This window comes from Suncus etruscus, chromosome 11 (genome assembly GCF_024139225.1).
Source record: "Suncus etruscus isolate mSunEtr1 chromosome 11, mSunEtr1.pri.cur, whole genome shotgun sequence".
Classification (NCBI taxonomy): domain Eukaryota; kingdom Metazoa; phylum Chordata; class Mammalia; order Eulipotyphla; family Soricidae; genus Suncus; species Suncus etruscus.
Genome location: NC_064858.1, coordinates 65,319,428 through 65,607,785, shown reverse-complemented (window position 1 = coordinate 65,607,785; position 288,358 = coordinate 65,319,428). Strand labels below are relative to the sequence as shown.

The 288,358-nt window shown below is 36.7% G+C and overlaps 1 protein-coding gene across 1 annotated transcript; it reads left to right on the top strand.

Moving 5' to 3' along the window:
• Window positions 1-85,675: 85,675 nt before the first annotated feature.
• Window positions 85,676-87,399, top strand: LOC126022098 (splicing factor 1-like). Its single transcript, XM_049782953.1, is given in 4 exon segments — window positions 85,676-86,677; window positions 86,679-86,713; window positions 86,715-86,955; window positions 87,172-87,399. Coding segments are annotated over 4 exon segments (1,422 nt in total). The 5' UTR covers window positions 85,676-85,681; the 3' UTR covers window positions 87,322-87,399.
• The last annotated feature ends 200,959 nt before the right edge of the window (window positions 87,400-288,358 follow it).

Here is a 288,358-nt window from a genome sequence, read left to right as displayed (position 1 = left end):
TAGAGTTATTTTGTTCTATGTGATTTATTATAAATCTAAAACAAAAAAAAATTTTTTTTTTTGGTTTTTGGGCCACACCCGACGGTGCTCAGGGGTTACTCCTGGCTGTCTGCTCAGAAATAGCTCCTGGCAGGCATGGGGGACCATATGGGACACCGGGATTTGAACCAACCACCTTTGGTCCTGGATCGGCTGCTTGCAAGGCAAACACTGCTGTGCTATCTCTCCGGGCCCAACAACAAAAAAAAATTTTTAAATGATTAAAGTTATCTTTAATAACAGTGTTTTATTTTGTATTTTAAAGCCAGTTCATGCTACCAGGAAGTCTGATAGTGCAGCCACTGCATGAATTAAGTTGAGAAGTGTCCTGAACTCCTAGTTGTGGGCTTAAAATGCCCAAACCTTATTGGCAAGATGTCCCAGAGGACTACCTGAAAATTTAACCCTATATAATAAAAACTAGCTAAGAATGTTTTGTAGTTAACTAAATAATAAAATAAAATTAGATTAAAATATTTGTATTTCATTGACTTTTTAGAAAAGATTATCCAAAAGAGAACATATGTATGCTCAAAACATGTTAATCTTCAGAAATTATGGGAAGTTTAAAGAAACAGCAAGAAAGAATCTATCCTGTTGATCACTATATTTATATTTATGCAACTGTATATTTATTAGTCTCTAAGAGTTGAGTTTATAATTTTCTGGTAAATTTTAGTGTTTTATTATGACTAAATTCCAAAAGATGTTCAAAAATGTCAGCAGTAAATATAGCCAGGCTTCTTTTATTGTTAAATATATGACTAATCTTGACTAGTTTATCCAGATTTCAATTTCATCACTTCTATGGCCAGTTATCATTGTTAACTATCGGGGCTGGTGAGGTGGCGCTAGAGGTAAGGTGTCTGCCTTGCAAGCGCTAGCCAAGGAAGGATCGCAGTTTGATACCCCAGTGTCCCATATGGTTCCCCAAGCCAGGGGCAATTTCTGAGCTCTTATCCAGGAGTAACCCCTGAGCTTCAAATAGTGTGGCCCCAAAAAACAAACAAAAAAATCAATGTTAACTATGAATTCTATCATAGTTTATGTACAATTCAACAGATGATTTCTAATTAATTAAAACTTAATCATTTATAAAGTAAGTAAAAATTTGATGTACACTCTATCCATTTCTAAAAAGACTTTCCTAATACACAAGCTACTTTCATCAACTCCTACATGAGCTTTCTATCACCTATCATCTATCTCTATTATATATCTATCATAGATAGATAGATAGATAGTGCTTGACTCTAATCTATGAGTGTCTTTTCTTATTTCAATTATCCATTTCCTCACATATGCAGAAATACATAGATATAAAATTACTATTTGAAGTTTCTTTTATTCCTCCCAAGGCCACAATTCATAAACATATAATTCCATTTATCTCCAATTATATTGGAATCTAATATGTGTGTCCAGTGTTCTCTTATTTTTCTAGTAATTTTCAGTAATATCTACATTAATTTACCATATTATTTGAATTTTTAAAAAGTCTCTCTATGGAAATCCTAAATCAAAGTTTAATCCTTATGGAGACAGTAAGTATTTGACTATATATCAGAATAAAATTTATCTTCACATTATTTAAAGGTTTAATTCTATTTTTTTAAGAAGACACAATCTGAATGTTTGATAGTTTTAAGTAGAAATAGAAATAAAACAGATCAGATCACTTTTAATATCACTGGCATTCATTAATAAATATACTCAATAGCTTTTTATACAAGCTCTTCTCTTACCTTCTTCAGATGATACCCATTAAAGATATAACATTTTAAATTACAAAATATATGAGAATTTGAAGTTTATCTTAGAATATTGATAATGTACATCACGTGCTTCCAAGCAATGTTCTTTAGAATTTTACACTTAATTTAAAACATTATAAATGTTAATAAAATGTTTGATTAATTTTAAGTTTAATAAAGTTCATATAATTTTACTATGAAAAATAAATATATAAATCTGCATTATATTATTCACATTAGTTTTATTGCTTTATCAGTAATTAAAGCTGTAAAGTTTATAATGCCACCTAGTGTCTTTCTAGAAAAAAATCCTTTGAGTAGTGCAGTTGGGAAAAAAATCCTTTGAGTATAACAGATGCATAATTATAAAATTATTCAACAATACTACTAATATAATCTTCCTGTATATTAATAATTGTTTATTTCTAATGTACATCTCCATCTCTATTTATATCTAGCTATATATTTCATATAGGAATAGATATTGCTACTAAATCAGTATATTCATAATTATTTTACTTCTAGTAAAAATGTATTAATATGTTTTATTGAAACAAAATCATTGCCTATTTAAATTGAATACCATATAAAGTTTTAAAGATGAAGAACATGACCCTATTACATGTATAAATTTTTCTATGCCCTAGGGTTTAACATATTGTCTCTTCTCTTTGAAAATCATTCCATATCATATGATTCATTTTCATATTCATTGTCATATATTTGTCATATCTCAGGTTCATGGATATTTTGTGAATATATATCTTGACTCATATATTTTTAAGATAAAATTTTGTTTTGAATATCACCATAGATTGACTCCAATTTCAGAGTCCAAAAGTAACACCATCCTATACCTTCTTTAATCTCCAAAATTCAAAAAAATGTTTTTCTTTCATACTTCAGGTAATATAAAAGGCAAATACCAAAGTGTCAAATATGATTCTTTCATTTGCTAACCTCTTAAAATTTAGTCCTTATTCAACTATATTTTTTATATCTAAAACTACTCCCTTTTTATTTCTCTCTTGCTACAATGTTGCTACTTTGGTCTTTACTAATTTCTTTTTCAAATTTTGAAATCGTTATTAAACTCTGCAATTAAAAACTTAAAATCTAACATTCCAATGTGCTATTAACACACAAAAACTCAAATGATATTTAAAATTAAGATTTTATACCTTAACTGTGGTATTTCTCAGAACTCTTCAATTATTGAACTTTCCTAGAGATACTTGTTAAAATATAGGTTATAGGATTTACTCTTTTGGGGAAATTTTTTAAATTTTTATTGTGAACAAAGTGAATTATGAGTTTTTGACAGTAATATTTAAGCTACATAGTGACAATAAATCAGGGGCATTCTCACCACCAGTGTTTTCCTCCCTTCACCACTCTTCCCTGTATGCATCTTATAGCTCCCTCCTTTGTCCCCCAGACTGCTAGTGTAACTGCTCCCCTCTGTGTCTAACTAGTTGTAGATTGGGTATAGATTCTATTGTTGTTGACTTTCTGTTTGGTGTTTAAGGCTGATGATTTTTTAATTTCTACTCAATGATCATACAACTGTTTGGTCCTGACACCATGCATTATTCCCTCTCAATTTAAAAGGCAGAACAAGATGATTCAATTTATGTGGTTCTGTTTGAAAAAAAAAGAAAAGAAAAAAAGAAAAAGCTGGGAGGAGTCCATTTAGAGGTTATGATTATCAATTCAAAACAAAAAAGAGTAAAAAGAGGAAAATCATAATAAAAATAAAAACAAAAACAAAAACGCAAATTCAGTAATTACAAAAAAGCACAATATAACCAAATAATAACTACAAGAATAAAAAAGGAAAAGGAAAAAGACTGGCGTTGGAAGTGTTTGTGTGTGGGTGTAGGTGTTTTTCTTTTATTTCTTTACTTTTTATTTATTTACTTATTTTGAATAGGAAGAGTAAATATTGGGGAAATTTGAAAGGGAATTCCCTTGGCCTAAGAGTTTCTTCAACCTTGAAGCTTACTGTCATGGGAACAAGAACAGGCTCCATACATGCTCATTTTCACACCCAAGGACTTTTTATGGTGCCAGGAAACTTTTCGCTCAGTTGTGAATAATAAAATCAGACCTCTGTGACTAGAGTTCTTGATTTTTGCACACTTTGTAGGACAAAGCCTACAATAGATTCTTTCTTTATGGTCCTAGAAGTTCTGTTCCATCACTGTTGTAATCAGTCTTCTATAATTAGTGGTCTTAGTTTTTGCCTAGGATAGAGTCTTTCATTAAGATTTCAGATTTCTGCTCAGTAGCATTTGTTAAAGTCAGATATCTAGAATTAGTGATCTTGGTTATTGTATAAATCCTAGGCTAAAGCCTAGTCTAGGGTCTTTCTTACTGGTCCCATGATAAGTTCTGCCCCGTTAAATATTTTGAGATATTCTTATGGGGTGTGAAATTCAGGGCATATTTTCATCACACACCATGGTCTTGTTGAGTTTGAGAAATGATTTGCAGCAGCAAGAGATCAGGCTGTGTTCTTGAGCTGGGGGTCCTTCTGGAGCTGAATCAATAGCATGCAACAGACCTCTTTGGGGGTGATGTGAGAAGAGGGGCCATAACTCATAGGTCAGCAGGAATTTAGGTTGTAGTTTCTTGCTGGGGCTAGATGTGGGCCTGAAAGGGTGTTCTTTCACTTTGGGAGCTGGGTGATAGTTTATTGTGGCAGGAGGTCAGTCTCGGTACCTAATGAGTTAGAACTGAGGGTAAGGGTTAAATAAGAAGGGATATCATATCAGGATTGGAGGATGAAGGTAAAGAAGAATTTCTTTCTTTTCTTTTCTTTGAGGGAGATAGGAAGAGAGGGTGAGAGGGGAGTGAAAGAGGAAGAGGGGGAGAGGGAGGAAGGAAGAAAGAGGAGGGAAGGTAGAAGGGAAGAGGGAGAGAGGGAGTAGGCAATAGGAAAGAGGAAGAAAGGAGAGAGGGAAAATGGACCAGAGGGGAGGAAGAGGAAGGATGGATGGGGGATGAAGGGGAGAAGGAAAGGAGAGGAAAGAGAGAGGAAGGGGGAAAGAGAGAGGGAGGGTGGGAGATAAAATAGGAGAGAGGGAAAGGGAGAGAGGAAGAGAGTGAGAGAAAGGGAAATGGAGAGGAAGAGAAGGGGAGAGGAGAGGAGAAGTGAGGAGAGGAGAGGAGAGGAGAAGAGAGGAGAGGAGAGGAGAGGAGAGGAGAGGAGAGGAGAGGAGAGGAGAGGAGAGAGAGCCTCAGAGACCATATGAGCCAAGGTAAGCTATTTAACTCAAAGTATAGAATGATTTCTAAAGGAGGAGGAATATTATATAAGAGAAGCTAAATACACTATAGGCATGACTTGTTTACAATGTAGGTTTGGTAGTCAGAGAGGATTCCACTGTCTACAAACTTATGACCACATAATGACAGACATTAGTGATCTATTCTTAGGTTGTTGTTGGAGACTTGACCCTCATAGATGAGACTAAGCTCTTAGAAAATTATTGAATTAAGAAGAGATAAATACTTAATTAAGATATATATTAGGAGAAAAAGAAAGGGAAAACAAAAGATAAGAGAGAAAACAACAAGTAAATACAGTAAAAATTAAGTTAAACACATTGGGCCAGTGCATTGGAGTTGGAAGGTTTTCCATTTTTTAGGCATTCATCACTGATGGGTTGGATTTTGCTAATGAAGTTTTCAGTTTAGATATAGTGGCTGGAGCATTTTAGGATAAGCATTTTTTTTTCATCTAGAGTACTAAACAATGTGGTAGTGAGGACTATCAGAGATTTCTACCCTACATAGTATCGATTGTCAAATCTTATGTATCAGAGTTCCTTTTCTAAAGGGAAACTGACAGTGTGGGCTTTATTTAACATAGATTGAATTGATGAAGAAGATAAAGAAAAAGAGAAGAAGAGAAAGTATGAAAAAATAAGAGAAGAAAAGAAAGAGAATAAAAAAAGGAAATAGTAATTAGTAAAAATATATTCAATGATTGGGACCTGTAACATAAATCTATGGTGTGCCATTGACTGTTTCAGTTGTCTGAATGATCATATGCTTTTGCTCATACTAGAAGACATAAACCAAAGGTAATGGGTAAATTGGAGTATTTTATCAAGACATAGTCATAATAAGCATGTATGTGGTAGCTACTATGATTGAATGGGTAAATTGGAGTATTTTATCAAGACATAGTCATAATAAGCACTGTATGTGGTAGCTACTATGATTGAACACCAAGACAGAAAATTAGTATTTCCACACTTTGTTTACAAGAAACACTGTGGACAAAGAAGCTGAAGGTTATACCTGGTAAAATTAAGGCATTAAAACCTATTGTTAGTAATCACTGCAGTGTGGGTCCTGGCTTCCAATTCTACACCGGGTTCTGTGGGTAAATACATTAGAATATTATTATAGACCTTTGTAGGTAGAGGTTGATTGCATACCTGTTCACTCTAAACCGCTGTTTTTGTTGTTGCTGGTTTCTTTATTATATAATAGATAGTCGAGGCTTTGTGTTGCCCCTCTTCCACTTGATTTGAATACATATAACCTCGTAATACACTGGCACCTATGATACTTGGAGTTTCTACTCTAGTTTAGACCATTGTATTAGTTCATGGAGTACTATATGTCTATATCTAAATACCTCAGGTAAGTTGTATCATTCTGTATTTATCATTCTTCTGGCTTACTTCATTTAACATAATATTTTCTAGATCCATCCATGTTGCTGCAAAATCCATTATAGTATCATTTTTTTATTATAATAATATAATTTTTATTTTGGTCATATTGGCTTACATATTGTTGACAATAATATTTTAGGTATATATTTACATAAAATCAGGGGGGATTCCCATCCCTAAATTGTCCTCCCTACTCCTCCGTTTTTGTCCTACCTCTGATTTCCTCTTCCCTCACCCCCAGGGCGTCTAGAATATGTGGTCCCCTCTGTATCTAACCTACTACTTAGTAGTCTTGCATCAGATTGGTCTTGATGCCTCCCTTATTTCCCCCTCTAAGTGGGGGCAGGGCTAGCTAGTTCAAGTTGCGTGGTTTTGCCTGAAAAAGAGAAAATAAATAAACTGGGGGTAAGAGTCTAATACCCCGAAAATGGACAGAATCCTTCTAGAGGTTCTCATCATCGATTTGGGAAATGAATGAGAAAAAGAAGGTGAAACACTCCACCAGTACCAAAAGAAGTGTCAAATATCCAGTGAGGACTCCAGCTATATCGATAAGCACCACAAAAAAAAAAAAAAACAGATAAAAAAAAAAACAAAACAAAACAAACAAAAACAAAAACAAACAAAAAAACAAACAAAAAAACATTGAAATAAGAAACATGGTGTAGCATATATCGAAGGAAAAGAAAGGAAGAGAAAAAAAATAAGGATAATTGGGGACAACAATTTCAATAATCACATCCAAACAGAGAAATAGACCAAAATAGCTAGGTAAATAAAAATAATAATAACAATAATAAATGAAGGTAATATATATATATATATAAATGTCCAAGGTTTTGTGCTTTTTGTATTTTTGTTTTTTTCCCTCCTGCCCTGGCACAGTAAATATTGGGGTCATTCGAAAAGGAATTCACTTGCCCTATGCGATATGGGGTTTCTCCGTCCTTGGAGTATACTGTCATGGGATCAGCTCTAGTCTTTGCTCAGGATCATTACTCTTCCGGTGGTGGGTTTTTTTTTTTTTTTTTTTTTTTTTTGGTGTGTGGAAGACTTCTGCTCTGTCCAGGGTGATACAATCAGAGCTCTGTGTTTAGAGGTCTCGGTATCTGTACAGATCCTGGGGTGGGACTTATGGTGAAGTCAGTCTTTGTGAATCTAGAGGTTCTGTTACCTCAGTGCCATTTTAATCCATCTTCTGTGGTTGGTGATCTTGGTCTTTGCCCTGAACCTAGGATGGCATCTAGGATAGTGTCTTTCTTTGTGCTTCCAGAAGCCCCTTTCCGTTACAATTGTCTCTGCCGGACCTTTGGAACTGGGGATCATGCTTATTGTGCAGGTCTTAGTTCAAACCCTAGACTAGGGCTTTTTTATTGGTCCCAAGATGTATACAGTCTGGTCATGGTTCTAGTATCCAGTCATCTGTAAATCACGATCTTTGCTTTTGGACCTACCAAAGGGTGCCACTTCTTCTGGTTTTGTCTTGTCGTTAGCTGGTGAGGTAGGCTAAACTGCTCTAAGGTCAAGTTGTTCACATTTTCCTCATTGTCGGGATATCATGTTAGAGCTGGCCCTTGTTGTTGACCCTGCAGTAATAAGGCTGTCCCAGATGGAGTTTGTTTCTTGCAGCTGTTGTGAAGAGCTGTGCCATTTCTATGTCTGGGATCTAGGGTTCAAGGCTGGTTGAATGGTATCTAATCACCTGAGGTCTAAGTTGATTCCATATGACATATTTTCAAGGTAGGAGATAACCCTGTATTGTAAACAACTATGAGTTCCTATCTCTAGTAGATAAGAGCTCTTTTTTTTATATGTAAGATTTCCCCTTTATTTAGTGTGCCTTTGCAGAGGGAAGTGGTGCTCCATTATATTGTCGGTGTATTTGGGTTGGACAGAGTGGGTAACAGAAATAGGTCTCATACCCAAAAACGATTAAAAAAAAAAAAAGGAAATAAAAGTGTATGTGCCCACAAATGTATATGTAGGGCAAACATTTAAAAAGAAAAAAAGAAATAAAATGAGTTAGCAAAGTTTTTAAAGGACCAAAGTGGTGCAATAGACTACTTTACATTTGGGGGAGAACAGGTAAAGAGGTGGTGTATTACAGGTCTTATGCCTATGTTGAAAGTACGGTTTTTCCCGTTGTCTTTTGGATTTTTCTTGTGGTGTGTGGGTTCCCAGGCATCTTCCAATCACACCCCCTGACCCTCTTCAGATTGGTAAAAATTTGCGGCAGGGAAGTCTTGGAAGAGTTCTTGCATTGGGGATACTATTGGACCTAAGTCCGGTTTCAGAAAACAGTCCACGTTAGGGGGAGATGGTAGGGAGGGTCTCGTAGCATGAGTCCACAGGGAAGTTGGCTGTCTTTTCTTGCAGAAAACGAGGTGTGGGTTTGGCTGGGTGTCCCCTCGCCTGGGTGCTGGGTACTGATTCGTTGGGTAGGAGGTCGATCTTGATGCCTAAAAGATTAAGGACTGAGGGTGGAGAGTTTTAATATGGTGGGAGATCTGGATGGGATTGAGGGGTGATGGGATAGTTGGATTTTCGGGGGGGAGAAAGGAGAAGGTATATGGGAGGGGTATGAAGGAAGAGAAAAGAGAAAATACTGTAGAAAGAAAGGGAGAAGAGAAAGGGGAAAAAGTAAAGAGAAGAATAGAAGAGAAAAAAAGAAAAAAGTAGTGAGAAGAAAGGAGAGAATAGCAAGGGAATGCTGGTTTGGTTGAATGTGTTCGATGACTAGAGCCTGTAGTTTAGGTCTGTACGTCGCAGGTACTGCTTTGGTGGTCTGACTGGTCACGTGCTTCAATTCCTAAAAGAAGGTTTAACCTAGAGATAAAGTGTATGTTAAAGAGTTTTCTCGTGGCCATCTCATAGTGCAATCAAGGTATGGTATCTCGTGTGGTATCCCGAGTTGCCATCTTAGTTAGTCCGCCCTTTGTGTCTAAGGGTGCCTGTGGACAGAAAAGCTGAGAGGTTATTTAAAATATAGCAAGGTAAAGGGATTAAAATGTAGTGTTATGGTATGTTGCCATTGCAGCCCGTGATTTCCTGTGGTGTTCTATACTTGTGTTCCTGTTTACAATCTCTAAGGGATTATTGTGGGCTTTTGTTGTGGGAGTCTGATTACATACCTGTTCTCTCTATGTTGCTGTTTCTGTTGTTGCTGTTTTCTTTGTGGTATAATGTGCAGTCAAGAGTTTGCGTTGTTCCCTTTTCATGTATTTTGGACACTGCTCCCACGTATATGTTATTACAGTGTTCGGAGTTTCTACCCTGTTAAACCCTGTTGTATGATTGTTAGGTATTAGTTGTGTGTAAAATATATGTTCTAGGTGTTTCAGAATAGTGCTACCATTCTGTGTTTATCTTTTGTCTTCTGACTTACTTCGTTTAACATAACATGATCTAGGTCGATCCACGTTGCTGCAAAGTCTGTGATTGTATCATTTCTAACTGCCATGTAATATTCCATTGTGCATATGTACCACATCTTGATGATCCATTCATCCGTTGTTGGACATCTAGGTTGGTTCCAAGATTTGGCTATTATACTGAGTACTGCGATAAATAGTGGGGTGCATACATATTTTGGAATGAATGTCCTTCCATCTTGTGGGTATATGCCTAGGAGAGCAATTGCTGGGTCAAATGGCAGCTCAATTCTGAGTTCTTTGAGCACTCTCCAGACTTTCCTCCATAGGTGTTGGACTAGGGGGCATTCCCACCAGCAGTGGATGAGAGTTCCTTTCAAACCGCATCCCCAGCAACAAAGGTTGTTTCCATTATTTTTGATGTGAGCCATCCTCACTGGTGTAAGGTGGTATCTCATTGTTGTCTTGATTTGGATCTCCCTGATGATGAGTGAAGGTGAGCATGTTTTTATGTGTTTGTTGGCCATCCTACTGTCTTCCTCAGAGAAGTGTCTATTCATTTCATCTTCCCATTTTTTATAGCTTTGTTTGGTTTTGGGGGGCTCAACTTTCTGAGTGCTTTGTATGTTCTAGATATCAGCCCTTTATCTGATATGTCGAGTGAAAAGATATTTTCCCATTCTGTTAGCTGTCTTCTTGCGTTAAGTAGGGTTTCTTTTGCCATGCAGAAGCTTTTTAGTTTGATGTAGTCCCATTTGTTTATATTTGATGCTAACGTTCTTGCCATTGGTGCTCCATTCTCAAAGACCTTTTTGATATATAGGTCTTCGAGTGTTCTGCCTATTTTACTCTCGATAAACTTTATGGATTCGGGTCTGATTTCAAGGTCTTTGATACATGTTGAGTTGATTTTTGTATAAGGAGTAAGGTATGGGTTGATTTTCACTTTCGTACATGTGGTTTTCCAGTTGTACCAACACCATTTGTTGAATAGGCTCTCCTTTCCACTTCAGATTCTTGCCTCTTTTATCAAATATTAGTTGGCTATATACCTGGGGGTTTATGTCTGGAAATTCTGTTCTGACCCACTGGTCTGAGGTCCTGTCTCTGTTCCAGTACCATGCTGTTTTGATTACTATGGCTTTGTAGTATAGTTTCAGGTTAGGTAAGGAGATGCCTCCCAGCTTCTTGTTTTTCAGTATTTATTTGGCTATCCTGGGTCTTTTGTGGTTCCAGATAAATTTTGTGAATGATTGTTCTAATTCTTTAAAGAATTGTGTCTGGATTTGGATAGGGATTGCATTAAATCTATATAGGAGTTTGGGTAGGATAGTCATTTTGATTATGTTAATTCTACCTATCCATGAGCATGGGATGTTCTTCTATTTCTTTAGATCGTCTTCAATTTCTTTCTGAAGTGTTTTGAAGTTTCCCTGGTATAGGTCTTTCACTTCTCTTGTAAGGTTGATTCCTAGATACTTGATATTTTTTGAAACTATCTTAAATGGTATTGTATTTTTAATCTCTCTCTCCTCAACTTCATTGTTTGTATATAGAAATGCTACTGTCTTTTGTGTATTGACTTTGTAACCAGCCACTTTGCTGTATTGGTTAATTGTTTCTAGGAGTTTTACTGTGGACTCTTTAGGGTTTTCGATGTATATCATCATATCGTCGGCAAATAGAGATAGCTTGTGTTCCTCTTTCCCAATTTGAATTCCTTTGATTTCCTTCTCTTGTCGGATTGCTATTGCTAGGACTTCTTAGGTTATATTGAATAAAAGTGTAGAGAGTGGAAAGCCTTGCCTAGTTCCTGATCTTAGTGGGAATGCTTCTAGTTTCTCACCATTGAGTATAATGTTGGCTGTAGGCTTTTCATATATGGCTGTAACTATCTTGAGGAAGGTTCCTTCTAACCCTATTTTGCTGAGCGTCTTTAACATGAAAGGATGTTGGATTTTGTCAAACGCCATCTCTGCATCGATTGATATGATCATGTGGTTTTTATCCTTCATGTTGTTGATGTGGTGTACAATGTTGATTGACTTGTGTATGTTGAACCAACCTTGCATTCCTGGGATGAATCCCACTTGATCGTGATGTATGAACTTTTTGATGAAGTGCTGGATTCGGTTTGCTAATATTTTATTGAGTATCTTTGCATCTATGTTCATTAGTGAGATTGGTCTGTAGTTTTCTTTTTTGGTGGTGTCTTTGCCTTCTTTGGACTGAGTGTGATATTAGCCTCATAAAAGGAGTTGGGGAGGATTACTGTTTTTTCTATGGTTTGGAAGAGCCTATAGAAAAGTGGTAGTAACTCTTATTGAAATGTTTGATAGAATTCACCTGTAAATCCATCTGGGCCTGGGCTTTTGTTCTTAGGGAGTTTTTTAATTACATCTTCAATTTCCTCTGAGGTGATTGGTCTGTTTAGGATTTCTAGATCTTCCTTTTCCAGTCTTGGAAGAGGGTGTTTTTCCAAGAATCTATCGATTTCTACTGGGTTCTCTAGCCTAGTTGAGTATAGTTGTTCATAATATGATTTCATGATATGTTGTATTTCTTGGGGTTCTGTTGTAATATCTCCCCTTTCATTTATGATCCTACTGATTTGGGTGTTTTCCCTCTTTTTTTTGGTGAGTTTTGCCAGTGGTTTGTCTATCTTGTTTATTTTTTTCGAAAAACCAACTCTTGGTCTCATTGATTTTTTGTATTGTTTTCTTAGTTTCTATGTTGTTTATTTCTGCTCTGGTTTTTATTATTTCTTGCCTTCTGGATGTGGTTGGATTTGTATGTTACTGTTGTTCCAATTCTTTGAGGTGATCTTTTGAACTGTTGGTTTTGTTATTTTCCTGTTTCTTGACATAGGCCTGTATTGCTCTGAGTTTCCCCCTAATTACTGCTTTTGCTGTGTCCCATAAATTTTGACATGTTGTCTCTTCATTTTCATTCGTCTCAAGGAATCTTTTTATTTCTTCCTTGAGTTGTTCTTTGATCCAGGTGTCGTTGAGCAGCATGTTATTTAATCTCCAGGTATTAGTTTTTCTCCATTGCTTCTTCTTGATATCAATTTTAACCTCTGTTGCATAGTGATCTGAAAGGGTACTTCTAATGATCCTTAACTTTGTGGTCTTATATAGGTTGGCTTTGTATCCTAAGACATGGTCTATTCTGGAGAAGGTTCCATGTGGGCTTGAGAAGAATGTGTATCCTGCTTTCTGGGGGTGGAGGGCTCTATATAAGTCTATTAGCCCTAAATCTTCTAATTTTTTATTCAGAGATCTTATTTCTTTGCTAATTTTCTGTTTGGTGGATCTGTCCAGTGGTGATAGTGGAGTATTGAGGTCCCCTACTATTATCACATTTCCGTTCATGTGTTTCTCCAGGTTTGCCAGTAGTTGCCTCATATATTTTGCTGACTCTACATTAGGTGCATAGATATTGACCAGGGTTAGTGTTTCTTGATCTAATGTTCCCCTGATCAGTAAGTAGTGACCCTCTTTGTCTCTGATCACTTTCTTGAGGTTGAATGCAATTTGGTCTGATATAAGAATGGCTGTCCCTTCTCTTTTTTGTTTTCCATTGGCCTGAATAATTACTTTCCAACCTTTTATTCTAAGCCTGTGCCTATCCTGCATCTGTAGGTGTGTTTCTTGCAGACAGCAGATGTCCGGTTTATTTTTCCTAATCTAGTTCTCTACTATGTGTCTTTTAATTGGAGAGTTTAGTCCGTTAACATTTAGGGAGATTTTTGAGAGAGAGGATTGTTGTGTAGTTGTGTTGTGTAGGGTGGTTTTTGTTACAATCGGGGGTTTGGATTGTGTAATTCGTCTTTGAGTAAGTCGTTTAGGATCGGTTTTGTTTGCACAAATAGTTCAAATTCGTTCTTGTTTGAGAATGTTTTTAGTCTATCCTCCCATATGAATGTAAGTTTTGCTGGGTATTGGACCCCAGGTTGGAAATTTCTTTCGTTCAGTCGTTTAAATATGTCATTCCACTGTCTTCTTGCTTGAATTATTTCGAATGGGAGATCTGGTTTGATTCTTATGTCCCTACCTTGGTAATTGAGGTTTCTTTTCTTCCTTATTGCTTTAAGGAGTTCCTCTTTCTCTTTGTTTTTTGCCAATTGGATTACCATGTGTCTTGGTGTTTGTTTATTAGGGTCTATCTTATTGGGAACTCTTTTTACTTCCTGTATTGGCATTGCAGTTTCCTTCCAGAGGGTGGGGAAGTTCTCCGCTATTATCTCTCTGACTACTTGTTCTTCCCCTTTCCCTATTTCCACTCCTTCTGGTATACCCACAATTCTTAGATTGTTTCTTTTGTCCTTGTTCATTAGATACTGGACTTTTCCTTCCAGTGCTTTGCCTTTTATTTCTTTGTTGGTTTCTTGATCATTTTTTGTTTGCAGTTTTCCTTCGAGTTCTTCAATGTGTTTCTCCAATTCTGTGTTTCTGCTTGTAAGGCTTGTTACTTTGTCTTTTAATTCCTTCACTTCTTTTTGTATGGAATCTCTCATGTTCTTTAACATTTCTTCTTTAATTTGGCTGATTCGTTCATCCATAGATTTCTTATACTCGATAGCTAGGGTTTCTCTCAATTCTTTTATTAATTCTTGCATTTCCTTCTTCATGGCTGCTTTTAGGTCTTCATTGCCTGGATCTGTGCGTTTTGGTAGACTTGGAAGCTTGCAAGGGTTTGTCACCATATCTCCAGATATTAGTGATCTCCTTGATTTACACATATTTCTTTGTATTTAATGGTGTGTTTTAGAGTGCTGTGCTTCTAATTTTCACCTGTTTTGATCCCCCGTGGTGTGGGAGTAGGTTCCCTCCCCGAGGGTGGTTCTAGAGGGACTTTTGGGTGAACTCGCTGAGGTTTGGATCCTCCTGTATTCTTTATGTTGCCTGGTTAGTTGTTTTCCCCTTTTGTTGGCAGCTAGTACTGGCCCTTTCCTGACCACAGTGGTGGGGGGCACTGTTTCTCCTCTCCTCTTTCTCCTCTCCTCTACTACTTGGAAGTCAGTCTTCCTCTTTATTCCTGTCAGCAGGTGTAGTTCCGCTTCTGGCCACACTGGTTGTGGGCGCTGTTGAGCCTGACTCTCTGTTCCCTCCCTTATCTGGGGGTCAATGAAGCTCTGCTCCTCCGAGTTTCCGCGGAGGAAATTCCCCCAGTCAAGCCCTCCCGGTAGCTGCTCTCAGCCCTTGGGGGGTCTCAGCTCCACTCTAGGGCTCAGGGCTAGGTTGCTCTAGGTTACCTAAAGGTCTAGGGGGCAGGCCCAAGCTCACCCAGTCTATTTGTCCCACCTGTTCCAGTGGGGGCAGGTGACTCCCGCCCACTAGGTACTAGGGAATGCCCTCCTCTGTCTACGCTCTGGTCGGGTGAGGTGAACTCTGGGGCCTGGAAATTGAGGCAATGGGTGGTGTGGTCTCTGTGCCAACAATCTGGCCTGTGCGGTGTTCTCCGAGAGCCCTGGTCGCCGGCGGGGACAGGAGCGGGGGTCCCTACACCCCGGTTGGAGCAGCTCCGGCCTCTGCAGTCTATGGGGGGGGCTCGCATGCAAGGTGGCGACGCGGATGTCTCCGGTCCTCCACGTGTGGGCGCCCCAGGAGAATGCACTCACCCTGGGCACAGCGGGGTCAGGAGCAGGGTTCCCTACACCCCAGTTTGGAGCGGCTCCGGCCTCTGCCATCTATGGGGGGGGGGTCGCGCGCAAGGTGGCGGACGCGGATGTCTCCAGTCCTCCAGGTGTGGGCGCCCCAGGAGAATGCACTCACCCTGGGCAACGCGGGGTCAGGAGCGGGGTTCCCTACACCCCAGTTGGAGCAGCTTCGGCCTCTGCAGTCTATGGGGGGGGTCGCATGCAGGTGGCAACGCAGATGTCTCCAGTCCTCCACGTGTGGGCGCTCCAGGAGAATGCACTCACCCTGGGTGCCACGGGGTCAGGAGCGGGGTTCCCTACACCCCAGTTTGGAGCGGCTCCGGCCTCTGATGTCTATGGGGGGGGTCGCGCGCAAGGTGGCGGACGCGGATGTCTCTGGTCTTCCACGTGTGGGCGCCCCAGGAGAATGCAATCACCCTGGGTGCCGCGGGGTCAGGAGCGGGGTTTGCTACACCCCGGTTTGGAGTGGCTCTGGCCTCTGCAGTCTATGGGGGGGGGTCGCGTGCAAGGTGGCGGACGCTGATGTCTCTGGTCCTCCACGTGTGGGCGCCCCAGGAGAATGCACTCACCCTGGGTGCCGCGGGGTCAGGAGCGGGGTTCCCTACACCCCGGTTCGGAGCGGCTCCGGCCTCTGCCGTCTATGGGGGGGGGGGTCGCGCGCAAGGTGGCGGACGCGGATGTCTTCGGTCCTCCACGTGTGGGCGCCCCAGGAGAATGCACTCACCCTGGGCGCTGCGGGGTCAGGAGCGGGGTTCCCTACACCCCAGTTGGAGCAGCTCCGGCCTCTGCAGTCTATGGGGGGGGTCGCATGCAAGGTGGCGACGCAGATGTCTCCGGTCCTCCCCGTGTGGGCGCCCCAGGAGAATGCACTCACCCTGGGTGCCGCGGGGTCAGGAGCTGGGTTCCCTACACCCCGGTTTGGAGCGGCTCTGGCCTCTGCAGTCTATGGGGGGGGGGTCGCGCGCAAGGTGGCGGACGCTGATGTCTCCGGTCCTCCACGTGTGGGCGCCCCAGGAGAATGCACTCACCCTGGGCGCCGCGGGGTCAGGAGCAGGGTTCCCTACACCCTGGTTTGGAGCGGCTCCAGCCTCTGCAGTCTATGGTGGGGGGGGGTCGGAGAATGCACTCACCCTGGGCGCCGCGGGGTCAGGAGCGGGGTTCCCTACACCCCGGTTTGGAGCGGCTCCGGCCTCTGCAGTATATGGGGGGGTGGTCGCGCGCAAGGTGGCGGACGCAGATGTCTCCGGTCCTCCACGTGTGGGCGCCCCAGGAGAATGCACTCACCCTGGATAGTATCATTTTTCACTGCTATATAGTATTTCATTGTGTATAAGTACCACATCTTCATGATGCACTCATCTGTTGTTGGGCATCAAGGTTGGTTCCAAATCTTGGCTATTGTGCTGAATGCTGAGATAAATAGTGGAGTACAGATATACTTTGGGATGAATGTCCTTTAGTCTTGGGGTTAGATACCCAGGAGTGCAAATGTTGGGTCATATGGCAGCTCAATCCTGAGTTTACTGAGCAATCCTCCATTCTGTTTTCATAGGTGTTGGACCAGGCAGCAATCCCACGAGCAGTGGATGAGAGATCCATTCTTACCACATCCCCACCAACAGAGAATAGTTATTTTTGGTGTGTGCCATCCTAACTGGTGTAAGATCGTACCTCATTGTTGTCTTGATTTGGTATTCCCTAATGATGTGTGATGATGAATATGTTTTCATGTGTCTATTGGCTACTTGCTGATCTTCCTCAAAGAAGTGTCTATTCATTTCTTCTCCCCATTTTATGGCTTTATTAGATTTTTGGAGCTTACCTTTCTGAGTGCTTTGTATATCCTAGATATCAAATGTTTATTTGATGTTTTGAGTGCAAACATTTTTCCCATTCCATTATTTGTCTTTTAATTGTTTAAAATTATTTTTAAAATTAATTTTAATTGTTTTTTTCACCATGCAGAAACTTTTCATTTGAATTAGTCCCATTTATTTATGTTTGATGCTAAAGTTCTTGCCATTGGCATTCTATCATCAAAGACATTTTTTGATATAAAAGTCTTGAAGTGTCCTGCCTATGTTTTCCTCGATTAATTTTATAGTTTCAGGTCTGATTTCAATGTCTTTAGTCCATTTTGAGTTGACTTTTTTTTATTGTGTGAGTATGGATAAATATTTTATTTCTTACAGGTGGTTACCCAATTGTTCCAATACCTATTTGTTGAAGAGACTGTCTTTGTTCCATTTTAAGTTCTTGGCTCCTCTATCAAATATTAGTTGACCATATATTTGGGGGTATATCTCTGAATATTCTATTCTAACCCACTGGTTTGATGCAGTTTTGATTACTATGTCTTTGTATTAAAGTTTCAGGTTAGGTAAAGAGATGCCACCCAGCTTCTTGATTTTCAGTATGTATTTTTTTCTTTTTTTTATTGTAAGAATTTATTCAAGAGAGAAAATTGATTAAAATAATGAGGTAAACTAACATAACATAATATAGTAACATAACATAACATATAATATAATTGATATAATAATACATGTAAGTCAAAGAAAGTTTCTGATTAAAAACACAAAATTTTTTCCATAATGGCTTACATATCTTTCACAGTAGTATTTTAGGTACATATTAACATTGAATCAGGGAAATACCCATCACCAAATATGTCCTCCCCACATTCCAGTTCCCTTTCTACAACCCACATACCCCACCATTACCCCCTGGGCTGCTAGAGTAGGTGGACCCCTCTTTGTCTGGCTTACTACTAGTGATCACATATCTGTTTGGTCCTGGAACCCTCCCTTGTTTTCCCCTCTAATTAAGAGGTAGAGCTACATAAATTGAGGTATGTGGTTTTGCTTGAAGGAAAGAAAAGCAATAGATTGGGGTACAAAATAAGAGGAAAAAATAAAAAAGAAGTCAAAAGTCAAATATGCTGAAAATGGGCAGCATCCTTCTAGAGGCTTCCAACCTCAGTTTGAGAGAGGATGTGAAAAGGTAATTGAAACACCACAAAAATACAGAAAGAAATATCGAATTAAATAACCAGTGAGCACTACAGGAATAAAGACAGGCACCACACAGTAGTCTCGGTTCTGAAATCAAATCATACTCGAGTGCAAAAAGAAAGAGAAAGACAAGACAAAATAAAATAAAATAATATTGGAGACATCAACCTTAATCTCCACACCAAAATAAAGACGTCAAAAATTGATCAATTGATAAATAAACATGTGGAAAATGATTGTTTGTGTTTTTTATTCCTGTTCTTTTCCCCCCTGCATAGGCACAGTAACTATTGGGGATATTGTAGAGGGAATTCCGTTGACCTAGGAGATACAGGGTTTCTCCACCCCTGAAGTATACTGTCATGCGATTAACTCTAGACTCCTTGTATGCTCATTTACTCTCCCTTGTTGCTTTCATGGTGTGTGGAAGACTTCTGCTTTGTCTTGGATGGTAAAATCAGACTTCTGTATCTAGAGATCTTGGTGGCTGTGCAGCTCAGGGAATGGAGCTTATGAAGTCTTTCTTTGTGGTTTTAGCAGTTATGCTTCTTCAGTGTCGTTTAATCCATCTTCTGTAGTTGGTGTTCTTGGTTGTTATGTTGCTCCTAGAATGGAGCCTGGGATAAAGTCTTTCATTATGTTTCTGGAAGACCCGTTCAGTTGCGGTTGTCTCAGTCAGACTTCTGGAATTGGAGCTCTTGTTTGTTGAACAGATCGTAGACCAAAAGCTAGGCTATAACTTTTTGTTGCTGCTATTGTTGTTGTTGGTCCCTGGATAAGTACTGTCCAGTCTTGGTTGCAACAACCAGTCGTCTGTATATAGCAATCTTGGCTTTTGCACAGATCAAAGGGTGACATATCTTCTGATTTTGTCTTATTGATAGCTGATGAGAAAGGACAATTTGCTCTTAGATCAAGTTGTTCCCATTTTCTCATTGTCAGGTTAGAACTGGCACATGTTGTTGTCAGAGCAGCATTGTAAATGCCCTGGAGGGGATTTGGTTCCTGGAGCTGTTGTGGAGATGTCTGTCGTTTCTAAGTCTGGGATCCAGGAGTTAAGGCAGAATGGTCAATGTTTAGTTCCCTGGAGCCTAGGTTCTTTCCACATGACATACATTCAGGGTGGGAGATGTCCCTGTGTTGTAAACAAGTATGAGTTCTTATCTCTATTAGATAAGAGCTTGCTTTTATATGTACAATTTCCCCTTTGTTTAATATGTCTTTGCAGAAGGAAGTGGTGCTACATTATATTGTTGGTGAATTTGGGGGGGGGTGGAGAAAAAATAAAACAGACTCCCGACAAAAACTAAGAATATATATTTTCACACATATCTAAAGGGAAAAAAGTTTCTATAAAAAAAAAAAAAGATTAGGCAAAAGCCAGCTCCCTGTGTGTGACACCAGGCAGGGAAAATCCGCAAAAGTACACCGGCCCAGTGGGGCCCAACTGTGAAAAACTATGAGTGTGACCTGTCTATGTCTGTCTACTGTCCTCTTGCATGAAACTCTTGCGAGTGGGGCAAAAAGAGGCTCCAGCAGAGCACGGCCGCTCCGTTTCACTACGCGACCATGCACTCTTTCTAAGGAAAGAACTCCATTGCAACAAGAAGGAAAAATCACACTAAGAACAGTGCTATATCACAGAAGCAAACATTTCTCTCCGGACTGTCTTCTCTGTTGCATGCTCGGGCCTAAGATTTGACCCAGTGTGAGGCTTCATCCACGGAGGACTCCCCTCCCTTAGAGGCAAGTCAGCCCATCCAGAAAGGGAGGAGCCAGAGGAGTGTGCTGCCTGCATCATATAAACAATGAATACAACCACAACACGTAGAAAAACCCACAATACAAGTGTGACAATGGGGAAACAACGCAGGCCAGCATCAGACATAGAGAATGAAGATGACATTTCTGAGGACCAGATAATGACCAACCAACTAATCAACCTCTCAGATAAGGACTTTAGACTAGCAATATGGAAGATGCTCAATGGACTCCAAGAAACCATGGATCGAGTTGAACAGAACACTAATAAGAACCAAGAAAATATGAAGACAGAAATCACAAAACTCCAAACTGAAATAACATGTCAACTAACAGGACTAAAAAAGTCAGTAAACGAAGTGAATGACAAAATGGATAAGCTCTGGGACAGGGTATCAGAAGCTGAGAATAGACTTGGTGCTGTGGAAGATGAGATACATAACAATTCCATACAGCAGGAGAGATTGGACAAAAAACTTAAAGCAAATGAGCAGACAATGGAAAAATTAGCCAAAGAATGAGAACAGATGAAAATAGAAGTCTATGATAAGATCAACAGAAACAACTTAAGAATCATTGGCGTCCCAGAGACCCAGGAAGAAAATTTCCAGGAAGAATCAACGGTCAAGAACATCATTAAAGAGAAACTTCCAGAGCTAAAGAATATATGTGATCAAATCCTGCATGCCCGAAGAGTACCAACCAAAAGAGACCCCAGAAAAACCACCCCAAGACAAATCCCACAGATAGAGACAGAATTCTGAAAAAAGCAAGATCAAAAGGGGAAATCACGTTCAAGCAAGCTTCCCTGAGATTTACAGCAGACCTGTCACCAGAAACACTCAATGCCTGAAAGCAGTGGTGGGATATTGTGACAAGACAGAATGAAATGAATGCTTCACCCAGAATAATATACCCAGCAAAACTCACTTTCCAGTTTGATGGAAGAATACATGGCTTCACAGACAAAAAACAGCTCAGAAACTTCACAGACACAAAACCAGTCTTTTTTTTTTTTTGTTTTTGTTTTTGGGCCACACCCGGTAACGCTCAGGGGTTACTCCTGGCTATGTGCTCAGAAGTTGCTCCTGGCTTGGGGGACCATATGGGACACCGGGGGATCGAACCACGGTCCGTCCAAGGCTAGCACAGGCAAGGCAGGCACCTTACCTTTAGCGCCAACGCCCGGCCCCACAAAACCAGTCTTAAGAGAAAAACTGAAAAACCTAATCTAAGACAAGACTACCCAAAAGACACACCAAATTTTGAAATAAAGATGGCGTTAAATCCCAGGACAATTCTTTCTCTCAACGTCAATGGACTAAATGCACCAGTTAAGAGACACAGAGTGGCTAAATGGATCAAAAAACTCAATCCAACCTTCTGCTGCCTACAAGAAACGCACCTGAATAGTCAGAACAAACATAGACTCAAAATAAAAGGCTGGAGAAAAATTATCTTTTTTTTTTAGAGTTTTTTTTTATTTTTAATTATGAGAACAAAGATACAAAGAAAGAGGACAAGGTAAAGTTACAGTGGAAGGACACTCACCCATAACATAATTCTCAGAAGTCCCCTTGCTGATATCTTAACTTTGAAATTTCAGCCAAAGAACATTAAGATAAATAAGACAGAATCCATGTACAATTACTTTGTCCCTCAAGTCCCCAGATTGTAACATATTATAATATTTCTTAACAGTACACAAAGCAATCTAAAACCATAAAACTTACGTAACTCCTTAAACATTACAGGCATAGTATTTTCTTACATTTCCATATACATGCATATTAGCTTACGTTAACCTCAAATTTTAAGTGAGTTCTTTTTAAAGATTAGAGTCAAAGGAGCACAGTAAAAATGGCGCTAGAGTGGCAATTGTTGTTTGCATAGGCCCACCAAAATATGAGGGACATGGAAAGAAATAACCCTGGCCTAAGTACAAAGAGACCCGACCCCTAAAGTTTCCTGGCATAAGACCAAGTCTAGGCTTCAGGCAAGCTAGATCGTCCAATCCAATACATTGTCTGTAGTGCCAACACACTTTTATTTTTCACACAGTCTCAGTTGTTGGTATCATGTTTCTGTATTAAAGATCCTGGAATCTGCATATCTCACATTGAAGTCAGGATGTGGAGCATCCTCTCCTTTCACCTCACAATCAAAGGGCAATGCTGGGAGCCCTGTCCTGTAAGCAGGTCGTTGTCGTTGTTAAGTCTTCTCAGTGTCAAGGGAAGTCTCTTTTGAGCAGGTCAAAGTCTGAGCAGTGTAGGTCTTCCGTGGTAGAGGATTGCTTCCAGGTGATGTTATAAACCAGCCTGGATGTTTCGTGGATGGCTTCCCTGGTTCAGGGGAGAATGGATTATGCCCTTTCTTCTGAGGTCTGTTCCAGGTCATTATGTCAATGTTCAGGGTGTAAGGTCCCTCTGCACTAAAAGATTTGTGTGTTCCAATCTCTATTAAATAGGATCTTATTTGTATGTATAGTATTTTCCCATTTTAATGTGCCTATGCAAATAAGAAGCAATGCCACGTGGTGTTATTGGCACATATGGGGGCCATAAGAACAATTACAATGATTCCCATGACATAGTTCAATCATAAGCATTAAACTGGGGTACTCTTCTACCAAAATTCCTTGTTAAACAGCTCAAAAAGAGAAGATAAAAAAAAGAGAAGAGAAAAATTATTCAAGCAAACAACACCCATAAAAAAGCTGGAGTGGCCATATTAATATCAGATAATGCAAACTTTATACTCAGGAAGGTTGTAAGGGACAAAAATGGACATTTTATATTAATAAAGGGGTACGTAGTGCAGGAAGAATTCACTCTCCTAAACATATATGCACCGAATGAGGGGCCAGCAAAATATTTAATACAAATGTTGACAAATCTGAAAAATAATATCAACAACAACAATTGTGGGGGACCTTAAAACGGCTTTGTCAACACTAAATAGGTCAACCAGACTGAAACCCAACAAGAATATACTAGACCTGAGGAGAGAAATGGAAGAAAGAGGCCTAGTGGATATATATAGGACACTCCATCCCCAGAAACCTGGATACACATTCTTCTCCAATGTACATGGGACATTCTCCAGGATAGACTACATGCTGGCACATAAAAAATACCTCCATAAGATCAAGAGGATAGAAATTTTGCAGACTACATTCGCTGACCACAAGGCTCTGAAATTATTTGTGAACTCCAAAGGGACTCAGAAGAAACACTTTAACACCTGGAAGTTAAACAGCCTCATGCTCAATAACCAGTGGGTCCGAGATGAAATCAAGGAGGAAATAAAAAGGTTGCTGGAAACAAATGACAATAAAGACACAAACTATCAGAACTTATGGGACACAGCAAAAGCAGTACTGAGAGGAAAATTTATAGATTTGCAAGCACACATCAGGAAGAAGAAGGAGCTTACCTGAGTAGCTTAATGACACAGCTAATAGAACTAGAAAATGCTCAACAAAAGGAACCAAGAATAGGAAGACAGAAGGAAATAACAAACCTGAGAGCAGAAATCAACGAAGTGGAAACTCAAAAAACAATCCGAAAGATCAACAAAAGCAGAAGTTGGTTCTTTGAAAAAATAAACAAGATTGATAGACCACTGGCAAACCTAAAAAAGAAAGAGAGAGAGAGAAACTTGATAACTCGTATCAGGAATGAAAAAGGAGAGATCACTACTGATATGACAGAGATTCAAAGGGTAATCAGAAACTACTTTGAAAAACTCTACGCCACTAAAAATTAGAACCTGGAAGAAATGGATAAATTCTTGGACTCTTATAATCTTCCACGGTTGAAGGAAGAGGATGTAGCATATCTAAACACCCACATCACCATTGATGAAATTAAAACAGTTATCAAATATCTGCGGAAAAACAAAAGCCCAGGTCCAGATGGATTCACTAATGAATTCTATCAAACTTTCCAAGAGGAACTACTGCCAATCTTGGCAAGACTCTTTCATGAAATTGAACAAACAGAAACACTTCCAAATAGCTTTTATGAAGCCAACATCACCTTGATACCTAAAACAGACAGAGACGCTACCAAAAAAGAAAATTACAGACCAATATCACTGATGAATGCAGATGCAAAAATTCTCAACAAAATCCTGGCAAATAGTATTCAATTCCTCGTTAAAAAGATCATTCACTACGATCAAGTAGGTTTCATCCCAGGAATGCAAGGCTGCTTTAACATCCGTAAATCTATCAACATAATACACAAAATCAATAACAAGAAAAATAAAAACCACATGATCATATCAATAGATGCAGAGAAAGCATTTGATAAGGTCCAACACCCATTCTTGATCAAAACTCTCAGCAAGATGGGAATGGAGGGAACCTTTCTCAATATAGTGAAGGCCATCTACCACAAGCCAGTGGCAAATATTATCCTCAGTGGAGAAAAACTGAAAGCCTTCCCTCTAAATTCTGGCACAAGACAAGGCTGTCCTCTCTCACCACTCCTATTCAACATAGCACTGGAATACTTGCTATAGCGATTAGGCAAGAAAAGGATATCAAGGGAATCCAGATAGGAAAGGAAAAAGTCAAGCTCTCACTGTTTGCAGATGACATGATACTCTACTTAGAAAATCCTAAAGACTCTATCAAAAAGCTTCTAGAAACAATAGACTCATATAGCAAGGTGGCAGGCTACAAAATTAACACACAAAAATCAATGGCCTTTCTATACACCAATAGTAATAAGGATGAAATGGACATTAAGAAAACAACTCCAGTCACAATAGTGCCACACAAACTCAAATATCTTGGAATCAACTTGATTAAATATGTGAAGGACCTATACAAAGAAAACTATAAAACTCTGCTCCAAGAAATAAGAGAGGACACACGGAAATGGAAATGCATACCCTGCTCATGGATTGGCAGGATTAACGTCATCAAAATGGTAATACTCCCCAAGACATTATACAGATTTAATGCCATCCCTCTAAAGATACCCATGACATTCTTCAAAGAAGTGGATCATACACTTTTGAAATTTATTTGGAACAATAAACACCCTCGAATAGCTAAAGCAATCATTGGGAAAAAGAATATGGGAGGAATTACTTTCCCCAACCTTAAACTGTACTACAAAGCAACAGTTATCAAAACAGCATGGTATTGGAATAAGGATAGGTCCTCATATCAGTGGAATAGGCTTGAATACTCAGAAAATGTTCCCCAGACATAGAACCACCTAATTTTTGATAAAGGAGCAGGAAATCCTAAATGGAGCAGGGAAAGCCTCTTCAACAAGTGGTGTTGGCACAATTGGATAGCCACTTGCAAAAAATTGAACTTAGACCCTCAGCTAACATCATTTACGAAGGTAAAATACAAATGGATTAAAGACCTCAATATCTGCCCCAAAACCATAAGATATATAGAACAGCACGTAGGCAAAACACTCCAGGACATTACAGGCATCTTCAAGGAGGAAACTGCACTCTCCAAGCAAGTGAAAGCAGAGATTAACAGATGGGAATATATTAATCTGAGAAGCTTCTGCACCTCAAAGGAAATAGTGCCCAGGATACAAGAGCCCCCCACTGAGTGGGAGAAACTATTCACCCAATACCCATCAGATAAGGGGCTAATCTCCAAAATATACAAGACACTGACAGAACTTTACAAGAAAGAAACATCTAACCCCATCAAAAAATGGGGAGAAGAAATGAACACTTTGACAAAGAAGAAATACACATGGCCAAAAGACACATGAAAAAATGTTCCACATCACTAATCATCAGGGAGATGCAAATCAAAACAACGATGAGATACACACCTCACACCCCAGAGAATGGCACACATCACAAAGAATGAGAATAAACAGTGTTGGCGGGGATGTGGAGAGAAAGGAACTCTTATCCACTGCTGGTGGGAATGCCATCTAGTCCAACCTTTATGGAAAGCGATATGGAGATTCCTCCAAAAACTGGAAATCGAGCTCCCATACGATCCAGCTATACCACTCCTAGGAATATACCCTAGGAACAGAAAAATACAATACAAAAACCCCTTCCTTACACCTATATTCATTGCAGCACTATTTACCATAGCAAGACTCTGGAAACAACCAAGATGCCCTTCAACAGACGAATGGCTAAAGAAACTGTGGTACATATACACAATGGAATATTATGCAGCTGTCAGGAGAGATGAAGTCATGAAATTTTCCTATACATGGATGTACACAGAATCTATTATGCTGAGTGAAATAAGTCAGAGAGAGAGAGAAAAACGCAGAATGGTCTCACTCATCTATGGGTTTTAAGAAAAATGAAAGACACCCTTGTAATAATAATTTTCAGACACAAAAGAGAAAAGAGCTGGAAGTTCCAGCTCACCTCAGGAAGCTCACCACAAAGAGTGATGAGTTTAGTTAGGGAAATAACTACATTTTGAACTGTTCTAATAATGAGAATGTATGAGGAAAATGGAGAGCCTGTCTAGAGTACAGGCGGGGGTCGGGTGGGGCGAAGGGAGACTTGGGACATTGGTGATGGGAATGTTGCACTGGTGATGGGTGGTGTTCTTTACATGACTGAAACCCAAACACAATCATGTATGTAATTAAGCTGTTTAAATAAATTAAAAAAAAGAAGTCTTGTTCTATTAAAAAAGAAGATTAAATAAAAGACATAATTAAAGGGATAAAGTGGGGCCAGGAGAGATAGCGTGGAGACCTTCCTGTAGAAGGGCAGTGGCTCAAAACCCAGCATCCCATATAGTCCCCCATGCCTACCTGCGATGTTTTCCAAGCATAGAGCAAGGAGCACCCTCTGCGCACTGCCAGGAGTGACCCAAAAGAAGCAAAAACAAATCAAATCAAATAAAAAAACTAAAACAAGACAAAACAAACAAAAGAAACTAACAAGAATAGAAAAGAAAAGAAAAAAAAAGAAAAAGGGGAGAAAGTGATACAGGAGATCACTTTACATTTGGGGAGAAACAGGATAAGAAGTAGTGTTATATAGGTCTATACTTATGATGATGTCTTTTGAGATTTCCTTGTAAGGTATGGGGTCCTGGCAGGGAAGTCTTGGTTAAAGTTCTTGCAGTGGGGGTTTTTTGGAGCTAGTTCCAGTATCAAGCCACAGTCCACATTAAGGAGAGGTAATTAGGAAGGCCACATGCTTTTTACTATGTATTTAGCTAGTCTGGTTCTTTTGTGGTTTCATATGAATTTTATAATTGATTATTTTAAATCCTTAAAAATGATGTCTGAATTTGGATAGGGACTGCATTGAATCTATATACAAGTTAAGGTAAGATACTCTATTTTCCGGTATATAAGACAACTTTTGAAACAAAAAAAAAGTCAACCAAAAATCGAGGGTCGTCTTGTATGCTGAGTATATCCCGAAAAATGTTTCAATATGCCGCTAAACAAAAATTGTCTGAATATTGCCACAAAACGAATTTCTAACTCGATCCTTCACCAATCACTGCAAGGCTGCTCAAACCACCTCTCTAACTCAGCCAATCCAAGCAGGCTTTTTATGCCTGCAAATTAAACAATGTTCTGGACCTGAATCTACACTGTAAAAAGCCTGCTCAGATTGGCCATAGTCAGAGAGGAAGTCTATTACAGTATAACCTTTGAACCTTTGCTTGTTGTGATTGGCTCACTGTGGTACATACAGTTGCAGCACAGGAACATTCTGTCTGATACAGCAAATATAGGCCTAAACCTATGTTTCAACTGCAAAATTAGGGGGTCACAGTAGTCATTTTGATGATGTTGATTCTACCTAACCATGGGTATGGAATTTTTTTCTTTTTCCTTAGGTCCTCTTCAATTTCTTTCTGAAGTGTTTTAAAGTTTTTATGGTACAGGTCCTTTACTACTCTTATAACGTTGATTCCTAGATACTTGATATATTTGGATACTATTTTAAATGTTATGACCTCCTTAATCTCTTTCTCCTCTGCTTTGTTATTTGTATAGAGGATTGCTACTATCTTTTGTGCATTGACTTGTAGCTGCCACTTTATGTATTGGTTGTTTCTAGGAGTTTTACTATGGACTCTTTAGGGTTTTCTATGTATATCATCTGCAAAAAGCAATAATTTGACTTCCTCTTCCCTATTTGGATTAAAAATTCTTTAAATATTCAAAAATCAAAATCAAAATTAGTCATATATTATAGGAAATATAAAAATAATTAAAATTCTGCAAACCAAATTGGTTATTTATTTCATCTATGTTTAGTAAAAGTGCTGATATTTTTATGTGTGGGAAAAGTGAAAATAATGTATTTTCTTTTTAGGAAACTTAAATTTTGTTCATATTGTCAGGTTTTATTTTAGATAGATTTGATTATCTGAAAAATATTGTTTCCCTATTATTTTTAGCTACACAAACATAATTTATGTTTATGGTACCATAAGTAGATAAAGGGTGTTTTTAAAAATTTTGGGGGCTATACTTAACAGTACTAAAGACTTATTTCCAGTTCTACACTTAGAGATTACTCCTGGCAGGACTCAGGTGACTATAGATGTTCTGGTTCCCAGTATTGGCCTAATTTGGGCCTGAGCCAGGCAAGCACCTTATTAATTGTACTATTAATAGTTCAAGATACAAAATGTATAACATTTTTCTTAAGTTAAAGGATTCTTAATCAATATTTAAATATTTTAATATTAAAAATATATATTAGTTTTTATAGAGGGTATGCAAGTTTATAAAACATAGATTTATTGGGGCCGGGCGGTGGCGCTGGAGGTAAGGTGCCTGCCTTACCTGCGCTAGCCTAGGAGACGGACTGCAGTTCGATCCCCCGGCGTCCCATATGGTCCCCCAAGCCAGGAGCGACTTCTGAGCGCATAGCCAGGAGTAACCCCTGAGCGTTACCGGGTGTGGCCCAAAAAAAAAAAAAACATAGATTTATTTATAAATTTTGAACTAATATATATTAGTAAACAAAGTATTTGGGCAATAAGGGGGGCAAATAAAGTAAACTCAAATGTTTTATGTAATTTAATTCACTCAAGTACTTTATTTTTCCCATATACCTGGCTAACATTATGAAAATATTTAAAATATATCAAAATCAGGGCCAGAGTGGTGGATCTAGAAGTAAGGCATCTGCCTTGCAAATGCAAGTCTAGGACGGACCATTGTTCAATCCGCTGGCCTCCCATATGGTACCCTCCAAGCCAGGAGCGATTTCTGAGCACATAGCCAGGAGTAACCTCTGAGAGTCAATGAATGTGCCCCCAAAACAAAACAAATAAATAAAATATATCAAAATCATACTTAAATAAGAATTTGCTTTCAATTTTGCTGAATTATAAACCCCTACTATATATATTTCAAAACAAAACAAATAAATAAAATATATCAAAATCATACTTAAATAAGAATTTGCTTTCAATTTTGCTGAATTATAAACCCATACTATATATATTTCAAATATATATATCTGAAATATATATAGCCTGTCGGGAATAAATATAAACAAGCTGTTTTAAACAAAGAGCAACATGGTTGATAGGGTATATTCAGTTTATCTTGAACAAATATTAAGGATTGTTTAAACCATTTCTATTGTAGATTAAGTCCTATATTAAGTGGCTAAGAATATTTTTGTATGTGCATTCTGAGTGTGACAAGAGAACCGGAACACATCATTCTCATCTCTTCAGACAACTCTATGAAAGCTTTATTTAGATTGATAGAGATTAAAAATTGTTCTCAACATTTTAGAGTGGTTATTCTCTAGATTATTATTCACGATTTTCTTTTTCTTATTATCTTACCTTCCTACCAGGGCTGTTCTATAACACATTCTTTATTTTTGAAGATTTATTAAATACTGGTGATTGAGGATTAGTGTTGTCTACCTACTTAATAAATAAATTTCAAGTATCTAGGGAAAGGGGAATAACAAGTAGAGAGGGAAATGATAGCAATAAATTTTCCCACTCTCTGGAAAGAGGCACTGGTACAAATCCAAGAAGCGAAAGGAGTCCCTAATAAAATAGACCCTAATAAACTAACACCAAGACTTACAGTAATCCAAATGGCAAAAAAAAAAAAATCAAAGATAAAGATTAATTCCTTAAAGCAAAATGAAGGGGAAAAAAACCTTAAGTACAAAGGAAGAAATATAAGAATCAAATCAAGGGCCGGGAAGGTGGCAATAGAGGTAAGGTGTCTGCCTTGCAAGCGCTAGCGTAGGACGGACCATAGTTCAATCCCTAGGTGTTCCATATGGTCCCCCCCACGCCAGGAGCGATTTCTGAGCTCATTGCCAAGAGTAACCCCTGAGCGTCAAACGGGTATGGCCCAAAAACCAAAAAAAGAATTAAATTAGATCTCCCATTTGAGACGATTCAAGCAAGGAGACAGTGGTATGACATATTTAAACTACTGAAAGAAAGAAACTTCAACATATAGTCCACTACCCAGCAAAACTTCATTCATATGGGAGGGAGGAATAAAAGCATTCTCAGAACTAGCACTACTTGTGCTAACCAAACTGTCTCTAAATGAAGTGCTCAGGGAAGAATAACACAATTGGAATACCCAATTGTAACAACAGCCACTCTACATATACAGTTGCACAACAGTCCTCTCTATCATTAATCTTAAATGTCAATGGACTAAACTCCCCCATTAAAAGACACATAGTTGAGGGTTAGATTAGAAAACAAAATCTGGATTTCTGTTGCCTGCACGAAACTCATATAAAGTACAAGATAGACACAGACTTAGAATAAAAGAATAAAAATCAATTATTCAAGTCATTGAAAAGCAAACAAAAAATAGCAGGACAGGCATTCTTTTTTTTAATATAATTTTTATTTTGATCATAGTGGCTTACATATTGTTAACAATAATATTTTAGGTACATATTTACATAAAATCAGGGGGGATTCCCATCACCGATTTGTCCTCCTTACACCTCCGTTTTTGCCCTACCTCCCATATCCTCTTCCCTCACCCCCAGGGCTGCTAGAATATGTGGTCCCCTCTGTACCTAGCCTACTACTTAGTAGTCTTGCACCTGTTTGGTCTTGGTGCCTCCCTAACTGGGAGGCAGGACTAGCTAGTCCAAGTTACGTGGTTTTGTTTGAAGTAGAGAAAAGTAATAAACTGGGGTAAAAGTCTAATATGCCGAAAATGGGCGGAATCCTTCTAGAGGCTCTCATTATCAATTTGAGAGATGAAGGAGAAAAAGAAGGTGAAACATTCCACCAGTACAAAAAGAACTGTCAAATATCCAGTGAGAACTCCAACATTAACGATAAGCACCACAAAAACAAAACAAAACAAACAAACAAACAAAAAACCCGCCATGGTCTTAAGATAAGAAACATGGCACAGCACATAAAGAAAGAAAAGAAAAGAAGAGAGAAAAAAATAAGTTTAACTGGGGACAACAACTTCAATAACCACACCCAAACAAAGAAATCAACCAAAAATAGATAGGTAAATAATAATAATAATAATAATAATAATAATAAATGAAGATAAAAATAATATATAAAAATAAACAATGTTTTGTGCTTTTTGCTTTTTTTCCCCTCCACCCTGGCAAGTGGAGTCATTCAAAAAGGAATTCACTTGGCCTAAGAGATATGGGGTTTCTTCGTCCTTCAACCTCAAGAAATTGCTCAGAGACTAAGAAGGTCAATACTTACTGATCAAGGGAACACTAAATCAAGAACTAAGTCTGGTCAACATTTATGCACCAAATGCAGAGTCAGCAAAGTATGTAAGACAGTTGCTTGCAAACCTGGAGAAACATATGGAAAGAAATGTGATAGAGATAGGAGATTTCAACACAACATTATAACCTCAGACAGATCCACTAGTCATAACACTAGCAAAAACTAGCCCTAAATCTCATACACTTTAGGAATTTTCTATTTTCTCAACCTATTTATTAATAGATAAGCCAAAACAAACTGAATATAGCTAAAAATAAATTATTAATAAGAGAATAAGAAAAAGTAAGAATTATTGGATGATAGGCCATAAACAATTTACTCTTGGCATGACAAAAATAGTATGAACTAGGACCATGGATCAACTCTCCATTTCTTTCTTTTTGTTCTTTTCTTATGAAATATGTAATCCCACTTTTTTCTCCAAATATCGTCTTCAATTACTTCTATATATCACATGTCAAGGGTTCTACCACGAGCGAAAGGCTCACCTGTTCTTGGTTATATATTGGAGAACTCTAGTATAAGTTTTTAATGACTTAATTTGATTCAGGTGCATAACTGTGATTCCCTCTAATATAGTTAGCAAGGTGTGACTGACATGCTTGGCTCAGCTTGGTCAACTCAAGCTGGGCACATAAGAAATGCTGATAGTGCAATAGATGCCTTTGGTGATCCAGTAACATTCACCAGTACCACGTTAAAAATTAATTTGAATTAGATAATTTCTCAAGTTTTTCATCATAAAATTTTTTTTCTCTAGGGCTAAAAATTATCACATTCTTTTCTTAGAAAAAATGGAACAATATATGTATACTTAAAAAGAAAATACATGCTCTAATATTTGACAACTTTTATGTAGGAAAATATCACAAGATTTCTACAGTGTCTCATTAACTGAATGTACTAAGCAATTATTTTTAATTACTGTATAATCACAGTTTATATTACAAACATTTCAACAGTTTTGAGGAAGAAGTTTCTAAGTTTAAAAGTTAAGATAATTAGATTAAATGTAAAAGGAAGACTATTAGCAATGGAAAAATAACTGAATAAAGTAAATAATAAATGTGGGACTTTCATTCTAACCATTCTTCAAAAATATAACTCATATTTTCTTCCAAGTATGATTCATATAATAAAGTCCTCAATAATATTGCATGACTGACCTACATACTTTACATTTCTTTATATGTTTATGTAATTATTAAGAAATATAAAAATATACATTTAATAAAATGATTGTTGCATTAAAAATAACCTGTGGTCTATTAATTTTATACAGAAGTAATTTGTGGACTGCAAATAATTATTTTTGAGTGGGACTAAGTCTAATGATGATACATTTATTCCACAGCATCATTCACTTTTTCCATGAAGCATATTCAAAATTACATAATTAATTTATTCTAAGAATAAAAATAAGAAGATGTTTTCCTGGCTTTTCTGATCTCTACTGTTGCTATTCTGGTAGAAAGTGTCTGCTTATTAGCTAATGACTTGTATTCCCATGACACCAACACAAAAATATCTTAAGTGTTTGGATGGATTAGCTCCAGATAACAATATTGTTGCTCCAAAGAGTCAACATTATTTTAAAAAATAATAATTTATAATTAATAAACTCACTTTATCATATTTAAGCAAAGATATAGAAATATATGTTGATTGGAAGTATAGAATGTAAAGTTATGCCCCCTTCTAATTTATTGTTTGAGAAATTACTGGACTTAGTTATTATTGGTTTACTTGGAAATTACATTTTAAAGTATATATTTTTAAACTTTATTGTAGTTCATGCTCCAACAGCTTAACTGAATTTGTTATGCTTTAATTCCAGAATTTATGTAATAAAATATATATACTTAGTTTGCTTACTATTAATTCATGTTTTACTTTTAAGGAGTATGAGTTTTCAAATCCTAATACTCTATTCCCATAAAATTTTATTTGTTCTCAGATAGAGTCCAACCATCCATGAAGAAAATAATTTAGGCTAAAATAATCTAAGTAAATTAATATCTATTTACTAGATTATTTCTTAGTTTTATGTTATTTTCTATAGTTTCATCCTGATCATTGATTTTGTAAATTAAAATATGATATGTCTTCAAATTTTTCCATGAAAAACAACTGAATTGTGCTTAAAAAAATTTAGAAAAAATATTGGTATAGAGGTTGCTTAATATAACATTGCAATATTCTAAATAATAACAAAATAATAATAATAACAAAATAGATTATTCAATTTATGTAATATAGATATGTTAACAATTATTTTTCAAGTGAAGTCACAATTAGTAAAATTAATCATGCAATATATGTTTCTAAGTCAAATAATGATTGAATTATTAAAAAATTTATAGAAAATATTCTCTATCCTCAAAAATGCAATAGAGGGTGTATTGACAGCAATAGAAACACCCAAATAAAACCCATTAAAAACACTCAGAAAAGTAGATGAAATAGCCATAGAACACTATGAGATGATGTATCTATCTTGACAGATAGATGTATCTATCTTAACAGATAGATAATATTCAACAAAATAAGGAGGGCATAAGAACTTTAAATAAAATTCTTTTTTTCTTTCTTTTTTTCTTTTTTTGGGGGACTACACTTGTTTGATGCTCAGGAGTTACTCCTGGCTAAGTGCTCAGAAATTGCCCCTGGCTTGGGGGGACCATATGGGATGCCAGGGGATCAAACCAGGGTCCTTCCTTGGCTAGTGCTTGCAAGACAGATACCTTACCTCTAGCACCACCTCACTGGCCCCTATTTTTTTTCTTATTCATCTTATTTATTTATGGATTTGAAAATTTGGAGGTTTTACAGTTTCATAGAAATATTATTAGTGACCATTCTAGGTTCAAAATTTTGATGAAGATAGCATTGACATTAAATGATAATTTAAGTAGTAGTATTTATTTTGGCAATGTTGATCCTTCTTATCCATGAACATAGAATAGTCTCCCATTCCTTTAATTCTTGTTTTTAGAGCTAACATATTTTTTTTATTGTAACCAAAGTGCATTACAAATCTTCCACTGCATCATTTATGGTACATAGTGACAATGAATGAGGGGCATTCCCACCACCAGTGCTGTCCTCCCTCCACCCCTGTTCCCAGCATGTATTCCATATCTCCCTCCTTTATCCCCCAGAATGCTAGGGCAACTGGTCTCCACTTTACAACTTGTTGTAGATTGAGCATCCATTCCACAGTCATTGGAGATAAAAAGGATAAGAAAAAAGGGAGAAAAAACTTAGTAGCAACTATCTAAAAAAGAAAGAGGAGAGAAAAAAAGAAAGAAAAATGGAAGAAAAAGGAAAAAATGCACTTGGCAAATAAAATTAAAATTAAAAATAAATCACCAAATAATAACCACAGGATTGGGGCCAGTGAGGTGGCACTAGAGGTAAGGTGTCTGCCTTACAAGTGCTAGCCAAGGATCAGGACCGCGGTTTGATCCCCAGCGTCCCATATGGTCCCCCTAAGCCAGGGGCAATTTCTGTGCACTTAGCCAGGAGTAACCCCTGAGCATCAAATGGGTGTGGCCCAAAAAACAAAACAAAAAATAATAATAATAACCACAAAAGTGAAAAAGAAAGAGAAAAGTGGAAGAAAAAAGAGAAGGAAAATAAAGTCAAAAACTAACAAATCAAACCAAAACAAGAAAAAGTAGGGTGCTGAAGTGGCAGGGTTTGGCGTTCCCCCCACTTTTTTTTTTTTTTTTTGCATAGGCACAGTAAGCATTGGGGAAGAAAGGGAATTCCTGTGGCCTAAGAGATTCAGGGTTTCTCCATCCTTGAAGCATACCATCATGGGATCAACCCCTGGCTCCATATACACTCATTACCCCATCCCAAAGGCTTTTTTATGGTGCCAGGAAACTTTCTTCTCAGTTGTGTGTGAGAAAATCAAGCCACTGTAGCTAGCAATCTTGGTATTTGCGCAGGTCATAGGTCAGGGTCTAGGATAGAGTTTTTATGGTTCTAGAGGTTCCTATCCATCATTGTTGTTGTGTTCAGTTTTCTGTAACGATTGCTCCTTGTTTTCGTTCAGTCCCTAAGCTGGAGCCTAGGATATTATGGATCCAAAGGTTCTGCTTAGTCTCTGTTGTCCAAGTTGAGCCTCTGCAATAAGACATCTTGTTGTTGTTGTTGTAATTATATTTTTTATGAGTCCTGGGCTACAGCCTATGGTAGGGTTTTCCTTATTGTTCCCAAGGTAGGTTCTGTTCAGTCATGGTTGTCAATGTCTGTTTTCTGTTGTTGGTGCTCTTATTTTTTACAGTTCAAAGGATGATACCTCTTCTGTTTCCATTTAGTGTTAGGTGATGTGATAGGACAACCTGGTCTTAGGTCAAGTTGTCATTTCCTCGTTGTCATATCAAAACTAGCACAAGTTGGTGCCAGAGCAGTGTTATAAATCTTCCAAGGGAGCTTAGTTCCTGATGGTGTTGCCCGGAGCTGTATCAGTTCTATGTCTGGGATCTGGGGTTTGGGATTGAACAAACACTGTCCAACCTTTCTTGGAGACTGCGTTGTATCCACATGACACATGTTCAGAATGGGATGCACCCTTCTGCTATAAAAAGTTTGAGTTCTTATCCCTAGGAGATAAGATCTCATTTCTGTGTCTATTGTTTCCCCCTTTGTTCCTGTGCCCATACAAAAGTGTATGGTGTCATACTGTGTTGCTAGTGCTATTCTGGGTAACAATGACAGGCTGCACTCAGTCTCTGTGGTCTGGTTTTGATATGAGCTTTTACCCAGTCAAGGCTTTTTGTACCAAGTAGCACCAAAAATAGTAAAGATAGAGAAAAAATGTATATATTAAAGTAGAACAAATAAATAAAAATGAGTAAAAAGAAAAGGTATTTGAATAAAAAAGTGGTGGAGGAGGCTACCTGTATATTTAGGAATACACATTTTAAGATGTAGTATTATACATGAATTGAGCTTCCATAGGCAATATAAGATTCCCAATTAGGTCTTTTGATATATTCTTATAATAAAATTTTGATTACAATGTTTCAAAGTTTGATAAAAATTGTGACAGATTCAAAATTTCAATGAACCACACCTGGTAACTCTCAGGGGTTACTTCTGGCTATGAGCTCAGAAATCACTCCTAGCTTGGGGGACCATATGGGACCCCATGGGATCAAACCGTGGTCCATCCTAGGTCAACACATGCAAGGCAAACACCTTACTGCTTCACCACTTCTCCAGCCCCATTGTCCTAAATATATTTATACTTATACTTTCATTTCCTCATTTATTATTTTTTAATTTTCTTATTTTACTCAACAAATATTCATAAAGATATTATTTAGGTTAAATACTTAAAATTTCTTGTGTTCTCTGTTTTGTGGTTTACTACAAATTACTAGTTTAGTTCATTTTTATCTGAGCAAGTGTCAGTGTTAACTGTCATGTTATTATTTATACTTATTTTGTGTCCCAGCATGCCATAAACCAGTTCAGAGTTTCAACCCTTCACATCAACTTGTTTGAATTGGGCAGATGAGAGCCCAGAAGTTGCTGATCCAGAGATTGAGTGACTTTAGAACATTTTAGTTGTTTGAGCTCACGTTAAATAACTGAAGAAGCATCTTCTCCCTCAAAATTCTATTGCTCCATTTCTCTAGAACTCAATACCTCTCCCATCAGTTACAAACTAGTTCTCATCTCAACAATTTTTATAAGTCAACATATACAACTAATGTATATATTAGTTTCATACAAGATCATGGAAACTGATTTGTTGTGAGCTCAGACATTAGGATGATGCCAGTGGTTAGAGATATTTTATAAAGTGGATACTTATTTGCTTATTGTGACCAGATAGATTGGGGAGAAATAAGGATAGAGGTTAGTTCTGAATGTCAGTCCAACCAAAAGTATAATATGCATTGGGTCTATGCCAGGGGTGTCAAACTCATGACCCACGGGCCATTTGTGGCCCTTCACACAACATTTTGGGGTCCGCGGCTGACCTTCAAATAGCACAGTATTCGTGATTATTCACTTACCAAATAATTGCAATAAAAATCGCATTAGTAAGAAAAAAATTGCATTAAACATTCACATACCCCAAGCAGTTCCGTTCGGGGTATGCAAATGTTTGATGCTATTTTTGCGATATTTTTTTACTAATAAAATTTTTATTGTGAATATTAGGTAAGCAAATAATTGTGAATACTTTGCACCTAGCGCAAATGTTGTTTCTGCTGCTCCTGCCCTTTGTCCCTTGCATTATCGGAGGCCTAAGGGAGAGAAGGGAGAGAAGTTTATTACAGAATTAGATTTTGTCGTACCTTCATCATGACTTCATCAAAGCCTGCAGTGAAGAGAAAGATTGATGACGAGCACAGACAATTTCTGGAAAAGTGGGAGATGCAGTATTTCTTTGTTGAGCACAGGGGCATCCCACATGTCTTATTTGCTCAGAGAAAGTTGCAGTGCACAAGAAATACAACTTGAAATGCCATTATTCAACTAAACATGCTGAGGAATGTGCAAAATATCAAGAAAATGAGAGAGCCAAACAGGTTGCCAGTCTTAAGCATGTCTAATGAGGCAACAAGATTTCTTTAATACTTAATGATGATCATCTTCAAGTCATACTGAGGGTCTCAACTGCTTCCTCTCTAAAGCCAAATGTGGTTCAGATTTGTGAGAATAAGCGCTGTCAAGTCTCTGGCAGCAAGGAATGGGCAAAAGATGCCATGTTCAGAAGAACTGTTCATGATCTTCACTCAATGTTCTATTCATGTTCAGAAGAAATAATTAAAACAGTTAATAATGACGTTTGAGGACTTTTTTTTTTGTAAAATTTTTTATGTGGCCCTGACTCACCCTGACTTTGTCTCCTGCAGCCCGCAGGTAAATTTAGTTTGAGACCCTGTTCTATACCAAAGCCTCTATCTCCTCCTAATAAGTGTTACAGAGATTCCATCAGAATATATTGGATCTATTGTTTATGTGGGTAATGTGTCAGGTGTTCCACAAAAGAATAAAGGGTAATTTATGGATCTATGGAAGTTGAATCAAAATGTACCTCAGTATTATGGAGACTGTTAAATCTCAGCAATTTTCTTACCCTCAGAAATATGATGTCCTTGCTCTGAGTGAAAGCATTTATGAAAAAAGAAGAGTTTGGGAATAGTGAAAGGTGGACATTTGAGGTAATTCAGATTTTTCTAAATCCAGAAAGTTATTTCTGGAGTAAATCACAAGCTGCATCTCAAAAAGGAAGTGCCCAGAATCCAAGAAATTTGTAGGCAGAACTGCACTATGTGCTTTGCTGGTTTCAGGGAGCTTTTTCTGGAACACTGATATCACTATCCACCCTGTTATAGCTTGTGAGGCAGGGCTTCCTCCCTCAGCAGGGCATAAGAGTGGAGGAGGGTTGGGAAAATACTGAGTTGATAAATGTTAGTTAGGTGAATCCTTTGTAAGGAGCTAAGATCACATAGAATTCCTAGCAAGTTCCAGCTTCTCTTTGGAACTCCAGAAATGACTCTGAGTTGGTGTGGCCCAGATGATGTAACAATGGCTAGAAGCACTATATGCTACAAATAACACTGGGTCATAATTTGCCTCTACCAAGGATATTTGTCCACTAGAAATCCAGTTTCCTATGTATACTGGACGTGTGTGTCTGTGTGTGTGTGTGTGTGTGTGTGTGTGTGTGTGTGTGTGTGTGTGTGAAGGGAAGAGGGTTACAGTCATGTACAAGATCGTGCCCATATGCCATCTTGTTGCTCTCCAACTTAAATTTATTTTTCTTTCATTTAAAAATTTAAATTAAAGTTAGTATTAATTTATTATTTGTGAGTGCATTAGATATATAATGACACCTAATACTTTTTAATTTTTGCCTTTTTATAAATGATTCCTTCATCATATTAAAATTACTAATTTCCACAAATAAATTTTTATCATCACAAATTTAATCTTGTGAAGAATGTTTTCTATCTTCCCACTAACTTCAATATTTCAACTAAATCCTCATATCAAGACAAATAACTTTTATTAACACAATTTGGGTCAGAACTCATGTTCAGAAATACTTTTTGTGCTCATTTAGTGAACAGAACCTGTAAAAATTTCCCCAATGCTAACTCCCATTGGCAGTTAAATGATGATTTGTTTATTTCAGAATTTGCAATAAAATTTAGAAATTTCACAATGTAGGGGCGAGTTATGACGCAGCTGCAAAGCACCTGTTTTGTGCACGCTAGACTAAGATGGACTGCAGTTCGATCCCCCAGCGTCCTATATGGTCCCCCAAGCCAGGAGTAATTTCTGAGAGCATTGCCAGGAATAACCCCTGAGCATCACCAGGTGTGGCTGAACCCCCCCCAAAAAAATTCACAATGTAAAATGATGTTAGGTATTTATGAGTAAGTTGCCAGTCAGGAACAATGGACAGAAATAAAAGCAAAGGATTCCCATTAATAAACATTTAGACATCTTACTAGAATAAAATAAATACTGAAGTGTTGAAAATGATAAATTACAAAATAGATAAAGGGAGAAAAGAGGCTGAAATAATGCAGAATTGAACATTATAGAATTTCTGACTGGAAAAATTGAGCAAAATAATAGATCTTGTATAAGAAAACATAACCCTTTTGTATGTAAAATCAGCAAATAACTGTAATTATATTTTTAAAATTCTTTCACTCATTGCTCACTGATCTTAGAAAACTATTTATACACAATGCTTAATTAAAAACTCTTATTGACTGCTAGTGGGAATGCCTTTCTTGAGAACAATTTGAATAATCCTCAAAAAACTGGACATTGAGCTCCCTTATAATCCAGTATATCCTAGGGATATGCCCTAAGACCACAAAAACACAATACATAATTCTCTTTGTATTCCTATGTTCATAGAAATACTATTTACAATAGCAGAATCTGGAAACAACACAGGTGCCTGACAAAAGATGAGTATTTAAAGAAACAATGGTACATCTAAACAATGGAATACCTCAGCCATTGGGAAAAATGAAGTCATGTAGTTTGCTTATACATTGATGGAGATCATGCTGTGTGAAATGATTCATAGGAAGAGAGATAGACATAGAATAAAAGCACTCATTTGTAGTATATACATATTTTCCGGCATATAAGAAATGAAAAAAAGTCAACCGAAAATCAGGGGTCATCTTATACTACGCCGAGTATATCCCGAAAAACATTTGGATATCCCACTAAATGAAAATCATCTGGATATTGCCATGAAACTAATTTTTCAACTCTATCCTGCACCAATCACTGCAAGGCTGCATGGACCACCTCTCTAACTCAGCCAATCCGAGCAGGCTTTTTATGCATGTAAATTATACAATGTCCTGTACCCGAATCTATACTGTAAAAAGCCTGCTCAGATTGGCCAGACTCAGAGAGGAAGTCTATTACAGTATAACCTTTGAACCTTGCTTGTTGTGATTGGCTCACTGTGGTACATACATTTGCAGCACAGGAACGTTCTGTCTTATACAGCAAATATAGGCCTAAACCTATGTTTTAACTGTAAAATTAGGGGGTCGTCTTATAAACCTGGTTATCTTATACTCCGGAAAATACGGTAAGATAAAAAAGGCAGTATTGTAATAATATCCAGATACAATAGTGATGAGGGACAAAAAGATTAGTTCATGGTAGGAAGCTTGCTATAAATATCAGTGAGTATAATTGGAGTAGGTAAAGGTCCACTATGACAATGTTAGCTGAAACTTATCACTCTTAAAAAACTGGGTGCTAAAAGGGAATAAGGTGAAAGGCATGGTAATCTTTAATTAACAATAGTGCAAACCACAGTGCTAAAAGAAAAGAGAAAGAGACCAGGACAGCAAGTGAGTGAGAGAGTAAGTGAGAAAAGAAAAATTACCTGTCCTAGAGACAGGTGGGGAAGTGGATGGGAGGTTATTCAGGGACATTGTTGTTGGGAAAATTGTACTGTTGAAGGGTGGTGTACATTCTGTGACTAAAACTCAAGTATGAACAATTTTGTAACCATGATGTTTAAGTAAATAATTTATTTTAAAAAGAAACCTAATCATAGTTGTGAAAATTAAAAATGTTGAAATATTTTGCTTCCTAGAAAACACTAAGTGCTAAGCTTATTGGTATTCAAAAACCTCTCTCTAATAACAGTAATAAGTTCATACTAGTAAAAACCTTTCTGATTTGAATTTTTATTGCAAATTATTTTTCTGTTTACCATGAAATATTAAATAAGTTAATCTAAATGTCCACTTTTGCACTGGATGTTCATTGTGAAACCCAAGTATCCATCTAAGCTACTATTGATAACTAACTCCTGGCTTTCATGGGTGTTCATCATTAGTCACAGGGTTTGAATGTCGAGGTTGGGACAAGTTCAATCTAAAACACATTTCAGCAACATTTAGTGCAAGTAAATGTGAAGACAGCAGAGCACACAGTATAATATGGAACATTTCACAAAGGGATTTCTTTCTCCATTTCTGTCTTTTTGTTTTGTTTTCGTTTTTTGGGCCACACCCGGTGACCCCCACACCAGGGGTTACTCCTGGCTATGCGCTCAAAAATTGCCTGTGGCATCTGCCTTGCCTGTGCTAGCATAGGACAAACCATATTGATCCTTGGAGTCCCATATGGTCCCTCAAGCCAGGATCAATTTCTGAGAGCATAGCCAGGAGTAACCCCTGAGCATCACCAGGTGTAGCCCAAAAACCATTAAAAAGTTGCCCCTGGTTTTGGGGTACCATATGGGATGCTGGAGGTCAAATCTAGGTTTGTCCTAGGTTCCAAGGTCAGCTGCCTGCAAGGCAAACTCCCTACTGCTGTGCTACTATCGTTCTGGCTTCCATTTCTGGTTTTTTAAATGAACATATATAAAATTCAATAAAGAACCAATCTATGCTGAAGGAAAGAGCTAATAACTAGTACTACATCCATATGTGCAAAGGCTTACTAGCACTCACACTTTTGAAATCATGAGGAAAGGGAAGATTTTTAAATCTTTTTGGAAAAATCTCTCATGAAACAATTCATTTACAGTGTGTCTATCAATATATTAACTGCATTGCTTTATTTCCTAGTTGAATAATTTAAAAAATCATGAGTCCAATTAATCCTTGTGAAACACATATAAATGACAAAAAAATCATTCCACAGAATTCAACATAAACTAAAATAAAACATACAAATAAATAAAGATACAACTAAATAAAAGCAACTGCTATGATTATTTTTAAGTTAAGATACAATTTTCACGTTAATTAGGTTTAACCATTCTTAAATGACTAGTACCTAATACTGGAATTAATAACATAATTTTTTCTTGTTACAAAGCAATGTTGATATTATCCCATGAGACTTTTTAAAAAATTCCAAAAATGTTCATCCTGGCTTCTCTAATATTGTAGTTTCATAAGTAGGAGTATTTCTTTGAATGAAAGAATATTCATGTTTTATAAAATACATTATTATTTATTTTAATGAATTAACATTGAAAATGAGTCATGAAGAATATTAATAAAAAAGTAATTGTAAATTTATATAAAAACAATAAAAGGCTGTAATGTTTGAAATTTTCCTTATATTATGAAGCAAATACAATACTTTGCAATACAAAATTTCTGAAAGAAACAATTACCTTGAGGCCCGATATGTGGTAATTTGGTAGAGCACAAACTTCACATATATGATAGACTAGTTTTAATTCAAAGACAATTCATTACAAATATTACAACTATATTTATCATTTCATCACCATCTGAGGAATTTTTAAATGATATGCTACAATATACACCAAGTGAACTCAGCTAAATTATTCCTATAGCTATTAAAACTTGGTAGCAACAGACTTAGACCATATAATATAAATATTTAAGGCATAAAGTAACGTAAATAATATCAGACACTTTAAAATCAAATCAGAATAGTTTCTTTTACTAAAACTTTAAAAGTCCATTCCTCTAAATAAGATAACCAATAATTCTAGCAAAATAAAGGATTCCAGGAAACTGACATGGGCTCCAATCTCATAAACATGAAAGCAATATAGATATGAGTTTCCAATACAGATATATTTTTCATTCAAATATGCATTTATAATTATAACTAAACATTGTTGTTTTAATTTTTGTTAGCATTTTGGGGCCACACCTAGAAATACTCAGAGGTTGCTCCTCGATCCATACTCAGGAATAATACCTGTGCTTCTGAGTCCATATGAAATGTTGGGGATCAAACTGGGTCTGTCACATGTAAAATAAGGGCCTCATCACTGTACTGTCTCTTCAACCCATTTTAATTTTATAAAATAATTCGAGAAAGCCATAGGAATATAAAAAGAAGATATATATGGAGAGATATAGAGGTGCTATGATTTTGCATAGAGCCAAGTTCAAATCAATCCCCAGCACTACATATGTAACCAGCATATGTGATCAATGAGCATAGCCAGGAGTAAATACAGCAAATTAAAAATATTGTCCCAATATACCTCCTAAGAAAATTGAATATTACATACATTTTTAAAAGTGTGATTTTCAGGCCATACCCAGAAACTCTCAGGGAATTCTCCTGGCTCTGCACTCAGGGATCACTCTTGATGGTTCTCATGGAACATATGCGGTACAAGAGATGGAACCTGGGTCAGCTACTTGCAAAACAAGTGTCCTACCCATTGCCGCTGAAAATCTCTCTGCCCCAGAACTCAGTTTTTTCTATAATATTATGTGATTTAAATGATTTGTTGGGGGCTATCATCCTTAGATCGGTTGTATGCATGACAAGTGCCCTACTCACTCTAGTCTTTCTTTATTCCTGGACTTTTTAGTACTTTACACAAATATTATTTTTTTCTATTATCTGATAATATAACTTGCATCTTGATGATAGTAGAAGGCTGACTGTTTTTATTTGTTTGGTGTTTGGTGACACACCCTACTAGTTTCAGAGCTCACTTCTGGCTTTGCTCTCAAGGATCACTCCTGGCAGGCTCTATAAACCTATGGGGTGCTGCAATAAAAACTACATATTTAGGGGTAGGGTATTTGCCTTGTACGCAGTCAACCCAGGATGGATGGTGGTTTGAATCCAGGCATCCCATATGGTCCCCCAAATCCACCAGGAGTGATTTCTGAGCGCAGAGCAGGAGTAACCCCTGACTGCAGCCAGGTGTGACCCCCCCAAAAAAACAAAACAAACAAATAAAAAAATAAAAAAACCTACACTGCCCACCAAAAAAATTTATCTAAATTTAGTCTAGATAATCTTTACTCTGCCTCAGAGGAAGACTGTTCACAGATATTTTTGTGTCCTAAACTACCATTTTAAATCTTTATGAAAAATTCTTCCAACTGCCAGTCTCACCATGTTCTTAAAATTATAATTACACACAACCGTTAGTAGCTGTTCATTTTTAATGTTCTAACATTTGTGTTCTAATTCAAATCACCATCTGTTATTATTCTTGTTTTACCACTGAAGAAGTCAAGTTGATTAAATAATGAAAGATTCATTTTAGATGATGTTTAAATCAGATGTTGCCATTCATATGCAGTATTATACTTCCGTATCCAAAATACTCAGTTAAAATACTTCTTTTCATTTATACTTAATATTAATTCTCCTACAATTATAGTTATCATTTTGTTACAAAATATCTGTTCTTTTGCTGTGAGGGGAGGAACTAGGGATTGAAGAAGAGGACTGGAAATATTGATTTCTTTGGTAGTGATCCAGTTCAGTGGCTTTGTGCAGGATACTATAATTGCTCACAATATTATAGCCCTTCTACCTAAATTATAGTCAGACATTTTTAATTGCAAAGAATCTTTCTGGTTCTCTATTTCATGCGACACCAAATGCACTTATAATTAAAGCAATAAAGAGGGGTTTATAAGATATTTTTATGAATTTTGCTATTTTAATTTATTTGTGTTAAATCTAATAGCTAAGTTTACTTCAGGTTTTACTTTTAAAATAATTTTGGGAAGTACATTATCTAATAGCAATATTAATTAATTTAAGGCATAATACATAACATTGATATGTCTTTATCATATTCATAGTTTAGCATATTATTATTCTTCATGAAACATTCTCTGAAAAAATAATCATAAAAATTTTAATCAATTAATTATAAGCCAGAGAATAAAATGCAGATCTAAATTCTTACTAGTTTAAAAATAAAACATTAAAAACAGAAAAGGGATGTTTTATTCTTCAAATTAATTCAAAATAATTAATACTGAAAATTACGAAACAGCTATATCATTGGCAATAATGATATATATATAATTGGCAATACAACAATCTATATAATCCAGATCTATGATAGAAGCTAAAAGTAGTAGATGAAGCTAAGAAGGTGTAAATGTTTTTAAAAAGTATAAAGTTAGGGGCTGTAGAGGTGGCGTTAGAGGTAAGGTGTCTGCCTTGCAAGCACTAGCCAAGAAAGGACTGCAGTTTCATCCCCTAGCGGTGTCGCATATGGTCCCCCCAAGCCAGGGGCAATTTCTGATCCCTTAGCCAGGAGTAACCCCTGAGCATCAAATGGGTGTGGTCCCCGCAAAACAAAAGTATAAAGCTAAAATATAACAGTTAGCATATTGCTTATTTCTGAAGGTGATACAGGCAAGCAAGACTTCATAAAATTTTTTTCCTATAGGTATAGACTTCTTCATGGTTTAGATCATGTTCCCATGAACAGTTATTTGATATTCTTTATGGTTTAATATATGATTTACATAAAAATAAAACTGCAGAAATTTGATTTAAGAAACAATACAAATTAAAATTCTATAATTCCTCACAAATTTTTAACTAATGAAATTAAAAATATTTTTGAGTTAAGTTAATGTTAAAAAGTACTTACTAGATTTATAGATAAGGAAATGAATTCTCCACAAATCTGAAGCAAATTTTTCTCTTATGCTTTGTAATGTTTAATGTTAAATTTATGTGAAACTAGAAATAGTAGTTTGGCTTATTATCTACCCTATATATTAAAAATTACTACCAAGTAGAGAGACTTGGTATAGCATATTCAGACTAAGCAGGTACTCTAGAAAAGGGAACATAAATTATAGGAACACAATAAAGTCATAAGAAAGATAACACAAGAAATACAATAATATAGTTTCACTTTTGTTTCACTCCAATAGTTTTTTATCCAGGCTAACCACAATCTTAGGAAGTTTATACTCTCTTCTGGTTTGTTTTCAAAGTCTAAGTTAAATATTTCAATCTTTAGTGGAGGAGGTAATATAGATGAAAGGAAGGTAAATAACTAAATACATCTCTAAATCTCTTAACCTACTTAATTTGTCTATTGTGGAACTTTTGTTTTGCTTCTTTTTGTGTTTTTTGTTTGTTTGTTTTGGTCTAGTATCTGCTTCCATTAACATTATACTAATTAGATTAAAGGGATTAAATACAACAGAACAGGAGAAGTAAACTTAAATTGTTCTCTGGTATTTTAGAAAAATTTTCCCACTGTTGTTTTAACTAGCATTTTTATTTGACAGATTTATTTATCCTACTGACATATTCTGTCATTTCGAATCTTTCTTCATAAATCTTATACTTGCAATGCTATGCTACATAAATGGGTGTAAGCTTTTCCCAGTATACGCATCTTGTACTTGATCATTTTTTCACTCCTTTGTAATATCTAAAACAAAAAAGATATTAAAACATTTGTTTTGTTTTGTGTCACACCCAGCAGCACTCAGGGGTTAATCCTGGCTCTAAGCTCAGAAATCGCTCCTAGCAGGCTCAGGCGACCATATGGTATACCGGGATTCGAACCACCGTCCTTTGCATGCAAGGCAAATTCCTTACCTCCATGCTATTCCTCCGGCCCCATATTAAAACTTTTTAATATAAAACAGGAAAACTTTTTTTAATATCACCTTCTCAATATTTCATCATTATCCCTTTGCATTTTATAAAATAATTACATCACATTAGAAAGTTACTTCTCTTGGTTTGTTGTTTTATTGGCTTTTTTGTAATTTATTGTTTTGGTTATTATTGAAAAGTCCAGTTTCATCATAGGTGAGGCATTAAAATATATCCAAGAAATAAATAAATAAACAATCAAAAAATAATGTCTCTCTTCCAATAGTTGAGGAATTACTGTTTTTTAATCTCTCAGTTTGAGATCCTGGAGCACCTTCAAATACCTTCACATTCTAGAGTACTGATAAATTCCATAATACAGCAGGATCATGGCAAAATTGGTGAGAAAGTATCCCATATGGTCCCCTGAGCCAAGAGTGATTTCTGAGTGCATAGACAGGAGTAACCACTGAATGTCACTGACTGTGGCCCAAAAACCAAAAATCAATTTTTTGTGTGTCTACTAAGGCTTAGAGGAGGTTTTGAAACTGGGAAAATGGTGGAGGAAAGATCATAATTCCTATCATGTTTTTAATATTTTTATTTAAATACCTTGATTACAAACATGATTGTGATTAGGTTTCATTCATGTAAAGACCATCCCCCTTCACCAGTGCAACATTCCTACCACCAATGTTCCAAATCTCCCTCCACCCACCCACCCACACCTGTACTGTAGACAGGCTTTCCAGTTCCATCATTCATTCAAATGGTTATGATAGTTCTCAGTGTAGTTATTTCTCTAAGTGCACTCACCACTCTTTTTGGTGAGCTTAGTAAAGTAAGCTAAAAATTCCAATAAATATAGGTGTGAGGAAAAGATTTTTGTATTTTATTTTTGTGTTCCTAGGTTATATGCCTAAGAATGGTATAGCTAGATCTAATGGGAGCTCAATATGGAGGAATCTCCATATCGATTTCCATAAAGGTTGGACTAGAACGCATTCCCACCAGCAGTGGATAAGAGTTTCTTTCTCTCCACATCTCTCCACATCCCCACCAACATAGATTATTCTCATTCGTTGTGATGTGTGCCAATCTCTGTGGTGTGAGATGGTATCTCATAGTTGTTTTGATTTGCATCTCCCTGATGATTAGTGATGAGGAGAATTTTTTCATGTGCCATTTGGCCACTTGTATTTCTTTTTTATTAAAGTGTCTGTTTATTTCTTCTCCCCATTTTGATGGGATTAGATGTTTTTTTTCATGATCATATCAATAGACACAGATAAAGCATTTGATAAGATCCAACAACCATTCTTGATTAAACTCTCAGCAAAACTGAAATGAAAGGAACCTTTCTCAATACAGTTAAGGCCATCTACTCCAAGCTAATGGCAAATATTATCATCAGTGGAAAAAAACTAAAAGTCTTTCCTCTAAATTCTGGTACAAGACAAGGCTGTACGCTCTCACCACTCCTCTTCAACATAGTACTGGAAGTACTTGCTATAGTAATTAGGCAAGAAAAAGATATCAAGGGAATCCAGATAGGAAAGAAAAAAGTCAAGCTCTAATTGTTTGCAGATGACATGATACTCTAATTAGAAAATCCCAAAGACTCTACCAAAAAGTTTATAGAAACAATAGATTCATATAGTAAAGGGGCAGACTACAAAATTAACACACAGAAATCAATGGCCTTTTTATACACTAATACTGATGGGGAAGAGATGGCAATCCTATTCACATTAGTGCCACACAAACTCAAATATCTTGGAGTCAACATGACCAAATATGTGAAGTACCTATACAAAGAGAACTATAAATACCTGTTCCGAAATAAGAGAGGATACATGAAAATGGAAACATACACCCTGCTCATGGTTTGGCAGGATTAGCATCAATAAAATGGCAACAATCTCCAAAGCATTATACAGATTTAATGCGATCCTCTAAAGATACCCATGACATTCTTCAAAGAAGTGGATCAAACACTTTTGAAATTTATTTGGAACAATAAACACTCACGAATAGCTAAAGCACTCCTAGGGAAAAGAAATATGGGAGGCATTACTTTCCCCAACTTTAAACTATATTACAAAGCAATAGTTATCAAAACAACATGGTATTGGAATAAAGACAGACTCTCAGATCAGTGGAATAGGTACTCAGAGATTGTTCCCCAGATACAAACACCAATTTTTTTTTACAAAGGAGTAAGAAATTCTAAGTGGATTAGGGAAAGCCTATTCAACAAGTAGTGTTGGCACAACTGGTTTGCCACTTGCAAAAAAAAGCGAACTTAGACCCCCAGTTAACATCATGTACGAAGGTAAAATAAAATGAATTAAAGACCTTGATATTAGACCTGATACCATAAGGTATATAGAACAACACGTAGGTAACACACTCCGTGACATTGAGACTAAAGACATCTTCAAGAAGGAAACTGCACTTTCCAAACAAGTGGAAGCAGAGATCAACAGATGGGAGTACATTAAGCTGAGAAGCTTCTGCACCTCAAAGGAAATAGTGCCCAGGATACAAAAGCCGCCCACTGAGTGGGAGAAACTATTCACCCAATACCCATCAGATAAGGGGCTAATATCCAAAATATACAGGGCACTGAAAGAACTTTACACGAAAAATACTTTCTATTATTTTGTGGTAGATTTGGCTTTGCAACACTGAGTTCAAAAAACAATTGTATTGGGGCCAGAGAGATAGCACAGTGGTAGGGTTTTGCCTTCCACCCGGCCAACTTGGGACTGACCTGGGACAAACTAGAGTTCCATTCCCAATATCCCATATGGTCCCCTGAACCTGGTAGGAGTGATTTCTGAGCACAGAGCCAGGAATAATCCCTCAGTGTCACCGGGTGTGACTCAGAAACCAAACACCAAAACTGTTTTTTGAACAACTTCAAAAGGAACGAGGATCAAATAAAGGAAAATAAGTAAAATAAAATTAGAACTTAAAAGATTAATTTGATGTAGTTTTATTTGATACTTCTTTTGTTTATCTTGCTTAAATCAAGTCTCTGAAACACTTCTGATGTTAGGTTGTTGGAGAATATTTTTCATATCTGTTCTGTGATTTTCTGGTAGTGTACATGTCTTGGCTCAAGACACATGCAATGTGAATTTATAGCTCTTTTATATTTGAAATCAGCAAATGTGATATATGCACATTTCTTCTTTTCTTTTCTCTAAAATATTGGCTTAGATTTTGGGAGGTATTTTATAGTGGCATACAAATTTTAGAATTGCTGGGTTCTATTTCCTTAGAAAGACCATATGCTTTCTGATGGGAAGCATTCAGTTTCTACATTGCTTTAATTTAGGTGACTATTTTTGCAATACTTTTCTTCTAATACATAATCCATTATGGATTAGAAATATAAATTCTCATGATTTGGGGGGATTTATTCTATTTCTTATAGGTAATATAATTTTATTTTTATCAGTTTTAACCTCAATTTTTAGTTTTATTTACATTTTTATTTTTATAATGTTGCAAATTGAATATTGTTCACTATTATTCTGCCTTCTGAGTCATGATTTTAATATGTAAATATAATAGATGTTACATATTCTCTGGTCACATAATTGAACTAATTATTTGATAAATTTAATAAATTCATTTTAATATAGTAATTACCTAAGTGATAATAAAATAATGAATAACTAGAAGTAATAACAATAAATATATTAGTAAATATAAAATAATAAATAATCTAATGGATTATAAAATAATAATTATTATTTAATTAAAATGTTGGTGAAATCTTAGTTAAGTTTTCCATCTTTCAATCTGTAAAAGAATTATAGTAGTACCTCTTTTTCAGTTGGAATATACAAAGATGTTTTTTGGGGGGAAGTTTTTGTCCACACTCAGAGATGCTCAGAGGTTACTCCTAGTTCTGTGCTCAGAAATTGTTCTTTACAGGCTTAGGGGATGTGGGATATGAAATACGGGCAATACTAGGGATTGAACCTAAGTCTGTCCTGTGTCAGCTATGTGCCAAGCATATGCTCTACAACTGAGCTACCTTTCAGGTCTCCCTAAACTTATTTTCTTTCTTAAACTTCAAATAATATATCAACAGTTTTGACAACTAAATTCAGTTTAGTTTCAGAATTTAAAAGAGAGCTTTAAATTCCATCACTTTTTTGAAGATACTTGCATATATTTAAATGTTGAGAATAAAGATTATATTCCCTTTCTATATGTATTTAATTATAGATTGATATATCATCTTGTCATGAAATTTGGGAACCTATTATTATGATTATATCATCTCTATTATTTAATTGTTGAGGTGGTACATCCTCCTAATGATTGTGGTGAGTTTAATTATAATTTCATCCTTAGGATATCTCCCACTTTGTCATGTTAAATGAGACCCCTAAATCTCCTAATTTTCCAAGTCTTGTTGATAAATTTTACATGCACAGTCATAGAATATTATTATTTAATATACTTTTTAGATGTAATATTCTATAATTGGAGGGTCTGGAAGTGTTTCCCTAGCTTCAATATTTTAGTAATAATTTTTGTAGAAACCTGGCTTTAGAAAATATGAGTTATTGGAAAGTAGTATAGCATTAACTTGTTAAACATTATCAGTATAAGTTCTAGATTTTAAGGGAGTCAATTTTATTATTCTTTATATTATATGTCCATAATTTTGGTTGGTTTATTCAAGCTACTTATTTCTCATTATATTATATACTAAGAATTTGCAATCCATTCTATTCTTTTACATTTGTATATATACATAGATATAAGTTTCATAACACATTGCATATTGTTTTAATTCACAGCCCTAATCATCATTACTTTTATGAAATGTTTCATAATAGTGAGATTAACACAATGTTATAAATTTGCCCATTATTGTAAAGAATAAGTTTCTATTATTTTATAGTTCTTAAAAGTTCATTTATTTAAGTCTTTACTTGTGAGCCTGTATGATTATGAATTTCTTTCTTTTTTCTTTTTTTAAGATTTATTTCATATATATTTGCTATAATTTTTAAAGATAATAATATGATAAAAAACACACTCAATAAATTTTATTTAACTGACATCACAAAGAAATTGCAATACATAAATATTTTATATATTTACATAATATTTACTTTGAGCATTCTCAAAGTCTAAAATCATTTGGATGCAGAATTCTTTTATCTCCACCTCTAAACTGGAATTTGAATCTTTCCTGTTGTTAATAATAGTAATAATTGGTAGAAGATATTTGAGTGTATCAAGATTTCAATTGCCATATTAAGTGCTCTGAATTGGAATAAAATTAGTATTATAAACCCTTTTTCTATGAAGATTTTTATATCTGCAGACATGCCTCTGGCCAATTGACCATGCTCAAGTCACACTACAACCCATGATACTTGCCATAGAAGGATTCTTTTTTTTATTTGGGGGGCCCAAAAGTTATTTTGGTTACTCTTTTATTTTGGGTGTCCAAAAATTATTTTGGTTACTCTTGGCTCTGTATTCAGGATTTACTCCTAGAGGACTCAGGGAACCAAATGAGATCCAGGGAATTAAAGCTGAGTTGGCTACATACAAGGCAAAAAACACCTTACCTGCGCTACTATGGCTATAGCCCTTTGAAGGGATTTTTCCTCAAGTTATTTTTAAAATTGTTTCAATCATTGACACTTTAAACTCAACTGAAATTTATTAACATTCTACATTTTTATTTCTTATCAACAAGCAAAATTAAAAATAATGAGCCAAAAGAGAACCCAAACAAAACTGAGAGAAAAGCATATAAAAAATAATGATTCAAACTTTAGCATCTAGATACAGAACATAATTTTTTCAGAACATAATTTTTCAACTATTTTTAATGTTTTAATTTTTTAACTGAAACCCAACAACAAACATGTTATAATCACGGTGTTTAAACAATGATACTTTTAAGAAAAGGATTTAAAAAATAAATCTTCAATCCATTTTCTTCTTCTATTTTTTCTCTTCTTTTTCTTTCTCTTTCTGAGATCAGAAGAGACCAGGCACATTCAGGGTGGTACGGCTATAGACTCTTCTTTCTCTTTCTCCTCTTTTTTCTCTTATTCTTCTTCCTCCTCTTCTTTCTTTTCTTCCTCTTCTCTTTCTTCCTCATCTTTTTCTTTCTCCTCTTCATTTTCTTTTCCCTCCTTTTTCCCTTCTTCCTCTTTTCTTCTTTTTTCTTTTCTTCTTTTTCTTCTTCACCTTTCTCCTCTCTTCCTCTTCTTTTTCTTCTTCCTCCTACTCTTTTTCCTCCTTTTATTCTTCTTTCTCATTTTCCTCCTCTTCTTTTTTCTTTTTTCTTACTATTATTTGCCATCTTCTTACTCTCCTTCCTCCTCTTCTTCTTTTTTTTTGGGGGGGGGCCACACTCGGCAGCGCTCAGGGGTTACTCCTGGCTATCTGCTCAGAAATAGCTCCTGGCAGGCACAGGGGACCATATGGGACACAGGAATTTGAACCAACCACCTTAGGTCCTGGATCGGCTGCTTGCAAGGCAAACACCACTGTGCTATCTCTCCGGGCCCTCCTCCTCTTCTTTTTCAGAAGATAAGGATGAATCCTTTTCATCTCCCCCTCTTCTTCTCACTATTTTTCACAATAATTTTCTTACTCCTCTTTGCCTTATTTTTACTCTTATTTGTCTTATTTTGCTTACTCTTCTTCTTCCCCTTATTCTTCTTAAAATTCTTCGTCCTCCTATTCCTGTTCTCACTCTTCCTCCAATTCCTCTTATTATTTTTGTTCTGGGTTTCTGGAACTTCATTGCTTCATATGTTGTTTCTGTTGAGTTTCTCAGACTTCTATTTTTATCGGTTCACATTCTTTGAGTAGTTCAGTCATTGATAATTTGCTTTAAAGTTCTCTTCCAATATCTTCTGTTCTATGGAGTTGTTTTGCATTTCATCCTCTGGCTCACTGACCCCATTTGAAGCAGCAGTACTCCACTGGACCGTCTTTTCATTGAGGTTTTCAATTCATAAGCTGAGTTCTTTGGACCTGTTATTTCAGTGTGAAAATTTCTTCAATCGTCAAATCCTCTTGATGCTTATTTGTGCTCCTTTCAAGTCTATTGATGATTTTTTTGAGCTCCCTGAACATCTTCCATAATTCTACTCTAAACATCTTATTTGAGAGGATACCAAACTGTTTTGTACTTTTCAGATTATCAAAGAAGCCATCTTGATTCTTTAAACATGGGGTTGTACTACAGAATTTCCCCATTGTTAAGATTATAGATTGCTTTTTTTACAATGTGGAGAAGTGGGATTTAGGGGTTAAAAGATAAGCGCATCCACAGAGAAAAGTAGAGCAGCTGAGCTCCTCTGGTGTGGGTCCTGGAGGGATTATGATTCTTGGTATCTCTGGGCTGCCTCCTGCAGAAAAAAGGCAGAGAGCAGGGCAGCAGTCCTTTATAATGACTCTGGGTGCCCAATCACAAAGCAAAAATCGGCCCCATTTTAGTTGAGGGAAAGGACATCTTACCGGTGTGAGTCCTGGAGAGATTATGATCCTTGGTGTCTCTGGGATGTCTCCTGCAGAAAAAAGAATGATTATAAATTTTTATCAAAAGTATTTTTGGTACATTCCATGGGGTCTGACATCACATACTATTTCCCCAGGTTCTATTTTATTATTCTTTTGACTTCTTTATTGACACATAGTTATTCATAAGCATCCCTTTTATATTCCACATATTTGTGATTGATTGTTCCTGGTTTTCTTTGTTATTGATTTACTCATATACCATTGTGGTTTAAAAAAATGATACGATTTAGATCTTAACATAGTAATTAATATGCCTTTTGTGTCACAACATATGATAGATATATCATTGAGAAAGTTCCAATGTGCTCTTTAAAATATGTGCTTATTTCTTTGGAGATTGTCTACACTCTCAGTGAAATAACAGAAAAAATTCTGGTGAATTCCCTTGGTAAACTAGAGCCCAGTATCAGGTCTTATTAAAAAAAATGCCTCCTCCTGCTCAAAACCTTCTCTCTTCTGTGTTATAGAATGAAGTTTGTGAAAAGAAAATAATGATCAGAAATATCTGTCAGTCATTAGTATGAACAGAGTGACTGAAGGATAAAGGATAGCCATGAAATGGAGGAGACATAAAATAGGCTGTTAGTAAGGATAGTGCTAGGGATTTCCCCCTAATTTTTGTTTATGAATACAAGTTATTAAATAAGAGAGATCTAATGTTCGCTTTTAAAAGTTTACATTTCTAGGAAGGGAGACTGTAGGAGGTTGCAATCATGCCACCACAACCTTGACCAGAAGCCTCCAACCCTAGAGGCTTGGGCAGTGCACCAGCCACCATTAAAGGAGCAGGGAGGGACACTGGAGCAGGGCTTACCCCCCATTGCCACAACTCTGCTCTGAAGCCTCAGGGCAATGGAGATCTTCTGCCACCACAGACCACTTTAAAATTTTTTTTGAATGTGCAACAACCCAACCCACCCTATGCAAAGAACAATGGGGATAATAGGAAGACATCAATAGCTGAGATATGGAGGAAACTCACACAGATTTCCAAGCCCACTAAAACACATGAACTCAATAGATGAACTAAAATTAGCATTTAATGTCTTAGAAATGGAATTCAAAGAAAGAATTATTAACCAAAGAAATGGAGAAATCCATAGATAAATAATTCACCCAACTAAAAGAAGAATTTTTTCAGAAGATGAGAAATTCCATACACATCGAACTAAGTGAACAAAAAAACATGTTAGCAAGCTACAATATCAGAATTACACAATTTGGATTACAGAATTACACATTTGGATGAACTCGAAGACAAAATACAAGACAGAAACAACAAGAAGTTAACAAAGAAACAAGAGACAAAGCATTGGGAGAAAAAGTAAGGTACATAATTAACAAAGACAAAAGAAAAACCAGAAGGGGAGGGAAAAAGGAAAGGGGAAGAACAAGTAGTGAGGAAAATAATAGCAGAAGTATTTTTTCACCATCTGGAAAGAGGCACCTGTGCAAATACAAGAGGTAAAAAGAGTTCTAAATAAAATAGATGCCAAAAGATCAACACCAAGGCATATAATAATTCAAATGGCAAAAAATGAAATCTTTAAAGCAATTAGAGAGAAAAAACCTCAAGTAAGAAAAATAAGAATCAAATCAGATCTCCCATTTGAAACAATTCAAGCAAGAAGACAGTGGATCTACATATTAAAATTATTGAATGGGGGTTCCCAACTGCAAGATACTGTGAGTGTTGCCTGTGCATGATTTTCTACTGTCCTCTGCTCTAAAACTCTCATGAGTGGGCCAAAAAGGGCCCAGCAAAATTGCTCTCCTAGAGCTATTCAGGCTGGGCCAGAACAACAAGAAAGACTGCATCCAAGAGTGAAAATTGGCTATCAGCAGTAAATAGCAGAAAGGCAGGTCCCCAGTCTATGACGTCAGCCTGGGAAAATCTGCTCCTGCCCAGTGGTTCCCAAATGCGAGATAATGTGAGTATTGCCTGTGCGTGAATGAATGCCACTGCAACACGCAAAAAAAATCACACTAGGAAGTGTGCTGGATCTCTGAAGCCCAGCATATCTCTCTGGACTATCTTCTTTGCTGTGTGCTGAGGTCTAAGATTTGATCCTTCATCCACAGAGAGCTCCCTTTCCTTGGAGGTGAGTTGGCACGCCCTGAAAGGGTGGAGCCAGAGGAACATGGCCATGCATATCATTAGCCAATGCATACAACCACAACATGTAGAAAAAAAACCACAATACAAGTGTGACAATGGGGAAACAACTGAGGCCAGCACCAGGCATAGAGAAGGAAGATGACAACTCTGATGACCAGAAAACGGCCAAACAACTAGTCAGTCTCTCAGATATGGTGTTTAGAGAAGAAATATGGAGGATGCTCACAGAACTCAAAGAAAGCATAGATCGAGTTGAACACAACACTAGTAAAAACCAAGAAAATATAAAGACAGAAATTAGAAAACTCCAAACTGAAATAACAGATTAAATAACAGGTCTGAAAAACTAAGTAATTGACAGACAGAGTGGATAAGCTCCCAAACAGGGTAAGAGCAGCTGACGATAGAATTAGTGGGCTGGAAGATGAGATGCATAACAACTCCATACAGCAGAAGAGATTATAAAAAAACCTTATAGCAAATGATCAGATAATGGAAAATTAGTCAAAGAATTTTTAACAAATGAAAATATAAGTCTATGATAAGCTCAACAGAAATAACTTAAGAATCAATAGAGTCCCAGAGAACCAGGAAGAAAATCTCCAGGAAGAATCAATGGTCAAGAACATCATTAAAGAAACACTACTGGAGCTAAAGAATACATGCGACCAAATTCTGCATGCCCAAAGAGAAACAACTAAAAGAGACACCAGAAAAAACACCCCAAGACACATCCTAGTCACAATGATGAATCCCACAGATAGAGACAGAATTCTGAAAGCAGCAAGATCAAAAAGGAAAATTACATTCAAGAGAGCATCCTTGAGATTTACAGTAGACCTCTCAGAAGAAACACTCAAGGCCAGAAGACAGCGGTGGAACATAGTGACAAAAATCAATGAAATAAATGCTTGACTTACAATACTGCAACCAGCAAAACTCACCTTCAGGTTTGAAGGAAGAATACATGGCTTCACAAATAAACATCAGTTCAGAAACCAGCCTTACAGACTCAAAATTAACCTTAAAAGAAAAACGGAGGGGCTGAAGAGATAGCATGAGGTAAGGCATTTGCCTTTCAAGTGGAAAAATGGTACTTTGAATTCCGTCATCCCATATTGTCCTGTGCCTGCCATGGGTGATTTCTGAGCATAGAACCAGGAGTACCCTGGAGCACTGCTGGGTGTGACCCAAAAAGAAAGAAAGAAAGAAAGAAAGAAAGAAAGAAAGAAAGAAAGAAAGAAAGAAAGAAAGAAAGAAAGAAAGAAAGAAAGAAAGAAAGAAAGGAAGGAAGGAAGGAAGGAAGGAAGGAAGGAAGGAAGGAAGGAAGGAAGGAAGGAAGGAAGGAAGGAAGGAAGGAAGGATGGAAGGAAGGAAGGAAGGAAGGAGAAAGAAAGAAACAAAGCAACAAAGAAAGAAAGAAAAACAAAGAAACAAAGAAGAAGGAATACAGGAAGGAGGAAAGAAGGAAGGAAGGAAGAGAGAGAAAGAAAGAAAGAAAGAAAGAAAAAGAAAGAAAGAAAGGAAGGAAGGAAGGAAGGAAGGAAGGAAGGGAGGAAGGAGAAAGAAAGAAACAAAGAAAGAAAGAAACAAAGAAACAAAGCAACAAAGAAAGAAAGAAAAAACAAAGAAACAAAGAAGGAATAAAGGAAGGAGGAAAGAAGGAAGGAAGAGAGAAAGAAAGAAAGAAAGAAAGAAAGAAAGAAAGAAAGAAAGAAAGAAAGAAAGAAAGAAAGAAAGAAAGAAAGAAAGAAAGAAAGAAAGAAAGAAAGAAAGAAAGAAAGAAAGAAAGAAAGAAAGAAAGACAGAAAGAAAGAAGGAAGGAAGGAAGGAAGGAAGGAAGGAAGGAAGGAAGGAAGGAAGGAAGGAAGGAAGGAAGGAAGGAAGGAAGGAAGGGAGGAAGGAGAAAGAAAGAAACAAAGAAAGAAAGAAACAAAGAAACAAAGCAACAAAGAAAGAAAGAAAAAACAAAGAAACAAAGAAGGAATAAAGGAAGGAGGAAAGAAGGAAGGAAGAGAGAAAGAAAGAAAGAAAGAACGAAAGAAAGAAAGAAAGAAAGAAAGAAAGAAAGAAAGACAGAAAGAAAGAAAGAAAGACAGAAAGAAAGAAAGAAAGAAAGAAAGAAAGACAGAAAGAAAGAAGGAAGGAAGGAAGGAAGGAAGGAAGGAAGGAAGAAGGAAAGAAAGAAGAAAGAAGAAGGAAAAGAAAAACAGAAAGACCTACTTTAAGACTAGACTGACCAACAGACACACTAAACTTTAAAACAAAGATGGCACATAAATCCTATAACAATTCTTTCTCTCAATATCAATGGACTAAATAGACCAGTTAAGAGAAATAGAGTGGCTAAATGAATAAAAAAATCTCAATCCAACCTTCTGCTGCCTACAAAAAAAATGCACCTCAATAGTCAGAACAAACATAGACTCAAAATAAAAGGCTGGAGGAAAACCATCCAAGCAAACAACACCCATAAAAAACCTGGAGTGGCCATACTAATATCAGGTGTTGGAAACTTTATACTCAGAAAAGTTGTAAGGGACAAAGATGGACATTTTATATTAATCAAGGGATATATACAGCAGGAAGAAATCACTCTCCTAAACATATATGCACCAAATGAGGGGCCAGTAAAGAGAAATGGAAGAAAGAGGCCTAGTGTGTGTGTGTGTATATACATACATATATATACACATATATATGTATATATACATGTATATATAGGACACTCCACCCACAGATACCTGGATACACATTCTTCTCCAATGTACATGGGACATTCTCCAGGATAGACTACATGCTGGCACATAAAACATAACTTTATAACATCAAAGGACAGAAATTTTGCAGGCTACCTTCGCTGACCACAGGCTTTGAAATTATATGTGAACTACAAAGGGACACAGAAGAAAAACTTTAACATCTGGAAGTTAAACAGCCTCATACTGAATAACCTGTGGGTCTAAGATGAAAGGAAAGAGGAAATCTAAACTTTTCTGTAAACAAATAATAAAGACACAAACTATCAGAACATATGGAACACAGCAAAAGCAGTACTGAGATGAATATTTATAGCTTTGCAAGCACACATCAGGAAGGAAGTAGGGGTTTATATGAATAGCTTAATGACACAGCTCATAGAATAAGAAAGTGTTCAACAAAGGAATCAAAAATAAGAAGACAGAAGGAAATAACAATGCTGTGAGCAGAAATCTACAAAGTAGAAACCCAAAAAACAATCTGAACAATCGACAAAAGCAGAGTTGGATCTTAGAAAAAATAAACAAGGTTGTTAGACCATTAGCAAATTTAACAAAAAAAGATATAAACTTGATAGCTTGTATCAGAGATGAAAAAGAGGAGATCACTACCTATATTGCAGACATTCAAAGGGTAATAAGAAACTACTTTGAGAAACTCTATGCCACTAAAAATGAAAACTTGGAAGAAATGGATAAAGTTTTGGACTCTTACAACCTTCTATGTTTGAATAAATAAGATGTAGCATATCTAAACACCCCCATCACTATCGATGAAATTAAGACTGTAATCAAAAGTCGGCCCCAAAACAAAAGCCCATGCCCAGATGGATTCACTAATTAATTCTTCCAAACCTTTCAAGAGGAACTACTACCAATCCTGGCCAGGCTCTTTTAAGAAATCGAAAAAATGGGAGTACTTCCAAATAGCTTTTATGAAGCCAAAATCACCTTGATACCTTAACCAGAAATAGATGCTATCAAAAAAGAAAATTACAGACCAATATCCCTGATGAACACAGATGCAAAAATTCTCAACAAAATTCTGGCGAATAGGATTCAATGCCTCATCAATATAATTCATTATGATCAAGTATGTTTTATCCCAGGAATACAAGGATAGTTTAACATCCATAAATCTATCAACATAATACACAACATCAACAACAAAAAATAAAAATCACATGATCATATCAATAGACGCAGAGAGAGGATTTGATAAGGTTCAACAACTATTCTTGATAAAAACTCTCAGAAAGATGGAATGGAAAGAATCTTCTCAATATAGATAAGGCATCTATCACAAGCCAGTAGCAAATATTATCCTTAATGGAGAAAAACTAAAAGCCTTCCCACTTAATTCTGGCACAAGAATTCAGCACAAAGCTGTCCTCTCTCACCACTCAAATTCAACATAGCACTGGAATTACTTGCTATAGCGATTAGGCATGAAAAAGATATCAAAGAAATCCAGATAGGAAAGGAAGAAGTCAAGGTCTCACTGTTTGCAGATGACATGATACTCTACTTCAAAAACCCTAAAGACGCTACCAAAAATTTTCTAGAAACAATAGACTTAAATAATAAGGTGGCAGGCTACAAAATTCACACACAAATTAAATGGCTTTTCTAGACACCAATAATAATAGGGAAGAAATGGACATTAAAAAAACAACCTGAGGCTTTTTTGAGGAAACTGAGGACATGAAGGAAGCCCTGTCCTGTGCTTCTCTATCTTTTCTGAATTCGTGAAGCTCTCCTCAGACACCTGGGAAGTGAACCCCCAAAAAGTTGCATTCTGAAGCTACCCAGTGAGTGAGTGAGTAAGAAATGGCTGGCTGTGGGGGTTGCCATGTGGAGTGCTGATTGCTCTACCTATGGAGTCTCTGACCTGCTGTGCTACTTCTGAGGAAACTAGGGACCTGAAGGGAGCCCTGTCCTGTGCTTCTCTGTCTTTCCTGAATTCTTGAAGTTCTCCTCAGAGCCCTGAGAAGCTAACCCCCAAAAACTGTCACCTAGAGGCCCCACTCTTTTTAACCAATAAACCCCACCACAACATGCAGGAAAAACCACACAACTAGCGTGACAATGGGGAAAACTCGCAGGCAAATACCATGCACAGAGAATGAAGATGATAGCTTGGATGACCTAAAAATTTCCAACCATCTGATTAACCTCTCATATAAGGAACTTAAATAGAAATATGGAAGATGTTTGTAGAACTCAAAGAAAGCATAGATCAATCTGAACAGAACATAAAGACAGAAATCAGAAAACTCCAAACTGAAATAGCAGATTTAAAAAACATGTTAGCTCGAATGAAAACATCAGTGGATGGCCTCAACAGGAGGGTAACAGCAGCTGAAGAGAGAATTGTAATACTGGAAGATGAGATGCAGAAAAACTCAACACAGGAGAAGAAACTGGAAAAAGAACCATAGGACAAACGATCAGGCAATGGAAAATGTACTTAAGAAATGCGAACAGATGAAAATAGAAGACTTTGATAAACTCAAAAGAAACACCATAAGAATCATCGGAGTCCCAGAGGCCCAGGTAGGAGATCTCCAAGAATCAACTATCAAAGACATCATCAAAGAGATACTCCCAGAGTTAAAGACTACATGCAATCAAATCCTGCATGCCTGAAGAGTACCAGCTAAAAGAGACCACAGAAGAAACACCCCAAGAAACATCCTCGTTACAATGACAAATCTCACAGATAGAGATAGAATACTGAAAGCAGCTAGATCAAAAAGGGAAATTACATTCAAAGGAGCATCCCTAAGACTTACAGCAGACATGTCACAAGAAACTCTCAAGGACAGAAGACAGTGGTGGGATATTGTGACAAGACTGAATGAAATGAATGCCTCACTGAGAATACTGCACCAACCCAACTCACATTCAGGTTTGAAGGAAGGATACATAGCTTCATGAATAAACAACAGCTAGAAATTTTACAGAGGAAAAACCAGCCTTAAAGGAAAAACTGACAGGTCTACTTTAAGACAAGAGAGACCAACAAACACAGCAAACTAATCTACAAAGATGACAGAAAATCCTATGAGAATCATATCCCTCAATGTCAATGGACTAAATTCACCAATTAAAAGACACAGAGTGGCAAAATGGGTCAAAAAATGAATCCAACCTTCTGCTGCCTACAAGAAACACACCTGAATAGTCAGAACAAACAGACTCAAAATCAAAAGCTGGAGGAAAATCATCCAATCAAATAACACACTTAAAAATCTGGGGTGGCCATATTAATATCTGACGACACCAACTTTATACTCAGAAAAGTAGTAAGGGACAAAGACGGACACTATGTACTAATAAAGGGATATGTGCAACAGGAAGAAAACTGACATTAAACATATATGCACCCAATGGGAGCCCAGCAAATTATCTAATACAATTACTGACAAATTTGAAAGAAGACATCTATAATAACACAATAATTGTGGGAGACCTCAACACGGCCACATCAACACTTGATAGGTCAACCAGACTTAAACCAAAAAAAACATACTAACCCCGAAAAGAGTAATGGAAGAAGGAGGACTAGTAGATATATATAGGATACTCCATCCCAAAAAACCTAGATACACATTCTTCTCCAATGTATATATGTCATTCTCCAGGATAAACCATATGCTGACACATAAAACATACCTCCATAAAACTAAGAGGATAGAAAATTTGCAGGCTACCTTTGCTGACCACAAGGCTCTAAAATTAGACGTGAACTACAAAGCCAAAAAGAAGAAAAATTTTAACAATTGGAAATTAAACACCCTGCTACTGAACAACCAGTGGTTCTGAGATGAAATCAAAGAGGAAATCAAAACTTTCCTGGAAACAAATGATAATGAAGACACAAACTGCCAGAATCTATGGGACACAGCAAAAGTATTACTGAGAGAAAAATTTATTTGCAAGCACACATCAAGAAGGAAGAAGGGGCATACCTGAATAACTTAATGACGCAGCTCATAAAATTAGAAAATGACCAACAAAAGGAACCAAAAATAGGAAGACAGAAGGAAATAACAAAACTGAAAGCAGAAATCAATGAAGTGGAAAACCAAAAAACAATCCGAAAGATCAAAGAAAGCAGAAGTTGGTTTTTTGAATAATAAACAAGATTGATAGACCATTGGCAAAACTCATAAAGAAAGAGAGAGAGAGAGAAACCTGATAACCTGTAATAGAAATGAGAAGGGGGAGATCACAACAAATACTGCAGAGATCCAAAGGGTAATCAGAGACTACTATGAGAAACTTTATGTTACTAAACATGAGAACCTAGAAGAAATGTATAAATTCTTGGACACTTATAACCTTCCACAATTAAGTAAGGAGGATGCAGCATATCTAAACACCCCCATCAGTACTCTGATCATTTGAACTGTAATCAAACATATGCCTAAAAAGAAAGGCCAAGGCCCAGATGGATATACTAATGAATTCTTTCAAACCTTTCAAGAGGAGCTACTACCAATACTAGCCAGGCTCTTTCATGAAATTGAAAAAACGGGAACACTCCCAAACAGCTTTTATGAAGCCAACATCACCTTGATACAAAAACCAGATAGAGATGCTGCCAATAAAGAAAATTACAGAGAAAGATCTTCAACAAACTCCTGGCAAATAGGATCCAATGCATCGTCAAGAAGATCATACACTACGACCAAGTAGGTTTCATCCCAGAAATGCAAGGATGGTTTAACATCAATAAATCTATCATTATCATACACAACATAAACAACAAGAAAAATAAAAATCACATGACCATATCAATAGATGCAGAGAAAGCATTTCATAAGGTCCAACACCTATTCTTGATCAAAACTCTCAGCAAGATGGGAATGGAAGGAACCTTTCTCAATCTAGTCGAAGCCATCTACCACAAGCCATGGCAAATATAATCCTCAATGGAGAAAAACTAAAAGCCTTTCCTCTAAATTCTGGTACAAGACAAGGCTATCCACTCTCGCCATTCCTCTTCAACACAGTACTGGAAGTGCTTACTTAGAAAACCCTAAAGACTGCACGAAAAAGCTTCTAGAAACAAAAGACTTATGTAGCCAGGTGGCAGGCTACAAAATTAACACACAGAAATCAATGGCCTTTTTATACACCAATAATGATAGGGAAGAGATGGACATCAAGAAGGCAATCCTATTCACATTAGTGCCATACAAATTCACATATCTTGGAGTCAACTTGACCAAAGACGTGAAGGACCTATACAAAGAAAACTATAAAGCTCTGCTCCAAGAAATAAGAGAGGACACACGGAAATGAAAACACATACCATGCTCATGGATTGGCAGGATTAACATCATTAAAATGGCAATACTCCCCAAAGTATTGTACAGATTTAATGCGATCCCTCTAAAGATACCTATGACATACTTCAATGAAGCAGATCAAACAATTATGAAGTTCATCTGGAACATTAAACACTCTCGAATAGCTAAACACTTCTATGGAAAAGGAGTATGGGAGACATTACTTTTCCCAACTTTGAACTGTACTACAAAACAATAGTTATGAAAACAGCATGGTATCGGAATAAAGACAGACCCTTAGATCAGTGGAATAGGCTTGCGTTCTCAGACAATGTTCCTCAGACATACAATCACCTAATTTTTGACAAAGGAGCAAGAAATCCTAAGTGGAGCAGGGAAAACCTCTTCAACAAGTTATGCTCATGAAACTGGTTAGCCACTTGCAAAAAAGTGAACATAGACCCCCAGTTAACATCATGTACAAAGATAAAATCCAAATAGATTACAAACCTTGATATCAGACCTGATACCATAAGGCATATAGAACAACACATCAGTAAAACACTCCATGACTCCAAGGCATCTTCAAGGGGGAAACATTACTTTCCAAACAAGTAGAAGCAGAGACAAACAGATGGGAATACATTAAGCTGAGAAGCTTCTGTACCTAAAAGAAATGGTGCCCAAAATACAAGAGCCACCCACCATGTGGGAGAAACTATTAACCCAATACCCATCAGATAAAGGGCTAATATCCAAAATATACAGGGCACTGACAGAACTTTACAAGAAAAAAATAATCTAATCCCATCAAAAATGGTTAGAAGGAATGAACAGACACTTTGATAAAAAAAGAAATACAAATGGCCAAAATGCACATGAAAAAAATGCTCCTCATCACTGATCATCAGTGAGATGCAAATCAAAACAACAATGAGATACCATCTCACATCACATAGACTGGCACACATCAAGAACAATGAGAACAATTGATGCTGGTGGGGATGTGGAGAGAAAGAAACTCTTATTCATTGCTGGTGGGAATGCCGTCTAGTCCAATCTCTATGGAAAGCAATATGGAGATTCCTCCAAAAACTAGAAATTGAGCTCCCATACGATCCAGCTATACCACTCCTAGGAATATACCCTAGGAACATAAGAATACAATGCAAAAAACCCTTCCTCACACCTATGTTTATTGCAGCACATTTCACAATAACCAGGCTCTGGAAACAACCATGATGCCCTTCACCAGACGAATTGCTAAAGAAACTGTGGTATATATACAAAATGGAATATTATGCAGCTGTCAGGAGAGATGGTCATAAAATTTTCCTATGCATGGATGTACATGGAGTCTATTATGTTGAGTGAAATGCATCAGAGAGAGAGACACACACAGAATAGTCTTACTCATCTATGGATTTTAAGAAAAATAAAAGGGGGGTGTTCTTTACATGACTGAAACCAAATCACAATTATATTTGTTATCAAGATGTTTAAATAAACAAAAAATACTAAAAAATAAAAATAAAAATAAAAAATAAAAAATAACAACAATAACAAAAAAGAAAACAACCTGAAGAGACCCGAGAGATAGCATGGAGGTAATGTGTTTGCCTTTCATGCAGAAAGACAGTGGTTCGAATCCCAGCATCACATATGGTCCCCCGTGCCTGGCAGGGGCGATTACTGAGCATAGAGGCAGGAGTAACCCCTTAGTGCTGCCTAGTGTGACCAAAAACAAACAAACAAAAAAAAACAACCCTATTCACATTAGTTCCACACAAACTCAAATATCTTGGAATCTACTTGGCTAAAGATGTGAAGGACCTATACAAAGAAAACTATAAAACTCTGTTCCAAGAAATAAGAGAGGACACACTGAAATGGAAACACATACCCTGCTCATGGATTGGAAGGATTTACATCTTTAAAATGGCAATATTTTCCAAAGCATTGTACAGATTTAATGGAATGCCTCTAAATATACCCATGACATTCTTTAAAGAAGTGATCAAGCACGTCTGAAATTCATTTTGAAACACAAACACCCTCGAATAACAAAAGAAATCTTTGGGAAAAGTAATATGAAATTCATTACTTTCCCCACTATAAACTGTATTAAGAGCAATTGTTATCAAACAACATGGTTTTGGAATAAAGGCAGACTCTCTGATCAGTGGAATAGGTTTGAATATTCAGAAAATGTTCCCCAGACATACAATCACCTAATCATTTATAAAGGAGCAAGTAATCCTAAATGGAGCAAAGAAAGCCTCTTCAACAAGTGGTATTGGCACAACTGGTTAGCCACTTGCAAAAAAGCGAACGTAGACCCCCCCAGTTAACATCATGTATGAAAGTAAAATCTACATGAATTAAAGATCTCGATATCAGACCTGATACCATGAGTTATTTAGATCAACATGTAGGTAAAACACTCCATGACATTAAGACTAAAGACAAATTCAGGGAGGAAACTGCACTCTCCAAACAAGTGGAATATATTAAGCTAAGAAGCTTCTGCACCTCAAAGGAAATAGTGCCCAGTTTACAAGAGCCACCCACTGAATGGGAGAAACTATTCACCTAATACCCTTCAAAATATTCATGGCACTGACAGAACTTTACAATGGGAGAAGAAATGGACATTTTGTGAAAGAAGAAATACAAATGTCCAAAAGGCACATGGAAAGATGCTCCACAACCCTAATCAACAGGGAGATGCAAATCAAAATAACTATGAGGTACCACCTCACACCACAGATTTTGGCACACATCACAAGGATGAGAACAAGCAGTGTTGACAGGGATGTGGAGAGAAAGGAACTCTTATCCACTGTTGGTGGTAATGGCATCTAGTTCAACCTTTCTAAAAAGCGATCTAGAGATTCCTTTAAAAACTGGAAATTGAGCTCCCATACAATCCAGCTATACTTCTCCTAGGAATATACCCTAGGAACACAAAAAGCACAATACAATAATCCCTTCATTACACCTATATTTATTGCAGCACCATTTATCATAGTGGAAACAACCAAGATGCCCTTAAACAGATGATTGGCTAAAGAAATTGTGGTACATATACACAACGGAATGTTATGCAGCCATCAGGAGAGATGAAATCATGAAATTTTCCTATACATGAATGTACATGTACTATGCTGAGTGAAATAAGTCAGAGAGAGATAGTAAGACGAAGAATGGTCTTACTCATCTATGGGTTTTAAAAAAATGAAAAATATTCTTGCAACAATTTTTAGAGACAAAAGAGAGGAGGGCTGGACATTACATCCCACTTCATAAACCTCACCACAAAGAGTGATGAGTTTAGTTAGAGAAATAATTACATTGAAATCTATCCTAACAATGAGAATATCTGAGGGAAATAGAAAGCCTGTCTAGAGTACAGGTGGGGGTGAGGAGGGGAGAAGGGATATTTGGGACATTGGTGGTGGGAATGTTGCACTGGTGATGGGGGGTGTCCTCTTATATGACTGAAACCCAACCACAATCATATTTGTAACCAAGGTGTTTAAATAAAAAATATTATTTAAAAAAGTAATTATTTTATGGAAGAACTTCCAACCATGATTCCACTATGCAGAAAAACACTCAATCACATGGGAGGGAGGACTAAAAACATTCTCAGACAAAGCAGAAATTGGACTATTCATGCTAAACAAATCGACTCTAAATTGAACTACTCAAAGTTGTACTACACAAAGCAAACTCCCAGTTGTAACAATAACAATCCTAAACAATATAATAGCACAACAACCCCCTCTGTCAATAATCTCACTAAAAGTCAATGGACTAAACTCACCCATTAAAAGTCACAGAGTAGTGTTGGATCAGAAAAACATAACCAGATATTACTTGTCTGCAAAAAATACACCTAAAAGAACCGGATGGAAATCAATTATTCAAGCCAATGAAAATAAAAAAAAATGCTGGAACAGCCATTCTTATAGCAAACCTAATTTCATTCAACCTCAAGAAAGTACTAAGAGACAAAGAGGGACACTATCTATTGATCAGAGTAACATTAGACCAAGAAGTTCTGATGCTGATCAACATTTATAATCCAAATGCATAACCAGTAAAATACATAAGGAGCTTGCTTATAAACCTAGAGGAACATACAGAAGAAACATGATAGTAGTTGGAGACTTTAACACACAATTATCACCACTAGACAGATTCACTGAGCAAAAATCTAGCAAAGACATAAAAACCCTAACTAAGAAACTAAAAGAACTAGAACTAATGGATATATACAGGACTCAGCAAAAGCAGTATTAGAGGGAAACTAATAGCAATTCAGTCCTACATTAGGAAAAATAACAAAATGTACAGCTTAAAGGAACATCTTAAGGAGCTGGAAAAACAGCAACAAAGAAACCCAAACACAGGTAGAAGACAAGAAATAATAAAAATCAAAGCAGAAATAAGCAGCAGAGAAACAAAGAAAACAATAGAAAAATATCAATGAGACAAGGAGTTGGTTTTGCAAGAGAATAAGCAAGATAGATAAACCACTGGCAAGACACACAAAGGAAGAAAAAAACAACAGGAAAACACCCAAATAAATTGGATCACAAATGAAAGGGGAGAGATTATGACAGAACCACAAGAAATCCAAGACATCATGACGGCTTACTATGAACAATTGTATTCAGTTAAGTTAGAGAAACCAGAAGAAATTGACAGATTTCTGAAAAAATAATATTTTCCAAGATGTAATGAGGGTGTAAAAAGCTTAGACAGGCCAATCACTTCTAAGGAAATTGAAACTTTAATTAAGAACCTCCCCAAAAACAAAAGTACAGGACCAGAGGATTTTACAGGTGAATTCTTCAAACATTCAGAGAAGAATTACTATCTTTTGATCTTCAGATATTTCCAAAATACAGAAAAAACAGGAATTCTCCCTATTTCCTTTTATGAGGCTAATATCACACTCATTCCAAAAGCTGACAAAGACACCACCAAGAAAGAAAACTACAGACCAATCTCAATAATAAACATGGATGCAAAAACCCACAACAAAAAATTAGCAAATCAAATCCAACAATATAACAAAAATATTATACACCATGATCATGTGGGTTTTATCCCAGGGATGTAAGGATGGTTTAAAATATACAAATCAAACAATATCATACACCATACATCAACAATAAGAAAGACAAAAACTTCATCACATGATCATATCAATTGATGCTGAGAAAACATTTTACAAAATTCAACACCCATTCATGATGAAAACACTCAGCAAAATTTGGTTGGAAGGAACCTTCCTCAAGATTGTCACAATGGTCTTAAAAGCCCACAGCCAACATTATCCTTAATGGTGAAAAACTGAAAGCATTTACACTGAAGTAAGATAATAGGTAAGACTGTCCACTGTCTCTTCTCTTATCCAACTTAGTTTTAGAAATTTTAGCCGTAGCAATCAGACAAGAGAAGTAAATAAAAAAAATCCACATAGGGAAAGAGGAACTTAAAATATCTCTTTTGCAGATGATATGATGATACACATATAAATCCTAAAGGGTCCACAGCAAATCTCCTAGAAACAATAAAGCAAAGTGACATGTAATAGAAATCAATATACAAAACACAGTAGCATTTCTCTATACAAATAATAAAACAGAGGAGAAAGAGATTAAGGAATTGATCCCTCTTAAAATAATATATAAAAATATAAGTACCTAGGTATCAACCTAACAAAAGATGTGAAAGACCTATACAATGAAAATTTCAAAACAATTCAGAAAGAAATTAAAAAGGCTCTAAGGAAGTGGAAGAATATCCCATGCTCATGGGTAGGAAGAATCAACAACTTCAAAATATCTATCTTATCTAAATTACTATACAGATTCAAAGCAATCCCTATCCAAATTCAGACATCATGTTATAAGGACTTAGAACAATCAATTGTAAGATTTGTATGGGACCATAAGAAACACAGTTTAGCCAAGTACATACTGAAAAAACAAAAACTGGGTGGCATTTCTTTAACTAACCTGAAGCTTTCCTATAAGGTCATAGTGATCAAAAAAGGCATGGTATTGGAAAAAAGACAGAATTTAAGACCAATGTGTCAGAATAGATTATGCATTGACACACCCCAAATATATAGTCAATATATAGTCAACTATATTTGACAAAGGAGCCAAAAATATAAAATGGATCAAAGACAGTTCCTTTAACAAATGGTGTTTAACAACCTGTAAGAAACTAAAGATTGATTCATACCTCACATCTTACACAAGTCAACTAAAAATAGATTAAAGACCTTGAAATCAGACCAGATCTATAAAGTTCATTGAGTAAAGAAAAGGCAGGACACTTCAAGACTTATAAATCAAAAAGTTTTTGATGATAGAATGCCAATGGCAAGCATCAAATCTAAATAAATGAGACTACATCAAACTAAAAAGTTTCTGCATGGTGAAAGAAACACTGGTTAAAACTAAAAAACAGCTAACATAATGGGGAAAAATCACACATAACACATCAGATAAAGGGTAGATATCTAGGATATACAAAGCATTCAGAAAGTTTAGCTCCACAAAAGCTATTAAAGTCATAGAAAAATGGAAAGAAGAAATTAATAGACACTTCTCTGAGAAAGATCAACAAATGGACAATAGACACATGAAAACATGTTCACCATCACTCACCTTTAGGGAAATTCAAAACAATAAGGTATACCTTAAATCAGTGAGGATGGCACACATAAAAATATAATGTGACCAATTTCTGTTGGAGATGTAATAAGAAAGGAACTCTCATTGTGGGAATGATGTCTGCTCCAATCCCTATGGAAAACAATATGGAGGATGCTTAGTAAACTTAGAATTGAGCTGACATATGACCCTATAATTACAGTCCTGCTTATCTATCCCCAAGACAGAAGACATTTATCCCAAATAATGTATGCAATACACTATTTTTAGCAGCACTCAGCACAATAGCAAAATTTTGGAATCAATCTTGATGCCCAATAACAGATGAGTAGATCCTGAAGATGTGGTACTTATACACAATGTAATACTACATAGCATTTAGAAACAATACAATCATGGATTTTACAGCAACATGGATGGATCTAGAAAATAATATGTTAAGTGAAGTAATCCAGAAGAAGGATAAATACAGAATGATAGCTCTAATCTGATCTATTAAAAATATTAGTTTTAATCTGATCTATTAAAATATTATGTTAAATGAAGTAATCCAGAAGAAGGATAAAGAATGATAGCTCTAATCTAATGTATAAAATATATAACATATGTACACACACTACTTCATGTAGAAACACAACAATTTAAGTGGTAGAAATGCTGAATACCATAGAGGTCAGATTATAGTAAGAGAAAGTGATCAAATCAAGTGCTCGGAGCTTTGTAACAAGCAGCGAACTTTGCTAGAAGCAGGGAGCCCTGAGTAATGAGTTTATATGTACTCATTTAAGGCTTGAACAGAGACTATGAGAACATAGAAATATTACCCTGGGAAACTGAGTCTAACTTATGTGAAGTTTCCGTTATCTGTACATTCTGGCCTGCCCTAGATGAATCCCTTTATTTGTACATTCCAGCATACTCGTGATGGGCCCCGTTATTAAGGCATTTCTATCTGTTTAATGTAGCTACACCATGCTAACATGCATACGTGCAGAATTCTGCCCACAGAAAATAAGCTCGTTCCTCAAAAATGTATTTAAACTGAACCTCTTCCTTCATTAAATGAACTCTGATCACAGATTCTTTCTGTCTTTGTATCTGTTGTTTGTTCTTTGTCTTTTCTCACAAGTTCCCCCCAAGGAATAACCACGTGAAAGTGTCCCACTGGTTGGAATATTATTGGCACCCAAATTTGGTTTTCTTTTTTTTGTTTTGTTTTGTTTTTTGGATCACAACCGGCAGTGCTCAGGGGTCACTCCTGACTCCACGCTCAGAAATCGTTCCTGGCAGGCTCCCGGGATGATATGGGATACTGGGATTCGAACCACCATCCTTCTGCATGCAAGGCAAAAGCCTTACCTCATTGCTACCTCTCTGGCCCCCCAAAGCTGGTTTTCGGTGTAGGTGACAGCTGCAACAAACCCCCACAGATGGTGAATGTGGCTACACTCAACAGAAGAGTCTGCACTCAAGAAAACTCCGGTATAGATAAACCCTGAATTAATCTCAGAGTTCTATCAGGCCTCCCTGCTTATCAGGCAGGCCCATCAGGTTGGTAAAAACAAAAAAACAAAACAAAACAAAAAGTCCATCAGACTGGTTATAGTTTAAGCCTATTTGGCAAAATTGCAGCTCATCAGGCTGGAGGCATTTTTTTTAATTAGATAAAGTCCCACTTTCTTGTCTTTTCTGTCATCTCAGTTTCATTTTCAATTTCTCGCTCTAAATCTCCCTTTGGTTTCTTCTCCTTTTCATTCATCTCTTTGAACTTTTTTATTCCTTCTAAGTCCAATCTTTTATTAACCCCTTGGACCAGAATCCTCACTTAAACTCCAAAGGGTGAGGTCCGGTAAAACAACTCTCTGGGTCAGGATAAGGGTGTCGGCCAAGTCTCCCAGATAAACGCTTGTACCCCACGAAAGGAAAACCCAAGCACCTCTAGTTACATAATAGTTTAAGCAAAACACCCAACCCGTGCTGTTATGGTAAGACATTTCTTTCCATGACTTGTAAACTGTGTCCTCCACACTGTATTTCCCCTTCTAATCACTTATCTATTTGCTGTGCTTTTTTTTTTATTATTAGAAACTCATCCTGTTATTTTTGCTTTCTGATTCTTCTTTCTATCTTTTAACATTGACCTTCTTGCTGCACTAAGTTTGCATGAGGAATTTATAATAGGTATACAAATGTCATTAAAAATTAAGGGAATTAAGGTTAAAAGGAAAAATCTTAGTAAGTAAACATATGTGTGTTATATGCCTAAAAAATAAATCTAATATATTGTTTTGTTACATTAAATGTTCAAGAGTGTTAATTGTCTGGTTGTGCTTTGTTACTTGAGTGTCTTGGTTTCTTTTCCTTGTAATATGGGCAATGTGTGTCTGTCTTCGGTTCTGTGTTCTGTGTCTTTTTTGTCTTGTCTGGTCAGAATATAGAGAGAAATTCTAGGGAAAATGTCACCTCTCCCTTAAGGCAGATTCCGGAAGGTTGGAGGCCATAAATTCTCAATGACCATCAGGATCTAAATTTGTCCTGGAGGAAGTCTGAATTTTGAGGCCAATCATCTCAGCCAAAGGGCACAATCTAAAAAGAACTTGGAAGCTATTGTCTTGCAGCTTTTGGCTGAGAAGTGGCTGAAGGAGGGCTGGCAACAAAAGCAATCAGTTGGAATCTGAGTATCTATAAGAGCTGAAAATGGGGAGATGGACTCTTTCCAGCTATGGGGTCAATTAGATCAACTTGCTGAACAGAAAGTGGGTTTGAATTGGGTGGTGTAAAGTAAATTTAAGGCATTGGGAATTGGGGAACTTTCTAAGTTCAGGTCTATAAGAATTAAAAGACTCTCCAGAGGGAGAGCTGAGCAACAGTGAGATAAGAGCACTGAAATCCCTGTGTCCAAGCCTATCAGGAATTTTAGAGCAAGTTCATAATTCTGTTCAGTGTCACTTGTAATAACAGACTATCAGCAAAGAAAAACTTTTGTCAGTTTAAATTAAAACAGGCTACAACTGTATTAAATTTTTGGGTCTTTTATATTTCTTTTAAAAATTTAGTTTGCTCTTAAAGGTATCAAAAATAAAAAAAATTGAGTGGAAAATATTGTGGTTAATTTTTAAAATAGTATTATTAATTGTGTGAGTGCTTAACATTGTATGTGATCTTAAGATCTACAATGTAGAAATGCTTTAAATGTTCTTAAATATATATGTAATCAAAGACAATTTGGTCCAGTCAAGAGTAAGCAGTTTGTTTTTAAAAATTGGAAGTAAGAAAATATAATTATAAGTATTAAAGTAAAATGCAAACCCTCCAAAATTAAAGTGCAATTAGTCTTACTCTATCTTTGTGAGGCTTTACAACTTAAGTTACTATAGTATTTGAATTTGAAAAAGCACTAGTTATCCTCACACATCGCCTATTTTTCATTTGCTAAAATTGCTTAATTAGTCTTGTAAAACCTAGGTAACTTGGTAATTGGTATTTACAAATACAATATATTAGGGTCCCTGTGATAAAATTTGGCATTTAAATTTTTTATGATCAGCAACACTATCTTTGATTTGAATTACTGTTTATAAGTAATTGCAGATAAGAGCCTCTTATTTATATTGTCAGGGCAAGAAGCTACCTCTTTGTTTTACATCAGTATAACATGTTAAACTTGTACATTTGTTAAATGTAGCTATTTCAAAGTCAAAATGCTGAAGGAGCAATAAATTAAAGGTGTGTGTAAAATGTATATTTTAAAATATTGCAAAATGAGGTCAGAGAAAGGAAACTATTTTGGAGAATGTGCCAAATAATTGAGCAGGGAGCAGAGTAAATAATAATGTGTGTGAGGAGATCATATAAAATTGTAGTTCCTCTGAATTACAAATCTTAAGAATATTTTAAGGGAATTTATATTTTGCAATAATATAATAATTATTTTTGCTAATCTGACACATGAAAATTTAACATGTGATGCTTATAAGTATAGTAAGAAACCATAGCTTCTGGATTTATTTATTTTTGATTCAATTAACTATTTTTATTTTTAAATATAACTTAAGTGAATTAAAGGGAATCTTCATTGGTTTTGGCATTTAAATATAGGCTAAATTTACATTATAAGTGACAAATGTGGTCCCGGAGAGACAGCACAGCGGCCTTTGCCTTGCAAGCAGCTGATCCACCAAAGGTGGTTGGTTCGAATCCTGGTGTCCCATATGGTCCCCTGTGCCTGCCAGGAGCTATTTCTGAGCAGACAGTCAGGAGTAACCCCTGAGTGCTGCCAGGTGTGGCCCAAAAACAAAAAAAGGAAAAAAGTGACAAATGTAATTCTGGTAATTTAAAAATTATTAACTTGAGATCTTCAAAGTAGGAACATTTGTTTGTTTCTTGATTCAGTTTTTTCATGACTTTAACAGTCATAGTTTGTATTTTTGTGTGTAATAATTAGAAAATTGACGATTTATTACAGCTGTCTTTACTGTTCTACTGTGAAAATATTTTTAAATGTGCATTGTGAAGAGAGAAGAAAGGTTCAAAGGAAACCTGATTATTAGAGACAGATGATACCATACTTTGAGGTGAAGACTCTTCCACAGTGCTCATTAACTATTTTAATATTTTAAACTGCTCACTAAGCATTTTACTTAATATTTTAAATTTCAAAATTAAACTTTTTTGAAAAAATTTTAATATTGAAAATAAACACATTTAATATCTTAAAGGTCAACCGCAGCTGCTTTGTCCCTGACAGGGGAAGGAGGGGGTGACAAATGTGCTCCCACTAAAGAGAGCCTTATTCTCCAGAGAAGGGTCTGGAGGTGGGTCACCATCAATTACTTGGGTTTGGGGCTGGGGCTGTGCTACTTGAAAGTGTGGTGCTGGGGGCCCAAAACAGGGCAAGACACCTGGGGAGAAGAGGGTGTCCTTCCATACCCACCCAGCTTTAGGCCAGGGCCTTCCAGAAGGTGCTCCAGTCATGGAAACATTGGGTGAAGGCATGCTGCTCTTTGCTCTTGCAGACCAAGTGCAAGAGGCGGGGCTTTTCATGTTCTTTGGAAGTCATGTGCTGGATGTAGAAAATGTTTTGTGATAAATCTATACTTTGAAGATTCTATTTTCAGCAAACTTCCACTCCATCTACATCAACTACTTTTAGAAGCTTGAAAAGTTTTTCTACAAATAAAAGTTTTCCATGGTGCCTGAGTGATGGCACAAGTGGTAAGGCAGATGCCTTGCACGAGGTAGCCTAGGACAGACCACAGTTTGATTCCCAATGTCCCATATGGTCCCCCAAGCCAGGAGCAATTTCTGAGCGCATAGCCAGGAAAAACACCTGAGCATCATCAAGTATGGCCTGAAAAACAAAAACAAACAAAAGCTTTTCTTACAAACATACTAGCTCTCTATATAAAAGAGCTTGTCCCATTTTACCTGTGTCAATTTTTCTGATGTAAACTTTGCATTGATCCTTTTGTCTGTTCATGTACATGTTGAGTTGAATGTGGTGCCACCTGTGTGAGAAATTTTACTCAGTGCTGTTTGGTTTAGTTTGAAATGTCTGTTTCTTTGGTATCTCTACTTTTCATGATAAAATACAATTTTCAGAGCTTTACTCATTTTGGAGGATTTCAGTTTCATAATAACCAGGTCTTAACACAAAAGGACTCAGCTAAAAATTTCTCATTTAAAAACCTTGCATAATTTTCAGCAATTATTATGAAATATAAATTGGCTTCAACCTTACCTTTATTTAACCACTGGAGAACTAAAGCCTTTATTTGATATTTTAAACGGGGTCTCAGATCATAAATCCCCCAGAGAGAGAACACTTGAAGCTCAACAAGCACTAATTAAGGTTCAGGAAGCTATTTCTTCCCAATTTGTCGGTGCACTTTATTATTCTGCAATATATAGTTTTATAATTTTTGCTACTATGCACACACCCACAGTGTTGATTTGGCAAAATAATCCCATTTTTTGAATAAATTTATTGGTTTCCACTAGGAAGATGTTGGTTCCTTATTATGTGCTTGTGGCTGACCTTATTGAAACAGGTGGTGGATTTTGTAAAAAATATTTTGGAAAATAATCGGATTATCTTATGTGACCTTGTAATAAACAGCATCTAAACTGGCTAATACAGAATATAAATGATGGGCCTTTGGAATGTGCCTCTTTTAAATGAGACATTGGTAATCATTATCTAGCAAATAAGTTCATACAATTTTTTTAGATGAATATTTCTATTTTTCCAATTTGAACACGATCCTCTCCTATTAGTAATGTCAGTAAGCACTATTTTCACTGACAGGTCGTCCAATGGGAAAGCTGCCTATCTGCTTAATGATGTAGCCACCACAATCTCCACTGATTATACTTTAGCACAGTTGGTGGAGTTGTGTGCAGTTTTAGAAATGTTTAAAAATATTTTAATGTGTTCTTCTGCACTTACAATCTCAGATGCCCTGTAGCCCTGTAGAGTTATGAGGAAGAAAAGTCCAAGTGGAACAATCAGGCTGGTTCAGTATCACCCTGCCAAAAGCAAAATTCACTCATGAAAAAGTTATAATTAACCAGAAGATATTGAGTGGTGTCCTGAAATAATGGGAATTGTAATAAAATAGGACCATTGAACACAGGGGACAGACCTTCATTTCCCTTTGTGGAACATGCTAAATTTTTATAAAGATGAGCTAAAATTATGTAGTTAATCTTAATTTTTTATGTTTTTATCATTTCTTATTTTTTATTTTATCTTATATATATATGTTAATTTCACTTCTTTTGGTTCTGCTTGGTATGAAATTCTAGAAGAAAAATTTCTGGGGCTGGAGCAGTAGCACTAGAGGTAAGGCATCTGCCTTGCAAGTGCTAGCCTAGGACAAACCACGGTTTGATCCCCCAGTGTCCCATAAGGTTCCCCAAACCAGGAGCGATTTCTGAGTGCATAGCCAGAAGTAACCCCTGAGCATCAACAGGTGTGATCCTAATAATAATAATAATAATAATAATAATAATAATAATAATAATAAAAAGTCCTGCTTGGAATAAAGCCCAGGTCACAAACAGGGCAAAGAATGTGAAGCTAGTCATACTTTTTCTCAAAAGCACCAACAATGGAATATGGCACTGTTCCCTTTGCATAGGCATAAGAAAAAAAAGAGTCTTTCCAGCCAGACTTGTGGATAAGACAAACTCTGCTGGGCCTCTTAAGCTAGGCAGACATTTTGGGGCTTCCCCGGGCTTGTCACAACCTGGGAACTTTGATCTTCTCTGGCATTCATCTCCTGACGGCTTGCCTTGGCTGAGATGAGGGTTTTCAGGCTGGAGTTACGGTTAAAGCTGACTGCTGGGCCGCTTAGGCTCGGCAGACATTTTGGGGCCTCCCCCAGCTTGCTTCAACCTGGGAACTTTTATCTTCTCAGGCATTAATCCCTGAGGGCGTGAAAATGGGGAAATTACGCAGACCAACTTCAGCCATAGAGAATGAAGATGGAAACTTTGATGACCCAACAATGGCCAACCACCTAAGCAGTCTTTTAGAAATGGAGTTTAGAGAAGAAATATGAAGGTTGCTCACAGAACTCAAAGAAAGCATAAATCAAATCACTAATAAAAATCAAGAGAATATGAAGATAGAAATCAGAAAACTCCAAACTGAAATATCAGGTCAAATAACAGGTCTGAAAAACTCAGTAGATGAACTGAAGAACATAATGGATGAACTTTCCAACAGGTTAAGAGCAGCTGAGGATAGAATTAGTGTGCTGGAAGATGAGATGCATAACAACTTTACACAGCAGAAGAGATTGGAAAAAAGCCTTAAATCAAAGGATCAGACTATAGAAAAGTTACTCAAAGAATATGAGCAGATGAAAATATAAGTCTTTGATAAGCTCAACAGAAACAACTTTAGAATCATTGGAGTCCCAGAGACCCAAGAAGAAAATCTCCAGGAAGAATCAATAGTCAAGAACATCATCACAGAGAAACTACCAGAACTAAAGGAAACATGTGACCAAATTCTGCATGCCTGAAGAGTACCAGCTAAAAAAGACCCCAGGAGAAACACCCCAAGACACATCCTAGATTAAATGATGAATCCCACAGATAGAGATAGAATAATGCAAGTAGCAAGATCGAAAAGGTAAATTACATTCCAGGGAGCATCCTTAAAATTGAAAGTAGACCTGTCACCAGAAACACTCAAGGCCAGAAGGCACTGGTGGGATATAGTGACAAAAATCAATGAAATAAATGCTTCGCCAAGAATAATGCACCCAGCAAAACTCACTTTCAGGTTTGAAGGAAGTATACATGGCTTCACAGATAAACAACAGCTCAAAAACTTTGCAGACTCAAAGCCAGCCTTAAAAGAGAAACTAAAAAATCTACTCTAAAAACAAGATAGAACAAAAAACACACCAAACTTCTACACAAAGATGGCAATAAATCCCATGACAATTATTTATCTCAATGTCAATGGACTAAGTGCACCCATTAAGAGACACAGAGTGGCTAAATGGATCAAAAAACTGAAGCCAACCTTCTGCTGTCTACAAGAAACACACCTGAATAGTCAGAATAAACATAGACTCAAAATCAAAGGCTGGAGGAAAATCATTCAAGCAAACAACACCCTTAAAAAAGAGGGGGTGGCCATACTAATATCAGATGACACAAACGTTATACTCAGAAAAGTTGTAAGGGACAAAAATGGATATCATATACAAATCAAGGGATTTGTACAGCAGGAAGAAATCACTCTCCTAAACAAATATGCACCCAATGAGGGTCCAGCAAAGTATTTAATACAATTGTTGACAAATCTGAAGAAGTATATCAATAATAACACAATAATTGTGGGAGACCACAACACAGGCTTGTCAACACTTGATAGGTCAACCAAATGAAAACCCAACAAAAATATACTAGACCTGAAAAGAGAAATGGAGAAAGAGGCCTAGTGGATATATATAGGACACTCCATCCTCAGAAACCTGGATACACATTATTTTCCAATGTACATGGGTCATTCTCCAGGATAGACCACATGCTGGCACATAAAACATACCTCCATAAAATAAAAAAGATAGAAATTTTGCAGGATAACTTTGCTGAACACAAGGCTCTGAATTTAGATGTGAACTACAAAGGGACACAGAAGAAAAAATTAACACCTGGAAATTAAACAGCCTTATACTGAATAACCAGTGGGTCTGAAATAAAATCAAGGAGGAAATCAAAAGGTTCCTGGAAACAAATGACAATAAAGACGCAATCAGAACTGATGGGACACAGAAAAAAGCAGTACTGAGAGGAAAATTTATAGCTTTGCAAGCACACATCAGGAAGGAAGAAGGAGCTTACCTGAGTAGTTTAATGACACAGCTAATAGAACTAGAAAGTGCTCAACAAAAGGACCCAAAAATAGGGAGGCAGAAGGAAATAATAAAGCTGAGAGCAGAAATCAACGAAGTGGAAACCCAAAAAACAATCCGAAAGATCAACGAAAGCAGAAGTTGGTTCTTTGAAAAAATAAACAAGATTGATAGACCATTGGCAAAACTCACAAAGCAAGAGAGAGAGAAACTTGATAATGCATATTAGAAATGAAAAGGGGGAGATCACTACAGATACTGCAGAGATTCAAAGAGTATTCAGAGAATACTTTGAGAAACTCTATGCCACTAAATATGAGAACCTGGAAGAAATGGATAATTTTTTGAACTCATATAACGTTCCACGATTGAATAAAGAAGATGTAGCATATCTAAACACCCCAATAACTATTGAGGAAATTAAAAATGTAATAAAAACGTGCCCAAAAGCAAAAGCCCAGGCCCTGATGGATTCACGAATAAATTCTTTCAAACCTTTCAAGAGGAACTAATACCAATCCTGGCCAGGCTCTTTTATGAAATTGAAAAAACAGGAACACTTCCAAATAGCTTTTTTGAAGCCAACATCACCTTAATACCAAAACCAGATAGAGATGCTGCCAAAAAAGAAAATTACATACCAATATCCCTGATGATCACAGATGCAAAGATTCTCAACAAAATCCTGGTGAACAGGGTCCAGTGCCTCATCAAGAAGATCATTCACTTTAATCAAGTAGATTTCATCCCAGGAATGCAAGGCTGGTTTAACATCCATAAATCTATCAACATAATACACAACATAAACAACAAGAAAATAAAAATCATATCGTCATATCAATAGACACAGAAAAAGCATTTGATAAGGTTCAACACCCATTCTTGATCAAAACTCTCAGCAAGATAGGAATAAAAGGAACCTTCTCAATATAGTTAAAGTTATCTACCAGAAGCCAGTGGCAAATAGTATCCTCAATGGAGATAAACTAAAATCCTTCCCTCTAAATTCTGGCACAAGACAAGGCTGTCCTCTCTCACCACTCCTATTTAACATAGCACTGGAAGTACTCTCTATAGCGATTAAGCAAGAAAAAGATATCAAGGGAATCCAGATAGGAAAGGAAGAAGTCAATCTCTTACTGTTTGCAGATGACATGATACTCTACTTAGAAAACCGTAAAGACGCTACCAAAAAGCTTCTAGAAATAATAAATTCATATAGCAATGTGGCAGGCTACAAAATTAACACACAAAAATCAATGGCCTTTTTATACACTAATAATGACAGGGATGAAATAGACATTAAGAGAACAATCCCATTCACATTAGTACCACACAAACTCAAATGTCTTAAAGTCAACCTGACTAAAGATGTGAAGGACCTATACAAAGAAAACTATAAAACACTGCTCCAAGAAATAAGAGAGGACATGAGGAAATGGAAACACATACCTTGCTCATGGATTGGCAGGATCAACATCATTAAAATGGCAATACTTCCAAAAGCATTGTACAGATTTAACACGATTCCTCTAAAGATACCCATGACATTCTTCAAAGAAGTGGATCAAACACTTTTGAAATTCATTTGGAACAATAAACAACCTCGAATAGCTAAAGCACTCCTTGGGAAAAAATATAGGAGGCATTACTTTTCCCAATTTTAAGCTGTATTACAAAGCAATAGTTATAAAAACAGCATGGTATTGGAAGAAAGACAGAACCTTAGATCAGAGGAATAGGCTTGAGTACTCAGAGAAGGTTCCTCAGACATATAACCACCTAGTTCTTGATAAGGGAGCAAGAAATCCTAAATGGAGCAAGGTAAGCCTATTGAACAAGTGGTATTGGTACAACTGGTTAGCCACTTGCAAAAAAGTGAACTTAGACCCCCAGCTAACACCATGTACAAAGATAAAATTCAAATGGATTAAAGACCTTGATATCAGATCTGAAACTATAAGGTATATAGAACAACATGTAGGTGAAACACTCCAGGACATTGAGACTAAAGGCATCTTTAAGGAGGAGACAGCACTTTCCAAACAAGTGGAAGCAGAGATAAACAGATGGGACTATATTAAGCTGAGAAGCTTCTGCATCTCAAAGAAAATAGTGCCCAGAATACAAAGGCCACCCACTGAGTGGGAGAAATTATTCACCCAATACTCATCAGATAAAGGACTAATATCCAAAATTTACAAGGTACTGGCAGAACTATACAAGAAAAACACAAGTAACCCCATCAAAAAATGGGGAGAAGAAATGAACAGACACTTTGAAAAAGAAGAAAGGCAAATGGCCAAAGGGCACATAATAAGATGCTCAACATCACTAATCGTCAGGGAGGTGCAAATCAAAACTACTTATGAGGTACCACCTCATGCCACTGAGATTGACACACATCACAAAAAAAAAAAAAAGAAAGAAAAAGAAAAAGAAAACAAGCAGTGCTGGCGGGGATGTGGAGAGAAAGGAACTCTTTTTCACTGCTGGTAGGAATGCCGTCTAGTACAACCTTTATGGAAAGCGATATGGAGATTCCTTCACAAACTGGAAATTGAGCTTCCATACGATCCAGCTATACCACTCCTGGGAATATACCCAAGGAACACAAAAATACAATACAAAAATCCCTTCCTTACACCTATATTCATTGCTGCGCTATTTACAATAGCCAGACTCTGGAAACAACCAAGATGCCCTTCAACAGATGAGTGGTTAAAGAAACTGTGGTACATATACACAATGGAATACTATGCAGCCATCAGGAGAAATGAAATCATGCATGGATGTACATGGAATCTATTATACTGAGTGAAGTAAGTCAGATGGAGAAAGAAAGAACCAGAATGGTTTCACTCATCTATGAGCTTTAAGAAAAATGAAAGACATTTTTAATACTATCTTAGAGACAAGAGATATGAGAGTGGTAGAGGCAGCTCATGACATGATGCTCATCGCATAGAGTGATGAGTACAGTTGGAGAGATGACTACACTGAAAACTATCATAAAAATGTGAATGAATGAGGGAAGTAGAAAGACTGTCTCGAGTACAGGTGTGGGGGGGGTGGTGAGGAGGGAGATCTGGGAAATTGGTGGTGGGAGTGTTGCACTGGTGAAGGGGGATGTTCTTTACATGACTGTAATCATACAACTATAATCATATTTATAATCATGGTGTTTCAATAAAGATAATTATTTAAAAAAAAAAGAAAAAGAAAAAAAGAGATGGAATGTTACATCCCATTTAAGGAAAGCATGCACCAGACGTGGTTTGTTCCTTCCCTGGTGCAGTGGCTTCCTCTAAAAAAAATATTTGCAAAGGGCCCTTTGCGTGGATTATTGGTGGTAATTCCAACCTGACTGTAACATTACATTTTTCTTTCTATTTGGCCACTATAGAAATCCAGCCTGAGCTCTTCTGCAGACAAAGAAATGTCAGTGCCAAAAGCCCGCCAAAAGTCCCCTGCTGGGTAGTTTGCATAACATCGTGCCAACAGCTTGTTTTTCTAAGTCTAGCTCTATGATGGTAAACAATTATTTTCGTCCCCCCTAAAATCTATTTTGCGGCTACTACATAGACATCCAAAAAAATCTCTGCCTCTCTCCTCCTGGTTTCTTGAAAAACCTGCTTTTTGCTAAACCAAAAACATTTCTGGCTCTGGTTTCGATGCCCTCCAGCAGAGCTCTTTCTCTCTTGAAGAATGGTCTTCTAATAAGTTAATTAAGGCTTGTTTCGCTCTCCTGCTCTTTGAGAACACCCTGCATTCCAGAATCTCTCTTTATAAAATATCATCGGCTGAAAAATAAATTTGTCTCTTGCCCTTGGGCGAAGGTCCCCATACAATGTATTTTGTGTGGTTTCATTTATTTCATATTTCATATTCGTCCACTCGTGCTCATGCTTCTCTCTCCGTGAAAGGTTCCTGGACCCCATGAAGGTTCTGATTCCAGGAATGCCCACAGTTATTCCTCCTGGACTCACTCCGGAACAAGAGAGAGCTTATATAGTGCAACTGCAGATAGAAGACCTGACTCGTAAACTGCGCACAGGAGACCTGGGCATGCCCCCTAACCCTGAGGACAGGTCCCCTTCCCCTGAGCCCATCTACAATAGTGAGGGGAAGCGGCTCAACACCCGAGAGTTTCGTACCAGCAAAAAACTCGAGGAGGAGCGGCACAACCTCATCACGGAAATGGTTGCACTCAACCCTGACTTCAAGCCGCCTGCAGATTACAAACCACCAGCAACACGTGTGAGTGATAAAGTAATGATTCCACAAGATGAATATCCAGAAATCAACTTTGTGGGCTTGCTCATTGGGCCCAGAGGGAACACCTTGAAGAACATAGAGAAAGAATGCAACGCCAAGATCATGATCCGGGGGAAAGGGTCTGTGAAAGAAGGGAAAGTGGGGCGCAAAGATGGCCAGATGTTGCCTGGGGAAAATGAGCCACTTCATGCTCTGGTTACTGCCAACACCATGGAGAATGTGAAGAAAGCGGTAGAACAGATCAGAAACATTCTAAAGCAGGGGATTGAGACCCCTGAGGACCAGAATGACCTCCGGAAGATGCACCTTCGGGAGTTAGCTCGCTTGAATGGGACCCTTTGGGAAGACGATAACAGGATCTTAAGACCCTGGCAAAGCTCAGAGACTCGCAGCATTACCAATACTACGGTGTGCACCAAGTGCGGAGGGGCCGGCCACATTGCTTCCGACTGTAAATTCCAAAGGCCTGGAGACCCCCAATCAGCTCAGGATAAAGCACGGATGGATAAAGAATATTTGTCCCTCATGGCTGAACTGGGGGAAGCACCTGTCCCAGCATCTGTGGGCTCTACTTCTGGCCCAGCGACCACACCTCTGGCCAGTGCACCTCGACCTGCTGCTCCCGCCAACAACCCTCCTCCACCGTCTCTCATGTCTACCACTCAGAGCCGCCCTGCTGTGGATGAATTCCAGTCCTTCCAACAGTCGACCGTATGGGCATGCATGGAGGTGGCCCGGGGGGTCCTGGAGGTGGCCCGCACAGTTTTCCACACCCGTTACTTAGCCTGACAGGTGGGCACGGTGGACACCCCATGCAGCACAACCCGAATGGACCACTACCTCCATGGATGCAGCCACCTCCGCCACCGATGAACCAGGACCCCCACCCGCCTGGGCACCATGGCCCTCCTCCAATAGATCAGTACCTGGTTGGGGTCTATCGCATCAAGGAAAAGGTATGATGCCCCCGTGGCCTATGGGCATGATGCCGCCACCGCCACCTCCTCCCATTGGGCAGCCCCCGCCCCCTCCCTCTGGCTCGCTTCCCCCATGGCAGCAGCAGCAGCAGCAGCAGCAGCAGCAGCAGCAGCAGCAGCAGCAGCAGCAGCAGCAGCAGCAGCAGTAGCAGCAGCAGCAGCAGCAGCAGCAGCCTCCTCCGACCAGCCGCCCAGCAGCAGTATGGCTTCCACTACCCCCTTGCCATGGCAGCAAAGATCCCTCCCTGCGGCAGCGATGGCTTTCCGCGCCCATTGGTGACCCTTCCAGGCAGACAGCCTCAGCAGCGCCCCTGGTGGACAGGATGGTTCGGCAAAGCAGCCTGAGTTATTTTTGTGGACGGAATCGGAACACGCTGGCTCCATATCGTGACATTTTTATTAATTGTTTTCTTTTTTCCTTTGTTATTTCTTCTGATCCGTAGTCAGACGCGTTATCCATTGCGCCACTGGCCCCGCACTCCTTTGTTATTTCTTATCTCTTCCTTTCTTCAGACTCCGTCCAAGGAGATGCTCTCCCGGTCTTCTGCTGCAATTAGATACCTTTTCCTTTCTCCATTCCTCGTTCTTCTTTCCAAGGAGAGGGGAACAAATGGTTTTCCACACAGGCTTCGGCCACTCCAGTCAGGCTAGTTAGGGGTGTGCCTTGGGCTATTAAGACTTTCCGGGGCCACAGCCACCTCGAGGTGTGTGTGCTTAAATGTGGGATTTTTGTCTCTGCCACTTCGTAGAATAGTGGGTTCATCTCCAGACCTGGGTTCCACGTCCATCCTGGTGCCCCGAGACCTTGGACTTGTCTACCAACCCAAGAGTCCTGCACACTTCTGGGCACCCGAGTTGCCTCAGATTCTATTTGTTCCTCTCCTTCCTGGAAGGCTGCCTTTCTCATTTGATTTAATGCCAGACGTTTGACTGTTTTGCAGTGTCTTAAGGGTTTGAGCCCCTTGTTTTTGTTCTGCTTTCTCCCCCCCTTCATGGAGTGATTATGTTGACAAAAATGTATAATGCGTGTTCTCTTCACTGGTTATCTGCAGAGATTTCTCTGGGCTTTCCCCCTTTGATGTATGATTCAGCACTGCGTTAAAGGGGTTCCATTGAATAAAAGAGCAGTGTGTTAAAAAAAAAAAAGAACACAACCCCATTCACAATAGTGCCACAAAAACTCAAATATCTTGGAATCAACTTGACCAAAAATGTGAAGGACCTATACAAAGAAAACTATAACTCTGCTCCAAGAAATAAGAGAGGACACGCGGAAATGGAAACACATACCCTGCTCATGGATTGGCAGGATTAACATCATCAAAATGGCAATAATCCCCAAGGCATTATACAGATTTAATAATATCCCTCTAAAGATACCCATGACATTCTTCAAAGAAGTGGATCAGGCACTTTTGAAATTTGTTTGGAACAATAGACACCCTCTAAATGATTGCTAAAGCAATCATTGTGAAAAAGAATATGGGAGGAATTACTTTTCCCAACTTTAAACTGTACTACAAAGCAATAGTTATCAAAACAGCATGGTATTGGCATAAGGACAGGCCCTGAGATCAGTGGAATAGGCTTGAATACTCAGAGAATGTTCCCCAGACATACAATCACTTAATGTTTGATAAAGGAGCAAGAAATCCTACATGGAGCAAAGAAAGCCTCTTCAGCAAGTGGTGTTGGCACAACTGGCTAGCCACCTGCAAATAATTAAACTTAGACCACTAGCTAACATCATGTACGAAGGTAAAATCCAAATGGATTAAAGACCTCAATATCAAACCCAAAACCATATGATATGTAGAACAACACATAGGCAAAACAGTCCAGGACATTGAGACTACAGGCATCTTCAAGGAGGAAACTGCACTCTTCAAGCATGTGAAAGCAGAGATTAACAGATGGGTATATATTAAGCTGAGAAGCTTCTGCACCTCAAAGAAAATAGCACCCAGGATACAAAAGCCATCCACTGAGTGGGAGAAACTATGGTATATATACACAATGGAATATTATGCAGCTGTCAGGAGAGATGAAGTCATGAAATTTTCCTATACATGGATGTACACAGAATCTATTATGCTGACTAAAATAAGTCAGAGAGAGAGAGAGAGAAATGCAGAATGGTCTCATTCATCTATGGATTTAAAAAAAATGAAAGACATTCTTGCAATAATAATTTTCAGACACAAGAGAGAAGAGCTGGAAGTTGCAGCTCACCTCATGATGCTCACCACAAAGAGTGATGAGTTTCATTAGAGAAATAACTACATTTTGAACTGCCCTAATAATGAGAATGTATGAGGGAAATGAAAAGCCTGTTTAGAGTACAGTTGGGGGTCGGTTGGGGAGGAGGGAGATTTGGGACATTGGTGATGGGAACGTTCACTGGTGATGGGTGGTGTTGTTTACATGACTGAAACCTAAACACAATCATGTATATAATCAAGGTGTTTAAATAAAATATATATAAAAAAGAAGATGAATGTTAATAACTGAAAATCAAACAGCCTACTACTGAACAGCCAGTGGGTCCGAGATGATCTGAGATGAAATCAAAGAGGAAATCAAAACTTTCCTGGAAACAAATGACAAAAAATATCAGAATCTATGGGATGTAGCAAAAGCGGTATGAGAAGCATGCAATAGGAATGAAGACAGGGCATACCTCAATAACTTAATGACACTGCTTACAAAATTAGAAAGTGATCCACAAAAGGAACCAAAATAGGGATACAGAAGGAAATAATAAAACTTAGAGCAGAAATAAATGAAGTGGATATGCAAATAATCAATCAAAATATCAATAAAAGCAGTTGTTTCTTTAAAAAATAAACAAGATTGATAGACCATGGGTAAAACTCACAAAGGAAGAGAGAGAAAAACTTGATAACCCATAATAGAAATGAAAAGGGGGAGATCATTACAGATATTGCAGAAATTGAAAGGGTAAACAGAGACTGCTTTAAGAAACTCTATACCACTAAACATGAGAAAATGTAAGAAAAGGATAATTATTGGACTCATAACATTGCACGGTTGAATAAAGAGGATATAACATATCTAAACAGCCCCATCACTATTGAGAAAGTTAAAACGGCAAGAAAATGTCTGCCCAAAAACAAAAGCTCAGGCCCAATAAATTCACTTATAAATTCTTTCAAACCTTTCAAGAGGAAGTAATACCAATCCTGGCCAGGCTCTTTCAAGAAATTGAAAAAAATGGGAACACTTCCAAATAGCTTTTTGAAGCCAACATCACCTTGGAACCAAAAAACAGAAAGAGATGCTGCCCCCAAAATATTACAGACCAATATTCCTGATGAACACAGATGGAAAGATCTTCAGCTAAATCATTGCAATAGGATCCAAAGCCTCATCAAGAATATCATTCACTATCATAAGTAAGTTTTATCCCAGAAATGCAAGGATGGTTTAATATCCATATATCTATCAACATAATACACAACATCAACAAAGAGAAAAATAACACTCACATGATCATATCAATAGACACAGAGAAATCATTTGATAAGTTCCAACACCCATTCTTAATAAAAACTCTCAGCAAGATGGAAATGAGAGAAATTTATCTCAGTATAGTTAAGGCCATCTACCACAAGCCAATGGCAAATATTGTCCGCAAAGGAGAAAAACGAAAAGCCTTTTCTCTAAATTCTGGTACAAGACAAGGCTGTGTTCTCTCACCACTCCTATTCAGCATAGGTTGGAAGTACTTACTAAAGTGATTAATCAATGAAAAGATAACAAGGGAATCCAGATAGGAAAGAAAGAAGTAAAGCTCTCACTGTTTAGAGATGACATGATACTATACTTAAAAACTCCTAAAGACTATCAAAAAACTTCTAGAAACAATAGATTCATATAGCATTGTGGCAGGCTACAAATTAACACACAAAATCAATGGTCTTTTATACACCAATAATGATAAGATAGAGATGGACATTAAGAAAACAACCCCATTCACATTAGTGTCATACAGACTCAAATATCTTGGAGTCAATTTGACCAAAGATGTGAAGAACCTATACAAAGAAAAGTATAAAATCCTGCTCCATGAAATAAGAGAGGACACATGGAAATGGAAACATATACCCTGCCCATGGATTGGCAGGATTAACATCATTAAAATGGCAGTACTCCCCAAAGCAGTGTACAGATTTAGTGCAAACCCTCTAAAGATACCAATGACATTCTTCTAAGAGTGGATCAAACATTTCTAAAATTCATTTGGAACAATATACACCCTCAAATAGCTACAGTAATCCTTGGGAAGAGGAATATGGGAGGCACTACTTTCCCCAACTTGAAAATGTATTACAAAACAATAGTTATCAAAAAAGCATGGTACTGGAATAAAGACTGACCCTCATATCAATGGAATAGGCTTGAGTACTCATAGAATGTTCCCCAGACATACAATCACATAATTTTTGATAAAGGAGCAGAAATACTAAATGGAGAAGGGAAAACCTCTTCAACAAGTGGTGTTTGCACAAAAAAGTGAACATAGACCCCAGCTAATACCATGTATGAAGGTAAAATTCAAATGGATTAAAGACCTTGATATCAGACCTGAAACCATAAAGTATATAAAACAACACGTAGGTAAAATGCTCCATTCAGACTAAAGTCATTTTCATGAAGGAAACTGCACTCTCCAAACAATGGAAGCAGAGGTTAACAGATGGAAATAAGATGCTTCTGAGAAGCTTCTGCACTTCAAAATAAAAAGTAGCGCTCAGAATTCAAGAGCTACCCACTGAGTGGAGAAACTATTCACCCAATACCCATCATATAAGAGATTAATATCCAAAATATACAGGTTACTGATGTAACTTTCTAAGAAAAAACATCTAATGTCATCAAAAATGGGGAGAAGATATGAAGAGACACTTTGTCAAAGAAGAAATTCAAACAAATGGACAAGAGACACATGAAAAAATGCTCCATATCACTAATTATCAGGGAGGTTTAAATAAAAAACAACTATGAGGTACCATCTCACACCACAAATATAGGGGCACATCACAAAGAATGAGAACAAGTTCTACTGTCGGGGATGTTGAGAGAAAGGAACTGTTACTCACTGATGGTGGGAATGCCATCCATTACAACCTTTTTGGAAAGTGATGTGCAGATTCCTCCAAAAACTGGAATTGAGCTCCCATTCGACCCAGCTATTCCACTCCTAGAGATATACCCTAAGAACACAAGAATACAATACAAAAACCCCTTCCTCACACCTATATTTATTGCAGCACTATTCACAATAGCCAGGCTCTGGAAATAACTAAGATGTCCTTCAACAGACGAATGACTAAAGAAACAGTGGTACATATACACAATGGAATATTATGCAGCCGTCAGGAGAGATGAAGTCATGAAATTTTTCTATATATGGATGTACATGGAATCTATTATGCTGAGTGAAATAAGTCAGAAGGAGAGAGACGCAGAATAGTCTCACTCATCTATGGGTTTTAAGATAAATAAAAGTCATTTTTGTAACAATCCTCAGAGACAATGAGAGGAGGGCTGGAACACCAGCTCACTCCATGAAGCTCACCACAAAGAGTTGTGAGTACAGCTATTTAAATAACTACACAGAGAAATACCATAATAAAGTGAATGAATGAGGGAACTGGAAAGCCTGTCTGGAGTACAGGTGGGGGTGGGGTGGGATGGTGTGAGATTTGGGACATTGGTGGCGGGAATGTTGCACTGGTGAAGGGGGGTGTTCTTTACATGACTGAAACCTAATCACAATCATTTATGTAATCAAGATATTCAAATAAAGAAGAAAAAAATTTTTTTCTGGTAAAAAAAAGGAAAAAAAAGAAAATCCCCTGAGTTTCATATATGGTAAAACAGTAAGACAGGTCTTCTTTTTAATATTGCTGATAAATTTTGCATTATATGCATATACTTAATGGTATGGGTCTCTCAGTTCTTCGCTCTTAGTTAACAAGGTTGGCCAGCTTACTGAGAAATGCTGAGGATGTAATGGTGTTTGGGACCTCTGATATCAGAATTGGCCTGTGCCAGAAGAGTAATATAGAGGTCATTCAAGAATTTTATTGGTAATGCCATTTCCATTAGTTTTATGGATCACCTAGGGTCAATCATATGGAAACCTGGTGCCTAAATCCCTGTGGTATTTTTCCTTTCCTAATTATAGCATTTTAATCAATTACTTTATTGTATTGTTTAGTTTTATGTAAAAATGGGTAATTCACATATAAAATATTTTCAAAGGCACAATTTATTAAGAAAATGATATACAATCTTTAATATTATATATTATATGACTTCATGCCTATTTGTACAATGATTAGTCACTTTTTTACATATAATCAATGTGAAGTTAATTGTTCTATTAGTGATAATTTCTGTGCACTGACTTAAAAAATATAAAATATAAAAGAAACTGAAATACTAAGTGTTAAGATCAGAATTTTTGTTAACTTTAGAAAATATAAAACAATGTACTACATCAGCTATAAACAATACCATATAGCTAAAAAGCAAAATACACATTACCTACATGCTATCTTTCCGGCCCCTAAAAATACTAATTTTTAAATCTATTGATTAACTACAGAAAACTTGGATTACTGGATCATACTTCATTACTAGTTCAATGTGTATTTTGCTTTTTAGCTATATGGTATTATTTATAGCTGATATAGTACATTGATTATATGTAAAAAAGTGCCTTTCATGCAGATGGACGGTGGTTCGAATCCCAGCATCCCATATGGTCCTCCGTGCCTTCCAGGAGAAATTTCTGAGTGTGGATCCAGGAGTGACCTCTAAGCACTCCAGGGCGTGACCCAAACACCAAAAAAAATAGTATTTTTAGAATTAAGAACATTCCCTTGTTTACTAAAATCAGTCATTATAAACAAAATGTGAAAATATGCAGCATATTTAACAGTAAATTATTTGAAACCATGTTGTGTGTAAATATTTTATACAGATTACTTTATATCTAATATTTCCACCTCCCAAAGTAGATATGTTTTTCAGGAATGACTTTATTTGGTGTCATAACATTATTAATATGAATATTTAAATTGTAAATATGTGATACATAATCAAAATATGACTTAAATCTGTGAAAACAGTTAAAATAGAGGTAAAATTTTAGCTCTACTTATAAACCACATGTCATAAGTTCTAAATATATTTTTATTTTCTGTCAAAATATACATCATTCCTTATATCTCTATATACATATGATCACGTATGCAAAGGATTGAACAGTTTGAAGAGTGAGTAATCTACATTAACTCATATAAAACCCTACCAATATCTAACATCGTGCATTTCTATTTATAAATACATACATGCATATCATGGAAATGATTGATTGTATTTCGAGGATACACTAATATTTTCCATGATTTTACCTCAGTTTTGTGGTGTGTAAATTCTGTCAGTTACTGTAATGGAAACATGTATTCCCCACTGTAATCACCTCTAGTGTAAAACACAGCTGCCTAACAAATGTAAACTGGAATGGGTTCCTTTTCACATCTGTTAAATCTCAACAGTGTCTAACTGCTCGTTTTAGAGGGCATCAATCATAGAAAAGTGAGACAGAATTAAAGAGTTTAGTCTTGCTTGGCTCCCTTTGTATCTAATTTAGGAATGGATGACCCATTGCATTCATTGTTGTGCTTACCACAGCTGTTTTCTATTATTAAGAAAAGCAGCTTTGAGTAAAGAACATAAAACAATAAACTCTAGCCATGTGGACATAGTACATTGCTTAGAAAGGTTATAAATATAAACAATAAAAAAGCGAGGTTACGCTAACCATCTTATACAAAGATCAAATTGTACCACTTCAGGCAATAAAGTCTAACACCTCCAGATGAAAAGAGAGAAAAATACTGAATATAAAAGACCATATTACAAGAAAACAAATATATTAATCAGATTAGCTTTAAATCAGCTAAGAATTATGGTACAAAATTTTTTATAACTTCACATGATTTAACGATCTAGAGTCTAAAGCAGTACAGAAACCATACATTTCTTATGCATATAAAGATTGAAACTACAGCTAGTGAAATTAATTTTACTTGTGTGTGTATATATATTAATGAAAAATAAGATCAGAGGATGGAACAATAGGACATTGGGCAGGGATACTTATCCTGCACCTGGCCAACTCAGGTTTGTTCCTGGAAATTACATACGACCCCTGAAGTGCACCAAGAGTAATAAATGAGTGTAGAGACAGGAGTTACTCATCAACATTGTTCGGTGTGGTTCCAAAAACAAACAAAGAAAAAGTAAGACCAGCTTACTATTTTTATTTTTAATTATTTATTTGGTTTTTGGGTCATGCCAGGCAGCACTCAGGGGTTACTCCTGGCTCTATGCTCAAAAATTGCTCCTGGAAGGCTTGGGGGACCATATGGGATGCCGGGATTTAAACCACCATCCTTCTGCATGCAAGTCAAACACCCTACCTCCATGCTATCTTTCCAGCTCCTACTATTTTTATTTTGCTTTGGGGCAACACTCAGCAGTACTGTGGCTTAACTTTGGTTCTGTGTCAAAAGATCACTTCTGGAATGCTCAAGAGATCCTATGGGATGCCCAAAATTGAAGTAGGTCTAACACATACATGTAAAGCAAGTATTCTACCCACTATACTATCTTTCTTGCCCTTGTTATTATTTTGAAGAATATTTTGCATTGGCTTTGTATTGTGAACTTGACAGATTTTAATAGTGTTGTCAAATAGATTTTAATTCAGATATTCAATTAAGTCTATAATTTTATAATGTGCTCCAGCTGAAATGGCATAGATCTAATATTATTGGTGCAAAGTAGCACAATATTGTTAGAAATTTACTAAGGTGATATAAAATTAAAAATATTTAATCGGAGAAGGGAGAGGGGAGAAAAAAATTTTTATCATTGGATCTTATCTTCAGGGCCTGCGAGATTTCTCAGACATCTGCAACATGTTTTAAGTGCTGGAACTGCTACTTGAATCCCTTTCACTACATGGTACCCTGAATTTTGGGTTTTTTGTTTTTGTTTTTGTTTTTGTTTTTGGGTCACACCCAGTGATGCTCAGGGATTACTCTTGAGTGCTCAGAAATCACTCCTGGCTTGGGGGACCATATGGGATGTCAGCGTGTCAAACTGCAGTCTATGCTAGGATAGCTAGGACAAGGCAGATGCCTTACCCCTTGCGCCACTGCTCTGGTCTTTGTACCCTGAGTTTTACTTTATTTTATTAATTGTTTATTATTATCTAATAACACTTAGAAAGCATCCTGTGTAAATCATGTTTTTAATTTTAGCTACACATTATTTTACTTGTACTCTGATGTATAGACATGCCAATTGTTTCCAATTCATATCCTATTATATACTGTTCATTTATTTCCTAAATAAAGAAACAAATTTTGTCAATTGTAGAAATACATATTAATTATAGAGTCCTGGTTGATTGAGGCTGAGGCCCTTTTTCTCCAGCAAGGGCACCTGCAACCTTTTCCTTCTGGTGGGTCTCAAGGTTCAGGATTGCAATGAGGAATTGATCCACAGCAATGCGATTTCAGGAGACATGAAGTTTTATTATTAATAAGGCCTTAGCCATGATGTGTGGCCTATGCTAACCATTTAAGCAGCCTTTATAAGCCGCCCTGAACTAAATCTTAAATCTGCCATCTCTCCATCCTGTCTACTTCTTCCAAAGCTCCTTGCTGACTTCTCTCAAACCTTTTCTACCCCTGAGGCAATCCCTTTGTTACCTTCCAAATAACCCTCCCAGAAAGGGGCTGGAGGAAGATGGGGGTGACAAATAAATATGTGCTTGTAATTTCTAGAAATTTTAGATCACAGTTTATTGTTTTTGAAATTAGCATGTATGCATTTTCAGAATAAACTTCTCAAAGAAATCTTGGTAAGAAGAGGACACAAATATATTTATAGCATTTTGTAAATTCCTTCCTTAGGAATTAAACCAATATTTACTTGTAATATATAACAGTGGTTTTATGCCATTTTCATCTGAGTTTTGACAATATTTCTTGTTACTGAAGTTATTATTACATTTCTCATTTCAAATGTAAAATTTTTTTATTTCAAAATGAAATGGGTTCACATTTCTTTGTATGAATGTTGGTGACCTGAGTTATCAGTCAAATTTATGGTATTTTTTTTTCTAAATTTTTTCATCAATGCGGTTTTTCCTGATATTTTTATGATGGTAATTTGCAGTAAAATTGGTATACACAGTGAAAAATCTAGATTATAATTGCAGAGTCTGAGGACATTTGAGGAATACCTAGCAAGGCATACCAGAACCAAATTTAGTATCATTTTCCACAATTCTCTCCTCATGCTGTCCTTTCAACTCCAACATTTGCTCATCAATATAAACTCTGTGTGACCTTAAATTTATCAGTGTTTCCTTTTATTATCTTAAAAATATATATTTTTTGTTTTTGGGTCATACATGGTTCTTGGGATTACTCCTGGTTCTGCATTTGGAAATCACTTCCAGCAAGCTCAGGAGTCCATACAGGATGCCTAGCATTGAACTTGGGCCAGCAGCTTGCAAGGTAAATGCCCTACCCTCTGTGCTATCACTCAGGCTCCTATCTTAAACAATTATTATTTAAAATTTTTTATTTGTAATATTTAGTATTTCTTAGAATTTTACAGATTGTTATTTTCAGTGAAGACATTTGGTCAATAGTTACATTTAGAGAAGATTGGCAACTGAATATTTAATTTCATGACATGGTATATCTGCTACCTAATGTATACATTTATACATTTTTTAATATATTTTCTACATTTTTAAAGTAGTACCTTTATTTATGAGTTGCTATTGTTTCTTTAGGAACTACACTTTGATTTTACATAAACAATTCTAATTTTTAATCTAAGAATGTCTTATTGAACAGATAAAAGAAAATTTTTATAATAGCCTGCAACACAGCAATATATTTATTAATATACCCATGTTTACAGTTGTTAGACTTTATTACATATGCAATTAGGTATTTTGCAAATAAAAGGATCTTTATGACAACTTGTTGAAGAAATAATAATTTAATTCTCTGCATTTTCTATATTAGCATAATATTGCTGTCAAGGAACATACTTAACAGTATATTTATTGCATTTTAGTTATCGCTCTAAAATCATTTTATTTTGTAAGAGTCACCCCCAGTATATCTAGAGAAATGGCAGTAGGTGGGGACCATAGAGTCACATCCAGTAATAAATGACAGTAAACACATTGCTGGAAAGAATAAAAAAATAGTGATAGAAATTTTGGAAGATTTTTTGGGGAAGATTAGCAGAAGATATTTGAAGAGTCTAAGTAGTGTATGATTCCAACTCTAAGAAATTCTGTAAAATGCAAAACCATTGAGAAAAAATATCATAGATTTCCAGGAATATGAAAGTTGAAGGGAATGAATCAGTAAATTGCAAAGAAATTTTAGAGTAGCTTAAATACTCTGAGTATACTCTTACAAAAGATTCATGTGATTATACATTTTTCAAAACTCATTGAGTGCATGGCAACAAAATACAACCTTAAAATATGGTTTAGGGAGATAGCATATCAATATGAGTTTATTAATTGTAATATATTAATAATGCTAAAATGTTGATAATTAGGTAGATGGGTATATGGTAAATGTCTCTCTTCCTCTCAATTTTCTGTCAACCAATGATAACTGAATAAAACATATTTAATGTACATAATTACACATACCTATAAAATCTATAAGCATAATAAAAATTATAGACAAATATATCAATTCCAAATGTTTATTTGTATTTCTTTGATAAGATTACATAAATGTGGGACCAAAGTAGCAGGGGTTGGCAACCTTTAAGACATAAAAAGCCACTTAGACTCGTTTCTGAAGGAAAAAAAATCTGGGACATCAAAATCATCACTACATTTGAAGGTATACATTATTTCTTATCTTGATGCTATATACAGGATCTCTAAGTTAGCTGTTGATCTGAAGAAAAAAAGTTTTTCACTTAACAATGTAAAACATATTTGTGCAAATTAATAGCCAATTAAAATATTTAAGGGATACTGCTCTCTGCCCCCCCTGCTATCAGCCCTGCTGTTGGAGCTTCAAAAGAGCCACATGCAGCTCTGGAGCTGTGGTTGCCCATCCCTGGGATAGGGCACTTGTCTTGCAGGTATCTGAGCTGGGTTGGTTTCCCAGATATCATCCCTGGAGAACTACCAAGATTGATTCATAAACACAAGGCCAGGAGTAATATCTAAACACAGTTGGTTGTGGCATGGCCCTTACCCCAAAGAAAAAAACAAACTAATACTTGTTGGTGTCTTTGATACTTTAAATTGAACACCACTGGGTCCATGTAGCCTCAGCCTTGTTTTCTTCTTCCCCTAGAGTTGTGCAATAAATGATATAAAGAAAGGCATATTTCACAACTGAAAACATACAGTCACTGACTTAAACTAAAACATATATTTTAAATGCTAATTGTCTGCCTTGAAACTTTTGTATTCCACCTAGATACTCGAGCTGAGCACATTGGAACATTCTGTGAATCTTTGAAAAGAAGTTCCCCAGCTACAAGGATCCTCATTGAATTTTGTAGTATTTAGATTTCCCAGAATCATTTGTTGAAGAAAAAGCATTTTTTATCCAGTCCAGCTCCTCTGTTTCAGCAAATAAAATAATAATATATTTGAAGGCTTATATTTCAGTCTTCAATGTATTTTCATGAGTCTAACAATCATTTTTGTTATATATTATTAATGTATGTATTTTTGTGCCATATCCTTTGAAGTTCATGGTCTACTCCTGGCTCACTGTTTAAGAGTTTCCCAAGCAGTGTTTGGGCACCATAGCAATTCCAGGGATGCAACAGAGGTTTTCAATGTATAAAACATGTGTCATTCCTTTGAACTTGTTCTCCAGCCCTAATATCTGCATTGTTTTAATACCACATTGGTTTGATTACTTTACTATTAGGTTAGAGTGCATTAATGGGCTCTGATTTCTCTCAGCCCTTTTTCTCAGGATTTTCAGGGACTTTTATTGTTAAAAACACATTCTCATCATATTTGTTATCCTGTCTTATATAACATTATGGAGTTGTGATAGAAATTCACTTATCCACTTACCAACTTTTCTGGAAAACTTCTTCAAAAAGCTAGAAATTGAGCTCCCATGTGATCCATCAATAACACTCCTAGGGTTATACCTTAGGAAAACAAAAACACAATACAAAAATTCCATCAGCTCATCTATATTTATCACAGCACTATTTACAATAGCCAGAATATAAAAACAACCCAGATGCCCAGCAACAGATGAGTGGCTAAAGAAACTGTGGTACATTTACATATGGAATACTATGCAGCTATTAGGAAAAATGAAATAATAAAATTTGCCTGTACATGGATGGACATGGAGACTATTATGTTGAGTGAAAAAAGTCAAAGGGAAGGGGCTACACAAAGAATAATCTCACTCATCTGTAGTATAGAAGAAATATAAGACAGAGTGGCAATAATATCGAGAGATAATAGAGATGATGTTTGAAAGGACCAGACCATGATATAAAATAAAACTTGACACAAAGAGCCATAAGTGTAGCTATTGCATTAATCACAATGACAACAACCATGATAATGATAGTGAAGAAGAGAGACAGAATCCCTATCTGAGAGTCTGAGAGACAGGCAGGTGTTTGGGGTGGGAAAGAAAATGGGGAACATTGGTGGTGAAAGATCATACTGTTTGAAGGGTTGTCTACATTCTATGACTGAAACCCCAGTATGAAAATTTTTGTAAACATGATGATTTAAAAAAAAGAAAAGAAGTTTTATTTAATTTATGTGATACTTTAGATACATGGGGTTTCTGACAAAGGACACTTTCTCATATTCCTGAGTAAGGTACAACTTTCATCTCTTTGTATCATGTGTGTTCATCTCTTTCCTTAATAGTTTTATGTTTCTATTTGATTTTGTCTAGAGGCCACACCCAGTGATACTCAGGACTTACTCTTGGCTCTATGCTTAGTTGTAACTCCAAGTAGACTCAGGGGATCATGTGGGATGGCAAGGAATGAAACTGGGTTGGCTACATTTAAGAGAAGTACCCTGTCCACTGTATAATCTCTCCAGCCTTAACACTTATATAATTATTATATAGATTTTATGTATAATCTTTCACCACCTTAGTTAAAATGGTTCCTAATAGTTTTAATTTTGTGTACAGGTAATATTTTTTCTTGATTATTTTTCTAATTTATTGCTTCAAATAGAAATAGATGTTTACTTATTTATATGCTTTAGTTTAAATTTATTAGTCTACTAATTGGTCATCATAATATTTATTTTAAAATATTGACTAAATATAAATATACTATTCTAGAATAACCAAATTAGATGCCATGTTCATAAATAAGAAACAAAAATATGGAAAGTATTTTTCAAAAGCTATAATCACTCAATGTTAACATTATTTTTTCTAAATAGTTTTTATTTTTATGATCATCATAGGATCTACTCTTTCTGGAGTTGGAAACTAAAATAGGATTTATTGAAATTAAAGTCTGCTGTAAATTCTATTTAATCCACCAGAAAAGTAGTGTGGAGGTTTTGAAGTAGTTAAAATGTATTTTTTTATAATAGGAACATTTTTAAATCTTATGACAGAAAAGTTCACATCTGGCTTTTTTTTTTTAACATGTCTGCTTTAATAAAAAAAGACAACAGAGTTCAAAGGAGAACAATTTGCATGTATTGTGAAGCACTTTCATTCTTTTGGAATCAACCCACAAATTCTTTCTAGCTAAGTGGCCTTTATAAATGTAAATGAAGTTACCTTAGGTTTGAAAAACCCCACCTCTCCCATGCCTTATCTTTCCCCAGCCCTTCAATTATACCTAACATATTTATATTTATAAGTAAATAACATTCTTTACAAAAGCTTTCCCATATCCCTCATATTAGGTTATATGTTATATTATTTTCCATTTTACAAGTCACATTATAATTGAATAGTAATTCATATAAATTAATGTCTGTTTCCTTTTAAATTATAAGTTCCATGATGGCAAACCTCTTTAAAGCAACTGCCAGAGAGATAGTTTATAGGGCTGGAGCATAGGCTTTGCATTGAGCAGGCCAAAGTTTGATCCCTGGCACTCCACATGATACCCAGAGCACCATCAAGAGTGACCATCCCAAGCAGAAATCCAGGAGTAAGTCATGACACCACCAGATGTGGCCCAAAAACCAAAAGGCAAATAAAGCATCCTACAGAGTTTTCACACTTATTTAACTTAAGTGTCTCAATTTTTTTTAGAAAGAGAAAACATTGATGCAAAAAACAAAAGGCACAAGAATTCTCAAAAATTGTTGCAGACGTCAGAGCATTGTATATGGTGTTTGGCAATGGCCTTGTATTGGGATCAACCTGGGTTGGATCCTTGACACCCCATTTGGTCCCCTGAGCCCACCAGGAGTGACTTCTGAGCAGTTAGCGAGAAGCCCTGAACACCTCCAGGTGAGTCTCAAAAAACAAAAACATTTATTTTTGTAATTTGTTTTATTTATGATCAGAGATATGCATACTTTCTGTCCCCAGTGGCTCAAACTAGTGAGTCACAAAATATTTGAAAGTGCAAAATAAAGATATCCCTAAATTTTTGTTTTAGTTTTTGGAGTTTTTTTTTTGGGGGGGGCACACCCATTTGATGTTCAGGAGTTACTCCTGGCTAAGTGCTCAGAAATTGCCCCTGGCTTGGGGGGACCATATGGGATGCTGGGGAATTGAACCGTGGTTGGCTAGTGCTTGCAAGGCAGACACCTTACCTCTAGCACCACCTCACCGGTCCCAATTTTTGTTTTATTTTGATTTTTTTTGGGGGGGGCACATCAGGCAGTGATCAGGGCTTAATCCTGGCAGGCTCAAGGGACAATATGGAATGCCAGGTATCAAACCCAGGTCAGCCATGTGCAAGGCAAATGCTGTACCTGCTATGTTATTGCTCCAGTCCCAATATTCTAAAATTTTGTGTGACACCAATCCTTCCACTACAATAGTATCAGAGACCTTCAACATAGCTCTGAACTGTAAATCTAAAACTGATGAGTTACTTTTTATTGTTAGGTGGAAAACATGCTTAAATTGATTTGGTAATATACCATATATACTCAAGTACACATGTAGTTATGTTATGAAGTTAACAAATGAATAACAAAAGGCAAATGAAGTTTACCTGTAAATGCCAAAATAAATCCTTAATATAAGTGTTAGTTGCAGCATCCTTGGGAGATCACTTACTATCTATGATGCTCATATAGACAATGACCTGGATGGTGCTCAGAGCACAGGGCAAGTTCAGGAATCAAATTCAGTCTCATACTTACAAGGCAGGCTTCATCACTGAATTATCTCTGAAATATTTCTGAGTACCTCTGTGAAAGTTTAAAAAAAACTACTAAGCTTTACTATTTAGTAATAGCATGTACTATTACTATATACTACTATATAGTAAGATGCTCATTATTGTATATCATCTTTTATATGTTCACTATTATTGTCTCCTTGCTCTTCTTCAACTATTGAGGATTGGATACAACATCCAAAACAGTGTTCTTTTTGTGTGTCTGTAGATTCTGGAAGTGTCAAGAGAGGATAGTGAAGTGAGAACCAGAATCATCATCTTGAATCTGACTTTTAGGCTGGGAATCTTCAATGATTAGGTAAGGAGTGTCTTGCTGAGAGAAATCTGATTCCAACTGACTTCCAGTAGGGTCCATCTGCTTCCCAAGCATTCGGACGTGAAGTTGGAGCTACAAGTCTCTTGCACGCCCCTGGGTCCTGCTTCAGCTAGTTCCCCAGGTCTCCATTGTTGCCAAGGAGTCAAATTTTAAAAGAGTATCTTGAGTGTGATTAATGCCCTGTGAAGAGAGCAGTTACATTTAATTTCTATTGAGATCTATAAAAGAAGAATGATGATAGGGCTCATGTCTTTGACAGGCAAACTGGAGAAAAGTAGCTATTTTTAGTGGCTCTGCTTCCAAAAGCATGTTGGTACAAAACATCTGTTTTTGTTATAGACCATATGTGTGCCAGGCCACAAGAGAGTTAGCATGGTTTTGTCTTGGGTACAAGCCAAGAAAACTGCCCGAGGTGTAAAAGGACCCCCTAAAAAAAGACATTAGAGATACCGCTGCAAATGTTTTAGATGAAGAAAGACAAAAACCACAACGAAGTGCAGAGGTTTAGCCACCATTATCAAGGCATCTTTAGACAACCGACAGTTGTTTTTGATGAGCAATAGTAATATATCTCCTGACAGTTAAAATGCATTTTAAACTCTCTCAAGTCGCTGAGGCATATGTTGCTGTGGCTAAGATAGTACAGAAGTTAATAGTTCAAAGATAGTTGAAGGCACTTGTCTCACATCCCACAGACCTCAATTTGTGTATCTCCCATACCACATACAAAACCAGGTACTGCCAACGATCACTTCAGAAAAATTCAAAATGTGGAAAAAGACTAGAGCACTACCCTACAAGACTGACCCCTAGCCATGTCTTTATATAAAAAGATTTTAAAAAGATCATATGTTGCTACATTTCCCTTCCTTCTTATTTTTTTTTGTATTTCCCTTTTATATTCAAATCCTAAAAGATTCCAAACTAGTATTATCTTGATAAAATGGCTTAGGCACCCACTAGATATAACTTTAGATCATATCATTCCTATTATATGAAATTTGATCTTAACTAATTATGCAAGTGGTTTTAAAGAGGAGTAATTCTAAGACTGACTGGAAAAATATAAAGTAGAAACAAATAACTTTCCCAATATAGTTAAATGAGGAAAGGATGAAAGCAAATTAAAAGTAAATAAATTGAATTGACTTGACGAAAACCTGATCAAATTGACCAAACGCACACTTGACTACACTTCTAAACCAGTGTGTTTTATACTTTGAAGTGATCATACATTTTGAGATGTTATATCACTAATGAGATCAGTATCTGTGTCTGTAAGTCCTGAGTTGGCAGCAAGCTTTTCATTTTGCTTTTGATTTAATTTTATCTTCTTTGGCCTGTGTTTTTATTTTTAACCATATGCATACTCTTTAAAATAAAGCCAGCTGCCATGTTGATTTTTGCTTTTTTTGGTGGGGGGGGGTTGTTTATTTTGGGACTCTATGCAGCAACACTCCTGGTTCTTCCCACTGGGATTACCCCTGGTCTACTTTGAGGGAACAAAAGGAGTGTCCTGGGGGAGGTGTTAAGATAAATTGTCAAGAGTTTGCAATAATTATAGTCTTAAATTCATTAGTGTCTGAGAAAATCAAGAAAGTATAGAATGATTCTGAAAAATAGGTTCACCTTCCAGTCAAGTCAACATAGTAGACTGAGGCCATGAATTATACAATGATCACAGCTTTGAAAACACAAAATCTACTGATTTAAAAAGGCTGTTCATGATTCACAGAATTGGTGACATAATATTCTTTATATCTAGTAAGTTCAGTGCAATGGTTAAAAATATAGTACTGTTTATTTGACACTTCTTTTTGTACTGTTGTGGTGTTCCACCTCCTTTTCTCCCTTCATCTCTCAAAACTAGGATGAGAGCTTCCAGAAGGACTCTGCCCATTTTTGGCGTATTTGATTTTCCCCCCAGTTTATTACTTTTCTCTTCTTCAAACAAAACCACATAACTTGAACTATCTAGTCCCGCCTCACAACAAGAGCAGAAAATAAGGGAGGTACCAAGACCAAACAGGTGTAGGACCACTAAGTAGTTAGCTAGGCACAGAGGGGACCACTTATTCTGGCAGCCCTGGGGGTGAGGGAGAAGGATATGGGAGGTAGAATGGGGACGGAGGTGGAGGAAGGACAATTCGGTGATGGGAGGACAATTCGGTGATGGGAATCCCCCTGATTTTATGTTAATATGTACTTAAAATATTATTGTCAATGATATGTAGGCCACTATGATTAAAATAAAAATTATATTAAAAAAGATTCCTCTAGGGCAGGGCCACAAAATGTTGTACAGAGGGCACAAGTTTGAGACCCCTGGCCAACCTTCAATTTATAGGAGTCCTAGGAAACTTGCCAGGAGATCTGTGGAGCTGACTTAATGTTCACTTCATTATTACCATTTCATTATCTGTATTTTTTTTAGTATACTCAAATGTCCCCTCTATATTGGTATTTGCATTGATGGTATCAAGGAAGACAAATAAAAGTGGTTATTCAAAAAAATATAGTACTGATTGTGAATGCTTATATGCTTCTTTAACCACAGGGAAGAGGACAAAAACTCAAACACTAATTCAAAGGTATCTATTGGCATTATAAATGTTTATGTTTATGATCCAGATAAATGATCCAGAGTACCTATTCTAACATATATGCCATTAAAATATGAATAAAACAAATTTGATTGTTCTTAACTTCAAGCATTACAAAGGATATTTACAGTAAAGCAGGTTGGTCTAAGAATATATGTACCAGGGAATTCCAAAAATTCTTTTCTAAAATTTAATACAATTCTAATTTTAAAGCTAATTTCCTGATTTCTAGCATAAGGCTCTTTCAATTTTATCTATCTGACAAATTTCACTCCCTTACCACTATTGTCTCTGTTTTAATTATTCTTCAACTTATATAAAAAACAAAATACACTCAAACATAAACCTTAGGAGACATTAAATAAAGAAACTTTGACAGCTTTAGATATCAAAATATTAGAGAGATAAGCAGAATGAAACTTCTACTCCAAAAATAGGCTTTAAGTTAAATGCAAATATTTTGTTTGTTTGTATTTTAGGTCACACCCTGTGATGCTCAGGGGTTACTCCTGGCTATGTGCTCAGAAATCTCTCCTGGCTTAGGAAACCATTTGAGATGCCAGGGATGGAACCCAGGTTCATCCTGGATCAGCCACATGCAAGGCAAACTCCCTTTTGTTGTACTATCACTCTGACCCCAAAGTTTTAAAGAGAAACAATTAAGTATCTCTTGATAAGAAATTCCTGAAATTTGCTTCACTATAAATGGTCCCACAGTTCCATATACTCTTATCATTTACATGTTTAGGTGACAGTTTCTTCCTTATAATTTATCAGCCCCTTTTTCTAAATGTAATAATGTCAACACTTCTACCCTAATTAATTATTAAAGTATTTTCTTATTAAAATTGTATGTTTTTATAAGGTCTATTACAAAGTTATATTTACTGTTGGGCTACTGATACTACCCTAATTAATATTTGTACTCCACCCTAGGGTGTGATCTGGTAATGGTATATTGGATTAATCGCTAATTAGTAATTTTTTCCCACTGAAGTTGATTCTTGTCAATTAAAGCAGAGGTCTGAGAAAGGCAGAGGTTCATTCGTCTGTCTTCTTCCATCTTAGGAGCAGAAAGTTTCAGTGGTTGAATTTCTTGGTGGAGCGTTAGATTTCCTGAACCCATTCTTGTACCTCTTCACTGTGTGGATTATTTGCTTCCAGGACTAAATCTCATCAAACCCTCATTTTCGAGCCATAGGCTCCTCTAACAAATGCTCCACTAACAATTTACCAGTGACTGGGGTTTGGCAGTGATGTCAGGATAGTTCCTGGTGTGCATTTACCATAAATCCCCCTACATATATTTTTTACTTTTTTATTTCAAAATCATATTTTATTGAGTCACATCCATTTTTTAGAGCAAAAGTATTTATCCCTTCTTATTGTTAATGGTCCTAGTGATAAACCCAACAGCTGAATAATAGCTGAAAGCAAAATTCCTTTCAGATCTAGTCTAAAACTACGAACAAGTAATATGAAAGTATTAATATTTCAGGTCCATGACATGTTTTTTTTTCTCATTACCTAATTATGCTTACTTACAGACACCAAAGTTAATTTTTGTTATACACTTAGTGTGTAGAAGTTGCTGTTAATCTCAATCAGAAAATCTCTGCCTAGAGTTTTAACTTAGGAAAACTAACCTTAAAATATTGACAAGATATGTCACCCTTTGGTAGGTCCAAAAGCCAACATCGCGATTTACAGATGACTGGCTTCTAGAACCATGACCAGACTGTATGTATCTTGGGACCAATAAAAAAGCCCTAGTCTAGGGTTTGAATTACAACCTGCACAACAACCATGATCCCCAGTTCCAAAGGTCTGGCAGAGACAATTGCAACGGAATGGGGCTTCTGAAAACACAATGAATGACCTAGGTGCCATCCTAGGATCAGTGCAAAGACCAACACCACCAACCACAGAAGATGGTTTAAAATGACACTGAGGGAACAGAACTTCTAGAATCACAAAGAAAGACTTCATCATAAGTCCCACTCCTGGATCTGTGCAGATACTGAGATCTCTAGATACAGAGGTCTGATTGTAGCACCCAGGATGGAGCAGAAGTCTTTCAAACACCACAAAAGTACCACCGGGAGAGTAAATGAACCTGAACGGAGTCTATAGTTAATCCCATGACAATATACTCCAAGGGTGGAGAAACCCCATATCTCTTAGGCCAAATGAATTCCTTTTCCAATGACCTCAATATTTACTGTGCCAGTGCAGGAGGGGAAAAAAAAGCAAAAAGCACAAAACATTTTTTTTATTTTTATATACCTTATTTATTTATATTTATTTATATACCTTATCTTCATTTATTATTATTATTTTATTTTTATTTACCTATCTACTTTTTGTTGATTTCTTGGTTTTGGTGTGGTTACTGAAGTTGTTGTCCCCATTTATACTTATTTTTTCTCTTCTTTTCTTTCTTTATGTGCTCTACCATGTTTCTTATCCCAAGACCATGGTTTTTGTTGTTGTTGTTGTTGTTGTTGTTTTTTGTTGTGCTTATCGTTATTGTTAGAGTCCTCACTGGATATTTGACACTTCTTTTTGTACTGTTGGAGTGTTTCACCTTCTTTTTCTCCTTCATCTCTCAAACTGATGATGAGAGCCTGTAGAAGGATTCCACCCATTTTCGGCGTATTAGACTTTTACCCCAGTTTATTACTTTTCTCTTCTTCAAACAAAACCACATAACTTGAACTATCTAGTCCTGCCTCCCAGTTAGAGGGGGAAATAAGGGAGGCACCAAGACCAAACAGGTGAAAGACTACTAAGTAGTAAGCTAGGAACAGAGGGGACCACATATTCTAGCAGCCCTGGGGGTGAGGGAGGAGGATATGGAAGGTAGAACAAGAACGGAGGTGTAGGGAGGACAAATCGGTGATGGGAATCCCCCCTGATTTTATGTAAATATGTACCTAAAGTATTATTGTCAACAATATGTAAGCCACTATGATAAAAATAAAAATTATATTAAAAATATTGACAATCCTAGCCGGAGCAATTTCTGAGGGCAGAGCCAAGAGTAACTCTTTTTTTTTGGGGGGGAGGCCACACCCATTTGATGCTCAGGGGTTACTCCTGGCTAAGTGCTCAGAAATCTCCCCTGGCTTGGGGGGACCATATGGGACGCCAGGGTATTGAACCGTGGTCCTTCCTTGGCTAGTGTTGCAAGGCAGACACCTTACCTCTAGACCACCTCTCCGGCCCCCAAGAGTAACTCTTAAGTGTCAGTGGGTGTGGCCCCCAAACAACAAGAACAACAACACAGAAAGTAGGAAATGTTCAGGATAGAGAAAATTAGAGAATAGAACTTTTAGGCCATGATTTGAGTTTTCAGTACAGTTTAGGACCTGAGGAGTTTGTGATCTTCTACCTATGTAGCTCTACGATCTCTAGGTACCATCCAGTAGCCTTGCTTGTGATTATGGGGGACCTTCAGAGAGTTATGCCCAGTAATGTGGGGAAGACCATATGGTGTTGGAGATCTACGAAGGTCAGGGATGTACAAAGTATGCTTTTGAAGCCCTGAATTATGTCTCTGTTTATATATTTTAATTTCATAAAAGTATGAAGTAAGTGGGAAGTTAGAAACCTTCATTCAACATTTAATAGTACATCTTTCTATAGTACATCTTTCTTATTATTCCATCTTTTAGTACTGGGGATTTCAATGAGAAAAAGAATAACTTCCCTATATATCTTATATTCAAATTCTTATAATAAAATAGATAAAAATAAATAAGAAAAATGAAAAGAGCATATATATGAACATATATAGCATATATACTAAAAATTGATTCAAAACAATTTATCATAAAGTGGCAGAATATGGTTGTGAAATTTTGTGATTTTTTTAAAAGAATAATTTTAAGCAAATAATTTGAATACTGATCTGAGAAACTGTCTAAATAATCTGCCCAGAAGATAAACATTCTTCCTTCCTTCTTTTCTTCCTTTCTTCCTTCCTTCCTTCATCTTCCTTCCTCCTTTCTTACTTCCTTCACTTCTTCCATTCTTTCCTTCTTTCTTTTCTTTCTTCCTTTCTTTCCTTTCTTCCTTCTTTCATTTTTCTTTATTTCTTTTCTTCCTTCCTTCTTTCTTCCTTTCTTCCTCCTTTATTCTTCTTTCTTTCTTTCTTTCTTTCTTTCTTTCTTTCTTTCTTTCTTTCTTTCTTTCTTTCTTTCTTTCTTTCTTTCTTTCTTCTTTCTTTCTTTCTTTCTTTCTTTCTTTCTTTCTTTCTTTCTTTCTTTCTTTCTTTCTTTCTTTCTTTCTTTTCTTCCTTCCTTCCTTCCTTCTTTGTTCCTTTCTTTCTTTTTATCTTTATTTCTTTTTTTCTTCCTTTCTTCCTTCTCTTGCTTCCCTTTCTCCTTTTTCCCTTTCCTTCTATTCCATCTTTCCTTCCTTTTCCTTCTTTCCTTTTTTCTTCCTTCCTTTCTTCTTTTTCATTATTTCTTTCTTCCTTTCTCCCTTTCTTTCTTCTTTATTTCTCCCTTTCTCTCTCTCTTTTTCTTTCCTTCTTTCACTTTCTCTTTCTCACTTTCACTCTTTTTCTCTCTTGTTTCTTCTTTCTTGCTTGCTTTCTTTGTTCATTCTCTCTTTCATTCACTCTCCTTTCTTCCTATTTTTGCATGTTCAAAGACAATAACCTGCTAATATCAGATAATCACAGATGGAGTAGAACTTTTACCAAAGGAAATCATAATCTCAGCATTCACCATAATTCATTTAGGAAAATGAAATTTGTAGGCATTTAAACTAATAGTGTTTCAATGAGTTTGGGGTCTGGTTGGAGTTGATGCATTGTCATTTTAGAAGCTGTAAATTTGGAGGCTATAAATGTATCACAAGACAAGAACACCAGTTTTGAGTGCCAGAAAACAGTCTTACACTTTTAATTAAACTTAAAAATTATGTATGATTTCAATCCTCACTATATCAGACTTTGAAGTTTTTTTTTCCCTAGAAGTCAGAATTAGTTAACTTAAAATAAGATTAATAGTAGAGCTGGGACCAGAGCAATATCACAATGGGTAGGGTGTTTTGCCTTGCACTCTGAAGACCTGCTTTTGATCCTCAGCATCCCATATGGTTTCTAAGCCTTCTATGAGTGATTTCTGAGCCCAGAGCCAGTGGTAATCTCTGTGCACTGCAGGATGTGGCCCCCAAAAACAGACAAAAAAGAAACAAAAGTAGTAGAGCTAGCTTTAATTCTAACACAACAATTTCTCTTAAAAGAAGAAAATTTAAACACAAAAATATGTACTGTGTCATTGCAGGCAAGAAGCATTCTACTCAGAATCCCAGAGGGATAATATGTATAATATGGTTAATATCTTAATTCAAACTGGTTGCTTATAGAACTGAGAGGGGAGATGTTTATATATTGGGTTTACCCATTTCGTGGAATTTTGTTTTAGAACACACAGAAAAATTATACAAGTTTAATTCATCAGAGTATATATAAGGTCACGGCATGACCTCCCTGTAAATGACTTTGTTCTAGCATTTATTACTTAAAAATTTTGTATATTATACATATATCTTTAAACTCTACAGTTAAAATATAACAAAAGCACCTTAGGAGATGTTATAGAATTTGATACCTCACAATGTATTATGTTTCAGCTTTGAAATTTTATTTAATTATAAATCATATTGGGAAAATGGACTTATTTAACTGAATATAAATTTATATCTAAAACAAACTCATTAATTCATATATGCATCAGAAAAGTTCTTTATCTTATACTTATCCTTTTGTTTCTGTTACCAAATAAATTTAAAAAATTATTTTATTGCACCTACTGAGCAATCTAAGCCCATTAAAATCAGAGTTGTTGAACTTTTCTCTAATGTTTTATATTTACTATTTTCCTAGAATGTAACTTTTTGTTTTGTTTTGTTTTGTTTTGTTTTGGGACCACACCCATTTGACACACAGAGGTTACTCTTGGCTATGAGCTCAGAAATTGCTCCTGGCTTGGGTGACCATATTGGATGCTGAGAGATCGAACTGCGGTCTGTCCTAGGCCAACACTTGCAAGGCATATGCTTTACCTCTAGCGCCACCACTCCTGCCCCTACATTCTTTTCTTTTATGCTTTAATACCTTTTATTTCTCTACTAGTTATAGGTAATTCCTTTAAATTTGCTTCTCATTTGCATATTTTATATCTGTAATATCTTCATTTATATAAATGTAAATTTCTTAGGTATGTATATATGTAGGAAGGTCAAAATAAAAACATATTTGCTAATTGTCATTATAACTATTTGATTTGCTAATTGTCATTATAACTATTTGATTTAAATGACAGCAGGGAAAATTTTAAATATTGACATCCCATTTGAGGAAAAACAGTTGTAGAGTAAAAGTGTGCAAATAAAAAAGAAGACTCAAAATATACCCTAAAAACACAAGAATGCAACACAAAAACCCTCTTCCTCACACCTATATTTATTGCAGCATTATTCACAATAGCCATTCTCTGGAAACAACCAAGATGCCCTTCAACAGACGAATGGCTAAAGAAACTGTTGTACATATATACAATGGAATATTATGCAGCCATCAGGATAGATGAAGTCATGACATTTTCCTCTATATGGATGTATATGGAATCTATCATGCTGAGTGAAATAAGTCAGAGGGAGAGAGAGAGATGCAGAATAATCTCACTTATCTATGGGTTTTAAGAAAAATAAAAGTCAGTTTTGTAACAATCCTCAGAGACAATGAGAGGAGGGCTGGAACTTCTAGCTCACTTCATGAAGCTCACCACAAAGAGTGGGAGTGCAATTATAGAAATAACTACACTGAGAACTACCATAATCATGTGAATGAATGAGGGAACTGGAAAGCCTGTCTGGAATATAGGCGGGGGTGGGGTGGGATGGAGGGAGATTTGGGACATTGGTGGTGGGAATGTGAATGGTGAAGGAGGTGTTCTTTACATGACTAAACCTAATCACAATCATATTTGTACTCAAGATGTTTAAATAAAGATATTATATAAAAGATACATATAAATAATAAATAATTATATTTGTAATAAAGATGTTTAAATAAAGAAAAAAAGTTTAAAAAAAAACAACAAAAAAAGAAGACTCAGCATTTACAAAGAAAAAAAACTTTTCTTATTTCCTTGCCTTAACTTTCTATCTCTATCCAACTCTGATGGACCAGTGGATTCTCAAATAGTCATTGTCTACACAGAAAACTCATTATTTATCAAAATTGATCATCTTATCAACATCCCTAATACAAATTGATGTTGTTTTAGTATTGAAGAAATAATGTTGTTTCAAAGATCATATATTTATTACTCCTTTGAATAATAATACTTCTTGAATTCTGTCTTTGAAACCTAAATTTGAATTGAGACAATGCTCGTGATTTCAAATAATGTTCACAATTTCAGTGAACTTAGTATAAGCCAAAAATAGCTGACAGATTTATATAAGAATGAGAAAGAAAATCGAAACTTCAATGACAAAACATGGTAAATATTGGTTGCTCATATATAAGTATTCTTATAAAAAAAAAAAAAAGGTCCTAAGTCAGTGGTGGGCAACCTCTTTTTAAAACTGAGCCAAATCTCGCCAAAACCAGGATTGAAATTTATTTTGAGAGTCACACAGGGCGCACACTGACGGAGGCTAGGAGCAGGTTTATTTGCTTGATTTACTTTATAACACTTAAGGACTATATGGTGAGTGGAAAACAAAGAAAAGTCTCCACATATTTGAGTGTGTTGAAATGATTAAATATATAAACAAAAAATAATTTCACTGTAAATCTTTGAGCAAAATCATTCCTTAGGTAGAAGATGGGACTTTATAATGTCTAACTCTCTTTAGATTGGGGAAATTTAATATGCTAAATAAATATGCACATTTTCCTGATGGACTATGTTTTAAATATATTGTGTACCTAAATTAACAAAGAATTGGCTTTAAATCATAAAACCATGAAACACCAAATGAATCTTAATGGAGCAGTCATGGAGAGACTAAGATTCTAACAAAGACCAGCAAGCTGAATTTCATGTTGATAAATATTCAAAGAAATACTTTTTGATTCACTCTAGAAGAATGAAAGCAGGCTGAGAGATAGCATGGAGGTAAGGCATTTGCCTTGCATGCAGAAAGACGGTGGTTCAAATCCTGGCATCCCTTATGGCCCCCAGAGCCTGCTGGGGGAGATTTCTGAGCATAGAGCCAGGAGTAGCCCCTGACTGCTGCCACATGTGACCCAAAAGCCAAAAAAAAAAAGAATGAAAGCATCTCTTTGATTCTTCAGCTAGGCATAGATATTCACTCTCACAAAATAAACAAGTACTACCACAAATATTCCACACATTTACACACTTAAATACTAATTATGCATCCATCAATTATAATCCTATAATGTACTTAAAATTATGGCCTATCGCAGAATGGACTCTGAATTTACCAAGTACATTATGACCTAAGTGTGTTATACACAGCACTAGACTATAGTAAAAAGTTCACATGCTGATACTTCAGACAGCTCAGCTCAGGCAAGTTAAAAATTTTTAATAAGAACCTATTTGTTGATGGGAGTGAAGGAATAATCAAGGCCAAGTTTTAGCCAGCCAATCATCACAGTGAGATAATAAGATAATAATAAAAAATTTGTAATAATTATAATACTAAACTAAATTTTTAAAAAGTGAAAATTATATGACAGATGATGAATTTTCTAGTTTCAACATTTTACAAGACAAGGACAAACTATTTCATAAAAGAGACAGCTTCATAATATGAATCATGTTTAGTAAATGCTCAATGTTGATTTCTTATGAATGTATAGCCTTTAGGTAAACTCAGTAGTAACAACTACAAATTCAGACTCACTAGCAAAGATGACAATGCTTAGCGAATTCCTGAAACATTTCAAAACTAGTTATATGTCTTAACTGATAGCCTAGTGCTTGATTCTTAGGTGTTATTTCCAATTTTCTAAGCAAAATAAAACTTAGAAAAATTTGTTCTGATATTACAGGATGGCACTACTGCATGTATTAATTTCATTACTGAAAACAAAAAATAAATTCTTCTATATTTGATTGCCAGACTTGGGAGACATGCCATTGTATACCAATGTGAATAGTGTATGAACTACATCCGGAATCATAGTAATAAGAGAATAAGTTCAGTTTATAGACTATTGAACACATCTCTGAGTAAAATTATTTAGAAAAATTCTTCTAGTCTTAAGCAGATTAAACCTTGATATTACAATCCCTTGAAAGTTAATGATAGACTTTTAGCAACTACCAGTGCTTAAACAATATTATTTAAGAAGATAGATTATACATTACTAATTTTAAGAACACCTCATAAAATTTAAGAATTATTTTTCTTACTTTTTTTCCTCAGGACATTTTTTGTACTTAGCCATACATTGAAAATAAGGTAAAATCTTTGTGGTAACAGATTTCACAGTGAAATTTTAATCTAAGTCCATTTTTACTCTTATTTTTAAACCAATTTTTGGCATTTTAATGAGAATGTTTTCCATCCTATTATGTTTGTGTTACATTTTCTGATCCCTATTATAGGAAAATATATTGCTTTTTTATTTAAAATTTGAAATAAAATAAGTAATAAATGTCTTCATAAATTATTTCAATTATTTACTGTGTCTTCATGAAAACTGTTTGTAGGTCAAATGAATTCAATTCATATGCTCTAACATTGTGAAATATGGCTCTATTTTCTACCAATTTATAAAATGTTATGCTTCAACTTCTGTTTGTAATTAGTAGATTTGGAAAGGACTAAGCAAATGTGTTAAAAATTTTTTTGAATTATCAGCATATATTTAAGACAAACTGCATATTCTAAGGAAAGTGTGTTCTTAGGGGATTTATATGTCTTTTGCTAACAGACTTTTATTTGAGAACTGGAGTTAGTTTTAGATTTTAGGTGTATTTGCCTGAAATTAAAATTGCTAATGTTATTAACAAAATTTTTTTTACGTACAAGAGCAAAACACTTGACTTGATTTCTTCATTTCTAAGGAAGAATTATTCTAAGGAGATTGTACTGTTTTTATATATACTCACAGAGATACTTATATTGTTGTAAAATTAGAGGAGTTAAAATAAATGGAAAAGTTTTAAAATAATTTTAAGTGCTTACTTATTGTGCATTATAGAGTTATTCTATTAGTGATGCTTTTAAAAAATTTGCTTGTGTGGAGGTTAGGATTAAATCTAGGATGCTATGTGCTTTTCTTAGCTTTATTTTTAAATTTTTTAAACTTAAAAACTTTCTATTTGGGGCAGGGGTTGGTTTTTGTAGGACAATAAAGAGCTGTTTTTTTTGTTTGTTTTGTTTTGGTATTTTTTGTTTTGTTTTTGTTTTTGCTTTGATTTTTTGTTGTTGTTGTTGTTGTTGAGGGACAAACTTAGCTGGTTCTCTGGTCTTGCACCCTGTGTGGCTCTCAAAATAAATTTCGATCTTTGGTTTTTGGTGAGATTTGGCTCAGTTGGAAAAAAGGTTGCCCACCACTGGTCTAAGCTCTCTGCTCAGGTAAAACACTTCATAGATCTCAGGGGACCAGATTGGGTGCTGGGAAAGGACCCCAGGTCAAGCACATGCTAGGCAAGAGCAGAAACTTTGCAGTTAAATATAGTACATTTTTTTTTAAATTTTGTTTGCTATTTGTTTGATATTGATAATTTTCTTTGCTATTGATATGGAATTACCAAAGAAACCATTGAGGTCAGTCTCATGGACTATTTGTTTTGTTTTCCTTTAAAATTTTATGGATTCAAGGGGGCTGAGATATAGCACAAGGGTGTGTGCCTTGCATGAAGTCAATCCAGAACTGATGGTGGTTCAAATTCCAGCATCTTATATGGTCTTCTGAGCTTGCCAGGAGCGATTTCTGATATAGAGCCAAAAATAACCCCTGACCACTACTGTTGTGACACAAAGAAAAAAAAAACCCAAATTTTTATGAATTCAAATAACAAATGTTTTTTAATATCTTTATTTAAATACCTTGATTACAAACATGACTGTCGTTGCTTTCAGTCATGTAAAGAACACCCCCCTTCACCAGTGCAACATTCCCATCACCAATGTCCCAAATCTCCCTCCTCCCACCCACCCCCGCTTGTGCTCTAGACAGGCTTTCTACTTCCCTCATTCATTTAAATTGTTATTATTGTTCTCAATGTAGTAAGTTACATCTCTAATTGCACTCCCAACCTTTGTGGTGAGCTTCATGTAGTGGACTGGAACTTCTAGCCCTCTTCTCTTCTGTCTCTGAAAATTATTGCAATAATGTCTTTTATTTTTCTTAAAACACATAGAGGAGTGAGACTATTCTGCCTCTATCTCTCTCCCTCTGACTTATTTCACTCAGCATAATAGATTCCATGTACATCCATGTATAGGAAAATTACATGACTTCATCTCTCCTGACGACTGCATAATATTCTATTGTATATTTGTACCACAGATTCTTTAGCCTCTTTCTGTTGAAGGGCATCTCGGTTGTTTCCAGAGTATGACTACTGTAAATAGAACTTCAATGAATATAGGTGTGAGGAAGGGATTTCGTATTGTATTTTGTGTTCCTCGGGTATATCCCTAGAAGTGGTATAGCTGGATCTTATGATAGCTCAATTTCCAGTTTTTGGAGAAATCTCCATATTGCTTTCCATAAAGGTTGAACTAGACGGCATTCCGACCAGCAGTGGATAAGAGTTCCTTCCTTTCTCTCCACATCCCCTCCAGTACTGCTTATTCTTATTCTTTGTGATGTGTGTGAGATGGTACCTCATAGTTGTTTTGATTTGCAACTCCCTGATGATTAGTGATGTGGAACATTTTTCATGTGCCTTTTGTCCATTTGAATTTCGTCTTTGTCAAAGTTTCTGTTCATTTCTTCTACCTATTTTGATGGTATTTGATGTATTTTTCTTGTAAAGTTCAGTCAGTGACTTGTATATTTTGGATATTAGCCCATATCTGATGGGTATTGGGTGAAAAATTTCTCCCATTCAGTTGGTGGCTCTTGTATCCTGGACACTGTTTCCTTTGAGGTGCAGAAGCTTCTCATCTTAATATATTCCTATTTGTTTATCTTTGTTTCCTCTTGTTTGGAGAGTGCTATTTCCTCCTTGAAGATGTCTTTAGTCTCAATGTCATGGAGTGTTTTTACCTACATGTTGTTCTATATACCTTATGGTATCATATCTGATATCAAGGTCTTTAATTCATTTAGATTTTACCTTAATACATGATTTTAGCTGGGGGTCTAAGTTTTCTTGTTTGCAAGTGGATAGCCAGTTGTGCCAAAACCATTCATTGAAAAGACTTTCCTTGCTCTATTTAGGATTTCTTGCTCCTTTATCAAATACTAGGTGCTTGTATGTCTGGGTAACATTCTCTGAATACTCAAGCCTATTCCACTGATCTGAGGATCTGTCTTTATTCCAGTACCGTGCTGTTTTGATAACTATTGCTTTGTTATGCAGCTTAAAATTGGGGAATGTAATGCCTCCCTTATTCCTTTTCCCAAGAATTGCTTTAGCAATTTTGGGTGGTTATTGTTCCAAATGAATTTCAGAAGTGTTTGATTAACTTCTTTAAATAATGTCATGGGAATTTAGAGGAATAGCATTAAATCTGTATATGCTTTAGGGAGTATTGCCATTTTAATGATGTTAATCTGCAATTGCCTTTGCTCCTGCCCTTTACTGGGAGAGAATTCTGGCCAGCAGCTTTCTCTCAACCAGGACAGAAGGCATAAGGCAACTACAAATAATTCGCGAGTGTTAAGCTCTTTTGTGAACACCTAGAAAATTAAGCTGTAGAAGTTAGTAAAGGGCTCAGGGTGACGTATGCCAGTTGAGAGACTTTATTGAGGGGAGAGCAGGGTTTTTATGCCCTGCTCCAGTGGGAGGAGTAGTAACATAGGATTGAAACATAAACCAATCAGATTTGTACAAGTACAACAATTTTAACCAATGGGAGCATAAATTCCTTTTTTGGTTTAGTGCGCATACTGCACATACACATTTTGATGGCGGGAAGGATAAGGAGGAACCTGGCAGGATGAGGGGAGGGGAAGCAAATTCTTAAACAAATAGCTAATTGATATTTATGCAAATACAATTTTTTGTTTAGCCTATTTTCCATTTAGATCTTTCTTTTGTGCAAGCAATAAGGATCACAATTTAAACTTTACAAAAACATCTATAACTATATGCTAGAGAGCAAGCACAAAAACAGATTCCATGGAAAGGTTAAGGAATCTGGTTAAGCCAGATTCTGTGTGCTGAGCTAAATTTATTTGCAGAGTTTCCTGTTGGCTCGGGGCTATGCAAACTTTGTGGCTATCAGGCAGGCAGTGGAAAATTCATCCAGAGTTCCATTAATATGTGGGGTGCACGGTCGCCCACATTAATCCTGCCAAACCATAAGCAGGGTATGTGTTTCTAGTTCAGTGTGTCCTCTCTTATACCTTGGAGCAGGGTTTTATAGTTTTCTTTGTATAGGTCCTTCATATTTTTAGTCAAGTTGACTCCAAGATATTTGAGTTTGTGTGGGTCTAATGATAATGGGGTTGTTTTCTTAATATCTATTTCTTCCCTATCATTATCAGTGTACAAAAATGCCATTGATTTCTGTGTATCATTTTTGTAACCTGCCACATTGCTATATGAGTCTATTGTTTCTAGAAGCTTTTTGTAGAGTCTGTAGGATTTTCTAAGTAGAGAAACATGTCATATACAAACAGTGAGAGCTTGACTTTTTCCTTTCCTATCTGGATTCATTTGATGTCTTTTTCTTTCCTAATCGCTATAGCAAGTAATACCAATAATATGTTGAAGAGGAGTGGTGAGAAAGGACAGCATTTTCTTGTACGAGAATTTAGAGGGAATGCCTTCAGTTTTTTCCATTGAGGATATTTGCCATTGGCTTGTGCTAGATGGCCTAACTATACTGAGAAAGGTTCATTTCATTCCCAACCTGCTGAGAGATTTTTTTTTTTATCAAGAATGGGTGTTGAACCTTATCAATGCTTTCTCTGAGTCTATTGGTATGACCATGTGGTTTTTATTTTTTTTGTTGAAGGTTTGTATTATGTTGATATATTTACAGATGTTAAACCACCCTTGCATTCCTGGGATGAAACCTACTTGATCATAGTGAATGATCTACTTGATGAGGCAATGGATCCTATTTTCCAGGATTTTGTTGAAGATCCTTGCATCTGTGATCATCAGGAATATTGTTGTATAATTTTCTTTTTTGGCAGCATCTCTATCTGGTTTAGGCATCAAGGTGATATATGCTTCATAAAAGCTGTTTGGAAGTGTTTCTGTTTTTTCAATTTTATGAAAAAGCCTGGCCAGGATTGGTAGTAGTTTCTCTTGAAAGGTTTGAAAGAATTCATTAGTAAATCCATCTGGGCCTGGGTGTTTCTTTTTGGGCAGACATTTAATGATGGTTTTTATTTCTCAATAGTGATAGGGGGGTTATATATGCTACATCCTCCTACTCAACAGTGGAAGATTATAAGAGTCAAAGAATTTATCCATTTCTTCTAGTTTCTCATGTTTAGTGGCATAGACTTTCTCAAAGTAGTCTCTGATTAAGCTTTGAATCTCTGCAATACTTGTAGTGATCTCCCCATTTTTATTTATAACAAGTTATCAAGTTTCTGTCTCTATTTCTTTTTGAGTCTTTCCAATGATCTATCTATCTTTTTTCAAAAAAAAAAACTCACTAATTTTGTTGATCTTTCTAATTGTTTTTTTGGTTTTCACTTCATTGATTTCTGCTCTAAGCTTTGTTATTTCCCTCTCTCTTCCTATTTTTGGTTCCTTTTGTTGATCATGTTCTAATTTTATAAGCTGCATCATTAAGCTGCTCAGATATGCCCCTTCTTTCTTACTGATGTCTGCTTGCAAAGTCATAAATTTTCCTCACAGTATCGCCTTTGCTGTGTCCCATAGATTCAGATAGTTTGTGTCTTCATTGTCATTTGTTTCCAGGAAAGTTTTGATTTTTTCTTTGATTTTATCTGGGATCCACAGTTGTTCAGTAGCAGGCTGTTTTATTTTCAGTTGTTAAAATTTTTCTTCTGTGTCCCTTTGTAGTTCACATCTAATTTCAGAGCCTGTGGTCAGCAAAGATAGCCTGCAAAATTTCTATGCTCTCCCTCAATGTCAATGGACTAAATGTACCAATTAAGAGACACAGAGTTGCAAAATGAATAAAAAAAGATAATAAAAAATGTTTTAATCCACTTGATTTCATTTTTGTTTGTGGTGTGAGACAGTGGTTAATAGTAATTCTTTGTTAGAGTTAATTGGTTTTCTAACCAACACTACTTAAGATGTTATTTTAAAGTTTGGAGTGTTAGCAAAGTGGTAGGGCATTTGCCTTGAATACAGCTGACCTGGGACCGCTGGCATCCGGATAACATGGAGTGTTTTATCTCTGTGTTTTTCTTGGCATAGAGCCAAGACGAAACCCTGAGCACTGCTGTGGGTAGCCCAGTCACACCCCCAAAATGTTAGTTTATTTTATTATTAATTATTTTATTTAAAATACAACACATAGTTGACAAAACTAATCATAATACATTTGTTTCAAGATAAGGGGAAGCAAATTTATTGAAGTATATATTGAAAATAGAAAGAAAAAGCAAAAAATAAAATGGAAGGCTAGAAAAAAAGAAGAAAATGTTCATTAGCAAATATATTTGTGAAAATTATTGTATCTTCAATTAAGTCATTAATACAACAGCATAACGTTTAGTAAGCTCCTTTTTAAAGGATAAGAGATAAACATACAACAAAAAGTTATATGTGTATGTGACAGTTGTTATTATTTGCATAGGTATAGAAAATTATGACGGAAATAAAAAGGAAAAAGCTTTGGCCTAGGGGCTGGCGAGGTGGCGCTAGAGGTAAGGTGTCTGCCTTGCAAGCAGTAGCCAAGGAAGGCCGCAGTTCGATCCCCTGGCATCCCATACGGTCCCCCCAAGCCAGGGGCAATTTCTGAGTCTTACCTGGGAGTAATCCCTGAGCATCAAATAGATGTGGACCCCCCCCCAAGAAAACACAACAAAACAAAACAAAAAGCTTTGGCTTAAAAATCTGGGAGAAAAAAAATCAGGGAGACCTTACCCATGAAGTATTTCCTGGCATAAGACCAACTCCAGGCTCCAGGCATAGTAAATTGTCTAACTCCAAAGTCTTTCTCTGTGGTCTCAGTAAAATCTCTTCCCAATCATAGTTTTTGCTTTCTGGTCTCTGTAGTTAAAGATCCTGGTTTCTGTACGGATCCTTTCTTGAAGTAAAGGGGATGCAGAGCACCTTCTGGCTTCATCTCACCATTAGGTGACAATGCAGAGAACCCTGCCCAGAAGGTAGGTTTTTGCTGATACCAAGTCATCAGGGTGTCATATGAACCCACTCTGGAGTAAATCAATGCCAGGGCTGCAGTAGGGCCTTACCTGATAGAAGTCTGATTAGACTTTTATTAGACTGTAGAAAACAGTTCTGTTTCCATAGATGGGGTGAATGTTTCCATTCTGTTCCATTCCATTCCAGTTCTGTTTCCATAGGTTCAGGGGTGAATGGGCAATGTCCGATCTTATAAAGCCTAAGCCAAGTTACTATGACAAGTGTTCAGGGTGTAAGGCCCCACTGCAATATAAACTTTATGTGTTCCTATCTATTAGATAAGAAGTTGTTTGCACACATCAGATTTCCCCTTTGTAATGTGCCTATGCAAAAAGGAACAATGCCACATAGATACTACTGGTGCACATGAGGGTAAAAATAACAAGTAAAACAATCCCAATAACCGTGTTCTAGCATGGACTCAGAACAGTAGAGAAACTTATGTACTGAATTTCCTACTAAGTAGATCCCAGAAAATGGGGAAAATTATAGCTACATAAGAAGATAGACAATAGGGGCTGGAGCAGGTGTGCAAGCATTAGGGCCTTGCAGGAGCTAACCTAGGACAGCCCGCAGTTCTGTCCCTCAGCGACCCATATGGTCCCCATGCCATGAGCAATTACTTTTTTTTTTGTTTTTTTGTTTTTTGGACCACACCCGTTTGATGCTCAGGGGGTACTCCTGGCTAAGTGCTCAGAAATTGCTCCTGGCTTGGGGGATTAAAATGACACTGAGGGAACAGAACTTTTAGAACCACAAAGAAAGACTTCATAATAAGGTCCACTCCTTGACCTGTGCAGAGACTGGGATCTCTAGATACAGATACAGATCTCTAGATCTGATTTATCACCCAGGACAAAGCAGAAGTCTTCCACACACCACAAAAGCACCAATGGGAGAGTAAATTAACTTGAAAGGAGTCCATAGTTAATCCCATGAAAATATACTTCAAGGGTGGAGAAACCCTGGATATCTTAGGCCAAGGAAATTTCTGTTCAAATACTCCAATGTTTACTGTGCAGGAGAAAAAAAGACAAAAATCACAAATTAATTTTTTTAAATTTATCTATCTAGTTATTGTCAATTTCTTTGATTTGGTGTGTATATTCAACTTATTGTCTCCATTTTTATTTATTTATTTATTTATTTTCTTCTTTTCTCTTCTTTTTCCATTTTGTGCTCTGTCATGTTTTTTATTTCAAGACCATGGCTATTATGTGGTGCCTATTTTTATTGCTGTAGTGCTCACTGGATATTTTATTTAATACTTCTTTTTATACTGTTGTGGTGTTTTGCCTTCTTTTTTCCCTTTGTCTCTCTAAACAAGGATCAGAGCCTATAGAAGGACTCTGCCCTTTTCCGGCATATTTGATTTTTCCCCATTTTTATTACTTTTCTCTTCTTCAAACAAAACCACATAACTTGAACTATCTAGTCCTGCTTCCCAATTAGAGGGGGATATAATGGAGGTACCATGACCAAACAGTTGTAAGATCACTAAGTAGTAAGCTAGGCACAGAGGGGACCACTCAATTTAGCAGCCCCGGGGGTGAGGGTGGAGGATATGGGAGGCAGGACGAGAATGGAGGTGGAGGGAGGATAATTGGTGATGGGAATTCTCCAGATTCAATGTTAATATGTAACTAAAATATTACTGTGAATGATACGTAACCCACTACGATTCAAATAAAAATTATATTAAAAAATTTAAAGCCAGCAAGTCAAATGGAAATGTCTTCCATTTTCTAGACCAATAATGATTGGTGAGATAAACTTTCCTGTAGAAAGGTATCATAGATTATATTATGTATAGAACATTCTATTTTTTGTTTGTTTTGTTTTTTGGTTTTTTTGGGGTCACACCCGGCAGCACTCAGGGGTTACTCCTGGCTATCTGCTCAGAAATAGTCCCGGCAGGCACGGGGGGACCATATGGGACACCGGGATTTGAAACAACCACCTTGGGTCCTGGGTTGGCTGCTTTCAAGGCAAACACCGCTGTGCTATCTCTCTGGCCCCGTATAGAACATTGTTAAAAACAATCATAATTTTCAAATCTAGAAAACTGAGTGATATGGTAATGGGCACTGTAAGAGGAGTTTAAACCATAAAATTTCATCTTCCTGGTATTAAGAATCTAGCTTCCTTTCCTAAAAGCAATCTAAAATTGTAAGAATTATTATATAATGGTAAACTACCTATAATTGAAAACAAAATACAATAAATTATTCAATGAATGAGCTCCATAACAATAGTTCATGGCATGCAGTCGCATATTCCATTGCTGTATGTGGACATAAACATTAGATTATATTAGCAGACATACTCAAGTAGAAAATGAATAAATTGGAATTTTTGTTGTTAACATTATGATAATGAGCCCTGTTTTCAGAGTCTAATAGGGTATAGCATTGCAATGTGGAACTGGAATAACCAATTTATACTTCCAAGTAACACTGTGGTCAAAAAAGTTCAAGGAGTTATTATAAACATAGTAAAATTAAAACCTTAAAACTATATAAAGCAAGCATTATAGTGGGAGTTTATGGCTTTCAAATGCATTCCAAAAGAATGCCTGTTTCTGTAGATAAAAACATTAGAACACTATTATAGACATTTATAAAGAACAGTTGATGGCCACCTGCTCAATCTAAACAGCTGTATCCATTCTTGATGAGAAAATTTAATCAATTGACATTTAAGGAAACTATTGACATAAAGGGCTGTTGTGCCATATTGTGAATGTTTTTGTAACAATTGAGAATTTGGTTTGTGTAATTACTCTGTAGTTCATTTAGGGTTGGTTTCGATAATACAAATAGTGTGAGTTTTTTTGTCTGGGGATGTTTTTAACCATACCTTCCATGTAAATGAGAGTTTTACTGGGTAGTAAACTCTAGGTTAAATTTTTCTTCGATTTAGTAGTTTGTATATGTCATTACAATCTTTACTTGCTTGTATTGTTTAAAATCAAAGATCTGATTAAGTTTAAGGCACTAATACAACTTTTGCTGCCTACAAGAATCACACCTGAATAGTCAGAACAAACATAGACTCAGAATCAAAGGCTGGAAGAAAATTATCCAAGCAAACAACACCCTTAAAAAGCTGGAGTGGCCATATTAATATCAGAAGACACAAACTTTAGACTCAGAAAAATTGTAAGGGACAAAGATGGACACTACATACTAATCAAAGAATATGTGAAATAGGAAGAAATCGCACTACTAAATATATACACACTTAATGAGAGACCAGCAAGATAACTAATACAATTATTGACAAATTTGAAAGAGGACATTCACAACAACAAACTAATTGTAGGAGACCTCAACACAGCCTTATCAACATGTGATAGGTCAACCAGACTGAAACCCAATAAAAATATACTAGCCCTGATAAAAGAAATGGAAGAGAGAGGTCTAGTAGAGATATATAGGACACTTCATCCCTGGATATACATCCTGGATATACATTCTTCTCCAATGTACATGGGTCATTCTCCAGGATAGACCTCATTCTGGAACACACAACATATCTCCATAAAATCAAGAGTATAGAAATTTTGCAGGCTATGTTCACTGACCACAAGGCTCTGAAATTAGATGTGAATTACAAAGGGAAACAAAAGAAAAACTTTAACAACTGGAAATGAAACAGTCTGCTACTGAACAGCCAGTTGATCTAAGATGAAATCAAAGAGAAACCCAAAAAAAATCCTGGATAAAAAATTCCTGGAAACCAATGACAATTAAGATATAAACATCAGAATCAATAGGACACAGCAAATGTGATACTGTGAAAAAAATTATAGCTTTGCAAGCACACATCAGGAAAAAAGAAGGGGCATATCTGGGCATCGTAATGACACAGATTATAGAATTAGAAAATGATCAACAAAAGAAACCAAAAATAGGGAGAGAAAGGTAAATAACTAAGCTTAGAGCAGAAATCAGTGAAGTGGAAACCCAAAAAACAATCTGAAGGATTAATAAAAGGAGAATTTGGTTCTTTGGGGAAAAAAAGATTGATAGACCATTGGCAAAACTCACAAATAAAGAGAGAGAAACTTGATAAGCCATATTAGAAATGAAAATGGGGATATCACTACAGATATTGCACATTCAAAGGGTAATCAGAAATTGCTTCCAGAAACTTTATGCCACAAAACATGAGAACGTAGAAGACATGGATAAATTCTTGAACTCTTATAATCTTCCACAGTTGAACAAGGAGGTTGTAGCATATATAAACACCCCATCACAATTGAGGAAATTAAAATGGTAATCAAATGTTTTCCCCCAAACAAAAGCCCAGGCCCAGATGGATTCACTATTAAATTCTTTCAAACCTTTCAAGAGCAACTACTACCAATCCCCGCCAAACTTTTTCATAAAATTGAAAAACCGGGAACATTTCCAAACAGCTTTTATGAAGTCAATATCACCTTGATACCAAAACCAGAAAAGATACTGCCAAAAATAAAAATTACAGACCAATATCCCTGATAAAAACAGATGCAAAGATCTGCAATAAAATCTTAGCAAATGGAATTCAATGCCTCATCAAGAAGATAGTTTACTATGATAAAGAATGTGTTATCCAAGGAAAGCAAGGATGCTTAACATCAGTAAATCTATCAACATAATACAGAATATCAACAACAAGAAAAGTAAAAATCACATTATAATATCAATAGACTCAGAGAAAGCATTTGATAAGGTCCAACACCCATTCTTGATAAAAACTCTCAGCAAGATGGAAATAAAAGGAACCTTTCTCAATCTAATCAAGGCTTTCTACCAAAAACCAATGGCAAATATTATCTTCAATGGAAAAAAACTAAAATACTTCTCTTTAAATTCTGGTACAAGACAAGTTTGTCCCCTCTCATCACTCCTATTCAACATAATACTGGAAGTTCTTGCTATAGCGATCAGGCAAGAAACAAATATCAAGGGAATCCAGATAGGAAAGGAAGAAGTCAAGCTCTCACTGTTTGGAGATGACATGATACTATATAGAACAACACGTAAGTAAAACACTTCATGTTTTCGAGACTAAAGGCATCTTTAAGAAGGAAACAACAGGGGCCGGAGAGATAGCATGGAGGTAAAGAGTTTGCCTTGCATGCAGAAGGTCGGTGGTTCGAATCTCTGTGTCCCATATGGTCCCCCGAGCCTGCCAGGAGCGACTTCTGAGCATAGAGCCAGGAGTAACCCCCTGAGCACCGATGGGTGTGACCCAAAAACCAAAAAAAAAAAAAAAAAAAAAAAAAAGAAGAAAACAACACTCTCCAAACAAGTGGAAGCAGAAATTAACAGATGGGACTATATTAAGCTGAGAAGTTTCTGCACCTCAAAGGAAATAGTGCCCAGAATACAAAAGCCACCCACTGAGTGGGAGAAACTATTCCCCCAATACCCATCAGATAAGGGGCTAATATCTAATATATACAAGGCACTGACAGAACTTTACAGGAAAAAACATCTAACTCCATCAAAAAAAAATACAAATGGCTAAAAGCCACATGAACAGACCAGCGAGATAGCATGGAGGTATGGTGTTTGCCTTCCATGCAAAAGGACGGTGGTTCAAATCCTGGCATCCCATATGGTCCTCTGTGCCTGCCAGGAGAGATTTCTGAGCATAGAGCCAGGAGTAGCCACTGAGCGCTGCCGGGTGTGACCCCCAAAAAAAACCCACAAAAAAAAAACAAACAACAACAAAAAGTCATATGTATAAATCGTCCACATCACTAATCATTAGGGAGATGCAAATTAAAACAACTATGAGGTACCATCTGACACCACAGATATTGGCACACATCACAAAGAATGAGAAAATGCAGTGCGGGAGAGGATGTGGAGAGAAAAGAACTCTTATCCATTGCTGGTGGGAATGCCATCTAATCCAACCTTTATGGAAAGCGATATGGAGATTCTTCCAAAACTGGGAAATCGAGTTCCCATATGATCCAGCTACACCACTCCTAGGGGATTAACCTATGAACACAAAAATACAATACAAAAATCCCTTCCTCACACCTATATTCATTGTAGCGCTGTTTATAGTTGCCAGATTCTTGAAACAACCTAGATACCCCTCAATAGATGAATGGCTAAAGAAGCTGTGGTACATATATACAATGGAATATCATGCAGCAATCAGAAGAGATGAAGTCATAAAATTTTCCTACATGGATGCATATGGAATCTATTATGCTGAGTGAAATAAGTCAGAGTGAGAGAGATAGACACAGTATAGTCTCACTCATCTATGGTTTTAAGAAAAATAAGACATTTTTTCAATAATTCTCAGAGACAAAATGGAGAAGGGCTGAAAGGTCCATCTCACAAAATAATGGGTAGAAATTCCAAGCACTGTAGTTGTCAGCATTTACTGGGGAGAAGTGTTTAAAATAAGTGGAAGAGGAACAAAGCAAAGCCTCAACTATACATTATATCACAAAGGACCATCAACAACGGAAACAACCATTTAGAGTGAACAGGTATGTAATCAGCCTCTTACTACAAAGGCTTCTAATAAGTCTTAGGGAACATATATACAAATACAGGTGAAGAATATGATTGGAAGCCAGAGGCTCCAGTGGCAGCATTTCCTAACAGTATGTTTTAGTGCCTCAATCTTTTGTTTTTTGGTGTATTCTTTTTTGTGATAGATGCTTTATTTATTTATTTTATTAAAAAAACCATTTACCAGTGCAACATTCCCATCACCAATGTTCCAAGTGTCTTCCCTCTGCACCTTACTCCTGTCTGTGCTCTAGACAGCCTTACTAATTACCTTATTGATTCACATTTCGTTATGATGGTTCTCAGTGTAATTATTTCTCTAACTGCACCCATCACACTTTGTGGTGAGTTTTATGCCATTGGCATTCCATCTTCAAAGTCTTTCTGAGGTATACATATTGGAGTGTTCCTCCTATTTTTCCTCAATGAATTTTTTGGGTCTGATTTCAAGGTCTTTAATCCATTTTGAGTTGATTTTGTGTAAGCTGTGAGGTATGGATCAATATTTATTTTCTTACACAATCTTTAATTTCTTACAGGTGGTTATCCAGTTGTTCCAACACCATTTGTTGAAGAGACTGTCTTTGTTCCATTTCAGGTTCTTGGGTCCTTTGTCAAATATTAGTTGAGCATATATTTTGGGGATTTATCTCTGAATATTTTGTTTTAACCCAGTGGTCTGAGACTCTTTGTTCCAGAAGCATGCTGTCTTGATACTATGGCTTTATAATAAAGCTTCAGGTTAGGTTAAAAAAAATGCCACCCAGTTTATTGTTTTTTAGTATGGATTTGGCTACTCTAGGTGGTTTTTGTGGTTCCAGATGAACTTTACGATTGTTAAAGTTCCTTAAAAAATGATGTCTGGAGGGCCCGACCATGAGAAATTGTGAGTACTGCCTGTGTGGGTCTGTCTCTTGTCCGGTCACCTGAACCTCTTGGGAGTGGGCCAAAAAGAGGCTCCAGAAAACTCGCTCTCCCAGTGGCTCATTCAAGGGTGGGAACACCAAGGAACTGCTTCATAATGTAAAAACAGGCTATAAGCAATACTCTGCAAGAGTCAGGTCCCCTGTTTGTGATGTCAGGCTAGGAAAATCTACAAAACTACACTTTCCCAGTGGGGCCCAACTGTGAGAAATTGTGAGTGCTGCCTGTGTGTGTCTGTCTCCTGTCCTGTCGCCTGAACCTCTTGGGAGTGGGCCAAAAAGAGGCCCCAGAAAACTCGCTCTCCCAGAGGCTCATTCAAGAGCAGGAACACCAAGAAACTGCTTCATAACATGAAAACCGGCTATAAGCAGTACTTTGCAGAAGTCAGTACTTTGCAGAAGTCAGGTACCCTATTTGTGAATTCAGGCTGGGAAAATCTATGAAACTATGCCTGCCCAGTGCGGCCCAATGGTGAGAAATTGTGAGTGCTTGTGAGTACTGCCTGTGTGTTTGTCTCCTTTCCTGTCGCATGAATCTCTTGGGAGTGGGCCGAAAAGAGGCTCCAGCAGAGCAGCTTTGCTACAAGGCCGAGCACTCTTTCTAAGGAAAGAACACCATTGAAAAAGAAGAAAAAAATCACACTAAGAACTGTGCTGGATTACTAAAACCCAGCATTTCTCACCAGAGTGTCTTCTCTGCAGTATGCTCGGGCCAAAGATTTGATCTTGTGTGAGGCTTCATCCACAGAGGACACCTCTTTCTTGGAGGCAAGTCAATCCACCCATAAAGGGCAGAGCCAGAGGAGCATGTCACGTATATCATTTAGCCAATGAATACCACCACAACATGTAGAAAAACCCAAAATACAAGTGTGACAATGGGGAAACAACACAGGCCAGCATCAGACATAGAGAATGAAGAGGACAGTTCTGATGACCAGAAAATGACCAACCAACTAATCAATCTCTCAGCCACAGTCATCAAGACAACATGCTTCTAGAACAAAGACAGAGTCTCAGACTACTGGGTTAGAACAGAATATCCAGAGATAAATTCCCAAAATATACTGTAAACTTAGACAAACAATATGGAAGATGCTCAAATAACTCAAAGAAACCATGGATCGAGTTGAACAGAACAATAATAAGAACAAAGAAAATATGAAGACAGAAATCTCAAAACTCCAAACTAAAAAAACAGGCCTGAGAAAATCAGTAAATGAATTGAATGACAAAATGGATAAGCTCTACGCGAGGGTAACAGAAGCAATGCTTTGGAAGATGAGATAAATAACAACTCCATACAGCAAAAGATATTGGAAAAAAAACTTAAACCAAATGAACAGACAATGGAAAAATTAGTCAAAGAATGATAAATGATGGAAATAGAAGTTTATCATATACTCAACAGAAACAATGTAAGAATCATTGGAGTCCCAAAAACCCAGGAAAAAAATTTCCAAGAAGAATCAATGGTCAAGAACATAATTAAAGAGAAACTTCCAGGGCTAAAGAATATATGCGATAAAATCCTTCATGCCCGAAGAGTACCAACCAAAAGAGACCCCAGAATAAATACCCCAAGACACATCCCAGTCACAATGACTAATCCCACAGATAGAGACAGAATTCTGAAAACAGCAAGATTCAAAAGGGAAATTACATTCAAGGGAGCATACTTGAGATTTACTGCAGACCTGTCACCAGAAACACTCAAGGCCAGAAAGCAGTGGTGGGACATAGTGACAAAACTCAATGAAATGAATGCTTCACCTAGAATACTGTACCCAGAAAAACTCACTTTCCAGTATGATGGAAGAATACATGGTTTCACAGACAAAAAACAGCTCAGAAACTTAACAGACTCAAGACCAGTCTTAAGAGAAAACCTGAAATATCTAATTTAAGACAAGACTGACCAAAAGACACACCAAATTTTGATATAAAGATGGCATTAAATCCCAGGTCAATTCTTTATCTCAGTTTCAATGGACTAAATGCATCAGTTAAGAAACACAGAGTGGCTAAATGGATCAATAATCTCAATCCAACCTTCTGCTGCCTACAAGAAACGCACCTGAAAAGTCAAAACATAGACTCAAAATAAAAGATTAGAGGAAAATTAACCAAGCAAACAACACCCATAAAAAAACTGGAGTGGCCATACTAATATCAGATAATGCAAACTTCATACTCAGAAAGATTGTAAAAGACAAAGATGGACATTTTATATTAATCAATTAATATATGTACAGCAGGAAGAAATCACTCTCCTAAACATATATGCACTGAATGAGGGTCCAGCAAAATATTTAATACAATTGTTGACAAATCTGAAAAATAATATCAATAACAACACAATAATTGTGGGGGACCTCAACATGGCTTTGTCAGCACTGGATAGGTCAACCAGACTAAAACCCAACAAGAATATACTAGACCTGAGAAGAGAAATGGAAGAAAGAGGCCTAATGGATATATATATATATACATATATATACATATATATATATATATATATATATATATATATATATATATATATATATATATATATATATATATATATAGGACACTTCATCCCCAGAAACCTGGATACACATTTTTCTCCAATATACATGGGACGTTCTCCAGGATAGACTACATGCTAGCATATAAACATACCTCCATAATATCAAGAGTATAGAAATTTTGCAGACTACCTTCGCTGACTACAAGGCTCTGAAATTATATGTGAATTCTAAAGGGACACAGAAGTAAAACTTTAACACCTGGAAGTTAAACAGCCTCATATTTAATAACCAGCAGATATGACATGAAATCAAGGAGGAAATCAAAACTTTCCTGGAAAAATGATAATAAAGGCACAAACTATCAGAACTTATGGGACACAGCAAAAGCAGTAATGAGAGGAAAATTTATAGCTTTGCAAGCACACATCAGGTAGGAAGAAGGGGCTTCCTGAGTAGCTTAATGACGCAGCTTATAGAAATAAAAAGTGCTCAACAATAGGAACCAAAAATAGGGAGTCAGAAGGAAATAACAAAGCTGAGAACAGAAATCAATGAAATGAAAACCCAAAAAACAATCCGAAAGTTTAATGAAAGCAGAAGTTTGTTCTTTGAAAAATAAACAAGATTGATAGACCACTAGCAAAACTAACAAAAAATAAAGAGAGAAACTTGAAAACTCGTATAAGGAATGAAAAAGGAGAGATCACTACTGATATGGCAGATATTCAAAGAATAACCAGAAACTACTTTGAGAAACACTATGCCACTAACAATGAGAATCTGGAAGAAATGGATAAATTCTTGGACTCTTATAATATTCCACAGTTGAAAGAAAAGGATATAGCATATCTAAACACCCCCATCACTATTGATGAAATTAAGATGGTAATCAAATGTCTGCCCAAAAACAAAAGCCCAGGCCCAGATGAATTCATTCAAAATTTTCAAGAGGAACTACTACCAATCCTGGCAAGACTCTTTCATGAAATCGAAAAAAAGGTAACACTTCCAAATAGCATTTATGAAGCCAAAATCACCTTGATACCTAAACCAGACAGAGGTGCTACCAAAAAAGAAAATTACAGACCAATATTGCTGATGAATGCAGAGCAAAGATCCTCAACAAAATCCTGAAAAATAGGATTCAATGCCTCATTAAGAAGATCATCCACTACGATCAAGCAGGTTTCATCCCAGGAATGCAAGGCTGGTTTAAGATCTGTAAATATATCAACATAATACACAACATCAACAACAAGAAAAATAGAAATCACATGATCATATCAATAGATGCAGAGAAAGCATTTGATAGGTTTCAACACCCATTCTGGATCAAAACTCTCAGCAAGATGGAAATGAAAGGAACCTTTCTCAATATAGTTAAGGCTATCTATCCCAAGCCAGTGGCAAATATCCTCAATGGAGAAAAACTAAAAGACTTTCCTCTAAATTCTGGTACAAGACAAGGTTGTCCACCCTCACCACTCCTATGCAACATAGCACTGGAAGTACTCGCTATAGTGATTAGGCAAAAATATATATATCAAGGGAATCCAGATAGGAAAAAAGAAGTCAATCTCTTGCTGTTTGCAGATGACATGATACTCTACTTAGAAAACCCTAAAGACTCTACCAAAAAGCTTCGAGAAACAATAGACTCATATAGCAAGTTGGAAGGATTAAAATTAACACATAAAAATAAATGGCCTTTCTATACACCAACAGTAATAAGGAAGAAATGGACATTAAGAAAACAACCCCATTCACAATAATGCCACACAAATTCAAATATCTTAGAATCAACTTGATTAAAAATGTGAAGGAACTATACAAAGAAAACTATAAAACTTTGCTCCAGGAAATAAGAGAGGACACGAAGAAATAGAAACACATACCCTGCTCATGGATTGGCATGATTAACATCACCAAAATGACAATACTCCCAAGGCATTGTACAAATTTAATGTGATCCCTCTAAAGATACCCGTGACATTCTTCAAAGAAGTGGATAAGACACCTTTGAAATTTATTTGGAATAATAAACACCCTAGAATAGCTAAAGCAATCATTGGTAAAAAAAATATAGGAGGAATTACTTTCCCCAACTTTAAACTTTACTACAAAGCAATATTTATCAAAACAGCATGGTGTTGGAATAAAGACAGGCCCTCAGATTAGTGAAATAGGCTTGAATACTCAGAGAATGTTCTCCACACATACAATAACCTAACGATTGATAAAGGAGCAAGAAATCCTAAATGGATGGAGCAAAGAAAGCCTCTTCAACAAGTGGTGTTGGCACAACTGGCTAGCCACTTGCAAAAAATTGAACTTAGACCCCCAACTAACATCATGTACAAAGGTAAAATCCAAATGGATTAAAGAGCTTGATATCAGACCCGAAACCATAAGATATATAGAACAACACATAGGCAAAACACTCCAGGACATTGAGACTACAGGCATCTTTAAAGAGGAAACTGCACTCTCCAAGCAAGTGAAAGCAGAGATTAACAAATGGAATATATAAAGCTGAGGAGCTTCTGTACCTTAAATGAAATAGCACCTAAGATACAAGAGCCACCCACTGAGTGGGAGAAACTATTCACCCAATACCCATCAGATAAGGATCTAATCTCCAAAATATACAAGGCGCTGACAGAACTTTACAAAAAAATCTAATCCCATCAAAAAATGGGGAGAAGAAATGGACAGACACATTAACAAAGAAGAAATACAAATGGCCAAAAGACACATGAAAAAATGCTCCACATCACTAATCATCAGGGAGATGCAAATCAAAACAACTATGAGGTACCAACTCATACCACAGAGATTGGCACACATCACAAAGAATGAGAGCAAACAGTGTTGGCGGGGATGTGGAGAGAGAAGGAACTCTAATTCACTGCTGGTGGCAATGCCACCTAGTTCAACCTCTATGGAAAGCTATATGGAGATTCCTTCAAAAACTGAAAATCGAGCTCCCATATGATCTATCTATATCACTCCTAGGAATATACCCTAGGAACACAAAAATACAATACAAAAATCCCTTCCTTAAACCTATATTCATTGCAGCACTATTTACCATAGCGAGACTCTGGAAACAGCCAAGATGCTCTTCAACAGACGAATGGCTAAAGAAACTGTGGTACATATGCACAATGGAATATTATGAACCTGTCAATAGAGATAAAGTCATGAAATTTTCCTATACATTTATGTATGTGGAATCTATTATGCTGAGTGAAATAAGTCAGAGAGAGAGAGAAAAAGACAGAATGGTCTCACTCATGTATGGGTTTTAAGAAAAATGAAAGACATTTTTGCAATAATAATTTTTAGACAGAAAAGAGAAAAGAGCTGGAAGTTCCAACTCACCTCATGAAGCTCACCACAAAGAGTGATGAGTTTAGTTAGAGAAATAACTACATTCTGAACTGTCCTAATAATGATAATGTATGAGCTAAATGGAAAGCCTGTCTAGAATACAGCGGGGGTTGGGTGGGAAGGAGGGAGATTTGGGACATTGGTGATGGGAATGTTGCACTGGTGATGCATGGTGTTCTTTACATTACTGAAACCCAAACACAATCATATATGTAATCAAGGTGTTTAAATGAAATAAACTATATTAAAAAGAGAAATACATGAAACTATATATAAATTTATTTGCTATTTTGTTTTGCTTTGTTTCCAGTGATATTTTAATCATCATTATTCATTTATCCAAAGATAAAAATGAAATTAATATATTTTGTATTATAAAAACTTTTTGGTAAAAAAGAATGCTATTTAAATGGAATTATGTCATTATCACTTAGGACACTTTTCTCAGTGTAAGCTGTTGCCAATTAAGAATCTCCAGAATTAGGGGCCAGGCGGTGGCACTAGATGTAAGGTGCCTGCCTTGCCTGCGCTAGCCTTGGATGGACCGCCGTTCGATCCCCTGGTTTCCCATATGGTCCCCCAAGCCAGGAGTGACTTCTGAGCACATAGCCAGGAGTAACCCCTGAGCATCACCGGGTGTGCCCCCCCCCAAAAAAAAAAGAATCTCCAGAATTAAAAGTTATCACCTGTTAATCTATTTCTGAAGGTATGTATGTAGGTATGTGTAATTTGTATGTATGTAGGTACGTAGGTAGGTATATGTATTTTGTAGAAATGTGTAATATCAAATACATTTATCTGAATACTTCTGGATATCAAGTATTTGAATATAAAAATGTCTGAATTTTTTAGGGATTGTGTTGAATCTATATAGCAATTTAGAAAAGATAGACATTTTGATTATGGTGATTCTTCCTACCCATGAGAAGCAGATGTTCTTCCATTTTTTTAGACCCTCTTCAATTTCTGTCTGAAGTGACTGAAAGTTTTCATGGTATAGGTTTTTCACTTCTCTTTTCAGGTTGATTTTCAGGTATTTGATATTTTTAGATACTATTTTAAATGGGATCAACTCCTTAATGTCTTTCTCCTCTGTTTCATTGTTAGTATAGAGGAATGCTATTTTCTTTTGTGTATTGATTTTATATCTAGCCATTTTGCTATATTGGCTTATTGTATCTAAAATTTTTAAAGTGGACTCTATGGTTTTCTATGTATATCATCATATCTGCAAATTCCCTTCATGATTTAACGAGTTGATATTTTTCTTTGTTTTATTATGCCATTTGGATTACTAAATGACTTGGTGTTTTGTTATGATCAATATTGTTTGGCACTCTTTCTGCCTCTTGAAATTGTAAATAAATATTTTTCCCAAGAGTGGGGAATTTCTCTGTTATTATTTCCCTCCCTACTTGTTCTTCCCCTTCCCAGTGTTCTTCCCTTTCTGGAATTCCTATAATTTATAGATTATTTCTCTTGTCTTTGATCATTATATACCTTACCCTTTTTTCTTTCATTTTTGACTTCTTTATCCTACCTGGCTTGTAATTTGTCTTCAAGTTAGTCTATGTGATTCTCCACTTGTGTAATTCTATTATTATGGCTTGCTAACATGTTTTATTTCCTTTAGTTCCATTTCTGTGGATTCTTTTTTCTTCTAAAAGAGTTCTTCATTGAGTTTTTTGAATTGTTTATTTATAGATTTCTTAACTTTTCAAGCTAGTGATTCGTTGATTCCTATTGCTAAACCATTAAGTGTTGATTTTAGGTCTTCATCTATTAAATTTAGGCATTTTTGTGGATTTGGAGATTTGCCAGGATTTCTCTCTGTATCCCCCAAAGTATGTGTCTTCTTTAGCTTCCCCTTGATCTTTGCATTTAGTGGTTCATAGTTCTGAAATATCAGGGTGTTTAAGAAAGTAATCTATTGAATTGTTTGGATGAAATGTGACTCAAGGTATATCTTCTTAGAAGTTATTTTTCCAAACTAGCAAAGTTGTTTAAGTATGGAAAAAATATTGCATACTGTAACTCCACCCTGGATTTAGGTGTATCTACCTGAGACCCTCCCATTTCTGGAAGGGGTCTTGGGAACCAGATATTACGTGTAACCTTACCTGCATGTCCATCCCATTCTGGGGAGTGGTCTTGGAAGTTTATATAAGGTCTTTGACCCAGGGGATTAGGCTTTTGGTCTTTTGCCAGCATGGAGGTCAAAAAGAAGATGGCTGAAAGGAGTTAAGATGCAGGGCTAGCTAAGAATGGCTGAATGCTTAAAAGGTTATGATATAGGCCACACATGTGGTGGATAGGGCATGAATAAAGTTGATGCTTCCTGAAGCCTAACGGTGAGTGAGTTCAATACCCGTCGCTTTCCTGAACCCCAGACCCACCGGTTGATGGGGGATGAAGACACATGGCCATGGCCTAAGAATAAAGGTCTCCATCCTTCTCCATACAAGCCCATTCTAAGGGCAAAATGCAACAGCTTACTAGTTTACTGATTTTTCATCTGGTCGTTGAGCTACATAGTGCTAAATCTAATCTGCCATGAAGTCTATGATATAAATTGAAATGACTTCAAAAGGAAAAGAAGACTGATGGGAAGGAAGAGGGTTTCAGTAATGGCCCAGATTTGGCTGGGAAATGACCCAACAAATCCATTTAAATTTGATGGAAGGAGTTAAGGGGAGGCTCCCTCATCCTCCCTGACATAAACCACTTTGGCCCCAAAGAGCAGTGATGACACTGAAAACCAGAAGAAAGCTAATAAAAGGCTGGCTGACCCCAAAGGGAAGATGAACAGTGATGGCACCAGAACCCAGAATATAGCTAAAGAAAAAAAATATGTTATTTTAAAATGTTCTTACTGTATATAATCTTGGGTCTAGAAAACTTTATCCTCGATATTGTTTGGTTAATTCTTTCATACCCTAAATTAGTTACCCACTTTCTTGCTTTGACTTTTATTTTTAGAGGTTTACAATCGACAACAAATTAATTTTAAATCACTAAAAATCTCCCTTAGGTTCTATTAATTTTTTGTTTTTGTTTCAAATTTTATTTATTGATTGATTGTTTAGTTTTTGGGTCACACCCAGAGGTGCTCAGGGAATGCTCCTTGCTCTGCACTCAGAAATCACCCCTGGCAAGCCAGAGACCATTTGAGATGCCAGGAATAGATCCAGTTCATTCCTGTTTATCCATGAAAGGCAATGCTCTACTACTGTACTATCTCTCCAGTCCTGGTTCTATTAATTTTTAATTTTACATATTCTGTGATCATTAAGGGAAGTTAATGTTAATTTGATATGTTGTAGTTTCAGAGAACAACTTTCATAAAAAAATTGCAAATGATACCAGCCCAATAAAAGCTAAAAGTTGCAACAGAATCTAAATTTTGGAATGTGACAAAATTATTAATGTCATATTACAGAGATTTACAAACAGTAATTGTGATGTAACTCCCAAGTTATATAATTGTGGTGTAACTCCAAGTTAAAACTTGGGAGTGACACAACTCCCAAAACTATGTTCATACTATTGTCAAAATGAGCTTTCATCTATCAATGTGTTTAATCTTTCCCCAAAGTATTTTAAATATTTTATTGTTATTAAAACATATAGTCATTTTAAGATACGTTGGAGTTAATACGGGGAGAAAATAACTAATGTCATTTTTGTGTTTTCTTTTTTTTTTTTTTTTTTAGTTTTTGGGTCACAACCGTTGATGCTCAGGGCTATGCACTCAGAAATAACTCCTTGGTTGGGGGACCATATGGGACTCCTGGGGATTGAGCCACCATCTGTCCTTGGCCTTATCACATGTGCCACCACTCCAGCCCATACATTCTTAATCAGAATTTGAACTTCATGTATGCTAAATGTTAAATTTTATAGCATAATTAAGGAGAAAATTACCAAAATTACAAACCTTCATGTATATGATATGAAGTATTTTTCTTTTATAAAACCTTTTTCGTTTGGTTATTCTATAAATGTTATAATATGCATTTATTGACAGAAAGTTAACCGTCAGTTTAATGTTCATATTATCATGTGGAATCTTGGGCAGACACCCATCTTCATCCTCTTAGAAACTCTGGAGAAGTCATCAGGATTTTTCTTATATAGCAGAGGAAGCCACATACAGAAATGTCCCTACTTAGACTATCAGGTGTGACGATTGTTCAGAGAGACCTATACGACTATGGTTCTAATGGAATTGAGATCACTCATTATTTTATACGTGTAAATCAACTCATCATTCTCTACAGTGCTTAAACTTCATTTGTGACTCCCAACCCAAGGATCCACAGCAAAAAAAAGCTTTGTATTTCATTTTATGGCTAGAACTGTGATAAAGTTCACTCTTTTCCATTTAACTGGAATCTTAACATTGCAACCATCACATTGCATTATGACTGAAAAAAAAAAGAAAAAAAGAAACTTGGTTGTAAAAGTATTGATAAGGGATGAAGTGAGCATGTAATAATAACACAGCTTAGAGCAAAAGATCCTAACAATGCCAAAAGAATAAGCAATAAATAATGATAGAAAATGCAAAGAATTTATGTTTAAAGAAGTTCTTGGATTTTCTTGTTTTTGATTTTCCTTTCTTTTTCTGAACTGATATATATATATATATAGCCTCTATATGAATTTCTCCAAGCTATTTTTTCTACTTTCTTTTCTTTTCTTTGTCCCACAGAACCAAAGAACTTTAATTATCTTGTTCTTCCTCATAATTTGATGGGATATAATGGATGGTACCAGGAGCAACCAGTTGTATGAACATTGAGTGGAAATAAAAACTGATCATACTTAAGCACCAAATGAAAAATCAATGAAACCAGATTTGATACCCAATCTACAACAAACTATACACAAAGGAGACCTCTTACACTAGGGGCAAAGGGGGGAGGAATAGGAAGCATGCTGGGAACAGGGGTGTAGGGAGCACTACACTGGTGGTAGGAATGGCCCTAATTCATTCTCTATGTACCTTAAATATTACTGTGAGAGACTTGTAATTCACTTTGGTCACAATAAAAAATTAATATAAAAACAAAAAAAAAAGTTCTAAAGAGCAATATAGAGCTTCAACTCATAACATTTTTATTGTAGCTAATCTCATGATAAATTTGTATGTTTTTCTTTTTTGTAAACCCTGTATGTTTGTCATTCATGTTATTCATTAATCACTTAAATATATATCATATCATGATAAATTTATATATGCTTACTTTGTTTAATTTATGTTGTAAATTTTTGTTTACATCAATTGTGTTAAGCACAAACCAAAATTTTTATTACAAGGATGAGAATATTAAATTTAGAGAATAGAATAGCACCTACAGAGGAAGCATACTTTCAGAGTTGCTCCTTACTACACCATCTGACCAAATCAAAAAACAAAAACTAAATCTGAATTTCAACTCAAATTTCTTTACATCACTTAAACCAGCTCATGAAATATCTTTAAATTTTTATATATCAAAAATGCACTGATCGATAATTTAATTCTTATAATGTCTCCGTGATTACAAACATGATTGTCATGGGTTTCAGCCATACGAAGAACTCCCCCTTCACCAGTGCAACATACCCACCACCAAAGCTCTGATCTCCCTCCTCCCAGACCTCCTGCCTGTATTTGAGAGAGGCATTCTACTTCCTCACTCATTAATATTATCAGGGTAGTTAGTGTAGTAATGTAGTGTAGTAAGCTCACTCTCTGTGGTGAGCTTCATATTGTGAGCTGGCCCTTCCAGCTCTCATTTCTGGGCATTATAAAATAATATCTTTTATTTTTCTTAAAGCCCATAGATTGGTGAGATTATTCTGTGTCTCTCTCTCTCCCTCTGGCTTATTTCACTCAGCATAACTAATAGGTAATGAAACACTCATTATGAGTAATTATAATTTAATAATAGTGACCAGTATTTTAGAATTTGTTGTAATTCATTTATATTCAACCTATAAACTACCCTGTCTTATTTTTCTACATATGTTGTTATATTTAATTTCTATAATTATTCTATTTTTAATATAGTTTTTATTTTGATCATAGTGGCTTACATATTGTTGATAATAATATTTTAGGTACATATTAACATAATATCAGGGGGATTCCCATCACCGAATTATCTTACCTACACTTCCAGTCAGCACTCCAACAATAAAGATAAGCACCACATAAAAGCCATGGTCTTGAGATAAAAAAGAAGAAACATGGTATAGCACCTAAAGAAAAAGAAAAGAAGAAAATAAATAAATAAATATAAATAAAGACAACAACATGAGTAACCATACCAAAACGAAGAAATCGACAAAACCTAGATAGATATAAAAAAATTGTTTTGTGCTTTTTTCTTCTTTTTTCTCCTGCACAGGCACTGTAAATATTGGGGTCATTCAAAAAGGAATTTCCTTGGACTAAGAGATACAGGGTTTCTCCACCCTTGGAGTATATTGTCATGGGATTAACTATAGACTCCGTTCAGGTTCATTTACTCTCCCCTTGGTGCTTTCGTGGTGTTTGCAAGACTTCTGCTTCATCCTGGGTGATAAGATTAGATCTCTGTATCTAGAGATCTCGGTATCTGCATAGGTTATGGGGTGGAACTTATGAAGCTTTTCTTTGTGGTACTAGAAGTTCTGTTCCCTCAGTGTCATTTTAATCTGTCTTCTCTGTTTGGTGGTCTTGGTCTTTGTGCTGATCTTAGGATGGAGCCTATGATAGCATCTTTCGTTGTGCTTCCAGAAGATCCATTCCATTGCAATTGTCTCAGATGGACCTTTGGAACTGGAGATCATGATTGTTGTGCAAGTTGTAGCTCAAACCCTAGACTAGGGCTTTTTCAATGGTCACAGGATACATACAGTTCGGTCATGGTTCTATCATCCAGTCATCTGTAAATCAGTCTTGGCTTTTCGACTGACCAAAGGGTGACAAGTCTTCTGATTTTGTCTTATTGTCAGCTGGAGGGATAGGATAACCTGCTCTTAGTTCAAGTTGTTCCCATTTTCCTCGTTGTCAGGATATTGTATTAGAGCTGGCTCTTGTTGGTGTCCGAGCAGTATTGAGGATGTCGCGGATGGGATTTGTTTCCTGTAGCTGTCCTGAAGAACTGTGTAGTTTCTATGTCTGGGATCCAATGTTCAAGGCTGGACGGATGGTGTCTAATCACGTGGGGTCTAAGTTGGGTCCACGTGACATATTTTCAAGGTGGGAGATGTCCCTGTACTGTAAACAAGTATGAGTTCTTACCCCTAGTAGATAAGAGCTCATTTTTATATGTAAGATTTCCCCTTTTTTTAGTGTGTCTTTCCAGGGGGAAATGGTGCTACATTATATTGCCGGTGCATTTGGGGGTGGAAAAAGAAAAAAACGGAAACAGGTCACACACCCAAAAAAGATAAAAATAGAAATAAAAATATATGTGCTCATATATAAATATATATATATATATAAAGAACGAAGATTTTAAAAAATGAAATAACAAAACAATTAAAGGATCAATATGGTGCAAGAGACTATCTTACATTTGGGGAATAGCAGGTAAAGAGGTAGTGCAATACAGGTCTTATACTTATGATGAAACTATAGGTTTCCCCATTGTCTTTTGAGATTTTCTGTGCTGTGTGGGTTCCCGGGTGCCTTTTTATCACACACCCTGACTTTCTTGAGATTGGCAAAAGCTTTGCGGAAGGGACATCTTGGGAAGAGTTCTTGCTTTGGAGATACTTTTAGAGCTAAGCCTGGTTTCAAGTAACAGTCCATGTTAGGAAGAGTTGGTAAGGAGGGCCACGCAGCAAGAATAAGCAGGGGAGTTGGTTGCCTTGTCTTGCCAGGGACGAAGTGTGGGTGTAACTTGGTGCCCCTTTGCTTTGGTGCTGGGTACTGGTTTGTTGAGGTAGGAGGTCAGTCTTGATGCCTAATAGATTAATAACTGAGGGTGAAGAGTTTTAATAAAGTGGAAAATCTGGATGGGATTGAGGGGTGAAGGGATAGTCAGATTTCCAAAGGGGGGAAAGGGGAAAGTATATGTAAGGGGCAGGAAGAAGAGAAGAGAAAATACATTAAAAAGAAAGAGAAGAAGAGAGAAAGAAGAAAAAGAAAAGAAAAAATAAAGTAGTGAGAAGAAAAGAGAAAAGGGCAAGAAAATACTAGTTTGCTTGAATATGTTCTATGAGTAGGGCCTGTAAATAAGTCTGTAGGTCACAGTTGCTGCTTCGGTGTTCTGGAAGTCCCATGCTTCAAGTCCTAAAAGAAGGTATAACCTAGAGATAAAGTGTATGTTAAAGAGTTTTCTCGGGACATTCTCATAGTGCAAGCTGCGTATGATGTCTCGTGTGACTGGGCCGCGAGATGCCATTTTAGTTTGTCCACCCTTTGTATCCAAGAACGCCTGTGGACAAAAAAGCTGAGAGGTTATTTTAAATATAGTAAGATTAAGGCATTAAAGCATATTGCTATGAGATCTTCCCATTGGAGTCAGTGATTTCCCATGGTATTCTTCACTGTAATCCTGTATAAGATCCCTAAGGGATTATTATGGGCCTTTGTAGTAGAAGGCTGATTACATACCAGTTCTCTCTGTGCTGCTGCTTCTGCTGTTGCTGGTTTCTTTGTGGTATAATGTGTAGACAAGAGTTTGTGTTATTATTCTTTTATGTGTTTTGGACACTGTTCCCCGGTGTATGTTGACTGTTACAGTGTTTGGAATTTCTACCCTGTTAAACCCTGTTATTTGATTGTTGAGTATTAGTTGTATATAGGGTGTATGTTCTAGGTGCTTCAGAATAGTGTTATTATTCTGTGTTTATCTTTTGTCCTCTGACTTACTTCGTTTAACATAATATGTTCTAGGTCCATCCATGTTGCTGCAAAGTCCATGATTGTATCATTTCTGACTGCCATGTAGTATTCCATTGTGTATAGATACCACATCTTAATGATCCACTTGTCTTGTTGAGCATCGAGGTTGGTTACAGGACTTCACTATTATACTGAGTGCTGCAATAAATAGTGGGATGCACATACACTTTGGGATGAATGTCCTTCTAACTTGGGGGTAGATACTTAGGAGAGCAATTGTTGGGTCAAATAGCAGCTCAATTCTGAGTTCCTTGAGCACTCTCCAGACTGTTCTCCATAGGGGTTTTGTATATTCTGAATATCAGCCCTTTATCTGATATGTTGAATGAAATGATTTTTTTCCCAGTCAGTTAACTGTCTTCTTGTGTTATGTAGGGTTTCTTTTGCCATGCAGAAGCTTTTTAGTTTGATGTACTCCCATTTGTTTATGTTTGACGCTATAGCTCTTGCCATTGGTGTTTTATCCTCAAAGACCTTTTTGATATATATGTCTTCGAGTGTTCCACCTATTTTATTCTCTATAAATTTTATAGATTTGGGTGTAATTTCGAGGACTTTGATCCATTTTGAGTTAATTTTTATAAGTAATGAGGTATGGGTCAATTTTGAATTTGTAATGTGATTCTCCATTTGTAACAACACTATTTGTTGAAAAGACATGCTTTCTTCCATTTCAAGTTCTTGGCTCTTTTGTCAAATAGTTGGCTGTATATCTGGGAGTTTATGTCTGGAAATTATGTTCTAACCAACTGGTATGAGGCTCTGTCCTTGTACCAGTACCATGTTGTCTTGATCACTATGGCTTTATAGTTTAGCTTCAGGTTAGGTAATGAGATGCCACACAACTTCGTGTTTTTAGTATGTGTTTGGCTATCCTGGGTCTTTTGTGTTTCCAGATGAATCTTATCATTGATTGTTCTAATTCTTTAAAGAATGATGTCTGAATTTGGATTTGGATTGCATTGAATCTATATAGGAGTTTGGGTAGGATAGTCATTTTGACTATGTTGATTCTACCTCCCCATGAGCATGGGATGTTCTTCCATTTCTTTAGATCCTCTTCAATTTCTTTCTGGAGTGTTTTGAAGTTTCCCTGGTATAGGTCCTTCACTTCCCTTGTAAGATTGATTCCTAGGCACCATATGTTTTTTATACTATTTTAAATGGAGTTGTATTTTTGATTTCTCTCTTCTCAACTTCATTATTTGTGTAGAGAAATGCTACTCTCTTTTGTGTATTGACTTTGTAGCCGGCCACTTTGCTGTATTGGTTAATTGTTTCTAGGAGTTTTACTGTGGAATCTTTAGGGTTTTCTATGTATATCATCATATCATCTGCAAAAAGAGATAGTTTAAATTCCTCTTTCCCAATTTGGATTCCTTTGATGCCCATCTCTTTTCGGATTGCTATTGCTAGGAATTCTAAGATTATATTGAATAAGAGTGGAAAGAGTGGACAGCCTTGCCTAGTTCCTCAGTTTAGTAGAAATGCTTCTAGTTTTTCATCATTAAGGATAATGTTGGCTGTGGGCTTTTCATAGATAGCTGTAACTATCTTGAGGAAGGTTCCTTCTAACCCTATTTTGCTGAGTGTTTTCAATGTGAAAGGGTTTTGGATTTTGTCAAATGCCTTTTCTGCATCGACTGATATGATCTTGTGATTTTTGTCTTTCTTGTTGTTGATGTGATGTATGATGTTGATTGATTTGCGTATTTGAACCAACCTTGCATTCCTGGTATAAAACCCACTTGGTCATGATGTATGATCTTTTTGATGAAGTGCTGGATTCGGTTTGCTAAAATTTTGTTTAGAATCTTTGCATTTATATTCATTAGTGAGATTGTTCTGTAGTTTTCTTTCTTGGTGGTGTCTTTGCCATCTTTGGTATGAGTGTGATATTAGCCTCATAAAAGGAGTTGGGGAGGATTCCTGTTCTTCGATGGTTTGGAAGAGTCTGTGAAAAAGTGGTAGTAAGTCTTCTCAGAATGTTCCATAGAATTTACCTGTAAATCCTTCTAGACGTGGACTTTTGTTCTTAGTGAGTTTCTTAATTACATCTTCAATTTCCTCTGAAGTGATTGGTCTGTTTAGGCTTTCTAGGTCTTCCTTATCCAGTCTTAGAAGATAGCATTTTTTCCAGGAATCTGTCAATTTCTACTGGGTTCTCTAGCCTAGCTGAGTATAGTTGTTCATAATATGATCTCATGATATGTTGTATTTCTTGGGGTTCTGTTGTAATCTCTTCTCTTTCATTTGTGATCCTACTGATTTAAGTGTTTCCCTCTTTTTTTGGTGAGTTTTGCTAGTGCTTTGTCTATCTTGTTTATTTTTTCAAAAAACCAACTCCTGGTCTCATTAATTTTTTGTATTGTTTTCTTAGTTTCTATGTTTTTTATATCTGCTCTGGTTTTTATTATTTCTTGCCTTCTGGTTGTGGTTAGATTTCTTTGCTGCTGTGGTTCCAATTCCTTGAGGTGATCCTTTAAACTGTTGGTTTTGTCATTTTCCTGTTTCTTGACATAGGCCTGTATTGCTATAAGATTCCCCCTAATTACTGGTTATGCTATGTTCCACAGATTTTGACAGGTTGTCTCTTCATTATCATTTGTCTCAATGAATCTTTTTATTTCTTCCTTGATTTGCTCTTTGATCCAGCTGTTGTTGAGCAGCATGTTGTTTAATCTCCAGGTTTTAGTTTTTCTCCATTGCTTCTTCTTGTAGTGAATTTTGGCCTCTGTTGCATAGTAATCTGATAGGGTGCTTCTAATTATCCTTACATATTTGATCTTATATAGGTTTGATTTGTATCCTAGGATATGGTCTATTCTGGAGAAGGTTCCATGTGGGCTTGAGAAGAATGTGTATTCTGTTTTCTGGGGATGGAGGGTCCTATAAAAGTCTAATAGCCCTAGATCTTCTATTTTTTCATTTAGGGCTCTTATTTCTAGGCTGTTTTTCTGTTTGGTGGATCTGTCCACTGGTAATAGTGGAGTATTGAGCTCTCCTACAATGATCACATTTTCTTTCATGTGTTTCTCCATGTTTGCAAGCAGTTGCCTCATATATTTTGCTGGCTCTATATTAGGTGCATAAATATTGACAAGGGTTAGTACTTCTTGATCTTGTGTTCCCCTGAATAGTAAGTAGTGTCCCTCTTTGTCCCTGATTACTTTTTTGAGGTTGAATGGAATTTGGTCTGATATAAGAATGGCTGTCCCTGCTCTTTTTTGTTTTCTATTAGCCTGAATAATTAATTTCCATCATTTTATTCTGAGCCTGTACTTGTCCTGTAGTTGTAGGTAGCAGAAGTCTGGTTTATGTTTTCTAATCCAGTTCTCTACTATAAGTCTCTTAATGGAAGAGTTTTGTCTGTTAACATTTAGGGAGATTATTAACAGAGAGGACTGTTGTGCAGTTGTGTTGTGTAGAGTGTTTGTTGTTACATTCGGGGGTTTGGATTGTGCAATTAGTCTCTGAGTAGGTCGGTAAGGAGTGGTTTTGTTTGCGCAAATAATGAAAGCTCGTTTTTATTTCAGAATGTTTTTCTTTGCCCTCCCATATGAATGAGAGTTTTGTTGGATATTGGACCCTAGGTTGGAAGTTTCTTTCATTCAGGCATTTAAATATGTCATTCCACTCTTCTTGCTTGAATTATTTCAAATGGGAGATCTCGTTTAATTCTTATGCCCCTTCATTTGTATTTGAGGTTTTTTTTCTCCCTTATTGCTTTAAGGAGATCATCTTTCTCTTTGTTATTGTTTTTTTTTCTTTTTTTTTTGCCATTTGTATTACTATATGTCTTGGTGTTGGTTTGTTAGGGTCTATTTTATTAGGGACTTCTCTTCACTTCCTGGATTTGCACGTAATCTTTTTTCCAGAGGGTGGGAAAGTTTTCTGTTAATATTTCCCTGACTACTTGTTCTTCCCCTTTTTCTATTTTCTCCCCCTCTAGTATAACCATAATTCTTAGTTTATTTTTTTTTGTCCTTGTTCACTAGATACTGGACTTTTCCTTGCTGGTTGTTTGCAGTTTTCCTTCGAGTTCTTCAATGTGCTTCTCCAACTGTGTGATCCTGCTAAAATGGCTTGTTATGTCGTTTTTTAACTCCTTTATTTCCCTTTGTATGGAATCTCTCATACTCTTTGACAGTTCTTTAATTTGGCTAATTTGTTCCTCCATGGATTTCTTATATTTGGTTGCTAGCGTTTCCTTCATTTCCTTAGTCAAGGCTTCCATTTCATTCTTCATGGATGCTTTTAAGTCTCCTTACAATGGATCTGTGCATTTTGATGGACTTGTAAACTTGCTAGGGTTTCTCACCATATCTCCAGATGTTAGGGTTCTCCTTAATTTACCCATATTTCTTTGCATTTATTGGTGTGGCTTGGAGTTCAGTGCCTTCTGATTTTAGTCTGCTTTTGCCCTCTGTGGCATGGGGTGTGTCCCCTCCCTGAGCATGGTTCTAGAGGGGTCTGTTGGGCGGGCTCACAGAGATTTGTCTCCTCCTAAGTTCTAGTAGGGTCTTGTCTGTTTTTTCCTTTTGTTGGCAGCTAGTGCAGTTCTGCTCCTGGCCACAATGTTGGAGGGTGCTGTTGAGCCTAGCTCACTGTCTCCCTCCTCCGAGCCTCAGTTGAGGAATTTGTCACAGTCAAACCCACCTGGAGTTCTCTCTTCGCCCCTGGGGGTCCCAGGTCCACTCCAGGGCTCAAGGGACAGGCTGCTCTAGGACACCTCAAGGTCCGGGGAGTAAACCAAAGCTCACCTGATCTATATGCTCTAGCCCTTCCCAGTGGCACAAAGTGGGTCAGGTGCAGGGTTCTCTGGGTGCCCATGTGGGGAGGTGGCCGGGTGGCGCACTCGTCCTGCCTGCAGTTGGGTCAAATGTCCCTGAATTCAGTTGCAGGGCTGCTGCGGAAGGTCCGTTGCTCACGTGGGGAGGTGGCCCCGTGATGGGCGCACTTTCCCTGCCTGCAGTCAGGTCGAGGATCCCTGAATTCAGGTGTGGGGCTTCAGCAGAATGCCGGGGTCCGGCACCCACGTGGGGAGCTGGCCGAGTGGTGGGTACACTCACCCTTCCTGCTGCCAGGTCGGGATTCCTGAGTTCAGGTGGGGAACTTTGGAGGAGTGCGGGGGTCCAGAACCCACGTGGGGAAGTGGCCAAGTGGCCGGTACACTCACCCTGCCTGTAGCCAGGTCGGGGTCACTGGGTTCCCATAGTTAGTCTATTATAGTAAAATTTTAAATTCATTTGAAAAAAGAAAATAGAATCAAAAAGTTAAATATCTTTATATATCTAAAGAAAAAGAATACAAACTTAAATTCAAATTTTTCTAAACTTAATTTTATGTATCTTTTTATAATTCTTCTAAGCAATATTTAAAAGTAATTTTAACTGTACATGTTAAATTACTTGAGATATTAGTTTCTTTAGCAACATAAAATTGATAGAACCTCTACTTCTCTCTCTCTATGAAATGATATATGCTTGACTTTTTAAAATTTAGGTGCAGCAAAAGGACATTCTTGACCAAAATATACTAATCTGAGAAATATCACAGGTGTGCATACATATCTTCCTATCATGATATTTATTATTACCAAGAACAAAATTCTGGTCCCTAAGGAAGTAAGGTAGAACATATAGAAATGTAACAGAAGTCATGCCATAAACAATTAGTGGACATACTCAATAATTCTCAGTTTTCTTTGTGTATATGTGTATATGCATTTGTTTGTGAAACTAAGCATTTAACATGAGATCTAGACATTATATTAATTTTGAAGTGCATGGCATAATACTCTTGACTAAGTATTTTATTTGTTAAACAAATTTACTGAGCTAGCATGCTTGAAACTTTATTGCATGGAAACATAGATCAAATATACCTTATATATTCAAGTGTATAATTTTTTCATAATTTATGACTAGAATAAAGATAAATTATAACATGACCATAAATTTAAAAGTATTTAAAATTTAAAATATAAAAAGTATGAAGTGTGTTGAGTAAAGCACAAGTAAAAATTTAGCTATATGTTAAATTAAAATATATAACAAATTTGTTAAGAGTTATGATTAAGGTGATAAGAAATGGCTGGCGGTGGGGGTTGCCAGATGGAGTGCTGATTGGTCTACCTGTGGAGTATCTGCCGTGCTATCTTCTTCTGAGTAAACTGAGGACCTGAAGGGAGCCCTGTACTGTGCTTCTCTGTCTTTCCTGAATTCTTTAAGCTATTCTCAGAGCCCTGGGAAGCGAACCCTAAAAAAATGTCACCTAAAGGCCCCAGAGAGTGCAGACACTCTGCTTTGCGGCTGTGCACTCTTACTAACCAATAAACCCCATCAAAACATGAAGGAAAAACCACATTACTAGCGTGACAATGGGGAAAACTCACAAGAAAACTCCATGCACAGAGAATGAAGAAGATAGCTTGGATGACCTAAAAAAATCCAACCATCTGATTAATCTCTTATATAAGGAACTTAAAATAGAAATATGGAAGATGTTTGTAGAACTCAAAGAAAGCATAGATCGACCTGAACAGAACACAAAGAGAAATCAGAAAAATTCAAACTGAAATAGCAGATCTAAAAAACATGGTAGCTCGACTGAAAATGTCAGTGGATGGCCTCAACAGGAGGGTAACAGCAGCTGAGGAGAGAATTGGAATACTAGAAGATGAGATGCATAAAAACTCAACACAGCAGAAGAAACTGGAAAAGAACCTTAAGACAAATGATTAGGCAATGAAAAAAGTACTCAGGGAATGCGAACAGATGAAAATAGAAGTCTTTGATAAACTCAACAGAAACAACATAAGAATCATCGGAGTCCTAGAGGACCAAAAAGGAGATATCCAGAAAGAATCAACTGTCAAAGACATCATCAAAGAGATTCTCCCAGAGTTAAAGACTACATGCAATCAAATCCTGCATGCCCAAAGAATACCAGCTAAAAGAAACCCAAAGAAAAACTCCCCAAGACATATACTTGTTACACTGACAAATACCACAGATAGAGATAGAATACTGAAAACAGCAAGATCAAAAAGGGAAATTACATTCAAAGAGGGATCCCTAAGACTTACAGCAGACATGTCACAAGAAACTCTCAAGGCCAGAAAACAGTGGTGGTATATTGTGACAAGACTGAATAAAATGAATGCCTCACCAAGAATACTGCACCCAGCCAGACTCACGTTCAGGTTTGAAGGAAGGATACATAGCTTCATCGATAAACAAAAGCTCAGAAACTTTACAGAGGATAAACCAGCCTTAAAGGAAAAACTGAAAGGTCTACTTTAAGACAAGAGAGATCAACAAACACAGAAACTTATCTACAAAGAAGACAGAAAATCCTATGAGAATCATCTCCCTCAATGTCAATGGACTAAATACACCAATTAAAAGACAGAGTGGCAAAATGGGTCAAAAAGATGAATCGAACCTTCTGCTGCCTACAAGAAACACATTTGAATAGTAAGAACAAACATAGACTCAAAATCAAAGGCTGGAGGAAAATCATCCAATCAAACAACACACTTAAAAAATCTGTGGTGGCCAAATTAATATCTGAAGACACCAACTTGATACTCAGAAAAGTTGTAAGGGACAAAGATAGACACTATGTACTAATGAAGGGATATGTGCAACAGGCAGAAATCAGACTATTAAATGTATATGCACCCAATGAGAGACCAACAAATTATCTAATACAATTACTGACAAATATTAAAGAAGACATCAATAATAACAAGAATTGTGGGAGACCTCAACACTGCCATGTCAACACTTGATAGGTCAATCAGACTGAAACCCAACAAAAAGATACTAAACCTGAAAAGAGTAATAGAAGAAAGAGGACTAGTAGATATATACAGGACACTCCACCCCAAAAAATCTGCATAAACATTCTTCTCCAATGTACATGGGTCATTCTCCAGGATAGACCACATGCTGACACATAAAGCATACTTCCATAAAATCAAGAGGATAAAAATCTTGTACGTTAACTTTGCTGATCACACAAATCTGAAATTAAATGTGAACTACAAAGGCACAAAGAAGTAAAACTTTAACATTTGGAAATTAAATACTCTGCTAATGAACAACCAGTGTGTCCGAGATGAAATCAAAGAGGAAATCAAAACTTTCCTGGAAAAAAATGATAATGAAGACACAAACTGACAGAATCTATGGGACACAGCAAAAGCGGTCCTGAAAGGAAAATTTATAGCTTTGCAAGCACACGTCAGGAAGGAAGAAGGGGCATACCTGAAGAACTTAATGACGCAGCTCATAAAATTAGAAAATGACCAACGAAAGGAACCAAAAATAGGGAGATAGAAGAAAATAACAAAACTGAAAACAGAAATTAATGAAGTGAAAAACCAAAAAACAATCCAAAAGATCAACAAAATTTGGTTTTTTAAATAATAAACAAGATTGATAGACCATTGGAAAAACTCATAAAGAAAGAGAGAGAGAAACGTGATAACCCATATTAGAAATGAGAATGGGGAGATCACAACAAATACTGAAGAGATCCAAAGGCTAATCAGAGACAACTTTGAGAAACTTTATGCTACTAAACATGAGAACCTAGAAGAAATGGATAAATTCTTGGGCACTTATAACCTTCCACACTTAAGTAAGGAGGATATAGCATATCTAAACACCCCCATCACTATTGAGAAAATTAAAACTGTAATCAAACAACTGCCTAAAAATAAAAGCCCAGGCCCAGATGGATTTACTAATGAATTCTTTCAAACCTTTCCAGAGGAGCTACTACCAATCCTAGCCAGGCTCTTTCATAAAATTGAAAAAACAAAAACACTCCCAAACAGCTTTTCTGAAGCCAATATCACCTTGATACCAAAACCAGACAGAGATGTTGCCAAAAAAGTAAATTACAGACCAATATCACTGATGAATGCAGATGCAAAGATCTTCAACAAAATCTTGGCAAATAAGATCCAATGCATCATCAAGAAGATCATACACTACGACCAAGTAGGTTTCATCTCAGGAATGCAAGGATGGTTTAACATCTGTAAATCTATCAATATCATACACAACATAAACAACAAGAAAAATAAAAACCACATGATCATATCAATAGACGCAGAAAAAGCATTTGAAAAGGTCCAACACCCATTCTTCATCGAAACTGTCAGGAAGATGCGAATGGAAAGAACCTTTCTCAATCTAGTCGAAGCCATATACAAGACAGTGTCAAATATTATCCTCAATGGAGAAAAACTAATAGCCATTCCTCTAAATTCTGGTACAAGACAAGGCTGTCCGCTCTCACCACTCCTCTTCAACATAGTACTGGAAGTGCTTGCTATAGCGATCAGTCAAGAAAAAGATATCAAGGGAATCCATATAGGAAAAGAAGAAGTCAAACTCTCACTGTTTGCAGATGACATGATACTCTACTTAGAAAACCCTAAAGACTCCACCAAAAAGTTTCTAGAAACAACAGACTCAAATAGCAAGGTGGCAGGCTAAAAAATTAACACAGAAATCAATGGCCTTTGTATACACCAATAATGATAGGGAAGTGATGGACGTCAAGAAGGCAACCTCATTCACATTAGTCCCACACAAACTCAAATATCTTGGAGTCAACTTGACCAAAGATGTGAAGGACCTATACAAAAAAACTATAAAGCCCTGCTCTAAGAAATAAGAGAGGACACACAGAAATGGAAACACATACCATGCTCATGGATTGGCAGGATTAAGATCATTAAAATGACAATACTCCCCCAAAGCATTGTACATATTTATTGCGATCCCTATAAAGATTCCCATGACATTGTTCAAAGAAGTGGATCAAACACTAATGAAGTTCATCTGGAACAATAAACACCCTCGAATAGCTAAAGCACTCCTAGGGAAAAGAAATATGGGAGGCATTACTTTCCCCAACTTTAAACTGTACTACAAAGCAATAATTATCAAAACAGCATGGTATTGGAATACAGACAGTCTCTCAGATTAGTGGAATAGACTTAAGTTCTCAGAAAATGTTCCCCAGACATAGAATCACCTAATTTTTGACAAGGGAGCAAGAAATTCTAAGTGGAGCAGGGAAAACCTTCTCAACAAGTGGTGCTGGCAGAACTGGTTAGCCACTTGAAAAAAAGTGAACATAGACTCCCAGTTAACATCATGTATGAAGGTAAAATCCAAATGGATTAAAGACCTTGATATCAGACCTGATACCATAAGGTATATAGAACAACATGTAGGTAAAACACTCCATGACATTGAGACTATAGGCATCTTCAAAGAGGAAACTGCACTTTCCAAACAAGTGGAAGCAAAGATCAACAGATGGGAATACATTAAGCTGAGAAGCTTCTGTACCTAAAAAAAAATATTGCCCAGGATGCAAGAGCCACCCACCATGTGGGAGAAACTATTCACCCAATACCCATCAGATAAAGGGCTAATATCCAAAATTAGGGCACTGACAGAACTTTACAAGAAAAAAACATCTAATCCCATTTAAAAATGGAGAGAATAAATGAACTGACATTTGATACAAAAGAAATACAAATGCCAAAAGGCACATGAAAAAATGCTCCTCATCACTGATCATCATGGAGATACAAATCAAAACAACAATGAGACACCATCTCACACCACAGAGACCTGCACTCATCACAAAGAATGAGAACAATTGGTGCTGGCGGGGATGTGGAGAGAAAGGAACTCTTATCCACTGCTGTTGGGAATGCCGTCTAGTCCAACCTCTATGGAAAATGATATGGAGATTCCTCCAAAAACTAGAAATTGAGCTCCCATATATCCAGCTATACCACTCCTAGGAATATAACCTAGGAACACAAGAATACAATACAAAAACCTCTTCCTCACACCTATGTTTATTGCAGCACTATTCACAATATTCAGGCTCTGGAAACAACCAAGATGCCGTTCACCAGACGAATGGCTAAAGAAACTGTGGTACATATACACAATAGAATATTATGCAGCCGTCAGGAGAGATTAAGTCATGAAATTTTCTTATGCATGGATGTACATGGATTCTATTATGCTGAGTTAAATAAGTTATAGGGAGAGAGAGAGACACAGAATAGTCTTAGTCATCTATGAGTTTTAAGAAATATAAAAGTCATCTTTGCATTAATCCTCAGAGACAATGAGAGGAGGGCTTGAACTTCCAGCTCACTTCATGAAGCACACCACAAAGAGTGGTGAGTGCAGTTATAGAAATAACTATACTGAGAAATACCATAATCATGTGAATGAATGAGGGACCTGGAAAGCCTGTCTGGAGTACAGGTGGGGGTGGGTGGGATGGAGGGAGATTTGGAATATTGGTAGTGGGAATGTTGCACTGGTGAAAGGGGGGGTGTTCTTTACATGACCGAAACCTAATCACAATCATATCTGTAATCAAGATGTTCAAATAAATAAAAAATATACTAAGAAAATATATTATTAAAAAAACTTGTCAAGAAAAAAAAACATGAACATAATTCTGATTACCCTTTGAATCTCTGCCATATCAGTAATGATCTCTCTTTTTTCATTCCTTCAGTATCAAGTTTCTCTCTGTCTTTGTTAGTTTTGCCAGTTGTCTATCAATCTTGTTTATTTTTCAAAGAACAAACTTCTGCTTTCGTTGATCTTTTGATTGTTTTTTTGTGTTTCCACTTCATTGATTTCTGCTCTCAGTTTTGTTATTTCCTTCTGTCTCTCTTTTTGGTTTCTTTTGTTGAGCACTTTCTAATTCTATGAGCTGTGTCATTAAGCAATTCAGGTATAATCCTCCTTCTTTCCTTGCAAAGCTATAATTTTTCCTCTCAGTACTACTTTTGCTGTGTCCTATTTATTCTGATAGTTTGTGTCTTTATTGTCATTTGTTTTTAGGAAGGTTTTGATTTCCTCTTTGATTTTCTCTCCGACCCACTGGTTATTCAGTATTAAGCTTTTTAACTTCCAGGTATTAAAGTTTTTCTTCTATGTCTCTTTGTAGTTCACATATAATTTCAGGGCCTTGTGGTCAGCAAAGGTAGCCAGTAAAATTTCTATCCTCTTGATATTATGGAGGTATGTTTTATGTGCTAGCATGTAATTATCCTGGAGAATGTCCCATGTACATTAGAGAAGAATGTGTATCCAGGTTTCTGGGGGTGGAGTGTCCTATATATATCTACTAGGCCTCTTTCTCCATTTCTCTTTTCAGGTCTAGTATATTCTTTTTGGGTTTCATTGGTTGACCTATCAAGTGTTAAAATGCCGTGTTGAGGTCTCCCACAATTATTGTGTTGTTATTGATATTCTTTTTCAGATTTGTCAACAATTGTATTAAATATTCTACTGGCCCTCATTTGGTGCATATATGTTTAGGAGAGTGATTTCTTCCTGATGTACATATTCCTTTTTTAAATATAATTTTTATTTTAATTATAGTGGCTTACATATCATTCACAGTAATATTCCAGGTACATATTTACATTGAATCAGGGGAATTCCCACCACCAAATTGTCCTCCCACATCCGCTCCCATCCTGCCGCCCATATCCTCCACTCTCCCCGCACCCCAGGGGCTGCTACAATGTGTGGTCCCTTCTGTGTCTAGTTTATTACTTAGTCATCTTATAACTGTTTGGTTTTGGTTCCTCCATTACTGCCCCCTCCAATTGGGAGGCTGGACTAGAAAGTTTAAGTTATGTGGTTTTGTTTGAGGAAGAGAAAGGTAATATAATGGGGTAAAAATCGACTATGCGACTATGAGCAGAGTCATTCTAGAGGCTCTCATCCTTAATTTGAGGGACGTTGGGGGAAAAAAGAAGGTGAGACACCACAACAGTTCAAAAAGAGGAAGCAAATAAGATATCCAGTGAGCACTGCAGCACTAAAAATATGCACCACATAGTAGCAATGGTCTTGAGATAGGAAATATGATAAGGCGCAAAGAGGAAGAAGAGAAAAGAAGAAAGAAAAAGTAAATATATAATTTTAAAAAATGGACAGCTACTTCAATATCTACCTCAAAACAAAGAAATTGACAAAAACTAGATGAAAAAATAATAAATAATAAAAAATAACAATAACAATAAAAATAAAAAAGGATTATTTAGTGTTTTTTGTCTCTCTCTCCCCACTGCATAGGCACAGTGAATATTGAGGTCATCCATAATGGGAATCCCCTTGGCCTAAGAGATACAGGGTTTCTCTTCCCTTAGAATATATTGTCATGGGATTATATATAGACTCCTTTCATGTTTATTTACATGTTTATTTACCCTTGGTGTTTTTGTGCCATGTGGAAGACTTCTGCTCTGATCTGGATGATAAAAACAGACGTCTAAATCTCGAGGTCTCTGTCGGTGCACAGGTCAAGGAGTGGAACTTATGATGAAGACGTTCTTTGTGATTTTAGAAGTTCCGTTTCCTCGATGTCATTTTACTCTGTCCTCTGTGGTTAGTGGTCTTGCCCCTTGCGCTGAAACTTGGATGGAGCCTGGGATATTGTCTTTCGTTATGTTTCCAGAAGACCCGTTCATTTGCAATTGCCTCAGTCAGGACTCTGGAATTGGAGGTCATGATTGTTGTGCAGGACATAGACCAAACCCTAGACTAGAGCTTTCTTGTTGGTCCCAGAATACATACTGCCCGGTCATGGTTCTATCAGCTGGTCATCTATAGATCACGTTATTGGCTTTTGCATAGCCCATAGTATGGTAAGTCTTCCAATTTTGTTTTATAATTAGTTGGTAAGGTAGGATAACCTGTTCTTATGTCCATTTGTTCCCAATTTCCTCGTTGTCAGGATATCATATTAGAACTGGCACATGTTGGAGATCAAGTAGTATTCAGAATATCCAAGGTGGGCTTTGGTTCCTGTAGCTGTTGTGAAGAACTGTGTCGATTCTATGCCTGGGGTTCAGGATTCAAGTCTGTATGGTTGGTGTATAATCTTCTGGCATCTAAGATGGATCCACATGACATATTTTTAAGGTGGGAGATTCCCCAGTATTGTACATAAGTATGAGTTCTTACCCCTAGTAGATAAAAGCTTGTTTATATATGTGGGATTTCCCCTTTTTTAGTGTGCTTTTGCAGGAAGAAATGGTGCTTCATTATATTGCCAGTGCATTTGGGGGTGAAAAGAATAGAGAAACAAGTCGCACACCCAAAAAACATAAAAATAAAAATAAAAAATATATGTTTGCTCACATATGTATAGTGAAAAATGGTTTTAAGTAAAATGAAATAAAAAATAAAGAGGTAGTGTTATACAGGTCTTATACTTATGATGGAAGTATAGATTTCCCCATTGCCTTTTGAGGTTTTCTTGTGGGGTGTGGGTTTCCAGGTCCCTTTTCATCACACACCCTGCACTTCCTGAGATTGCTAAAATATTTGAGGGGGGTCTTATGGAAAGTTCTTGCGTTGGGAGTCCTTTTAGGGCTAAGTCTGGTATCCAGCAGCAGTCCATGTTAGGATAAGTTGGTTGGGAGAGCCAGTGGCATGAGTCAGTAGGGGTGTTGGTTGTCTTTTCCTGCCAGGGACGAGGTATGGGTTTGAGTGGATGTCCCTTCACTCAAGTGCTGGGTACTGGTTTGTTGAGGTAGGAGGTCAGTCTTGATGCCTAATAAATCAAGAACTGAGGGTGAAGAATTTTAGTAAGTTGGATGGGATTGAGGGGAGAAGGGGTAGTCGGATTCCTGGAAGAGGGATAGGGGAGAGTATTTGGGAGGGGCAGAAAGGAAGAAAGGGGAAAATAAGATTAAATAGGCAAAAAGTAAGAGGGAGTAGTGAGAAGAGAGGTGAAAAGGGGGCATGTTATTCTGCTTGGATATGTTTGATGAGTAGGCCCTGTAGTATAAGTCTGCAGGTCACCGTTGCTGCTTCGGTGATCTGGCTGGTCATATGCTTCAGGTCGTAAAAGAAGAAATGCCCTAGAGATAATGGGTTTGTTAAAAAGTTTTGTCCAGACATTTTTGTAATGCAACCTGGGTATGGTATCTCGTGTGGCTTAGCTCTGAGATGCCATCTTAGGTTGTCTATCCTTTGTATCCAAGAACGCCTGTGGACAGAAAAGCTGAGAGGTTACTTTAAACATATTAAGCTTAAGGCATTAACACCTATTATTTTGAAATACTTCGGTTGTTGTCAGTGATTTCCCATGGTATTCTTTACCTGTAACCTTGTATAAGATCATAAAAGATTATTATAAGCTTTTGCAGTTACAGGCTGATTATATACTTGTTCACTCTATGCTGCTGTTTCTGCAGTTGCTGGGTTCTTTATCTTTAATGTGTGGTCGAGAGCTTATAATATTCCTCTTTCATGTGTTTTGGGCACTTCTGCCCAGTATATGTGTGGTATTACAGTGTTTGGAGTTTCTACCTTGGTAAGTCTTGTTATTTGATCTTTGAATATTAGTTGTATATATAGTGTAGTTTCTAGGTGCTTCAGAATAGTGCTATCATTCTGTGTTTATCTTTCATCTTCTGACTTACTTCTTTTAACATAATATGTTCAAGGTCCATCCATGTTGCTGCAAAGTCTGTGATTGAATCATTTATTACTGCCATGTAGTATTCCATTGTGTATAGATAGCACATCTTAATAATCCACTAATCTGTTGTTGGGCATCGAGGTTGGTTCCAAGACTTGGCTAGTATACTAAGTGCTACGATAAATAGTGGGGTGCACACATATTTTGGGATGAATGTCCTTCCGGTTTGGGGGTAGATACCCAGGAGAGCAATTTCTGGGTCAAATGGCAGCTCAAATCTGAGTTTCTTTAGCACTCTCCAGACTGTTCTCCATAGGTTTTGGACTAGGGGGCATTCCCACCAGCAGTGGATGAGAGTGCATTTCATACCACAACCCCACCAACAGAGATTGTTCCCATTATTTTTGATGTAAGCCATCCTCACTGGTGTAAGGTGGTACCTCATTGTATTCTTGATTTGGATTTCCTAATTATGAGTGAAAGTGAACATGTTTTCATGTGTTTGTTGGCCATCTTTTGATCTTCTTCAGTGAAGTGTCTTTTCATTTCAGCTCCCCATTTTACTATGGCTTTATTTGGGTTTGTGGAGCTCATATTTCTGAGTGCTTTCTATATTCTGGATATCAGTTCTTTATCGAACATGTTGAGTGCAAAGATTTTTTCCCATTCAGTTACCTGTCTTCTTGTGTTGAGTATGGTTTCTTTTGCCATGCAGAAGCTTTTTAGTTTGGTATAGTCCCATTTGTTTATGTTTGATGCTAAAGTACTTGCCATTGGCAATCTATCATCAAAGACTTTTTTGATATATAGGTCTTCGAGTGTACCGCCTATTTTTTCTCAATAAATTCTATGGTTTTGGGTCTGATTTCGAGGTCTTTGATCCATTTTGAGTTGACATTTTTATATGGGGTGCGGTATGGGTTAATTTTCAATTTCTTACAGGTGGTTTTCCAGTTGTACCAACACCATTTGTTGAAAAGACTTCCTTTGTCCCATTTCGTGTTCTTGGCTCTTTTGTCAAATATTAGTTGACTATATGTCTGGGGGCTTATGTCTAGAACTTCTGTTCTAACCCACTGGTCTGAGGCTCTGTCTTTGTACCAGTACCATTCCATTTTGATCACTCCAGCTTTATAGTATAGCTTCAGATTAGGTAGTGAGATGCCACCCAGCTTCTTGTTTTTTAGTATGTGTTTGGCTATCCTGGGTCTTTTGTGGTTCCAGATGAATTTTATGATTGATTGTTCTAAGTTTTTAAAGAATGATGTCTGAATTTGAATGGGGATTGCATTAAATCTATATAGGAGTTTGGGTAGGATGGTCATTTTGACTATACTGATTCTACCTACCCATGAGCATGAGATGTTCTTCCATGTTTAGATTTTCTAGATTTTCATATTCCAGTCTTGTAGCTGGTATTTTCCCAAGAATCTGTAGATTTCTTCTGGGTTCTCTAGTCTAACTGAGTATAGTTGTTCATAATATGACCTCATAATATGTTGTATTTCTTGGGGTTCTGTTGTAATCCTTCCCTTTCATTTGTGGTCCTATTAATTTGGGTGATTTCCCTCTTTTTTGGTTAGTCTTGCCAGTGGTTTTTCTATCTTCTTTATTTTTTAAAAAAAACCAACTACTGGACTCATTGATTTTTTGTATTGTTTTCTTGGTTTCTAAGTTGTTTATTTCTGCTCTGGTTTTTATTATTTCTTGACTTCTCATTGTGGTTGGATTTCTTTGCTGCAGTTGTTCCAGTTCCTTAAGGTGATCCTTTAAATTGTTGATTTTGTTATTTTCCTCTTTTCTGAAATAGCCTGTATTGCTATGAGTTTCCTCCTAATTACTGCTTTCACTGTGTCCCACAAGTTTTGACAAGTTGTCTCTTCATTATCCTTTGTCTCAAGGAATCTTTTTTTCTTCCTTGAGTTGATCTTTGATCCAACTGTTGTTGAGTAACATGTTGTTTAATCTCCAGGAGTTTGATTTTCTCCATTGTTTCTTCTTGCAATCAATTCTGACCTCTGTTGCATAGTGATCTGATAGGTGCTTCTGATGATCCTTATACTTGTGCTTTTATATAAGTTAGATTTATATCCTAAGGCATGGTCTATTCTGGAGAAGGTTCCATGTGGGCTTGAGAAGAATGTGTATTTTGCTTTTTGGGGGTGGAGGGCCCTATATAAGTCTACTAGCCCTAGATCTTCTAATTTTTTATTTAGGGCTTTTATTACTTTGCTATTTTTCTGCCTGCTGGATCTATCCAGTGGTAATAGTGGAGTATTGAAATCTCCTTCTACTATCACATTTCCCTTTTGTGTTTCTCCAGGTTTGTGAGTAATTGCCTCACATATTGTGTTAAGTCTACATTAGCTGCATAAATATTGACCAGGGTTAGTACTTCTTGATCTATTGTTCCCCCGATCAGTATGTAGTGAACTTCCTTGTCTCTGATCACTTTCTTGAGCTTGAATGCAATATGGTCTGATATTAGGATGGCTGTCCCTGCTCTTTTTTGTTTTCCATTGGCCTGAATAATTGATTTCCATCCTTTTATTCTAAGTCTGTGCCTATCCTGCATTAGTAGATGTGTTTCTTGCAAACAGCAGAAGTCTGGTTTATGTTTTCTAATGCAGTTCTCTAGTATATGTCTTCTAATGGGAGAGTTTAGACATTAAAATTTAGGGAGATTATTGACAGTGAGGGCTGATGTGTAGTTGTGTTGTGTAGGGATGTTGTTGCTGTTACAATCGGGGATTTGGATTGTGTAATTCGTCTCTGAGTAGGTCATTTAAAATTGGTTTTGTTTGCGCAAATATTGCTAGATTGTTTTTATTTGAGAATGTTTTAGTCTTTCTTCCCATATGAATGAGAGCTTTGCTGGGTATTGGACCCTAGATTGAAAATTTCTTTTATTCAGTCATTTAAATAGGTCATTCCACTGTCTTCTTGCTTGAACTGTTTCAAATGGGAGATCTGGTTTGATTCTTATGTCCCTTCTTTTGTACTTGAGGATTTTTTCTCCCTTATGGCTTTTAAGAGTTCATCTCTCTCTTTGATTTTTGCCATTTGGATTACTATATGTCTTGGTGTTGGCTTACTAGGGTCTGTTTTATTAGGGACTCTTTTTACTTCCTGGAATTGCATTGAGGTCTCTTTCCAGAGGGTTGGAAAATTTTCTGCTATTATTTCCCTGACCACTTGTTCTTCCCCTTTTCCTGTTTCCTCCCCTTCTGGTATACCTACAATTCTTAGATTATTTCTTTTGTCTTTGTTTATTAAGTACTGGACTTTCTCTTCCAGTGCTTTGCCTTTTATTTTCTTGTTGGCTTCCTGGACGGTTTTTCATTGCAGTATTTCTTCAAGTTGTTCTATATGCTTTTCCAGCTGTGAGCTACTCGTATAGCTTTTTACATTATTTATTGTTTCCTTAAATTTCATTTGTATGAAATTTCTCATATTCTGTAGCAGTTCTTCTCTTAGTTAGTTGATTTTTTCATCCATGGTTTTCTTGAACTCACTGGCTAGTGCTTCTTTCATTTTTTTTTACTATGATTTGCATCTCTTTTATAGCTGTTTTCAGATCTTCATCTCTTGGATCTGTTTGTTTTGGTGGACTTGGAAACTTGTTGTGTTTCCTTTGATATCTCCAGATGTTAGTGTCTTCCTTGGTTTACCTATATATCTTTGCAATTCTTGGTGTTGCCTGGTTTGCAGGGCCTTTTGATTAGGGCCGCTTTTGCCACCTGCTTTGTTTGATATAGGTATTTTTGGTTCGTTTGGTATTTTGTTTCAAATTTTATGGGCTCTTAATTATTTTAGAAATTTGGGTGTTAGGTCTGAGCTGGCTAGAGCTATATGTTGTGTTAGGCTATATTCGCGTGAATGCTATCGCGTTTGTGTGGTTCATGCAGTCGGCATGAGTGGGCGGGGCTTCCCTACCAGAGGCAGACAAGGAAAAACCAGGCAGGGGTGGCTAGGGGCACTCACATGGTTGGCGTGAGTGGGTGGGGCCTCCATACCTAAGGCAGGCAAGAAAAAACCATGCAGGGGTGGCTAGGGCCATTCGCACAGTCAGCGTGAGTGCCATATTTCTTGATTAATATAAAATGTCCATTTTTTGTCCCTTATACTTTCCTGAGTATAAAGTTTGCATCATCTGATATTAGTATGGCCACTTCAGCTTTTCTATGGGTGTTGTTTGCTTGAATGTTTTTCCTCCAGCTTTTTATTTTGAGTCTATGTTTGTTCTGATTATTTAGATGCGTTTCTTGTAGGCAGCAGAAGGTTGAATTGAGGTTTTGATCCATTTAGCCACTCTGTGTCTCTTAGCTGGTGCATTTAGACCATTGACTTTGAGAGAAAGAATTGTCCTGGGATTTAGTACCATTTTTCTATAGAAGTTTGGTGTGTCTGTTGGTCAGTCTTGTTTTAAAATAGGTCTTTCAGTTTTTCTTTTAAGGCTGGTTTTGAGTTTGTAAAATTTCTGAGCTGTTGTTTGTATGTGAAGCCATGTATTCTTCCTTCAAACCTGAAAGTGGGTTTTGCTGGGTGCAATAGTTTAGGCGAAGCATTTATTTCATTGAGTTTTGTCACTATGTCCCATCACTGCCTTCTGGCCTTGAGTGTTTCTGGTGATAGTTCTGCGGTAAAACTCAAGGATGTTCCCTTGAGTGTAATTTCTCTTTTTGATCTTGCTCTGTCTCTATCTGTGGGATTCGTCATTGTGACTAGGATGTGTCTTGGGGTGTTTTTTCTGGGGTCTCTTTTACTTGGTACTCATGCAGGATTTGATAACATGTATTCTTTAGCTCTGTTAGTTTCTCTTTAATGATGTTCTTGACCGTTGATTCTTCCTGCAGAAATTTTTCCTGGGTCTCTGGGACTCCAATGATTCATAAGTTGTTTTTGTTGAGCTTATCATAGACTTCTATTTTCATCTGTTCACATTCTTTGAATAATTTTTCTATTGTTTGATCATTTGCTTTAAGGCTTTTCTCCAATATCTTCTGCTGTATGGAGTTATTATTCATCTCATCTTCTGGTGTACCAATTCTTCCTCAGCTGCTGTTTACCTGTGGGAAAGCTTATCCATTTTTTTCTTCAATTCATCTACTGAGTTTTTAGACCTTTTTTTGACCTGAAATTTCAGTTTGGAGTTTTCTGATTTCTATCTTCATATTCTCTTGATTCTTATTAGTGTTCTCTTCTATACTTTCTTTGAGTTCTGTGAACACCTTCCATATTGTGAATACTATTTCTCAGGTGAAGAATATTTGTTATCAGGAGTAAACCAGGATTTTCTTCTATCCCTTAATTTACATCAGTAATGACACCTAGGGCCAGGAACTTCTTTGATATGAAAGAATTAAGTCTTCCTTTTATCCTCTAACTCCTAACTAAAACCTATTCTATTCTAAGGTTACAAACCAACTAAAGCTATATGTATTTGTTCTAAAATCAAACAATGTAAATTGCATATTCCTTTTATGTTATGACTGCCTCTTTTTTCCCTTTATATACTCCCTTGCCTGAAGATTAATTTTGTCGCACTCTTACCAAAAATGTGTTGACCCCACACATACTGCTTGTGGTATCATTATTTCATATTTCATATTTGTCTTCTTCGTGTTCCTGCTTACTCCCAGTGAGGATTTACGGACCCCACTAAGGATTTGCCTGTGGACATAGCACACCCACAGTAAGTGGCACTCAACATTTGGAAGCCATCAGAGTAAGCAAGCTGTCTCTCCCCTTTTCTATCTCTTTTTTCCTTCTTTTATTCTTATTTTAGGTGCACGAAGCAGGAACCTCATCAGAGTATGTAAGACTCCCTGGCAGCAGGGAGTAATACCAGTAAGCAGGTATTCAAAGTGACAGGGAGATCCCCAGGAAGAAATAATCTGCTGTTGATTCTCAAAGGCAGGAAAGAAGACCATTGTCCTGAAGATGCTATGTTTTGACTTGGCCCTCCGAAGAAATATCTGCCAGAAGGCCCATTGGAGAAGTCACTGACCCTTGCATGGATTACTGGCTATATTTCTGACATGGCTGTGACATTATATATCTCTTTACTTTTATTTATTTGATTTCTGTCTTCTTTTCTACTACAGAAATTCAGCCTTAGCTTTTCTACACTCACAAAGAAATTTCAGAACCAAAAGCAAGCTGCTAGAAGTTTCCTGCTGGCTTAGATTATTTGCAACTCAAAGCCCAGCCAGCTACTTCTCTTTCTGTCAGGCTTTTTACATCGGAAGGCCAAGTCGTAACATAGCATCTTCAAGACAATGGCCTTCCCTCCCTGCCTTTAAGCATCAACAGCAAATGATTTCTGCCTGGGGACTCTCCCTGTCACTTTGAATACCTGCTTACAAACAGGTTTGGTCAGTGTAAAATTAGGCTATTTTACTAGGTACATTCTGTACCCTTTTCTTTAGTGTTATTCTCTTTCTATTACCAGATCATAGGAAGTGGGTCTTAGCCCCTTGCTAGAATACTATTTCTCTCAGGTGAAGAATATTTGTTATCAGGAGTAAACCAGGATTCCTGCTATCCATTAGTTTACATCAGTAATGACACCTAGGGTCAGGAACTTCTTTGATATGTACGAATTTAGCCTTCCTTTTATCTTCCAACTCCTAACTGAAACCTAGTCTATTCTAAGGTTACAAACCACCTAAAGCTATGTGTATTTGTTCTAAAATTAAACAATATACATTGCATATTCCTTTCATGTTATGACTGCCTCTTTTTTCCTTTATATACTCCCTTGCCTGAAGATTAAATTTGTGGCACTCCTGCCAGAGATGTGTTGACTCCACACATACTGCGTGTGGTATCATTATTTCATATTTCATATTCGTCTGCTTCATTTTCCTGCTTATTCCCAGTGAGGATTTATGGACCCCACTAAGGTCTTGCCTGTGGACTCAGCATGCCCACGGCAAGTGGTGCCCAACACACGCACGCAGCAATGCAGGACTTGGGTGACCCCAACACCCCTCTAATGCCTTGCTCTGGATCTCCAGGGCTTCTCCTGTGCCACATGCCAGGGCAAGCCAGTGAGGTGGGCCCCTTGGAGGAGCTTGAAGGTAACCCTAGTCTTCCCCCCATTCCCCACCTGGCTCCTTAGGGGGGGGTTGGGTGGGGACTTGGAACTTCCAGCTTCCCAGCTCTTGAAGGTCTCTTTCCGTCCTGGGAGCTGGGTGTCTCTGCCAGCTTGGGGTTTGGCAGGCCTCTGCCATGCCAAAGGCCTTCTTAACTAGACCTAGGGGGGTGCAGGATTGGGTGACCCCAGCACCCCTCTACTGCCTTTCTCTGGATCAACAGGGCTTCCACTGGGCCACATGCCTGGTCAAGCCAGTGAGGTGGGTCCCTTGGAGGAGTTTGAAGGTTACCCTAGGCTTTTCCCCATTCCTCACCTGGCTCCTTAGGGAGGATTTGGGTGGGGGCTTGAAACTTCCAGCCTCCCAGCTCTTGAAGGTCTCTTTTCTTTCTGGGAGCGAGAGTCTGTGTCAGCATGGGGATTGGCAGGCCTCTGCCATGACAAAGGCCTTATTAACCAGGCCTGGCAAGATGTGGGAATTGGGTGTCCCCAGCACCCCTCTATCGCCTTGCTCCGAATCTCCAGAGCTTGAAGGTTACCCTAGGCTTAACTTGTGGGTGCTGAGAGTTGCTCGGTTGCACTAAAGCAGTCACTGCTAATTTCTTACCAGTATATATGTCCAAAACCGCGTGGGGGCTAGTGCCCCCAAGCACACAAGATACATTAATAGTACTCCCTATCTATGAGTTATGTTTTTGTATATGCAGAATGTCCATTTTGTACTCTGCCCTTTCGCACACTCCTACAAAACTCATTTTTCTCTTTAACTCCCTCACCCCCAGCCATCATTACTCCACATTTTTCATTTTAACTTCAGTACTGCAGAGTCCTAAGTCACAACCAAAGTGGTGCACTGGAGTTAATACCCCCCAAACTATTTCAAAAGGCATAAAATGGACACGTATGTCTTTTCAACATTTTATGTGTGTTTTCTTTGACAGCTATAGCTCTTGCTGAATATTTTCTTATACAGTGACGATTTTCCCCAATTTTTATCTTTTCTTCTTTTTGTGAACTGCTCAATAGGGAATTTGATGTAAGAGTCTCTGTTTAATTTTTATATTTGAACCAAGTCACGGGAATTTTATATGTGTTCTTACACCCCATATGCAACCGATAACTCCACGTGGCTTTATTTCTTGTTTGCATAGGCACATTAAAACGGGAAAATACTATACATACAAATATGTTGTTTATTTCTGCTCTGGTCTTTATTATTTCGTGTCTTCTGGTTGTGTTTGGGTTTCTTTGTTGCTGTTGTTCCAGTTCCTTAAGATGTTCCTTTAAGCTGAAAATTTTGTCATTTTCTTCTTTCCTGACATAGATTTGTATTGTTATGAGTTTCCCCCTGATTACTGCTTTTGCTCTGTCCCACAAGTTTTGAAAAGTTGTTTCTTCATTGTTTGTCTCAAGGAATATTTTTACTTCTTCCTTGAGTACCTCTTTGATCCAGCTGTTTTTGAGCAGCATGTTGTTTAATCTCCAGGTGTTGGATTTTTTCCATTGTTTCTTTTTACAGTAAAGTTTGATCTTTGTTTCATATCGATCTGACAGGGTGCTTCTAATGATCCTTACCTTTGTGATTTTATGCAGGTTAGATTTGTATCCTAAGGCCTGGTCTATTCTGGAGAAGATTCCATGTAGACTTGAGAAGAATATGTATTCTGCTTTCTGGGGGGTGCAGGGCCCTATATAATTCTATTAGCCCTAGATCTTCTAATTTTTCTTTTAGAGCTTTTATTTTTTGTTAGGTTTCTGTCTGGTGGATCTGTTCATTGGTGATAGTGGAGTATTAAGTTCTCCTACTACCATCACATTTCCTTTCATGTGTTTCTCCAGTTTTGCAAACAGTTGCCCTACATATTTTGCTGGCTCTGCATTAAGTGTGTTGATGTTAACCAGTGTTAGCACTTCTTGGTCTAGTGTTCCCCTGATCAGGAAGTGGTGACCCTCTTTGTCTCTGATCACTTTTTTGAGGTTGAATGTAATTTGGTCTGATGTAAGAATGACAGTCCCTGCTTTTTTATTTCCATTGGCCTGGATAATTGATTTCCATCCTTTTATTCTAAGCCTGTGCTTGTCTTGTACTTGTAGGTGTGATTCTTGTAGGCAGAAACAATCTGGTTTATGTTTTCTAATCCAGTTCTCTATTATGTATCTTTTAATGGGAGAGTTTAGTCCATTAACATTCAAGGAGATCATTGACAGAGAGGACTGTTGTGCAGTTGTTTTGTTTAGGGTGATGGTTACAATCAGGGGTTTGGATTGTGTAATTTGTCTCTGTATAGGTCATTTAGGGTCAGTTTTGTTTGCACAAATAGTGCAAGTTCATATTTGTTTGAGAATGATTTTAGTCTTCCCTCCTATATGCTGGATAGTGGACTCTAGGTTGAAATTTTCTTTTATTCAGTTGTTTAAATATGTCATTCCACTGTCTTTTACTTGTAGTATTTAATATGGGAGACCTGGTTTAATTCTAATGTTCCTTTCTTTGTATGTGAGGGATTTTTTTCTCTCTTATTGCTTTAAGTGGGTCGCCTTTCTCTTTGTTTTTTATTATTTGAATTACTATGTGTCTTGGAGTTGGGTTGTTAGGGTTTATTTTGTTGGGGACTCTTTTCACCTCCTGGATTTGCTCAGATGTGTCTTTCCAGAGGGTGAGAAAATTTTCTGTTATTATCTCCATGACTAATTGTTCTTCCCCTTTCCCTGTTTCCTCCCCTTCTGATATATCTACAATTCTTAGATTGTTTATTTTGTCTTTGTTCATTAAATACAGGACTGCTTTTTTCCCAGTGCTTTACCTTCTATTTATTTGTTGGCTTCTTTGTTGTCTTTTGTTTGCAGTTTATCTTTGAATTGTTCTATGTGATTCTCGAGATGTGCGATTCTGCTCTTCTGGCTTTCTATGGTTTTATGAATTTCTTTTAATTCTGTTTGTATGGAGTCATTCATATTTTGTAGGAATTCTTGTTTATCTTTGTTCATTTATTGCTTTATTGTAAGATCTGGCCAGTGTGTCTTTCATTTCTTATAGCCTGGCTTGGAATTCTATTCTCATGGCTGCTTTATGTCTTCCTTTCTTGGGTCTGTGCATTTTGGTGGACTTGGAAACTTGTTCTGATTTCTTTTCATCTCCCCGGTTGTTAACGTTTTCCTTGGTTTATTCATCTCTCTTTGAATTTATTGGCTTGGCTTGGAGTGCAGTGCCTTTAGGTTTCAGCCCGCTTTTGTCACCTGTGGCATGAGGCTGGGTCCCTTCTCGGGGTGTGGCTCTATGTGAGTATGTTGGGTGATGTCGCTGAGTTTTGGACCTTCCCTCATCCTCCACTCAATTCTGGTCAATCGCCACCCCTCCTGCCAGACAGTGTAGGTTCACTCTCTGGCCTTTCTCAGGAGCTCAAGGTTTCCTGCAATGGCCACCTTCCACCCACTCCAATGAGTGACCTCCTGCACCTACTCTGGGTGGTCCCGGAAGCTCAACGTTCCCTTGAATGACTGCCTTCCACCCGCTCCAGTCGCAGACCTCATGCACTCACTCTGGCTTGTTCTGGGAGCTCAAGGTTCCCTTCAATGGCCACTTTCCACCCTCTCCAGTTGGCAATCTCCTACACTCACTCTGGCCTGTCCCAGGAGCTCAAGCTTTCCTTGAATGGCCGCCTTTCATCAGCTCCAGTCGGTGACCTCCTGCACTCACTCTGGCTTGTTCTGGGAGCTCAAGGTTCCCTTGAATGGCTGCCTTTCACCTGCTCCAATCAGCGACCTCCTGCACTCACTCTGGCTTGTTTCAGGAGCTCAAGATTCCCTTGAATCTTTGGCCTGTCCTGGGAGCTCAAGCTTTCCGTGAATGGCTGCCTTCCACCCACTATAGTCGGTGACCTCTTGCACTCACTCTAGCTTGTTCCTTGTTTATTTTTTCAAAGAACCAACTTCTGCTTTCATTGATCTTTTGGATTTGGGGGGGAGGGTTTCCACTTTATTGATTTTTGCTCTCAGCTTTGTTATTTTCTTCTGTCTCTCTATTTTTGGTTCCTTTTGTTGATCATTTTCTAATTCTATAAGCTGCATCATTAAGCTATTCATGTATGTTCCTTCTTCCTTCCTGATGTGTGCTTGCAATGCTATAAATTTTCCTCTCAGTACTGCTTTTTCTGTATCCATAGGTTCTGATAGTTTTTATTTTCATTGTCATCTGTTTCCAGGAAAGTTTTGATTTCCTCCTTGATTTCATCTTGGACCCACTGGTTGTTCAGTAGTAGACTGTTTAATTTCAAGTTGTTAAAGTTTTTCTTGTGTGTCCCTTTGTAGTTCACATCTAACTTCAGAGCCTTGTGTTCAGCAAAGGTAGCCTGCACAATTTCTATCCTCTTAATTTTATGGAGGTATGTTTTATGTGCCAGCATGTGGTCTATCCTGGAGAATGACCCATGTACATTGGAAAAGAATGTGTATCCATGTTTCTGAGGATGAAGTGTCATATATATATATATATATATATATATATATATATATATATATATATATATATATATATATATATATATATATATCTAGTAGGCCTTTTTCTTCCATATCTCTTTTCAGGTCCATTATATTTTTGTTGGGTGTCTATCTGGATGACCTATCATGTGTTGGCAGGCCCTTGTTGAGGTTTCCACAATTTTTGTGTTATTATTGATATCCTTTTTCAGATTTGTCAACAATTGTATTAAATACTTTGCTGGTCCCTCATTGGGTGCATATATGTTTAGGTGAGTGATTATTTCCTGTTGTACATATCCCTTGATTTGTAAAAAATGTCCATCTTTGTCCCTTAGAACTTTTCTGAGTATAAAGTTTGTGTCATCTAATATTAGTATGGCCACTCCAGCTTTTTTAAGGGTGTTGTTTGCTTGGATGATTTTCCTCAGGCCTTTTATTTTGAGTCTATATTTGTTTTTGTTTTTTTAAATATTGTTTGAATTTTAATCATAGTGACTTACATATCATTGACAATAATATCTTAGGTACATAGTAACATAAAATCAGGGGAATTTCCTTACCGAATTGTCCTCCCTACACCTCCATTCCCGTCCTACCTCCCAAATCTTCTTCCCTCACCCCTGGGGCTGCTAGAATAATTGGTCCCCTCTGTGCCTAGATTACTACTTAACCTGTTTGGTTTGGGCACCTGCCTTATTTCCTCCTATAATTGGGAGGCAGGACTAGATAGTTCAAGTCATCTGGTTTTTTTGAAGAAGAGAAAAGTAATAAACTGGGGAAAAATCAAATACACTGAAAATGGGTGGAGTCCTTCTAGAAGCTCTCATCCTAGGTTTGAGAGATGAAGGGAGAAAAGAAGGTGAAACACCACAACAGTACAAAAACAAGTCTCAAATAAAATATCGGGTGAGCATTCCAAAAAAAAAAAAAGATAAGCACCACATAAAAGCCATGGTCTTGAGATAAAAAACATGGCAGAGCACATAAAGGAAGAAAATAAAATAAATAAATAAATATAAATGGAGACAATAACTTCAATAATCACAACAAAACAAAGAAATCAACAAAAACTAGATAAATAAATAAAAAATTGTTTAGTGCTTTTTGCCTTTGTTTTTTCTTTTTTTCTTTCCTCCTGCACATGCACAGTAAATATTTGGGTCTTTCAAAAAGGAATTCCCTTGGCCTAAGAGATACAGGGTTTCTCTACCCTTGAAGTATATTGTCATGGGATTAACTAGTCTCCTTTCAGGTTCATTTACTCTCTCCTTGGTGCTTTTGTGGTGTGTGGAAGACTTTTGCTCTGTCCTGGGTGATAAAATCAGACTTCTGTATCTAGAGATCTCGGTATCTGCACAGGTAAAGGAGTGGAACTTATGATGAAGTCTTTCTTTGTGGTTCTATAAGTTCTGTTCCTTCAGTGTCATTTTAATCCATCCTCTGTGGTTGGTGGTCTTGGTGGTCTTGATTCTATATTTGTTCTGACTATTCAGGTGCGTATTTTGTAGACAGCAGAAGGTTGGGTTCAGTTTTTTGATCCATTTTGCCACTCTGTGTCTCTTAACTGGTGCATTTAGTCCATTGACATTGAGAGAAAGAATTGTTATGGGATTTAGTGCCATCTTTGTGTCAAAGTTTGGTGTGTCTGTTGGTCAGTCTTGTCTTAAAATAGGTCTTTCAGTTTTTCTTTTAAGACTGATTTTGTGTCTGTAAAGTGTCCGAGCTATTGTTTATCTGTGCAGCCATGTATTCTTCCTTCAAACCTGAAAGTGAGTTTTGCTGGGTGCAGTATTGTAGGTGAAGCATTTATTTCATTGAGATTTGTCACTACGTCCCACCACTGCCTTCTGGTTTTGAGTGTTTTTTGTGACAGATCTGCTATAAATCTCAAGGATGCTCCGTTGAATGTTGCTGGTACTTTTCGGGCATGCAGGATTAGTTCACTTGTATTGTTTAGCTCTGGTACTTTCTTTATGATGATGTTCTTGAGTCTTGACAGTTGATTCTTCCTGGAGATTTTCTTCTTGGGTCTCTGGAACTCCAATGATTCTTAATTTGTTTCTGGTGAGCTTATCAAAGATTTCCATTTTCATCTGTTCATGTTCTTTGAATAATTTTTTCATTGTCTGGTCATTTGCTTTAAGGCTTTTTACCAATCTCTTCTGCTGTATGGAGTTGTTATGCATCTCATCTTTCAGCACACTACTATCCTCAGCTGCTGTTTCCCTGTTTGAGAGCCCATCCATTGAGTCCTTCAATTCGTCTACTGAGTTTTTCAGACCTGTTATTTGACCTGATATTTGAGTTTGGAGTTTTATTATTTCTATCTTCATATTCTCTTGGTTCTTATTAGTGTTCTTTTCTATACTTTCTTTGAGTTCTGTGAACATCCTCCATATTTCTTTCCTAAACTCCACATCTGAAAGACTAACTACGTGGTTCGCCTTTGTTGGGTCATCAGTTTTGCCATCTTCATTTTCTATGTCTGATGTTTGTCTGCAGAGTTTCCCATTGTCACACTTGTATTGTGGGTTTTTCTACGTGTTGTAGTGGTATTCATTGGCTAGGTGGAGTGTGTGGCCATGAAGCAAAGCAGAGCGGCCACGCTCCTCTGCTTTGACCCCTTAAGAGGTGAATTTAAGCGGTCCAGCAGAGTCAGCTTTATCAACAGTCTCACCTCATCCGAAGCAAACCCTCAGGGGATGAATGCTAGAGATGATCAAAGTTCCCAAGTTGAAGAAAGCCGGGGGAAGCCTCAAAATTTCTGCCATGCTTAAAGGGCCCAGCAGAGTCACCTTTATCCAGTCTCCGGCCAGCGAGACTCGCCTCAGCCAAAGCAAGCCCTCATAGGATGAATGCCAGAGTCGATCAAAGTTCCCAGGCTGGAGCAAGCCAGGGAAAGCCTCAAAATATTTGCCATGATTAAGGCACAGTCTTACTTTTACTTTCTTTATTTCTTTTGTTTGTTTATGGGGCCGCCCCCATAAAGCTCAGGGTTTACTTCTGGCAAAGAGCTCATAAATAACCACATAATTTTAACTATTCTTGTGCTACATGGCATTCCTTTGCATATATACACATACATATATGTATATGCAATTTTATATAGTCATATATAGTTTGTTGAACATTTGAATTTTTTCTAAGTATTGGTGATTCTTAATAATGCCTCAGTGAACTTAGGTATACATCTCTCTTAGGAGGAGTGTTTTGTGTGTTATTTGGGTAGAGTATCAGGATTGGATTGACAGGGTCAAAAGAAAGCTGGTGTAATGTATTGTGTATTTTCCAAACTTTTTCAGAGGCTGAATTATGTAATCAACCCTCTGTGAATAATTTAAACTTAACAATATTCCTGCCAGCACTTACTGCTTTATCTAACTATTTGACTATTTTATATCATTTTGTGATATTGTTTTATTTTTATTTAAATTTCCCTAAAATTAGGTTATAATGTATCTGTTGTTCAATTTTATGTCCTCTTTGAGGAAATCCTGTTTATTTCCTCTGTCAATTTTTGATGAGTCTCTTTGTGTTTTGATTATTATTGTTGCAGATGCTGAGTTTTGAAATTGTTTTATACTTGGATACTAACTTTGTCTAAAGTGAAATATGCAGGTATTTTTTGAGACAGTAAACCACATTTTTATTTTATGTCTCATTTGTTTCAGTGTGGAAAATTTGAAGCTTGATGTTATTCATTTTTGTTGTTATTTAATAAGATATTATAGAAGTATCATCTGAGGTCAAGCTTTTGGATAGTATAGGATGTTTTTCTTAATATATTTACTTTATTTTATATTAAATCACAATGTGATAAGAATGAAAACTTCTTTGATAGTTGAGTTACACTGATACTGAGTTACAACATTAATTCCTTTACCATTGTTTATTTTAGGCTACCAATTTCTCCAGTTTCAGTCCCATCCCTACCTACAGCCTATCACTATGGCTCTTTATCTCTCTCCTTCCTTCTCTCTTTCTCTCTCAAGTTCTCTCTCCCTCTCTTTCCCCTTACCTCTCCCACTTTCTTTCTGTTTCTTCTTCTAGACACCTGTGATTTGCAATACTATTACTTGTATATCATTTTCTTTCTGCACCTAGATCTTGTCCTGAATGATTTCTTCCAGTTGTTTTCTTTACTATCCTTTTAGTCAAAGACCATTTTTGGCAAGATTCAGTAGTCATTTACATAAAAACTATTAACAAAATGTGTATTAAAAATCGTATGTCAATATTGTAAAGATTAAAACAAAGAAAAAGTAATATTATTCTTAATGTTAAATATAAAAAAGAAAGTCTTTTATTCTAGGACAAGGCTCATGACAAGGATATATACTTTCAACACTAATACTCAAAAAAGTTCAGAAAGCCCTACGAAATAGACAATTAGACAGAAAGAAAAATGAAATAAACCCAATTTAGTAACAAAGTAAAACAATTATTACTATATAATATAAAACATATAAAACCCACATCTAAAAAATAAAGGAATAAGGGGGTGCAGAACAAGAGCACATCAGATAGGGCATTTGCCTTCCACACTGCAGACCCTGGACCCTGGTTTGACCTCTCACCCCTTCTGGTTCCCCCAGACCACTAGGATGGATTTCTGAGCATACAGCCAGGAGTAACCCCTATTATTTTGGGTATGACCCCCCCCCAAAAAAAAAACAAAAAAAGAAAAGAAAAGGAATAAATTAGGATATTTGATTATTGTATCAGGATTTCCACTTCTCCCTTATTTGGGAAATTGTAGGGAGCTGAAAATTACATCTTTCTCCCATATTTTCCTATATAGTGGAATAATATAGCTGTTAGTTATTTTATATGATCTTTTGTACTCAAGTTTCTGTCATACTTCCCCCTTTCATTCCTGATTTTATTTGTTAGAAAATCACTCCTTCCCCTTTTTGTAGTTTTCTTATTTTAAGTAGAGGAGGAATTGATGTTCTTTTTAAAATTATTTGTTTTAATCAACTCTTGGATAATTAATTTTTATATTGATTTTTAAATACCTACACTATTGATTTGTGCTTGGATTTTTTTCTTTTGTTTTTGATATTTGGGCCACACCGGTGACACTCAGGGGTTACTCCTGACCATGCTCTTAGCAATCGCTCCTGGCTTGTGGTATCATATGAGAAGCCATGGGATTGAACCCAGGTCCTTTCTGGGTCAGCCACGTGAAAGACAAACACCCTACTGCTGTGCTCATCGCCTTGTGCTTGGATTTTTACAGTCTTCCTTTTTCTGCCAAATTTTGACATTTTTTTATTATATGAATTTTGAAGTTAAACTTCTCATATTGACCTGTTTTAGTTTCCTGGTGAAATTTTGTAGAGCAATGAATTTTTCTCCATGACACATTAGATCTGTCACATAATCTGGTGCCTTCATTTTTTTTTGTAGGTTTCTCCCCAAATATTTCCCTGGCACATGGGGTAAAAGTAACCTAGTATATTATTGCAGGTAGGGAAAACAGAGGGTAGAAGTCATATACTAGCAGTACTTTTTACTTTTATTGTATGTAAAATTTTAATATTAATGCAGAGTATAAAGCAATTCTTTGTATAGGTCCTTCACATCTTTAGTCAAGTTGACTTCAAGATATTTGAGTTTGTGTGGCACTAATGTAATTGTGGTGGCTTTCTTAATGTCAACTTCTTCACTATCTTTATTGCTGTACAATAAGGCCATTGATTTTTGGATGTACACTTTGTAGCCTGCCACCTTGCTATATGAATCTATTGTTTCTAGAAGCTTTTTGGTAGAGTCTTTGGGGTTTTCTAAGTAGAATATCATGTCATCGGCAAACAGTGAGAGCTTGACTTCTTCCTTTCCTATCTGATTTTTCTTGATATCCTTTTCTTGCCTAATTGCTACAAGTACATCCAATACTATGTTGAATAGCAATGGTGAGAGAAGACAGCCCTGTTTTGTACCAGAATTTAGAGGAAAGGCTCTTAGTTTTTCTCCATTGAGCATGATATTGGCCACTTGCTTGTGGTAGATGGCCATAACTATATTGAGAAATGTTTTTTTTATTCCCATCTTGCTGAGAGTTTTTATCAAGAATTGGTGTTGGACCTTATCCTATTCTTTCTCTGTGTCTACTTATATGATCATGTGATGTTTATTTTTCTTGTTGTTGATGTTGTGTATTATGTTGATAAATTTATGAATGTTAAACCATCGTTGCATTACTGGAATGAAACCTACTTGATCATAGTGAATGATCTTCTTGATGAGGCTGTGGGTCCTGTTTGCCAGGATTTTTTTTGAGATTATTTGCATCTGTATTCATCAGGATATTGTTCTGTAAGTTTCTTTTTAGGCAGCATCTCTGTCTGCTTTTGGTATCAAGGTGATATTGGCTTCATAAAAGCTATTTGAAAGTGTACCCGTTTCTTTCAATTTCATGAAAGAGCCTGGACAGTATTAGTAATAGTTACTCTTGAAATGTTTGAATGAATTTATTAGTGAATTCAGGTGGGTCTGAGCTTTTGCTTTTGGGTCCTCAATGGTGAAGTGGGTGTTTAGGTATGCTACATTTTTCTTACACAACCGTGGAAAGTTATAGGAGTCCAAGAAATTATCCACTTCTTCCAGATTTTCTTTTTTTTTTTTTGGTTTTTTTTTTTGGGGGTCACACCCGGCTGCGCTCAGGGGTTACTCCTGGCTGTCTGCTCAGAAATAGCTCCTGGCAGGCACGGGGGACCATATGGGACACCGGGATTCGAACCAACCACCTTTGGTCCTGGATCGGCTGCTTGCAAGGCAAACACCTCTGTGCTATCTCTCCGGGCCCTTCTTCCAGATTTTCATATTTGATGGCATAGCTTCTCAAAGTAGTCTCTGATTATCCTTTGAATTTCTGCAATATCTGTAGTGATCTCCCTTTTTTCATTTCTAATATGGGTTATCAAGCTTCTCTCTCTATTTCTTTGTGAGTTTTGCCAATGGTCTATCAATCTTGTTTATTTTTTCAAAGAGCCACCTTCTGCTTTCTTTGATCTTTCGGATTGTTTTTTGGGTTTCCACTTCATTAATTTCTGCCATAAGCTTTGTTGTTTCTTTCTGTCTCTCCATTTTTGGTTCCTTTTGTTGTTCATTTTTTAATTTTATAAGCTGCATCATTAAGCTATTTAAGTATGCCCCTTCTTCCTTTCTAATGTGTGCTTGCAAAGCTATAGATTTTCCTCTGAGTACTGCTTTTGCTGTGTCCCATAGATTCTGATAGTTTGTGTCTTCATTGTAATTTGTTTCCAGGAAAGTTTTGATTGTTTTTGATTTCAACTCTGACCCAGTGATTCTTCAGTAGCAGGCTGTTTAATTTTCAGTTGTTAACATTCTTCTTCTGTCTCCCTTTGTAGTTCACATCTAATTTCAGAGCTTTGTGGTCAGCGAAGGTAGCCTGCAAAATTCTATGCTTTTGATTTTATGGAGATATGTTTTATGTGCCAGCATGTGGTCAATCCTGGACCCATACACATTGGAGAATAATTTGTATCTAGGTTTCTCAGGATGGACTGTCCTGTATATATCTACTAGGCTTCTTTCTTCCATTTCTCTTTTCAGGGCTAGTATATTTTTGTTGTATTTTAGTCTGATTGACATATCAAGTGTTGACAGTGCCTTGTGCCTTCATTTCATTGATATCCAGGATTCTGTTTTTCTCCCCTTCACATGGTTGACCTATTTGTTCTTTCGTATTATATTGCACAGCATCCAGGTATTTGTGTTTTGCCTAGTATTTTGACTAGTTTATTTACATAATCATTACTATGATCTGTAGAATTAATTGTTACAATTATCTTTTCTTTCTTTCAAACTTTCTTTCTTCTTTTTTGGGGGTGGTGGTGAGTGGTTTAGCCACAGCCTGTAAAGCTTGGTGGCTATGTGCTCTGAAATCGGTTCTGTCTTGAGGGATCATTTTGGATGCTGAGGTATTGCATGGTGGTCACTCCTAAATTAGTGCATTTAAGGCATATGCACTACCACTTGTGTCACCACTCTGGTCCCTATCTTTTCTTTCTTTTATAGAGTTTATTTAGTGTGGTTCAGCAGGTGTCAATTCTGTTGTGTGGACCACGTGTACTTGGAAATAATTTATTGACAGTTTATTGTGAATAGAGGGCCTTGTAAATTTCTATTAAGTCCATTTTTTTCCTTTTTGTTTTTAGTACCTTCATTTTTTTACTGGTTATCTATCTAAATGATGAGCTTTAAATGATGAGAGTATATTATTAAAATATCCTAGTAATGTTGTGTTACTGTCAATATTTTTCTGGCTTTATAATAGTTCCTTTATTTCTCTTTTGCCCACTTTTTGAACATATGTTTATGATCATTAAGTCATTTTGATATAATGCATATTGTTTTCTTTCTTTGATTATTATGTAAAGGTCATTTTAATCTTTTGGAATTTTTTTGTTGTTGTTTTTCTTTTGTTGTTGTTTTGGGGTCACACCCAGCAGTGCTCAAGAGTTACTCCTGGCTCTACATTCAGAAATTGTTCCTGGCAATCTCGGAGTACCATATGGGATGCCGGGATTTGAACCACCATTCTTCTGCATGCAAGGCAAACGCCCTACCTCCATGCTATCTCTCTGGCCTCTCATTTTAATCTTTTTTTTTTATTTTTACTACTTTATTTTAAAGTCTCAACTGCTATAACTATGATTGAAATATGATCACTTCTAAAGTTTAAAAAATACTATCCATAACATTCAGGAATTTTTAGAACTTTCACATCTTTAAATTCAAAAGATCTACATCCAAACAAAATAATTGTTCTTATTTTTTTTTTTTTTTTGGTTTTTGGGCCACACCCGGTGGTGCTCAGGGGTTACTCCTGGCTCTCTGCTCAGAAATAGCTCCTGGCAGGCACGGGGGACCATATGGGGCGCCGGGATTCGAACCGATGACCTCCTGCATGAAAGGCAAATGCCTTACCTCCATGCTATCTCTCCAGCCCCAATAATTGTTCTTATTGTCTTTTATATTTCGTTATCAAAGAAAACAACAAAAGTTATTTTATTTTATTTTTTTTAATTTTTATTTTGATCATAGTGGCTTACATATTGTTGACAATAATATTTTAGGTACATATTTACATAAAATCAGGGGGGATTCCCATCACCAAATTGTCCTCCCTACACCTCTGTTTCTGTCCTACATCCCATTTCCTTTTCCCTCACCCCAGGGCGGCTAGAATATGTGGTCCCCTCTGTATCCAACCCACTACTTAGTAGTCTTGCACCTGTTTGGTCTTGATGCCTCCCTTATTTCCCCCTCTAACTGGAGGCAGGACTAGCTAGTTCAAGTTGCGTGGTTTTGTTTGAAAAAGAGAAAAGTGATAAACTGGGGTAAGAGTCTAATACCCCGAAAATGGGCGGAGTCCTTCTAAAGGCTCTCATCATCAATTTGGGAGATGGAGAAAAAGAAGGTGAAACACTCCACTAGTACCAAAAGAAATATCAAATATCCAATGAGGGCTCCAGCTATATCGATAAGCACCTCAAAAAACAGACAAAACAAACAAACCAACAAAAACAAAAACAAAAACAAAAACAGACAAAAATCACGCCATGGTCTTGAATTGAGAAACATGGCATAGCACATAACGAAAGAGAAGAAAGGAAGAGAGAAAAAAAAGTAAGTATAATTGGGGACAACACTTTCAATAATCGCAACCAAACAGAGAAATCGACCAAAATAAATAGGTAAATCAAAAATAATAATAACAATAATAAATGAAGGTAATATATATATTTATATAAAAATAACCAAGGTTTTGTGCTTTTTTGTATTTGCTTTTTTCCCTCCTGCCCTGGCACAGTAAATATTGGGGTCATTCGAAAAGGAATTCACTTGGCCTAAGTAATATGGGGTTTCTCCGTCCTTGGAGCATACTGTCATGGGATCAACTCTAGACTTTGCTCAGGATCAGGGTCCTTTACTTTCCCGGTGGTGGTTTTTTTTTTTTTTTGGTGTGTGGAAGACTTCTGCTCTGTGTTTAGAGATCTCAGTATCTGCACAGATCCTGAGGTGGGACTTATGATGAAGTCAGTCTTTGTGGTTCTAGAGGTTCTGTTACCTCAGTGTCATTTTAATCCATCTTCTGTGGTTGGTGATCTTGGTCTTTGCACTGAACCTAGGGTGGCACCTAGGATAGCGTCTTTCTTTGTGCTTCCAAAAGCCCCATTCCGTTACAATTGTCTCTGCCAGACCTTTGGGACTGGGGATCATGATTATTGTGCAGGTCATATTTCAAACCCTAAACTTAGGGCTCTTTTATTGGTCCCAAGATATATACAGTCTGGTCGTGGTTCTAGCAGCCAGTCATCTGCAAATCCCGATCTTGGTTTTTGGACCTACCAAAGGGTGCCAAGACTTCTGGTTTTGTCTTGTCGTTAGCTGGTAAGGTAGGCTAATCTGATCTAAGGTCAAGTTGTTCACATTTTCCTCGTTGTCAGGACATCAAGTTATTTTAAAAAAGAATCTCCTTTTTCTTATGAAAAGAGAAATAAATGTATAATGCAATGTTTAAACTATTCACAATGCCCTTCAATTTTTAGGAAAAATATCTTTATTTAATTTTTGGTATTTGTCATGTTTTAATGCTAAAATTTAAGACATATAACATATATCTCATAAATTGGATTTTGCAAAGAAAATAAAGTATCATGTAAAATATCAACAAAGAGCTCACATTTATCAAAACTGGAATTGGTAGACTCTAATATTATATGTATGAATAAAACTATGTGTTTTTAACTGTCTGCAAAAGAAGTATAACTATTATTTTGAAAGTGTGATAAAATTAAAGCAACTAACTTTTTTACATTTATTATCCTTAATATTCATGGCATAAAAGAACCTGAACAAATATACAGCATTGTAATAAACTGTTATCTGAATTATAAAATAATTTCAACCATATAAACAGAATCACTTTCTATGCTATTTTTATTAGGTAATATAACTTGTTATTTTTCTGCTATTACTTTCTACTTGAAGTTTTTATAAAAACCACTTATTTTATAATTAGGTTGAATTATCTCCTTTTTATCTACATATATTCAGTAAAATTAAATGCCTTACTATTTATAACTGTGCTTTGAAAAATGCAAAATTATATTCACATACCTTTATATTTCCAAAAAATATTTTGATCAAGCTATCATTGATACCTTTGTTTATCTCTATTGGAGAATGTTATTTGTACCAAAGTAGCCTTGTATGACATTACTTCCATCTGTTAGCAGAAATCTAAATTTTTGGAACAGCCTCTTAGAGAAGTTAATAGGCATACAAAGAGATTAAAGTTTTATTTTTGATCTAATATATTAGTCTCTATATATAAAATAACTGATGTGAAAATTTACTAAGTTCAATAATCTTCAGAAATGAATCTGCTTCATTTTAATTGTTGTAAGATTTCACCACAAAGTCCATGGAATGCAGCTGGCCTCCAGTTGATGTTTGTGCTATTTTACTAAAGTAGAATGTTTGTTACACAAAGTTACAATTAAAATTGAAATTTATCTTCACTCTATTCACCAAAAAAGTTAATATTTTTTCATTTATATTCCTGTAAGGCATGATATAAATTTAATAAATATATAAATAGAACAGAATAGAATTAGAAGAGAAGAAAAAAGAAGAAAAAAGAAAAATAGAAAAGAGATTTATAGAAGAGAAGAGAAAAAAGATTTATGAGTCACAAGAGAGAAGAGGGGAGTTGAGGAGGGGAGCTGAGTGGAGGAGAGGGGATGGAGGGGAGGAAAAGGAAGGGAAATAAAAGGGAAGGAAGGAGAGGGGAGTGGAGGAAGAACGAGAGAGGAGGGAAGAGAAGGGAGGTGAAAGGAGGGGGAGAACAAGGGAGGGAAGGGAATAGTAGGGAGGAGAAAGGAGGGGAGAGGGTGCAAAAAGGAGGGGAAGGAAGAGAAGGGAGGGGAGGGAGAAAGGGGAGGGGTAAGACAAGGGAGAGGAGGGAGGAGAGGGAAACAGAGAAGAGGTGAGGGGAGGAATAGAGAAAATAGAATAACTGTATTTAGTAGAGCAAGGGAAACTATTTTGAAATAAGTTTTTAAGAAACTTATTAGTTTATATAATAGTGAAATATATAAGCAATTCACACATTAAGATTTGAGACTTAAAGACAAGCAAATGTAAACTGTAAAAATTAAAGAAAAAATAATATATTTTTTAGTCCTAACATTTTAGGTTTGGTCATTCATTTTTCATTGTTAATTATAATACAGATACTTATTACTCAGTTTAATAAGAATATTAGATAGGAATATTGTATTGCTAACAGAATAACTTATAAATATCATTAAATATACAAAATTTTTCTTATTAATTTTTTGTTTGTTTTTGGGCCACACCCAGTGATGCTCAGGGGTTACTTCTGGTTCTGTGCTCAGAAATTCCACCTAGCTTGGGGGACCATGTGGGATGCCAGAGATTGAACTGCAGTCCCTCCTAGGCCAGGCAAGGCAGACCCCTTACTGCTTGTGCCACCACTCCAGCCCCTAATTTTTTATATCATTATCAGAATGGGAACAAAATTTATAAGATAGTTGCAGTGTCTCTAAATGACATAAAGTCAGATATTAATGAGGCAATTAATTTCAATAGGGAAACTCATTTTATAACTGAAAAATTCTAAGTAAAGTCCATGATGACCAATATCATACATCTGATATTAGTATATCAACCAATGGCAATGAAGAAAAATAGTGGACAGATTGGTCTGTTATGCATATGAACTTTAAAGTACTTGACTGCATCTCACAGTAAGAAAGTTTATGCTTGCATCTGTCTTTTGCATTGAAAGTTTTTATACATATTTTGTATGTATAATAAAACACAATTCATAAAAGTAAATTTACTATATTCCCTTTTTTTTTTTTAGTTTTTGGGCCACACCTGACTACACTCAGGGGTTACTCCCAGCTATGCATTTGGAAATCGTTCCTGGTTTGGGGGAGCATATGGAATGCATGGGATCAAACCACAATCCATCCTAGGCTAGATTGGGCAAGGCTTGCTGCACTGCTCTGGTGTAAGGTTTTAATTTTTTTAGATTACCCTTGGTCAGTTGCATGCAATGCAAATGTCTTACTGCTGCACCACTGCTCCTGCCCCAGATTTACTATATTTTTTAAAAACTACACTTGGCTATTTTTATTACAGCTTAAATATTTTAACCTCCTAGATTTATGACTTGCAAGAAGATCATATTCCATAGCTAGCAAAATGCTGCCTTACATATATTACCGTATTTTCCGGCCTAGAAGACTACTGGGCATATAAGACGACCCCCTAACTTTGCAGTTAAAACATAGGTTTAGACCTATTTTTGCTGTATCAGACAGAACATTCCTATGCTGCAACTGTATGTACCACAGTGAGCCAATCACAACAAGCAAAGGTTCAAAGGTTATACTCTAATAGACTTCCTCTCTGACTCTGGCCAATCTAACACTGATTGACAGTGTAGATTTGGTAAATTAGGTAATTGTATGTCTGGGGAACGTTCTCTGAGAACTCAAGCCTATTCCACTGATCTGAGGGTCTGTCTTTATTCCAATACCAAGCTGTTTTGATAACTATTGCTTTGTAGTACAGTTTAAAGTTGGGGAAAGTTAATGCCTCCCATTTTCCTTTTCCCTAGGAGTGCTTTAGCTATTCGAGGGTGTTTATTGTTCCAGATGAACTTCATAAGTGTTTGATACACTTCTTTGAAGAATATCATGGATATTTTAAGGTGATCATATTAAATCTGTATAATGCTTTGGGGAGTATTGCCATTTTAATGATGTTAATGCTGCCAATCCATGAGCACAGTATGTGTTTCCATTTCCGTGTGTCTTCTCTTATTTCTTGGAGCAGAGCTTTATAGTTTTCTTTGTATAGGTCCTTCATGTCTTTGGTCAAGTTGACTCCAAGATATTTGAGTTTTAAGAAAAATAAGTCAGAGAAGTCATCTTGGACCATGCAGTTTCCAGATGCCTGAGACTGGATTTCATCAGTGTTCCTGCTGGTGATCCTGCCTGCTTCAGAGGTGGGTCGAGACATACACACACTGATTCCTAGTGGTTTCTGCCAGGAGTCGGAAGGGCACAGAAGCCATCTTGGGCCACGCAGTTTCCAGATGCCTGAGACTGGATTTCATCAGCATTCCTGCCTGTAATCCTGCCTGCTTCAGAGGTGGATTGGGACGTACACACACTGATTCCTGCTGGTTTTTGCCGAGAGTCAGAAGGGTGCAGAAGCCATCTTGGGTCATGCTGTTTTTAGATGCCTAAGACTGGACTTCATCAGCATATCTGCTGGTGATACTGACTGCATCAGAAGTGGGTCGGGAGGTACACACACTGATTCCTGCTAGTTTCTGCTGGGAACCAGAAGGGTGCAGAAGCTATCTTGGGCCATGCAGTTTCCAGCTGCCTGAGACTGGATTTCATCAGTGTTCCTGCCGGTGATCCTGCCTGCTTCAGAGAGAGAGAGAGAGACAGAATTGAGGAACTCTCCTGGAACACAGATGCCAGCACCCCTATCTGCCTGTCTTCTGTGCTGTGTTCCATTTTCAGCCTAATTTCATCCTGTGTGTGGCTCATCTGTGGATGGCTCGCCTTCCCTGGAGGTGAGCTTACACACCCAGAAACAGGAAGCCGCTGAACTCTGCTGGAACTCGGATGCCAACACCCCTATCTCCTGTCTTCTATGCTGTGCTCCATTTTCGGCCTGATTTCATACTGTGTGTGGCTCATCTGTGGACAGCTCGCCTTACCTGGAACCTTCCCTTGAGGTGAGTTTACAAGCCCAGAAAGGGTGAAGCCAGAGGAGCATGGCCGCTCCGCTTCACTTCCTAGCTGTGCACATCATTTAGCCAATGAATAAAAACACAAAACATAGAAAAACCCACAATAAAAGTGTGACAATGGGGAAACAATGCAGGCCAGAGCCAGACATAGAGAATGACGATGGCAACTCTGATGACTTGAACATGACCAACCAACTAGTCAGTCTCTCAGATAAGTAGCTTAGAGTCTCAATATGGAAGATGTTCAAAGAACTCAAAGAAAGTATAGAAGAGAACACTAATAAGAATCAAGAGAATATGAAGATAGAAATCAGAAAACTCCAAACTGAAATTTCAGGTCGAAAAACTCAGTAGATGAATTGAAGAAAAACATGGTTGAGCTTTCCCACAGGTTAACAGCAGCTGAGAATAGAATTAGTACACTGGAAGATGAGATGAATAACAACTCCATAGAGCAGAAAAAATTAGAAAAAAGCCTTAAAGCAAATGATCAAACAATGGGAAAATTACTCAAAGAATGGGAAAAGATGAAAATAGAAATCTATGATAAGCTCAACAGAAACAACTTAAGAATCATTGGAGTCTCAGAGACCCAGGAAGAAAATCTCCAGGAAGAATCAATGGACATCAGGCTGGGAAAATCCACGAAACTACGCCTGCCCAGTGGGGCCAGACTGTGAAAAATTGTGAGTGCTGCCTGAGTGTGTCTGTCTACTGTCCTGTTGTGTGAACATCTTGGGAGTGGACCAAAAAGAGGCTCCAGAAAACTCGCTCTCCCAGAGGCCAATTGTATGGCGGGAACACCAAGGAACTGCTCCAAAACATGAAAACTGGCAATAAGCAGTACTTTGCAGAAGCCAAGTCCCCTGTTTGTGATGTCAGGCTGGAAAAATCAACAAAACTACGCATGCCCAGTGGGGCCTAACTGTGAAATACACTGAATGCTGCCTGTGTGTGACTGTCTACTGTCCTGTTGCATGAACCTCTTGAAAGTGGGCAAAAAAGAGGCTCCAGAAGAGCAATTTGCTCCGCTTTGCTACATGGCTGTGTGCTATTTCTAAGAAAAGAACACACCAAGAACTGTGCTGGAACACTGAAGCCCAACATTTCTCTTGGGACTGTCTTCTCTGCTGCGTGCTCAGACCTAAGATTTAATTCTGTGTGAGGCTTCATCCACAGAGAACTCCCCTCCCTTGGAGGCAAGTCGACCCATCCAGAAAGGGCAAAGCCAGAGGCGTGTGTTGCCTGCATCATTTAGCCAATGAATACCACCACAACACGTAGAAAAACCCACAATACAAGTGTGACAATGGGGAAACAACGCAGGCCAGCATCAGACATAGAGAATGAAGATGACAATTCTGATGACCAGATAATGACCAACCAGCTAATCAACCTCTCAGATAAGGACTTTAGACTAGCAATATGGAAGATGCTCAACGAACTCAAAGAAACCATGGATCGAGTTGAACAGAACACTAATAAGAACCAAGAAAATATGAGGACAGAAATCACAAAACTCCAAACTGAAATAACATGTCAACTAACAGGCCTGAAAAACTCAGTAAATGAAGTGAATGACAAAATGGATAAGCTCTGGGACAAGGTATCAGAAGGTTAGAATAGACTTGGTGCTGTGGAAGATGAGATAAATAACAATTCCATACAGCAGGAGAGATTGGGGAAAAAATTAAAGCAAATGAACAGACAATGAAAAAATTAGTCAAAGAATGGGAACAGATGAAAATAGAAGTCTATGATAAGCTCAACAGAAACAACTTAAGAATCATTGGAGTCCAAGAGACCCAGGAAGAAACTCTCCAGAAAGAATCAATGGTCAAGAACATCATTAAAGAGAAACTTCGAGAGCTAAAGAATATATGTGATCAAATCCTGCATGCCCGAAGAGTACCAACCAAAAGAGACCCCAGAAAAACCACCCCAAGACACATCCTAGTCACAATGACGAATCCCACAGATAGAGACATAATTCTAAAGTCAGCAAGAACAAAAAGGGAAATTACATTCAAGGGAGCATCCTTGAGATTTACAGCAGACCTGTCACCAGAAACAATCAAGGCCAGAAAGCATTGGTGGGATATTGTGACAAGACTGAATGAAATGAATGCTTCACCTAGATTACTCTACCCAGCAAAATACACTTTACGGTTTGACGGGAGAATACATGGTTTCACAGACAAACAACAGCTCAGAAACTTTACAGACTCAAACCAGTCTTAAGAGAAAAACTGAAAGACGTAATTTAAGACAAGACTAACCAAAAGACACATCAAGTTTCGATATAAAGATGGCATTAAATCCCAGGACAATTCTTTTTCTCAACACCAATGGACTAAATGCACCAGTTAAGAAACACAGAGTGGCTAAATGGAACAAAAATCTTAATCCAACCTTCTGTTCCTACAAGAAACGCACCTGAATAGTCAGAACAAACATAGACTCAAAATAAAAGGCTGGAGAAAAATTATCCAAGCAAACAACACCCATAAAAAAGCTGGAGTGGCCATACTAATATCAGATAATGCAAACTTTATACTCAGGAAGGTTGTAAAGGACAAAGATGGACATTTTATATTAATCAAGGGGTATGTAGAGCAGGAAAAATAACTCTCCTAAACATATATGCACCGAAGGAGGGGCCAGCAAAATATTTAATACAATTGTTGACAAATATGAAAAATAATATCAATAACAACACAATAAATGTGTGGGACCTTCAACACGGCTTTGTCAACACTGGATAGTCAACCAGACTGAAACCCAAGAAGAATATACTAGAGCTGAGGAGAGAAATGGAAGAAAGAGTCCTAGTAGATATATATAGGGCACTCCATCCCCAGAAACCTGGATACACATTCTTCTCCAATGTACATGAGACATTCTCCAGGATAGACTACATGCTGGCACATAAAATATACTTCCATAATATCAAGAGGATAGAAATTTTGCAGACTACCTTCACTGACCACAAGACACTGAAATTATTTGTGAATTTAACAGGGACTCAGAAGAAAAACTTTATCACCTGGAAGTTAAACAGCCTCAAACTGAATAACCAGTGGGTCCGAGATGAAATCAAGGAGGAAATCAAAAGGTTCCTGGAAACAAATAACAATAAAAACACAAACGGTCAGAACCTATGGGACACAGCAAAAGCAGTATTGAGAGGAAAATTTATAGCTTTGCAAGCACACATCAGAAAGGAAAAAGGAGCTTAGCTGACTAGCGTAATAACACATCTAATAGACCTAGAAAGTGCTCAACAAAAAGACCCAAAAATAGGAAGACAGAAGGAAATAACAAAGCTGAGAGGAGAAATCAACGAAGTGGAAACCCAACAAACGATTCGAAAGATCAACGAAAGCAGAAGTTGGTTCTTTGAAAAAATAAACAAGATTGATAGAAAACTGCCAAAACTAACAAAGAAAGAGAGAGAAAAACTTGATAACTTGTATTAGGAATGAAAAAGAAGAGATCACTACTGATATGAGAGAGATTCAAAGGGTAATCAGAAACTACTTTGAGAAACTCTACGCCACTGTAAATGAGAACCTAAAAGAAATGGATAAATTCTTGGACTCTTATAATCTTCCACGGTTGAGTGAAGAGGATATATGATATCTAAACACCACATCACTATTGATGAAATTAAAACGGTAATCAAATGTCTGCCCAGAAACAAAAGCCCAGGCCCAGATGGATTCACTAATGAATTCTTTCAAACTTTCCATGAAGAACTACCAATCCTGGCAAGACTCTTTCATGAAATTGAACAAATAGAAACACTTCGGAATAGCTTTTATAAAGCCAACATCACCTTGATACCTAAACCAGAGAGATGCTACGAAAAAAATAAATTACAGACAAATATCGCTGTTGAATACAGATGCAAAGATCCTCAACAAAATCCTGGCAAATAGGATTCAATACGTCATTAAGATCATCCACTACGATCAAGTAGGTTTCATCCCAGGAATGTAAGGCTGGTTTTTGCTTCAAAAGTCATCATGTACGCCAGAAAATATGGCATCATTTAGTTCCTAGAATTAGAAGTTAACTTACAGGTTTTGTCAGGTGGGAAGTAAGGCAAATGGTAATTAACCTATATTCAGGTTATAAAATTAGGTGATTGTATGTCTGGGGAACATTCTCTGAGTATTGAAGCTTATTCCACTGATCTGAGGGCCTGTCCTTATTCCAATACCATGCTGTTTTGATAACTATTGCTTTGTAGTAAAGGTTAAAGTTGAGGAAAGTAATTCCTCCCATATTCTTTTTCCCAATGATTGCTTTAGCTATTCGAGGGTGTTTATTTTTCCAAAAATTTTCAAAAGTGCCTTATCCACTTCTTTGAAGAATGTCATGGGTATCTTTAGTGGGATCCCATTAAATCTGTACAGTGAATTAATGATGTTAATCCTGCCAATCCATGAGCAGGGTATGTGCTTCCATTTCCGCGTGTCCTCTCTTTCGCCATGCAGAAGCTTTTTAGTTTGATGTAGTCCCATTTGTTTATGTTTGCCGATAAGGTTCTTGCCATTGGTTCTCCATTCTCGAAGACCTTTTTGATATATAGGTCTTTGAGTGTTCTGCCTATTTTATTCTTGATAAACTTTATAGATTCGGGTCTGATTTCAAGGTCTTTGATCCATTTTGAGTTGACTTTTGTATAAGGAGTGAGGTATGGGGTCGATTTTAACTTTCGTACATGTGGTTTTCCAGTTGTGCCAACACCATTTGTTGAATAGGCTTTCTTTGTTCCATTTCAGATTCTTGCCTCTTTTATCAAATATTAGTTGGCTGTATATCCAGGGGTTTATGTCTGGGAATTCTGTTCTGACCCACTGGTCTGAGGTCCTGTCACTGTTCCAGTATCATGCTGTTTTGATTACTATGGCTTTATGGTATAGTTTCAAGTTAGGTAAGGAGATTCCACGCAGCTTCTTGTTTTTCAGTATATGTTTGGCTATCCTGGGCTTTTGTAGTTCCAGATGAATTTTGTGATTGATTGTTCTAATTCTTTAAAGAATTGTGTCTGGATTTGGATAGGGATTGCATTAAACCTATATAGGAGTTTGGGTAGGATGGTCATTTTGACTATGTTCATTCTACCTATCCATGAGCATGGGATGTTCTTCCATTTCTTTAGATCATCTTCAATTTCTTTCTGAAGTGTTTTGAAGTTTCCCTGGTATAGGTCTTTCACTTCTCTTGTAAGGTTGATTCCTAGATACTTGATGTTTTTTGATACTATCTTAAATGGAATTGTAATTTTAATCTCTCTCTCCTCAACTTCATAGTTTGTATATAGAAACGCTACTGTCTTCTGTGTATTGACTTTGTATCCAGCCACTTTGCTGTATGGGTTGATTGTTTCTAGGAGTTTTACTGTGGACTCTTTAGGGTTTTTGATGTATATCATCATATCATCGGCAAATAGAGATAGCTTGTGTTCCTCTTTCCCTATTTGAATTCCTTTGATTCCATTCTCTTGTCGGATTGCTATTGCTAGGACTTCTAAGGTCATATTGAATAAGAATGGAGAGAGTGGACAGCCTTGCCTAGTTCCTGACCTTAGTGGGAATGCTTCTAGTTTCCCACCATTGAGTATAATGTTGGCTGTAGGCTTTTCATATATAGCTGTGAATATCTTGAGGAAGGTTCCTTCTAACCCTATTTTGCTGAGTGTCTTTAACATGAAAGTGTGTTGGATTTTGTCAAATGCCTTCTCTGCATTGATTGATATGATCATGTGGTTTTTGTCTTTCATGTTGTTGATGTGATCTATAATGTTGATTGATTTGCGTATGTTGAACCAACCTTGCATTCCTGGTATGAATCCCACTTGGTCGTGATGTATGATCTTTTTGATGAAGTGCTGGATTCTGTTTGCTAAGATTTTGTTGAGTATCTTTGCATCTATGTTCATTAGTGAGATTGGTCTGTAGTTTTTTTTTTTGGTGGTGTCTTTGCCTTCTTTGGGGATGAGTGTAATATTAGCCTCATAAAAGGAGTTGGGGAGGATTCCTGTTTTTTCTATGGTTTGGAAAAGCCTATGGATAAGTGGTAGCAAGTCTTCTTGAAATGTTTGATAGAATTCACCTGTAAATCCAACTGGGCCTGGGCTTTTGTTCTTAGGGAGTTTTTTAATTACATCTTCGATCTCCTCTGAGGTAATTGGTCTGTTTAGACTTTCTAGATCTTCCTTTTCCAGTCTTGGAAGAGGGTGTTTTTCCAAGAATCTGTCGATTTCTACTGGGTTCTCTAGCTTAGTTGAGTATAGTTGTTCATAATATGACCTCATGATATGTTATATTTCTTGGGGTTCTGTTGTAATCTCTCCCATTTCATTTGTGATCCTACTAATTTGGGTGTTTTCCCTCTTTTTTTTTGGTGAGTTTTGCCAATGGTTTGTCTATCTTGTTTATTTTTTCGAAAAACCAACTCCTGGTCTCATTGATTTTTTGTATTGTTTTCTTAGTTTCTATGTTGTTTATTTCTGCTCTGGTTTTTATTATTTCTTGCCTTATGGTTGTGGTTGGATTTCTTTGTTGCTGTTGTTCTAATTCTTTGAAGTGATCTTTTAAACTGTTGGTTTTGTTATTTTCCTGTTTCTTGACATAGGCGTGTATTGCTATGAGTTTCCCCCTAGTTACTGCTTTTGCTATGTCCCATAAATTTTGACATGTTGTCTCTTCATTATCATTTGTCTCAAGGAATCTTTTTATTTCTTCCCTGAGTTGTTCTTTGATCCAGCTGTTGTTGAGCAGCATGTTGTTTAATCTCCAGGTATTAGTTTTTCTCCATTGCTTCTTCTTGACCTCTATTTTGAGTTCTGTTGCATAGTGATCTGAAAGGGTACTTCTAATGATCCTTACCTTTGTGGTCTTATATAGGTTGGCTTTGTATCCTAAGACATGGTCTATTCTGGAGAAGGTTCCATGTGGGTTTGAGAAGAATGTGTATTCTGCTTTCTGGGGATGGAGAGCTCTATATAAGTCTATTAGTCCTAGATCTTCTAATTTTTCATTTAGGGCTCTTATTGCTTTGCTATTTTTCTGTTTGGTGGATATGTCCAGTGGTGATAGTGGAGTATTGAGGTCCCCGACTATTATCACATTTCCCTTCATGTGTTTCTCCAGGTTTGCGAGCAGTTGCCTCACATATTTTGCTGGCTCTACATTTGGTGCATAGATATTGACCAGGGTTAGTACTTCTTTATCTAATGTTCCCCTGATCAGTAGGTAGTGACCCTCTTTGTCTTTGATCACTTTCTTGATATTGAATGCAATTTGGTCTGATATAAGAATGGCTGTCCATGCTCTTTTTTGTTTTCCATTGGCCTGTATAATTACTTTCCATCCTTTTATTCTTAGCCTATGCTTGTCCTGTAGTTGTAGGTGTGTTTCTTGTAGACAGCAGAAGTCCGGTTTATTTTTCCTAACCCAGTTCTCTACTATGTGTCTTTTAATTGGAGAGTTTAGTCCGTTAACATTTAGGGAAATTTTTGAAAGAGAGGACTGTTGTGCAGTTGTATTTTGTGGGGTGGTTGTTGTTACAATCGGGGGTTTGGATTGTGTAATTCGTCTCTGAGTAAGTCGCTTAGGATCGGCTTAGTTTGCACAAAGAGTTCAAGTTCGTTCATGTTTGAGAATGTTTTTAGTCTGCTCTCCCATATGAATGATAGTTTTGCTGGGTATTGGACCCTGGGTTTGGAATTTCTTTCATTCAGTCGTTTAAATATGTCATTCCACTGTCTTCTTGCTTGGATTATTTCAAATGGGAGATCCAGTTTGATTCTTATGTCCTTTCCTTTGTACTTGAGGGTTTTTTTCTCCCTTATTGCTTTAAGGAGTTCCTCTTTCTCTTTGTTTTTTTGCCATTTGGATTATTATATGTCTTGGTGTCGATTTGTTAGGGTCTATCTTGTTATGGACCCTCTTGACTTCCTGGATTTGCCCTGAGGTTTCTTTCCAGAGGGTGGGGAAGTTCTCTGTTATTATCTCCCTGACTACTTGTTCTTCCCCCTTCCCTATTTCCTCCCCTTCTGGTATACCCACAATTCTTAGATTGTTCTTTTATCTTTGTTAATTAGATATTGAATTTTTCCTTCCAGTGCTTTGCCTTTTATGTCTTTGTTGGTTTCTTGATCTTTTTTGTTTGCAGTTTTCCTTCAAGTTCTTCGATGTGCTTCTCCAACTCTGTGTTTCTGCTCGTAAGGCTTGTTACTTTGTCTTTTAAATCCTTCACTTCTTTTTGTATAGACTCTCTCATGTTCTTTGACATTTCTTCTTTAATTTGGCTGATTCGTTCATTCATGGGTTTCTTATATTCGGTAGCAAAGTTTTCTTTCATTTCTTTTAGTAATTCTTGCATTTCCTTCCTCATGACCGCTTTTAAGTCTTCCCATGGATCTGTGCGTTTTGGTGGACTTGGGAACTTGCCAGGATTTGTCATGGTGTCTCCAGTTATTAGGGATCTCCTTGATTTACACATAGTTCTTTATATTTAATGGTGTTTTTTGAGTGCTGTGGCTTCTATTTTCGGCCTGCTTTCATCCCCTTCCTGAAGGTGGTTCTAGAGGGGCCAGTTGGGTGAGCTTGTTGAACCTAGCTCTTTCTCCTCCCCTTTGCTACCTAGAGATCAGCCTTCCCTATGGGTCTTGTCCCTTTTCCGCTCCCTGGTTGCTGGCGCTGTTGAGCCTAGCTCTCTATCCCCCCACCTCTCTCTCAGAGTCAATGGAGCCCCGCCCCCTCCAGGCCTCCTTTGAAGGAGTTTTTTCTGCCCAATCCTGCAGGCTCTGCCCTCGTCCTTGGGGAGTCTCTGGTCCACTCCAGGGCCCTAGGGGCTGGACTATTCTAGGTCTCCTGAGGGTCCAGATGGCTGGTCCTATCTCCCTTGTCTATTCGGGTTGTTCAAGTTGCCCTTCCAGGTGCCCACCCGGAGGAAGGGTCTCCCTCAATCCACTCTCTTCGGTGCTTGTGTTCCCTGGGGGAGATGGTGGGCTAGGCAGCCGCGCGGGGCAACCGGGACTCCCTCGGCAGCTTTTTCCGGCTCTCCTGAGTCCCTGGGGAAGGGGCTGGGCCAAGCGTCCGTGTGGGGAACTGGGGCTCAGTCGGCCTGCCGGCGCCTGAGTCCCTTGGGAAGTGGTTGGGCCAAGCGGCCGAGCGGGGAATCGGTACTCACTCGGCCTGCCGGCGCCTGAGTCCCTGGGGAAGGGGTTGGGCCAAGCAGCCGAGCGGGGAATCGGTACTCACTCGGCCTGCCGGCGCCTGAGTCCCTGGGGAAGGGGTTGGGCCAAGCGGCCAGCGGGAATCGGTACTCACTCGGCCTGCCAGCGCCTGAGTCCCTGGGGAAGGGGTTGGGCCAAGCGGCCACGCGGGGAATCGGTACTCACTCGGCCTGCCAGCGCCTGAGTCCCTGGTGAAGGGTTTGGGCCAAGCGGCTGCGTGGGGAACCAGGCCTCATTCGGCCTGCTGGTGCCTGAGTCCCTGGGGAACAGGTTGGGCCAAGCGGCCGCACGGGGAACCGGGTCTCAGTCAGCCTGCCGGCGCCTGAGTCCCTGGGGAAGGGGTTGGGCCAAGCGGCCACGCGGGGAATCGGTACTCACTCGGCCTGCCGGCGCCTGAATCGGTACTCACTCGGCCTGCCGGCACCTGAGTCCCTGGTGAAGGGTTTGGGCCAAGCGGCTGCGTGGGGAACCAGGCCTCATTCGGCCTGCTGGCGCCTGAGTCCCTGGGGAATGGGTTGGGCCAAGCGGCCACACGGGGAATCGGTACTCACTCGGCCTGCCGGCGCCTGAGTCCCTGGGGAAGGGGTTGGGCCAAGCGGCCACACGGGGAACTGGTACTCACTCGGCCTGCCGGCGCCTGAGTCCCTGGGGAAGGGGTTGGGCCAAGCGGGGAACCGGAGCTCAGTCGGCCTGCTGGCGCCTGAGTCCCTGAGGAAGGGGTTGGGCCCCTAAAAAGATCTTTTAACAAGTAAACAGCAGTATAATTATAATATTTATAATTCTGAAGCATATTTTGAAAGATGCAAATAGGAATTTTGGAGGCTCAGAACAGTTAATCATCAAACATACATCATATAAGAATCACAAGTATATGTTTCATATATGCAAATAAAAATATTTTTACATTTTCTTAATAGTTCTTAGGCTTTTCTTGTTTGTTTGTCCACACCCAGTGATACTCAGGGGTTACTCCTGGCTATGCACTCAGAAATTAGTCCTGGCTTGGGGGACCATCTGGGATGTGAGATGCTAGGGGATCAAACCGCAGTTTGTCCAAGGTTAGTGCACGCAAAGCAGACACCTTACTACTGTGCCACTGCTCTGGCCCCTGTTTTAATTTTTCTTGACGATTATCTCAAATTAGAGAAATTGCCACTAAAGACAATACCTGGAAAATATGACTATTTTTCAGTACTTCTTATGAGTCAAAGCTAACACTTTGATCTTTAAATTGGTAGTTTCTGTTTTTGGTGTGCTAAACTCAGCTATGCTCAGGGCTAAAAACTGGCTCTGTTCTCTGCAATTACTTCTTTTAGGACTTGATGGACCATATTGGTAATAGGGATCAAATCCATCTTGACTGTGTACAAGGCAAATACCCTAACTTCTGTACTATATTGCCCAGCCACTCTTAAACATTTGAAACAGACTTTAAGCTAGGAAAATGATTTCAGAGCTAAGACTTATGGATTTAATCATGGCAAGCTAGCAACTGTCTCTCAAATGAATAAATATTTAAAAATTGCACATCTTTATACTTTATATTAAAGATGTAAAAAATTGGATGGTATTCTTACCATGTCTTCACACGGATCTTATAAAATGTTTCAACAGCAAGAAATCGTGGCAGTTTCTTTTTTTCTTATTTTTTGTTTGTTTGACAAAGAGTTTATTTCTTTTTTATTTATAATATTTTTACTTAAGCATCCTGATTACAAATATGATTGTGATTAGGTTTCAGTCATGTAAAGAACAACCCCCTTCATCAGTGCAATATTCCCATCACCAATGTCCCAAATATCCCTCCATCCCACCCACGCCCACCTGTACTCTAGACAGGATTTTCAGTTCCCTCATTCATTCACATGGTTATGGTAGTTCTCAGTGTAGTTATTTGTATAACTGCACTCATCACTATTTGTGGTGAGCTTCATGAAGTGAGCTGGAAGTTCCAGCCCTCCTCTCATTGTCTCAGGATTGTTGCAAAAATGACTTTTATTTTTCTTAAAACCCATAGATGAGTGAGACTATTCTGCGTCTTTCTCTCCCTCTGACTTATATCACTCAGTAAGATAGATTTCAGTTTACATCCATGTATAGAAAAGGTTCATGACTTCATCTCTCCTGACAGCTGCATAATATTCCATTGTGTATATGTACCACAGTTTCTTTAGCCATTCGTCTGTTGAAGGGCATCTTGGTTGTTTCCAGAGCCTGGCTATTGTGAATAGTGCTGCAATAAATATAGGTGTGAGGAAGGGGTTTTTGTATTGTATTCTTGTGTTCTTAGGGTATATCTCTAGGAGTGGAATAGCTGGGTAGAATGGGAGCTCAATTTCCAGATTTTGAAGAAACCTTCATATCACTTTCCATATAGGTTGGACTAGATAGCATTCCCACCAGCAGTGGATAAGAGTTCCTTTCTCTCCACATCCCTGCCAGCACTGATTGTTCTCATTCTTTGTGATGTGTGCCAATCTCTGTGGTGTGAGATTATATCTCATTGTTTTTTTGATTTGCATCTCTCTGATAATCAGTGATTAGGAGCATTTTTTCATGTGCCTTTTGGCCATTTGTATTTCTTTGTTATCAAAGTGTCTGTTCATTTCTTCTCCACATTTTTTGATGGGATTAGATGTTTTTTTCTTGTAAAGTTCTGTCAGTGCCCTGTATATTTTGGATATTAGCCCTTTATTTGATGGGTATTGGGTGAATAGTTTCTCCCACATGGTGGGTGGCTCTTGTTTCCTGGGCACTATTTCTTTTGAGGTGCAGAAACTTCTCAGCTTAATGTATTCCCATCTGTTGATCTCTGCTTCCACTTGTTTGGAAAGTGCAGTTTTCTCCTTGAAGATGCCTTTAGTCTCAATGTCATGGAGTTTTTTTTTTTTACCAACATGTTGTTCTCTATACCTTATGGTAACAGGTCTGACATCAAGGTCTTTATTCCATTTGGATTTTACCTTTGTACATGGTGTTAACTGGGGATCTATGTTCACTTTTTGCAAGTGGCTAACTAGTTCTGCCAGCACCATTTGTTGAAGAGGTTTTTTCTTCTCCACTTAGGATTTCTTGCTCCTTTATCAAAAATTAGGTAGCATATCTAGACACCCCCATCACTATGGAGGAAATTGAAACTGTAATCAAACAGCTGCCTAAAAATAAAAGCCCAGCCTAGATGGATGTACTAATGAATTCTTTCAAACCTTTTAAGAGGAGCTACTACCAATCCTATCCAGGCTCTTCCATGAAATTGGAAAAAATGGGAACACTCCCAAACAGCTTTTATGAAGCCAACATCACCTTGATCCAAAACCAGACAGAGTTGCTGCCAAAAAAGTAAATTATAGACCAATATCCATGATTAATGCAGATGAAAAGATCTTCAACAAAATCCCTGCAAATAGGATCCAATGCATCATCAAGAAGTTCATACACTATGACCAAGTAGGTTTCATCCCAGTAATGAAGGATGGTTTAACATCCGTAAACCTATCAATATCATACAAAACATCAACACCACTAAAAATAAAAATCACATGATCATATCAATAGATGCAGAGAAAGCATGTGATAAGGTCCAACACCCATTCTTGATCAAAACTCTCAGCAAGATAGGAATGGAAGGAACCTTTGTCAATCTAGTTGAAGCCATCTACCACAAGCCAATGGCAAATATTATCCTCAATGGAGAAAAACTAAAAGTCTTTTCTCTAAATTCTGGTACAAGACAAGGCTGTACACTCTCACCACTCCTCTTCAACATAGTACTGGAAATACTTGCTATAGTGATCAGGCAAGAAAAAGATATCAAGGGAATCCAGATAGAAAAGGAAGAAGTCAAGTTCTCATTGTTTGCAGATGACATGTTACTCTACTTAGAATACCCTAAGGACTCTAACAAAAAGCTTCTAGAAACAGTAGATGCATATAGAAAGGTGGCAGGCTACGAAATTAACACACAGATATCAATGGCCTTTTTATACACCAATAATGATAGGGAAGAGATGGACGTTTAGAAGGCAATCCCATTCACATTAGTGCCACACAAACTCAAATATCTTGGAGTCAACTTGACCAAAGACATGAACGACCTATACAAAGAAAACTATAAAGCCATGCTCCAAGAAATAAGAGAGGACACACGGAAATAGAAACACATACCCTGCTCATGGATTGGCAAGATTAACATCATTAAAATGGCAATACTCCCCAAAGCATTTTACAGATTTAATGTGATCCCTCTAAAGACACCCATGACATTCTTCAAAGAAGTGGATCAAACATTTATGAAGTTCATTTGGAGCAATAAACACCCTCAAATAGCTAAAGCACTCCTAGGTAAAAGGAAGACATTATTTTCCCCAACTTTAAACTGTACTACAAAGCAATAGTTATCAAAACAGCTTGGTATTGGAATCAAGATAGACCCTCAGATCAGTGGAATAGGCTTGAGTTCTTGGAGAACATTCTCCAGAGAGGCAGATTTTCTTTTAACATAAATCAAATGAATACACTTTTAACATCTTGAAATTTATGATATTGTTAGCCGTACCTTCCTAACCATTCTATGAGCACCTATTTTTAGTAAACCAAGTAACAAAACTCAAAATCTTTTCCCATCTCTCCATTGCACTTACGTCAAATAAGTCATCAATATTAAAATCATTTATACTTCATCAAGTTTTTAAGCTACTAAAAACACCCCTCTCAATAATTGTCCCTGATTTACTTTGCATGTCTCACAAACATAGTTATTTTATTTAAATCTTTCAGATTTATGTGAATATAACTAAATTCTCTCTTGTACAATCCATCTCCCTGATTTGAATTCTGTTGTAAACATCTGGTTGATAGGATTCCAATGACATGTCCTCACTCAAGTATTATTAGAGAACATCACATTATTTCTGTACTATCTATAGAGAATGCTTGCACTACTGTGGCTTAAGCCAGAAGTCACACTATTTAAAACTGATGTGTTTGTATAGAAGAAAACTAATCTGCAGAAATTTGTTTCAACCACCAATTTCCACTATCTTTATCCCACAAGATTCCTTCTGCTTGGTCAAACCTAGCTTTTATTACAAATAAACTGTAAAAAATAACTCATCAATGGGTTTTAAGAAAAATGAAAGACATTTCTTAACAATTTTTATAGACAAAAGAGAGGAGGTATGGACTTGATAGCCCACCCCATGAACCTCACCACAAAGAGTGATGAGTTTAGTTAGAGAAATAACTACATTGCGAACTATCCTTCCAATGAGAATATATGAGGGGAAACAGAAAGCCTGTCTAGAGTACAGGTGGGGGTGAGGAGGGGAGGAGGAATATTTGAGACATTGGTGGTGGGGATGTTGCACTGGTGATGGAGGGTGTCATTTTATATGACTGAAACCGAACCACAATCATGTTTGTAATCAAGGTGTTTAAATAAAAAATATTTAAAAAATTAAAAATTAAAGAGTCTAGAAAGGACACAATTTGGCTAATTAGTTTTAATGTTTAGAGTATATAGAGATTAACAAAAGGATGATGGAATGAATGGTTATTGAGGCTGGACAATATTTTCCATCACAGATCCTTTGCTTCTTCATTGTTGGAAATTTACTTCTGGGAATCTTCTCTCACTGGATACCTAAAACAAACCATTTTATTAAGAAGCTACATGTTAGAAATATAAGTAGTGAAAAAAAACTCATGCAATTAGAGGTCAGGGATTCCTAGAAAAGGTACAGACAATAAACTGAAGAGCTTTTAACACAAGTTATTGGAATGCTTATGCCATTCAGGGAATGTCCTAAAGTGGGAGTCCTTATAGACAGTCTTCTATTCTGTTACCCTTCCACAGAGGAAGAAAATCCCAGGAAATTGTTACCTAAAACCTCTTCATTCCTTGCATTCCCATATTGAAGTTGTAAACCTCTTCAGAGTTATAGAATCTGTTTGTTATCTACTCTTCTTTCTATGACCAATGATTGCTGAACAATATATATCAAATGAAGAAGACAGTGGGAGCTCTCTGTCCTTGAGGCTGTTAACCCCTGACTGCCATGCTTTCTCTATAGTGTCTTTCTTGCTTTCTTGATCCTCATGGGACTCTACTTTACACACGTTCAAGTGGAGCAGGACTCCTGTAAACTATAAGCTTTGCTTCTTCCATTCCAGAAACCATTTGTATTCTTCCTGTGTTCTAACTTTTTCTGGATCACTTGTTAGTTGGAATCACAACAAATAAGCTGAGAGTCATTTTGAAAATTTTATTTAAGCAGATATTTCTAAGCCTAATCTCGTTTTTAGGACCATATATAGGAAAGAACTAATCTCATTTCAATTTAAAGAAAATATAGTCAGCTTCTGACACACTTCTCATTTTTGCTCTTAACCAGATATTAACAGTAGATAAAATTTCTGACATGAAATTTTTCCCTGAAGGTTGTTATGAAATTCCTTTTCAAGTGAGCACTATTCCAAGGCTTCAAAAGCATCTGGATAATATTAAAAATATCACTCAAGATGTGGCTTTGAATATTCATTATATCATCTCTTTTAATAACTAAATAACTTGCATATAATACATGTAAATTTTTTCTCATTTGCACTAAAAAGCAAAGTTAGTTTTCCAGATTTGTTACTACAAATCAAAAAGGAATATAAGCTGTTATATTCAAAATTCTGATTTTTTGTATCTTATGCTCTTCAGAATTTTTAGAAATTATTCTAAAAGTATAAATATATAGTTTTATTGACCTTTTATTTATATCCTATTTACTATATTGTGAGATAGTTTTGGAAATTTTGACAGGATTAGTAGTTTCTCAGGGTAATAAGAGTTAATTGAGTTTAAAGATTTTTCTCAGTTTAGTATTTTTAATCATCACATATCTCAACATCTTTCAATAGTTTCTAATTGTTCACATTGCCAAATTGTTCATATTCTAAAAGTTCACAATGCTATTCCTTAAAATACTTGTATTGCTTACTGGTATATTAAATTTTGCTTTTCCATTGGTCCATTAGCATAAAGTGAAAATTTTAACTTAACTTCTAATTCCATTATGTGTTTGGGGATTTATGAGATGTAAAATAAATTCATTTTCTTCAGCTCCTAAGATACTCTAATCACAGCTTTTTTTATCTATCTCTTTGGACTCCATATTCTGTTGTCTGCATAACTGGGATATAATTTCTCTCCACTTTTTACTGGGTTTTCTGTCAATTCTCTGTTAAAGGAGCTGAGGTCACATGATCACTGCCAGGACTTTCACTCAGAAGCAAACTTTGCTTCTGTTATATTGTGAATCAAGAACATGTCATCCAATATGGCATCTATTTTAAGTAAGATAGATTTTTAAACTTATTTTCTAGTCAAATTAATCATTTATTTTAGATTTCATGATGAGACATCTCACTCTATGTCCTTTTTTTCCTTCTACCAATACACTCTCTGAAAATTTCTGTACAACACTTTAACCATACTAAGTTCTGTTTTGGGGGTTTGTGGTTTTTGTGTTTTGTATTCTCTAGTTTTTTTCTGTGTGAATTTTCTCTCATAATCACAATCTCATGCCTTTTCTTCTTCTTCTTCTTCTTCTTCTTCTTCTTCTTCTTCTTCTTCTTCTTCTTCTTCTTCTTCTTTTTCCCCTTCTTGCTGTAGAAACTACATTTTTTATTTTATTTATTTTAGTTTAATATTTTAATATCTTTATTCAAGCACCTTGATTACAAACATGATTGTATTTGGAGCAAGAGAGATAGCATGGGGTAGGGCATTTGCCTTGCATTCAAAAGAATGGTGTTTTGAATCCCGGCATCCCATATGATCCACCGAGCCTGCCAGGTGCAATTTCTGAGCGTAGAGCCAGGAGTAACCCCTGAGAGCTGCAGGGTGAGACCCTCCCCCCAAAAAAAATACCAAATAAAACCCAAAACCCCAAAGAAACATGATTGTATTTGGGTGTCAGTCATTGGAGAAAAAAAAAAAAACCTTCACCAGTGCAGCATTCCCATCACCAATGTCCCTGCTTTCCCTCCCCGCCTATATATGAGACGGGCATTTTATTTCTCTCACTCATTATCATTGTCATTATAGTCATCAGTGTAGTTATTTCTCTAACTGCACTCACTACACTTTGTAGTGAGCTTCACAGTTTGGTTTTATTTGGGGGCTGCACTCAGCTGTATTGAGTGATTGTTACTAAAGTGCTTGTGGATCATGTAGGGTATTAAGGATCTAAACAATGTCAGGTACATTAAATGGAAAAAAATAATCCTTGCACTGTCTCACAGGCCCATTAAAATACATATTTTTATTTAATTCTCTAAAACCATCACAAAAAATATATGCAGGTTATTATTTGTCTTCAAACACAGAAAACTTGGATCAAAGGAAAAAATTTTAAAAAGTAATATATAGTACTGTGCAATTGACAGATTTGTTCTGTATATAATCATATGAAGTGTTTTATGTATTATGAGTATATAAACATCTGTGAAGAAAGATAATTTAACTTTTTATTCTGAGATAATAGTTTTATTTTATAAATAATTATTAAAGATAAGACTTTATATGCCATAGTTTTGGAAAACTTGTGTGTCTGGCTTTTAGTCTAATAATAAGATCTTATTTTCCTATTTCTTACTTAGTATATTTTCTTTCTCATTATAACCATATTTTTTTACAACTCCATTATTTTATATTTAAATATCTCTTTGATGAACCAAGATACTGTATTTGAATCTAGTTATAAGTTATAATCTAGTTATGTTTTTCAGATTTTAAAATAAATCAGTTCTCTTTTTTTATCATTATGTTATTCATCATTTTCTTGAAATAAGTTGTAGGTGATAAAACAAATAACTCAAGGGAAAGGGTGATTGTGGCATTTAAATAAGACAAAATAAATGGTTCAAATTTAAGGCCAATACTGCTTTGCGGAAACTGAGATGCCATACTATTAGTTGTCCCAAAAAGCCAACATTTTTCAAAATGTCCTTAAAATATTATGGCATATTTGATAAGAGGCTATAATCCTTGTAAAATTTAACTTTGTAGTAAATATTCCGTGACTTCCTACTAACACATAATATTCAAAATCTAGCTTTCCAGAATTCTTCTTCAGCATTCAACTTCTTTATATTTTAAATATGTATTCCTTTTTTTAAACATAAATTAAAGTTGATTTTCTAAGACTAATGTATACATTATGAAATTTAAATAAATAAGACAGTAAAGTAATTATCAATATACTTACCAACAAGCAATAGAATCAAATCAGTTGTCATAAATAATATTAATATTTATTCCCATTAAAATATTTTAACTTGGGGCCGGAGAGATAGCATATTGGTAGGGCATTTGCCTTGCATGCAGATAGATGGTGGTTCAAATCCTGGCATCCCATATGGTCCCCTGATCCTGCCAGGAGCGATTTCTGAGTGCAAAGCCAGGAATAACCCCTGAGTGCTGCCTGTCAGGTAAAAAAAGATTTAAACTTAAAGTTTAAACTTTAATGCTTACTTTGTAGTTCATTAACATAAAACTATATTTAATGGGCAATTTTGTTTTATTGCTGATGATGGACCAGACCCTGTGCTGATTAGGGGATATTAGGGTTACTAACAGCATTTTTCAGGGTGTATTGAGGTTCTAGGGTAGCATCAGGTGTTTTCACAATTAAACATGTAATATACAATTTGAATCAAGTGTCTAGCTCCAATAAATATAAATTTATAATAAATTTAAATTTCTTATTAATAAGTTTTTATATAAAAACAAAATATATGTGTACAAGTGCAATGTTTATTTCCTTGCAAAGCTAAATATAGACTTTCCATACTAGCTTAGTAATCTTTTTTTATTTATTTTCCCAATTGATTTAAAAACATATATTCACAAATTATTCTGCACATAGATATTTAAAGTGACATAATTAACACTCACCAAAAATATGAAGTAAACAAGTTGAACCTCCATAAGCAATAGATGCCTAATAGATGCCTTATATCCAAATAGGAAAAGTCTAAGAATGTGCATGTTGGATGAATATTTATAACCAGACAAGTTTTATTATATTTGAGAAAGATTACAGAAATAAAATGCATTTTCATCACATAATTTTAAGGATACATAGTATCAGCATGATATATTACTGTTGGCATTGACCTTGAAATAGTTTTTATATTTTGGAAGAAAATATCTATGTGACACTCCTACTTATGGAGTGGAGTTTTGTGCCTCATTTGTGCAAGGGAAGAATCTCTACATAAATTACTTTAGAGCCTTCTAAATAGTAAATTTTCATATTCAATTTATTCATTTATTTTTTCATTCATATACTTTCATATTTATTCCTTGCTTTGAATTATATTCCAATAGGAGCTGGTGGGTAGGCACTTGCCTTGCAGGCAGCTAACCCAGGATGGACCTGGGTTCCATCTCCGGAATCCCATATGGTTCCTCAAGCCAGGAGCAATTCTTGAGCTCTAAACCACGAGTAACCCCTGAGTGTCATAGAGTGTGTCCCCCCCAAAACAAACAAACAAACAAACAAGAAAAGTGAATTATAATTCATTAACTCATTTCTTTCTGGCTGAGTTCATTTGGTCTTTGGCATCCTTTATGGTCCTCCAAGCCCACTAGGAATTATTCCTGTTTGCAGAGCCAGGCTTATATGCACCCCAAGTACCCTTGGAGAGCCCAGAACACCCCACCTCACCTCCCCAAAAAAAAGCTAAGGAGAAAGAGAAAGAAAGTCTGAAAACATTGGATTAAAAAAGCTAATTAAGCTTTTTTGTCAAATGATATGGGAGCACGTTCAATGGTTTATAATGCAACTATGACTACAAAATAAAAAGTGTAAATTTAATCAAAGAATAATTTACCATACTCCAGAGATTCCAGAAATGTGACCTCTACACTGCACTTTTTTTTTTATCTTGGGCACCTCCTAGTTCCGATGGGGATACCCTGTCAACTATACAATTTTTAAATCAGTTCATAGACCACTCAGATATTTAGAAGTTGAATAATTATTTTGAAAATCTAGTTATTATATATAACTTACTGGATTTAATATTTATATTATATTAATTATCAAACAGGAAAAAGAAAATATAAAGCATCTATATCAGTTTCAAATTTATAGTAAATTCTGGGAAAAAAACTAAATGAAAAATGATCTAATTTTTATGGTTAATACTGCCTAATTGAATTAATTTTATAATAATGTGTTCATGCCTATAATTAATCTGTCATTCTATTTTTCTTGGAAACACTAAGTTATTATTGTTGTTGTACCTCAACAACCCAATATATTGTGAAGTATAGGAGAGAAATGTTGTTAAATTTCATCTAGTTCCAAACTTTTAAAATATTGTTAAGTTTTAGTATCTATTCTGCATTTAACTTGACATATATTATTATTTGTTACAGTATTACTTTTTTATCTTTTTTTTAAAATTTTTGAGTCCAGAGTCTTTTTACTTTTTTAAAACTGTTTTTTTCTTGTCCTACATTCCTAGGGAACAGGTCCCATTAGCTCCTGCTTCCTATTGGTTATAATAGTGTTCTCTGGATGAAATCATCTGGTTCTTCAACTGGCTTTATCATTGGCTTTCTTATTTATTTGAGTATTTTCCTTCACTCACTTCAAGAAACTCCTCAACTCTTAGTGATTAATATGCTCAATAGAGCATTAATTATTTTAGAAGGATCTTGCCCGACTTAGTTGTATTTACAACGCTAACAGAAAATTGGCTAACTTTGTAGACTCTTCAAGTTCTGTCAGGCTCACATATAAGGGGCATATTCTATTATAACATGTGCTCTTTTCTTTTCGGCCTACAACATCACTTTTTTATGGATCCACAAAGGAGTGACTGAAGGTTTTCTGAAAGGTCTAGATAACCTTAACAGCTGCCCCTCCTCTTTCTCTTTTTAGTTGGTCATGTTTGCTATTTACAGGGGGAAAAGAAAACAAAAGATGGTGTGTCTGAGCAAAAGAAAGATTCAGAGCTTTGCTTTCTCCTCATTGAGCTTGGAAAAAAACACTAGGATATTCTCTTCTGAAATATGAAGCTGGATGATTAAAGAATGTCAAGTGATATGCAGGTTACTCTTACTAACGGTATTACAAACCATCATTCAAAGAAAAAGGAAAGAAAAAGGGAGATACACAAAAATGTCTACCATAGAGATAGAATAGGACTGGAGGCCAGGGGAGGAGAAAAACTGGGACACTGGTGATGGGAAGTGTGCACTGGTGGAGGGAAGGGTGTTAAAACATTGTGTGACTAAAATTCATCCATCAACAATTTAGAATATCTCATGGTGACACAATAAAAATATGTAAAAAGAGATGGCATATAAAAATGCTGATATACTACAAATAAATGTTTAGACATATGTTTTAAGTGGGAGAAGCTAACCCTCTCATTGAACAATTAATTAACAATTCAAAGCATAATAAAAAATACCCTGATCTTTTGAGAAATGTCACCTCAGTGAATGCACTAGAAATCCAGGTAGTCAATACCTTGCTAACTACATATATAAAGTCCATGCTCTGTACTTCACTCTGAATTTAAGAGAATCAAGTCTATTCTGAAGGCAAGAAAGAGTCTGGGAAGAAAAATAATTTTCATTGCCTACAAAAATTATTTGAGTGTCAAAATTGCTAGTTTAACATCAAGTAACCCCTTCTTCAGGGAACCAATGGTAAGTTTCCTCAAACTCACAAGGAAAGGGATTTCTTTTCCCATGTCAATTTAATTTGGATATATTCTCTCACAAATGTAGACCTTCTTCCAAAAATAGCAATGAACTATTATGCTCTAATGACAGTGTCTTTAATAAAGGCCAATACAATTTTGTATCTTTATAGGACTTTATAAAAAAAAGTTATAGAGTCAAGTCCCTCAGAGTGCACAGTTATCACAAATATACACACTTGGCAGTTCCAACATGTTTCGTTTTCAGTACTGCATTGATTTTGATGTCTCTACTTTTGTTATTACTACTCCTATCCTTGTTAGCTTTTCAACTTCCTCTTTTGCCCTGTTGAACAATTTTTTTCTTTTTTTTTCTTCCGGTTTTTTGGGTCACACTGGCAGCACTCAGGGTTTATTCCTGGCTTTATGCTTAATAATCGCTCCTGGCAGGCTCAGGGGACCATATGGAATGCCGGGATTCGAAGCACTGTCCCTCTGCATGCAAGGCAAATGCCCCACCTCTATGCCTTCTCTCTCTGTTCTCTGCAGAGAGCACTTTATATTTGGGCTTTGGGTGTGGAATCAGTGACCTTTCACATTTTCTCTGAGGCTAATACTTTACTTTTTCTTTTGGAACCTTTAGTGTTTCCTGTAGCCTTTGCTTGGTCTTCATGGCCATGGCCAAATAAGTACTGAACACAGAATCTGATTTATAGAGGCTTGGGCTGAACCAAGATATATATTAAATTTTTCACTTAAAGATTTTAACATTTTTTTCAGACCACAAAATAATAGAGGAAAGTGCTATTTCTTAAGAGATTATTATAGACAGTATTAAAGAGTTTAACTATTATAAAAATGACAAGGAACACTCTAACTATAATCCTACTAATTTTTCTTACTGAATATTTTAGAACCTATATATACTCAATATTTTAAAATAAATGTATGCTTATTTTAAAATAAATGTCTGCTTATTTTAGTCACAAAATTGTGAAATATTCATTATGCTTACAAACTAAACAGGTTCAAAAACAAAAATAAAAAATATATAACAAACAAACAAGTTTAAAGAACTTGGAATTAGAAACATTGAGAAAAAATAAACAACTGAATAAATAAATAAATAAAAATAAAATAAAAATAAATAAAATAAAGAAAGATATAAATCATCTTTTTACTGCTAGTATTGTAGAATTGTCTCACTTGAGTATAAACTTAAAATTAAAAAAATAGATATATAATCTAAGTGCTATTTACTTTTTCTAATTATCTGACTTGCATTTTTTCCCATGAAAAGGCTGCTGAGTTCATACACTGTAATGGGGCTGGAGCGGTGGTGCAGTGGTAAGACTTTTGCTTTCTTTTTTTTTTTAGACTGTATAATATATGCTTTGTTTTATTAAAAATAACTGTAAAACTGTTCTTAAGTAACTGTATCCATATTTATTTGCAATAGCAATATATAGCAATATATAGCAATTCTTTCTTCATATCTTCACTTGTATTTAATATTGTTTGTATCTGAAATGTATTATGTACTGATTCATTTTATTATCATTTCTTTTTATATATTTTATTTAGACACCACGATTACACACAGATTGTGTTTGGGTTTCATTCATATAAAGAACACCACCCATCACCAGTGCAACATTCCCAAAACCAATGTACCAAATCTTCATCCTCCCCACCCAAACCCCGCCTGTACTCTAGACAGGCTTTCTATTTCCTTCATACATTCTCATTATTAGGATAGTTCACAATGTAGTTATTTCTCTAACTAAACACATCCCTGTTTGTGGTGAGCTTCAAGCAATAGTTATCAAAACAGCATGGTATTGGAATAAGGACAGGCCCTCAGATCAGTGGAATAGGCTTGAATACTCCCAGAGAATGTTCCCCAGACATACAATCACCTAATTTTTGATAAAGGAGCAAGAAATCCTAAATGGAGCAAAAAAAGCCTCTTCAACAAGTGGTGTTGGCACAACTGGCTAGCCACTTGCAAAAAATTGAACTTAGACCCCCAGCTAACTTCATGTACAAAGGTAAAATCCAAATGGATTAAAGACCTCAATATCAGACCAAAAACCATAAGATATATAGAACAACACGTAGGCAAAACACTCCAGTACATTGAGACTACAGGCATCTTCAAGGAGGAAACTGCACTCTCCAAGCAAGTGATTAACAGATGGGAATATATTAAACTGAGAAGCTTCTGCACCTCAAAGGAAATAGCGCCCAGGATAAAAGAGCCCCCCACTGAGTGGGAGAAAGTATTCACCCAATACCCATCAGATAAGGGCTAATCTCCAAAATATACAAGGCACTGACAGAACTTTACAAACACACACACACACACACACACACACACACACATCTAATCCCATCAAAGAATGGGGAGAAGAAATGGACAGACACTTTAACAAAAAAGAAATACAAATGGCCTAAAGACACATGAAAAAATGCTCCACATCACTAATCATCAGGCAGATGCAAATCAAAACAACTATAAGGTACCACCTCACACCACAGAGATAGACTTTTGCCTTTTATGCTGCTGACCTTGGACAGACCACGATTCAATTTCCAGGCATCCCATGTGGTTCCCCAAGCCAGGAGCAATATATGAGCGCATAGCCAGGAGTAAGCCTTAAGCTTCACTGGGTATGCCCCCCAATAAAAAAATATTGGGAGATTATATCTTACCCCAACTACTTTAAAGTGACCCCTAGAATGATCAAATCATATTACTACCATGTTATTTATCAGTATTTACATGAGAACATAGTATGCATAGAAAGAAATCATAAAGGGTCTAAATACAAGAGATAAATGTAATAATAATCTTGTAAGTAATCTTAAATTCCCAAGCATATTCTGTTCCACTATATTATTTTTCTTTGTTTTTCTTTTATAATTTTGGGGGCCACACCTGGCAGTGCTCAGAATTAACTCCTGGCTCTGTGCTCAGAAATTACTCCATGTTAGGCTTAGGAGATTCTGTGGGGTTCCAGAGATCACACTTGTGTCTGCAGCATGCAAGGCAAGTGCCCTACATACTGTAATATTGCCTAAACTTCCCCCTCACATATTATTTTATTACTATGCCACATATTATTTTATGTACATAATATGCACCTGTAAAACTTCTACTGTAGTATATATTTTTCACATCATTTCTGCTACTGAATGACCTTTATTCAATGAATATGCAATATGTTTGCATATCACACACATACATATAAATATATATTTTTTAAATCATGGTTTTGGATTATTTACTAAAACATTCCACTCTGTGTGGTTTCTTATACATAAATAACATATCAAAATTATAATGCTGAAAGTACTATCTCTGGAAATTAAAATGGTATTAAAATATTGTGTACATAAATGAATAGTATAAACCACAGTTCTTCATATAAAATAAATAAATGTACCTACCTAATAGGGATCAAATGACTCAATTTAGTAATGGATATAAATGAAACATTTCATTATTTGACTTGTAAGTTTGTGTTCAATATTAATTGTCAGAACCATTTTTCTTTTTTTTTTTTTTCTGCTGTTCCAGCCCAAGCATGCAGTGATTTTAAACTAAAAGAAACCTTCAGATCAAATCAGTTGTACTTGAACATTTCTTTGCAGTCGAAAAACAAAACAGTTTGTCCAAAACCACACATCCAATTTATCAGCTTAGTAAGAACTAAATACTCATCTAAATCTTTTTTTTTTCTTTTTTTTTTCTTTTTTTTATTTTTTTTACACCACCCATCACCAGTGCAACATTCCCATCACCAATGTCCCAAGTCTCCCTCCTCCCCACCCGACCCCCGCCTGTACTCTAAACAGGTTCTCAATTTCCCTCATACATTCTCATTATTAGGACAGTTCAAAATGTAGTTATTTATCAAACTAAACTCATCACTCTTTGTGATGAGCTTCCTGAGGTGAGCTGGAACTTCCAGCTCTTTTCTCTTTTGTGTCTGAAAGTTATTATTGCAAGAATGTCTTTCATTTTTCTTAAAACCCATAAATGTGTGAGACCATTCTGCGTTTTTCTCTCTCTCTCTGACTTATTTCACTCAGCATAATAGATTCCGTGTACATCCATGTATAGGAAAATTTCATGACTTCATCTCTCCTGACAGCTGCATAATATTCCATTGTGTATATGTACCACAGTTTCTTTAGCCATTCGTCTGTTGAAGGGCATCTTGGTTGTTTCCAGAGTCTTGCTATGGTAAATAGTGCTGCAATGAATATAGGTGTAAGGAAGGGGTTTTTGTATTGTATTTTTGTGTTCCTAGGGTATATTCCTAGGAGTGGTATAGCTGGATCGTATGGGAGCTCGATTTCCAGTTTTTGGAGGAATCTCCATATCGCTTTCCATAAAGGTTGAACTAGACGGCATTCCCACCAGCAGTGGATAAGAGTTCCTTTCTCCCCACATCCCCGCGAACACTGTTTATTCTCATTCTTTGTGATGTGTGCCATTCTCTGTGGTGTGAAGTGGTATCTCATCGTTGTTTTGATTTGCATCTCCCTGATGATTAGTGATGTGGAGCACTTTTTCATGTGTCTTTTGGCCATCTGTATTTCTTCTTTGTCAAAGTGTCTGTTCATTTCTTCTCCCCATTTTTTGATGGGATTAGATGTTTTTTTCTTGTAAAGTTCTGTAAGTGCCTTGTATATTTTGGAGATTAGCCCCTTATCTGATGGGTATAGGGTGAATAGTTTCTCCCACTCAGTGGGTGGCTCTTGTATCTTGGGCACTATTTCCTTTGAGGTGCAGAAGCTTCTCAGCTTAATATATTCCCATCTGTTAATTTCTGCTTTCACTTGCTTGGAGAGTGCAGTTTCTTCCTTGAAGATGCCTTTAGCCTCAATGTCGTGGAGTGTTTTACCTACATGTTGTTCTATATATCTTATGGTTTTGGGGCTGATATCGAGGTCTTTAATCCATTTGGATTTTACCTTCGTACATGATGTTAGCTGGGGGTCTAAGTTCAATTTTTTGCAAGTGGCTAGCCAGTTTTGCCAACACCACTTGTTGAAGAGGCTTTCTTTGTTCCATTTAGGATTTTTTGCTCCTTTATCAAAAATTAGATGATTGTATGTCTGGGGAACATTCTCTGAGTATTCAAGCTTATTCCACTGATCTGCGGGCCTGTCTTTATTCCAATACCATGCTGTTTTGATAACTATTGCTTTGTAGTAAAGTTTAAAGTTGGGGAAAGTAATTCCTCCCATATTCTTTTTCCCAATGATTGCTTTAGCTATTCGAGGGTGTTTATTGTTCCAAATAAATTTCAAAAGTGCCTGGTCCACTTCTTTGAAGAATGTCATGGGTATCTTTAGGGGGATCGCATTAAATCTGTACAGTGCTTTGGGGAGTATTGCCATTTTAATGATGTTAATCCTGCCAATCCATGAGCAGGGTATATGCTTCCATTTCCGCGTGTCCTCTCTTATTTCTTGGAGCAGAGTTTTATAGTTTTCCTTGTATAGGTCCTTCACATTTTTAGTCAAGTTGATTCCAAGATATTTGAGTTTGTGTGACACTATAGTGAATGGAGTTGTTTTCTTAATGTCCATTTCTTCCTTATTAGTATTGGTGTATAGGAAGGCCATTGATTTTTGTGTGTTAATTTTGTAGCCTGCCACCTTGCTATATGAGTTTATTGTTTCTAGAAGCTTTTTGATAGAGTCTTTGGGGTTTTCTAAGTAGAGTATCATGTCATCTGCAAACAGTGAGAGCTTGACTTCTTCCTTTCCTATCTGGATTCCCTTGATATCCTTTTCTTGCCTAATCGCTATAGCAAGTACTTCAAGTGCTATGTTGAATAGAAGTGGTGAGAGAGGACAGCCTTGTCTTGTGCCAGAATTTAGAGGAAAGGCTTTCAGTTTTTCTCCATTGAGGACAATATTTACCTCTGGCTTGTGGTAGATGGCCTTAACTATATTGAGAAAGGTTCCCTCCATTCCCATCTTGCTGAGAGTTTTGATCAAGAATGGGTTTTGGACCTTGTCAAATGCTTTCTCTGCGTCGATTGATATGATCATGTGATTTTTATTTTTCTTGCTGTTGATGTTGTGTATTATGTTGATAGATTTACGGATGTTAAACCAGCCTTGCATTCCTGGAATGAAACCTACTTGATCGTAGTGGATGATCTTCTTAATGAGGCATTGAATCCTATTTGCCAGGATTTTGTTGAAGATCTTTGCATCTGCATTCATCAGCGATATTGGTCTGTAATTTTCTTTTTTCGTAGCATCTCTGTCTGGTTTAGGTATCAAGGTAATGTTGGCTTCATAAAAGCTATTTGGAAGTTTTCCTGTTTTTTCAATTTCATGAAAGAGTCTTGCCAGGATTGGTAGTAGTTCCTCTTGAAAGGTTTGAAAGAATTCATTAGTAAATCCATCTGGGCCTGGACTTTTGTTTTTGGGCAGACATTTGATTACTTTCTTAATTTCCTCAATAGTAATGGGTGTGTTTAGATATGCTACATCCTCTTCATTCAATCGTGGAAGATTATAAGATTCCAAAAATTTATCCATTTCTTCCAGGTTTTCATTTTTAGTGGCATAGAGTTTCTCAAAGTAGTTTCTGATTACCCTTTGAATCTCTACCATATCAGTAGTGATCTCTCCTTTTTCATTCCTAATATGAGTTATCAAGTTTCTCTCTCTTTCTTTCTTTGTTAGTTTTGCCAGTGGTCTATCAATCTTGTTTATTTTTTCAAAGAACCAACTTCTGCTTTCGTTGATCTTTTGGATGGTTTTTCTGGTTTCCACTTCATTGATTTCTGCTCTCAGCTTTTTTTTTCCTTCTGCCTCCCTATTTTTGGATCCTTTTGTTGAGCAATTTCTAATTCTATGAGCTGCGTCATTAAGCTATTCAGGTATGCCCCTTCTTCTTTCCTGATGTGTGCTTGCAAAGCTATAAATTTTCCTCTCAGTACTGCTTTTGCTGTGTCCCATAGGTTCTGATAAATTGTGTCTCCATTGTCATTTGTTTTCAGGAAGGTTTTGATTTCCTCTTTGATTTCATCTCGGACCCACTGATTATTCAGTATGAGGCTATTTAACTTCCAGGTGTTAAAATTTTTCTTCTGTGTCCCTTTGTAGTTTATATATAATTTCAGGGCTTTGTGGTCAGCAAAGGCAGCCTGCAAAATTTCTATCCTCTTGATATTATGGAGATATGTTTTGTGTGCTAACATGTAGTCTATCCTAGAGAATGTCCCATGTACATTAGAGAAAAATGTGTATCCAGGCTTCTGGGGGTGGAGTGTCCTGTATATATCTACTAGGCCTCTTACTTCCATTTCTCTCCTCAGGTCTAGTATATTCTTGTTGGTTTCAGTCTGGTTGACCTGTCTAGTGTTGACAATGCCGTGTTGAGGTCTCCCACAATTATTGTGTTGTTATTGATATTATTTTTCAGATCTGTCAACAGTTGTATTAAATATTTTGCTGGCCCCTCATTCGGTGCATATATGTTTAGGAGGGTGATTTCTTCCTGCTGTACATATCCCTTGATTAATACAAAATGTCCATCTTTGTCCCTTACTACTTTCCTAAGTATAAAGTTTGCATCATCTGATATTAATATGGCCACTCCTGCTTTTTTTTGGGTGTTGTTTGCTTGGATGATTTTCCTCCAGCCTTTTATTTTGAGTCTATGTTTGTTCTGACTATTCAGGTGCGTTTCTTGTAGGCAGCAGAAGGTTGGATTGAGTTTTTTGATCCATTTAGCCACTCTGTGTCTCTTAACTGGTGCATTTAGTCCATTGACATTGAGAGAAAGAATTGTCCTGGGAGTTAGTGCCATCTTTATATTAAAGTTTGGTGTGTTTGTTGGTAAGCCTTGTCTTAAAGTATGCCGTTCAGTTTTTCTTTTAAGAATGGTTTTGAGTCTGTGAAGTTTTTGAGCTGTTGTTTGTCTGTGAAACTATGGATTGTTCCTTCAAACCTAAAAGTGAGTTTTGCTGGGTACAGTATTCTAGGCGAAGCATTTATTTCATTGAGTTTTGTCACTATGTCCCACCACTGCCTTCTGGCCTTGAGTGTTTCTGGTGACAGGTCTGCAGTAAATCTCAAGGATGTTCCCTTAAATGTAATTTCTCTTTTCGATCTTGCTGCTTTCAGAATTCTGTCTCTATCTATGGGATTCGTCATTGTGACTAGAATGTGTCTTGGGGTGTTTTTTCTGGGGTCTCTTTTAGTTGGCACTCTTCGGGCATGCAGGATTTGATCACATGTATTCATTATCTCTGGTAGTTTCTCTTTAATGATGTTCTTGACTGTTGATTCTTCCCGGAGATTTTCTTCCTGAGTCTCTGGGACTCCAATGATTCTTAAGTTGTTTCTGTTGAGCTTATCATAGACTTCTATTTTCATCTGTTCCCATTCTTTGAGTAACTTTTCCATTGTTTGATCATTTGCTTTGAGGCTTTTTTCCAATTTCTTCTGCTGTATGTAATTGTTATGTATCTCATCTTCCAGTGTACTGATTCTATCCTCAGCTGCTGTTAACCTGTGGGAAATCTCAAACATGTTTTTCTTCAATTCATCTACTGAGTTTCTCAGACCTGTTATTTGATCTGAAATTTCCGTTTGGAGTTTTCTCATTTCTATCTTCATATTCTCCTGATTCTTTTTAGTTTTCTCTTCTATACTTTGTTTGAGTTCTTTGAACATGTTCCATATTGCAACTCTAAACTCCTTATCTGAGAGACTGACTAGGTGGTTGATCATGTTCAAGTCATCAGAGTTGCCATCTTCATTCTCTATGTCTGGCACTGGCCCATGTTGTTTCCCCATTGTCACACTAGTACTGCGTGTTTTTCTACGTGTTGTGATTGTATTCATTGGCTAAATGCTGTGCACCGTCGCGAAGGGGAGCGGAGCAACCGTGCTCCTCTGGCTTCTCCCTTTCTGGGCGTGTCGACTCACCTCCACGGAAGGCTCACAGGAAGGCAGGCTGGCAGATGGGCTGCACCCAGGATGAAATCAGGCCAAAATTGCAGGACAGCAGAGTAGAGAGGCAGCAGGGTGCTGGCATCTGAGATCCAGCGAAGTTCAGTGGCTCCTCCCTTTCTGGGCGTGTCGACTCACCTCCACGGAAGGCTCACGGGAAGGCAGACTCCCCGGAAAGTTCACAGGAAGGCAGGCTGGCTGATGAGCCGCACCAAGGGTGAAATCAGGCCGAAAATGCAGGACAGCAGAGTAGAGAGGCAGAAGGGTGCTGGCATCTGAGATCCAGCGAAGTTCAGTGGCTCCTCCCTTTCTGGGCGTGTCGACTCACCTCCACGGAAGGCTCACGGGAAGGCAGACTCCCCGGAAAGCTCACAGGAAAGCAGGCTGGCTGATGAGCCGCACCAAGGGTGAAATCAGGCCGAAAATGCAGGACAGCAGAGTAGAGAGGCAGAAGGTGCTGGCATCTGAGATCCAGCAGAGTTCGGTGGCTCCTCCCTTTCTGGGCGTGTCAGCTCACCTCCAAGGAAGGCTCACGGGAAGGCAGACTCCCCGGAAAGCTCACAGGAAAGCAGGCTGGCTGATGAGCCGCACCAAGGGTGAAATCAGACCGAAAATGCAGGACAGCAGAGTAGAGAGGCAGAAGGGTGCTGGCATCTGAGATCCAGCGAAGTTCAGTGGCTCCTCCCTTTCTGGGCGTGTCGACTCACCTCCACGGAAGGCTCACGGGAAGGCAGACTCCCCGGAAAGTTCACAGGAAGGCAGGCTGGCTGATGAGCCGCACCAAGGGTGAAATCAGGCCGAAAATGCAGGACAGCAGAGTAGAGAGGCAGAAGGGTGCTGGCATCTGAGATCCAGCGAAGTTCAGTCCAGAACCATTTTTCTACATTATATCAAATACAGTGTTCCAAATTCTTTGAAAAGCTTAACTTCAGTTGACTTATTTTTATTCGTTTACTTTTTCTATCAAACTAGTTGATAAAAACAAGTTCATGCTTGAGAATTTGACTTTTTTTATTTTCCAAAATCTTTCCTTCCAGTCTAAGTTTGGAAGTTACTTTCTTAACCATTCTTCAAAGACTGATGCCAATAGACTTTGCTTATCTGAAATCACAATTTCACACATCCCACTCTTATCAATCTTTCTCAGTTATGGTATTTTCCCCAAACTTTATTGGGAATTCCTGACCTTTTATTATTTACTTTCTCTCTCTGACTTCTTTATAAGTACCTTTCACTTATATTTCTAAACAGCCCAGCTAGAGTGATTTTAATCCTTTTGAATCGTCTTTACTTTCCTCTGACACTATCGTCTCTATACTTGCTTCACTCAAGGTAAGTTTTAGAAACCAAATAATTCAGTTTACATGTTTCAGATTCCTGGTAAAGTTTAGTACTTCGGGAGCTAAAATTATACTAAGTTAAATCAAAACTTTCACTTATTTTTAATGTACTATTTAATTATTTCTAATTTGCTCAACATATTATTTTAATGCAGGGACTACATTTAACTGTCCTGTCACTTTAACTAGCTAGAGTATTGATATTAATGTTTTCACATAAATACAGACAAGAATACTATTTCATTCCCACACGTCTCTATCTCTAAACTGCTTTCCATTTTCTATACAAAACAGAACTTTTCTTAGAAACTCAGCATTTTTACTACTAATAAAAACCGGGTCCTGCTTGGTCACTGTATCCAAGTCATCTGTTTTGTATTGGCTAATATTATTCTTTACAGATGACAGGAAATGCAGTTAGAATTAGCTTAAACAACAACACACAAAAACATTATTGCCTCATGGAACTGAAATGTCCAGCTTCAAGTTTTCAGGTGCAGCTTAATCCAGAGCCTCAAAAGCTGTCAACAGGGCTTAATTTCTCTACATGTTTTGGCTCTAAATATATTACACAGCTTTTGTTCATAGCCCCAAGCTTTCCAGATTTGGGTCCTGGAAGAGTCAACTGCTCTTTGAATGACTCCAACAAAGCATAACCTTGTATCTCAGTGTTTATGTTTGGACCCTCAACACTAGCCATCACTATTTGAAAGAGTATGTGCTAAGTTCATTTGGTCACACTGTTTCCCCCATATGTGTGCCCTAACATTAACCTAAAGATTGAAATTCCATGTGAAAAAACAGGCTAGAGACTTTTTCAAGAAAAATACCTAGAAGAGTATTAGTATGACTTGCATATTAATATTTGTAAAACACATGTTTGTTTTTAACATATATACGTGCATACTTACACAAGTACAGATAGGTTTACTGGTAACCACATAACTAAAAATAAATCTTTTTTTTTTTTTTTTGGTTTTTGGGCCACACCCGGCGATGCTCAGGAGTTACTCCTGGCTGTCAGATCAGAAATAGCTCCTGGCAGGCACAGGGGACCATATGGGACACCGGGATTCGAACCAACCACCTTTGGTCCTGTATCAGGTGCTTGCAAGGCAAACGCCGCTGCGCTATCTCTCCGGGCTCAAAATAAATCTTAATAATGTCAGACACAATTGTATTTTGGTCCCTACCATTGTTTTTCAGCACATAAAAAAGATAAAGACATGTATTAGAACCTGGGCCATAAAGATAGAGAAATGAGCAAGGCACTCCACTTGCATGTGGCTGATCCAGGTTCTATTTCTAGTACCTGATATGGTTTCTCAAGCACCAGTAGGAGGATTCCTGAAGCAGAGCCAGAAGTATGTTCTGAGCATCTCTGAGTACAGAAGAAACTTAAAAAAATACACTATAAAATGTTAACTTTATCCATTTCTTCAATTAAGAATATTTTATTAGATTTTATTTATTTTACTTTATTGGACATGTTACTGTTACTCCAATTATTTAATAATTTCTAAACCATTTAGATATACAATAATATTAGCATGTTAATCGGTTCAGTAAGCCTTACTTACTGATGGGGAAGAAAGTATTTTATCTGTAATGGAAGACATAAAAAAATCATATATGAACCAAAGAAGAACTAATATGATCATATGTATGAGTTGCCTATGTAATCCTAAAACTTCTGTACATACAATATGATATTATGCCTATCTTTTTTTTTTTTTTTTGGTTTTTGAGTCACAACCGGCTGTGTACAGGGGTTACTTCTAGCTCTGTGCTCAGAAATAGCTCCTGGCAGTCTCTGGGAACCATATGAGATGCCAGATTCCAGCCACTGTTTATCCTGGGATGGCTGCTTGCAAGGCAAATGCCCTATCACTGTGCTATCTCTCCATCCCTATTAGTGCCTATCTTATACAGCACACAAAATTTTACAAAGTTTTATATAGGTTATTAATTACATCTTAATTAAAATATATTACCCATTTAAATACTATATAGCAGTTTAGAAATGATACAATCATGGATTTTGCATGGATCTACAAAATATTATGTTAAATGAAGTAAGCCAGAAAATTAAGGATAAATACAGAATGATAGCACTTTTCTGACATACTTAGAATATACACCATATATACATATAATAACTTAAGAACAAATATAAAGGTTTAATAGGGTAGAAACTCCAAGCACTGTAGTTGTCAGCATTTACTGGGGAAAAGTGTTCAAAACAAGTAGAAGAGGATCAACACAAAGCCTAGGTTGGCAAGCCGAAGCTCGCGAGCCACATGCGACTGTTTATACTTTTTCTTTTCTTTTTTTATAATTATCTTTATTTAAACACCGTGATTACAAACATGATTATAGTTGTATGATTACAATCATGTAAAGAACACCCCCCTTCACCAGTGCAACATTCCCACCACCAATACTTTTCATGCTTTTAAGTCATTTGTGTATTTTGTATGTTCTCTCTTCCCCCTACTTTTCTTCTTCCTTTCTTCTTCCTCCTCTTCCTCCTCCTCATCAATTCAATCTATGTCAAATAAATCCCACAATGATAGTTTCTCTTTAAGAAAGGAACTTTGACACATAATTTGCAACAGACTGGGTAGCCACCTACATAGGTAGGCCTCATTGCCACATTGTTTAGTACTTCTGACCCTAAACCTATGGTTTTCCTAAACTGCTCCAGCCATTATCTAACCCTGAAACCTTCATTTAGCAAGGCCCAACTCTATCACTGATGACATGCCTAGAAAATGGGAAAACCTCACAACTTCGACCCATCACCAATCTCTTCAATTTGATTTATTAATTTTTTAAATTTATTTTTACTCTATTTACCTATTTTTCTGTTCTCCCTTCCTCTCTTTATTAAGCTATACCTAAGCTAATTATTTATCTTAATTCAACCAGTCTTTAAGAACTCAGACTCATACTATTAGGGTCAGACCTCTAAAAACACATTAAGAATAAATCACTAATGTTTGTCTTTATGTGAACAAGAGTACATAGAGAAAGGACTCCTCTATGATAGCCAAACCTAAATTGTAAATGAACCATGCCTATTGTGTATATAACCCTTCCTATGTACAAGCCATCCTCTTCCCTTCAGAAATCTTACTATCCCTTCACCCCCCTAACCCAATTTGATATCCTGCCTTATTAACACCCATTACCCTCAGTTCTTAATCTATTAGATATCAAGATAAACCTCCTGCCCCAGTAAGTCATCACCCAGCTCCCAAGTGAAGGGCCACCCATTCAGCCCACATCTTGTCCCCCAGCAAGAAACCACAACCATCACTCCTGCTAATTCATGCACTGTGGCCCTCTTTCTCACTTTCCCCCAAAGTGGACTGTTGCTTTATACCAGATCAGCTCCAGAAGGACACCCAATACAAGAAATCTACCCAAGCCTTTTCTGCCACAAATCATTTCTCAAATTCAACAAGACCAGGGTGTGTGATAAAAATGTGCCCTGGATCCCACTCCCCTCACAAGAATATCTCAAAAGACAATGGGGAAGCCTATTTTCCTTTATAAGTTGATGACCTCTATAATATTACCTCTTAACCTGTTTATCCCCAAATGTAAAGTAGTCTCCTGCTCTCTTTGTTCCCTTAATTACTTTTTAAACTCATTTTTATTTTTTACTTTATATATGTGAGTGAATATATGTATATATGTACATATATATTATATTGCTTTTGTTTTCTTCTTTTCCTTATCTTCACCTGTTTGGGTTCTGCTAGTTACAAAAACCTACAGGAAAAATCTTGCTTGGGATAAAAGCTCAGGTTAAAACCAGGACACAGATGATGGATCCTGACACTCTCACCCCCAAATGCAACAGCAATATAATATAGCACCATTTCTTTTTGCAACGGCATAATAAAAAGGGGGAAATTTTACAAACAGAAACAAGCTATTATCTAGTAGGGATAAGAACTCAAACATTTTACAATACAGGGGCACCTTCCAACTTGAACATATGTCGTGTGGTCCTAACTTAGACTCCATGTGATTAGAGAGCGACTGTCTAACCTCAAACCCTAGATCTCAGACATAGATCTGACACAGTTCTCTACAACAGCTCCAGAAACCAAACTCCCTCTAAGATATTCTTAATACTGCCCAGACACAATATGCGCCAATTTCGATATGACATCCTGACAATGAGGAAATGTCAACAACTAGGTCTAAGAACAGGTTGACTTACCTCACTATCTAACAATTAAGATAAAATCAGAAGACACATCATCCTTTGAACTGTGCAAAAGCCAAGATCGCTAACTACAGAAGACTGTGACAACCATGACTGGGCAGAACTTATCCTGGGACCAATAAAAAAGACCCTAGTCTAGGCTTTGGCCTATGATCTGTACAACAACCAAGGTCTCTAATCCCAAAGATCTGGCTGAGATAACTGCAACTGAACAGAACTTCTGAAAACATAATGAAAGACTTTATCCTAGGCTTCCTACTAGGATTGGTGCAAAAACCAAGACTGATTAAAATTACAGAGCTGGAACAGAACTTCTAGAAACGTAAAGAAAGACTTCACTCTCGGCTCCATCCTATGATCTGTGCAAGTACCAAGATGTCTAATTACTGAGGCCTGATTTTGTCATCCACGACTGAGCAGAAAGTTTCCAGACAGCACAAAAGGACATAGGGAAGAGAAAAAGAGCATGTTCGGAGCCTATAGTTATTCCCATGACAGCATACTTCAAGGGCAGAGAAACCCTTTATCTCTTAGGCCAAGGGAATTTCCTTTCCAATATCCCTAATATTTACTGTGCCTATGCAAAAAAAAAAAAGCACAAATTAAATTTTGTTATTGCTGTTGTAGTTATTGTTGTTGTTTGTCTTTTTTGTGTGCTTTGTTTTCAATTTATTTCAGGACCATGGTCACTGTTTGGTTTTTGTCTTTATTGATGTGGTGCTTTACGGGTTATTTTGTTTTATTTTTTGTATGGTTTTTATGGTTTTCTTCATTTTAGCCTTTCTTCTCTTAAGTTGATATTTATAGCCTCGAGAAGGACTACTCCCGTTTCTTGTTTGATTTTACCCCTATTTATTTCCTCTTTCTTTTATCTTCCCTCCAAACTTGAACCATCTTGTTCTGCCTCACAAATTGGGAGAGAAATAATGGAGGGTACCACGACCAAACAGGTGTATGTACATTGAGTAAAAATTTAAAAAATGATCATATTTAAACACCAAATCCAAAGCCAAGACAACAGAATCAAAACCCAATCTATAACAAGCTAGACACAGAGAGGACCACTTATACTAGCAGCCCAGGGGGGCAAAGGAAGGGGATATGGGATGCATGCTGGGAACAGAGGAGATTGGTGGTGGAAATTCCCATGATTCAATGTCACTATGTAACTAAAATATTACTATGAAAGATATGTAATCCACTTACAAAATAAAAATTATTTAATTAAAAAAGAAAATAAACAAAAACAATACATATTACCCATTTAATTAATCTTACTTTCAAAATTAGAAGTATAAAGAAATAATCCCATGCTCCATAAAATATAAAATAAGATCATTTTAAAAATCTGTGATATTAGAAACATGTTGCTATCCACTTCTCATATATGGTAAAAATAAACTATCTTGATGTACATAAAATAGCATAATATAATATACTATAAAGTAACACATAGATAAATCAATAATTTAATACATAAATACAATAAGGTAATATAACTCTCTAGTATACTTAATATTAATGAAGCATGGAAGCATTTAGAGAAGACTTCTGCTAAACTTAAAATAACATAATGAAAATTTAAACTTAAAAGAGTGAAACTTAGAGACCTGAAAAGTATAATTATTCTTATTTTCTTTTTTTTGGTTTTAATTTTGGACCACACCCAGTGATGCTCAGGGATTACTCCTGGCTATGTGCTCAGAAATTGCTCCTGGATACTGAGGTTCATCCTATACTAATGTGTGCAAGACATACATTTTACCACTTGCGCTACTGCTCTGGTACCTATGCTTATTTTCTTGATACTAGTAAATCATCATTACTTGAGGGACAAGGTAGTTCTATCAATGTGAAGCCATTTTATTCGATTTTCCAAAAGAGTCTATGTTTTAGTTTAAATGTAAGACTTGGCATACAAAGGCAAACAGAAAACAAAGAAGCATGTTGTTGAAATCAGTTGTGCATGGACTCTAATGAAAATGTTTGAGGTATAAACTTATAGAACTACTCTTTCTGGTTGAAAGTCGTATGCATTCCCTCCTGCTGTTTTATTCCCTATGCTTTTTCATACACTGGGGCTCTATTCATAGTAATCCAGTTGGATTATTAGACTCAAACCTTGACTTTTTCATATGTACAATGTTGCATTTTTTTCCACAAGAAGTTACTTAGATCAAAATTTATAAAATAAAAGATAAGATTAAAGGCTCTGTAGAGTCCATGTAATATGAATCGTGTACCATGTAAAATTGTGACAACTTGGACAAATTGACATAATCCTCATCACAGGGACTTGCATCTGTAAAAAAATATCTCTACAAAATTCAAGAAAACCAAACAAGTAGATGTGAGAAAGTGTGAGTTTGGCCAGAATAAAGAAAGACACAGAAGGAGTATGGGCAAGATGCCTAACATTCTTCAATGATACCCAAATTCTGTTTTCTTTACAGAACGCAAAGTTTCCATGCTCAATTTATTCACTTTGAACTTAAAAGTAATTAAGCTGAATATAGGAAATATTGTGGTAGATTTGGTATTTTTCTATTGTGAACAAAGAATATCAGGTGAGAATTATTTAAGTGGATATTTGACAAGTGATTTTGAGGTAGTGTAAGAAAGAGTACATAGAATTGGGCAAAATAAAATAACTTCAGGATAATTTTTATATTCCTTCATTTTCTGCTTTCAATCAAACACTAATAAGAATTTACAGATCTGGGGACTAAGTGATAGCACAGTGATAGGGGGCTTTTGCCTTCCATGCGGCTGATACAGGATGGACCTCAGTTTGATCCCCGGTGTCCCAAGTGGTTCCATCAGCCAGGAGCGTTTTCTGAGAGCTTAGCCAGGAAAAAAAAAAAAGAATTTACAAATCTACCTTGGTATGTGTATATACAAAATAAAAATATACACATGATAATTTACATATGGTCTGGATTAGCATATATAAAACCAACAGAAATGGACTAAATTTTATTAATGTGAGATACTCTAAGATTAGAAAACTAACAAAAGAATAAAAAAGTTGATATTAAAGTAGCTAGGACAAATTTTAGTAAAATATAATCTAGTGTTTTTATTGGTAAAAAAGGCAGAAATATAAAGGAACATTCAAAAGTTGTAGAATAAATTAGAGTATGAAATCAAGATCTGATGCATTAAATACTAAGAAAATTAATACTTATTTTATCAAACTACTTCTGTAACTCACCAATCCCATAATCTCAAATATTGGAGTTTTTGGGTTTTTTTTTTTTTGGTTTGGTTTTGGTTTTGGGGCCACACCTGGTGACTCTCAAGGTTTACTCCTGGCTATACTCTCAGAAATCACTCCTAGCTTAGGGACTATATGGGACACTGGTGATCAAACCAAGGTTGTTCTAGGTCAGCTGCATGCAGGGAAAATGCCCTACTGCTGCACAACCACTCTGGCCCCTCAAATGTTGTATTATGTGAAAAAGCATGAATACTATTTATATCAATATCTATTCATGATATTCAATATTTATTGAATATTAATATTAAATATCTACTTGATCATAAGTTGGAGAAAATTTCTGTAACATTTGCAATTGTCATGGTGTTAATTCTGCCTCCATTTCAAATTTCATGCTATAAATAGGTCAACTAGCTTGCAAAAATTTGAAAAATTAAAGTCATGTTTTGCAAACCAGTAAATACTATATTTACCAGAACTGTTATAATAACATATCACTATTACAGAAATATTCTGTTAATTTGATAATACTGCATTTTACGATGTCAGAGTTTAGAATTTTTGAAAATATTTAGCTTTTGTTCAAATCTGAATCATTTCTAAAAAGGTAAGTTTAAAGACTTAAGTTTTTTTTGGTAATAATAAATTATATTTTGACCAAAATGGATTACATATCTTTCACAGTAATATTTTAGGTAAAATATGACATTGAATCAGGGGAATTCCCACCACTAATGTTGTGCTCCCTCCACCCCTGTTCCTAGCATGCATCTCATATCCTTCTTTTTTGCCCCCCTGGGCTGCTAGTATAAATGGTCCCCTCTGTGTCTAGCTTGTTGTAGATTGGGTTTTGATTCTGTTGTTGTTGGCTTTGGATTTGTAGTTCAAGTTTGATCATTTTGTAATTCTACTCAATGTTCATACAACTGTTTGGTCTTGTTACCCACCATTATTTCTCCCTTGATTTGTGAGGTGGAACAAGATGGTTCAAGTTATGTGGATTTGTTTGAAGGAAAGAAAAAAAATGGGGCAAATATCAAACAAGCAAAAGATGAGTGATGTCTTTCTGGAGGCTATAATATAAATTTGAAAGAAGAAAGGGAAAAAGGAAGAAAACCATAACAACAATACAAATTGAAAAATCAAACAAAAAATCTAAAAAGCACCACAGCAATAAAGGCAGCCACCACAAAATAACCACAGTCCTGAAATAAAAACAAAACAAAGCACAAAATAATTAAAAACAAACAAACAACAATAACAAAACCAAAAAAATATTTTGTGCTGCTTCTTTTTTTTCTGCATAGCACAGTAAATATTGGGGAGATTAGAAGGGAATTTCCTTGGCCTAAGAGTTACAGGATTTCTCCGTCCTTGAAGTATACTGTCATAGGAATAACGACAGACTCCATAAAATTTCATTTACTCTCCACTAGGTCCTCTTGTGGTGTATGGAAATCTTCCACTCCATCATAAATGATAATATCTGACCTCTTTATCTAGAGATCTTGGTATCTGCACAGGTCAAAGGATGAAGTCTAGGATGTAGTCTTTCTTTACAGTATTAGAAGCTCTGTTCCATTACAGTTGTTTTAATCAGTGTTCTGTAGTTGGTGGTCTTGGTTTTTGCACTGATCCTAGAATGAAGCCTAGAATAGAATATTTCATTATGCTTCTAGAAGACTGTTCAGTTGCAGTTGTCTCAGTCAGACCTCTGGAATTAGAGATCTTGGTTGTTTTACAAATCATAGACCAAAGCCTAGACTAGGGTATTTTTTATTGGTCCCAGGATAAGTTCTGCCCAGTCATAGTTGTCACAGTCAGTCTTCTGTAGATAGCAATCTTAGCTTTTGCACAGATCAAAGGATGACATGTCCTCTGATTTCATCTTATCGTTAGAAAGTGAGATAAGACAACCCACTCTTAGATCAACTTGTTGCCATTTCCTCATTGTCAGGATGGCATATCAAAACTGGTGCATGTTGGTGTCAGAGCAGTATTAAGAATGTTCCTGGGGCTGGAGAAATAGCATAGAGGTTTGCCTTGCATGCAGAAGGATGGTGGTTCGAGTCCCAGCATCCCATATGGTCCCCTGGGGCCTGCCAGGAGCAATTTCTGAGCATAGAGCCAGGAGTAACCCCTGAGTGCTGCAGGGTGTGACACAAAAACCAAAAACCAAAAGCCAAAAAAAAAAAAAAAAAAAAGAATGCCCCAGAGGGAGTTTGGTTTCTGGAGCTGTTGCAGAGAACTCTGTCAGTTCTATGTCTGAGATCTAGGGTTCAGGGTTGGACGGTCACTGTCTAATCACCTTGAGTCTAAGTTGGATCCACATGACATATGCTCAAGGTGGCAGGTGCCTCTGTATTGTAAAAATGTATGAGTTCTTATCCCTAGTTAGATAAGACCTTGTTTTTATACATATAATTTCCCCTTTATTAGTATGCCTTTGCTAGAAGAAATGGTGCTATATTATATTGCTAGTGCATTTGTGAGTGTGAGTGTCAGGCTCCATAATATTTGTGCCCTGGCTTTGACCTGAGCTATTATCCCAGGGGAGACTTTTTATTGTATGTATTTATACCAATTAAAACCAAAATAGGTGAAGTTAAGGAAGAGAAGAAAAGAGAAACAAGACAAAAATATTAAAATATATAAAGAAAAATATTTTTAAATGAGTTAAAAGTAATTAAGGGAACAAAGTGATGCAGGAGAGTATCTTTCATTTTGGGATAAAGGGGTTAAGAGGTAGTATTATACAGGTCTTAAACTTATATAGGAAATATAGGGTTACCCTTTGTCTTTTGAGATATTCTTTTGGAGGTTGAAATCCAGGGTATATTTTCATCACATATCCTGGTCTTCTTGAGTTTGAGCAATAATTTTGGAAGAAAAGGTTCTGGTAAAGTTCTTGCACTGGGGATAATTCTGGAGCTGAATCCAGTATCAAGCAACAGTCCACATTTGGGGAGGTGAGAAGGAAGGCCCCAGAGCATGAGTCAGCAGGGATGTTGGTTGTAATTTCTTGCTTGGGGACAAGATATAGAGCTGAGTGGTTGTCCCTTCACTTGGGAGCTGGGTGATGGCTTACTGGGGCAGAAAGTATTTCAGTCTTTATACCTAATGGGTTAAGAACTAAGGATAAAGAGCATTAATAAGGGGGATATTTGGATAGAAAATGAGGGGGGGTGAAGGGATAGTAGGATCTTTGAAGTGGGGAGAAGAGATATTATATAGGAAGGGCTATATACACTATAGGCATGGATTGTTTAAAGTTTAGGTTTGGCTATCATTGAGGAGTCTTCTATATATATACTCATGTCCACATAAAGACATATATTAGTGATCAATTCTTAAGATGTTGTTAGAAGTATCACACTGATAGGATGGGTCTGAGCTCTTAAGAACTAGTTGAGTTAAGATAAATAATTATCTTAGGTATAGATTAAGAAAAAGAAGAAAGGAGAAAAAATTAGAGAGAGGAAAACAGAAAAATAAATAAATATAATAAAATAAAATTAAAAATTAATCAAATAAAAGAGATTGAGTCAGTGCATCAGAATTGGGAGGTTTTTCCAGTTTCTCAGCATTTTGACAGTGATGGGGTTGGGCCTTGCTAAATGAAGGTTCCAGGGTTAGATAATGGCTGGAGCACTTTAGGATACACAAAGGTTTACGTCTGGAGTACGAAAAAATGTGTTAATGAGGCTTTTCTATGTAGGTGGCTACCCTATGTAGTATGTGTCCACTGCATCCAATGAATCAAAATTCTTTCATAAAAAAAACCCTAACTGTGGGTTTTATTTGACATAGATTGAATTGCTGAGGAGGAAGAACAAGGGGAAGAAGAAGAAAGTGAATAAGGAAAGAAATAGGGAGAAGAGAGAAGAAAAGAGAGAGAAAGGAAATGATAATTTCCACAAATGTGTTCATCCTTTAATATAAGTCTGTGGTTTGCAGTTAACTGCTTCAGTGATCTGAATTATCATATGCTTCAGGTCCTAACAGAGGATATAAACTAGAGAAAAGGAGTATATTGGATTGTTTTATCAAGATATTTTCAAAGTGAATATGGTAGCTAGCATGACTGAGCACCGAGATGTCTTGAATAGGGTGTCCACCCTTTGTATTCAAGAATCCCTGTGGACAGAGAAGCTTTTATTGGTGTGTTTTTTATTGTTTAGAGGCAGAACTCATAAGGCAGAAGGGATTTCCTGCACCGTACACTGTTAAAGCTGTAATCCAGTACTTTAAACATGCAGAGTGCAGATTCTGCCATTTGAGTCACATCCCATGACTTGGTAGCTTCTTAACTGATTTCTCCTTTATAGAATTTACTTAAAATAATTTAATTGTGGGAGATTTTATTTTTAAGTTTTGAATTACTGCCTGCATGAGTCAAGGTTGGACAGAGAAATGGAAATTATACTACATATTTCAAGAAAATTTAATGTAACAATTTAATTCCATGTTTAGAGAAATTAAAATGCATGATAGCCAGAGATAGTAGAGAGTGAAGGGCATTTTCTTTCAATGTAGCTAACCCAGGTTGGATCCCTGGTCACCCATGCACCTCCAGGATAAAACATTCTAAAGCAAAATAGAAGAAAACACTGGTGTGAAATGAACATGATAATAGTAAAAAATAATGAAACATGGTTATGGGAATATAAATCATGAGCAAGGAATCAGATAGTGCTGTATCCAGACTTCTGAGGAATCCATAAGATTGAGCTTTGTCCAGCTCCTGTGACTGACAGTGAGAAGGAAAGAGGAGGCTTTTGCAATGTGTCAAAAAACACAGCACAGTTCCTGCCTACTTGCAATATCAGAATTTGGTGTAAGATAAGAGAAAATACAGAAAAAAAATAAAAAGAAGAATGTCCTTTCTCATTTCCTGTCTCCATTATAACTGTTCCTCAAGTACTGCTAGCAGAACAGGAAGTTAGTGGATAAAATTGAAATGTAGTTTTCAGACTTCCAGCCTCAGTGTCATAAAATAGAAATGTAATGCAAAGCATTGCTAGTTTATCATAATGCTTATTATCCTTATTGCTAATGGCAGTTTTTTTCTGGTTTTAGATCTCTCTCTCTCTCTCTCTCTCTCTCTCTCTATATATATATATATATATACACACACACACATATATATATATAGCTCTTTCTATATATATTGAAATATATATATATATATTGCTCTTTCAGTTTTGTAGATTAAAGTAATTAAAGTAAATGTTGCCTCATGCTTTTATTTTTATTTTCCCCATTTTAAATCACCCAAACCAGTGCCATGGCCAATGTGAATACTTCATTATCTGAAAGGAAAGGGATAAGTGCCAGATTAGAAATAGGAAGACAAGAAAGTCAGGTGGGAGGAATATGGCCCTGTTTTGTGGTTACCAATTGGGAGAGACTGTGCATGTTGCCTCTGGGTGTTTCTTTGCTGTTCTTCTGAACCTCTCCTGAGTGGGCCGAGGCTGAAAAACAACGAGGACTGAGTCCATGAGTAAAAACCGGCATTCAGCTGTAACTTGCAGAAAGGCAGATCCCTTTGTCTGTGAATTCAGGTGGGAGAAATCTAGCCTGCATTCACAGGCAAACACCACACATAGAAAAGAAGATAGCTCTGATGACCCAGAAAGTACCAAAAATCTGATTATAGTCTCAGATAAGGAGTTTAGAATAGAAATATGGAGGAACCTCATGGAAATCAAAGAAAACATAAATCTAGCTGAGCAGAACAAAGACAGAAATCAGAAAACTCCAAACTGAAATAACAGATCTGAAATGAACAGCATCTTCAACAGTGTAACAGCAGTTGAGGACAGGATCAGTGAACTGAAAGATCAAATGCAGAACAACTCCATACAGCAGAAGAGATTGGAAAAAAAAACCTTAAGGCAAATGATCAGACAATGGAAAAAGTACTCAAGGAATGTGAACAGATGAAAATATAGTTATTTGATAAACTCAACAGAAACAAAATAAGAATATTGGAGTCCCAGAGGCCAGGAAACAGATTCCCAGGAAGAACCAACAGTTAAAGATATCATCACAGAAAAACTCTCAGAGCTAAAGACTGCATGCAATCAAATCCTGCATGCCAGAAGAGTACCAGCTAGAAGGGACCTGAAAAAATAAAAACACCCCAAGACACATCGTAGTTAAAATGACGAATCCCACAGAGATAGAATACTGAAAGCAGCAAGATCAAAAAGGGAAAAACATTCAAAGGAGCATCCTTAGGACTTACAGCAGACATGTCACAAGAAACTCTCAAGGCAAAAAGACAGTGGTGAGATATTGTGACAAGACTGAATGAAATGGAGGCTTCACCTAGAATACAGCACCCAGCTCGTTTCATGTTCAGGTTTCAAGGAAGGATTCATAGCTTCATGGATAAGCAAAAGCTCAGAAACTTCACAGATGCAAAACCAGCCTTAAATGAAAAAACTGAAAAGTCTACTTTAAGGTAAGAGAGACAAACAGACACATCAAAATTATACACAAATATGCATTACATCCAATGACAATCATCTCCCTCAATGTCAATGGACTAAATGCACCAGTTAAGAGACAAAGTGGCTAAATGGATCAAAATAATGAATCCAAACTTCTGCTGCCTATATGAAATACAACTGGAGAGTCAGAACAAATATAGACTCTAAATCAAAGGCAGGAGGAAAATCGTCCAAGAAAATAACACCCAAAAATAAGGAGTGTCCATAATAATATCAGACGACAAAAACGTTAGGCTAAGAAAAGTTGTAATGGATGAAGATGGACACTTCATAATAATCAAGGAAAATGTGCAACATGAAAAATCCCACTACTAAACATACATGCACTATGAGATACAAGAAAAATATCTAATACATTTATTTAAAAATCTGAAAGAGAACATCAATAATAACACAATATTTTTTTTTTTTTGGTTTTTGGGCCACACCCGGCGGTGCTCAGGGGTTACTCCTGGCTGTCTGCTCAGAAATAGCTCCTGGCAGGCACGGGGGACTATATGGGACACCGGGATTTGAACCAACCACCTTAGGTCCTGGATCTGCTTCTTGCAAGGCAAACACTGCTGTGCTATCTCTTCGGGCCCATACAATAATTTTGGGAGACCTCAACACTGCCCTGTCAACACTTGATATGTAAAATAGACTAAAAAATATTCTAGCCCTGAAAAGAGAAATGGAAAAAAGAAGCCTAGTGCATATATATAGGACACTCCATCCCCAGAAATGGATACACATACTTCTCTGATTTATGTGGGTCATTCTCCAGGATAGACCACATGCTGGAACATAAAACATACTTCCATAAAATCAAGAGTATAGAAATTTTGCAGGCTAACTTTGCTGACCACAAGGCTCTGAAATTATATGTGAATTACAAAGGGACACAGAAGAAGAATATAACAACTGGAAATTAAACAGTCTGCTACTGATCAACCAGTGGGTCCAAGCTGAAATCAAACAGAAAATCAAAACTATCCTGGAAACAAATGATTAAGACACAAATTTTCAGAATCTCTGGGACACAGCCAAAGCAGTACTGCAAGCACACATAAGGAAGGAAGAAGGAGCATACCTGAATAACCTAATGACACAGCTCATAAAATAGGAAAATGATAAACAAAAGGAACCAAAAATAGGGAGACAAAAAGAAATAACAGTTTAGAGCAGAAATAAATGAGGTAGAAAACAAAACAAAAAACAAACCAAAGCAGAAGTTGGTTCTTTGAAAAAATAAACAAGATGAATAGACCATTGGCAAAACTCACAAAGAAAGTGAGAGAGAAACTTGATCATCTGTACTAGAAATGAAAAGGGGGAGATCATTTCCTTCCTGGGAGCCGAGCCAGGAGGTCCTGCCAGCATGACATTTGGCAGCCCTCCGCCATGCCAAAGGCTGCTTTAACCAGGCCTAGGAAGGGGGTGCGGGACATTGGTCACAATAGGTTCTGGCATTAGTACTTATCAGGGAAGTTTCCTTATTAAACCTGTCCATTAAACCACACGGAACATTATAAGAAATATATGGATATCATTGTATTTCATCTGCTAGTCATTTTCTGAACATTGTCCATGTGCTCCTTTTATTCCTTTACTCTCTCACTCCCATCTCTTGTTACCACACATTTAACCATTTTCTGTACTAACGATTTTTGTTTTGGCCAAGGTGGATTACATATATTTCACAGTAATTTTTGGGTGGAGTCTGAAGCTTCAGCAGGCAATGCGTCATGGCAAGGTTTCATGCTGTAGGCTTTTTGGCCAGAGATAAGGTGAAGATGCAGTCTCGGTTGCCCCCCACAGCCTTCTCTCTCTCTCTCCTTCCTCCCTGTCCAAGGGTTATTCCTGAAGACCTGCTCAGGGTCCCAGCAAGTGGGTTCCAGTGAGGTGCAATTTAAAAGAGACCCCAGGTTTCCTTGTTCATGCAAGGGGCTGGGAGGGGACTGCTGAACTCTCAACTTCCAGCAATTAGAAAACAAAAGCCGCTCAGGGAGTTGAAAGCTTCAGCAGGCAACAAGTGGAGGACATGGCTCCATGCTCTCTTCGTTTTTCCAATCACAGACCAAAGTGGTGTCTCGGAAACACCCCCCTCCCTCTTGACTATTTCTAAAACATAAAAGGGTCACCTGTATTTCCTTTGTATATCTCAGATGTATTCCCTTAACATCTATAACTCTTTTTGAATATCCTCACATAGTGACAATTTTGCCCACTGGATTTGTTATTTGATTGTTTGATTTTCCTTCTTTGAGATCTGTTTTATATGTAATACTGGTAGAAGAGTATCTCTGTATAGATTTCATGTTTGTACCAAGTTACGAGGAATGTTGGAGTTTATTCGTCAGCCCCCAGATGCATCAACAATATCTTGTGGCATTGCTTCTCTTTTGCATAGGCACATTAAAATGGGGAAATAATACATATGCAAACAAGTTCTTATCTAATAGAGATGGGGACATAAATTTGGTAATGTAATTAGGCCTTTTACCCTGAACATTTGCATAATGATTTGGCTCAGGCCTCAGAAAAATGGGCATCGCCCATACACACCTGAATAATGGATACCATCTATGGAAAAAACCACAATTGTCTTCAACATCCCCAGGATCCAAGCCTCTACCAGAGAAGACCTACCACTGCTTTAGCAGTGACTTACTCCAAAGAGTACTCCCAACACCCAGACAACTCAGCAACAGTCTGCATGCAGGGCAGATCGCTCCGCATCTAGTGGTATGCTGAAACTAGAGGATGCTCCACATCAGGCTGACATCGATGAAAGAAATGCACAGAATCCAGAGTCTTTTAATATAAAAAATCTGATACCAACAACAGCTAAAGTGTGAAAAAGTTTCACCAGGACATTGAGAATGACTGGAGTTGGACGGACTGGTTTGCCTGGAACCCAGAGTCTGTCTTTACCAATAAACTGAGGTGAGGCCGTTTTAGTAATCAGGTCAAAGATTTTTTTCCATTTTCCCCATTTATCTGGACCTATGCAAACAATGGCTCTTGCTACTATCACACCTTTACTTTTTTTTTTTTTACTTTTATCCTTTAAGGAAAAAAATACAACTTACTGAACTTAAAAACAATTGTAGTAGAATGCCTATCTCGAATACAGGCAGGGGATGGGAAGGGGAAGGGAGTAATGTTACACTGGTGAAGGGGGGTGTTTTGGTTATGACTGTAACTCAAATATGATCATGTTACTTAAAAATATATTAAAAAAAGAATGAATGAGGAAACTGGAAAACCTGTCTAGAGTACAGGTGGGGGGTGGGATGGAGGGAGATTTGGGACATTGGTGGTGGGAATGTTGCACTGGAGATGGGGGGTGTTCTTTACATGACTGAAACCTAATCACAATCATATTTGTAATCAAGATGTTTAAATAAATAAAAATATTTTTTAAAAAAGGGGGAGATTACTACAGATATTGCAGAGATAAAAAGAGTAATCAGAAACATCTTTTAGAAATTCTATGCCACCAAATAAGAGAATCTGGAAGACATGGATAAATTATTGGACTCCTACAACCATCCACGGTGGGATAAGGAAGAGGTAGTATATGTAAACACACCATCACCATTGAGGAAATTTAAAAAGTAATCAAATGTCTGTCCAAAAACAAAAGCTCGGGAAAGATCAATTCACTAATGAATTCTTTCAAACCTTTCAAGAGGAACTACTACCAATTCTGGACCGGATCGTTCATATAATTGAAAAAAACGGGTACACTTACAAATAGCTTTTATGAAGCCAATATCACCTTAATATTAAAACCAGACAGACCAATATCCCTAATGAACACAGATGCAAAGATCCTCAACAAAATTTTGGCAAATAGGGTCCAATGCCTTATCAAGAAAATCATTCACTATGATCAAGTAGGTTTTACTCCAAGAATGAAAGGATGGTTTAACATTTGTACATCTATAACGTAATACACAATATCCACAACAAGAAAAATAAAAACCACATTATCATATCAATAGATGCAGAGAAAGCATTTGATAAGGTCCAACATCCATTCTTGATGAAAACTCTCAGCAAGACGGGAATGAAAAGAACATTTCTCAATATACTTAAGGCCTTCTACCACAAGCCAAATGCAAATATTGTCCTCAATAAAGAAAAACAAAAGCCTATCCTCTAAATTCTGGTATAGGACAGGGCTGTCCTCTCTCACCACTGCTATTCAACGTAGTACTAGAAGTACTTGCTATGACAATTAGGCAAGAAAAAGATATCAAGGGAATCCAAATAGAAAAGGAAGAAGTCAAACTCTCACTGTTTGCAGATGACATGTTACTCTACTTAGAAAACCCTAAAGACTCTACCAAAAAGCTTCTAGAAATAATTGATTCATATAGAAAGGTGGCAGGCTACAAAATTAACATACAAAAATCAATAGCCTTTTTATACACCAATAATTATAGGGAAGAAATAGACATTAAGAAAACAACCCCATTTACATTACTGCCACATAAACTCAAATATCTTGGTGTCAACTTAACAAAAGACATGAAGGACCTATACAAAGAAAACTATAAAGCACTAATAGAAGAAATAATAGAGGACACTAGGAAATGAAAACACATACCTTCCTCCAGGATTAACATAATTAAAGTGGCAATAATCTCCAAAACATTGTACAGATTTAATGCGATTTCAGTAAAAATACCCATGACATTTTGAAAGAAGTGGATCAAACACTTTTGAAATTCATTTGGAACAATAAACCCTTGAATATCTAAAGCACTACTTAGGAAAAGAAATATGGGAGGCATTACATTCCCCAACTTTAAACTGTATTACAAAGCAATAGTTATCAAAACAGCATGGCATTGAAATAAAGACAAACCCTCAGATCAGTGGAATGGGCTTGAGTACTCAGAGAATATTCTCCTGACATACAATTACCTAATTTTTGATAAATGAACACAAAATCCTAAAAAGAGAAGGGAAAGCCTCTTCAACAATTGGTCTTGGCACAACTGGTCAGTCACTTGCAAAAAAGCGAACTTATACCCCCACTTAACATCCTGTACGAAGGTAAAATCCAAATGGATGAAAGATTTTGATATTAAATCTGAAACCGTAAGGTATATAGAACAACATGTAGGTAAAACACTCCATAACATTAAGACTAAAGTCATCTTCAAGGAGGAAACTGCACTCTCCATACAAGTGGAAGCAGAAATAAACAGATGGGAATCTATTAAGCTGAGAAGCTTCTGTACCTCAAAGGAAACAGTGCCCAGGATAGAAGAGCCACCCATTGAATGGGAGAAACTATTCATCCAATACCTATCAGATAAGGATCTAATATCCAAAATATATGAGGCAGTGACAGAACTTTACAAGAAAAAACATCTAAACCCATCAAAAAATGGGGAGAAGTAATGAACAGAAAACTTGATAAAGAAGGAATACAAATTGTCAAAAGGCACATGAAAAAATGCTCCACATCACTAACCATCAGGAAGATGCGAATCCAAACAACTATGAGGTACCATCTTACACCACAGAGATTGGCACACATCACAAAGAATGAGAACAAGCAGTGCTAGAGAGGATGTGGAGAGAAAGGAACTCTTATTCACTGCTGGTGAATGCTGTCTAGTCCAACCTTTATGGAAAGCAATATGGAGATTCTTCCAAAAATTGGAAATAGCTCCCATACTATCCAACTATACTACTCCTAGCGATATACCCTAGGAACACAAAAAATACAATACTAAAATTCCTTCTTCAAAACTATATTTATTGCCATGCTATTTATAATAGCCAGACTCTGGAAACAACCAAGATCTCCTTTAACAGATGAATGGCTAAAGAACCTGGGGTACATATACACATGGAATATTATGCAATCTCAAGAGGAATGAAGTCATGAAATTTTTCTATACATGGATGTACATATATTATGTATTATATATGTATATTATGCTGAGTGAAATGAGTCAGAGTGAGAGAGATGCAGAATAGTCTCACTCATCTATGGATTTTAAGAAAAATAAAAGATATTTTTGCAATAATTCTCAAAGACAAAAGAGAGGAGGCCTGGAAGGTCCAGATCATAACATAAAGCTCACTGCATTAGTGGTGAGTGCAGTTAGAGAAATAATTACACTGAGAACTATCATAACAATGTGAATGAATGTGTGAAGTGGAAAGTCTGTCTAGAGTACAGGCAGGGGTGGGGTGGGGAGGAAGGAGATTTGGTACCTTGGTGGTGGGAATGTTGCACCGTTGAAGGGGTGTGTTCTTTGCATAACTGAAACCCAACTACAATCATGTGTAAACAAGGTTTTTAAATAAAGATATTAATAAAAAGGAAATAGAAAGACAAGGAGCCAGAAAAATAGCGTGAAGGTAGGGCACTTGCCTTGCATGCATAAGAATGGTGGTTCAAATCCTGGCATTCCATATGGTCTCCAAGCCTGCCAGGAGTGTATTCTGAGCGTAAAGCCAGGAGTAATCCTCAGTGCTGCCAGGTGTGACCAAAAATTAAAAAAAGAAATATGACGAAAGATTCATGAACAAATTCTTATTTCAATTAATGCTAGAAATGTCCTCAATCTTGCTTTTTTGCCTTTTTCTTTACTATGATTAGTTGCAAAAAATGAAATATGATATAGGAAGAATACTAAAAATACAGGGTTTTTTCTTAACTGCACATTTAATAGTGTTCTTACATTCTGATTATAGAAATTGTTCATTTGTTTCCAGGTGGCACAATTAGATTCCCTTTACACTAACAAAACTTAAATTAAAATTCTTTGTTTGCTCCTTAATACAATACATTGATTTTAACAGAATGTGACCAGTCAGGGCACAGAGCTAAGGTAAACTTGGACTTATTTACTAAGAACTTCTATCTAGGAGAATGGAATACTCTGTCTCCTATCAGATAAATTTCTGGATAGCGGTACTCTCAGTGATGTTAGGGCTATACAAACTGTTCTTCCCTGACTGATTTCTTCATCCACCAAAATGACTTATACTGTTATTATATTCTAAAACTTGAAGAGCTCACTGAACTGATATAAAGTTTGGAAATAATTGATAATTGGATTATTGGTGCAATGAAAAGTACTCTGGTTGCCATATTATCCAGAAATACAGTTTGAAATACTATATTGAAATATCTTTGATTTCCCATCTAAACTATAACATCTCCATATCAAATGTTACTTATTTCTGACCAGATGGTGTTTCCAGGGAATCTTTAAGGTGCTATTGTAATAGTTTCTTTAAAAAATGACTGACCTGATAGACATTGTTATTCATCTTTTTTTGTTGATTTTGTTGGTTTTTGGTTTTGGGTTATTTTTTTATGTCCATACCTGGTGACTCTCAGGGATTGCTTCCGGCTATGTGTTCAGGAATTGCTCCTGGCATGGGGTACCATATGGGAATCATCATTCCTAGTCTGCAACATGCAAGGCAAGCACTTTATCACTGCACCACCACTCTGACCCTGTTATTCATCTTATAAAGAAAATTTCAACACTAAAGAACATTTATTTTTGTAGCCAGATTATTTAGTTTGTGGTGTTTTATTTATCTTTAAATATTTTTGGGATTCAAGGGAACCCTGAGCTCCTAGAACAGAACAGAGTGAGTGCAGGTGGTCGCCAACTGGAGCGAGTGGAAAGTTGCCATTCAAGGGAACCTGGCACTCCCAGAACATGTCAGAGTAGGTGCAGAAGGTCACCGACTAGGGCGGGTGGAAAGCGGCCATTCTAGGGAACCTTGAGCTCCAGAACAGGCCAGAGTGGGTACAGGAGGTCGCCGATTAGGGCGGGTGGAAAGTGGCCATTCTATGGAACCTTGAGCTCCAGAATAGGCCAGAGTGGGTGCAGGAGGTCGCAGATTAAGGCGGGTTTAAAGCGGCCATTCTAGGGAACCTTGAGCTCCCAGAAAAGGCCAGAGTGTATGCAGGAGGTCGCCAACTAGGGCAGGTGGAAAGCGGCCATTCAAGGGAACAGGGACAGGCCAGAGAGTAAAACTGCACTGTCTGGCAGGAAGAGATTGGTGATTGGTCAGGCTGGACTGAGGATGAGGGAAGGTCCAAAACTCAGCAACATCACCCAACATACTCACCTAGAGCCACATCCCGAGAAGAGACCCAGCCCCACACCACAGGTGGCAAAAGCAGGCTGAAACCTTAAGGCACTGCACTCCAAGCCAAGTCAATAAATGCAAAGAAAGATTGATAAACCAGGGAAAACATTAACAACAGGGGAGATGAGAGAAATCAGAACAAGTTCCCAAGTCCACCAAAACGGGCAGACCCAAGAGAGGAAAACCTAAAAGCAGCCATGAAATTAGAATTCCAAGCCAGGCTATAAGAAATGAAAGACACACTGGCCAGAGATTACAATAAATCAATAGATAAAAATAAAAAAAAATAAAAATAAATAAATAAATAGATAGATAAACAAATGAACCAATTTAAACAAGAACTCCTACAAAATATGAAAGACTCCATACAAACAGAATTAAAAGAAATTTGCAAAACTGTAAAAAGCCAGAAGAGCAGAATTGCACAGCTTGAGAATCACATAGAACAACTCAAAGATAAACTGCAATCAAAAGACAACAAAGAAGCCAACAAAGAAATAAAAGGAAAAGCCCTGGAAGTAAAAGTCCAGTATTTAATGAACAAAAACAAAAGAAGCAATCTAAGAATTGTAGGTATATCAGAAGGGGAGGAAACAGGGAAAGGGGAAGAACAATTAGTCAGGGAGATAATAGCAGAAAATTTTCCCACCCTCTGGAAAGACACATCTAAGCAAATCCAGGAGGTGAAAAGAGTCCCCAACAAAATAGACCCTAACAAACCAACTCCAAGACACATAGTAATTCAAATCGTAAGAAACAAAGAGAAAGGTGACCTACTTAAAACAATAAGGAAGAAAAAAACCCTCACATACAAAGGAAGGAAAATTAGATTCAAACCAGATCTCCCATATAAAATACTTCAAGCAAGAAGACAATGGAATGACATATTTAAACAACTGAATGAAAGAAATTTTCAACCTAGAGTCCACTATCCAGCAAAACTCTCATTCATATGGGAGGGAAGATTAAAATCATTCTCAAACAAAAATGAACTTGCATTATTTGCCCAAAAAAAACCAACCCTAAATTACCTACTCAGAGACGAATTATACAATCTAAAACCCCAATTATAACAACCACCCTAAACAACACAACGGCACAACAGCGCTCTCTGTCAATAATCTCCTTAAATGTTGATGTACTAAACTCTCCCATCAAAAGATACATAATAGAAAACTGGATTAGAAAACATAAACCAGAATTTTGCTGCCTACAAGAATCACACCTACAAGTACAAGATAGGCACAGGCTTAGAATAAAAGGATAGAAATCAATTATCCAAGCCAATGAAAATAAAAATAAAGCAGGGACAGCCATTCTTATATCAAACCAAATTGCATTCAACCTCAAAATAGTGATCAGAGGCAAAGAGGGTCACTACTTACTGATCAGGGGAACACCAGACTAAGAAGTGCTAATGCTGGTTAATATCTAAGCACCTAATGCAGGCCAGCAAAATATGTACCGCAACTACTTGCAAAACTGGAGGAACACATGAAAGGAAATGTGATAGTAGTAGCAGAAATTAATACTCCACTATCACCAATGGACAGATCCACCAGACAGTAAACTAACAAAGAAATAAGTGCCCTAAATGAAACATTAGAAGAACTAGGGCTCATAGACTTATATTGGGCCCTCAACCCCCAGAAAGCAGAATACACATCCTTCTCAAGTCCACATGGAACCTTCTACAGAATAGACCATGCCTTAGGATACAAATCTAACCTGCATAAAATCACAAAGATAAGGATCATTAGAAGCACCCTGTCAGATCACTATGCAACAGAAGTCAAAATTGACTGTAAAAAGAAACAATGGAGAAAATTCAACACCTGGAGACTAAACAACAAACTGCTCAAAAACAGCTGGATCAAAGAGATACAAAAGAAAGAAATAAAAATATTCCTTGAGACAAGCGACAATGAAGAAACAACTTGTCAAAACTTGTGGGACACAGCAAAAGCAGTAATCAGGGGGAAACTCATAGCAATACAATCCTATGTCACGAAAAAGTAAAATGACAAAATTAGCAGCTTAAAAGACCATCTTAAGGAGCTGGAACAACAGCAACAAAAAACCCCAAACACAACCAGAAGACACAAAATAATAAAGGCCAGAGCAGAAATAAACAACATAGAATTTAAGAAAACAATACAGAAAATCAATGAGACCAGGAGTTGGTCTTTTGAAAGAATAAACAAGATAGAAAAACCACTGGCAAGACTCACCAAAAATAAGGGAAAACACCCAAATAAGCAAATGAAATCACAAATAAAATCACAAATGAAAGGGGAGAGATTTCAACAGAACCCCAAAAAATCCAACACATCATGAGGACATATTATGAACAACTATACTCAGTTGGGCTAGAGAACCCTGAAGAAAGTGATAGATTCTTGGAAAAATACCAGCTTCCAAGACTAGAAAAGGAGGATTTAGAAAGCGTAAACAGGCCAATCATATCAGAGGAAATTGAACAGTAATTAAGAAACTCCTCAAGAACAAAAGTCCAGGCCCAGATGGTTTTACAGGAGAATTTTATCAAACATTCCAAGAAGAATTACTTCCACTGATCCACAGGCTCTTCCAAACCATTGAAAAGACAGGAATCCTCCCAAATTCCTTTTATGAGGCCAATATCACTCTGATTCCCAAAGAGAGCAAAGATACCACCAAGAAAGAAAACTACAGACTAATTACACTAATGAACATAGACGCAAAAATACTCAACAAAATCTTAGCAAACCGAGTCCAGCACTACATCAAAAAGATTACACACCATGACCAGTGGGTTTCATCCCAAAGATGCAAGGCTGGTTCAACATACGCAAATCAATCAACAGCATACATTACATCAACAACAAGAAAGACAAAAACCACATGATCATATCAATCGATGCAGAGAAGGCATTTGACAAAATCTAACACCCATTCATGTTAAAAACACTAAGCAAAATAGGTCTGAAAGGAACCTTTCTCAAGATAGTTACAGCTATCTATGAAAAGCCCACAGCTAACATTATCCTTCATGGTGAAAAACTGAAAGCATTCCCACTAAAGTCAGAAACTAGGCAAGGATGTCCACTTTCTCCACTCTTATTCAACATAGTCTTAGAAGTCCTAGCAATAGCAATCAGACAAGAGATGGGAATCAAAGGAATTCAAATAGGGAAAGAGGAATTAAAACTATCTCTTTTTGCAGATGACATGATGATACACATGGAAAACCCTAAAGAGTCCACAGTAAAACTCCTAGAAACAATAAAGCAATGTAGCAAAGTGGCTGGTTACAAAGTCAATACACAAAAGACAGTAGCATTTCTCTATACAAATAAAGAAGTAGAAGAGAGATATTAAGAATACAACTCCATTTAAAATAGTATCAAAAAACATCAAGTACCTAGGAATCAACCTTACAAGGGAAGTGAAGGACTTATACCTGCCAAACATCAAAACACTTCAGAAACAAATTGAAGAGGATCTTGGGAAATGGAAGAACATCCCTTGCTCATGGGTAAGTAGAATCAACATAGTCAAAATGTTCATCCTACGCAAACTCCTATATAGATTTAACGCAATCGCCATCCAAATTCAGACATCATTCTTTAAAGACTTAAAACAATCAATCATAAAATTTATCTGGAACCACAAAAGACCCAGGTTAGCCAAACACATACTAAAAAACAGGAAGCTGGGTGGCATCTCCTTACCTAACCTGATACTATACTGTAAAACCATATTGATCAAAATGGCATGGTACTGGTACAAAGACAGAGCCTCAAACCAGTGGGTTAGAGCAGAATTTCCAGACATAAGCCCCCAGATATACAGTCAACTGATATTTGACAACAGAGCCAATAACTTTAAATGGGACAAAGAAAGTCTTTTTAACAAATGGTGTTGGTACAACTGGAAAACCACATGCAAGAAATTCAAAATTGACCCATATCTTACTCCTTATACAAAAATCAACAAATACAAAGAATAAAGACCTCGAAATTAGACCCGAATCTATAAAGTTTATAGAGAAGAAAATAGGTAGAACACTCTAAGACCTACATATCAAAAAGGCCTTCGAGGATGGAGCACCAATGGCAAGAACTTTAGCGTCAAACATAAACAAATGGGACTACATCAAACTAAAAAGCTTCTGTATGGCAAAAGAAACTCTACTTAACACAAGAAAACAGTAAAATGACTGGGAAAAAAATCTTTTCACCCGTCATATCAGATATAGAGATGATTTCCAGAATATACAAAACACTCAGAAGGCTGAGCCCCCCCAAACCAAATAAAGGTGAAATGAATAGACACTTCTGAGGAAGATAGAAAAATGGCCAACAAACACATGAAAATATGCTCACCTTCACTCATCATTAGGGAAATCCAAATAAAGACAACAATGAGGTCCCACCTTACACTAGTGAGGATGGCTCACATCAAAAATAATAGGAACAATCTATGTTGGCGGGGATGCGGCATGAAAGGTACTCTCATCCACTGCTGGTGGGAATGCCCCCTAGTCCAACACCTTTGAAGAACAGTTTGGAGAGTGCTCAAAGAACTCAAAATTGAGCCACCATTTGACCCAGCAATTGCTCTCCTAGGTATCTACCCCCAAGTTGGAAGGACAGTCATTCCAAAGTATGTGTGCACCCCACTATTTATTGCAGCACTCAGTATAATAGCCAAGTCTTGGAACCAACCTCTATGTCCAACAACAGATGAATGGATCATTAAGATGTGGTATCTATACACAATGGAATACTACATGGGAGTCAGAAATGATACAATCACAGACATTGCAGCAAAGTGGATGGACTTACAACATATTATATTAAATGAAGTAAGCCAGAAGATAAAAGATAAACACAGAATGATAGCACTATTCTGAAGCACCTAGAACATACACCTTATATAAAACTAATATTCAACAATCAAATAACAGGGTTTAACAGGGTAGAAACCCCAAACACTGTAATAGTCAACATATACCGGAGAGCAGTGTCCAAAACACATGAAAGAGGAACAACACAAACTCTTGACTACACACTATACCACAAAAAAACCAGCAACAGCAGAAACAGCAGCATAGAAAGACCAGGTAATTAATCAGCCTTCTACTACAAAGGCCCATAACAAGCCTTTATGGATCTTATACAGTTATTTCAGGTAAAGGATACCATGGGAAACCACTGACTCCAATGGAAGCATGCCATAAAACATGTTTTAATGACTTAATCTTTCTATACTTAAAATAACCTATCAGCTTTTCTGTCTACAGGCATTCTTGGATACAAAGTGTGGACAAACTAAGATTGCATCTTGGGGCTCAATCACATGAAATACCATACCCAGTTTGCACTACGAGAATGTCCCGATAAAACTCTTTAACATTCCCTTTATCCCTATGTAATATCTTCATTTAGGACTTGCAGCACATGACCATCCAAACCACCGAAGCAGCAACTGTGACCTATAGACTTATACTACAGGCCCTACTCATCAAACACAGTCAAACAAACTAGCATTCCCTCGCTCTTTACTCTTCTCACTACTGATTTTTTCTCTTTTTTTCTTTTTATCTCCTTTTCTTTTTAATTTATTTTCTCTTTTCTTTCCTCCCCCTTCCATATACTTTCCCCTTTCACCACTTTGAAAATTCGACTATCCCTACAAGCTGCAATCCCATCCAGAATCCCACATTAAAACTCTTCACCCTCAGTTCCTATTCCATTAGGCATCAAGAATGACCTCCTACCCCAGCGAACCAGTACCCAGCACCCAATCGAAGGGACAACCTGTCAAACACACACCTCACCCCCTATAAGTAAAGGCAACCAACTCCCCTGATGACTCATGCTGCGTGGTCCTCCTTACCAACCCTTCCTAACGTGGACTGTTACTTGAAACCGGACTTAGCTCTACAAGTATACCCCAATGCATGAACTCTTTCAAGTCCTCCCTGCTGCAAATCTTTTGCCAATCTCAAAAAGGTCAGGTTGGGAGATGAAAAGGCACCTGGGAACCCGCACACCACAAGAAAATCTCAAAAGACAATGGGGAAACCTATACTACCATCATAAGTATAATACCTGAATTACACTACCTCTTTACCTGCTTTTTTTCCAATGCAAGATACTTTCTTACATCACCTTGTTCTTTAATTAATTTTTTACTTCATTTCTTTTTTTTTTTTTTTTTTTTTGGTTTTTGGGCCACACCAAGTAACGCTCAGGGGTTACTCCTGGCTATGTGCTCAGAAGTTGCTCCTGGCTTGGGGGACCATATGGGACACTGGGGGATCGAACCGCGGTCCGTCCAAGGCTAGCGCAGGCAAGGCAGGCACCTTACCTTTAGCGCCACTGCCCGGCCCCCTTTACTTCATTTCTTAAAAATCTTTTTTTTGTCATATATATATATATATGTGAGCACATATTTTTTATTTCTATTTTTATCTTTTTTGGGTATGTGAAATGTTTTTGTTTTCTTCTCTCTCCACCCTCAAATGCACCAGCAATATAATGTAGGACAATTTCTCCCTGCAAAGGCACACTAAAAAGGGGGAAATCTTACATATAAAAACAAGCTTTTATTTACTAGCGTTAAGAACTCATACTTGTTTACTATACAGGGGTACTTTCCACCTTAAAAATATGTCATGTGTACCCAACTTAGACCCCAGGTGATTAGACACCAACCATACATAAATCTATCAACGTGATACAGCACCAACAAGAAAAATAAAAATAAAATTATCATATCAATAGATACAGAGAAATCATTTGATATGGTCCAATTCTTGATAAAAACTCTCAGCAAGATGGGAATGAAAGGAACCTTTCTCAATATAGTTAAGGCCATCTACCACAAGCCAATGAAAAAAATTGTCGTCAATGAAGAAAAACTAAAAGCCTTTTCTCTAAACTCTGGTATAAGACAAGGCTGTTCTCTTTCACCACTTCTATTTAACTAGTACTGGAAGTACTTGCTATAGCAATTAGGCAAGAAAAAGATATCAAGGAAATTCAGGTAGGAAAGGATGAAATCAAGCTCTTACTTTTTGCAGATGACATGATACTCTACTTAGAAAACCCTCTACCAAAAAGACTCTACCAAAAAGCTTCAATAAACAATAGATTCATATAGCAATGTGGCAGGCTACAAAATTAACACATAAAAATTAATGACCTTTTTATACACCAATAATGATAGGAAAGAAATGAACATTAAGAAAACAATCTCATTCACATTAGTGTCACAAAAGCACAAATTTCTTAGTGTCAACTTGATTAAAGATGTGAAGGATATATACAAAGAAAACTATAAGCCCCAAGAAATAAGAGAGGGCACTTGGAATTGGAAACACAAACTTACTCATGGATTGTCAGGATTAATATCAATAAAATTGCAATATAAAGCATTGTAAAGATTTAATGTGATCACTCTAAAGATACCCGACATTCTTCAAAGAAGTGGGTCAAACACTTTTGAAATTCATTTGGAACAATAAACACCCTCGAATATCTAAAGCAATCCTTGAGAAAAAGAAAATGGGAGGCATTACTTTCCCCAATTTTAAACTGTATTACAAAGCAATAGTTATCAAAAGTGCATGGTAGTGGAATGAAGACAGACCCTCAGATCAATGGAATAGGCTTGAGTACTCAGAGAATGTTCCCCAGACATGCAGGGTCCTAATTTTTGATAAAGTAGCAAGAAATTCTAAATGGAACAAGGAAAGCCTCTTCAATAAGTGGTGTTGTCACAACTTGTAAGCCACTTGCAAAAAAGTGATTTAATATTCCCAGTCAACACCATGTATGAAGGTAACATCCAAATGGATTAAGGACCTTGATATTACACCTGAAACCATAAGGTATATGGAACAACATGTAGATAAAACACTCCATGACATTGATACTAACGGCATCTTTAAGGAGGAAACTGCACTCTCCAAACAAGTGGAAGCAGAGATAAGCAGCTGGGACTATATTAAGTTGAGAAGCTTCTGAACTTCAAAGGAAATAGTGCCCAGGATCAAGAGCCACTTACTAAGTGGGAGAAGCTATTCACCCAATACCCATCAGATAAGAAGCTAATATTCAAAATATACAAGGCACTGACAGAACTTTACAAAAATTATCCAGTCCCATCAAAAAATGGGAAGAAATGAACTGACACTTTGATAAAGAAAAAATACAGACGGCCAAAATGTACATGAAAAATGCTGCACATCACTAATCATCAGGTAGATGCAAATTAAAGCAATGATCTCATGCCACAGAGATGGAACACGTCACAAAGAACAAGATAAGCAGTGCTGGCTGGGATGTGGAGAGAAAGGAACTCTTATTCACTGCTGCTGGGAATGCTGTCTAGTCCAAGAGATATGGATATTCCACCAAAAACTGGAAATTGAGCTCCCATAAATTGAGGTATATCACTCCTAGGGATATACCCTAGAAACACAAGAATACAATACAAAAATCCTTTCCTCACACCTATATTCATTGCAGCTCTCTTTAAGTAACCAGACTCTGGAAACAACCAAGATGCCATTTAACAAATGAATGGCTAAAGAAACTTTGGTACATATACACAATGGAATATTATGCAGCCATCAGGAGAGATAAAGTCATGAATTTTTCTTATACATGTATGTACATGGAATCTATTATGCTGAGTGAAATAAGTAAGAAGGAGAGATAGATGCAGAATAGTCTCATTCATCTATGGGTTTAAAAAATAAAATATATATTTTTTAATAATTATCAGAGACAAAAAGAGAAGGGCTGGAAGGTCCAGCTCATGACATGATGCTCACTACAAAGAGTGATGAATGCAGTTAGAGCAGTGCTTCTCAATTCTTTTCTGTCATGCCCCCCTAGGAAAAAGAAAACATATTTCGAGCCCCCTCATGACTGTAAATAGTATCTTTGTTAAAAAAAAATACTTTAACCTGCAAAACAAAAATATATAAAATAATTTGAGCTGATTTTTTAATCAGAGGTGATGTCTGGATTAATGGCTACAATAAGCACGTTTTGCAATGCATAGCTTGTCGAAGCAGGGTTTGAAGCAGCACACAGCAACTCTCAGCTCCAGAAACATAGAGAGACATAAATACGAGGCTTAGCTTATTATGACAGTGTTTGCTGAGGTCAAACGCCCCTCGCTACTCCCTGGGTGGGGCGTGCTCCACTATTTGAAAAGCACTGAGTTAGAGGAAAAACTACATTGATAACTATCATGACAATATGAAGGAATGAGGGAAGTAAAAAGCCTGTCTAGAGTACAGGCAGGGGTGGGAGATTTGGGATATTGGTGATGGGAATGTTGCACTGGTGAAGGGGGGTTTTTCTACATGACTAAAACCAAACTGCAATCATATATGTAATCAAGGTGTTTGAAGAAATATGTTTAAAAAATAACTGAGGAAAAAAAATAAATACTGGTCCTTTGAATATCTTGTTTATTGTGTGGGGGTATTGTACTTTTTTGATGTCAATATTTAAAAGTTATTTATTTATTTATGTATTGATTAATTGATTAGTTTTTGAACCTTATCCAGAAAAGCTCATGGGTGACTCCTGGCTCTGCATTTAGAAATCTCACCTGGCAGTCTAGGGTACTGCATGGGATGCGGGAATTCGAACCAGGTTCCTCCCAGGTTGACCACATGCAAGGTAAATGTCTACCATTGTTCTATCCCTCTGGTCCCAATTGATGTCAATATTTAAAGACAATCTTTATATTGGCAATAAGCAGTACTTAATATTTTTCTTTTTTATGCTTTAAATATTCTTTATTAAAATTACATATAAATTAAATATGAATTAAAATTCATATCTGGATTTTATGCATACTGTTCTATTTTTTCCTTTCCTCTCCCTACAACTTTGTTTGCTTTGGTTTGATTTGGTTTGGGGTTTGAGCCACACCCACCAGCGATTAGGAAGGTTACTCCTGGTTCTGTGCTCAGAAATTGCTCCTGGCAGGCTCAGGGAACCATATGAGATTGCAGGGAGATTGAACACTGGCCCATCCTGGGTCAGTTGCATATATGGCACTGTGATATCACTGCAGCACATATCCTTGTCTTTATGTTAGAAAATTAACCTACCTAGGATCTGACACACTTCTGTGTCATAATTCAATTAAGTATTCTACTGTTGAGTCATATCACTGTTACATTTTTTTCTTTCTTTTTCTTGTAATCCTGTGGATGTTATGATTTTATTTTAATTTTCTTTGTGTGCATTTCTTTTTTTTCTTTATTTAAACATCTTGATCACAAAGATGATTGTGATTAGGTTTTAGTCATGTAAAGAACACCCCCTTCACCAGTGCAACATTCCTACCACCAATGTCCCAAATCTCCTTCCATCCCACCCAACCCCCACCTGTACTCCAGACAGGCTTTCCAGTTCCCTTATTCATTCACATAATTATGGTAGTTCTCTGTGCAGTTATTTCTATAACTGCACTCACCACTCTTTGTGGTGAACTTCATGAATTGAGCTGGAAGGTCCAGAATTACAAAAAGTTGCAAAAATGACTTTTATTTTTCTTAAAATCCATAGATGAATGAGACTATTCTGAATCTCTCTCTCTTTTCCTCTGACTTATTTCACTCAGCACGATAGATTCCATGTATAGAAAAATTTCATGACTTCATCTCTCCTGAAGGCTGCATAATATTCCATTGTGTATATGTACCACAGTTTCTATAGTCATTCGTATGTGAAGGGCATCTTGGTTGCCTATTGTGAACAGTGATGCAATAAATATAGGTGTGAGGAAGAGATTTTTGTATTGTATTCTTTTGTTCTTAGGGTATATTCCTAATAGTGGAATATCTGGGTCAAATGAAAGCTCAATTTCCAGTTTTTGGAGGAATCTCCATATCGCTTTCCATAGAGGTTGGACTAGACTGCATTCCCACCAGCACTGATTGTTCTCATGTTTTGTGATGTGTGCCAATTTCTGTGGTATCTCATCATTGTTTTGATTTGCATCTCCCTGACGATCAGTGATGAGGAGCATTTTTTTCATATGCCTTTTGGTCATTTGTATTTCTTTTTTTTTCAAAGTGTCTGTTCATTTCTTCTCCCCATTTTTTGATGGGATTAGATGTCTTTTTTATGGTAAAGTTCTGTCAGTGCCCTGAATATTTTGGATATTAGCCCATTATCTGATGGGTGTTGGGAGAACAGTTTCTCTCAACTGTGGGTGGCTCTTCTGTCCTGAACACTATATCCTTAGAGGTGCAGAAGCTTCTCAGCTTAATGTATTCCCATCTGTTTATATCTGCTTCCACTTGTTTGGAAAGTGAAGTTTCCTCCTTGAAGATGCCTTTAATCTCAATTTCATGGAGTGTTCTACCAAGGTGTTGTTCTATATACATTATGGTATCTGGTCTGATATTAAGGTCTTTAATTCATTTGGATTTTACCTTCATACATGATGTTAACTGGGGGTCTATATTTGCTTTTTTGCAAGTGGCTAACCAGTTCAGTCAGCACCACTTGTTGAAGAGGTTTTCCCTGCTCCACTTAGCATTTCTTGCTCCTTTGTCAAAAATTAGGTGATGCTATGTCTGGGGAACATTGCTGAATGCTCAAGCCTATTCCACTGATCTGAGGGTCTGTCTTTATTCCAAAACCAAGCTGTTTTGATAACTATTGCTTTGTAGTACAGTATAAAGTTGGGGAAAGTAATGCCTCCCATTTTCCTTTTCCCTAGGAGTGATTTAGCTATTAGAGGGTGTTTATTGTTCCAGATGAACTTCATAAGTGTTTGATCTACTTCTTTGAAGAATGTCATGGGTATTTTTAAGGGGATCGCATTAAATCTGTATAATGCTTTGGGGAGTATTGCCATTTTAATGATGTTAATCTGCCAATCCATGAGCAGGGTATGTGTTTTCATTTCTGTGTGTCCTCTCTTATTTCTTGGAGCAGGGCTTTATAGTTTCCTTTGTATAGGTCCTTCACATCTTTGGTCAAGTTGACTCAAAGATATTTGAGTTTGTGTGGCACTAATGTGTATGGGATTGCCTTGTTGACGTCCTTCTCTTCCCTATCCTTATAGGTGTATAAAAAGGCCATTTATTTCTGTGTGTTAATTTTGTAGCCTGCAACCATGCTCTATGAGTCTATTTTTATAGAAGCTTTTTGGTAGAGTCCTTAGGGTTTTCTAAGTATAGTATCATGACATCTGCAAACAGTGAGAGCTTGACATCTTCCTTTTCTATCTAGATTCCCTTGATATCTTTTTCTTCCCTGATCACTATGGCAAGCATTTCCAGTACTATGTTGAAGAGGAGTGGTGAGAGCAGACAGCCTTGTCTTGTACCAAAATTTAGAGAAAAGGCTTTTAGTTTTTTTCCATTGAGGATAATATTTGCCATTGGCTTGTGGTAGATGGCTTCAACTAGATTGACCAAGGTTGCTTTCATTCCCATTTTGCTGAGAGTTTTTATCAAGAATATGTGTTGTAACTCATCAAATGCTTTCTCTGAGTCTATTTATATGACCATGTGATTTTTATTTTTCTTCTTGTTGATGTTGTGTATGATGTTCATAGACTTACAGATGTTAAACCATCCTTGCATTCCTGGGATGAAACCCACTTGGTCGTAGTGTATGATCTTCTTGATGATGTATTGGATCCTATTTGCCAGGATTTTGTTGAAATCTTTGCATCTGCATTCACCAGGGATATTGGTCTGTAACTTACTTTTTTGGCAGCATCTCTGTCTGGTTTTCGTATCCAGGTGATGTTGGCTTCATAAAAGCTGTTTGGAAGTGTTCCCGTTTTTGTTTTTTTTTTTTTCTTTTTGTTTTGTTTTGTTTTTTTTTTTTTCATTTTATGGAAGAGCCTGGCTAGTGTTGGTAGTAGTTATTCTTGAAAGATTTGAAAAAATTCATTAGAAAAGCCATCTGGGCTTGGACTTTTCTTTTTGGGCAGATGTTTTATTACAATTTCAATTTCCTCAGTAGTGATGGGGTGTTAAGATATGCTACTCATCCTTACTTCACTATGGAAGGTTATAAGTGTCCAAGAATTTTTCCATTTGTCTAGGTTCTCATGTTTAGTAGCATAAAGTTTCTCAAAGTAGTCTCTAATTACCCTTTGGATCTCTGCAATATCTGTCGTGATCTACCCCTTTTTATTTCTAATATGGGTTATCAGGTTTCTCTCTCTCTTTCTTTGTGAGTTTTGCAATGGTCTATCAATCTTGTTTATTTTTTCAAAGAACCAACTTCTGCTTTTGTTGATCTTTCGGATTGTTTTATGGTTTTCCACTTCATTGATTTCTGCTTTCAGCTTTGCAATTTCATTTACTCCCCCTATTTTTGGTTCCTTTTGTTGGTCATTTTATAATTTTTTGAGCTGCATTAATAAGTTATTCAGTTATGCCCCTTGTTCCTTCTTGATGTGTGCTTGTGGAGCTATAAATTATTCACTCAGGACTGCTTTTGATGTGTCCCATAGATTCTGGCAGTTTGTGTCTTCATTGTCATTTGTTTCTATGAAAGTTTTAATTTCTTTTTTGATTTTATCTCAGACCCACTGGTTGTTCAGTAGCAGTGTGTTTAATTTCCAATTGTTAGAGTTTTACTATTGTGTGCCTTTGTAGTTGACATCTATTTCAGAGCCTTGTGGTCAGCAAAGGTAGCCTGCAAGATTTATATCCTCTTGATTTTATGGAGGTATGTTTTATGTGTCAGCATGTAGTCTATCCTGGAGAATGACCCATGACATTGGAGAAGAATGTGTATCCAAGATTTTTGGATGGAGTGTCCTATATATATCTACTAGTCCTCTTTCAACCATCACTCTTTTCAGGGCTAGTATGTTTTTGTTGGGTTTCAGTCTGGTTAACCTATGAAGTGTTGACAGGGCCGTGTTGAGGTCTCCCACAGTTATTGTCTTATTATTGATGTCTTCTTTCAGATTTGTCAGTAACTGTATTAGATAATTTGCTGGTCTCTCTTTGGGTGCATATATGTTTAATAGTCTGATTTCTTTCTGTTGCACATATCCCTTGATTAGTACATAGTGTCCATCTTTGTCCCTTACTACTTTTCTGAGTATAAAGTTGGTATCATCAGATATTAATATGGCTACCCCAGCTTTTTTGAGGGTGTTGTTTGCTTGGATAATTTTCCTATGGCCTTTGATTTTGAGTCTATATTTGTTCTGACTATTCATGTGTGTTTCTTGTAGGCAGCAGAAGGTTGGATTCATCTTTTGACCCATTTTGCCACTCTGTGTCTTTAATTGGTGAATTTAGTCCATTGTCATTGAGGGTGATGATTATTGTAGGATTTAATGTCATCTTTTTAGATAAGTTTCCTGTGTTTGTTGGTCTCTTTTGTCTTAAAGTAAACCTGTCAGTTTTTTCTTTAAGGATGGTTTTTCATCTGTGAAGTTTCCGAGCTGTTTTTTATTCATGAAGCTAAATATTCTACCTTCAAACATTAATGTGACTCTGGCTGGGTGCAGTATTCTCAGTGAGGCATTCATTTTATTCAGTCTTGTCACAATATCCCACCACTGTCTTCTGGCCTTGAGAGTTTCTTGTGACATGTCTGCTCTAAGTCTTAGGGATTCTGCTCCTTTGAATGGAATTTCCCTTTTTAATCTTGGTGCTTTCAGTATTCTATCTCTATCTGTGGTATTTGTCATTGTAAAGAGGATGTATCTTGGGTTGTTTTTCTTTGGGTCTCTTTTAGGTGGTACTCTTCAGGCATGCAGGATTTTATTGCATGTATTCTTTATCTCTGAGAGTATCTCTTTGATGATGTCTTTGACAGTTGATTCTACCTGGAGATCTCCTACCTGAGTCTCTGTGACTACAATGATTCTTATGTTGTTTCTGTTGAGTTTGTCAAAGACTTCTATTTTCATCTGTTCACATTCCTTGAGTACGTTTTTCATTGCTTGATCATTTGTCTTAAGGTTCTTTTCCATTTTCTTCTGTTGTGTTGAGTATTTCTGCATCTCATCATCCAGTTCTTTGATTCTCTCCTCAGCTGCTGTTACCCTGCTGGAGAGTCCATCCATTGAGGTTTTCAGTTGAGCTACCGTGTTTTTTCAGATCTGTTATTTCAGTTTGGAGTTTTCTGATTTCTGTCTTTGTATTCTGTTCAGATAGATCTAGGCTTTCTTTGAGTTCTACAAACATCTTGCATATTGCTATTTTAAGTTCCTTATCCGAGAGGTTAATTAGATGTTTGGAATTTTTTAGGTCATCTGAGCTATCGTCTTCATTCTCTGTGCATGGTGCTTGCCTGCGAGGTTTCCCCATTATCACGCTTGTAGTGTGGTTTTTCCTGCGTGTTGTGGTGGGGTTCATTGGTTAGAAAAAGTGCACAGCCCTCTTTTGCTGCCTCTAGTTGACATATTTTTGGTGGTGCGCTCCCTAGGCCTCTGAGGAGACCTTCATGTAATCAAGAAACACACAGGCACAGGACAAATTTCCCTTGAAGTTCACAGAGTGGTCAAAGGCACAGCAGGGCGGAGCCACCACAGGCCAGAGAACTCAGCTTATTGGTTGGCAACCCCCACAGCTAGACTTTATTCACTGGGCAGCTTCAAAATGCAGTTTTTTGGGGGGTGTGCTCCCTAGGCCTCTGAGAACTTTTTTTTTTTTTTTTTTTGGTTTTTGGGCCACACCCGGCATTGCTCAGGGGTTATTCCTGGCTGTCTGCTCAGAAATAGCTCCTGGCAGGCACGTGGGACCATATGGGACACCGGGATTCGAACCAACCACCTTTGGTCCTGGATCGGCTGCTTTCAAGGCAAACACCTCTGTGCTATCTCTCCGGACCCGAGAACTTTTTTCTTAATAAACATCATCTCACAATCTTCAGATAGCATTCCTATCTTTGAAAATTACTAATGCTCTCAAAAGCCCTAAAATTGAGGTAATTTGGATCATATTATATAAAAAGTGCAACAGATATAAAGACTGCTTTTAATTAATCTATAAAAATGATAATAAGATGCATACTGGCATTGGAGTTCATGGATATAATGCTCACTTTATCAGAAAAATATTGCAAATTAACTGCTATCTTACTGCATTATATATTGTTTCTAGAATTATACCTTTAATGGCATTTTGATTCCCATACTGATTAACTTCATACATTTATGAAGTTACTCATTTTCTTTCAATTTCCTAAAGGAAGAAAATTTCATTAGAACAACTTTATAGGATAGTTGATCTAACACTCTTCTTGGAATTTATTAAGCAAATAATAAATGGTAGCTCTCTTATTTTCTATCATCATAGATCAATATGTCCTATCAGACATCACTGAAACAAATAGAAGCTATTGAAAAAGTCACTTAAATTAACTAATTATTTTTGGGGGTTTTTTTTGGGTTTTTTTTTTTTTTTGGTTTTTGGGCCACACCCGGTGGTGCTCAGGGGTTACTCCTGGCTGTCTGCTCAGAAATAGCTCCTGGCAGGCACAGGGGACCATATGGGACACCGGGATTCGAAACTACCACCTTTGGTCCTGGATCGGCTGCTTGCAAGGCAAACACGGCTGTGCTATTTCCCCAGGCCCTGAACTAATCATTTTAATTAACCAAGAAAAATAATTTTTTCTCTAAATTTCAAGCACAAGCATTCTTATGAAAATTATTTATTTTTTGTTTAACATACATATAAAAACTACACCGTTTTTTAATTAGTCTAAATTATGGTAAAGGCATTAGAGCAATGGCATTAGAGCAAAGATTTTAGAGCAATGCAGCACATTCCAAGGAAACAAGGCCTTGTGAATCACAGAGAAACACAAAAATTAGAAAATGCCTTGAAATTACTGCAAAACAAATACATAGATTACTATTTTCAAAGAAAGATAATAAAATCATGTTTATAATTAAAAGTCAAATTTTAAGATAAATTAAAGAGACATTTGGATATTTATGAAAGTAAAGTTGTCGTTTTTTATCATCTCCACTTTCAGTACCAAATAACATCACTCCTTAAGTATTAGGCTTCTTACCAAGATAAGTGTTTGAAAAATATTTTAAATTATACAGATAAAAATTCCCATAGTTCTATGATACATATTTCTGATTGAGTCTTATGAGACACTCATTTGAATTAAATGATCGGGTACCCTAATATCAATTATAGGAGTTAACATTAATGAACCTGACCTCAATTTCGGTTTACTGTTTTAAGAAAGAACCTCCAGTTAATTGTGAAATTTTTTAAGAACATTGTCTATAACTAATGATTTAAAAGTCTGGATACAAACCTAAGGAAAATTGGGACCTGTGAATTAACATAAGAGGTAAAGCACTTGGTCCCCAAGCACAACGAAGAACCACTCCTGAGCACAAAGGCAGGAATAATCCTGAGTACAATTGAGTGTGACCTCATAACAGACTAATGTGCAAAAAGCATGTGAAAGAATGTGCACAAAAAATGTGCAAAGATAGTGAAAAGAAATACTGACATGATATCATTATAATTACTAGTTCATAGAATTATCATTATATTTTATGTTATTTAAGTCTGACATTTGAATATCTTGATATTGTATTATTGAAATATGGATGAAGAAAAGTAAAAAGTTATTTTATGTTCATATCAGTTGCACTTGTGTTTTTTGATCAAAAATATATATATTTTGATAGTTATACACAACAACTTAGATCTCTTTCCTTATAACAATTCTTATTAAAGAATACTCACATCATTAGCATAATGTTCTATCTAGAAATAAAAATACATTAGTAAAATTAAATGTAAGTTTAATATAATTAGGCTGTTTTTTACTGAAATATTATTTTATTCAGAGGTGTTGTAATAATAAAAATATTATATTTTATATAAAATTATGTCTATATTCTATATAAATCTTATTTCATCATTTTCTTGTATTGTTAAAATGTTCATGTAAATTTTTAAAACACATGTCAAATAATTTGCAATATTAAAATATTAAATTGTAAAACGTTTAAGATTCAGAAACTTAAAGGTCTATTTTGTGAATATTTGACAAGATTAACACTTTAATCTTCAAAAATATAAGGCAGATTTTGAAAATCTTTTTAATATTTTTTTCTTTTTTCAGTTATTTAAGCCCAAAATTCCTAGTAAAATCCTAAAATAAGAATTTATTACTTATTCTGTGACTATTGGCTAGTTAGAGCAAATGACATCAGAAGGGACAGTTTATGTGTTTGCGTGTTATCTAGCTGTTGAAATATTCTGGTGTCTAGAATAAATCAATTTTGCTCATATGTACTTTTTCCAATAGCAGGTTGGCCTAGCCAATCTCTCTTTTGGGACAATGGTAAAAATAAAAGAGAGAGAGAGAATCAATAGAAACACTTAAACAAGAGCCAGAGTAGTAGTACAGCCAACCAGATTTGATTCTGGGCATCCCACATGGTCCCTGAGCCTGCCAACAGTAATTTTAGGGCACAGACCCAGAAGTAACTCCTGAGCACTGATGCATGTGAGCAAAAACAAACCAAACTAAGAAACAAAACACTCCTATTCTTTGTAATGTAGGGTATAATACACATCAGCATTTTAGACATTGGCCAAAAAATTACATTGTCAGGTCATCTCTCAATTGTGGGAAACAAACTTTTTTACAGAAAGCCTGAAAAATCATATGCCAAAGGATATAGATACTTATAGAGGTGAAAAATTATGACCAGGAATTGTTAGGAAATGTTGAATGTTATAATTATTAATGTAATTATTTTATACCCATTACCAAAAATAATCTATATGTAGAAATGATGATATAGCAATAGGCTAAACATTTATCTGCCTTGCTTTTCTGATTAATGAAGTTAATAAAAGTGCTATTATTATTATTATTTTTAGGTTTTGGGACACACTTGGCAGTGCTCAGGGGTTACTCTGCCTGTGCACCCATAAATCACTCCTAACTGACACAAGGAATTATATGGGATGCTGGGGATTGAACCTGAGTTCACCATAGGTCAACCATGTGCAAGGCAAATGCCTCACAACTGTGCTATTGCTCCGTCCCAAAAGTGCTACTTCTAAACTGAAAAAAAAAAAAACCACATAGAATCTTATTTTATTTTCCAATTACACCACATGTAACCAATATTAGAGCAATAAATTGAACATCAGCAAATTAATCTTTAATATTCTGTTGGATCATGTACAATTTTTATTACTGCAAGCAATAGAAAATTTTTGTCAAGCAAATAGATACAACACTTCTATTTCAATGATCACTTTTCTAATGGGAACTAAAACTAGGTATATAATTGCATAAAAGTATTAATTTATCAGAGTGGAACTTTATAAGAATATGATGCAATTATACATAAAAGCATATATCAATATGTTTATTTTACTTACAATTGTTATATTATAACAATAACAATTTATTGGCAAAAATTATCAATCCTCTAAAATCAGGTAGAAAATAAAATCCCTACAATATTAAATCAAAATAGTTTTAAGTTTATTATAAAGCCTCTTCTTCATCAAAGGTGAGAATTCCACCCACAAAGAGTGGAGCAAAAGGAGTATGACCACTCCCCTTTGCATCCACTTTTACTTTTTAGCCAATGAGCATAACCACAAAACATAGAAAAATACAAATACATAATGACAATGAGAAAACAATGCAGGACAACTGTGGGGAGCCTAGCTGATGAAACCTGGAACATAGGACACCTCAGTAATTCCTAATCTGGTCACCCACGTGACCAAAAGGCCCATGCCTTGAGAACAAAGGAAATAGACAAAAATAAAGTAATTCAGAGCAGCCCAATATATCCAGCCAGAAAGAAAAATATAGAGTTTGCCTTTGTGTTAGCAAACATTATTAAGAACTTTGTTTGAATCTTATGCCTTTTAGTAAAATGTGCTCAGGTCTACCTCTGCCCCTCCCTACTACCTGCCCCAATTTATGCTAATGAATGCTTGTAACTGTGATTGGTGTAAAATTTGTAACACCCCTGACGTGTTTCAGCCCTTAAAAGCTGATCCCCCAACAATAAACTTCCCTTTTTGAACAGCATGTGTTGTCTTGAAGGCTTCTTTTACTAATCTCTCTAGTTCTTCTTTACAGGTCGGTTCTACTCGAGTGAACCCACTAATAACTAGCAACTTTCATTTCCACACCCCCGCGGGTCGGGGGACTCCCACGAAAGTTGCAGAGTGGCGCCCCGTGGGAGCTCGAGTTACAGAATCTGATCGGGTGGCAGAGTGCGACGAGTCCGGAGCTGAATTACGTCAGGTAAAATAAATTAAAGCAACGTAATTTAGTTAGTCTAATGCCTAGGTAAAAACCGCCACCCCATTACAGTCCCAGAGTAAAGATGGGGACCTGCCCGAGTAAAGGGGCGAAAATTATTATATACAAGAGGAACTAAGAAGTAGGAAGGTTAAAAGTTAAAGAAACTTGTTAAAATTTTTGGATCTGCTCAAAAGCATTATTGTTAACTCAAATCTTAACCCTAAGAGCTTGCAGATTGTGAAAAATGCTCGGGAAAACTTAATAATGGCCTCCAGTGCCGGCTCCCAATCTCTCCAAAGGAAACTCAAAGAAATGTGCTCTCTCTCTACCAGCGTTTACCCCTCCCTTCGAGCTGTCGCCTCAGCTCCCCGGAGGCAGACTCGGCAACAACCTTGCTCTCCCCCCCCCTGCCTTCCTGGCCAGCTGCCGTTTTAGCAATCAGCTAGCAGGGCGGACACCCCTCCCCCCGCTAGCTCTAGCTCGCTGCTGGAGCTCCCACAGCCCCTCCGGCTGAGGATGTCGAGGCAGCAGCCCCAGATCCAAAGCTCCCCAGAGCGCCCCATTCATAAAACCTTTTGGTGTTTTAAAAAATTTAAATGTACACACAGGTATTAAAATCTGAGTCTTTTTATATTTCTATTAGAAAATTTATTTTAATTCTTAAGGTATTTAAAAAAAATGTTAAAAATAATGTGGTTAACCTTTTTAAATAATATAGTTAATTTTATTGCAGTTAACACCCAGGTGTGCTTCATAATACCCTTAGTTTTAATTTTGTGCTAAAGAAATTGTTCTTCACCTTTGCATTACAACAACTATCCTTTTAAGTGTATTCTAAAGGTCAGCACATTATACAAATCTGTACATTTGTGTCAAAGTAAAGAAATCTAGTATTAATAAAAATATATATATATTTAATTTTATAAGTAATATTATAAAAGCAAATTAACTAGTATCAAATATAATTTTGGTCTTAAGTTCTAGGTGTAAAAATGCATCAAATGTCTTTAACTATATTTTATAATGTCTAAACATTTTGTTAATTTGGTATCTAATATTTTTTACAAATTATTCACTTAAAGTCTTCAAAGTAAAAACAGTTGTTTTTTAAAGTCAGTTTTTTATACCTTTAATAATCATAGTTCATGCTCTCGTGTTTAATCATAAAAATTTTAACACTTTATTACAGCTGTCTTACTATTCTACTGTGAAACCAATTTATAACAAACCTGTTCATTTTCAGCAAATAATATCATACTTCACAGTGGAAACTCCTTCTTCAGTGCTCCCCTAACCATTTCACTTAACAAAATTTTTTTTAATTGCTAACATTTTACTTCATGTTTTAAATTTCAAATTAGAATTGTTTTAAAAATGTTTTGTGTTAAAGCTAAACCTTAAAATTTATTTTCAGCAAAGTTCCACTCCAGCTACATTAAAAAATTATTTTACAAACATGCCGGCTAAATATTTAAAAGCGCTTGTCAATTTTTCTAATGCAAGTTTTAAATAAATCCTCTTGTCTGTTCATGTGTGTGTGTTATGTGTGAAAGTGGCCACAATGTTGTGTTTCGTGTTGTTTGTTTTGTCTATTTGTTATTTTTGCATTTCATAATAATACAATTTTTAAAGTCTTATCCATTTTTGAAATTTCAATTAATTTTTTTTTATCTGGCTTAGTCTGGTCATCTAACTAACTGTAAAATCCTGCTAAAAAAATCCTGTGCTAAGCTAGCTTTGTCCTAACAGCATGGCAGAAAGTGTGGGGGATGGTAAAATCCAAAATTTTTCAATGGCCATCCGGGATAACTTTTCCCTGAAAAATTTCTGAACTTTACAATCCCCAACTTTCCTGCTATGTGTAATTTAAGGCCTATAAAATATAAATTTGTAGCAAAAAAAAATAGCATCTAGCTTTAAAATATAACTAATAAGTTTAAAAGAAATCATTTAAGTTCAGGTTAAAAGTTTTTGAACAATTGGCAATTGTTAATTATAAAATTTTTGAATGCTGAAGTCTGGCAAAAGTCAGCAGGCATTCTCGTAGCATTCAAAAATAATCATTTTACCTCCTGCCAAGTTGTTTTCTTATAGACCTCCTACAGCTTCCTGCAGTCCTGTCCTCATTCACTTCAAAAAAAGCCTGCCACCCCACCTGCTAGCTGCAATTCCTGCGGACCTGTTTCTGACTGACTCCACCTTTAACAATGCTAAATTTGGTACTCTGCCTGGCTGTCCTTAATGCCCACTGCCGCCAACCACCCCCTTCGCACCAAGGCTTCATTAATTTGTTTGCTACACTTGACTCTCCCTTGCAAGACGTTGACAACACCTCTGGTTCCTTCCCTTCCCCTTTTATGGCGCCGAAGCTCTTCAAAACTCTGCCTGCTTCCCCACCCTTCCAGCCCATGCTGTCCTCCGGACCCCCCTCCTCTTCTCAGCTCATCCTTGTCATAATCAATGCCTCCGCCCAGACGCCTTCGGTACCTGCTATTCACCCACCTCACCGGCCTAAATTGCTGCCTTAACCTGCCTTACTTCACCAATGACACCAACCTTCTGCAATGCGGTATGAAGCTTCAAGAACGTGGCTTAACTTTAAAACTAGTGGTGGGACTTGAACTTTGCCCCTTGGTACCCAATATGATTCCCCCTATTGAAAATTGTAATCAAATTCTTGTCGTTAATTTCTCCTTTCAGTTCATAATTGCCCCCAATTCAACGTTTCTTGCCTGTTTTCACTGGTTTATCTCCCCCATTGTTTTACATTTGTTTCTTTAGTCCTAGAACTACTGTGTTTTGGTTGTTTTAATGCCAAAATTAACTGTTAAATCAAAAATTGCCTTATTATCTCTTAAATATAACTTTGTCTCTCTCCCGCTGCAGTATAAAAACAAACATTGCCTCCACCCCAGCCTTATTGAAAGGCCTGGGTGTTACTGGTGTAAGCACAAAAATTTATTCATTGGTTCATACTCTAAAATCTGTTAATGCCTCATAACTGTTGTTAAAAATGTTTACAAACTTAGAAAAAGTTTACACTACTTAACTGTTCAATCCCTAGCAGTATTAGAGCAGAAAAACTGCCGTGGTTTAAAATTAACCTTTTTTGAGGGAGGGGGAAATTTGTGTCATCCTTAGAATAAAATGTTGCTTTTTAAAATAAACTTGGCTTAGCTAGACATAGCATTGGACTTGTGGAGGAAAGTCTAGAGGATAGAAATAGACAGAGGGATTAAGATGAGTCCTGATATAAAAATTGGTCCTCTACCTCATCCTGGCTGTCTAAGCTGCTACCTAATTCGGTCCTTTCATTGGCTTTTTGCTAATTTTTCCTTTGGCCCCAAGGCATTCTGTCGCCTCACAAGTTTGTTAAAAATCTGGTTACTGAGATTGCCCTAATGTTCAGTATAGGTCCAATATCAGTGGCTCTCCTAAATGCACCCCGAAGAACTTGAAGCCTTGGATATACCTCTGAGCTTTAAGGAGTTTTGAGTATCTGGCTAAACGCCCCTGCTTGCTCTGCTCCTGGCTGTGGAGATGCCCATGACGGGGAATAGTTTGGTGCCAGTGTCTGGGTGCAAACATGGCATTCCTAATATTTTGCGCGCAAAAACTTTTAATTTGGTCTCTTGTTGCCATGTCCAGAACTGGAAGCCCACCAAATAACCTAAGACAGGTGACTCCACCCACTTTGCTCTTCTTCTTTTATTATTACAGTAAAGGGGGAACTGTGGGGAGCCTAGCTGATGAAACCTGGAACATAGGACACCTCAGTAATTCCTAATCTGGTCACCCACGTGACCAAAAGGCCCATGCCTTGAGAACAAAGGAAATAGACAAAAATAAAGTAATTCAGAGCAGCCCAATATATCCAGCCAGAAAGAAAAATATAGAGTTTGCCTTTGTGTTAGCAAACATTATTAAGAACTTTGTTTGAATCTTATGCCTTTTAGTAAAACGTGCTCAGGTCTACCTCTGCCCCTCCCTACTACCTGCCCCAATTTATGCTAATGAATGCTTGTAACTGTGATTGGTGTAAAATTTGTAACACCCCTGACGTGTTTCAGCCCTTAAAAGCTGATCCCCCAACAATAAACTTCCCTTTTTGAACAGCATGTGTTGTCTTGAAGGCTTCTTTTACTAATCTCTCTAGTTCTTCTTTACAGGTCGGTTCTGCTCGAGTGAACCCACTAATAACTAGCAACTTTCATTTCCACACCCCCGCGGGTCGGGGGACTCCCACGAAAGTTGCAGACAACAACAGACATTGAGAATGAAGATGGCAACTCTCATGCCAACCACCTAGTTAGTCTCTCAAATACAGAGTTTAGAGAATAAATATGAAGAATGTTCATAGAACTCAAAGAAAGTGTAAATTGAGTTGGACGAAATACAGCAAAGAGTAAAGAGAATATGAAGATTAAAATTAGAAATCTCCAAACTAAAATAACAGGTCTGAAAAACTCAGTAGATAAATTTAAAACCTCAATGGAAAGCTTCTTCAACAGGGTAACAGCAGCTGAGGATAGAATCGGTGAGCTGAAAGATGAGCTGCATAACAACTCCATACAGCAGAAAATATTTGAAAAAAGCCTTAAAGCAAAAGAATGTGAATAGATGAAAATATAATCCTTTGACAAGCTCAACAAAACAACTTAAGAATTATTGGATTTACAGAGACCCAGGAAAAAATTCTTAGTAAGAATCAAAAGTCAAGGATATCATTGCAGAGAAACTTCCAGAAATAAAGATTGCATGCAACGAAATTCTGCATGACAGAAGTTTACCAGCTAAAATATACCCCCCCAAAAATCACCCCAAGACACATCCTAGTCACAAAGACAAACCCCACAAATAGGGATAGAATACTGAAAGCAGCAAGATAAAAAAGGGAAATTACATTTAAAGGAGCATCCTTAATATTTATAGCAGATCTGTCACAAGAAACACTCAAGGCCAGAAGGCAGTGGTAGGATATAGTAACAAAACTCAATGAAATGAATGCTTTGCCTAGAATAGTGCATCCAGCCAGACACATTTTCAGGTTTGAAGGAAGTATACATGGCTTCATGAATAAACAACAGCTCAGAAACTTTACAGATTTAAAACCAGCCTTAAAAATCTGAAAGGTTCCTTTAAGACAAGACCAACTGACAAATACAACAAACTTTTACACAATCCCATGACAATTTTCTCTCTCAATGTCAATGGACTAAATCCATTGACTGGCTACTAAATCCAAAGACTGGCTACATGGATCAAAAAACTGAATCCAATCTTTTTCTGCCTACAAGAAACACACCTGAATAGTCAGAACAAACATAGACTCAAAATCAAATGCTGAAGGAAACTCTTCCTAGCAAACAGCACCACTTAAAAAGCTGGAGTTGCTAAAATAATATCAGATAACACAAACTATACATTCAGAAAAATGGTAGGGACAAATATGGACATTTTATACTAAACAAGGGCTATGTAGAACAGGAAGAAATCACACTCATAAGCATATATGCACCCAATGAAGGACCAGCAAAGGAGACATTAATAGCAACTCAATAATATATATATATATATATTATTACTTCATCCCCAGAAACCTGAATAAACATTCTTTTCCAATTCACATTAGTCATTCTCCAGGATAGACCACATACTGGCCCATACCAAAACATACCTCTATAAAATCAAGAATATAGAAATCATGCAGACTATTTTCGCTAATCACAAGGCACTGAAATTAAACATAATATACAAAGGTACACAGACAAAAAACTTTAAAACCAGGAAATTAAACAGCTTATTACTGAACAACCAGTAGTTAAGACATAAAATCAAAGAGGAAATCAAAATCAAAACATTCCTGGAAAAAAATTGACAATGACGAATCAAATTATCAGAATTTATGGGACACAGCAAAAGTGGTATTAAGCAAAAATTTTAAAGCATTGCAAGCACATGTCAGGAAGGAAGAAGGGGCATACATGAGTAACTTACTGACACACCTTATAAAATTAGAAAATAATCAAAAAAGGAGCCAAAAATAGGTAGGCAGAATGAAATAACAAAACAGAGTAGAAATCAAATAAGTAGAATTCCAAAAATTAATCCAAAATATCGACAAAAGCAAAAGTTGGTTCTTTGAAAACATAAACAAGATTGATAAACCACTGGCAAAACTCACAAAAAAAGTGAAAGCTATAAAACCGATATACTGGATTAGATATTAAAAGGGGAAGATTATTGAGGCTGGAGAGATAGCATAGAAGTAAGGCATTTGCCTTGCATGCAGGAGGTCATTGGTTCAAATCCTGGCATTTCATATGGTCCCCCGAACTTGACAGGAACAATTTCTGAGCATGGAGCTAGGAGTAACCCCTGAGCTCTGCCAGGTGTGACCCAAAAACCCGGAAAAAAAAGGAAGGGTGAAGATTACTACAGATATTGCAGAGGTTCAAAGAGTAACCAGAGACTACTTTGAGGAACACTATGCCATGAAACACGAACCTGGAAGAAATGGACAAATTCTTGTACTCTTATAACCTTCCATGGCAGAATAAGGTTGAGATAGCATATCAAAACAACCCCATCACTGTTGAAAAATTAAAATGGAAATCAAAAGTCTTTTCAAAAACAAAATCCCAGGATCAGAAGGGTTCACTACTGAATTCTTTCAAACCTTTCAAGAGGGACTACTACCAATCCTGGTTAGGCTCTTTCATAAAATTGAAGAGTCAGAAACACTTCCAAATTGTTTTTCTGAAGCTAACATCACCGTAATACCAAAATCAGACAGAGATGCTGCCAAAAAAGAAAATTACAGACCAATATCCCTGATGAATACAGATGCAAAGATCCTCAACAAAATCCTGGCAAATAGGATCCAATGCCTCATCAACAATGTCATTCAGTATGACCAAGTAGGTTTCATTTTAGAAATGCAAGGATGATTTTACATCTCTAAATTAATCAACAAAATAGGCCATATCAACAAAAAGGAAAAGAAAAATCGTATGATTATATAAATGGATGCAGAAAAAGCACTCGATAAGTTTCAACACCCATTCTTGATAAAAAAAAAATACCTCATGAAGATGGGAATTAAGGAGATTTTCTCAATATAGCCAAGACCATTTACCACAAGCCAATGACAAATATTATTCTTAACGATGATAAACTAAAAGCCTCTTTTTGAAAATCAAGTACAAGACAAGACTGCCCTCTCTCACCATTTCTATTCAACATAGCACTGGAACTACTTGCCCTAGTGATTAGGCAAGAAAAAGATATCAAGAGCATCCACACAGGAAAGGAAGAAGTCAATCTCTGTTTGCATATGATATGATACTATGTTTAGATAACCCTAAAGACAATACCAAATTGCTTCTAGAAACAATAGATTCATATAGTAAATTGGCAGGTTAGAAAATTAACACACAAATGTCAATGGCCTTCTTATACATTAATAATGATAGAGAAAAAATCGACATCAAAATAACAATCCTATTCACATTAGTGCCCCACAAATTCAAATATCTTGGAGCCTACTTAACTAAAGAGGTAAAAGAACGTTACAAAGCAAAGTAGAAAACTTGCTTCAAGAAATAATAGAGGACACAAGGAAATGAAGACACACATTGCTCATGAATTGGCAGATTAATATCATTAAAATAGCAATACTCCCCAAAGCATTGTACAGCTTTAATGCAATCTAAAGATACACATGACATTTTCAAAGAAGTGGATCAAACACACCTGAAATTCATTTGGAACAAAGAACACCCATGAATAGCTAAAACAATCATTACAAAAGGAATATGGGAGGCATTACTTTCCCAAATTTTAAATTGTTTTACAAAGCAAAAGTTATTAAAACGGCATGGTATTGGAATAAAGACAGATCCTCAGATCTGTGGAATAGACTGTGTATTCAAAGAACATTCCTCAGACATACGATCACTAATCTTTGATAAAGGGGCAAGAAATCCAAAATGGAGCAAGAAAAGCCTCTTCAACAAGTGGTGCTGGTACAACTGGTTACCCATTTGCAAATAAGCAAACTCAGACTCTCATCAAACACCGTGCACAAAGGTATGATCCAAATGGATGAAAGTCCTTGATATTGGGCCTGAAATCATAAGGTATATAGAACAACACAGAGGTAAACATTCCATGAAATTGAAACTAAAGGCATCTTCAAAAGGGAAACAGCACTCTCTAAACAAGTGGAAGTTGAGATAAACAGAGCAGACTATATTAAGCTAGAGGCTTCCACACCTCAAAGGAAATATCGATGAGAATACAAAGACCCCTCTCAAAATGGGCAAAACTATTCACCCAATACCAATTAGATAAGGAGCTAATGTCCAAAATATACAAGGTACTAACAGAACTTAACTAGAAAAAATACCTAAACTCATCAATAAATGGGGAGTAGAAGTGAACAGATATTTACTCAAAGAATGAATACAAATGGCCAAAAGACACATTAAAAAATGCTCCATACCACTAATCAACAAAGAGATGCAAATCAAAACAACAATGAGGTACCATCTCACACAACAGAGACTGGCACACATCACAAAGTACAAGAGCAATCAATGCTGGTGGAAATGTGGAGAGAAAAGAACTCTCGTTCACTACTGGTGGGAATACCATCTAGTTCAGCCTTTATGGAAAGTGATATGGATATTCCTCCAAAAACTGGAAATTCAGCTCCTACATGATTCAGCTATACCACTCCTAGGGATACACCCTAGGAACACAAGAATACAATTTAAAAATCGCTTCTTCACACCTACATTCATTGCAGAGCTATTAATAATAGCCGGACTCTGGAAGCAATCAAGATGCCCTTTAACAGATGAAAGGCTAAAGAAACTGTGGTACATTTACACAATGGAATATTATGCAGCCACCAGGAGAGATGAAGTCATGAAATTTTCCTATACATGGATGAACATGGAAAATATTATGCTGAGTGAAATAAGTCAGAAGAGATATGGACACAAAATAGTCTCACTTATTTTAAGTTTTAAGAAAAATTAAGGATATTATTCTAATAATTCCCAGAGACAATAGGAAGGCTGGAAGGACCCACTCACAATATGAAACTCACCAGAAATAGTAGTGGTGCATTTAGGGAAATAACTACACGAACAACTATCATGACAATTTTAATGAGTAAGAGAAGTCAAATATAGGCAAGTGTTGGGAAGGAGGGCTGGGGGACATTGGTGGTGAGAATGTTGCACTGGTAAGGGGAGGTGTTCTATTTATGACTGAATCCCTTATACAATCATGCTTGTAATTATGGTGCTTAAATAAATATTTTATATAAAAATAAAATGTCAAAACTATTTAGCTTGATCTGTGATTGATACTTCATGTAATGCTTTATGTAACATAAAATTGACATTATTGACTGATACACTACCAAAGCCTGGGATTGGTAGGTTGTAGTATAGAAGATACATTTTACATATTTTGAATATATTATCTGCTTATTATATTATTTAATTAAATAAGAAAATTTCTGGAATATGTAGATATAATCAACAAAGGTATCATACAGGGGAAATGCAAACATACAAATATTTTATAAAGCTATCATACTCTATCAATTTATTGAGATAAATATTTCTAAAACAAAAATTAGTGGCAAATGATTCCTATTATAGTCAGCCTTCCATATTTTTTCTGATACAATTTTAGATTTATGGTTACTTGAATTATTCACTTAAATCAGAGTAGTTCTGTATTCTGATCTTTAAAACCTCATATACTCTTAGATTGGCAGTACAAGATACACTGAACTTCAATAACTTTCTACGTCAGAACTTTACAAAGTTGAGTTGAAAATGGGTTTTACATTATGTTAAAGAAAATGTATTTATTAAATTTTTTAGAAAACATCCATAACTTTCAAAAGAAATGTATTTTCACATGTAAAATTTGTGATTTATGTGATTTCTCAAGGTCAATATACTTCTCTTTCTTGATAGTATCTATGATTGGATACAATATAGGGATACACAACTCAAGGCCTGCTTTTCCCAAGAGAGACATACAATCTTATATCTCAGAGTGAGAAAAATATTGCATAAAATTGAAGGAGAAACTATTACTGTGAAGACATGCAGTGGAAAGCAACAGGCATCATTGTATCAGCAGGTGGGACCATGATGGAAGAGGAGAAAGACTGTTTAAGTAACAGTTTATAAAACCAGTAATCTGGCTTTCCAACTGTGAGAAAAAGAGTTTCTGAGTTGGTGAAAACTCTGAAACTGAGATCTGGTGTACAAACATACTGGAGGAGGATGAAGAGGAGAAGTAGGAAGAGGATGAAGAGGAAGAAAAGAAGGATGAGTAGGAAGAAGAGAAAGTAAAATTAATTTAAAGCTTTTGTTTAGTGGCAATTGCACCAACTCTCAATCCGTCTCCTTCTGGAAATAACTAGATAATTGAAAGAGACATGTTCATTACTCAGCCCTAACAATGAACACAATTCTTTTCTAGAATTTTTTATCTTTATAAACTGTATATTAAGACTCAGAAAGCCATTTAGATTAGACCTCTTTTTTTATCACAATAAATGAGAACAGAAATCAACAAAATAATATTTTCTAAACAAAATATTTCTAAATAATAGTCTGGTCAAGAGATAAGGCAAGTAACAAGAAATGTGGGCAGCAATGAAAACAAATATATGAACTATCAGATTCTATAGAATTCAACAAAAACAGTATTAGAAGTAAAGTTGAATATACCATAAGTCAACATAAATAAACTAATAAAATCTCAAAAAATGATCTAACCAGATTGATAAATGAAACAGAAAATAACAAACTTAAATAAAGCAGAGGAAAGCACACACAATTAGAGCAGAAGAATATGATATAAAATGAAAGATTACATATAATATAAAATTTAAAAATTGCCTTAAATTGCCTTGTTTGTCATGCCCAAACCCCCACTCTTCTATTCCTGTAGTTCAGGCCAGTAACTTGTTCCATTTTCTTTTCTCTTTTAAACACCTTGATTACCAATATGATTGTAGTTGGGTTTCAGTCATGTAAAGAACACCCCCCTTCACCAGTGCAACATTCCCACCACCAATGTCCCAAATCTTCCTCCTCTCTCCCCCATCCCCACCTGTACTTGAGACAGGTTTTCTAATTTCCTCCATTCATTCACATTGTTATGATAGTTCTCAGTGTATTAATTTCTCTAATTGCACTCATCTCTCTTAGTAATGAGCTTCATATCGTGAGCTGGACCTTCCAGCCCTCCTCTCTTTTTTCTCTGAGAATTAATGCAAAAAGTCTTTTATTTTTTTCTTAAAATTCATAGATGAGTGAGACTATTCAAGTCTATATCTCTCCTTTTGACTTTTTTCACTCAGCATAATAGATTCCATGTACATCTATGTATTGGAAAATTTCATGACTTCATCTCTCCTGATGACTACATAATACTCCATTCTGTATATGTATAGCAGTTTCTTTAGCCATTCATCTGTTGAAGGGCATCTTAGTTGTTTCTAGAGTCTGGCTATTGTAAATAGCGCTGCAATGAATATAGGTGTAAGGAAGGAATTTTTTAATTGAAATTTTGTGTTTCTGTGATATTTTCCTATGTGTACTTTTTGAGATAATCAGTGAGATTGATAAACGCCAAGGGCAAGAGAGGTAATATATCAGCTATGCCCTGGCCTTGCATACACCTGACTCAGCTCCAATCCTTAGCGCTACTATATATATATATATATATATATATATATATATATATATATATATATATATATATACCCTGCTAGAAGTCATCTCTGAGCACAGAGAAATTAGCATTGAATACTACTGGGGTGGCTCCACAACCAACGTTTATTGAAAAATACCTCAAAAAGATTCCTAAGTAAACAAAAACATGTATAGAAATGAATATCACTAGCAATGAGCCATAAATCATACATAGAGACTGAGTTGTAAAATGCTTCTATTTTACAGCACACAAAGTTTTCATAGCCATTTAATGATATTCATAAATACTCATAAGTGAAGGAGATAAAGAAAAACTGATTTGGTGGCACTGATAAATGACTCAGGGAGCTATAAAAGAACAAACATCAAATTGCTGAAAAGAAGTGCAATGTACATTTTAAAATAAGAAAATATAATATTTTAAAACTAAAATTAGCTGCAAATAAATTCTTGTTATTAGGCATAACATGGCCACATTATATCTCCATATTGTATAATACTCCAAGTTAGTGGGAACACATTAACTTTGATAGGAAAGTTGCAAAAAGCTCACCAAGCTTAATGAGAAATATGATTACATAAAAGGCTCAACCAGCACTAACCAGTTAGTAAATCCTGAGTAAGACTTTAATCCCACCATCATGAGATAAAAGGAATATCACAATTTAATTTTATTGCTCTATTATTATCATTCCATGTTACATTTTATTATACAAATAGATAGGAAGTAAAAGCATTTGTAATTACTAAGAGGGCAGCCTTGGGCTGTGGTAAAAAAAAATGACAAATGGAGGAAAGGCTTCAGTGGTGGTAGCACTAGTGTTGGGATATTGACACCTAAAACAACTATATTATAAACAAAATTTTTTGTTGGTTTTGTTTTGTTTTCTGTTTTGTTTTTCTGTTTGTTTTGCATCCAAACTCAGTGATGCTCAGGGGCTGCTCCTGGTTATGTTCAGAAATCGCTATTGGCTAGGTGGACCATAGGGGATGCTGGGGGATTGAACCACGGTCCATTTTAGATCAGCCACCTGCAAGGTAAATGCCATACTGCTGTGCCACCACAATGACCCCTATCAACAAGTTTTTAAATTAAATACTTAAATGACTTTAAAAATTATGAAATGAAAATATGCTGGTATTTGGAACTGAAAATTCATAGAAATTCCTCAGTACAAATCCAGAAATTTTGTTGAATATTCAATGATACTATAAAATATGGGATATTATATGATTGAAAAGTACATTAATTATAAAAATGTATTTAAAATAATTTGGCTTGGATGCAGAGCTATCACACAAGAATTAGGTTGCCTTAACTCTGAGTTAACCTGAGGTAACTAAATTAACCCTGAGTGCAACTGGCCTGGGTTTAACCACAGCAATGCATGTGATCCTGAGCACCACCAGGAGCAATCCCCTGGACACTTCCAGTTATGTTCCCCAAACTCACAAAAGTATTCTAAATATCACTTTTATAAAAAAAATATGTATGCTTTGGAATATTACTCAGTCACAAGAAAAGATTAAATTATGAAGTTGTTACTATGTGGATAAAATAAGACAAAGTATTACACTGCTTGAAATCAGTAAAAATGAAACTAATAGTGAGTGAATTTTTAGTATATGGAATATAAAGAAAATAGCAAGAATCAAAAATTATCCTGTGGTAACTTAACACCTTGGATGTTAAGCTACTGTAATGATTTTGCCAAGCTGGCAAAACAGAGAAGAGGTATTGACTTAAGACATTGATGGAGGACATTGGAAGTTTAGGGAATATGTCTATGTCTATGTTAGTCTATGTCTGAAACTACTACAAATGGTATTAGAAATCATTGTGCCTAATTAAAACCTGGAAGAAAACAATTGTTTGGCAAACGTAAATTCATAAATTTGAATTGAGAAGGGCCTTAAGAGTTATATAAGGTATCTGAGATGCAGATATTTAGAAAACCCTACCTTACTAAAGAAATATGATGAGCTGCTTCATTAAAAATAAAATAACAATATTTTTAAAAATTTATATTTACAATGGTGTACAAATCCTATTATTTTCCTGTTCTTTTAAAAGTAATTAAACTTAAGGTTATTATTCTATGATCCTCTAAGACTGTGTGTACTTTCATTCTAGTATATATAAAATAATGAATATTTAATTTTCTATATTACACAATTATTTCACAATGAAACAGTTTTCTTAAACGGCAACTTTAGTCTAGTATAAAGTGGCCTAAGATTTCAGCTTATGAAACAGATTAGAACAATATATTAGTTAAAACAAAATATAGAGGGGCTGGAGTGATAGCATAGTAGTAGGGTGTTTGCCTTGCACTCAGCCAACCAGAATGAACCTGGGTTCGATCCCTGGCATCCCATATGGTCCCCTAAGCCAGGAGCAAATTCTGAGTCTATAGGGAGAAGTAACCCAAATGTCACAGGGTGTGGACAAAAAATAAGCTAACTAAAAACAGAAGAGTTTTATTTTCTATAATTTTCTTCTCTTCTTTTATTCGACTCAATAAATAATTCTCTGCCACTTCTTTATCAATGCTAGACAGTACGACTCATTTTCACAGTCATTTAGGCAGTATTATCTGTCCTTTCTAGTCCTGTGAGTTTCGTATTTTCTCTTGGTCGAAGATGCTAGAATAGATCCATCTTCAAACTTACTAACCTCTGACAACCTGAAACATTTAATATGTGATTAGGCAGGTAGTACAAATTAAAAAAGAATATAATCTTAAACTCTTAGTTTTATCTTTATGCTCAGGATCACTCCAGATCATGCTCAGGGATCTTCAGTAACAGATTGAACAATTCTAGTCAAGCATCTTATTTTGTTTCTATAGCCCACTTTGTGGGTGTGGGTATTGTTTCCTTCTTTTTTTTTTTTTTTGAGAGTGAGAGAGGGGTTGGGGGAGAGAGGTGGAACTAAGCATTTACTCCTGGCTCTGTGGGAAGTAATTACTCTTAAAAAAGGCTCTGTGGTGCAATGAAAACACTGTGCCTGATGTGCTTGAATCCCATTTTATGGTTCTTAAAATCAGAAAATGTTACCAAAGTCAATAAATAAGATTGCACATTTCCAGGCCATCCAGCCAAGAAAACTATTATTTACTTGAAAACATTATAGTAATATTAATTTGATTCCAATTATGTAAATAGGAATTAAATAATTAGGAACTAAAAGAATATGAAAGGCCCATGCTTATTAAATATTTCTGTTGAGTGATTCAGGTCATAATTAGCTTTTTATACATTGTAAATTATATAAATTTTTATATCTGTAAATTATATGCAATGTTTGACTCCAGATTAAGAGTAGACCATATACTCGCAGTAGTGGGAGACCAAATTATTAAAATGGCTAGTGATGACGAAGTGGGAATATTTAATTTAGTTAGTTTGTAGTAGCTACATATTAAAACAGTTTTTCAAGTAGAATTCAAAAAATATATTATTTTGACTTTGTTTCTCAAAACTGCTTTAGTATTTCTAATTGTTAAAATTAAAAAAATGGTGTCTGTTCCTTTCTTAGAGAAATTATTTATAAATTGTTTATAAATTACATTTGAAAAATTTATTTATTTATTTATTTATTTTTGTTTTATTTTATTTTAGGGTCACACCCATTGATGCTCAGGAGTTACTCCTGCCTATGTGCTCAGAAATCGCTACTCACTTGGGGATACTGGGGGAACGAACAGTGATCCATCCTAGTCTAGTGCTTTGTAAGGCAGACGCCTTACAGCTTGAGCCATTGCTCTGCCCCAAAAAATATATTTAACATTTATTTGGACTTATTTATAAAACTTCGATCATTAAATGGCATAAAATTTATTGTATTGTTTTGCATCATATTTTGTTCTTTCTGATTATTCAAGTCGTTCAAGTAAATTCAATTATGCTTTCTTTGACAGTGTGATAAATGCAGAAAAAAATTTTTTGAGGGCAGAACCTGAGCAATAGCACAGCAGTAAGGCCTTTGCCTTGCACACAGCTGACCCAGGACTGACCTTGGTTTGATCCCCCACTGTCCTTTATGGTCCCTCAAGTCAGAAGTCACCCCTGATTGTCACTGGGTGTAGCCCAAAAACCAAAAAAAAATTTTTTGAGGCTATGAGGCAACAAAAATCCTCATCTTAACCTACATTAAATGTTGTATCAGATCTTTATCATAGGAAACAATAATATTTAAGAAGCTAAGTAGATAGATTGAAACATTATATGTATTACCCTCTAAGATTTGAGGGCTATGCATAGTTCTCTGAAATGCTGGGAGGACAAATGCCATTTGGGGTCTTGAGACATTTAAATTTAAGGGAATGAGAAGAGAGGAATATGCATGTTAAGTGTATGCAGGAAAACACTGATCTGGCATATTTTGTCTTCTCTAGTGCTCAGCGCTGCTTCTCCAGGCCTGGGGCACCTCATTACCTGCATCCTCATCAATGGTGCCCAATATTTAAGCACATCAGTGAGTCAGGCATCAAGAAAATGTGCCTGAACATCTTTGTCCTTCAACAGAACCTGACCAACATTACCATGTCTCCAGAAGCTGACCTGGACTTTGAGCAGTACTATGAGATGCTGTACAACACAGCTGAAGAGCACCTGAACCCGATGGTGGACCAGGGCCTGAAATACACAGAGGTGGAGTAGTACATCCATGCATTGACACTGCTGCACTGCAGTCAGACAGATATGGGGGAACCATACCACCCAGAATCTGAGGCTGCAGAGACTCAAAAACATAATCTGCAAGCAGGTTGCCATCAAGCAAGCCTCCAAGGACAAAAAAATAACCAGTTTAGGGCATGCTGAGGGGGAAGGGAAAAAATGGAGAGGGCAGTCACCACCTTCTTTCTCAGGCACACTTCTTTCTTTGGTCTGTTATTGGATATATTGAGTGGGCTTGTTTTCTCTGTGTTGATGAAGTGAAGGTGTAAGAGTTTTACTTTTCATCTTTATTTTTTTTTTCATCACAATGATAAAAGTGGGGATAGTCATAATACAGAATGTTTTGATGTACTTTAATGTTTCAGGGCTCTAGATAGGATTGGGAAGCAAGTGTCCAACTGTTATTTTAAACACAAAAAGTCACAAATGTTTTTATCTTGTTCTACTATCTTTCAAATTTGATTGCTAACTAAGTCTTTATTCTCTTCTTGGAGCCATGAATATGGTTTCCTATGTAAAAGTAGGAATTTTTTTATTCCCTTGTCAGTGACCAAATTAATGAAATAAAAAAATATTTGATTTTCATTTACATTGCCAAGTCAAATTAGAGGCTTCTCACCTTGTCTGCCATTTTCAATATGTTTTTTTAAACAAGACAGGATTTCTTTGGACCAAAGGAGTAATAACCTTTGACTTGCTCCTTACAGAATTAATATACAATAAATTATACACAGATTGCTGGTTGGTTTATTGCCATTTTTGCTACTACTTCTACTACTGTAGCAAGACTGAAAGTCATAAAAGTAGTGATAAATAAAAGATTATTTAATCTTCTTCTAGAACTTTCCTTTTTCCTTTTTTGGATTCCAAGAGAAAAAAATATGATTAGAGAAGTTTGAATCACACATAAAAGAGTTATCTAATCTTAAATGGGCTGTTTCTTACTTTGGGAAGTAACTACGACTCTGGCATACTCAGCAAATGGTAGGCAAAGAGTCAGTCTTTATACCCATCTTCTGTATATCCCCTCGCTGAGTTTATTTCTGAAGTACTCCCTTAGATCTGTGGGTACTCTCTACTTCCCTACTTTTGGTAGGTTGGACTCCAGACTTCCAAGCTCTCTCACTGCTCACAGAACTTTTGTCACAAACAATGCACTGAACATTGGGCTGTCAAAGACTCTCCAAATCTTAAAAACACCTGTTGATAATGAGCTAATATCAGGACTTTCCACTGATATGTGTCTTAATGTTCTGGTGGTCTAGAATTTGTCACCTGTCTGTAGAGATTATGGTTGCTGGAAAAAGTACAAAATTAAAAAATTAAATCTTTAAAGAAGAAATAAAAGAACCATGTGCTAAAAATGTAAGAATTTAAGCAGATAAATCATGTTTTATTATTATAAGATGATCATCACATGAAAATATCCCTAGTGTGTAGTAGACTAGGATCTCAAAGATGACTGGTAATTCTATCTGCTAAAATTACTTTATCATTTGAATTCTGTCTGGAATAGTAATCTTGCTGCATACCTAGAAAATCATTATTCTATTTCTCAAGAAAAGAAAAAAATCAATATGGAAAATCAAAATATTTTCGTAACAGACTTTTTTTGGTAAGAATTGTCCTCCTGAAAATTTTCACATCTATACAATTGTTTTGATAAGAATGTATATGTGTGTAAAAGATCTCACCATCATATGCAAAAAAGACTGTGTTCACAGTATTTCTTAGTATTTGTTTTTCTCATATACAGATTTGATATCTCTATGGTATAATCAAGAGATGAGAAAAGTAATTAATTATACATTAAGACTCAAGGTGGACATTCTTTTTCTTTGTTTGTTTTATTTTGGGTCACACTTGGCAGTGCTCAGGGCTTACTCCTGGCTCTATGCTCAGAAATTGCTCCTGGCAGGCTCAGGGGACTATATGGGACGCCAGGATTTGAACCACTGTCCTTCTGCATGAGAGGCAAATGCCTTACCTCCATGCTATCTCTTCGGCCCCTTCAAAGTGGACATTCTAAGAAGTGTTTCCGAGTACTTGATTTTACTTTAATACTTTCAGAAGTATATCAAAGGATCACAATGTTCCTGTCTCTGAGAACTAATAATATTTTGATCATATACCATGAAAAGTTATTTATCTGTAAAAGTAATTATAGGTCTGGAAATTTATGAGTACAAAAGATTGGTTTGGAAATTTATCACTCAAAATGAAAATAAATATCTACCATAATATGTCTCATGTCTTTTTTTTTATCTTTACTCACTTGCTATTTAGTAAGGTGCTATTTCTATTTAAAATGAAGTTCCCACATAAAGGAGGATATTATGTGAAATGATCATATCATTATTATGAATCTTCTTTTGTATAAAACAGAAATCCTAGCTACCCAACTGAAAAGGGAAGTCAGCCCCGCCTCCACCAACCTTGGCGGATGTCCCGCCCCTTTAGGAAGTTGTCACTACCTCGACCCCACCAATAATTCATTTTACCTTGGCAGTTGTCCTGCCCTTAAGGAAGTCCCGCCTTTACCCCTACCTCACCAATAATTTGTGCTACCGTAGCGCAAGTCCAGCCCTCAAGGAAGTTGTCCTGGAATCTAAAAAGAAAGAAAAATTTTGAGCACTCAAGGAAGTGGCATCACTCCTTCTCCTCCCACTTCCCATCTTATATAAGGAGGGAACAGCAGGACCACGAGGTCTTTTTGACTCTGCTTCGTTGGGAGTAAGCTGGAGACCCTGGTATACCAGAATAAAAGAATTCACCAGAGCATTTGCTGGGGCCTCAGCCTCTTCATTTCTCTGTGTCGGGCAGCTAGACCTTTCATTGGCGAGCCAGCCAGAATTCCTCATCCTGCCCAGAACAGAGCTGTGAACAGGCGGCCTGGTGAGTTCTGATGTGTGTGTGTGTGTGTGTGTGTGTGTGTGTGAGTGCGCTTTGCTTCGTGTCTGTCTTAGTCTAAGGTTATGTTGTATTCTGTGACCAGTGGGAAGCAGACTTTGTGGTGGCTTAGTGACTGAGGGTATTAGTTCCCTACTCGATGTGGAAACCGAGTAGTAGCAGACTTTGTGACTGATGGTTTGAGTCCCCTACTCAACGAAGAATCTGAGTAGTAGCGAGCTGATGAGCTCTGGTGCTATAGGTCACAACCCTGGAGGCGCCCCAGGGGATCCGTAAGAGCAGTGGGAAAACGTTCCCGAGCTGCTGGGAGAGGTTGTCTGCCTGTGATTTGTGGAGCTCAAAAAAAAAACTTGGTTGTTAGTGGCATTGCCGTCTGTCTTGGATTTATTGTTGGTATTTACAGTCAAGAATTAATCTGTGAATTTTTCAGTTGTGCCTCTGAATGTTCATTTGACTCCCCTCTGACTGCCTCCTTTGTCTGTCCACCTTCGTGGTGATTCTACAAGTTTGATTTCTTCCCATTTTCTTTTTCTATGGTTGTATTTCAAATTGCACTTTGGGTTGCTCGCCCTTCATATTGTCATGGGCTCTGGAATATTTTTCCTCCTAGTGATTTGCTGTATTAGCCACTGTAATAGAAAATTTCAAACTCACTAAAATGAGGCAAAGTCTATCCACCCCACTTACTCTGACACTAGAAAATTGGGCAGCAATTACTTGAATGCATTCTTTGGGGTTGTTCCAGTGTGGCGCCACTGTCTGTCTGTCTGGTTTTTTTTTTTTTTGTTTTGTTTTGTTTTTTTTTTTTTTGTCTGTGTGTTCTAGGTTTTTCTTTGGTCTGACCATGGAAAGAAACTCTAGGGAAATGGCAGAGGGTGTCAGAAATCGTAAACCCCAGATTTCTCAATGGCCATCGGGGATAAATTTTCCCTGGAGAATTTCTGGACTTTGCGATTACCATGTGTTAAGACCAAAAAGAATCGGGAGCAACTGGCCGCTTTTTTTTTCCTAGCTGAAAGAAAAAAAAGGGTGCTTTTTTTTTTAACTCTCCAGCCTGAAGAAATTCACAAAAACCCCAGGGCAAAGGCTATTGTCCTCCCAGACTCATCTGGCTGGGAAATGTGTTTGTAGGCAAAGTAATCCCAGTAGATCTTTTACATATCAAAGAAAAATTTAGCTAATGGTTTGGAAGTCGAAAAGAATTTTGAGCATTTAAATTTCTAATTTAAATGTTTCTTAAAATGAATAATTAGGATGTTGCAGATTATTGTGGTTGTTTTTTAAACAATATTGTTAACTTTGTGGATGCATATTATTGTTTACAGTGTCTCAATTACATGTTGAATTTATCTCACCAAATTTAATGGTGGATTTTAAGGTAGCTTAATGTGAAAATTTTGATGGTACTAGGTTGTGAATACCTAAAGCAAAAGGAATCAATGCTAAGTTCTAGTCTAAGTTCGGTGCATGTGGAGGTTTTTAGCAGCAAAACCACTCCCAAAGGATGAGTGAAGAAGTTTAAAAAAAAATAAAAGAAGAAGAAGAAGAGAAGGAGCCAGAAAGCAGATGGCTTTCCTCTCAGCGTGAGGAGTGGTCCCCATGCAGACAGAAAATTCTAAAATTAGTGAGGGGACCCCAAAGCCCTCTTTCAGAGGAATAATTGGAGTTGATGTGGTGTGACAAGCAGGCACCCTTAAGCATTTAGCTGTAAAGACCGGAAAGAGACCAATATAAATGGCCTGAGTAAGGAAATTGAAGATTTCCTAGAAGATTCTGGAGCAGCACTAACTGACCACAGCCTGTGGGCCCTGCTCTCACCTTCCACCCTCAATCTCAAGAGAAAGAGAATTAGAGGTCAGTCTCTTCCAAACCTGGAGAGGAGTGGAACAGACAAATCACCTCTGAAAATTCCTACAGAGGGTGAGATGCCCACGGCCAGCCACAAGATCCTCATGCTGAAATAACCAACTCACCAGCCAAACCTGAATGACTGTGATGTGACAAACCTGCTGTGTCTACAACCTATCCTCAGAAAATCTCTGTAAGTAATGGGGGTGCCCCAGATGGAGATTTCTCCAACAGTGTGGTATATATGCAAAGGAAAAAGCCAAGTTACTCAAATACCTGGTAAGGTACAAGGTAAAGTTGCAAAGAAAAACTATTTTTGGTAGCTAATTAAAATTCTAGTGGGCCTAACTTAAAATCCACTTCCTTGAAGTAACTTATGTGAAAATGCTCTTACTAGTTGTACTGAACCAGTTCATAAACTGTAAATGCAAATGTTAGTATAACTAAAGTAACTCAGAGCTGTGTTTATTCACAATGCTATACTGCTTTGTTTTCTGTTGTTTAATTTGTGCTATCATTACAGACAATAAGGATAGCTGTGCCATTCAAGTTGTACTATTTACTGCTCCAAGGCCTGATTGGGTTAAGTAATATTCCCCTGTATAATTGATCTGATCCTTTTCAGGTGTTAAGACTGCAAAAGTGAACCAGTTAACTGCTCCTTTAGGGAAATATGAGATTTAACCCTATCTAGAGATTGAGACTGCAGTCCCCTGTCAGCCTGAAGTAGCTACAGAAAATTGATCTTTGACCATGTTCCCTCTAATGACTTCTAGGGTGATGAAATATCTAGGAAAAACATGAAGCAAAATGTTCATCAGGAAAAGCTATGAGGGAAATAAGGGGAAAAGAAAGGCCACAGGAATTAATAAGCCAAGTTATCAACTAAAGATAACATTATGCCTATCTATCCCAGAGGTTAAAGCAGGTAGCAAAAATAAACCAACCCTAACATTTAATAAACATGGGTGGTAAAAGGAAAGGAGCAAAAATTATGCTTCCCTTGGTAATGTTAAAAGTAAGACGATTATTACTAGATATGAAATTTCTTCATCTCTGTCTGACCCAATGCAGGAAAGGCAACTGGAGTTTAGGGCTCTACTGTTCTCTCTACCCCAACAGCTGTTTAAGTTGCAGGATTGAAGAAAAGGAAGCAGAAACCTCCTTATCTTCATTGTGGAATTCACAGCCTATAAGAAGAAAACCCTGAAGATCCAGTGAGTCAGCTCATAGGACCAGAATAAAAGTTCTGGTCTTCCTACAGCAGCAACCATATGGCACCCCCCCCCAGTGCAAATGCTTTCTGAGCCTGTTTTTCTCTCCCCCTTCCACTCTGCTAGCAGCTCGGCTGGCCGCCATCAATGCCCTACAAAGCCAAGTCTGAAAGGGACTCAGACAGGCATGTGAACCCCAGAAGCCGGGAGACCAGGTCCTGGTAAGACAGCACCGCTGGCAGAGCCTAGGTGAAAAGGACCTTATGCCGTACTTCTGATCACCCCAACTGCTGTTAAGGTGGATGGCATGCTTTCTGGATTCACGCCTTCCATTTAAAACCTGCCCCTGCTGATCTCAACCAGGATGAGTGAAAAGTGGAGTGCACTGAGAATCCCCTCAAGATTCGGGTCTGGTGGGCATCAACTCAACAGTAGGCTTCTGTACACTCGATCAGTAGACTGAAGCTAGAACTGCTTACCTCTGGTCCCCTACTTTTTCCCATGTGGGGGGTGGAGCTGGAATGGGTGTGTGAAACAAAACCTCAGCCTTTGCCTTCCTCTTCGGAGGTGGGGGGAATGCCTCGCTGGATGTGTGGAGCTTAATCAAGTTCACTCCCGGTGCTATAGGGAGTATCGAGAGTGTACCAAAAATAAGACAGGAGCTATTAGACAGTCCCTTATGGTCTTTATGGGGTGGAATTCTCCCCTATCTAATACCCCTACTGGGGCCCCTAGCACACTGGCTTCTAGGATTAGAAGCCTTTCTACAAGAAGTGGGGATTGAAAAGGGAAGTCAGCCTGCCTCCACCAACCTTGGCGGATGTCCCCCCCCCTTAAGGAAGTCGTCACTTCCTTGGCCCCACCAATAACTCGCTTTACCTTGGCGGATGTCCCACCCTTAAGGAAGTCCCGCCTTTACCCCTACCTCACCAATGATTCGTGTTACCGTAGCGGAAGTCCAGCCCTCAAGGAAGTGGCGTCACTCCTTCCCCTCCCACTTCCCATCTTATATAAGGAGGGACCAGCGGGACCATGAGGTCTTTTTGCCTCTGCTCCTTTGGGAGTAAGCTGGAGACCCTGGTATACCAGAATAAAAGAATTCACTGGAGCATTTGCTGGGGCCTCAGCCTCTTCATTTCTCTGCATCGGGCAGTAGATTAGGATGCCCGGACCTTTCACAACTAGGTAAAATATTGAAATTTTTGGGTTCACTGAGAATAATTATTGCTCATCTATAGACAAGTATAATAGCTTTTCTGTCTTTCTTAACAAGTTGAATAATAAAAACTTTAATTCTGCACATTATATAAAATAACAAGCAGGAATATAACCAGTGCACTTCTAAAATACCATTAAACTACTTATTACACAAAAGTAATTTATCTTCTAAGATTATGGAATGAAAAACTTTAGGGGAAATGTACCAACTTTTAAATATTGAAGGCTATGTCTATAATTTCAAGAAATTCTCATTATTATAATAATATTCATTAAAAGTCTTTTTCAAATCTCTCTCACTTCCTATGAGATTCTATTTTTGTTTGCTTCAGCTACTGTATTTTCAATAAAAAACTAAAAATAATGAACATTTTGAAGCATATAGTCTGGACATAAAAATGACTTGCCCAGGACACATATAAGTGTTCTATTACTTCTTATATATACTCATATGCTCATATGCTTCTCATATATACTCTCATACTCAGATATAGATTATCTGAGTAGTAACGCATCTAGTGTGCAAATCAACTCATAAAATGTTAAAAGTACACACTAATATTTGCTTGTCAATGAAGTTTGAAGAGATATTTTATTATAGACAACTATAATAAAACCTCATTACTATGTATTGCTTAGAGCTAGAGATGCAAGGAAGAATGAGATAGCTAAATATTTTAACACCTAAAATAAAATAACCTTGTAATTTAATTATTTTATACTAAAAAATCAGATAAAAAACTTTAACCACCTATGAAGACATTTATGGTAAATTACTAGCTAATGTGTTAAAGCCTAATCTAATAATTAAAGCCTAATTTAGCTGCAATCAATCCTTTCACCCTTAAACTCTTCAGTATAGTTGATTTAGTCTATACATAGCAAAATATATATTCGCAGAGCAACACTTTCTAAGTATCCATCCTTTTTTCTTCTTTTAAATGTTATATGCCATGAATTATCTGTCAGCTGTAATAAAAGATTACAATTTTTCTGAATCCAAAAGAAAATTAAGTAAATACAGTTATAAGTCACTCATATACCCTACAAGTGCATTTATTATATATAACTTCCATTTTAATTGTCTTTATAGAGAGTAGCAAGTGATTGCCAGACATTGAGAAGCAGAAGAGAATGGAGGGAAATAAAAATAGATGACAGGGCCACACCCAGTATGCTCAATCTTAGTTCTCTCTCTGTACTCAGAGATTATTCGTGGTGAAACTCAGAGGACACTGAATTGAATTGGAATCAGCTATGTACAAGCTATTTAATATGGATTATGTGCTCTTGGATTAATCCTGGTAGTGATCTGGAGAACACTGATAGTGTCTAGGACCAAAAGTGAATCAGCCATATGCAAGAATAAGTAAGAATTTGGGATCAAAACCATGCAGAGAGTAAAAGAGTTTCTGCATTGGAAGCATTCTTGAAATCCAACCAGACAGACATATATCCCATTATAGTGAAAGAATGAATGTGTCTCTAGGGCAGGGAGCAATCACACTTCGTGAAAATCCAGGGATCCTATGAAGTTCGAGGGATCAAACCTAGATCAACTGCATACAAACCAACTTCCAGCTATCTGCATAAATTTATTTTGTGTACCCAACTTACTTAGTGCTTCATTCATTTCATTCCTAGAGAGTGAAATATTGATTCAAAGAACATAGCAAAATCAGCTCTCAATTACCTAACCTCAGGTAGGTGTGCTCCACCCACAAGGACAGGGGCCAATTCCTGCCTGACTTTGGGCTACAGAGGACTCTTTTAAAAGTGACACCTGGGGCTACTACTGAACCCTGGTGACTTTCAAAGAAGAACACAGCCAAATCAGTTCTCAAGTGCCTAACCTCTGGTAGGTGTGCCTCCACCCATAAGTACAGGGACTAATTTCTGCCTGTCTTTGAGCTACAAAAACTTCTTTTAAAATTCTTTTAAAAGTGACACCTGGGGCTACATCCCCAGTGGCAAAGAAGAACACAGCAAAAATAGAAGAGTACTTCTAATAGAACCCATTGAAGCACAGATTAAAAATCACACTTCAAGAATGGCAATGGGGAAACAATGCAGGACAATAACATGCATATAGAATTAAAATGGCAGCTCTGATGACCCAAAACCAACTAACTAACTAACCTCTCAGATAAGAAGTTTAGAACAGAAATATGGAGGATGTTCATAGAACTCAAAGAAAGCATAGATTGATCTGAATAGACCACAAATACAGAAATCAGAAAATTCCAAACTGAAATAATGGGACTGATAAAAGCAGTATAGGAAATGAAAAACTCTCCGAGAGATTAACAGCAGCTGAAGACAGAATTAGTGAGATGAAAGATGAGATGCCTAAAAGTTATTATTCAGCAGAAGATATCGGAAAGAACCTTAAAGCAAATGATCAGACAATAAAAAATACTAAAAGATTGTGAACAGATAAATATAGAAATGTTCAATGAATTCAACAGAAACAACATAAGAATAATTGGAGTCCCAGAAACCCAGGAACAAAATCCCCAGAAAGAATCAACAGTCAAGAACATCATTACAAAGAAACTCCCATAGTTAAAGACTGCATACAACCAAATTCTGCATGCCAGAAAAGTACCAGCTAAAAGAAACCCAAAGAAAAACATACTAAGACACATCCTAGACATGATGATGAATCCCACAGATAGGAATAGAATACTAAAAGCAGCAAAATCAAAAGGAGAAATTACATTTAAAGGAGCATCCTTATAATTTACAGCAGAAGTGTCACAAGAAACCTCAAGGCCAGAAGGCAGTGGTGGGACATAATAACAAAACTCAATAAAATGAATGCTTTGCCTAGAATACTGCACTTAGCTAGACTCACTTTTAGGTTTGAAGGAAGTATGCATGGCTTCATGGATAAACAACAGATCAGACCTTTACATATTCAAAACCAGCTCTAAAAGAAAAACTGAAAAGT